Source organism: Paramisgurnus dabryanus, chromosome 18, assembly GCF_030506205.2.
Source record: "Paramisgurnus dabryanus chromosome 18, PD_genome_1.1, whole genome shotgun sequence".
In the NCBI taxonomy this organism is placed as follows: Eukaryota; Metazoa; Chordata; class Actinopteri; order Cypriniformes; family Cobitidae; genus Paramisgurnus; species Paramisgurnus dabryanus.
The window spans coordinates 24,830,500-25,041,069 of NC_133354.1; the positions used below are offsets into that span (position 1 = coordinate 24,830,500).

The 210,570-nt window shown below is 38.1% G+C and overlaps 9 protein-coding genes across 14 annotated transcripts; 2 read left to right on the top strand and 7 right to left on the bottom strand.

The window, feature by feature from the left end:
• Positions 1 to 1,271: 1,271 nt before the first annotated feature.
• dynll2b (dynein, light chain, LC8-type 2b) lies at positions 1,272 to 14,008 on the bottom strand. Of its 2 annotated transcripts, none has more exons than XM_065287452.1 (3): positions 13,868 to 14,008; positions 4,520 to 4,656; positions 1,272 to 1,810 (listed from the first exon to the last, which is right to left on the bottom strand). In XM_065287452.1, exons 2-3 carry the CDS (start codon positions 4,649 to 4,651, stop codon positions 1,673 to 1,675), a joined length of 270 nt encoding a protein of 89 aa, XP_065143524.1. In that variant the 5' UTR covers positions 4,652 to 4,656; positions 13,868 to 14,008; the 3' UTR covers positions 1,272 to 1,672. The 2 variants fall into 2 exon arrangements, with proteins under 2 accessions (XP_065143524.1, XP_065143523.1); XM_065287451.1 differs by lacking the exon at positions 13,868 to 14,008 and adding an exon at positions 10,959 to 11,115.
• A 101-nt stretch (positions 14,009 to 14,109) lies between these two features.
• Positions 14,110 to 18,867, bottom strand: srsf1b (serine and arginine rich splicing factor 1b). 2 transcript variants are annotated; one of them, XR_012335417.1, is made up of 5 exons: positions 18,479 to 18,867; positions 17,833 to 18,026; positions 17,118 to 17,290; positions 14,907 to 15,701; positions 14,110 to 14,271 (listed from the first exon to the last, which is right to left on the bottom strand). XR_012335417.1 is itself a non-coding variant. In XM_065287450.2 (4 exons), the coding sequence occupies exons 1-4, from the start codon at positions 18,670 to 18,672 to the stop codon at positions 15,519 to 15,521; spliced, it is 744 nt and encodes a 247-aa protein (XP_065143522.1). In that variant the 5' UTR covers positions 18,673 to 18,867; the 3' UTR covers positions 14,110 to 15,518. The 2 variants fall into 2 exon arrangements, 1 of the variants encoding a protein (XP_065143522.1); XM_065287450.2 differs by having other exon boundaries at positions 14,110 to 15,701.
• A 142-nt stretch (positions 18,868 to 19,009) lies between these two features.
• On the bottom strand, positions 19,010 to 23,968 carry pigs (phosphatidylinositol glycan anchor biosynthesis, class S). The gene is made up of 12 exons (XM_065287453.1): positions 23,911 to 23,968; positions 23,475 to 23,614; positions 23,285 to 23,396; positions 23,093 to 23,182; positions 22,863 to 22,954; positions 22,543 to 22,780; positions 22,044 to 22,186; positions 21,825 to 21,939; positions 21,547 to 21,692; positions 21,321 to 21,421; positions 20,103 to 20,313; positions 19,010 to 19,999 (listed from the first exon to the last, which is right to left on the bottom strand). The coding sequence occupies exons 1-12, from the start codon at positions 23,927 to 23,929 to the stop codon at positions 19,721 to 19,723; spliced, it is 1,686 nt and encodes a 561-aa protein (XP_065143525.1). The 5' UTR covers positions 23,930 to 23,968; the 3' UTR covers positions 19,010 to 19,720.
• Positions 23,969 to 24,920: 952 nt separating this feature from the next.
• Positions 24,921 to 38,245, bottom strand: aldocb (aldolase C, fructose-bisphosphate, b). Its single transcript, XM_065287454.1, has 9 exons — positions 38,089 to 38,245; positions 30,712 to 30,845; positions 30,412 to 30,623; positions 29,870 to 29,924; positions 29,617 to 29,777; positions 27,331 to 27,414; positions 27,054 to 27,228; positions 26,725 to 26,924; positions 24,921 to 25,959 (listed from the first exon to the last, which is right to left on the bottom strand). The coding sequence occupies exons 2-9, from the start codon at positions 30,821 to 30,823 to the stop codon at positions 25,867 to 25,869; spliced, it is 1,092 nt and encodes a 363-aa protein (XP_065143526.1). The 5' UTR covers positions 30,824 to 30,845; positions 38,089 to 38,245; the 3' UTR covers positions 24,921 to 25,866.
• Positions 38,246 to 39,247: 1,002 nt separating this feature from the next.
• On the bottom strand, positions 39,248 to 47,796 carry rskrb (ribosomal protein S6 kinase related b). The gene is made up of 12 exons (XM_065287455.2): positions 47,542 to 47,796; positions 46,771 to 47,049; positions 46,584 to 46,667; positions 46,304 to 46,372; positions 44,492 to 44,561; positions 43,547 to 43,654; positions 41,861 to 41,901; positions 41,726 to 41,753; positions 41,305 to 41,394; positions 41,083 to 41,171; positions 40,580 to 40,690; positions 39,248 to 40,413 (listed from the first exon to the last, which is right to left on the bottom strand). Exons 1-12 carry the CDS (start codon positions 47,569 to 47,571, stop codon positions 40,075 to 40,077), a joined length of 1,338 nt encoding a protein of 445 aa, XP_065143527.1. The 5' UTR covers positions 47,572 to 47,796; the 3' UTR covers positions 39,248 to 40,074.
• Positions 47,797 to 48,767: 971 nt separating this feature from the next.
• mrm3b (mitochondrial rRNA methyltransferase 3b) lies at positions 48,768 to 58,016 on the top strand. Its single transcript, XM_065287456.2, has 4 exons — positions 48,768 to 49,193; positions 54,915 to 55,159; positions 55,291 to 55,458; positions 55,640 to 58,016. Exons 1-4 carry the CDS (start codon positions 48,775 to 48,777, stop codon positions 56,197 to 56,199), a joined length of 1,392 nt encoding a protein of 463 aa, XP_065143528.1. The 5' UTR covers positions 48,768 to 48,774; the 3' UTR covers positions 56,200 to 58,016.
• Positions 58,017 to 72,045: 14,029 nt separating this feature from the next.
• plrdgb (PITP-less RdgB-like protein) lies at positions 72,046 to 175,056 on the top strand. Its single transcript, XM_065287457.2, has 20 exons — positions 72,046 to 72,214; positions 102,169 to 102,264; positions 113,678 to 113,782; positions 126,467 to 126,537; positions 126,628 to 126,848; positions 136,009 to 136,198; positions 136,976 to 137,098; positions 140,775 to 140,962; positions 142,971 to 143,113; positions 143,231 to 143,401; positions 148,634 to 148,807; positions 149,006 to 149,154; positions 153,765 to 153,881; positions 158,817 to 158,933; positions 159,127 to 159,275; positions 159,357 to 159,506; positions 164,830 to 165,013; positions 165,283 to 165,411; positions 165,586 to 165,993; positions 172,825 to 175,056. Exons 1-19 carry the CDS (start codon positions 72,196 to 72,198, stop codon positions 165,934 to 165,936), a joined length of 2,847 nt encoding a protein of 948 aa, XP_065143529.1. The 5' UTR covers positions 72,046 to 72,195; the 3' UTR covers positions 165,937 to 165,993; positions 172,825 to 175,056.
• Positions 175,041 to 183,073, bottom strand: LOC135776623 (protein PIMREG-like). 3 transcript variants are annotated; one of them, XM_065287460.2, is made up of 6 exons: positions 182,417 to 183,073; positions 181,225 to 181,524; positions 180,728 to 181,026; positions 178,934 to 179,029; positions 178,122 to 178,156; positions 176,394 to 176,527 (listed from the first exon to the last, which is right to left on the bottom strand). In XM_065287460.2, exons 2-5 carry the CDS (start codon positions 181,513 to 181,515, stop codon positions 178,129 to 178,131), a joined length of 714 nt encoding a protein of 237 aa, XP_065143532.1. In that variant the 5' UTR covers positions 181,516 to 181,524; positions 182,417 to 183,073; the 3' UTR covers positions 176,394 to 176,527; positions 178,122 to 178,128. The 3 variants fall into 3 exon arrangements, with proteins under 3 accessions (XP_065143530.1, XP_065143532.1, XP_065143531.1); XM_065287459.1 differs by having other exon boundaries at positions 178,122 to 178,162; positions 182,417 to 183,071; XM_065287458.2 differs by lacking the exon at positions 178,122 to 178,156 and having other exon boundaries at positions 175,041 to 176,527.
• A 730-nt stretch (positions 183,074 to 183,803) lies between these two features.
• Positions 183,804 to 191,020, bottom strand: tmigd1 (transmembrane and immunoglobulin domain containing 1). 2 transcript variants are annotated; one of them, XM_065287839.2, is made up of 7 exons: positions 190,865 to 191,020; positions 187,062 to 187,213; positions 186,724 to 186,803; positions 186,213 to 186,500; positions 184,630 to 184,914; positions 184,368 to 184,471; positions 183,804 to 184,130 (listed from the first exon to the last, which is right to left on the bottom strand). In XM_065287839.2, the coding sequence occupies exons 3-7, from the start codon at positions 186,779 to 186,781 to the stop codon at positions 184,113 to 184,115; spliced, it is 753 nt and encodes a 250-aa protein (XP_065143911.1). In that variant the 5' UTR covers positions 186,782 to 186,803; positions 187,062 to 187,213; positions 190,865 to 191,020; the 3' UTR covers positions 183,804 to 184,112. The 2 variants fall into 2 exon arrangements, with proteins under 2 accessions (XP_065143911.1, XP_065143912.1); XM_065287840.2 differs by lacking the exon at positions 190,865 to 191,020 and adding an exon at positions 187,706 to 187,825.
• Between the last annotated feature and the right edge of the window lie 19,550 nt (positions 191,021 to 210,570).

The following is a 210,570-nucleotide window of genomic DNA, read 5'->3' on the forward strand; positions in this document are numbered from 1 at the left end:
GGGTAAACTCCCCTTACACTTCAGCAATATCAGGAAACTGCAGGATCTCTTAAACTTTCTATTTCTTTTATTATCTCTTATTTTCTTTTTATTTCATGCTGCTCAAAAAGGCTCAAGATGTGTTTAGTGCCAAGAGAGGTCACACTTAACACCCATGATGCCTAAAGATGACATTTAGTCCTGAAAATTAAATATTTTTGTACATATTTCCTGTATTTTCTGTTTGTATCTTAATAAAATCGATTGAAAAATATATGGATCGACATTAAAACTTCTAAAACAACAAGTCTGGTGGTGTCCTAAGACTTTTGCACAGTACTGTTTTTTAAATATATGCTAAATACAAGTTAAGTTTAAAATGTATTTTTTTGAAATTGAAAACATATTCAATGTGAACCTTTTCAAAACGGTTATGTTTACAGGTTAAAAACATAAAGTTTTTCTTCCAGTGTGATGTGAATACATTTCCTTGGATTGAAATATATGGAGTGAACTGAAGAGGAGAGAGCATCAACATATGAAGGGTCTGGAATAATTCTGTATGGAGGAACAATCTAAGATCAACTGTCATAAATTATTCATCCTCATCAGACATTATAATACAAGACTCCAAGCTATTAGCCTTGGGAATGGAGAGATTGTAGATTTTTTCCACAGTTTTCTTTGCTCATATTTACCATAGTGCCAATATTTTTGTCCACAACTGTATTATATTACACAGCTGCTAGTCCATGAAGCTTTTGTTGTTTACTGTTTACAAAGGCTTGTTTGTTACGTTTCCTTTTCTTTCTTTCACTATTGCTCTTTTGGTTTATAAATATTACACAAACTCAATAAACGTGCTGCTGAAAAACTCAAACAAAAATTTTTTTTGATGTCTGACCACATCAGCACAACCTACAAGGTAACCTGGGTGTCATTGTGACAAAGGGTTTGCGAGTTGGAAAGCTGGTATGTACTTTCCTTAGAGGGGCAAAAAAAGGCATTAAAGCTTTTCGTAAATGCTGGTCCTTGGAATACAAGTAGTTTTGTATCCTTTAATGGCCTTGTTTCTCCAGACAGATCTGCTCATTAGTAATTGAACTTTTCCAGCATACTTTCTGCCTCAGCAAAAAGTGTCCTTGAGCTGCATGTCATAAAAATCTAATGAAGACAACTGACCATCTTACAGTACTGTCCAAACGTAAATTTAACTCACACAACTATAGTGTTTAGAAAAGCCACCAAGCAGTTCAACAGTTCAGGTAAAAAATAATTGCTGTACAAAAATCTGTATGACGTAATCTTTAATATCATTTAAAGGCAGCGGTTAAAGCATTTTGTACAACTTCAGTGCAAAAACAAATCTGGACTTGGAAAAATTAACAAAAAACATGTCTTGTTGCTTCAACTCGTGCAACTACAGAAAGCAAAAGTTACTGTATTGCAACATATACAAATTAAATATTACACATGGCCCATGCATTATGCACAGCCTCTATAGCTAAAGTCATGAATGTGTATGTGGGACAGAATGTTAGCGTTTGGTGTGTGTGTGTATGCATGTATGAAAGTGGTGTGTGTGTGTGTGTGTGTGTGTGTGTGTGTGTGTATGAATGTGGCTCAAGCCATCAGTGCATCACAGTCCAGGTTTGGAGCTGATGTCCAAGCTTTCATGAATGGCAGTTGTTCCTCAGCCAGACTTGAAGAGAAGAATAGCCACCTGACCCAAGTAAAAGTAGATGAAATGCTTTGTTTCGTGCGTCACATAACTGCCAAAGTTCCGTCCCACAATGCAGTGCCATGTTGGATTATACTTCTTATCAAATTCCTGTCGAAAGAGCAACAACTATCAGATATTTTACGATGACCAACAGTATTCTCTTACATTCATAATCTCTAGAAAGACTGTACACAAAAAAAAAGTATAAAAAGGGTCCCTAACTGTCACAGGTAGAGTACCCTTTCAAAAGATATACTTTTCCACCTAAATAATTCAAATTAGTACCTCAGGGATATATACTGAAACCAAAGAGTGCATGTTACAGTTGGGTTTAAAATAATCGCAGTCCAACATCCCTAATCAGAACAATTACTGTTTTTGGTAGAAATTATATTTCTACATGGCAACTTATTTACTAGTAGCTGTAGAAAAACCAAAAGATCCAACACTCATGACATGCACGCTGCTGATTCGTTGTAACTAAATCATTAATTGAAAGGGGCGTGTTCAAATAGCAGTGTGGAGTAGGTCTTCACGGGTCCACTTAGATGGGTGATTCCTGCGAAATTAGACTTATGAGGTGTCATGAAACATTTTGATAAATGTAAATGCATTCAAAATAAGAAGCATACGGTTAAAACATCTCTGTGTGTACTATTTTGCACATGATTTCAAAGACATCATACAAACCAATTTTGTTGTTTTTTCCACATTTAAGGGGAATTTTCCATTACCGCAACGTGTCCATGACTGGATTTGGGTTCTTTGACATGGAAATATTTATAAAAAAAAGTAAAAAATAAAAAGCTTCAGTGCATGTTATACTATAAACATTTACAGTAAAGAAACATGTGGTATTTGGTGATCATTGGTAAATGTAGAGACAATAATAAAGAATATAAATGTGTCCAAGAGCAATTTTCTCATCCTCCGCAACAATTTTCAATCATTGTTTAAGCCCTCAATGAACTAACATTTTCAAAAAAAAAAAAAAAAAAAAAAATATAGTTGGAAGGGACATAATTGACTGTGACACTCCAGATAAAAGTAGAATTATTTTTGTCATAGTACCTAGACAACTTTTTAGTTCTCATTACCAAAAAAACGAGTTTGTAAATGCAAATATTTAATGTAATATGTTGCGGTAATGATAATCTAAAACATTTGTAATAATTCTATAGGAAATATTTTTTAAATCCTTAAAAAATTATGGTTATAGTAAGTTCACACCTTAATCTTATATGTGCAAAAAAATGACTTAAAGGGCTTTTTAAAAAATCTGATGCTGGACACTTTCTAAATCTGGATTTCGTGAGAATCACCCACATCTGACCCATGCGTTCAGGGTCTAAAAGTTAAAGGTTAAACCTTAAAGGTGCTTGGACACGGGTCGTGGGTAATTTAAAATAAATGTGCTTTTGCCGAACGGACCAAAGGCGACTCGAACTCTCTTGCATGTGTGGGGAGTCCTTTTCCAACCCCTCCTCTGTTTGCCAAGAGCGCTTGCGACATCGTGTGGCTGGCGGTAGGTTAAATTTCACTGAGACAAAAATTTGCCACTGGGTTGGGTCAGACTCAGGTCAGGTCTTTTTTATTATTTATGCACCTCAGGTTCGGGTAAAAACTGATTCGGGTCAGGTACATGTCTCAGTTTGTGAGATTATTCATTCTGTGAAAAAACTGGTGTCAAACAAATGGCCCTTATTTAAGAGCCAATATAGCAAATGTTGTCGAATACACATGATGAAGTGCAGAAAATGATATGTTGCTTAGATAAAATTATAAACACTTTAAAATGTCTTTCTGATTTTGGTTGCCATGGAAGAAACTGGAAAGCTACCATTCAAATTGGTCGAAGAATAGCCGAAATGGCAAATAATTAGCCAATGATCAGCTCCAAGGTGATCAAAGAAAGCCATGATCAAAAACTTTACCTTGAGTACTGTCTGTAACAAATAGAAGACGCCTATGTGAAGCAAAGCTATCAGTGAGAAGCCCCCGCGCAAATAACCATTGTTAAAAAAAAAAGTTACAATTTGCCAAAGAACCCAGAAAGACTGAATTTAAGCCACAGTACACTGAAGACAGTGAAGCAAACATCATGATATGGGGATGTTTCTCATACTATGGTTTCGGCCCCATTTATCGCATACCAGGGATAATGGATCAGTCAAAATATTTAAAGCGGGCATGTTGCCTTATGCTGAAAAGGAAATGGTGTTTCAACAAGACAACAACCCGAAAGACACAAAGTAAGGAGCAGCATCTTGGTTCCAGATCAACAAGATTAATGTTACGGAGTGGCCAAACCAAATCCCCGGACCTTAATCCAATAGAAAACTGGTTCCTGAGGCAGAACCAAGAAATGAAGAGGAAATGTGACACGTAGTGCAATTAGCTTGGGCTGGAATACCCGTTCACGTGTACCAGATGTTGGTGAAGCAGTTCTCAGAAACCGTGGTTAAACTAACTAAATATCACTTCAGTGATTCACAAGAAAGCTAAATTGAAGCATTTTTCAGTTTATAGTCTGACTTTGTAAAGACAAATGCAGACACTGCTATAATATTGCTTTTTCTTCAATTTCTGTATAGTAGTAAAACACTTTTTTTATGTTTTCATTTAGAGCTTTACTCACTTTTTTTAAACGCACTGCTATTATTTTTGAACAACTGTATATCTGTCCCTAAATGGTACCATAAGGACCTTTTTAAAGGGTACTCCACCAGTGATAGCTAAGGACCATTTTTGACCGTGTAAGAACTAAAAGGCCTTTTTAAATTTGGTGTTGAAAATCAGAAATATTTTGTGGCTTACCTTCTTGATGTAAGCAGCAATGTCTTTCTCAATGTTGTACTTCTCCATAGCCTGTGTGGCACAATCCACTGCATCCTGCTGCATGTCTTCAGACATATCAGCATTCTTTATTACTGCCTTCCTGTCAGTCATGATAGCTGTGGATACAAGCAGAAAAACCTTTGAAACCTGACTGCTCACACATGGTCTGTAGGTGCCCTCCCATTTTGCTGTACCATTACAGTTATTTTCTAAATGTCGACAAAAGACTATTGCAAAATGACGGCGTTCAATTAACCGATGATATGCGACTGAAAGCTTTTTCCTTTTGTGCGATAAGTCATTCCAAACATCACGTCGACTGATGTTGGTCAGGGCTCCAGACTAACTTTTTTCACTAGGAGCGCAGTGGCCCCCAACTGAAAATTTTAGGGGCGCAACCAGAAAATTTAGGGGCACACACCGTAAATCAACATGCTAACCAAATATTCACATTTCTACTAATTTCCGCTGTATTACTAATAAATACTTTAAGGATAGATGCAGAAAGTACAATGTGCCGTTTCAAATTCAGTGTCACATTTTATTGTGCACTTTTGGAAAAAAGGTCACATTTACTGGTTGCACATGTGCGACTGGATGTAAAATTCAGTGGCACACTCTCAAATTTTAGGGGCAAAATGCCACCATTTGGGGGCAGTCTGGAGCCCTGTTGGTAAGTTTACGTAGATCACATCCATCGCACTACGCATTATTTTTAACCGAAGGAGACGTAAGCATATCATCCAAACATTAATGCCAAGGAAAGCCCCTTATACAGACACATATTGTGGTGTTTCTGGGAAGTTTTAGTACATATTGCATCATCTTCCAATAATAATTATGAAGTGACCCGAAAATGCAAATAAAGGGTTTCCATTGCAGTTTTGTGAAATACTTTTTCAAATGCATGTTATAAACGACTCAAACTAACAGATCGATAAGGACTTTCTGATCAAAAGCTGTAGTACATGAAATACCTGTGCATAATATCGGCTGTGCGTTTCAGCCACTGGGTTTAAAAAAAAAAAAAAAAGACTAGAGAGTTCTTTAAGCAAACACTGTTGTTAAGTCTGCTGTGTGGGACCTGTCTGAGTTTACACAGTCTTCTACCTTTCCAATTAGCTTATTAAGGAACTGGTGCATCTACGAAAAAGGAAACGTGCAGTCATGATTTGACAAAAAGGAGGCCACCTCAATCATCTCCATCTCGCTCTCTTTAAGACTCTGTGTTCAGCCCAGGAGAGGGAAAGGCTTGATAAAATTTAACCAGTAATAAGGATGTGACGACAAGGAGTACAAATCATATCCTTATGCAGTTTACATTATTACAGATATAAAACTAAGCAAAGGCCTATGGCGTTCAAGCTATGTGTGACCATGACTGAAAACCCTATCCACATAGAATCATCCAGTTCTGTGAAAAATATAACCTTGCTTTCTTGAATATTAACTCTTAAGACATAAGAGTATTATCCAAACATTAATGCCAATGAAAGACCCCATACAGTCACATATTGAGGTGTTTCTGGGAGGTTTTTAGTACATACCGTGTCATATTCAAATAATTATGAAGTGACCTGAAAATGCCAATAAACGATTTCTATTGCAGCTTTGTGAAATACACATTCCGAAATGCCTGAAAAAACACCTCATGTGAGCGCAAAACATTTTTGTGATATATGGCAGGGCTCAATGCAAAAAATATAACCTTGCTTTCTTGAATGTTAACCTAGTAAGGTCATGTCAAAGATTAAAAATTGATGAGAAATACATGATTAAAATCAAACTTGGATGCTCCTAAACGCATAATTAGATTATGAATACGTATAAAACAAGTGTATTCTTGACAATAACAAAATCATCACACAACAATGAAAACATACAAACAACTTATTGATGTTTAGAGATAGTTGTATTTTTGTTTTATAGCACTAATAACAGTTGTGTTGTATTGTTGTCAAACTAAAAACATAACGAAGTGATAAGAATTTATTTCAGTAGGTTTCCCTACTAAAAGAGTATCTAAAATCAGCATAAGGTTTTAGAGGTTTAAGCTGGTGTATCAGGCTGGTTTTGGACACTTTTTAGCTAGTCTTGGCTGGGAGATCAGTTGACCTACCAGTCTAAACCAGACTGACCAAGTTGATTGCCTGGTTTTAGTTGGTTTAAGATGATCCTCCCAGCCAGGGTACTAATTATGTCAAAGATTATGGGGGTCCCCTGGCTAATGAAATTACAGGGTTTCCACTAAGCGATGATATGCAATAAAAAAAAAGAATTATCTTTCGGGATAAGTCATTCCAAACATCACGTCGACAGAAGTTATTTTAAGACATTATTTTATTTGAAAGACACGTAGGAGTGTTTTCCAACATTAATGCAAAAAAACCTTATTCATGGGCACCAAAGACGGCAATTCCGCCATGCCCGCTGCCATATGTGTGTCCATGTTGGTAGCAAACACAGCATTAATTATGTGACCATTTTATGTAGTTTAATTGAGAGCTTACCAGAGAAAAAAAATACTGATTGGACAATCTGGAGTTAGATGTCGGCTGCCAGTAGGGATGTGCGATAATTCGCATGTGATTGTCATCTCGTCAGTGAAGCCGTTTCAGTGATTAGTAGTAAATTGTCGGCACCTGCTTTCAGATGGAGCCGCATTTACTATACAAAGCCATAGTTCACTAACAACTTAGCTTTATTTAATCGCAGACGTATCACCTAAGATATGTATGCGATATGGCCGAGCTTGTCAATGAACTACGGCTTTGTGTAGTAAATGCTGCTCCATCTGAATAGCAGGTGATGGCAATTTACTACTAATTAAGGAACCGGCTTCACTGACGAGATGCGCATGATATCGCATGCGAATTATCACGCATCCCTAGCTGCCAGCCAGTCCCTCCAGTTGTTTGCGATCGCAGAAGAGTGCAAAATCAACAAAATGATGAATTTTCATATTCTGTATTAAATACTTCCAGAAATTAAAAATGTCTCATACAAATAAATAAAGTATCCCTCATTATAAATGGAGTAGACTACTTGGTGAATATGTTTGGCTTAAATTTACTAACGCGAATGAACAATCCCTCTCTAACTTAAAATAATAAGTTGCTGGGACACAAGATAAAGTCTGCTGTCCATAACATCTCAGCGGGAACAAATGTGCAGAACTGTGATCTTTCAGGCTTTTATTGTCACATACGCTCATAATTTAGTCAAAATGTCCATTGGTGTATATAAAAAGGTTATGTGTAAAGTTAACAGTTTAGGGAAAAAGTGGTTTAGGACGTATTGTAGGCTTTTAAAGCGACAGCTGTATGTTAATCAAAAAACAATCTGCAACCTAATGTTATATTTATTTGTCAGTTTTTTCATTTGTTTCTCTGTTCTTATATTATCACTTACTGTTTATTTGATTATTGAATTACTTGAGAACTTTTTACTATTCATTTAATATTAGGCAAGCATTTATGTTAGTGGTCACTTCTGATTGAAGGCAATCCTTTATTCTGCCAATCTAACTCCTTTGAAATAGAAAAAAATTGTAGTTCAGGGTTCCTGTGACGACTGCTATTACATCCAGCAGCACAACATATCGCGAGCATATTTTAATCTTGTTGTGAACCTCCTGGGAGTGTCTTATTGATCTTCATCAGGTAGTTGTGCCTGCTGTGACCATAGAATAAAAAGGGTGCGCAGCTGTGACCGGACACAAAAATGGCGGCGACGAAACACAGTGACGTCACTTGGTCCAGATAAATACTTGGGAGCAACGTATGAGGTGTTTCTCGGAGCTAATAGTACGTTATTTTAAATCAAAGGAGATGTAGAAGTGTTATCCAAACATTATTGGGAAGGAAAGCGTCTTATATTTGGGAGCAAACACTTATGAGGTGTTTCTGAGAGGTGTATACCGCGTTATCTTCAAATAATCATTATGTGATTTACATAATTCAGTTGACCTGAAAATGCCATTGGAGTTTTGCTAAACACACCTTTTGATTGCCTGAAAAATCACCTCATGCGAGTGTAAAAAGTTTTTTTGCAATACATGGGCGTTTTTTGCTAAATTTACATGCTTCCATTTGTGGTTTAATTAATTCCCAATGTCAATTTGCACAATTTGAAGGGTCATAAAAACGAAGCTTTTGACTTATCTGTCAATTCCTCAAGAAAACAGCATGATTGTTTACATTTATTTCAGACAGAAATCTTTTGGATTAGTTTATTGCGAAATTGGTACAAATAATGGACAGTATCGATTTGTGGCAGCGATTCATGTAGTATTCTAATTAATACCCCCCAATTTATATTTTTGTGCTTTATAGGGGTCCCCCGATGCTTATAAGAGGTCTGGGACCACCCCAGCCCCCCCCCTCAATTTGATCTTTCAGGCTTTTATTGTCACATACGCTCATAATTTAGTCAAAATGTCCATTGGTGTATATAAAAAGGTTATGTGTAAAGTTAACAGTTTAGGGAAAAAGTGGTTTAGGACGTATTGTAGGCTTTTAAAGCGACAGCTGTATGTTAATCAAAAAACAATCTGCAACCTAATGTTATATTTATTTGTCAGTTTTTTCATTTGTTTCTCTGTTCTTATATTATCACTTACTGTTTATTTGATTATTGAATTACTTGAGAACTTTTTACTATTCATTTAATATTAGGCAAGCATTTATGTTAGTGGTCACTTCTGATTGAAGGCAATCCTTTATTCTGCCAATCTAACTCCTTTGAAATAGAAAAAAATTGTAGTTCAGGGTTCCTGTGACGACTGCTATTACATCCAGCAGCACAACATATCGCGAGCATATTTTAATCTTGTTGTGAACCTCCTGGGAGTGTCTTATTGATCTTCATCAGGTAGTTGTGCCTGCTGTGACCATAGAATAAAAAGGGTGCGCAGCTGTGACCGGACACAAAAATGGCGGCGACGAAACACAGTGACGTCACTTGGTCCAGATAAATACTTGGGAGCAACGTATGAGGTGTTTCTCGGAGCTAATAGTACGTTATTTTAAATCAAAGGAGATGTAGAAGTGTTATCCAAACATTATTGGGAAGGAAAGCGTCTTATATTTGGGAGCAAACACTTATGAGGTGTTTCTGAGAGGTGTATACCGCGTTATCTTCAAATAATCATTATGTGATTTACATAATTCAGTTGACCTGAAAATGCCATTGGAGTTTTGCTAAACACACCTTTTGATTGCCTGAAAAATCACCTCATGCGAGTGTAAAAAGTTTTTTTGCAATACATGGGCGTTTTTTGCTAAATTTACATGCTTCCATTTGTGGTTTAATTAATTCCCAATGTCAATTTGCACAATTTGAAGGGTCATAAAAACGAAGCTTTTGACTTATCTGTCAATTCCTCAAGAAAACAGCATGATTGTTTACATTTATTTCAGACAGAAATCTTTTGGATTAGTTTATTGCGAAATTGGTACAAATAATGGACAGTATCGATTTGTGGCAGCGATTCATGTAGTATTCTAATTAATACCCCCCAATTTATATTTTTGTGCTTTATAGGGGTCCCCCGATGCTTATAAGAGGTCTGGGACCACCCCAGCCCCCCCCCTCAATTTGAACACTGCTTCAACCTTGGCAAAGCTGTTCTTCCTGCCTGGTCAAGCAGGTGGGTTAGCTGGTCTCCCAGGATGACCAACTAAAAAAAGTGGCCAAACCCCACTAAAACCAGCCTGCTACACCAGTTTAACCAGGCAGGGAGAACAGTTATGATCTATTCACTAGGGCTGAAAAAAAATGTAGAAGTGTAGTTTAAAAAAAATGTAAACTTTGCAGCTGCGTGAGTAAAACGATTACATTTCAGTGGGAATGAGTGAGTGTAAATAATGCTGCAAAGGACAATTAATAATTTACCCATCACAGGTGTCTGTCTTTGATAAGGTCATTGAAAGGAAATCACAGAAGGGTGATATAACTTCACATCACATACGGAGTTTGTTGCAGACTGTGGCCATTTTACAAACTTTCACTCAAGACAGTGCTGCTCCCATGTCAACATAAAACAGCCTGTGTTGGTCTCGGTGATGAAGTCCTCAGCATCTGATCTCAATGCTCTCTCATCATTGGCACAATTACATAACAGCCCATCTCTCCAAACGGCGAGCACTTTTAACTTTAATGTCACGCCACCGCCCTAATTACTCCCCATTTAAAACAATTTAACGAAGCGTTTTCCGTTTGCAAACACGTGTTTTAACACCAATGGCGATATACGTACATAATGCGAATAAAAAAAAAACGAAAAAAGGTCGCGTGTCGATGATGCTTCATTTAAACACGGCACTCAATACTGAACTTACATTTTTCCATGCGTTATTTTTCCCATAAACTATATGGAGAACTCTTCGGATGCATGCATAGGAAATGAAATGCTCACCTCTCGTGGTGTTTTTACACCGGGTCACTGTTTGATTGAGGCTTTTCTTGAGCCGCTGTGCTTCACGCTTGACTTCTCTAACCACTATTTAAATCGTCTACCCATGCGGCTGCGCTCGTAACTCACATCCAACTGCGCGTCACGGAACCCGGCGTGCCCCGCCCACCGCACTGCACCGCCTCTCTGATTGGCTGCTTCAGAGCCTCACCCCGCATATGCCAGCGTTTTCCACTAGCTTCCCACTGCCCGCATTTTATTTCATCCCACAATGCACCGGGCCATTTGGGCCTGTGCTGGACTGTACTCTCAGGTCCAGAGACCAATGCTTTGGGTGATATATTATTTAATTAGTGTGGCACACACAATGAAAGATCTGACCTTTTATTATTTAGTGGATGCTTAAGTGTGCCTAAAATATTTATAAGACTGTCATGAACCAGATTAAACAAATATTCATACACTCTTGTAGGAGTTTATACGAGTGAACATTCACATGCTAGGCTGCAGCTACATTTGTAGTGTAGTTAGTGACCAATTCATCTGTCAGGTTTCAAGATTTACAACGGATTGCTTATTTAACTTTACGATGTGTCTATATTGGCATTACACAGCTAGGGTTGCAAATGGGGAGAAAGTTTCTGGTAAATTTCTGGAAACTTTCCATGGGAACTTAATATGGGGAATTTTGGAATTATTCCAAATTGGAAACTTAATGGAAATGTATGGGAATTTATATAAACTATATCATATACAAACATAAATAAACATTTTGTTTGGTCATAAGCAGACATGCATGCAGGGTAATACACATTTTGAAGATTCCTGATACTTACGCTCATCAAGCCTGGATTTATTTAATCAAAAACCCTTCAAAAATCATTCAAATATGAACACCCAGCACAAAGAAGTTTTTAAAAAATATATGTAATTTACATGAATACATGCAAAGATGGAGATTTTGACATTATTTTGTGTGCAGGATTCAAGAAATTATCTGTGCATGTTATGAAAGAATGCACATGAAGGGAGTGTGCCTGAGGAACGTGCAGGATAGAAATTCAACTAAAATTGAATAAATCTTGTTATTTTAAACAAAATTATACTGGAAGATTTTTTTTAAACTACATTTAAGTTCCCTGTTATAGGCAACTCTCAGTTTCTTTCTAATTCCCATAAATTCCTGTTAAATAAGTGAAAATTCCTGGAATTTTGCAACCAACCTTGCTCTCTAGAGAAAAGCAAACAATACATTTTATTTGATTCACATTACTTAAAAAACAACTAATCCATAGGATTACAAAATGTCTTCTGAAGCAAAGTATTTTTTATATTTCAACTCGACTCCTGAATGCAAGTATGGCTGTTGCCAGAAGCCCATGATCACAGTTTATAAAGTTTGAAATACGTTTTCCTAACAAAACACGTTGCTTCTCTTCAGATTTAAGAACTCTATGGGTTAGGTTTTGAGATGAACACACTTTTTGAAGAGTTTAATATGGGGCACTATCCAATGTCATTATAAAGCTGAAAAGAGCCAGGACATTATTTAATACAGGGTTCCCACACCTTAGTTAACTTCAAATTCAAGGACCTTTCAAGGACTTTCCAGGTAAAATACCCTCAAATTCAAGGACTAAATGTGAGGACACATTTCAAGTGAGAGCAAGGTTACATTGTTACTGTTCCCTTTCGAGGGAACTCACGCTGCGTCACTGCGGTGACATTTGGGGACGCCTCCAAGGGTAAGTGCATCTGAATGTGTTTATCAAATTCAACCAATGGTGAGGCTTAACAACAAAGACAAGGTGAAGGGGGAACCAGTAAGTATATCGCTATCTGAAATATTGCCAGGACAGCGTTACAGGGACGCAGGAAGTATGGCAAGGGAGATGTAGCGCCTCTTTCCCTTCTCATTTGTCAAACACAATTATGCAAAAAAGCATTTTGGTATAAATCAACATTTCCATACAAAATATATAAGCATTTAAAGTGAACGGTTTAGCACTGGGCTTAAAAAGTCTAGAATTTTATAATATTATCCTACACTACACAGGGAATAATATGGGTTTTTTTTCCAGAAAACTTCTTGCATAAAATAGATTCAAGCACTTTTAATGACCTGTATCTATCTATGTAGATTTTCAAAAACTTCCAAGGGCCTTGAATTATTTCCCCAGATTCACAAACTTTCAAGGATTTAAAAGACCTGTAGGAACCCTGAAATACAACTCCAACTGAGTTTGGCTGAAATAAGAAAGTCAAACAACCAGGATGACTTGAGGGAGAGTAAAACATGGGCTAATTTTCATTTTGGGATGAACTATTTCTTTGACATCTGTACAAATTTCAGTGCTAAGTGTTTGCTATACTGCTCTTATGTTTGTTGTTGGAGACTCTCTGGAAAGCGATGACTTACATACTCCATCTAACCTCGCCTCCAGAAACAAGGGGGTGTTGGAATGTTCGCAAACAGTATACTGTTGCTCACCCTTTTTGAAGTTCGTATAGCCTTCTAGCGAAGAACGAAACCGTAATTCGCTGGAAGAATATTGAGGGCTTAATTTGCATAATCAGACCACCGATTGATGTGTTTTTGAGCACTGTGGTCCACCATGTTTTATATTACTGTAAACCAAACAGCAAAGTGTCAACAGATTGCATCAATTTTATTTAATGAAAACAACACATATGTCAAATGGACATTTAATCTTTATTTAAAGAAGGGTGAAAGAGAAATAACGCTACAAACTAGAAATAGGATTTAGCCAATTGTAGGGGCAACACCACTGCCAACACAACAAATACCAACAAATGTTAAAGTAGTATTTTTTTGAAACCCTAAATAAACTACAATATCCCACTCAAAATGTGCCTATTACCCACCCACCCACTAATTACCCTCTATTTACCACGCTCCTCATGTGGATTCCATCCAAAGCAACTGATCCAGCCTTCTGGTTCCTTGCTCTGCTCCTTATTACACCAACAAAAAACAAAAAACTCATCTCACAAAACAAAAGTGCCTGGATCCTTTCTGCGCATCATTGGGTCTCCACGAAAAATTGAATTTGGTTTTGGAAAAGCCAATTAAAACATCAGGTATCCTTTTCTGTGTTTAACTCCTTTAATTGCGGTTTGGTGAGGGGATGCGGAGCTGGGGTTGGGATCCTCTCCTACGGTTCCCGCTCCCGGTAATTTGATCCCGCTCCATGTATGTATCCATCCTTATCCTAATCCTAATCCTGATCCTGAACTGATCCAATGATCCGGCTCCAAGGATCGGGACACAGTGAGCCCCTCCTCCAATCCAAACCTTTGAATACCAGCAAAATCAAAAAGAGGGAGGTAACAAGTTAGAATCACAGCTAAATGAAGAGCTTCTGTGTTTATCTATCATTGCTTCTATAAATTGGTCATTGGAGCGGTATTTGTTTTTTTCCGTATGTATATATATATGATAAAAAGGATACCAGACTGTATGATATGCTACGGAAATAATTTAAGAGCACCATTTTATTGTGCTTATTAAATTGAAAAAACAATCATAACTAATGTATAGCACAAAAAAGACCCTAAACAACTTACACGGCAAGCCTTTGTATTATCATTTTATAAATTTACATAGGGGTTCAACAGTGGTCAAATCCCAGCACATTTTGGACGACAGGCAAAAATGTTTTTGGATTTAATGACGAAATGTTAAAAAAGCCATCTTTAATGTATGCACAAGCTTTGCAACATCCAGACAGTCTGCATGCACGCTTAGAAGCAATGACTAGTGATACAAACTAAATAAAACAGGGAGGGGAGTGTTGTGAAGGGTGGGAAACGGCAAAGCAAATCGAACGTGGAACTGCACTAAGAAAATGCACTAAGAGTACTGGAGGTCTTTTTAGGAAAATAAAACTGCCTTTTTTTTAAGGTGACCAAGGCTGGTTGCTGTCATACCATTGCCTCAAATGAAATGCCTGCTCCTCCTCCTCCTCCAAAAACGCTTTATCCTAATATGAATGAACTGTGCTTCAAAATCCTTTATTCCAAAGCTTTCTTTTATCCTGCTCTTCTGTTGTCTATAGAAACACATGAAAAGGTAAAAATAGCAGTTTTCCAACTAAATAAAAAAATTCCACCCCAAATATGATTAACAAAATAACAGCAGCAGATTAATCCTTGAAGACAGAACTATTTAAAGCATTTCAACACATGCTCCTTGTTTTAAATATAGTACAAGGGATGATTATGAAGATCCAGTTTAAATGTGAATGCAACACAAAGACACAATGGGGTCATGGGATAGGAGACAACAAAAAAAGGATTGACAGGGAAAGAATAAAGAGAAAAAAACGCCCATTTAGCTACGCTTAGCTGTCTTTAGCAAAATGACAGTCAAATAAAAATCTAATCTTTGGATATTATGTGACAACCAAAGATGAGAAAGCAAACTGGGAAAATGAAGAGACAAAACAAGTCGAGAGAGCAATGAAGTACAACAGTCGGTCCAGTAAAAGGTGACAAAGGGTGTATGATTGTGGCCAGCCAAATTAGCTGTCAAGTGGATGTTTAGGTGCGGGAACGTGAGCGGCTGTGGCGGGGCGAGTAACGGGGTGATCCACGGTTCCGGCGTGGAGAGTAGCTGCGACTGCGGCTGTTGCTCCGGCTGCGACTTCTGCTGCGGCTGCGAGAGCGCCCGTAACTGGGGCTCCGCGGACCATCCACTTTAACACGGATGTAGGCAGTTTCCCCCTGAGAAACACACAATTTGAAAAATTTCTAATGCAGAACTTTAATTCATGGCTACCAATAAACAGTTTGTCTCTCATTTGAAACAGTTTTAGGGTGTTTTCAGACCTGAGCCTTTGTTTCGGAATCTGGTGCGTTTTCTCCAGTGGTTCGGTTAGTTTAGGCATATGTGAACACAGCAATCGCACTCGGATCCGTACCAAAATAACTGATCGAATACAAACAAACTCTGGAGCAGTTTGGTATAAGCCTGAAAGCAATCCGACCCAATGGATTAACGAAGAGACTCTTATTAAAGCAATAAGCCCCGCAAAGCAGTGGGTTACCAGTGCATTTTATAAAAGCTAAGGGGCGTTGTTAGGCATGACGTGAAGCAGAGTGCCTAAAACCCCCTTAGCTGTTATAAAATGCACTGTAACCCCACTGCTTTGCGGGGCTTATTTCTTTTATAAAATGGTTACTTCATATGCATAGCGGGATTTCATCAAATAAAACACAAATAAGTTGTAATTATATTAGTACAAATATTACTCTTCCGCCAAACAAAGTAGACCCTCAGAATCAAGTGTGGCTGATACGGAGCGTAGTTCCCAACCAACACAGATGCAGCAAAGACACAATGAAAATATTATTAAAGACTGTGGTGTTTATTTTTATAAATCAGTAAGCAGCAACAATGGCGCAGTGATACCTATGTGATGCGGTCTGAACCGTGGGGTTACCGGGGTATTTTATCACAGCCTAGAATGCATTTCAACCAATCAGAATGAAGAACCAGAACTGCCCGTTTTATAATGCTTTTTAACCATGAACATACCTGATAGCTCTTCAATGATGAGTTCTGGTGAGCATGTCTGCGCCATTCAAAACCAAAGCGCACCTGTTCCTTATAAAATGTTTTCTAATTGCTCTTCTCTGCAATAAATACATTGTAAGTAATATAACCAGTTACCAAAAAAGCCACAGAATAATCCCGCAAGGCTGCTGTCTGTCAATCATGACAGATAACTTTGGGCGGAATCATGGAAAATAAACAGATTATGCACCAATTAAAGGAGAGTTTACTCGCACGTGACTTGAAGGAACAAAGTCTTGTATGTTCGGAAATATTGCCTTTGTTAATGCGAACTGAACCAATATGAAATTGCAACATTGTAGACACCGGTTTCAGAACAAAGCAATTGATCTACAGGTCTGAAAGCACCCTAAGATTTATGTGCGCCATCCCAAATGGCAGCATAGCTGGCAGTTCTCTTTGTATACGGCCACTTACATTCAAAAGATCCATTCCATGGATCCTCCTAGTCCATGTGGCTCCATCATGTGTCTCTGACATCAATCTTACCTTGAAATTCCCAAATCCTTAAGCTATGCCCTGTCCTGTCCAATGGCGGTCTACATTTATAAACTCACACCTACCTCGTGTGACCGGAACTTAGTGTTATCCAGCTTTCGAACGGCGTAGGTCATGTCTTCTTTGCGCACAAACTCCACAACGCCGGTGCCATCCCGGAATACGTCAGCATAACATACATCACCTGCTTCACGCATGTGATCCTTAAGGTCCTGCCAGCTGCCACTAGGAGGAAGTCCTGAAATCATAAAACAAACAAAAAACAGTTAAGCAGAGATAGCGAGAGGTGGAGACTGCCCACTTGTAGAAAAATGGCACATGTATAAAAATTTTATATATTTCACAATTCAATCTGCAATCTGATTTGCATGCGCAAATGGCACCAACTCAAAATGTTCAAGCATCCAACTTTGTGCGAAAAACGCCATTCGCATTCACACCAACACCGTCAAGAGTGGCAAAGTGACCGGAATTCATTCATTTTAAATTAGAGCAGGCGGCAAGCTGTGGCGCGTCTTTGGCCGTGTGAGCGTCGAGGAGAGTTAAAATCAGCTCAACTTTATGGTAATGAGTTATGACGTGGTCCGGCGGCAACCAACTGGAAGTCGGAAACCAACCGAAGTGGCTTGCCATAAGAGAGGATTCCAGAGAATGCATTCAATCATCAGAGCGTCCACTAATCTTTTTCTACAGCCATGCCGGCTTGACAGAGCGTTTTTATGCTCTTGCCAGCGGCGTTGTTAACGCACAGTTATATAACTGATCTGTCGGCTCACTTACCTGACACAATGACCCTGTACTCAGAGCGTCTGGATGGAGGGCCATATCTGCCTCTTGGAGCTCCACCACCACCTCCTCCACCACCTCCACCTCCACCTCTTCCACCTCCCCTACCACTCCTTGGGAACTCCACTCGAAGACGATAGCCATCATAGTCATAGCCATCTCGTCCGTATACAGCATCCTCTGCATCCCTAAAGAGATGCAAAAAAAGTTCAGTGCCTTCCAGTGGTGCATCCTTATGGTTCACCAAAAACAAGAATGGACAACATGATAAATGCATGAAACTTAAACTTCCCTGCTGGAAAAAAACAAATAGTTGATGGTTTATAATGGTAATAATAAGAAAAACATTATTTATATTGTACTTGTTACACACAGGTCTCAATATTCTTATTTAATGGTCCAGCTGAAAGATACAAACTTCCTTGATGACGACACGTGACAACTATGGACTTTATACGAACGCATAATGTAATTTTGTCTACGCAATTCGTAATTGAATGATAAACTATGTTAAAATATGTATTAGTCGTTTTAGTTAACTTTTTTTTACATCAAAGAACAGCTCCGGAAATATTGTCTTCACATCGGTTCGGTCGCATAGATACGGGAGAGGCCGTGTTTGTTTAATTTGTGTATTTACCTTGGATCTTCAAACTCTACGAATGCAAACGGCGGACCGCCTCTTCTGTTTTTAAGATCGATATCCCGAATTGCTCCGTATTTATAAAACACATCCTCCACGTCCTTGGTGCGAATATCAGGTGGTAGATTACCCACGTAAATCCGACAGTCGTTGTTTCCAGCAGGGCCTCGAATTACGCTGCCGCCTGACATGACGGTACGCCAATAATACAAAGAACTAGCTATATCCTTCAGCCGGTATAAAACAAACAACTTAACACTACTGCGTATAGATACGTTCACAAAATAAAGTAAACGTTTACTTTTCGAAAACAGAAAACGGTAAAATCCCTCACAATATGGCGCCGAGGCCTTTCTCCCTCAACACACTCGCGCCTGCGCAGTGGAGCTACGCAGCGCGGAATAATACACGTGACATATTTTCCACGCGGAATAATACCAGTCTTTTAGACATTAAACAAATCATATTTGTTTTTAATTAGCATAAGAACATTTTGTCTGACATAACGCATTTTATTGCCAATGTTATGTTAGACCCATAATGAACGTAATTCGAGCAAATACATTTTTGGGGTTGATAAATTATTTATTGGATCTGTATTAGAGTTGTATCTGCGTCAATTGCCAAATCAAAACATAAAGTATTTTTTAAAGGTTTTGTATTTGTATAATAAAGCTTTCCTTTATTCTTCTAGCAAAAGAACAGAAACACATTATACATCTTCTCAATTGTATGTGAGCTGTGGGATTTGTAAACAAAAAGGCATGAAAGATGATTTCTCCTCATCCTACAAATTTATCATTACTTATCATACAACAAAGCATAAAGAAAAATATTAACAATTAGGAAAACTGTACATCAGCCAATTTTAAAGTTTTTAAGCACCCACAAATTCAAAGTTTCTGGTTATTGTAACGTGCATGTATGCATTTTGTGTTATGGCTCAAAATTGGCTATTTTAAAAATAAAAAACAAACATAAACAGTAATAAAACAGAGATGCATCCGGTATTACAGTGTCAAAACAAGACATGAAGTGCAAACACTTAAAAACCCTGAACAAACTGCACCCATACATAATCAATTTTCATTCATGAAATATTCAAGCATGGCTGCAGAAAACTGAAGCAGCAACATTTTCCCCAGAATTCACATACTGACATATGCTTTAATGTACCATGACTAGATTTTAATTTTATAAATATAAAATAAAAACACACGTGCTGCCTTTAATCATCTCTCAGTCGTTTTTGGCTTGCCTATCTGCACGTTTCCGCCTAACTTCACTCACAATTTTCAGCAGCGAGAGCACAATAGGTACACACATGGGTAAGAAAAGAGGAATGTAGATAGCAAACTTCTGGTCATCAGGAAAATAGAGAAGATGCAAAAGAGAGGGATCAAAAAATGCCCTCTCTGAAGCCAAAATAGCCTCCCTGCTGTACTGAAGTGCAAATGCCAAATTCCCAGCTTCCAACTCAGCAACAGCGGATTGGAGTGAAGTCACTGCACTGGAGACCTGGGAGAAAATAATAAAAGCAGATTATGAATTCATTTAATTCTGTTTTGTACATTGTTTATCATACATTTTATCAAGGTACACATCGGTGCGGATCTCCCACCTGCTGTGCGATATTGTCATTGATGACAATGTTTCCGATCTGGTCGAGCAGCTGAGCGAGCGACGTGATGGTGGTGCTGGCGGTGGCGATGTTCTCAACGCTTCGGCTCCACAGGAGTCGGTCCAGCTCCCAGTCGGTCAGTCCAGCATTGCCTGGACTTTGCAGCATGAAGCCTGGGGGAGGATGAGTGCGCTGGATACCCAGAAGAAGTCTGATAAAATGTTGAGGGACAACAATGAGGCAAAAAGCATGAAAAGAAATGGCAAACTGCATTTAAGCAAAACTGACAGATATTATTGAACATCAAAAACACCAGTATAGTGTATAAAGGTTTTACGATCTAAAGAGGTGGTTTTCACAGGAATATCTCATAAAACTGCAACGGAAACAGTTTTTCGCATTTACAGGTCACCTGACGTGCGTGATCAGTCACATGATCATTTTTTAAATATGCAAAACTGCATACTATAACCTCCTAGAAACACCTCATATGTGGCCCACCCAAGAATAAGGCCCTGTCCCAAACGGCACACTCTGTACTTGTGGACTTCCTTAGGGTCCACACTTTGATGACATCATGAAGTGCAGAGCTTAGAGGACCCTTGACACGAGGGCGCGCTGGGGTTATATTTTGGTACAGATTTGAGCATCACGCCCGAAATAGGAAGAAAAGTTGCCCATCAGCGTGAACTACTCCCATCCATCATCTGATTGCTCTTTCGAAAGGACTTCTGGGTAGGTAAAGTGCGTGAAGCCTGAGGCAGTGCGGGCTTCGCTGAAGACCGCTTTAAGGGTGCAAAGGGGGCGCTGATGAGCACACTTCAGCGCGTAAAAATGACAGATGGGACACCCTACGGACTCGTAGACTAAGCGAGCGCGCACAATTTAAGGCCACGTGACTGAAAGTCCACATGAAGTGCGCCATTTGGGGCAGGGCCTTTGATTATTGCCATTAATGCTTGGTTAACCCGCATGAATCTCCTTCATTGAAAAATAATGGCTAGTGGAATTGCTGCGATATACATAATTGTGATATACATAAATATGTCAATTTTTGGAACGAGCTATCGTGAGAAGAAAAATTAAGTTGCATAACACTGGAAACGCATCATTCTACAATAGTTTTAAATCAACATTTATTAAATACCGCAAACGTTTTTGTGCAAATCTGTAATGGAAACCAGATTATCGATACAAAAAGTAAACCGACAAACTAACCGTAACTGCGCCAAGAATACACCCATCACTTTAGCCATATCAATGTTTATGTCAACAGGAAGTTGAGCATTGGGTCCATACATGTCATTGACATTGTACACCTATGAATGTAGATGGAAAAACGATCAACCATGTAATACACACCCATTTATAACATGCATCAAGGCACATAAATAATATATCTAATGCATGCTATAATGTTTGCAATGATACATTCACACAATACCATGATCCCTCCCCAGCGGGGGCTGTGAAAGGCATTGGAAGGCACTTCCCGTTTACTGTGGTCTCTGATAAAGAGAGGAGAGTGGTTGGCATCTGGCACATACAGCAGGAAGTTTAACACAGGGTTAGAGGAAGCTGCATTGGACCCTGTGATTGAGAAAAGTGAATTGTAGAGTTCAAGAATTCAATGTTAACATTTCAACATGCATAACATCAGTCTAGCCTGATTAGACTTTTGGATCTCGTATATATAAGTCAAAGGCAAAATCTCTTACTCACCTAGTCTGGCCTCCACAGGGTTAATGACATGCGACAGACTGTCAGCACGGAGTGCATAGGCAGACATACTACTGTCAAATCGAGGGTTAACACCCAGAACAGCATAATACAGAATCTGAAAAGTACAGATATCTTGTTCAAATATCCTAGCATATTTGACAAACTACAGCCACAACTTTTAGGTTTCATATTCTTAAGAAATGATGTGTCTCTGGGTACCTGAGAATCAACAGAAAAGTTTGCTATGGGGGCAAGTTTATTCAGAAGTGGCTGAATGTAGCTATAAACGGCACCCTCGATATCCCAGTGAAGATTGTGTGATTTTGGGTCTGGGTTGAGCAGGCTGAATGTGATCTCATAGCCTATGAAACAAAAGAAAAAGCACTTAGACACAGATTTAAACCTTTGACACTCTTTTTCGATCACAAGAAAGGGCAATAGGGCATGCAAATATTGTAACCCTTTTTACACAGAGATTACAGAAAATAAAATACACAGAAAATGTGTCGGGGATTTGTCTTTGTTTTTTGGTTCATTCACACTCCCAATGACTTTCTGCGATCTGTGTGTGCATTCACACACATACCGTAAAGATCCCGTAAAGACATGTAACTTTTTTCCACAGCGTTTGCTAATTGTCTCTCGAGAAACTATTTGTGTACATTTTAGTTCATAAGGTGCAATACAAACAGGACAAAACCAGAGTAACGATACTCACCCGGACTGGATTTAATGGCCCTCATGCTATCTGCCATACTCTCCTTAGTCACTTTGGTTAAGCGGACACGGTCGCTCAGAGCAGCTATAATATCCCGGTGACTGAAGGACATGGTGTCCACTACCTGCTCCACTTGCGGATCCAGATTTGCCAGGACCTCCTTTAAACTCCAGGAGTCTCTAACAGGAGAAGAGCGTAGTAGCGCAGTGCGTCGTTGCCCCACATACACGTTCACATCCTGAGACCGAAAACATTTAGTTAGCATTAGGAGTGATTCTGTTTGTGACCTGAATGAATGACACATGTGCTTAAGATCTCACTTTTGGCAAAAGGCTGGAGGACTTCGGGATCACATACACAACCACAGACCCACAAGCACTCTCTGTGAGCATATGCAGGGACAGATCTGCCTCTGTGTACAGAGAAGGAAAAAGATCAAGAATCAAAATCTATTAAAATTATTAATGATACATATATCGGTACTTTAATAAATCGGTGTGTTATCAGTACACCCCTAACATTTACTTTAGATCTAATTGTTTCTTTCTACCTGCAGCAGTGGGCTGATTCAAAGCATCTTCCTCCATTATAGTGGCGGTGCGATATTTGGTTTCAAATCTGTACCGCAAACCTGTTTTAGCTGAAGAGACAAATATGTTTTATCAATCTCTTCATAGACAACAGCTGTTTTATGTCATACCATCTTTGTAGTTTCAAGGAAGGAACAAAATCCATCACTTACCATCCACTTCATGCTCTTTTTCACTAACATGGCTGAGTGGAACCTTTTTCTGCTGTTCTGGTGACAGTGTACCCCGTGAGAAGACCACCTCTATATCAACACTTAACTGGAGCTGTCAAACACAAACAGTTAGCTCATTCTAGTTAAAAAACATGACTCAAACTACACAAACGTTAAACTTCATGTGTACCCGTAACGTATCAAGCTCGCTGATTTCAGAGTACGGCAGCCAGGCGCGGTAAGTCTGGGTGGTCTTCCACCATAGAGGGATGCCCACCACAATCACCACTGCAGCGATGGCAAGGGCAGCAAGCCGCCCTCGTTGCTTTTCTGTCCCGTTTAAGGGGAAACATTAAAAACGTTAGCAAACAAGCGATTTAAACGGAACGAAAACATAATAAAATGTAACTTAAAACAGAGACTATGCACAAAATACACAGACTGACCCAACCCAGTCTTTTACTAAACCAGTATTTAACGTGAATAAGCTACCGGAACATTTATATTTTGCTTTATTATTCAGTGCTAATAAAACAAAAGATGTGTAGCAGTGATGAAGTATTCATAATTACTAAGAAGTTAAATAAAGCGAACTGAATCGTTATGAATAAATGTAAAGCACTTACCGAGCTGCAAGGGTGCCATTGCTGTGTGACGTTACTACCGCATAGACCGCTATTGGAGGACTCTATCCAATCAGAGGCTAGAAAGTCCAAGGACGTCCAATTACAGTTAAAGGGAAAGGTTTGGCTGCAGCCAATGAGTTTTCATATTATTTTTATTTACAAAATGAATAAAAGCTTATATGTTAAAATGACGAATAATAATAATAATAATAATAAATAAATAAAACACGATTAATGTGCCGCAGGGATGATGTATTTTTGTAAACCAACCCGGAAGTTAGCGTTCTCTCTCGAAAAAAAAAATCCCATCAATATTTCCCATAGACAAAATTTTACATTCATAAGTGTAAATTTTGTAAAACTCCCCCATGTTTTTTTGGTGTTTAAGGAGGAATTTGTTATATATTTGGAGACGTTAAAAGTGATGAAAAGTCCCAAACCAAGATATTTATATACTTTTTTACGATATTTATATATCTTAATCGAGGCTTGGTTTAAAAATGTGAAAACACCCTACTACACTGTCTGTATTTATTGTTTTTGTTCATTTATTTTACTTGATATGTACAGGGTGTGCACGAAAATTAAGTGTAATCTCAGTCTGTTGTAAATCTCCAAGTTATAATGCATTTTTTGTGTTTCTTGTTCAAAGCAATAAATATATATTTATTTATTCATCATATATATTCATAATTATTAGAATAATAATTAACTATAAAATATTGAGAAATATTATTAACAATAAAAATACTTCATTATGTAGATTTTCTCATAAAATGCATTTACTAATAAAATGTGGGAAGACAATTACATCCAACATTTTTTAAAGCTTAAACTTTTCAGTTTTAAATTAAATATAGTGTTTTGTATATAAAAAAGTTAAATGATTCCTTTGCCAAATAAATAAAGTGATCAAATATGTTTGCCTATCTGTTTAAAGTTGCAAGCCATGCCATATCACTCAAAATGAGTAACAAGAGATAAAGTTGTTTGCAAGATAATAAACCAGATGAGGTTTTAAAGTATTTTATTTTTTACTATCTGACAAGTGCTTAGAGAACAATATCACATCACAAGATCACATTTTTGTCAACAGAGCAGTGACCGCTCTCCTCCCCTGAAGCTCCACAGTTTGGTCCACTCCGCTCCGCCCATATTAAATTATATTATTCATGTAGCACTGTGACACAAACAAGGGGAAGAGAGGAAGAGCATGGTACACTCAAGCACACAATTACAACAGAGCACAATCTCAAAACAACTCCCATGTTTTCAAACTAATATTAGTAGTTTATATTAAATCTTTTGAACAGTATACACAGCCCAGACAAAGCATTGATATTAAACGTCAACACCACACAAAAGAATATTCCCGAATGTCTGGTGGAATTAATCACATGAACCTGTTTAGAGGCTGCCAGTGTTTAATACAAGTCTACTGAGCTATTATATAGATATATATATTACTCTGTTTCATTCCCTCCATAATAAACTGCCTCTGCTGGCATTCAATGAACTGCACTCCAGTAACTAATTCATCCACAAAAAGACTGGATTGATGAGGTCATACTTCACTGAAAAGGAATGTGATAAGTCAACTAGAATGTTTGGTGCCAAAAACGGAATGTAAATTGAAGAAAAGAATTGACGAACATTTACATACATTACTTAAAACTGTCTACAGGGCCACAAAAATACTGTTTTATTGATCGTACAGTAGCATGAAACCATGCCTAGAACCTTTAAAAATAATAATCATCTCAATCTCCTACGTAACTTTCTTTATATACCCTTTCTAAAGTTTATATTTTAAATAGATACATAATGAGACACTGCAATGACAACCCTAAAGTACAGAAGACAGCGCAGGCCTGTGATTGGTTGGTGACAGGAAGGGTAGCAGCTGTGCACTATACTATTGGCTGGCGGAAGCTGGAAGGTTGCGATGCAGGATGTTTAGTAGGCATGATTGGCTACGTAAAGGGACTGTCCTGCAGCTCCGCCGGTTCCACTTGAGACGTACTTGCCCTGAGCAGCCAAGCCATTAACCTGAAAAAAGTTAAGGAAGTCAGTTTAGGTTTAGTGACTCAAGAGTTTTATAACATTCACTAATAATTGCGTACTTTTTTTGTATTTATACGCACACTTGTATGTTTTTCCTACTATGGAAGTCAATGGTTACAATCAGCTGTGTGCTTAACATCATTTATTAAAATAGCTTCTTTTGTGTTCATCAGGAAAATAAATTCGAAAATGATGACAGAATTACAATTTTTGGGTGAACTAAAGACAACTAAAAACGCTGTATTATGTGTGCTAGGCCAGTAGATGGCGACGTTACTTCGTAAAGAAATACTGCAGAGCGATAAATAAAAACATTCAAGATGACGAAAGCATCCAACAGTTTTGTTTTTAGACGGACAATGAGGTAGGTTCAATATTAAAAGTAAAAGTTACTAAAACAGCAAAATGTTGCAAAAATGAGGCGTTAATAAACTCGGTATTGTATGCGGCACAAACACAGTCCTGTAGTCTGCCATGTTGTTTTGGTTATACTCGCATATACCTATAGACAGTTTTAGTGACCATCGATCACCGCTTTTTGAAGGTAGGTTTGGCAGCCGATCTGTATTAAAGATTGTATACATTATATAGTACACATTTTATACAGTAACGTTTGTTTGACGAAAGCTATTTGTTTATGTTATTACTGCTGAAACCGTCTATAGACTGAAGAGCCAAACCAGATAAAACAATACAGGCTAAAAAAAGCCTATGGATTTGCATTAGGAGGAAAATATTTAAAACACTGACCAAAGCACGTTTGATGAACTCCTCTGTGGCGGCCTTCTCATTTTCTTTGGCTCCACGCCAGGCATTTAGGGCAGAGGCCTGCAGGGCGCGTCCATAAGAGAAGGTAAGGGCCCAGGGTTTCTTTAGGGGGCAGGTGTTGATGGCATTCAGGTTAATGGAGGCTTCTTCCTCACTCTGGCCTCCAGAGAGGAACGTCACACCTGGCCGAAAAAAAGATTTTATAATTAGGAAAAACCTCCCTTAACGGATTAATCTTTTCATGTGAAAATCTCTAAATCCAGTTGTATGAACCAGTCAACGTTTCTGTTTATTTCCTCTGACTGACTCACCTGTAACTGCGGGGGGAACGGTGCGGCGCAGGGCTGTCACTGTTGCCATGGCGATCTCCTCATTGGTGTATTTGGTAGGGCAGGAGTGTCCAGCGGTCACCATGTTGGGTTTGAGAAGAGTACCCTCCAGATAAACGTGATGGTCGGACAGGGCTTTGTAACAGGCAGCAAGGACCTGGAGATACATGGGAAACAGTAGTTAGATACAGAGCTTAGCTACATCGCCATTATAATCAATCTATTAAAATTATATTTGCTCCCTCTGCTTTTAATGTACCTTCTCTGTAACATACTGGCAGCGCTTCAAGTCATGGTCACCGTCAGGCAAAATCTCAGGCTCCACGATGGGCACAATACCATTCTAAGAAGAAAAACATAAAAATTTCAAAAAGCTTTCAAAGACGTCACACTTCATTGGAAACAGTTTATTAATGTTTTGCATTTATTACATATACCTATGAATTCTGTCCCCTAACCATTCTACTCCTTTCTTTCACCACTTTAAAGGGGTCATATTATGAGATTTTTTTTAAAGATGTAAAAAAATCTTTGGTGTCCCCAAAGTGCGTATGTGAAGTTTTAACTAAAAATACCCCACAGATAATTTATTATAGCATGTTAAAATAGCCACTTTGCAGGTGCAAGCAAAGTGTGTCCTTTAACATGCAAATGAGCTGATGAAATGCAAACACTGATCGCCATAATGGTGGTTTGTTGAAATTGAAACTCAATTGTGCATTTAGTCACCCTCATGTTGTTACAAACATGTATACATTTTTTTGTTCTGATGAACACAAAAAAGAAATTTCAAGAAATGTTTGTAACCAAAGAATTTGTGGACCCCATTTACTTCCATAGTAGTCTTTTTTCCTACAATCTTCCTTCATGTTCATCAAAACAAAGAAATGTATGTGGGTTTGTAACAACATAACGGCGCATTAACACGGGGCGTCAGCGTTGACGCTTCCCATTCACTTTAAATGGGTGACGTCAAGCGTTGGCTAACTGAATTGTGGATCCGTCGGCGCCGCGTCAGTGCCGTTGCTCGCGGCAGAAGTTGAACATTTCTCAACTTTTCAAGCGGCAACGCGTGCGTCAGCCAATCATATCGCCTTATGCAAATAACCTAGGCAGAGCCAGCAAATTACGTTTATGGAAGACCGGAGCTTGTGTTGCGGCCACAGTGATTGGCTGTCGGCCATGCTTCAGACAAGCCTTCCGTTAAGCGTTAACGCTTACGCCCCGTGTGAATGTACCGTAAGAGTGACTAAATTATGAATTTTCATTTTTGGGTGAACTATCCCTTTAAGGGGCGGTATTATTGTAATTAGACTGCTACCTACATCACAAAACAGGCAAAATCTGAATGACCAAATTTTTCAAATGCTTGCAGAGAATGGTTAAATAAAACTAAGTTACTGGGTTGTTCTTTTTAAGGTTTTCTATGTTGATAGAAGCACTGGGGACCCAATTATAGCACTTAAAGGATAAGTCAATTTTCTTAAAAGAAAAATCCAGATAATTTACTCACCACCATGTCATTCAAAATGTTGATGTCTTTCTTTGTTCAGTCCAGAAGAAATTATGTTTTTTGAGGAAAACATTGCAGGATTTTTCTCATTTTAATGGACTTTAATAGAGCCCAACATTTAATACTTAACACTTAACGTTTTTTTTCAACGGAGTTTCAAAAGACTATAAACAATCCCAAACGAGGCATAAGGGTCTTATCTAGCAAAATGATTGTCATTTTTTACAATAAAAATAACAAATATACACTTTTAAACCACAACTTCTCGTCATGTAGATCCGGTCGTGATGCGCCAGCTGACCCCACGCAATACGTCATGACGTCAAGAGGTCACAGAGGACGAACGCGAAACTCCGCCCCAGTGTTTACAAGTGTGTTGAAAGAGGACCGTTCCTACGTTCCTGTATGTCAACTGATACTAATTAATGACTTTGTGGCAGTTTATTGTTTAAAATGCTCCGCAAATGTGCGTTTTATATATGTAACACGTGACCTCCCTACGTCACTACGCATTTACGTTAGGTCGCGCTGGACTTGACCTAGACGAAAAATTGTGGTTTAAAGGAGCATATTTTTTATTTTTCTTGTCAAAAATGACAATCGTTTCGCTAGATAAGACCCTTATGCCTCGTTTGGGCTTGTTTATAGACCTTTGAAACTCCGTTGAAAAAAACTGTTAAGTGTTGAGTTAAGTTTTAAATGTTGGGCTCTATTAAAGTCCATTAAAATGAGAAAAATCCTGCAATGTTTTCCTCAAAAAACATAATTTCTTCTGGACTGAACAAAGAAAGACATCAACATTTTGAATGAAATGGTGGTGAGTAAATTATCTGGATTTTTCTTTTAAGAAAATGGAATATTCCCTTAAACATGAAACTGTCACGCTATGACCCCTTTAACATCAATCAATTTATATACTGTATTCACTCTGATGTACATTATCATATTTAACATCAACAAAAAGATTTCCCCCCTTTTAAGATAAACACAAAGATGTGCCAGATTGCATTTGTGTCTTTTTTAGGAGCTCACCTGCTGGCAGATGCTGGCGTAACGAGCAAGGACATTGGCATTCTCCATGATGGCCAATTCTGAGGGCGTGGTCTCGCTGATCTTTAGCACAGAACGCCACTTTGCAAAGTCTGCGCCATCTTTCTTGTATTGAGCACAACGTTCTGACAGACCATCAAGCCCTTAAGAGAAACAGATATGGAGTTAACATAAACTGCCATTTTAATATTTTTTTTTATTTAAATATTTAGCAGTTGTTGTTCCTTCAGCATACCCTGTGTTGTGGTCTCGCCATTTGTTCCAGCCAGAGGGACGACACCTTTGTCAACCTGTGTTTATGAAGAGGATTGCTTTTATTAGAATCAAACTGCCAAAAAGAATCATACATTTATTTTTAAAGCTTTGTTTAAAACCTCACAACCTACCCCAGTTTGCAACAGTAACCTTATGATAATGATTTATAATTAGTCACAATACAAGCCTTGCACATATTGTAGTAGCCATTTACAGCAAACATAAACAACCTCTTATAACCTGAAAATCTCATTGTAATCCTCTACCTACTGCGTTATTTATAAACCCGGCTTTCCCCCCTTGAGCACTGATAAATAATAGAGCAACAGTTTATTCAGAGACTCTTCTTTTTACATGAAAACCACTTACGTAAAGGAATAAATTGTTTATATATATACATACAGTCACTATGTACTGAATCATTATTTGTAAATTAGATAAACAACAGATAGTTTGGCTATAATTTATTCAATATATAATAGTATGTATTAAAAAAATTTAACTAATAAACCAGCCTTGTACCTTGATGCCCACAACAATGCCCCTGTCTTTAATCAATTTGGCGAAGTTGGTGCCATCATCTGTGTTTTGATAGAGGGTCTCGTGGAAAAAGATGACACCACCGATGCACTGGTCAATGCGTTCGTCGGCCGTGAAAAGAAGCTGACGATACAGACGGCGGTTCTCCTCTGTGTTCTCAACACCGATGGGGTTCAGGCGCTTAGCCATGCTACCTGTAGAGATACACACTTGTGTTAGATGTATATAACAGTTGTGTTGGTCACTACAGATGACAGGTTGTTGATATTAAGTTTTTTTGACCTGTGGATTCATCTGCAGCCAGGATGCCCTTCCCTGGAGCTACGATGCGCTGAGCAATGTCCTGCAGCTCCTTCTTCTGCTCGGTCGTAAGAGCGGGGTACTGGTGCGTCATGATGTCTATAGCTCAAAGAGACCTGCAACAAAGAAACAACAGAGATGCTGTCATTTCATCCACCTCATAGCTAAATAGGCTTTATGACGAATGTCACATAAACAAACCGCATGAGCGATACCTGGACTTTTGAGGTAATCGGCTAACCTAGCAAGTTGTTGACATTTATTTTAGCCATTTATTTCTATTTTAATATCTGAATGTTAGCATGTTATGTTTATTTTTGGTAGCTCCTATATATGCATCTCAAGTCAAACAGCTCTTTATTGTAAAAAGAACATATAAAAGACTTGAACCAGAAGCATGCTTTACAAAATATAGAAATTTGTTGCGCATAACCACTATTATTTCAAGTCCCTATGAAATAAATATTGCAGTGTTCATTATAAACACTTTATCTGTGTTAGTCATATGTCTTTCTAGTTCTTGTGTCCTCATAAACTAATCAAAATCTGAAAATGTACCACCCATAGATTTGTATAAAGGCTAGACGTGTTACGGTGAAGTCTCTAACGTCGTCACCTGGCGGCCATCTTACCACAGGCAGCTCACTCACTCGTAGCATTGAGTTTTAATGGTGCAGGTACTTTTAAATGACCATAACTTGTTTAATTTTCTACCGATTTTCAAACGGTTTGGATTCTTGCAAACGTTATTAACCTGGCTATAATTCTGGATGCTTTAACATGTTTCATGAATTTTTTTTGTATAAGTATATAGTGTCATAGGTACATCTTTGACGTTTATAACAAACCAAACCGTTTGAAAATCGGTAGAAAATTAAGCAAGTTATGGTCATTTAAAAGTACATGCTCCATTAAAACTCAATGCTACGAGTGAGCGAGCCGCCTGTTGTAAGATGGACGCCAAATGCAGACTTTTCACTCAATTGGCCAGCAGCGCGGGCAAGACATCTAGCCTTTATACATATCTATGCTTCCACCCTCTTGTGGCGTTCCTTCTCTGATTACATCAGCTAGACAGCTTGGGCGGGAGCATCCATTAACCCCGCCCCCTCCAACTGTTCCAGTTCTATATGGAACGCTTACTTTTCTATATCCAATCAATTCAAAGTGGAAAACAAAAGCCACGCTTGCTATTGTGTTTGGGTGAAATATGTCAAATATGAAGGTAAAGTCGATCGACTTCCTGTTCACTGGGACTTTAAGAATTCCAGACCACTAGTCATTTAATTTCATATAATCGGGATTAAAGCGGGATTTGCTAAACGTTTGGCCATGAAAGATGGTTCTGTAGCCAGTTTATTTGGAGTATATTCAAGTTATTTGGCACTTTAACAGATATTCTGTATTATACATAGAAAGTTGTTGCAAAAACACAACGGTTCTTCTTTAGGAAACCAAATCATTGCTTGGGAAATTTGCAGTTCTCCACGCATCTTAGAAACATTGTTTTTATTCGAGGACTGAAACTAAATCACACCAGAAACAACAGCGGTCTCCAGGTAACACTTACTGCTGGCTACAGATCATCAAAAATGTGTCCTATTATTCAGGGCAACAAAAAAGGGCTTGCTTAAAATTCCAGTCTGGCTGGTTGCATAAGAACTGCTGACAAAGGCACACAGGGTTTTTTTCTACTGCTATCCCAGCACATCTCACTCAGATGGGGTTATGTAATAATACGCTTAATCCCTGCTGTCATTTCCTATTAAACACGCCCCAACTGATGCTACTGCTCCTTTAGTGATAAACAGACAATTCATCAGAGTTATCAATCTGATTCATCATATTTTGATCACAGTCACAATTATTGGTTCAGTGCATCCCCCCCATGTCTGTGTTGAATGGTTTGAGCTGAAACAAGCGCGGACTGGCTGTCCTATGTGGTTAAAAAGCACAGATCAATGCACTTTAATCTTAATACAGGCCTGTACATGCATTGCTTAAAATACCTTAAACACCTCTTGTCCCGATCTCTAAATGAGATAAAAAATGTAATTTAATCATGTATTGTTTAATCTATATTTATCTTGCTGAAATAAATTAAATAGGAAGTCTCTGTGGGTTTTAGAATGATAATTTTTTTTATCCGACAGTATGTTATTGTTCAGCCAGGTAAAAAGAATGCATTTATCCCCTCAGGCTTGACTTTGGTTTTGTGGAAACAACCGCCATGTAAATACGTCTAAGTAAAGTCCTTTAGGGAAGTCGTGCCAGTTGGCAGCAATGTTTGCAATGCCTCTGGGTACAATTAAACAACATATTTCCAACCAACAATTAAACCTGACAACAACTGTATCATATTTTTTAAAGTCACCATGAAATTGAATTACTCTTACACATAATTTTTTATAATTCATGTGCCCTCATAATCGTTAATCAAAAACGTTAACTTCCTCCCCTCCTCGAAAGACCTCTCTTCACTTCCTGTCTTGAGAAATGGTGAGAAGGGTGTGTATTGGCAAGAATCTCGTTGCGATGCCATACGTTGCGAAACATTGAAATACTGTAAAGCGAGGAGATATATTGGGATATTTCCTATTTTAGGAACCTAATAGGATAGAATTTTAAGAAAGCCGCCATTGAGAACACACCACCATATGCAAACCTTATCAAAAATTGTGCCACGCCCCATGCAAGTACTTCCTGTCACTGTTAAAGTTCAGAAATAAGAAGAATGCTAACTAGTGATCGGTATGTAAACTCCAAAACTAATCAACTACAATCTTGTATGATTTATATTGCATTTTTGAAAATCAAAACAGTATTGCTGAACAAAATATCATGGTACTCTCATGTATTGACATTTCCTTATACTCCTAATTAGCAATTAGCAACATAGCCCAACTTCCAACGATCCAATCAGATGGACGAAATAAAGTCCCGCCCTACATTTTTTCTCGTTTGACTCGGATATACTATATCACGATACAGAAAAGACGACAATCACTACCTCAACTTCATGGTGCCTTTAAGCTTAAATTGCACAAAAAACCCACCGTTTCCGATGTCGCAACTCACGCAACTCTGTACAGAGCCCCTCCCCCAGAGAATCATCAGTGTTTACTGATTGACGATTGGTTCTTTTTACTGTACGGCAGGACTTCCATCGCCAAAGCAGCCATAATGAGCTTTGCTTTTACTCCATTCATAGTAATAGCTTGTTGTTATATCTATTATCATTGGTCTGGTGCACTGGTTTAGCAAAACAAGCAAAGTCTCCGCTGACTAAACAGCTACCAATTGATTCAACTATCTGAAATTTCCTCTCATTGGGTTTGTGAGGGATGTGTTACTGCATGCTTATACCATTCCACATACAGTAATAAAGAATAACATCTCCATGTCCTATCAAAGTCTTCCCATTAATAGTGTTTATCTTGCTAAGCACCAGCAAGAAGGCTAGCCAAAACTCACATCTGCTTGACTGTGTAAAGTGTGTTTGGGCTTGAGTTTCAAACTTCGACACCCAACTCATCCTACACTGTTAGGGGTACAGGCATGAATATTTTATAACATGTGGCTTGTTGATGAAAAGTTTAAGGTGACTTTCGAAAATGAACCATGTTTTTATGGTAAAAGTGAAATAATCATGGTTTTTTGGTGTATTAGTAACTATTAGCATAACCATGTTTTTTTGGTTTTAACAGTAGTAAAACCATGGTTAATTTTCGTAAGGGTCTTAGCGGCCGCATAGCAACACCCTGGCGGCCGCATAGCAACACCCTGGCAACCACCCAAAACAGCACTGTAATGGGGAGTTTTGCCAAAGTCCCTTTAGGGAAGCTGCACCACTAGGCGGCCATGTTTACAGTTATTTGAATAAGGAAAGACAGATATCTCTGTGTTGAAATCACAATTAAACAACATATCTCTAACTACAATTAAACCTGACATCAACCATAACTTTTGTTTTTTAAGCTCAAATACGGCTGGACCTTTTTCGAGGGAGCTTCAGCTACTGTGCATGTGCCAAGGTTAGAGAGCCCCTCCATCAGGGAATCAATATTGGTTCTTTTTAAAGGAAGGCAACATTTCCCCCGTTCATATTAATAGCATTGCCCTATCTATTATTTTTGGCTTTGCACAGACAAGCACCACTAATGTTTGTCCTACTACAAGCAGCCAGAGAGCATTTATATTCATATATTTGGCACTGTTTAATTTCAATGATATTGTATTACAATAAAAAAAGGCCAATTGAAGGTTATTTTAAGTTATGACCATAGTCAGAGACCCACAATGACCAAGAGGTCCTAATTCAGCAACATCATTGACACTAAATGTATGGTAGGTAGGTAAGGTGGGTTAATCTCAGCAATGCATGTTAAATTGCTTGAGAAAAGATGAAATATTAAATTTAAAAAAATTGTTATAGCAGTTTGCATTAATTGTAATAAATACAAAATAATGCTCTAAAGTATATTTTTTATGCATAAAACTATATATATATATAAAAGAAATGTGTTTGTGCTACACTTTAAAGGGATAGTTTACTTTAAAATGAAAATTCTGTCATCATTTACTCGTCCTCATGTTGTTCTAAACCTGTATGAATTTCTTTTTTCTGATCAACACAAAAGAAGATATTTTGAGAAATGATGGGAAACACACAGTAGTAAGTGACCATAGAATTCCATAGTAGGAATAAAAAAATATGATGGAATTTAATGGGTACCGTCAACTGTGTGCTTACCATAATTTATCAAAACATTTCCTTAGTCATTTATCACAATGCTTCCAAAATATTTTTTTCCTACTATGGAAGTCTATGGTCACTTACTACTGTGTGTTTCCCATCATTTCTCAAAATATCTTCTTTTGTGTTCCACAGAAAAAAGAAATTCATACAGCTTTAGAACAACATGAGGATGAGTAAATGATGACAGAATTTTCATTTTAAAGTGAACTATGCCTTTAAGTGGTTTTACCAACGACGGCCACTAGATGTCAACGTTTGCTGCATACTCTTGTCACATATTAATAAATTACTGTCACTGCATTATTATTACTGCTAATATTTACATGCCAAATATTTATGTTATCTCAGGTGTCCCGCTCAAGGGACAGTGCCAGTTAAAGGGCATATTTAAATAAGTTTACATTTATTTGACAAACCTAAAGCATTATTGTATTTTTTTATATTGTTTATCGCATCATTTAGCAAGTTATTGAAAATGGTTTCCCATTCAATGCCATGCAGCCATTGTATGATATTTAGCAGTTGCATATCAATTTTGCATATAAAACTACTTCCAGGGTAAAAGACACCAGGTTGCCATTTATAACGCAACATTAGTGATTTATATGCAAGTGAATACATTTGGATGAGTTATGGTGACAATGTTTAGACACTGCACTTCTGTGTTATTTCGCTACAGTCTTATTTCTTAAAGTGATTCTTAAACAAATCACAAAGTGGATTAAATAAATGGTTACAAGGCATTAATCTTGTGTGATCCTTGGATGCCAAACCTAAAAATAGCTTGACAGAGCGGACCAGTGTATAATCAATTATGGACGTGAAGACCAACGACCCCTTCCGCTCGTGACAGCAGTGACATCACATAATGGACCTAAACTAAACAGCTGAGAGAAAATCAATCTCTCGTCCAAGCGCATAAACCAGACGGAATGTCAAACGCTCAACCTTGAGCTGATAATGCGGTCTTATTGTAAACATCATCATTTATTCATACATCTCTCTTTCAGGAAAATGCGTATGCATGGCCTTGTAAAAGATGCTGCTCATGGTGATCAGGTGACAGATAACTGATTTGCATCCCTTTGATAAGATCTGTTTCTCTGCACTGCATCACGCGGATGCAAAATCCTCCCCCACTACAGAGAGCGCAACCGTTAGTGACCGGTCGCTTTTTCTGCAGCCATTTAATCTTATTGCTATAAGGGATTTTTACTTCCAGAACCCTGCTGGGCTTCATCACACTGTCAACAGGCCTAGAAACAGATCACATGAATTATTAGGAATGTCTGATCTTGAAACAGATGTTCTCACGCCAAAAGAAACTGAAATGGTCATATAAAAGAATATAAAAGACATATAGTTAGAAATAAAGGGAAAAGCAAAAGCTTATATAGGTTAAAAGAATTAAACATCCTGATTTGCATCACCTAAGCTCGTTTAACCTTCAACGGCGCTGTACCTGTTACGCCCACAGAGAGGAGAGGGACATCACTTTCAGCACGTATACATCATGACACGCGAGAGGAAGAGACCGCGTGATTCATCATCGCACGCGAGTGACGCAACGCGACAAAACGCATCCGTTGAGTCAGGCGCGCTGTTGATTTTAATGGGAACGTGGTAGTTCTAGTCGCATCGCGTGAAAATAGGTTTGAGAACAGTGGAAATCTTTACGTGTTTTGGACTTAATGCGGCGCTGCGCAGACCGATTCGCATATGACATCAAAGTACCGCGAGAGCGATTTTTGAGGCGTACTTCTGAATCGCTCTCGCGGTACTTTATGTCATACCCCGATCCTTATGCGCATAGCTACATTACGCCGAAAACACATTTTGACAAGTCCTATATTTGATGTTCATTTTTTCAATTGCTGTCGAGATCATGTGATAAAATAATTGTTTGTATTAAACCATTATACGAATCGAGATAACACGTCCATCAATTTATCATTAGCATGGCTGTTTTAGCTAGGCTAAGCTACGGTGATGTAGGAAATGCGTACGTGCACATCCACCACACTCCGTTCCGCAGACATCAGTCGCATCCCTGATGCTTTACGGACTTATACACTCGTATTGTCCCCAAAATGAGGCTTTATTTGTTAATCATGCGAACTAAACATTGCTAAAACATGGCTCTACGCAAGGCAAATATATGCGGAAGAGAGATGATGCGGGTGATGATGGCTGCTAGGGGTGACATTGAATACAAGGAATGTCAAGTGGTCATGTTGGTCTCTTTACGGTTGACTCTCATAAGCCTTAAAAAATGAACATCTTTACACCGAGATAAGAAGACACTTCCTGTAACTTATATCAGTTGACAATGCTTTACATAATTACGGTACCATCGACGAGGCCTAACGTTAATCAATCTAACTTTGAAAACCACTTGTCGAATAACAAACATCTGATTAAAAACAAATGTTGCTTTTATCGTAAAATGTACTTTATAAATACGATTTTAGAAATATTTACCACATCTAATGAAGTTGCGTTTTTAAAATGTTGTTTATAAGATTTAATCACATTAAAGTGTTATACTTTTCATATATATACAATATTATTATTATTGTTAAATAATTTTAAAGTTTTACCTGCTTAAGAGATGAGGGATGCAAAGGATGCACTTCTGTCGACAGCTTCCCGTTTCAATGCCGCAACGCAACGTGACCGCTCAGAAAAATCATCCTACGTAAGGGGCGTGGCTTTGGTCACGACCTTATTGTAATACAGATAAATATTCATAAGGCTTTGAAATAAACCTCGCACGTCACTTTTCCCATGCTTGAGGTGCGTCGTCACAGCACGTAGGCCTTCGAGAAATTATCAAATTAAATGAAAATAAATAATCACTGTACTGATAGTAAAAAAAATAAATAAAAGAAGGCAAAGTGACATTTTGAAAAAAAATATTAATAATTATTAAGCAATTTTATGTTTATTTGAATTCATTTTGATTAGACAGAATTGCTTTTTTGACATGGTATCATGACAAAACACATTTGCTTTTTACAAAATATATATTATGGTATTTTGTAAATAATGCACAATTTAGCTTAAATGGATAGTTCATCCAAAAATGAACATTTTGTCATCATTTACTCATTCTCATGTTGTTACAAACCTGTATACATTTCTTTGTTCTGATAAACACGAAGGAAGATATTGTGAGAAATGTTTGTAACCAAACCGTTTGTGAGCCCCATTCACTTCCATTGTATTATTGTATCTTATTATGGAAGTGAAAGGGATCTCACGGTTGGTTTGGTTACAAAAATTCCTCAAAATATCAATCATTCGTTTTCATCATAACAAAGACATTTATACAGTTTTGTTACATGAATTTTTATTTTTGGGTGAACTATCCCTTTAATAAAGTCTGGAGCTGACACAGCAGTACTGTGAGCCCCATGCGGGTAGGGATTTTATTATGACCACATATCAATTACAACCTGACCCATCATCTACCGACTCATCCAGTTTATATCTGTACCCTAATATTGTGACATATTAATTTTATTAAGCAATGCACTTTATTTTTAAAGTTCATATATTGTTCAACATAAGCACTTTTTACACTTTTTTGGTGGGGTCAGTCCAATAAGATCATTTAAAGAATAATGAAATGGCAACTTCTGAAATCCAATAAATGCAATTTATTTTGTCAAACATATTTTATTTGTATTTTAAAGGCTGAATTTGTGCACAAAAATACTAAATACACAATCATTTTTCTAAGAATTTTAAAAAAGATCATAAAAGAAGGTTAATTATTTAGAGATGGGCATCAATCCAGCTGTGGCTAAAACAACATTAATTAGGAAAATTATAAAATATGCAGACTTCCTTTAATAAAAATAACAGATCAAGGTGCAAAACAAATATTTTTTAAGTGTCTCTCAGGACAAAACACTTCACATCTTTCCTACCTCTTATCTGTCATAACTCATTTAAATAAAGAGCATTATGCAAAATATCTGAAAGTGCACAGTACCATGCATATAATGATATATTAAACCTTAAGTATTCACTTTTGGATATTACTACTTTACTTATGACCACTAACCAGGCTTTTAAAAATGGTTTGAGGTTTGTAGTTTGGTAAAGATAAATGTAGCCTTGAAATATTTCCCTGAGGGTTTGTGTATCTTTAAAAACTTTACAACTGAGAGGAATGTTCATTTACGGTGCATTTGTTGAAAGAAAATGTAGTGCTGGCTTAATAACGATGACAAAATACTCAAATAACGTCAAAACACACGAGTCACATTTCATAAAAATGTCTCAACAAAATGTAAAGAAGTGTAATGCTACAGTGTCCCAATAAAAATAAAATACACAACCAGTACCCCTCTCATGGCAGAATAAACAATTCTTAACCTTCCCATCTTGCACCATGTGCTGACCCAGTTTAATGTAAGCTTTGATGCACTCGCATTAAAACTCCCAATGTAGCTCAACCAGTAAAGCGCTGTGTGTGCAATTCTAAAGCTGAGAGAGTTGCTAAGGAAAAAACATATACTAATAAAATGTCTGTAAGTCGCTTTGGATAAAAGCACACTGGCTTTTCTTAAACAAACTTAAACAAACACCTCTCTTTTAGAGTCATCGTCTTGGGGCACGTGGCTTTGCATAAGCGCTTCTACTCGCTCCACGTTGGCGAGCGTTGGGGACAGGTCCGAGGTCGTGGGTGTGCACGGTGGGTTTAAGAGGAAATCACAGTCAAAGTTGGGGAAGGGTTCCAGAGTCAGGCCTCGACGGGCTTTGGCAGTGCGGTCAGGCCGGTTCTTCAGCTCTAGGATCAATTCCATGGGGGACTTTTGGAGAAGATGGGAATCAAACGGTGTGCCGTGAAAAAAGGTTTGGCGTTTGAAGCGGTCCAGTGTCCGAAGGCGACGTGCTGGTGTCTTACAAAGAAGCTGAGATGAAGGAAGATGGGTTTTGAATTCTGATTATGTTGCAATACACCTTACATTTAAATGAAGTGCATACTGTATTTTAAACCCCTACAATAAAATATTCTCTGGGTCTTAAATATGAACATTTTAGGGATTAGACCACCAGCAACAGAAGTTTAGCTCTCACCTCTGTGAGTAGAAGAGCAAAAGGAGGAGAGAAGTGTTTCGGCATCTCATAAAGGAAGCTGCGGACCCTTCTCAGCATGCTGCAGTGGTCCGGCTCGGGAGACACTGGAAACTGAGACAGATTGGGAGGGGTTTGCTTTAGAATGACTTGGCAGAAAAGTAAACTTAATCCACATTCATTTTTACATATGAACACTTTAAAGTTGAATTAGTTATATTTTTTTATAATAAAACAATGATTTAATGATTGATTACTAAACCATCTGATACTACTAAACTAACTTAAACTGCAAGCAGAAAAGCCAAAAGCTCAAATATGTCAGATTTTACAGTATTAGTTATTCAGAGAAATATTATTTTATATCAACAGTAGTTACAAAAAATAAGAATATTATTAAGGGGGCAACAGCCATAAAATATTTCACTGCTGTGGCTGTGACATTGTTGTTGTCTAGACATTATAGCAGTGCCATCACGTGCCTCTGACACGCTTTGTGACCTCACCTTGCCAGTGGCCAATGCAAAGAGGAGGATGCCAAGAGACCACCAATCAGCAGCGTGGTTATAGGGACCACCGCTAAGAACCTCAGGAGCTGTACAGACACAGGGACATTCATTATCATTGTTTACAGTCAAGATGTGAATGGAGATATAAACATGATTTAATTATCTAAGGCATGCATATAATTTTTTATTCAAATATATATATTTTTTTTATAGATTTACCCATGTATTGGATTGTTCCACATATAGTGAATGCCCTTCCTCCACGCTCAAGACGACGGGATAAGCCAAAATCAGCCAGCCGTAGATGACCTGAATAAAGACCTTATAAGGCTTAATACATATATATTGCTTATGTCTAATGGTTACCCATCTATACGATCATAGGATTGTTTTCAAGCATTGTTTAAATGATATTAAAATTTGAACATTTGCTTTGGCACAATTTGTTACACTATTTGTTGTTTTAGTTTCTTTATTATTATTTTACTCATTCATAATAATGCATTTCAGCTTTATAATAATCTATTCTAGTCTATATGGTAATAACTGAATGTTCTGGAACATTCCATGTTTACATGAAACAAAATAAAGACACATACTGCCCTCAACTGGAGAGTCTGAAAAAGGCATACTGTCCTACCTCGATCTGTTAGGAGGACGTTCTCCATCTGGTAAAATGTAACAGTAAACACATTTGAGATGTGTTTCGGTTCAGAAATTAGTGCAACACTTGTTCATTCTTTAATATGACATCAAAACATCAATAAGTGGATACCTTCACATCACGGTGGATGATCGCACAGTCATGAAGGAAGCCTATAAAATATGTGTAATACATTACAATTATATAAAAACCATAATCCTATGTAACGTCTTTTACAGAGGATATATGACATTTTTTGTGTTTGTTTGTGCATCAAAATGAGGGTAAGACTTTGAATCTATAAGTCATTTGCCCCCCCAAACCAAAGCCATGGTTTTGCTTGAGTTATTAATGAAACAGAAATATGAGAATTCATGTTTTATTTGTTTAATCTTAATATTTTAATATACTGAATTACTTAAAGCTAAAAAAAGATTAAATTCATTTAAATCATATTTCAAAACAATGAAGCTGCACCCTCTCGCTAATCTTAAAGGGGACATTTAATGAGACTTTTTAGGATGTCAAATTTTATTTGAATTTATTACAGCATATTAAAATTGCCACTTTATAGGTGTGACTCAGGCCTGGCTCCAGATATTAGATGAAAGGTGGGCCAAGTGATATTCCAGGTGGGCCGGTCGGATGGGGGGGGGGGGTTCTTTAATCCTGTAATCTCACTTGTCAATAGTTTTAATATCATATATTGAAGACAATTATTAGGGTTGTTTGTTATTGTTGTGTTTTTTTTTTTTTTCATTTTTAATATATTTTTTACATATTTTGGAACTATTTAGTAACTTTAAATATATATAAATGGTTAACATGTTTATTTTTATATTTCCTCTTTTTGCATTTGTCATTTTTTGACCCCTTAACAGATCTTGTATCAATTCAGTAACTTTAGATTTTGATAAAAAGGGGCAGTTCTTTTAAAATAACTATTTACATCAACTAAAACAAACCTGATACTTGAGTGAATCATGAACTGTAAGAATTGGGTTTATTATTGTAATGTTTTGTTAAAAAGGGGCAGTTCTTTTTAAATACAAAATACATTAAATAAATAAATACATAAATAAACACATTAAATGCATTAATATAAAATACTTTTACATCAACTAAAACAAACTTGTTACAAACAAAAAATGTTAATTTGATCTGAAATGCTGTTTTTCTTAAGAATTATTCTCACGTCTGTTAAAATAGTATTAACATTGCAGATTTTTAGCCAAAAGATTGGCTGTCATGTGGTGTGGGGCAAGGGTGTGAGCAAAAATGTGCCGAATTGGGGTGTGTGTGTGTCCCTGTATATGCAAATGAGCTGTTGAAATGCAGACCCTGTAATGGTGTTTCTTTTTTGAAGCTCAATGGTGCTGTCATTTAAAGTTTTTCTCTCTCTCTCTCTCTGCACTAAATGTCAGTGCTGTGGTTGGATAGTGCAGAATAAGGGGCGGTATTATTATAATAAGATCCCCCTTCTACATAACTTCTGAATGACCTGTTTGTTTCACATGCTTGCAGAGAATGGTTTACCAAAACTAAGTTACCGGGTTGATCTTGTTCACATTTACTTTGTTGATAGAAGCACTGGGAACCCAATTAAAACACTTAAACATGGAAAAAGTTAGATTTTAAAGTATTGCAGTACACTTGGTTGCCAGAAGGTGCCCCCCAAGCACAAAAGCCTGTGCTGCAAGTAATGTTCTGACTAAACACAGAAATTTCCCAGTGCAGTTTTAAGGACCGCAGGTGTTCTTGTGTTGTTAATTTGACAGGAAACCCAAAAACTGTATTTTATGTAGATCCAATGCTTACCTACTGCAGAACCTAATTCAGCTGCAAAGACTTTCACCACATCCTCTCCAAACTGACCAATCATCACCCAATATGTGTACAAGTCTCCTGTGCTGCAGTATTCACACACTAGAAAGAGAATAAACAATGAAATAATGTCTGTACAGATCAAACATGCAAATAAACGCACAAAATCCAACAAATACACAGAAAAGGCATCTGCTTTAAACACTGCACTCAGTACAAACTAATGATTGGAAAAACATCATAGTCAAACTAAACACACAACATTCTGTGTAAGAAAAGAGAGACTTTGGTGATTACAACCGTGAACCATTTTTTTTTCACACAAGCAGAGCGAAAAAGGTAAACAACATGTGCAGGTCGACAATCACAGGAAGTGACACAATCATCACAGCTTCAGCTAGGAAAAGCATTTAAGGGGTGAACGTCAGGACATTCACGTGCACAAATGCAGTTCGAATCAGTGTGAAATCACATCAATTGGGATTGATCAGAATGTGTAACTGCATATATTCTGAAGTGTTAGGCAAATCACTTTAACATGCAATTTATCTCGCTTGAGCTCCGCCTTCTACATAGCAAGTGTACCTCATGTAGTGAAAGAACCATAAAATCAGCACCATGGAGAGCGACCACGTTTCATAAACTGCTAGAAATCTTATTTAATAGGAGTAACTTTCAAGCACCTCAACTCTACTACACGATGTCTGTTAACTCCTAAAGATGAATCATTTATAATTTTATACAATGTGATGCTGACAGAATGAAAAGAATCATCAGAATGAATCTGGAATTAAAGTCTGCAGGAGCACCAGGGAGAAGACGAGAAACACATCACAGACGTCTGTGTGGGTAAAGGGTCACACGTCACACCTGTTGTGACTTTCTGGTGAGGGAAGTGACAGGAGAACTGGGACAGGGGGCGTTTTCAGAATCACTCACTAATGTAGATGTGCCGCTGCGTCTGCCAGCAGTCCTGCAGGTCGTGTACGAAAGGGTGGCGGACCTGACGCTGAAGGTAACAGTTTGACAAGACAACAGTTTGACAACAAGGATGTTCCCATAGCTCAGCTTCATACAAATACCATAAGTAACACACTACTGATAAAACATATAGTTTAACCCCTTCAGACCCTGTGTCCAGTGAAATGGATGTCACATGTTTTTTTTACTTTTGTTTAAAGCTAATAAAAATGCATGCTTTTAGTATTTTAATAATGCTTGGTCACTGATTGGTCCCTGATCAAGCAATCAAAAAGGAAGCATGACCATCCTAACCTCATGATCTTGTCCCTGTTTTATTCTTAATAGTATTAAAGGGGACATTTCACAATACTTTTTTAAGATGTCAAATAAGTCTTTTGGGTTCTTTACATGTTAAAATTGCCACTTTGTAGGTGTGAGCAAAAATGTGCCATATTGGGTGTGTCCTTTAAAATGCAAATGAGTTGATCTCTGCACCAAATGGCAGTGCCGTGGTTGGATAGTGAAGATTAAGGGGCGGTATTATCCCCTTCTGACATCACAAGGGGAGCAAAATTTCAATTACCTATTTTTACACATGCTTGTAGAGAATGGTTTCCCAAAACAAGTTACTGGGTCGATCTTTTTTACATTTTGAAAAAAACTATTAAGTGTTGAGTTAAGTGTTAAGTGTTGGGCTCTATTAAAGTCCATTAAAATGAGAAAAATCCTGGAATGTTTTCCTCAAAAAACATAATTTCTTCTCGACTGAACAAAAAGACATCAACATTTTGGATGACATGGTGGTGAGTAAATTATCTGGATTTTTTTTAAGAAAATTGACTAATCCTTTAATAGAAGCATTGGGGACCCAATAATAGCACTTAAACATGGAAAAAGTCACATTTCATAATATGTCCCCTTTAAGGGTTATTATCCAGAGTTAATCTAAAGATATTTCACTGTATTAATTTGTTATATTTCACAATTAATGTCTATCCAGTCTTTATAAAATATAAAGTATGAATAGAGTATAAAATGGCAGGCTTTTTAAATCCAGCTCATTGAAATTCAGCAATTCACACACACACTGCCCTGATGCAACAATGCGTACTGTTGCATACTAAGCATAATATTGATCAAATCAGCTATCAACTATAAATAAAACACACATAAACGCATTGACAGACATAATCAGGCATATATACAAATACTGTCAATATACAGAATGACTGTAATAGGATAAGTGTGTCTACATATAATGTAAATGTAAAGCCGCATTCAGACAGCCAGCGATGTTATCCGCCCGTCTCTTTCAATGAGGCGTTTCTAAATCTGCTTGTCATAAACAAATGAGTACCATCCACGCCAGTTACTGACGAGAGAAGGATGACGTGAACTCCAGTGCTTCGTTCTCATTGGTAGTCGCTCCCGAAAATCGCTCGACATTTGCATAAAGTTAAACTTTTCTTAACCTTCTCGCGTCACTGGACACGCCCATACAGTCGCCAACGGTCACTTTGGCTCGTGCCGCCGGAAGTCGCCCGGTTTCCCATTGAAATAAATGAGATCCCGACGCTCTGCTACTGCTGGTCGCTGGCTGTCTGAATGGGGCGTAAGACACGCAGGGGCAGTGAGTGATACATTTTTGTCCCAGTGTGATAAAGACACCTGCTTATATACACCAGAGGAATCAAATGCAATGTTAGCATCCTCTCAGCAGCATTGTGTGTTTATTCCTTTGAATGTTATCACTGAAAACACACACACCATCGTGAGTTAGTGTCTCACCTGGACTATTACTTCTTCTTTTGACTGTTCCAACACACCCAAGCGCAAAATCTCAGATTTTGGAATAACCTGTATTAGATAAACATGTTTAGACAAACATCACTAATGGTTAATATGCACTACAAGGTTAAAAGTCTACCTACTGTACTTTAAATGTACACAATTAAATTAAATAAAAAATTAAGATAGTTTGATTTTTTTATTTAGTTTAAATTACTTAAGCATTATTCCAAATTAGCAATAAAAAAACATAAATAGGTGTGCCTAAACACTGTTTTACCTTGACTGCATACGTCTTTTGCTTTGATTTATCTTTAACCTTTAAAATGGGACCAAATGATCCTTTGGCTATGTAACCCAGGACCTAGGGGATTGAACACAATTTGGAAATACAACACAGTTATGACACATAATGGATGGTAAATAGAGACATTTTGGTAATGAACTTAATCTGACTTTTCTCTCACCTGGAAATGTTCATGTCCCGGGACATTGCGATGAGGGAACTCAGGCAGAAACATGTTGATAAATGTAGGCAGACTACATTGCATAAGTAGTTTCTCAGGGCCTGGCATTGAGGTGAGCAGGTGCTCCGGGATGGATGGTTCCTTGTCACAAATCCTTCGATGTGATTGGATTTGTAGAGGGCTGACCCGCCAGAGAGCGGCTGGCAGAGAAATGCCCACAGTGGAAAAAAATTTCCTCCATGCGGTTGTGTGTGACTGATCTTCTGGCCCTGTGTAATGCTGTAAATGTGATAAGAGAAACAGAAGGTCATTAAATAATCATTACACGCTTCTGTGTTACTCATATTTCAGCAACCACCTATTTTTCAACTTGCTTACAGATGATAAACTATGGCATAATGAAAACCAAGCACTTGATGGAAAACAAACAAAAAGATTGGGTAAAGTGAATGATTTCTTCTTCACTTTAGAAAGTATGTATTGTGTTTCAGCAATACCACAATAAAAAATTCAAACTTATGTTCATGAGATTTTGACAGCTCGATTGGGATGTTAGCATTCAAAATAGCAATAAAGATATGAGATACGTAACGTTAGGATTTACCCAGAGCAAAAACGACAAGGTCTCGAAATGGGCTAGCAAACATCAGTAAGCAGCTAATATAAAATTTTGCTTAATAAAAGTGAAAAAACCACATGGTGTCCGCTAAATAACATTGAAGTCTCAAACTTTTCATCACTCACATTATGAAACTAATGTAAACAACCAACCTTGCTATTTTTGCTACCATCGGCACCCATCACATCGCCTTGCGTGATATATCAGTTGTCTGTCCTGCTCGCCCGTTCATCCATGTCGCCTATAGTTGCTTTGTGTTTAATTTTATAATCGCTTTTACAATATATCTCACATTTAACTACTCAGCACAACTCTTTCTCCAATGAAGTGTTATCCAAGCGAAAGATATGGCGACAAAAACAAGATAATCTCCGATAACGTTGACGACCGCTCTGCATCCGCCTACGTTGTTGACATCCAATGGGATTTTCCGCTGTTGTTAGACCACGCCCACTCATGAAAGAGTAATCAGGAGCTGTTCGGTGCTGAATTATTGACATCTAAATACACTTACATGATAATTTAAACATTTACCACTGCAGTGTTAAATCTGTGTTTCATGCTTACTTTACACAGAATTACATGCATATATTGTTTTTTTGCAAAAACGGAAAGGCCATGTTAAAATATATTTTTCTTTGTGGTCCGGAGCTGTGCGTTATGATTAATGTGTTGTTATTGTGAAAGTTATCTGTGTGACTGTACACGTGCTATTGTAACGGCTGATCTGTTCAGCATCAAGGGATTGCATAATACATAACTATCGGATTATCTCATGAATGTCCTTGCAAAATTGGACAGATGATGTGACAGAGTATGTTCCCAATGTGCAAAACCAAAACAGTGTACACTGCAAAAAAATACTTTCTTACTTATTTTTTGTCTTGATTTCATTATAAATCGAAATTTTCCAAAATCAAGAAGTAGTTTTTGATTAGCAAAATGACCTAATAAGTCTAGTTTATAGACAAAACAAAATAATTAAATTAAGTGAATTTGTGGTTATAACAAGCAAAAAAAATCTGCTAATGGGGTAAGAAAAATGTTCTTGAATTTTTCTTGAATTAAGTGTTTTTTACAGCATTGTCAGATTTTTTTTTTTTTTGCTGATATGAATGAATATACGAATCATAAGGATATATAATCAATTATGGCTTCATTATTTTTAAATGTTCACTGTAAAAAGTTTACTATAAAACTCTGCAATTTCCCCTCTTAAAAAAAAATGTGTAGTAGCCTACAGTAAAAAAACGAATGAATATTAAGTCCTACTGACGTCGCTTGGTAATCCTCCAATTGCAAAGGTTCACTCTTGAATATTAATTAATAGGCGTTGACAGCTCGATCGCCGCAGCCGCACACCCGGAAGTTCAAATGATGTCAAGATGGCGACGCGCATAACAAGCATGAGACGTTTGTCCCCGATATTGCAATCAGCTTTAGCATTGCGATGTAATGTAATAACTATACAAAGATATGTGCGAAGACGCAGACAAGTGTCTGTTTTAACTTCAAACAATGAGTTCATAGAAGATCCAAAACAAGTCGTCACTAGTGAGCATTTATTAAATGAGAACATTCACAATAAAACGGAAAAAGCGAGCGTTCAACGACTTGACAGCGCTACAAGTGTCCGATGGAGACCAGACGATATTTCAGTCTCACTACAGTTTTCAAGACCAACACGAGAAAAGGTGATGAACACAAACCATCATGTCGCAACTCTTGCCACCACATTGCCCCGTTTTGGAGAAGTTGATGGTTTACTGTATGAGAAAGCACAACCTGGTGACAAGAGCGTGACGTAAGTTGATACAACTATTTTCTTTTTGATAGATAGATAGATAGATAGATAGATAGATAGATAGATAGATAGATAGATAGATAGATAGATCAATAAATAGACAGACAGAAAAATATAGAACCACATACAGATAGATATATCTATAGATAGATTGTTAGATAGATTGATAGGTATCTCTAGACAGACATATACACAGATAGATCCACAGACAGACAAACACAAAAAGATAGATCTACAGACAGGCAGATAGATCCACAGACAGACAGACACTAATACATAGATCCACAGACAGATATATAAGAAATATAATTAAACAATTTAAACTAAAGATAAGACTTTACAAAACTTTCTTTAAAATCTGTTTTAAAAAAACAACAATTTGTGGTGGGAAAAAATAGGTCATCCCAACAATTATTCCAACTTAAATTGGCTAAAATCACACACAGGTGTATCATATCAGGTACACATGATTAGAACATTAGCTGTGTCCCAATTCAAGGGCTGCAACCTTATAAGCATGAGACCTTAAAAGTTGAGCACTCGGTCTTTCAAGGTGGAAGCCTCAGAAGTTCGTGAAGAGAACTGAAATGAGACGGTCTAACCTTCGGAGGACTCATAATTGGAGTCACCTGCTGCATGCGCCCACCGCGCCTGTCAGCAGGACACAGCGGACGCTTCTGACTTATTAAAATAAATATGAAATCAGAAAAATATTAATTTATTTTAGAAAATATGACACGTTGATGTAGATTAAACTATTCAATAGTATATCAAATCAATCAACCTTAGAAATATACGCAACATAAAAGAATAATATTAACACAAAACATAACTTATAATACTAAAACAGTGACAAGAAAAAATGTTTTCTGATAAATACACTTTTATTTAATAAAGGTTAGAATTGTTTATTTTAGAATATCCAGCCATTTTATTCAGCCTTTGCAGACGCGCAATGACTCTTGGGATATCCTCGGCTGTTAAGGATCCATTCGTTCTATCCTTAAAAGCGCGAGAAATGAGGACGCCTCTACAATCAGAAAGAGACTACACAAGTTTAACTTTCATGGGAGGTGTGCAAGGAGGAAACCCCTGCTCTCTAAGAAAAACATAAAGGCCAGACTTAAGTTTGTCAGAGAGAATGTAGACAAAGAGCAGGACTTTTGGAATAATGTTCTTTGGACGGATGAGTCTAAAATTGAATTATTTGGACATTGCAAGAGAGGACATGTTTGGCGTAAACCAGGAGTGGGGAACCCTGGGTCCTGGAGGGCCACTGTCCAACAGAGTTTAGTTCCAACCCTAACCGAACACACCTGAATTTAATTTTCAAGTAATCCTGAAGACTTGAATTAGATTGTTCAGGTGTGTTTAATTAGGGTTGGATCTAAACTCTGCAGGACAGTGGCCCTCCAGGACCAGGGTTCCCCACCCCTGGCGTAAACCAAATACTGCATTCCAGGAAAGAAACCTCATACCAACTGTAAAACATGGAGGTGGAAGTGTCCTTGTTTGGGGGTATTTTGCTGCAGCAGGACCTGGCCAGCTCACCATCGTAGAATCCACCATGAATTTTACTGTGTATCAGGGGGTGCTTGAGGAACATGTGAGACCATCCATAAAAAAGTTAAAGCTAAAGCGGAACTGGATCTTGCAACAGGACAATGACCCAAAACATACCAGTAAATCCACCAAGAACTGTCTGAAAACGAAGAAATGGAGAGTACTGGAATGGCAGAGTCAAAGCCCAGATCTCAATCCCATTAAGATGCTGTGGGCTGACTTGAAACAGGCTGTACATGCAAGAAACTAAGGGTGTCACGATTTCGAAATCGATCGAAATTAAAGGGATAGTTCACACAAAAATGAAAATTCTGTCATCATTTACTCACACTCATGTTGTTACAAACTTTTATAAATTTCTTTGTTTCTGATGAACACAAAGGAAGATATTTTGAGAAGTATTTGTAACCAAACCATTCCTGGACCCCATTCACTTCCATAGTAGGAAAAAAGAATACTATGGAAGTAAATGGGGTCCACGAATGGTTTGGTTACAAACATTTCATAAAATATATTCCTTTGTGTTCATTAGAACAACGAAATTTATACAGGTTTGTAACAACATGAGAGCGAGTGAATGATGACAGAATTTTCATTTTTGGGTGAGCTATCTCTTTAAGTCACACCCTCGAACTTCGAATAAAAAAATGGGATCGTCGATGCTGCCACGCCCCCATGTCATGTCCGGTCGGCTTGCCAAGTGGGGAAAAACTCTCAAAGATTTATATTTTAAATACGAGGGATGTATTGCTACAACTCCTTGAAATGCATATCATAAACAGGATTACTACCTAGTTATCTGACTTCGGACAGAGGGCAGCTCTCTGCACGTGCACGAGAGTGAGAGAGGTGCCAAGATGCAGCGGCTTATATTTTAAACAAAAGGGATAGTTTGCCTCAGCTCGCATGAAACGCATAAAACTGAACAAATCCGTAAAGATTACTACTTTAGTTTATGTTTAGATTTCGAACAGATGCGAGAGCGCGTGCACGTGAGACAGAGAGAAGCGCAGCTGCTTATGACGTGTTGGATTTATTTCAGATGTTAGGAGTCCAAGACACGCGCATTAAGTCCATGTGCGTGCAAGAAGGAATCCTACAAGCTTTCTTGCATAAAGTGAAGTCCACAAACCCCCATGCGAGAAAAAGCACGCAATGTGCATGTTAGTGTGAAACTATAGTAATAATAAAAATAAATAATAAATAATAATTAGGGATGCACCGATACCACTTTTTTGGAATACGAGTACGAGTACTTGCATTTCAGTACTTGCCGTTACCGAGTACTTAATAAAAAAACATGATTTAAATTTACAGGTAACAGCTTTAGTCATATAATTTAACAAAAAAAACAAAGGACTAGTTTTCCAGTTTGTTGTAAACTCTGCTTCTTTGGACAACACAAGAGGCATTGTGTCTTTGTGAAGTGTATGTCATTGTTTAACGAATGTTAATTGTTGTAAACCTGGATACTGTGATGCAAGAAAAATTTCAGACTTTGTCTGACAATAAAGTACCATATCATATCATATCATATCATATCATATCATTTACCCCTTACACGCCGCTCAAACATAGAAATTTATCAGACCGTGGTATCGATTCCAGGTATCGGGGGACTTTTAATGAGTACGAGGACTTTAGAAAATGTGGTATCGAGGCCGATACCCGATACCAGTATTGGTGCATCCCTAATAATAATGACATAGCATTTAAAAAAAAAAAAAGAGAATCGATTTGTGACCTTAGAATCGAAAAAGTAATCAAATCGAGGATTTAGAGAATCGTGACACCCCTACAAGAAACCCATCAAATATCTCACAGCTAAAAGAATTTTGCATTGAGGAGTTGGGCAAACTTTCCTCGGATCGATGTCAGAGACTGGAAGATGGCTACAAGAAGCGTCTCACTGAAGTAATTTCAGCCAAAGGGGGTAACACTCACTATTAGTGGGCAGGGTGTCCTAACTTTTTCCTAAGTTATAATACACATTTTGGTTGAAATTTTTTTTTATGAGTAAAACTAGATCATTTTTTGTTGTTTACCTGCAATCAAGGCTTTGAAGCGGTTCACGGAACAAAAACGAAAACCAGAAACTTTTGATGTTTTGCATGGAACAAAAACGAAACCAGAAACTTAAAAAAAATATATGTTCCGGAACAGAAACGTTTATTTAAAATAATGGTAACTGGCAATGCCGTTTTTTTTTTTTTTTTCGTTTTTTTGACAAGATTTCTGTCTAATATGACTCGGTGAAGTTCACCTTCGGTTGTCGTTGACTCATCTATGAGAAGCGTGCCACTTTCAAGTAGCCTAACTTACTCAAGCCCAAGTCTCTAATGCTTAATAATAATAGGTAAATATTATAGGCTACCAAGTTTCTCATGACCCATAGTTCGGCTCGCATGCGATTTGCTGATTAATTTCCAAATTTAAATAGGGTGAAAGTTGATCATTTGCATGTGTTTCAAAGGCTTGCAAATGTTAACACTTAAGTGAGTTTAAACAATTTAACCGCAAAAAGACAATAAAGTGAGCAGTTTTCTTTACACACAAACGCACATGTTGTTGGTTGTGTCCGGTTCAACTCCAATCAAACGTGATTAACCCTATGCCCTTCAAAGATCAGAACTCTTGATGTATAAACTTGAGAGAGAGTTGCGCTGCTGTGTCTCATACTGTAGTCCATTAAAATACATTTGGTGAATAAAGCACTGAAAAACAACGTAATTTTCACTTTATGTGGAGCGACTTTTTATGCTGCATCTTCTTCCCAAAGCGCTGTTTGGAATTCGTCCTCCGTCTGTGTGTGTGCGCGTGTTTAAGTGTGCTCAACAAATGTAGGCATGTCAGAATTACAGTTATGCCGCTTACATAATGTAGCCTTTTTTAATGTTTGATGACAAGATATACTAATAATTGTAGGCTAATAATTTAAGTTTAATATCCTAAGGATCAGCCTACTTATTTGTATGCCCCACAACTGATATGGAACGTTATTAACTCTTTCCCCGCCATTGACGAGATATCTCGTCAATTAAGAGAAAACGCTTCCCCGCCAATGACGAGATTTTCCGTCTTTCCGCAATACCGCTATTATCCACCAGGTGGCGCCCTTCCGCAACTTTTTAAAACCGGAAGTATTGCCCTATGGCAAGCTGCTGCATGTCCGTGTCTGTTTTAAAGATCGCTCTGAATATGATCCCTATGAAAAATCCGTCATAAAAATGGAATTATTTATTATTAATGGAATTATTATGCTTTTTGCTCAAAATATGGTGTTTTTGCAAAAACCTACCCATATTCAAAAGCTGATTGCAAAAGAACCACTAAAGGTAGGATGAAACGGTTTTTTTGTTTGAAAGCAGAGGGTCTGTTCTTTCATTTGGTATATTGTATGTTTACATATTTAAAGAAGAACATTTTCTGGAAGGCATTAAACTTTTGTGAAAATCATGAAAAACGCTGGCGCTGGCTGGCAACTTTTTTTAAAAATGCTGGCGGTGAAAGAGTTAACCAGTTCAGTAATTTTAGGGTTGAAACGAAAACCGGAAAGGTTAAAATACTGTTTCTGTTCGGAACGAACCAATTGGGAAAAAATTCTGGTTCAAAGCCCTGCCTGCAATTAAATCACTTTCTTTTTCAGACAAAATTAAAAACAAGATTAGCCAGCGATATGTAAATATTTCTTAATAAAAAACAGAAAATGTAATGGGGTGTCCTATTTTTTTACATGATATATATCTATAGACAGACACAAAGATAGATAGATCCACAGACATACATACACGCATACATACATACAGATCAAAAGACAGACTGACACACAAAAAGATAGATCCATGCACGTATGCAGTAAATAGATAGATCTATAGTTTTACAGACAGACAGAAAGAATAACAGCCAGACGGATTATTAGATAGATTGATAGATATCTCTAGACAGACACACATATAGCTAGATCAACTGTCAGACAGATAGATAGATACAGACAAACAAACAAACAGACAGACACATTTATAGACAGATAGACCTGTATACAGTAGATAAATCCCAACTATATACTGTACATACTGAAAAATGTACAGCTTTAGTTCTGTTTTAAGGCTTTTGTTTTGGGGTAAATGGTTAAAATCAAAAGTTTGCTTTCATATATAGGAGGCTGCTCCACATAGCCCGATCTAAGAAGCTTCGTGAGCAGCAAGGTAAAGTTATTCTGGAGGGAAGACATCTCATACACTGTGCTCTGGATGCAGGGGCTGTGGTACAGACGCTTTTCTTCTGCTCTGTCAAGGCACTACAGGAGCTTCCCCTTGATAAACTGAGACAAGCCAGTCTTGTGAAAGTTAAGATGGATGACTCGAAACTCTGGTCTGATCTCGACACTTCACAAGATGTAATAGGTAAGAAACTTGTAACGCCATTGTCAGATGGATTCAAATCAAACGTTGTAGCTCATACAGCAGCACGTGTGATTTAAAAGACATAAAGAGCAACGCAGTTTAATCATGTGTGACATGGTCTTCAATTGCAGCCATATTCAAACGTCCTACGGCCTCCCTTTTAACCTATCCAGAGGAAAAATATGGCAAGCCCTGGCCCCTCACACTGATTTGTGACAACGTGAGGGATCCGGGAAACCTGGGAGCAGTGTTACGCTCCGCTGCGGCGGCTGGATGCCATAGTGTGCTGCTAACTAAAGGTACAAGTTTATTTCAAATTCACAAATTTGAACTCTTTTAATGAATAGTTCACCTTAAAATGTATGGAAAAGAAACATGCCAAATTATGGCAGAGTTTTAACAAATATATGTTACAAAAAAACATAACAATTATTATATTTATTGTACTTTAACAATAAATATTGTAACATCTCCTTTTAGGATGTGTGGATGTTTGGGATCCTAAGGTCCTTAGAGCAGCCATGGGGGCTCACTTCCGTCTTCCAATTATCCCAAGCCTAACTTGGAAGGACATCCCAAATCATCTTCCCAATACCGCGACAATTCATGTTGGAGACAACAGCAGAACCATCATGAATAAAGATGACCACACCATGACCCCTAAAAACCAAAAAAAGCCGTCAGATTATGGTTGGGTCAGAGGTCATCACTACCCAACGAAAGTACAGTGTGACGCCGATGATGAATTTGAGGATTATGAAGGTAGCAGATGTGCGCACACAAGTAAATCCCCTGAGACCCAAAATTACCACACCGACTGGGTTGCCAGGCACACAGGCATCGTGATTGGAGGAGAAACGCACGGCCTGAGCCAGGAAGCGTTGCGATTGGCTGAGAAGACCGGGGGCCGGAGGTTATTAATCCCCATGGTGTACGGTGTGGACAGCTTGAACTCTGCCATGGCTGCGAGTATTTTGCTTTTTGAAGGAAGGAGGCAGCTGCAGCTACAGATAAGAGGAAAGTTGACCACAGCTTCATGAAAACAGGATGTCACGTATTAAATTCGACATAATCCTTATAATCTTTATATACCGTATGTGCTATAAATAGATCCAGGATGTTTTTGTAATATAGAAATGTCAATGTATGTAAATAAACATTAAAAGATAAAATCACCATTTTAGGTTGCAATAATAATTTATCATAAATTATGGGTCAAAGCATGTTTAATATATTTTATTTTTAATCTACTAATGTGCAAGTTTGTATACGGTAGAGATTAAGATAGAGCTCTTCAACCTTTTTACAAGAAGAAATAGAGTTTATGTATCAAATTAAGACTGGATTTACATACTTAGTTATGATGGTTACATTACACGGATATACTTTTTGGTATACACAGTTGCATATTGTTAACATACTACATAACATTTTAAATTTGCTGAATAGATAACATTTTTTAATTGTCATATTGGTACAAATTCTTATTTTGTTTTTACCTCAACATGTGGTAAATGCCAACGAACATTAAATTAAAGATTAAATAAAAATAAGTTTTGAAATAAAAAGCACGAAGTAAAATAAAAAGTAGGACTACTTAATATTAACAATTTACAACATAAGAGAACTTGTATTCAATAACAACCTGTAATATAATAATAATGTGGGAACCTTCATTTTAATCAAGTTTTATTTTTATTATTAGCATATTAATGCATTTTTCCAAAAAATTAAATTCAAACAATATTTGGAGGACCACTTGTTATATCATTATGGACCCCCAAGGGGCCACGGACCCCCTGTTGGGTTTAGTCATAAAATTAGCCTGGTATGATTACAATAAAAGCCTGTGCGATGTGAAACAAACATCTTCAGGACATTCTTGGTGGTGGTTATAATATAAAAACAGATACAAATTGATGCCTATAATAAAATAATTGATCATTGCTTTGAGATTAAGGACAAATGTAATAATTATGTGGAGAACTGTATGACTTTTTAATATTTATATGTAATGAACATTATTGTCCTGACTGATAATAAGCTCTTTAATTTTAGTAAAAAAAATTGGGCCACTTTTTCTTTATTTTAAAGATAACCACAGACGTATCATAAATGTGTGATAGGGTCACAAGTTTCTTAAAAATTCCCTTTATTTTTGAGTGCATATTCTGCATATATCAATGGTAAATTAGACTAAACTGTGTGCCTTCATGTATTATTTATGCAGGCATGCTGAATTTCAATCAGATGAGTTTCTATCCCAGCACTTCTCCAAGCAGCAGATGCAAGAAGTCATTTAATCATTTAAGTGCCTGTTTATAAATGTGCCTTATAAAACTTATGTTTTAATGGTGAAAGCTTAAATAAAAACTGAAGTACATCTTTTCAAGCAGTTTCAATGTAACCCACAAACTAAGTTTCTTACATTATAATAACTGAAAAAATATCAACCTTAGTTGGGTTTTCTTCACATTTTGTACCATACACCTCATTTAATCTAACCCTACAAAGCATTAACCTGTTAATATGCCATTACTTTTATTTAGATTTCTGTTTTCACCTCTAGATGGTGCAAGTGTACAGTCTTTAGAATAAATGTAAGAGATGACCGTGTTGTTAGGGGTGTTTGCACTAAAAACTTTGATTTTGGTTTTATGATACTATCCATTGTTTTTTCCAAATAACTTGATGCTGTATTGAAACTATTTTAATATATGATGTGTGTATAACAAAGCTGACTGAGAGCGATGATTGAACTCATGATCAAGTGTCAGTGTGCATGTGAGAAGATGAGTAGCACTGGAGGCTGATGAAGTGCAATAAGGGGACCAGCTGTTGATTAGGAAGGAAAGAGGAGCTCATTACAGGCTAATTACATGTCATCTAAACTATCATTTTAGTTCATCCATCCAAATATTCATATACAATTTTCTTTTATCCATTAGACATCATGCTTTTACATAAATATTTTCAGGACAGTGACCATCAACAATCAAAACCAGACATAGTATAGATCGTTTCAGCAGTAACAACATTTTTTTTTTTTTTTTTTTCAGCAGTAACAACATAAACAAGCCGCTGTCGCGGTCCTCACCTAACTTCCGGTAAACTCCGCTAATAATAAATAACAGCAAAGTTCTTTAAACATAGTTTATTTATATAACAAGCAAACAAAACAACACATAAATTACCAAGGAAACCAAAACATTTGTTATTTTCAATGAGGCATTTTTTCAAGAGATCTGGGGCCCGTTTCAGAAAGGTGGTTAAGTGCAAACTCTGAGTTTGTTAACCCTGAAATAAGGGAAACTCTGAGTTTTCCGTTTCAAAAAGGGAGGTAGGTTAAACCTGAGATGGTGGGGTAAGTCAAGCCTGTTTCAGAAGGAGAGGTAACTTATACTCAGAGTCTGTTTCCGGAGTAACATACTCTCTGAACCTAACCTGGTCGGGAGCAGGTTTTATCCTGTAAACTCTGAGTTTCTTGTGGTCTCCTCCCCTTTTGAGTAGCGGTGTTTAATCTTGTTAGTTGCTTTAGTACATTCAATCATTGCGCACATTTTTATTATGTACACTGTAAAATATTTTTAGCTGTCTTTAAGTTATAATTAAATTGCCAGTGCAAACCATTTTAACTTACTACTTTATATATTTATATATTACACTAAACTTTCAACTAAAAAATTAAAACAGTAAATTGAAATGACTAAAGCTAATATGATATACTTAGGTTCATAGATCGTCTTAGTGACTAAAATGTCATGTACTTTTATAGAGAATCTTGTAGATGATGATGTTGCATTCATTTGTAGAAAGTTAAATTTATGTCCCGAGAGGATTTTGAGACCCCGAGTGTTTTTTGTCATATCCGCTTACATTTATGTGAGCGAAATTATTATTTTTTGCAGTCATTTTAGATATATAAATATCATTATATGACTAATATCAGTCTTTGTGGTGCTCTTACATTTATACAGTTGCCTTGACATTTCTTACGTATCTACTCGTCATTATCGCTGGTCTAGTGGGTAGTGCTGTGTGTAATATTTGAGCCAGACCTGCGATCGGAGATCGAATCCCGGCTGGGCGAATTTTTGTTTTATTCATGACAAACATTTGTAAAGTTCGTAGCCCTATAACAAAGTATTATGCTTAATTTTATTTTAGCTGCGCTGCTGTCATCTTTTTGTCCATGGGATTGCATGTGCATGTAAATGAATATAATAACGTAAAGTCCTCAGTTTATTTACTTCTGATATTTTAAGTTTGATGGAAAATGAAATGTACTCATTAACTAGAGTAGCAATTTACAAAAACAACTCTTTTCTTTAAAATATATGCTCGTAGTTCCCTGCTGAAAAAAACAGCATACCAGCAAGACCAGCATATGTTGTGTTTTGGTGCTGGTTTGCTAGTGAACACCAGCTAAACCAGCATCAAACCAGCATCAGCACCAGCATTAGCACCAGCTAAACCAGCAACAAACCAGCATTAGCACCAGCTAAACCAGCATTAGCACCAGCATCCCATGCTGGTCATTCCAGCATATGTTGTGTTTTGGTGCTGGTATGCTGTGTTCACCAGCTAAACCAGCATAGACCAGCATAATTCCCATGCTGGTCCATGCTGGTTTGATGCTGTTTTTTTCAGCAGGGTTGCTGTACACTTGCAGTAACACTTTCAGTTTTAGTAGTAAAAATGATTAAGACCTCTTTGTCACGTGCTGTTGCCACGGTAAATCGTAATATCTGAGCTCCATTGATGATGGCTTTTCATTGTGGCTGTGCACGCGCTTAACTACTCAGAGTCGATTGAACTAACTCAGATCAGCTTTTCTGTAACCGAAAACTCAGAGTTTACTATCTCAGAGTAAATCAACTCAAGAGTTCAAGTTTAAACTCAGAGTTGGTTGAACCTCCTTATTGAAACGGGCCCCTGTTTAGCAACTAGTCACCCTGCTGAAAAAAACAGCATCAAACCAGCATGGACCAGCATGGGAATTATGCTGGTCTATGCTGGTTTAGCTGGTGGTCACAGCATACCAGCACCAAAACACAACATATGCTGGTATGACCAGCATGGGATGCTGGTGCTAATGCTGGTTTAGCTGGTGCTAATGCTGGTTTGGTGCTGGTTTAGCTGGTGCTAATGCTGGTGCTGATGCTGGTTTAGCTGGTGTTCACTAGCAAACCAGCACCAAAACACAACATATGCTGGTCTTGCTGGTATGCTGTTTTTTTCAGCAGGACAGACCATTAAAAAAACGAAACCGGAAGTAAGGTTCGGATCCAGACGTGTATCACGTGCGTCCGATGAAACCGTCTATAAAGATCAATGCATTCAAAATAATGCTGGATTGAAAATAACACTCTAAAAATGGCTGGGTTATTTTTGACCTATAATGGGTAAATATTTGACAGAACATGTGCTGGGTTAAAAATTGACCCATTGCTGGGGTATTTTAACCCAACTGCTGGGTTATTCTACTCCATGGTTGCATAACGACAACCCAACATTGGGTCATTTTAACCCAGCACGGGGTCATTTTTAACCCAGCACGTGTTCTGTCCATTATTTACCCATTATGGGTAAAAAAACATTTTAGAAAAGGGACAACCCCAGCTGTTGGGTTAAATGTTGATATTTTGACACAACAATGGATTAAAACAAATAACCTAATGGGTTCGGTTCGTACCTTTTTGACCCAACGCTGTGTTGAAAATAACCCAGTGAACATCGATCTCATCTCACAAAGAACTGTTCTTTAGATGTTTAGAAGTTACAAAATAAAGTTAAACGGCTATTGTAAACACACGAGAAGTACACATGAATAGAAGTAAACAAGCTTGCTCTCCGTTGAATAATCATCCTAAATTTGAATGCGAAAACTAATTCAACACATGAATATTTATCAACACTTAAAATCAAACCAGAATTTGATTACGTTTATCATTTTCCAGCATTCAAAATGAAAGTCACACATCCGAGCCAGAGGTGCAATGCCGGTTCCTCACAGAAACGGATGTTTTTTGTCCAAAATTGAAATCTCGATCGGCTTGCCCTGAACGAACAATAATGTAATATTCTTCAGTAAAGAGAAGGTTTATTGCGTGTTATGATTGCATAAGATTATACTTTTAGCACCTCAGACTAACTAACACAACACATCAACCCACGCCATCTGACAGCCATTCAACCTCTGAAAAATTGAATTTCAAAGCAACAGAAGATGTGTAGAACAGAAATGGACATTGTGACAGACTATTCAGATGTGGCCGTGGAGAGAAAATACAAACGCGGTACCTTCCAACCAGTACTGATGAGAGTCTAAAAATAGCAACAGAGAGAAAGAGAGAGAGAGAGGTGAAGCTTTTGATGTCACTGCCATGCCAATTCTCGCGCGGTGGGGTGTGGATTAATTGTTAGCTGGATTTTGAACTGTATTCGTCTAACTGGCTCATCAGGGGTATTTTTTCTCGTCCCTCGGGGGCTGTTATTAAAATCAGTTTTATTTTTCTTTCTTCTTCACGCCATTCAAGCATCTGTGGCTATATTCCTAACTTGCATGTTTTTGGCATGTGGGAGGAGACCCGGGAAAGGACATGCAAACTCTACACAGAAAGGCCACCTGACTTAGCCGGGGCTATGGGGACCTTCTTGCTGTGAGGCAACTGTGCTACCCATTACGCGCCCCCGAAACAGTTTTATCTCTCACTTACTCTTCACCTAGTAACCAGTGTTTCAAAACACAACCTTTATCCTCTGTGCTTTATCCTAAAAGCCAAAAAGACTTGTTTTCCGTTTATAGTCCTTGCATCTATCCACAAACTCTTAATGAGTTCCTAAGGGACCAATTTAGGGTTTCTTAGGAAAACAAGTCTGTTAATCCATTCTTTCTCCTTTCTCTTCAGCAATGATTGCAGTAAACCACCAGCCCCTGACTTGCAGATGCTCAGCTCCTGTAGATGTATCATACTTATTTGAATTGGCATTGATGGGTGATATATGGAGCAATGAAGCGTGTGTGAAAACAATGAAGTGTGGAGGCCGCGGGCTGTTGCTTATCACAGATACTGATGTGTCTGAGGGGGCATAACAGCTCCAGAGACGATGAGATGAGGAACGTATGAATTGATCTTTTAATCAATGCTCACAATCTCCTAGTCAGTGCTGATTTATTATTAGTTATATTAAATTAGAAGGGAAATGTGAAATATTAGGATCGATATTAAAAGCCATTTATAAAACAGTTACAATACAATACTTTCATGAAGCAAAATCACTAAAAATCTTCCTTCCACTGGAAAAATAGTCCATGACCGACTGTGAGTAGCAACAATGTTTCACATATGTTTATTACGTTGCTAAACGTCCTATGCAGTGATACACAGAATCTTGGGTGCAGCGCTGTACTTTATCGTAAATAAAACACAGCTATTGACCAATCAGAAACAAGGACTGCAATTAAATGATTTATAAACTAAAATATGTGATCATCTTACATGCTTGTGTTGTGATTTTTTTGGGCAAGCAGTGCTATAGTGCAAACTAGCTTGTAGGAGACCGTATCCTGTTTTTACAAATGTGAGTGTGTAATGTAAAGAACAAATGCAAATGAATGGAAATTGCAATAATGTATTGATCATGCCGTTTATTTCTTTAAAACAGTGGGAAGTTTTGAAAGTTTCAAGTTTAATACAGTTTTTTGCCATTATTAATCATTTTATAACCATAACAAATTGATACATTGAAATATATTTGAATTTCAAGAATAAAATGTGTCACTAGTTTGCTTTAATCCCAGTATCACTTTACTGTATCTGGTATAAAAGTTACCAGCTGTCTGCTTTATGAGGTCTTGTCTTTTAAATAATCTTTTAAAGGTGGCAAATAATTCATTAAAATAAAATCTACATAAAAGGTTTGTGGCTTTATTAAGTGCAATAACTGGGGTACAAATTTTGGCCATTTATTCTGACAGTGTATGCATCTAACTATGGATACTGATTTGAGTTATAAACAACAGAAGCAAACATATTCCCAAACATAACGCTCAGAAGGAATGTAAAGTGAATGTGATAGATTTGGGCCAATATAAACAGTCGAGCTCAACTGCTATTCTGTACTTCCTTTAGAAATAATTCATGCCTCTGTGCATGTGTGTTCATGTGTGTCTTTAGGTATGAATAATTTAAAGTTCAGTGCTTCAGTAGATTATGCATATGCTTCCAGCCACTAAAAACTACTTTGTGTATGTTGACAAAAGAAAACAGCTCTACATCCGAAGGCTGCCCGAGGCTCACAACACAGCACCTGCTTTAAAAGAGAGCTTGCAATCAAGGATATTTCATTCCAAAGTGTCCACTCTATTGAGGGAAGTGAATCGCCTTTTTCAGATTCTTAATTTTCTTGCAGGGATATGTGGGAGGAAGAGAAGTAGGATTGGTTGAGGCAGACAGAAGTGGACACGTTGGACAAACAATCACAAAATCACACACTTCAACTGCAAAGACTGATATTAAATGTATTCTCAGTTTGTGAGACCAAAGACAAATGTGATATTAACCACCCAGCCAAATTTGAATGATTAAAAAAAGGTAATTTAAAATAAATAATATTCTCTGCTCTCAAACGCTGGGGGCGTGTTCGTTGGGGGCGCGGGAAACTACGGCCACTTACGGAAATCTGTTATCTTTCTCAACTTTCAAATACAGTTACAACCTAATGGATGCACGTGATATTTTAGGGGCGGGGCCATGCTGGTGGCTCCAGTGCATCATGGAGCCACCACTTTAGCCCCACCCCAAAAATGTCTTTGTAACAGATTTCAGCAATACATTTATAACATTTATAATGTGTTAAGAAACTATTTTCTAAAATTACTTTACACAGACTTTAAAGGCAGTCCTTCCAAAAAAACGTGGCGTTTTTTTGTGATTGTTGCGGGCAAAAATCCTTGATCTTGCAGCACGTTTTCTTAAAAAATGCAATGGAATATGCGGGATATTTATGCAACTTGCAATAACAGTTTGCAGCTTTTCAATGATGTTCATGTCACATAATCACGTCACTTCATAACGTTCCCATGGCAACAGGGGACATGGCTGCGCTTGTGTGAAGTAAATGCGACATTTTTCAACTTTCTGCTAAGAAATATGTGATTTTTGCTACGAAAATGCTGGGATTATGAAATCATGCAAGCCAGCATATTTTGCGCACGGAAATCTGCAATTTATGCTGTGAAAGTGCGGCGTATTTGAAAAAATGAGACCCCCGCATAAATATGCGGACTTTGGTTGATTATGCGTTGAATCATGGGATCGCATAATCGAGTTTTTCATTTCACAAGACTTTTTTAAGATATAAAATGAATCGTTGGTGTCCCCAGAGTACGTATGTGAAGTTCAAGCTCAAAATACCATAAAGATAATTTATTATAACATGTTAAAATTGCAACTTTGCAGGTGTGAGCAAAAATGTACCGTTTTGGGTGTGTCCTTTAAAATGCAAATGACCTCATGGCAGTGCAGTGGTTGCATAGTGCAGATTAAAGGGGGGTATCCCCTTCTGACATCATAAGGGGAGCCAAATTTTTTCACATGCTTGCAGAGAACGGTTTACCAAACTAAGTTACTGGGTTGATCTGTTTCACATTTTTAGGGTTGACACTGGGCACTTAACCATGGAAAAAGTCAGATTTTCATGATATGTCCCCTTTCAAAAACTTCATAATCAGTGAGTAAAGTACAAAATGGAAATGACACAGTAAGTGGAAAATCAGAAAAGCTGAAAAAAAATCAGCTGAAAAATAACATGAATAAATACTTGTGTTTGTGATGAACGTATAAGAGTAAAATTGAAGGTCGTTATTTCTGATATCAGCCATCATTTGAATCACCATAATCTGTCATCATTAATGATCTGTTATAACTGGGTTGGCTCTTTATGATGTGGGTACTATATATAAAGAACCAGACTGTATTCCTTTCACCTCTTTCAACCGAACCTTCTCATTGGCTGTTTCACAAGTGGAGAACTGGCCCAGATACTCACGTCTAACACTGGTATAGCATGTAAAAAATTACCCACTTGAAATAACCCTCACAGCAAAGCAAGAAGTATAAATCCATTCTGCTATCCAGATAGGCAAAGCATCCCCTTTGCAAGGTATCTAAATGTAACCCAGTCTGTAAAAACCGGAAACCTGTGAAGTCATTTGACAGTTTTCTACATAAAATAATTTTGCATAATGTAAAGATCATTCTGTGACAATAATATAACCTTGATATCTTTAATATTGACTGAGTAAGATCATGTCAAAGATGGAAATCAATGAGTAAAATCAAACTTTGATGCTCCTAATCTCATAATTACATCATGAGACTTTAGTCTGGATTTCACAGACAGGGTCACAAATATGTTACATAATAAACACAGCTGTAACTTTATTTCACTAAAATGTATTGCTTATCACCCACAATACAGACAGTCACTGTGGCATGCATATTGTTTAAAGCCATAACAGGTATACAGATGCCAAATTTGCAGTGTTTTATATGGGATAAAAGATTCATCTGCATTAACTTACTGTTAGAGACCATGAAGCTGTGAGGTCAGAACTAATACCCGGTTAGCACCCAAGCTTTAACCAAATCATTATTTACTGTAAATTCAAAGCAGGTTAAGTGAGATCACTGTCCATGGTGCTTAACTAAGTGACAGTTAATAGCTTTGGTTTCACTGACCTTTGTCAACTATATGATGGACATTAGAAGTTTAGCTATAGAGCTCAGTTAGCATTTGACCAAGTACAATATCTTAGGCTGCTGCACTTTTCCCCAAAGACAAATGATGTCAGCATTTCACACTTGTGAGGCAATTGGTGAATTACCGTTGCCATGGAGTTTTTCTTTTATTTTCTGTGTTGTTTTTCCATCTTTGTCCATCTAGGAGTTGGAAACAGCACTAAAAGCTTCACATAATCCATCAGTCCAAGAACATAGAAAAATAGTAAAACTATATTTAATACACTAGCAAAAAAAATACTCCCAAACTGTCACTGTGGCTGTGCCCTTTAAAATTTACAGATATGCTTGCATTTGGTACCAATATGTACCCTTGAGGTACTAAGCTATTCAGGTGCAAAAGTGCTTTTCCCACAGATGACCATTTTTAACTATTCTTTTCTGACAGTGAATTTTAGACTTCCAAAGCAAAAAGAGCATGATGTGTCATATTGTTTTAAACCCCGGAGGTTTCAACAAGCATCCCAGGTGGCCTTAAGATGACTTAAAAATACTCAAATAAGACAAGCATACAAATATGCAAAAGTAACTAAAAATAAAGATATATTTAAGTGTTTGTTTGTTTTTTTTCGTAGAAATTGTGAGTGGGGGGCTTCAAATATTGTTTTGGGCAATGGGGGGACTTTGAAGTAAAACATATGAGATCCACTCCCAACTGAAAAATCCAGCTTAGACCAGCATAAGCTGGTGAGCTGGTTTTAGCTGGTCTTCCAGCTTGGTTTTTGCTGGTGTAGCAAGCTGGTCTAGCTGTGTTTTGAGCACTCTATAAGCTGGTCTAGCTGTGTTTTGGTCATCTTTAAGCTGGTCTAGCTGTGTTTTGTGTACTCTTTAGGCTGGTCTAGCTGTGTTTTGGTCACTCTTTAAGCTGGTCTAGCTGTGTTTTAATCTCTCTTTAAGCTGGTCTAGCTGTGTTTTAATCACTCTTTAAGCTGGTCTAGCTGTGTTTTGGTCACTCTTTAAGCTGGTCTAGCTGTGTTTTAGTCACTCTTTAAGCTGGTCTAGCTGTGTTTTGGTATTTAAGCTGGTCTAGCTGTGTTTTAATCACTCTTTAAGCTGGTCTAGCTGTGTTTTAATCACTCTTTAAGCTGGTCTAGCTGTGTCTTTAAGCTGGTCTAGCTGTGTTTTGGTCACTCTTTAAGCTGGTCTAGCTGTGTTTTGGTCACTCTTTAAGCTGGTCTAGCTGTGTTTTAATCACTCTTTAAGCTGGTCTAGCTGTGTTTTGGTCACTCTTTAAGCTGGTCTAGCTGTGTTTTAGTCACTCTTTAAGCTGGTCTAGCTGTGTTTTAATCACTCTTTAAGCTGGTCTAGCTGTGTCTTTAAGCTGGTCTAGCTGTGTTTTGGTCACTCTTTAAGCTGGTCTAGCTGTGTTTTAATCACTCTTTAAGCTGGTCTAGCTGTGTCTTTAAGCTGGTCTAGCTGTGTTTTGGTCACTCTTTAAGCTGGTCTAGCTGTGTTTTGGTCACTCTTTAAGCTGGTCTAGCTGTGTTTTAATCACTCTTTAAGCTGGTCTAGCTGTGTTTTGGTCACTCTTTAAGCTGGTCTAGCTGTGTTTTAGTCACTCTTTAAGCTGGTCTAGCTGTGTTTTAATCACTCTTTAAGCTGGTCTAGCTGTGTCTTTAAGCTGGTCTAGCTGTGTTTTGGTCACTCTTTAAGCTGGTCTTGCTGTGTTTTAATCACTCTTTAAGCTGGTCTAGCTGTGTTTTGGTATTTAAGCTGGTCTAGCTGTGTTTTAATCACTCTTTAAGCTGGTCTAGCTGTGTTTTAATCACTCTTTAAGCTGGTCTAGCTGTGTCTTTAAGCTGGTCTAGCTGTGTTTTGGTCACTCTTTAAGCTGGTCTAGCTGTGTTTTGGTCACTCTTTAAGCTGGTCTAGCTGTGTTTTAATCACTCTCTAAGCTGGTCTAGCTGTGTTTTGGTCACTCTTTAAGCTGGTCTTGCTGTGTTTTAATCACTCTTTAAGCTGGTGTAGCTGTGTTTTGGTCACTTTTTAAGCTGGTCTAGCTGTGTTTTGGTCTTTAAGCTGGTCTAGCTGTGTTTTGGTCACTCTTTAAGCTGGTCTAGCTGTGTTTTAATCACTCTTTAAGCTGGTCTAGCTGTGTTTTAATCACTCTTTAAGCTGGTCTTGCTGTGTTTTAGTCACTCTTTAAGCTGGTGTAGCTGTGTTTTAATCACTCTTTAAGCTGGTCTAGCTGTGTTTTGGTCACTCTTTAAGCTGGTCTAGCTGTGTTTTAGTCACTCTTTAAGCTGGTCTAGCTGTGTTTTGGTCTTTAAGCTGGTCTAGCTGTGTTTTGGTCACTCTTTAAGCTGGTCTAGCTGTGTTTTGGTCACTCTTTAAGCTGGTCTAGCTGTGTTTTGGTCTTTAAGCTGGTCTAGCTGTGTTTTGGTCACTCTTTAAGCTGGTCTAGCTGTGTTTTGGTCACTCTTTAAGCTGATCTAGCTGTGTTTTGGTCACTCTTTAAGCTGGTCTAGCTGTGTTTTAATCACTCTTTAAGCTGGTCTATCTGTGTTTTGGTCACTCTTTAAGCTGGTCTAGCTGTGTTTTGGTCACTCTTTAAGCTGGTCTAGCGGTGTTTTGGTCACTCTTTAAGCTGGTCTAGCTGTGTTTTAATCACTCTTTAAACTGGTCTAGCTGTGTTTTGGTCACTCTTTAAGCTGGTCTAGCTGTGTTTTAATCACTCTTTAAGCTGGTCTAGCTGTGTTTTGAGCACTCTTTAAGCTGGTCTAGCGGTGTTTTAGTCACTCTTTAAGCTGGTCTAGCTGTGTTTTAATCTCTCTTTAAGCTGGTCTAGCTGTGTTTTAGTCACTCTTTAAGCTGGTCTAGCTGTGTTTTGGTCTTTAAGCTGGTCTAGCTGTGTTTTAGTCACTCTTTAAGCTGGTCTAGCTGTGTTTTGAGCACTCTTTAAGCTGGTCTAGCTGTGTTTTGGTCTTTAAGCTGGTCTAGCTGTGTTTTAATCACTCTCTAAGCTGGTCTAGCTGTGTTTTAATCTCTCTTTAAGCTGGTCTAGCTGTGTTTTGGTCACTCTTTAAGCTGGTCTAGCGGTGTCTTGGTCTTTAAGCTGGTCTAGCTGTGTTTTAGTCACTCTTTAAGCTGGTCTAGCTGTGTTTTGAGCACTCTTTAAGCTGGTCTAGCTGTGTTTTGGTCTTTAAGCTGGTCTAGCTGTGTTTTAGTCACACTTTAAGCTGGTTTAGCTGTGTTTTAGTCACTCTTTAAGCTGGTCTAGCTGTGTTTTGGTCTTTAAGATGGTCTAGCTGTGTTTTGGTCACTCTTTAAGCTGGTCTAGCTGTGTTTTAGTCACTCTTTAAGCTGGTCTAGCGGTGTTTTGGTCACTCTTTAAGATGGTCTAGCTGTGTTTTAATCACTCTTTAAGCTGGTCTTGCTGTGTTTTAGTCACTCTTTAAGCTGGTCTAGCGGTGTTTTGGTCACTCTTTAAGCTGGTCTAGCTGTGTTTTAATCACTCTTTAAGCTGGTCTTGCTGTGTTTTAATCACTCTTTAAGCTGGTCTAGCTGTGTTTTAATCACTCTTTAAGCTGGTCTAGCTGTGTTTTAATCACTCTTTAAGCTGGTCTAGCTGTGTTTTAATCACTCTTTAAGCTGGTCTAGCTGTGTTTTGATCACTCTTTAAGCTGGTCTAGCGGTGTTTTGGTCTTTAAGCTGGTCTAGCTGTGTTTTGGTCATCTTTAAGCTGGTCTAGCTGTGTTTTGGTCACTCTTTAAGCTGGTCTAGCTGTGTTTTGGTCAATTTTTAAGCTGGTCTAGCTGTGTTTTGGTCACTCTTTAAGCTGGTCTAGCTGGACTTAGCTGGTCAGGCTGGAAGACCAGCTGACCCACCAGCTTAATCAGCTTTGCCAGGCTGGGAGGACCAGCTTAAACCAGCTACTGCCACCTTAAACCAGCTAAAACCAGCTACCAGTTTTGATAGTGTACAATTTCTTCAGAAGAATCTGAAATCCTAATGTTGCCCTAAGATCTCTTTGATTTTACATAGCATATGCTTTATAAGAAAGTCATATGGGTGTTACATTTATGCATGGAGTACACACTTTTATCCAAAGTGGCTTGCAGAGGATTAAGGAATACATTTTTATCACTGTGTCCCCTGCGAATCAAACTCGCATTTTTTTGCGCTGAAACAGGAACACTGATGGTGAGTAGATGATTTCTCAATTACTCCTTTAAAACATAATTATACAATTTTAAAAATATATTCCCTAATAGTATAAATCCACTTAGTTTTTCATTCAAAGTCCCTCTATGTCTATTGTCTAAGTTAACGACCACCAGAAGCTGAGGAGGGTCCAGTGAGAACTTATGAAGCCTTAAACCGATTCATAATCAACTGTATGATTCATATGCACATTGAAGACGCACGCACATCGGCCACACACAGACCACAGTATTAACGATGCTCGTCAGTCTCGAGGCTCGTGCACATTCGTCACAGACGCGTTCGCGTGACGAGATAGGCTACTTTCCGAGTCATGCGTCATAGTGGCTCAGACGCATCACTTTTGGCGCGATTCGGATGCGCGCTGCACTTTAACGGCATTTCGTGGTCGCAGGTGCACGACAGGTAGTAAAATATGGGAAGCCGATCTCCTCAAAAGAAGGACGAAACTGCGCCACTCGATTGATCCGCGCTGCGCGGACCAATTATACGCGCAGCCCAATGGACAGAGCCGCGCGACTATCTGGATAGCGCAGAGATGAGTTGTTTACTTGCGCCACCCGATGGATAGCGCAGCGCTGACCAGTTTCATCAGAGCAGCGCGACCCACTGGGAAGCGCAGCGCGACTCTGATGGAATAGACTCGATTTACCCACAATTCTCTGCTAGTGGGACAAAACCGTGTTAGTGCTGTCAAAACATTATTACATTTTAAAGATAAAAAATAAAAGTATAATTATTCGACTGTTTATTTATTGGCAAGCAACTTGTGCGAATTCCACTCCCTCTCTCAAAGAAGCAACTTAAACCATTTTGCAAGATGTAAACAACGCTGGTCCAGAAACACTTCCTGTCTCAGTTTGTAACTGTTTTCTTTATTTCACATATATCTTAAAGATGTTAGTTTAACTTTTTGATTCAGTTATTTTGGTTGTTGTATTTTATCCCAACGTGTTAAAAAACTGAAACACGAAGAGCTTCGACCAATTGTTTACGACTTGCAAAATGGTCTATATAGCAGTGCTTGGTTATTGGGAACAGTTGAGATATTAACAAATATACAGCTTATGTCACTTTATCAGTGCGGGACTAACAAACCAAAGTAACTTGCAAACCCACATTTCCTGATATGTCAAGAAATGCAGCTGGCACTACCAGAAAAATATATGCAAAACAATTGCATAATGCTATAATGTCATTATTAAATCATTAAAAATTATTACAAAAATAAAATAATAAAATAAATGTAACTGCAATGCATAAAGTATACAAATGACGGCAGCATATAAGATGAGAACACCATATAAGATATTATAAATATAAAACGAGCACTCAAGGTAGATAAAAAAATCGTTGATCATTGCCATTCATATTGTAATCATTTTTATTAATGTCAAATAACAGAATAGTAGAATTCGTGCATATCTTTAACACAAAATAAAAAAATAATAATAAACAGAGATAATTTACGTCAGACGTGTGGTCACCTCTATTAAATTAACTACCAAGAGGAAGAAATTGTTATTTATGGTTACCCGATTATACCAATCAAGCTGATAAGTATTTAGATGCTGTTTTAACTTATGCATATTAGTAAATTAAGTTGTCTTGTGGCAAAATTAACAAAATGGTTATTTAAACTGGAAATAAATTGTATACTAACAGAGAATTGTGGGTAAATCGAGTCTATTTCATCAGAGTCGCGCTGCGCTTCCCAGTGGGTCGCGCTGCTCTGATGAAACTGGTCAGCGCTGCGCTATCCATCGGGTGGCGCAAGTAAACAACTAATCTCTGCGCTATCCAGATAGTCGCGCGGCTCTGTCCATTGGGCCGCGCATATAATTGGTCCGCGCAGCGCGGATCAATCGAGTGGCACAGTTTCGTCCTTCTTTTGAGGAGATCGGCTTCCCATAGTAAAAGATTAGACTGCAGTACTAACTAATGTGTGGTCACTTTTGCGAGGAAGCAGGTGGTTTTGGGGTATACGCGCGCGCACACTGTGATTCCGTTTGGTGATCAATTGATTTTAAACTAACTGTCGCGCGTATACCTGTGTAACGAGTCAGGATGGAAAAAGAGACGCGAGGTAAGACTTGTGTTTTATTGTCTGATGTGCATGCTTATAGTGATGCAACTAAAATGCATGTCTTGTCAGTCGATGCGATGATCACTGACACACAATGGCATTTTTATTGAGAAACTGTTTTAGTGATTGAGAGTGAATGAACTACTTTACTGTATGCTGTCCATGTTAAGTGCATGCTTACCGAATCTTGCATTCGTTTAGATCACTGTTTTAATAACATCACACTATTATCGTTGTGACACTTTTTAGTCAGAGTGGGTTTATGGTCCATTTCTGTATAGGCACTTACCTTAAGGTCTTGCCTCCCAAAGCCAGGCTCTTATCACAGATGTTGCCCAAAGATACAGTTCATTTAACACACATTGGCTTCTTGTTAAATTAACATTGGCTGTGCCATTAAATAGCTATACAGCAAAATTAAAAACTAAAATGAATAAAAAATTGGTCACAAAAATATTAGAAATTGAGAGAAATTGTAGTAGACAAAACCTGTATGTGATGGTTGGCCCCAGCTTGACAATTATGAATGCATTTATCCTAGAACATCAGTTTATAGAAAATTGGCAGCCGCCGGTTAGATTTTTTTTCAGTGTCTGCTTTCCAAATTTCCAAACTGCACCTGATGACTAAAGCAGGATCTACTGAAACACATGTAAACCATTGCGAAATGCACTGCGCAAGCTTAAGACACGAGCAAACATCAAATTAATACGAAATTTCAGTACTTGCATGAATTTTCTCCTAATCCCAACCCTGAATTTAACAATACTGTGAACAAAGGTGATTTCTTTAACCTACTGGTTTGCAAATGAAGAAGCTTGCTTGCTAGAAATCACAACCAATGTTATTTTTAGGATAGATGTAACTTCTTAAAAAATGACAAAGACTTTATATTGGGGATTTTTGCATATAGTATTCACAAAAACAAGTCTCAAGTCTCAAGACTATATTTATATAGCCCTTTCCACTACAACGTAGACCAAAGGACTGTACAACTAAAACCAAGAAAAAAGCATACAAAATACAATATACAATAGAGCATCAAGAATTAAAAAATACAGAATACAAATAAGTTTTCACACGAATTTTAAAAACATCAACTGACGGTGCAGATCTAATATCAGGAGGCAAAGCATTCCACAACCTAGGGCCAACGACTGAAAACGCTCGATCCCCTTTCGTCTTAAGACGAGTTCTTGGAACATATAGTAGTAAGCAGTTAAAAGACTTTTGGGATCTATCAGAGTTCTTAACCACCAGATCCTTGATATATTCTGGGGCCAACTCATGAACAGCTTTGTAAACATATAACAAAACCTTATACTGTATCCGATATTTCACAGGGAGCCAATGGAGCCTTTTCAGAACTGGTGTAATATGCTCCCTTTTCTTAGTACCAGTAAGAAGCCTCGCTGCAGCGTTTTGAACCAGCTGCAATTTTGAAATAAGAGATTGACTGGCGCCTGTATATAAAGCATTACAGTAATCCAAGCGTGAAGAAATGAATGCGTGAATCACTGTTTCCAGATCAGGAACAGACAAAAACGATTTTAAACTTACCCCATAGGTGGGGTTAATTGTAACAGGCAGGGGGTTAGTTGTAACACTTACTAAAAATAAAGTTTGCAGGCAAATATTTCAACACTATTTTGTCTATATACTTGAAGTGGATATTATTTATATATCTGTCTATAATAGACAGATATACACACTGTATTCATTCATTCAGCCCTTTTCTAACAATAGTTCAATTATAAATGGATACAAATGTGTAAATATGTGAGAAAAAGCAGCACAATTATGACAAAACTTTTTTTTTATATGTGATCCAGTCTGTGATAACCATACTACAGTTTCAAAATCAAATTCTGAGATAATGAGCATCAAAGTCTGATTTTAGCCATTCATTTCATTATGATTTCAATCTTTGACGTGATCTTATTCAATCAATATTAAAGATATGAAAAAAAAAATTGACACATGATTTTTGATAAGACAGGCACATTTATTTTGTTGGCAGCCAGCAATCATTCGTGTATAGCCTATTTAAAACAACGGCAGGAATTACGCTAACGTTAGCGGTTTTCATATCGTAAGTGATGAGGGGTTAGTTGTAACACAGCGTTACAGTTAACCCCGCTGGGTCAAAATATTATCAAGCCCTCCAAAAAAGTTCTTAATAGCTGCAGATATATTTCAAAACAATGCTATGTTTTAGTAAACAAGACACTGATTAATATGACATAGCATTGGATTTGGTATCTTACACACCCAACCGAAAAAAAGTATTTTAGTTACATTTTCCAAGCATGTGTGCTTCATCAGAGTGTTTGTCTTGGGAAAAAATTTACTTTTCTTTACTAAAAAATGTTCACTACATTCTTAAGCATAGAATCATACTGTGTATTCCTTTTATATTGCATATTAAAATTGATTTAATGCCTAATTACATAAAAATTGTGTACTTTTACTTTCTTGAGTAAAAGTACGAAAATAATTTTTACTTAAATAAAAGTACAAAAAATTACTAGCTGTTTAAATGTACTTAAATATTAAATATGAACCAAAAACTTGAAATGATGAAATGTAGTGGAGTAAAAATTATTATAATATGTTTTGGAATATATGTTTTCCAAAGAAAAACACTGATAAAATACGAATAATTGCAAATTTTCTTTTATGTAGAAAGTAAAAATACTTAAGTACTATACAACTCTGCCTCTGAGGTCCTAATATAAACTCTTTAGGTGCAAAGGTCAGTGTACGTTTTGCCCCATTGGGGTACATATTCTGACAGTGCATTTGTGTACACTAAAAGAAATTATGCTAGATTTACAAAAAATTAAAATACCACTATTGCTTAAAATTCCATGTAAAATTTACTTTAAAAAGTGGGTGCAAAATTAATGCACTGTATTTTTAAGTAAATACAGCCTTTTATTTTTAGTCCACGGCCTAGTTAGTTTTACTTACTAAAACAATTAAAGTAGTTTCAACCAAAAATTATTAATTTAATTTCTTCTTACAAATTTTACATAATAAAATTTTGTTGAATTTATTAAATAATGTGTTCATTTAAAATTACTCACCTTTTTACTAAAATTTGGTTAAAAAACAAGAATTATTTTTTAAAATAGAATTTACTTATTTTATTAAGTTACATTTACTAAGCCACAAAATGATTTTTTACAGTGTATTAGCAATTTTATTAGTAAAACAAGTGTTTTTGTTATTAAAATGGCATGGATGTGAATTTCAAGAAACTGACAGGCTGTCGGTGAGATGCTTGTTAGGTGAATAGCACAGGAGGGAAAGGTGTGGACATTTTCATACTACATTCACCCGCAAAAAACAAGTGAGCAAGCTGTCAATGCCTTGTCAGTTGCATAGCATGTTTTTTAAAAACTCGTGTCACGCCTCTGTTCCTTTTCATTGCATACATACCTGTATAACCATTTGCAGACATAAATAGTCAGCTGTTAACATGGTTACCAGGAATATGATTTCATTAAATTCTACCACAGCAGATGCCACTTAAATTTGTGTGAAGTAGAAATCGACGTTTGCCCCATTTACACTATATTTTCAAATACATCTAATTTGTGACCCATGAGCGCATCTAGGTACATCAAATCAATGGAAAAGCTCAGACTTTTAAGGACGGATATTGATTCAGACATTGTGAGGTCATATAATTTTCAGGATTTTATTGACAAGAGAATTCATTGGAAATTGATTGTGATTCAGATGTACAAGCCATAGATTAAAACACACAAGTTTCCATTTGCACTTTGTCTCAAGATCTGTGTGTTTCGGTACATCAAACAGCGTTTTTGTCTGATCTCATGTGTTTGAATAGCCTCAATTAACCTGTGTCTCTGTCTTATTCAGACTTCCTCCGTACATGTCTGATCAGACATAATTACAAATACAAAGGCACGGTTGTGCCCTGTGAGTGATGCTCTTGTTGCTCTGGATGAGGTGGGACTGACATTGGATGGGGCAGCTGTACGGGCTGGGCTTTTGTTCTGTTTTGTGGGAGAATCATTGAAAAATATTGTGATATTATGGCAAAACAAAAGCTAAAACAATTGATATCTGGATTGATTCAACATGTATTTGATCCAAAGTCATCCTTAAACTTTGCCAAGAAAGTGCATGTTGTAAAACATCAAATACACAAAATAGCCATTACTCATTATTAGTCATTATTATTTCAATGGGTGAATCTGAGTCGACGTAATATTAGGCAGTGGCGGCTCTTAACTGCTCATCCGAGGGGCGCAAATTCAAAATATGTGTTCAGAGTCTTAAAGGTGACATAGAATGATTGAACGGGGTATTTATCCTTGTTCTGTGATGTGACATGTAGACAAATTTTTTGGTTTGGGTCTGTAATGCCTTAGTAGCTTCCTAAAAACCTCTCTCAGATAGCTCTATTAGGGTGGGGGATTTTAAACAAGTGGTTTTGCACCTATTTGGCTCCCCCTACTGGCTTAACTTGCAATCTCATTACTGATTGGCTGACTTTGCTGCCACTCAAAAAATTTAGCCAATTATTTTAAAGTGGAGGGGCATTGAGATGCCTGTGATGTCATAAACATCAGTTTTTCAGATTGGGCTGACATTTCTAAAAGAGGAATTTCTATGAGACTGAGATGTTTAGCACTTTTTATATGTTTGTGAATGGGGGTAGACTACCATTATTCAACAAAGACAAGGTCAAAATGGTTTTTCATTCTCTGTCCCCTTTAACATTAAACTTTGATTACGAGATTGTGCGAGTATCTGGCAAACGCGAGCATCTCTTTTATCATATACCCTTTAAATGGTAAATCATACCCCGAACTTCGCATCGAGCGCCCTCGAAAAAAAAAGTCACCGGTCGCCACTTATATTAGGACAGCTATGTGCTGCTTCACTTTTGTTTAAAAACTGAGATGCATCGACGTATTACCAGTCAATTAGTCCCATCGTGATTTTTTGTATTTAAATCCAAAGTAAATGCCCAAACGGATGCCCAATTTTTTTTTACCAATAACTGCCTATCCATCCACACACATAGTGTATGCATATTAACAAGCCTGATCTCACGAGAGTTGGTATGTATTTTACAAACTGGCTAATTTGTAAAAATTTGTAAGAAGTGAATCGTACAAAAACATACTACTACTATCAGGGCTGTGTATCTTCAACAATTTCCTGATACGATATGTATTCCCGATAAAATGCACATCAATTTTCACCATTTTGAATTAAAATGTTGTTCAGAATTTAATTACATTATTATTATTATCTGTTTATTATACATTGAATAAGCAGTGTTGTAACAGTTGTGTTTTTGCCATTCATTCAGTAAAAAGACATAAAATGTCATGTTGTTTCAAAGCAGTTTTACAAAGATAGTGACTTATGTATAAACATGCACTCAGACTAAATACTGTTTCTCTATAGAAATCTTGCGACTCCTTCTTGCACATGAACTTGTAATGTGCATGTTTCTGACTTTTTCTTACACATGAGCTTGTAATATGCACAGCGAACAAATAAATAAATGAGAAAACGATTGCCCCCCCAATACTATTGTGTATCGGCGATCTCACGGGCTGGCGATAAGACGATCTCACAATGGGGCATATTGGCCAACGCTACCCTTAGCCATCCCAGATGTATCTAACTTACTTAAACAGAAAGATTTTTCATAAAGAAATTAGCGATATGCCCGATTTTGAGATCGTCCTATTGTCAGCCTGTGAGATTGCCGATACACGATAGTATCGGGGGCGGGGCAATAGTTTATTTATTTATTTATTTGTTCATTTTTTACTCATTTTTCACTCATTTATGACAAGCCACTTGATTGATGGAGAAAAAGAAGAAAGGGCAACATTGTCATGTCCGCAACTCTCTTAAAACTGATGCCATTAAATCGAGCACGGAAAAGCCCAGGGCCCGGTTGCATAAAGCACCTTAAGTTTTTCCCTTAAGTATGAAACGTAAGGGGTAAATTCCCCTTACCTACTGTAAGAGAATAATTTAAGGGTTTTGCATATAATCCCTTAAAGGGTTCTCTTAGGTTAGAGTAATCGTAAAAATGTTTCATGACAGCGACCCAGGTTTGTTGTTATAAAATACTATTGTTGCCATGGAGACGCAACAGAAAAACATTTTTCTGCAACACCCTTAAGTTTAAGGGAAACATAAGGGTGAACTTAAGGGAAAATTACACTAAGGTGCTTTATGCAACCGGGCCCAGGTGCTCTTAAATTTCTCACTGGTTTTAAACCCCTGCTCGCCTAACAACCTGTCTAGTGCAAGGAAATGTCAGAGCCACGCGTATTACAAGCTCATGTGCGAGGAAGAGTCCGAATCATGCGCATTACAAAAGGAGTCCATGCCGTGTGCATTCAGGTCTGAGCTAGAGTCCAAGATGCGCACATTAAGTCCAGGGGCCTCATTTATAAAGCGTGCGTACGCACAGATTTGATCGTAAAGTGTGCGTAGGCGAAAATCCACGGCAAAGTCCATATTTATAAAAACCGTCTTTGACGTGGAAAAGTGCTTAGCGCCACGTCAGGGTCTGAGCAGACGTACGCACTTTTGCTTGTCTGATTGCTGCAGGTTTTTGGAAATATAAGCCATTCTTGCTGTTTGAAATTTGGTTTAAACATTGACAAGCGCTTTTTATATGTCTGACATTAATTACGCATCGTTTAAAGGCGGAGTTCTGAAACTGCTCGGCTGCGCGCACAAGTTCAAGTTCATTTCTGATTTATAGATTTGAAAGGGGTACGCGCGTTTTCTGCGCGTACGTTCGGTTTATGAATCACACGTGCGCATTTTTGTTAAATGATCGTAAGATCAAATTTAGGATGGTTTTTACGCAGCATTTTATTAATGAGGCCCCAGGTTATTGCAAGAAGTGAAACCCACAAACCCTCTCATGTGAGGAAAAGCATGCAATGCGCATGCTAATGTGAAAATATTATGATAATAATGATATTACCCATCTCCAACTATTGTCATGAAAGCCTAATATTGGTTAATCTTGTTAATCTTGATGTGTTTTTTCTGCCTTTGCCCCTTTAACTCTTTCACCGCCAGCGTTTTTAAAAAAAGTTGCCAGCCAGCGCCAGCGTTTTTCATGATTTTCACCAAAGTTTAATGCCTTCCAGAAAATGTTCTTCTTTAAATATATAAACATACAATATACCAATTGAAAGAACAGACCCTCTGCTTTCAAAAAAAAAAAAAAAACGTTTCATCCTCCCTTCAGTGGTTCTTTTGCAATCAGCTTTTGAATATGGGTAGGTTTCTGCAAAAACACCACATTTTGAGCAAAAAGCAGAGATAATTCCATTTTTATGACGGACTTTTCATAGAGATCCCATTCAGAGCGATCTTTAAAACAGACACGGACATGCAGCCGCTTGCCATAGGGCAATACTTCCGGTTTTAAAAAGTTGCGGAAAAGTATTATCCACCTGGTGCACAATAGCGGTATTGCGGAAAGACGGAAAATCTCGTCATTGGCGGGGAAGCGTTTTCTCTTAATTGACGAGATATCTCATCAATGGCGGGGAAAGAGTTAAAAGGTGTAAATGTTGTAGTACAATGCTGACTGAGGCGGAAAATGTTAGCTATTTTTTGTGTTGTTTACATTACGTGCACAAATGCGCCGATTGCGAACAAAACACGTGAGATTTTTATTTACTTACGCCTGTTTTTGCGACTCCTAAACAGGGTCTTATAATCTTGGGACCGCTCCATCAGTTGTAAACAAGTGGCAAATCTGGCATCAAACTGAGCCTTGTTTGTAAAGCAATCCTCTCTGAAATGCAGCCAGGGAACAACATAAACCCATTCGCAAATATGTTAAAGGCCCATAAAAGAAATATGGGGTCAATCAGTCAGTCGAAAAAACTGTATGAAACTTGTAGGAAAAAGGAGGCGTGAGTTTGGCACAGAAATACTCTGTCACAAGCTTAACGTTTTTGACACTTTGCTTATGTTTAGCATGAAGATTACAACTCTTTAACTGTGTTAATAAGTCAGAATGCATGAAAAATCATTAACCCCCCCTTTAAATAAAAACATGTGTTCAACAAAAGAAAGTAAGTCATATATACATCTGGGATAACATTTGGCTTAGTAAATAGCATTAGGCTTAGTATAGTATTTTTGTTTGTAAAAGTATGAAGAATTTCTTTAAAGGTCCCTTTATATATATCTGTAGCAGCTGTTTCCTCCGAACACCAGCTGATCACCACAGTTGTAGATTGTGTTCACTGCAGGTTCAGGACAAGTAGGGCATTCAGACTTCTATGTGTCAAATCAAAGACTGATTCATTGTGTCAGGACTGAATGAAGGCAGACGACAGGTAGACGTAATAGCTGGGACACATCTGCCACATAAAGCAGCAACATGTGGATTAAATGAAAAAAGAGACAGATAGAGAAGGTAGGTGACAGACGGTTTAAGAAAGAGAGGTCAAGAAAAGAGGTTTACAGAGATTGTCAGCAGGAATTATTACTGTATATAGAGTTATTGTCTTCATAATATTGAATCAAAAAAATGTGCCTTTTTCTCTGAAATGTCTTTCTGCTGTTTTCATCTGTTATGTTAGCCAGACAGGTATTTTCAATTGTTTTAGTAAACAGTGGATTGGACTGCTTTCAATTTGTGATAGAGACAAAAAAATGTATCTTAATTTTCTCTGACATTCTCTAAATTTCCCTGACATTTCTTTTATTCAATTTCCTATTTCACTTGATGATACATTACATATTAAATTAGTTTAGTAAAGGAAATAATGTTGACTTTAGTCTCATCTGAACAACAGATTACTTTTTAATTGTATTAGGGTCAGGCTCTGCCCTTTGCCCCACTGTGTACTCCAGTCAAAATAATATGTGTTTTTACTGGGAGCTCAAGTAGTTTGTTTATAAATACACCTTTAGTTATACATTAACATAATATATGAGCATTTGCCAAATACTTTTATCCAAAGTGACTTAGCTTCATTTTATTGGGATCAAAACTTATGACCTTGCTGTCACAGCACCACCCACCAGCAGACCTTCATATGTGTACAAATAAAAAAATAATATAAGAAGCTATTTTGGGCATATGAAATACAAATTATGCCATTGTCTCTGCAGGGTACATTTTAATAAGGAACATGTGAAAGTCGATGGGACATTGTGTGTTACGACAACTATTGTTGGATGAATGATGACTGTTGAGGTTTCACAGCAGGCAGATTTTATGATGGATTAAACAAATTTTGTTAGAGACTATGAGAGACATAAACACATTGGACATCAAGGGTAAAAGGTATCCACACAAAAGGATGCTTTAAAGTCAAAATCAAAGCGTAAAACACAAAGGTATTGACAAAAAGCAAGCCGTGTTGTAAGAAGTGATCTTGGCAAACATCTTAAGTCGACATAGTATGAAGTTCCTGTTGTTTTTTATTTTTCAACAGGTGGTGTTGTAGCTTGAGCAGGTATTGTTGAAACACTTTCACAGCTTTTTTAAGTGATGGCTCACTTTGTGTCCTTGAGAGATAAGACAAAAGAAAAAACATGTTTATAAACAGTAGCTGTAACCAAACAAAAAGTGTAATAATGTGATTAGGATTTTAGGATTTTGGTTCGAATTCTTAACAAACTGACATTAAATTGACATTTCTGCTGTACTGTCGGCTCTTTTTTGATTTAATGTGTGAATGTTTTAAATTGGTTGGTGCCACATCATGTGCTAATGTGAAAAACCTTTATTATATCACTAAGGCAACCATCACTTGAACAGGATAAAGAAGGAACAGAAAACATTCAGTAATACTGTAGGTCTTATGAGCAACAGAGAAATTAAAATATTGTTTTATTTGCATTGTAACATCAACACAGACAGTAAACATGCACATTATTATCAAGATACAATCACTCTTCTTTACGTGTCTAGATAGTCTGTTTTGTTGTACTCTCAATATGTATTGAGATGGAGCAGAGAGATTTTCCCACATTTTCTCACACGGTGTATCTGATAATTTGTCTCTCAAATATATATATAACAAATTTAAGTGAGAAGGTTAATCAAAACTAAGGACTGAAGGAAAGTGAAACAAATCTACACCGTCAGAAAAATGGTACCTAGCTGTCACTGGAGTGGTAATCTTTAAAAAGTAAACCTTTAGCTTGGAAGTATTTGTTTGACAGATATAAGTTATAAATTGGACACAGATAATTCAGATACATGGACACATTGAATACACACTTTCAAAATATTTTATGAGGTCTTGCTTACTCATTACAAGCCTCATTAAAAAAAAAACCAGCAAGGTACCAGCACCATGTGTGGATCCATCTGCTTATCTTGACATCCAGTGAGTGGATCCATTAGTGAGATTAATAACACCCTATAAGAAACTGATAAGGCAACAGAGCTGTGACTTTCTATTAGATAAAAAATTAAGATTGTACCGTCTATTGAATTTTTTTCTATCTTAAATTATAGGCTTTTCAATCCAATTAATTTGATTGTTTTTTCCCCAAGGATTTTGCTCACATTATGTACTTTTTATGTACTGTCTGAAATAATCACCCAAAAACGTTTTGTATAAAAATGGTTAAAATATGTACCCCAGCTGTCATGGGGTGGTACCCTTTTAAAAGGTCCTAGTATACCATTAAGTACAGATATACATTTGGTAACAATATGTAGGTACTAATTAGGGCTGTTACAATGGTTAAATAATTGTCTCATTGCGATTGTTTGACCTCATCGCAATGATTTCAGATCACCGCAATGAATGCACATCTCTTTAAAAAACACAAGGGGGAGCTGCAGCGCCTGAATAATTGAAACTGTATCAGAGATGGCGCTCCTGAACTGACAGTGTAACGCTATACATTGCAAAGCAATTTAATACAATATCAAAAACAGCATTTAAGGAAATGCTGCAAAACTTTGATAATAGTATGAACTGCCAGGTAAAACATTTCTAAAACAGCAATTCCAAATTTAGGGAAGTGAAGGGTGCTATACTTAAGGATCTGAGGGATTTGTTTTTTTTTAGCAGCCACTACAGACACATTTTCAGTGTTTTCAGACACTTTATTGTGTTTATTTCTTATGAACATTTTTCAGTTTTTGAAAGATATATTCATTTAATTAATATTTACTGCCAGGTGAACCTTTCAAAATGTTTAAATAATCAAAACAATGTGTGAAAATTATTTCATGAACAAATAAACAAATTATGAAAATTAAATGTCAAAGCAATAAAACAGGCAATTAATCATCATAATCGTCACAACGTATTACACAATTACCCGTCAGCCAAATTTCATAATCATGACAGCCCTATTTCTAATATATTTTAGGAACGGATAAGCTCTCTTTGGTACCAATACATCTGAGGAACTAATATAAACTCTTAAGAAAATGCAAAGCCGTACTTTTTTGACAGGGTACAGCCCCAGAGATATAGCTGGGGTACACATCCACTTGTTAAGTCTGACGTCACACGGCACCGCTAGAGCTTTATCAGATGCTTAAGCAAACAACAACACATACTAATATTCACTCAGTGTGCTTTAAAACGTCAGACAAATCACTATATTACCTCCATCTCCATACTGAAACCAAAGATTATCTACATTTATCAGTGTGTGTGTCAAACCTATGACGTTTTACTTGTGCTGGTGCATTGCTCTACCAAATGACCAATAGGAACACTGTATTCAGGTTCATCAAAAATGACTTTTATCATCAATTTAATATCCATTTAACATGCAACATTAACATATTTTGCTTTATAAATAATACTTTCAGTATTTAATCAAACATTGAGTATTCCAACCATGTCATTTTGTAGAAAAATTTATTTTATGTATTTCCCCGTTTGTAGTAATCACATTTGAGGCAACGTGCTTTCTGGAGTCATTTAACGCAGCTGAATCCAAAACAGGGCATTTGGTGAAAAGACATGTCTTAGGGATGATTTGTGGTACATATAAACGTTCTCTCCCACAGATCTGCTTGCTTTGGGCAGAAGATCGAGACCTCTCATTTACACCTGTTGTGACCAATTGTCTGCCCATCTCACAAACAATATCAACTCCAATTCTGCTTGAGCTGCTTATCAACAAGCATACATTTACTTTCTTTCAGTTTCAAAGAAACTGTCAGATACATGCGGTAGCTGTTTTTTTGGAGGAATATCTGTACGAAATCTGTAAGAAAGAAATAAGAACCTTTGACTAGATGTGTTCTCTTTCAAACATTCGCTCGGTATCTCACTATAGGTGAAACGCCTCTGGCGTGACAGATCATGGAAGCACCAATCACACCACGTCTGTCGGTTGACAGACCAATCACGGCAGTGATGCTGGAGTCCCGCCTCCCCACCTTAAATATCACTGCCTTTGGTACCTTACTTCATTCTCAATCTCTTCCCCGTGAAGATCTTTTTGGGAGCTATCCGTCAGCAGGCACCGTAGGAAATTGCTGTTTAACGGTTCTAGGACGAGCTGTCAAGGTACGTCGTTGAGCGCAGCTGTTTTTCTTACGGGCGACTTTTCACTGTCACGGTGAATTCTTGCTGCGGTATTGGACATCGATTGTACTAAGTAACACGTTGTGGTGAACTTAGAATGGCTAGTACTTCAAAGGCTAGTTCTTCGGACGACGGAGGAAAAGCGGCGACCCCGCATCCATGCGCGTGTGGATTGATGATCTCGGCCAGGGATTCTCACCCCTTATGCATCGTCTGCTTGGGGGTGAAACACGCGCAAGCGGCCCACGCTAACCCGGAATGCTGCCTGCACTGCTCTCGCTTCCCGTCAAGGGTGCTAGAGAGAAGGGTGCGAGTAGCGGCTGCTAATAAAGGAGACCTGACCGGACAGCGCGTTAAGCGAAGGGTCCCCCCCAGCCCAAGCGGAGTTCGACCTGCTCGAAGTATGTCGAAGAGCGGCAGAGAAACTTAGCATTGACTGGCCGTCTCAACAGACAGAGCAGGGAGCAGAAAGGGACCTTTATGACGGAAAAAGGCTGCCGTCGCGAGCCCCGGCGGCGAAGCAACTTATTCCAGCGGTCCCGGCATGCATCTCGGAAATGAAACGATTCTGGGATAAACCATTCTCACACAGGGTCCCTGTTAAAGGGTTTTCGAGGTTGGATGTCGGGAATATGGAGGAGTTAGGATTATCAAACCCCCCTCCCGTGGAGCCGTCGGTGGCAAATCATTTGAATCCCAGCCGCAGAGCGGCTCTGTCCTCGGCTTCAACCTCTCTACCGGGTCGTACTGAGCGTCTAACAGCCTCAGTTTTTCAGAAGATCTACCGTTCCTCAGCCCTGGCGGTGCGGGCTCTTAATGCCACTTCTCTTATCACTGCTTATCAGGCAGAACTCATGGAGGAGTTAGGAAAGCAGATGGACGCCGGCGCTGTTAACCCGAGTCTCTGGGAGGAGGTGTGTGTTATTTCAGATCTTAATCTGAGAACGTCTCGGGGCGCAGTCCAGAGCTGTGGCCGTAGCATGGGCCTGACGGTGGCAGGGGAGCGAGCTCTTTGGCTGGGACTGTTGGGACTGTCAGATAGAGAAAAGCTGGACTTCCTGGACGCCCCGGTTGAGCACAAAGCCCTCTTCGGAGCTTCGGTCGCGGCTATGAGGCAGCGGTGTGACTTAAAGAAACAGGAGGGGGAAGCTTTTCAAGCATGCCTTCCCCGGAGGCATACCGCTAGGGCCCCTCCGCCTGCTGGAGGGGTTAATCCCTCTCCGCCCGAACCGTCCCGCCCACATGATTGGTACTACGGAGCTGCCCGGGCCTCTACGGTCCTCACCTCCTGTGCCTGCCTTTCCCGACGGCACGAAGAGCTGACGTGATTTGCGGCCGTCTCGGCCGTTCAGATTTCACCCCTCACCTCCCTCACCAACCGAGCCGCTATAAGGACGGGGATCCCTTCAGTAGAGCGGGGGGTTGCGTTGCAGCTGCGTTCCTGGAGGGACCACCCAACCCTTCCCTCTCGTGTTTGTATAGACAGTCGTCCGGTTACGGGCGCTGCCTATCAGGCATGCGGAGACGCGGCTTCAGCCCTGCACGCAATAACGTTGCTGCAGTGACTTTAGAGATTTACAAGGGAGGCCGCGACCTTCAGTCGTGCGATGTCCACCACAGTGGTCCAAGATCGCCACTTTTGGCTGTGTCTGGCTTACATGACGGACGCAGACGAGAACAACTTCCTGAATGCTCCTGTCTCACAGACTGGCCTCTTCGGCGAGCCCGGGGAGTCGTACAGCTCCGCTGCGCAGACTGAGGCGATCTCCTAGGTCGTGCCCCGGCGTAAGTGAGCTGCCCTGGTCCACCAACGCCGGCTCCTCAGTCTGCCTCTCGCCGTCGGCGTCCTGCGGCGGCCACCTCCGTTCCCCTCCTCGGACCCCATCTCGGCAGCGCAGGGGAACCGGTCGTCAGCAGCTCACCCCACCCGCTTAGCCGCTTCCCGTGAAAATCGGGAGTTTAAGTGGCCAGAGACGGGCGACCCGGAGTGGCAGAGGATCACTCTTCAGGAGACAGTGATTCGCTCCTTCCCCCGGTAGAGGGTCGGGTGGAAAATCCTTGGTTTGCATATGTTCCACCGGCTGTCTCCAGGTCTCCAGAGGATCGAGAGAGCCGTGAGCATACACCTGCTCACGCTACCTCTCCTCTATCGCCAGCGGGTGTCCTGAGGAGTCCGAGCTCTCCACTGAGGAGACCGGACCACCAGCACCCTCATCGGAGTCTGCGCTCTCCACAGAGGAGACCAGACGACCGTCACCCTCAGCGGGCTCAGGTCAGTGTCACACACACACACACACATACTGTAGATGTTTATGCTGTCACAGCAGACGCACCGGCAGTCCTACCTGTCTTGCTTCGCTGCCCCACCGCGGGTACTTCGGTAGTGTCGTTATTCTCCTCGTACGGTCCCTGGATGCTTCGCTTCAGTTCCCAGCCCGTCTCGTTGGGTTTTACGCACTATCCGCCTCGGTTACGAAAAACAATTACCGGCACTCCCCAAAATTCTCGGACATTAGTTTCACTATAGTGAAAGCGTCCGATGCACATGTACTGTGTGCAAAAGTCGATGTCCTGCTGGCGAAGGACGTTTCGAGCCGGTCCCTCTTACCGAGAATGATGATAGGGTTTTTCCAGCCTTTATCTCATAGTACCCTAAATACGCGGTGGGTTACGACCGATTTATTTACGCACCGGCTCTACAAATGTGATCCTTTAGGATGATACGCCGAGGCTCGTATTTCAATATTCAGATCGGTTTGCAGCATAGACCTGTAGACGTGTACTTCATGTGTCCCTCTCCCCTCGCCTTAGACCGTTTTTCGCTCTGCGTTCATGGAGTGGACATACTAATACTAAGTACACCATTCGAGCTGTCTCTCTCTCCCCGTGTCTCCATGAAAGTGCTAGTCACGGCATTAAAATCTCAGAGAGAGGGAGCGTTGTTCACATTCTGCTTATATTTACGTCAACTTATAATAGCACGTTCTTGCAGAGGATCCTTTTCTCACCTCCTGAGACCTGTCCATGGTGCTGAAGCCCTACAGGTCCCCCGTTCGATCCTTTGCAGTCTGCGAGTCTGAAGTTTTTATCAATGAAAACTCAGACCCTGCTAGCATTGGCCTCCGTGAGGCGAGTAAGGGATTTATATGCATTCTCTGTTGACGATTCGTGCCTTCAGTTTGGTCCTGCTGTCTCGCTGAGACCCAGACCAGGCTACGTGCCCAAAGTTCCCACCACTCCCTTCAGAGATCAGGTGGTGAGCTTGCAAGCGCTGCCCCCGGAGGAGGCAGACCCAACCGTGGCTTTATTATGTCCCGTACGAGCTTTACGCCTCTACGTGGATCGCACACAAAGCCTCAGGACCTCAGACCAGCTCTTTGTTTGTTACGGTGCTCAGCAGAGAGGGAAAGCTGTCACTAAGCAGAGGATGTCTCATTGGATAGTTGATACTATCGCCCTGGCTTATAATCTGCAGGGCATTCCTTGTCCATTTAAATTGAGCGCTCACTCTACTAGGAGTGTTGCCTCATTTTGGGCACTCGCTCGTGGTTCCTCGCTAACAGACATCTGCAGAGCTGCTGGTTGGGCGACACCTAATACGTTCATTAGATTTTAGTGTTCGTGTCGAGCCTGTCTCCTCTTGTGCCCTTTCCTCGTTAGGGGAAGCACAGAGAACAGGCTCGCAGGTCGGCTTGCAGCCTCCGACTGCTGCTCCAAACTGAGCTCAGTATGGAAGGCCATCAAGGCAAAAACGCGTAATAATTGTTTTGCCTTCCTCCGCTGCCTTGGCAGCCTGATGTTGCGGAGCATCCGCTGCCAGCTTCCCACTAGCTGCATCCTCGCGAACCTGTGTTTGGCTCGGGCATCCACATTGCGTCCCACCGGGTTCCTTTGTGAGTATTTTTCCGTGGGGTTAATCCTACTAGCCCACGTTTCCCTCAGCAGAGCACTGCTTTGCTTACACAGCCACGGCTGTCTTTTATACCTCAACTACGGTTGACTTTCGCCCACCAATAGCCCTTAACGGGGCGGTGGCTTCCGCAGCGTCCCTATACCGCTCAGATAGGGCGCTTCCCAGTCGCTGGCACTACTGTGGGGTTAAAGGAACATCTAGTGCCCGGCCTTCTGCCTTAAAACCTAATTCTCCTTATCCTTAAGTGGAACCGGAGGGCTTTACGCAGACACTGGAAGAGGTCAGCCCTCAGTGGCGTTTTGGTAGGGATTCCCAATTCGTCGGTCACGACGTGACGTCGTAGTGACCGACTGAAAGGGAACGTCTCGGTTACGTATGTAACCCTCGTTCCCTGAAGGAAGGGAACGGAGACGTCACGTCCCGTCGCCACAGGGCTGCTCCCTGCTGTTTATCGGCCGGTCACACTTTCCGGCTTTCTCAGCGAAATGAAGCTAATTTCCATATTTGCACCTGTGGCTTATATACGCACCTGGCGGGGCGGCGCCAGCATTATGCAAATATTTCAATGCCAAGTTCATTGGCGTTTTAGTAGAGTACGAAGCAGATTGGTCTCTCTAAGCGAGTTCCCAATTCGTCGGTCACGACGTGACGTCTCCGTTCCCTTCCTTCAGGGAACGAGGGTTACATACGTAACCGAGACGTTACCCAATTTAGGCTTGTAAAGCGACGAAGCAGTCGCATTGACGCGTGCACACATGTATCCATGGCCGCACGCGTTTGGGTTGATCGCGCACAACCGCATTCAAAAGGTGACGCCACGCGATTAAGTTAGCATAACGAAACTAAAGTAAGTTTCTAAATAATAATGCTAATCTTATTTTGACTCGATCATTATTGGCTTCTGTAGATGTACATCAGAAATGTTATGTGCAAAGCAGGGAAAGGGAAGCAGAAAGGAGAGATGATGAGTTTAAGGGAGGTAAGACAAACTACATCCTAACCCTGTCAGGTCTCAAACATTAGAGGAAAAATCTCAGGAAAACCTCTGTCAAGTCTATAGAATTGTATCGTTGCTGAGAAAATCAACAGATGTATGTGTTATACTGTTCTGTATTTTGAGATATGAAATTCATATTTAGTTTACTAATATTTAACTCTAGGACACTAAATTACATAACAGTTAGCAGTAACTATGACTGAGATTATTTAGTATAGCAGTCATAAAATGACTGGTTTCTTAAAATATTCTTGTAAAAATAAGTTAATAATCATTGCTATCATTGTATAATGTAGAAAATATTTCTCTGCTGTCATTATTACCAAACATTTTATGCCATTTATGCCTCCAAACATGTTAATAATAATGTTAGGTATGATGAAGATTATACTTGTATATATTTATCTTTCGCAGTAACTGTTGCACTAGAATAGTGGGATAAGCAAATGACATTGTATAGAAGTGTTGCACACTTCTCGCACACAGCAGGCTTTCAAAAAAAGTCAGCAAAAATTGGGGGGCTGTGCCCCAGTAGAGCTTAATGTCTAGCAACGCCCCTGACATAAACTCCCATATATTGCAAAAAGTTAATACCCTCAGGTGAGGTGGTTTATCTGGGCTGCGTTCAGCCCCGACAAAACGTTGCACAACGTTTATTAAACAGAAACGGTGATGCATTGAACACCCTGTTGTGATGACGCAAGAGTTGCAACTACGGTAGCTGAGAGGGCATTCTTTGTGTTCTTTTTTAAATGTTTCTAAAGCCTGATGAAATCGTTATAAATGTGTGTTTAATACTGTAAAATACCCTCGATGTTACAATCACTGACCTTGCTGTCCAAAATGAAAGACAACATTCCAACTTGAACCCATTGAGAGAGCTGTCTCTTTACTATCGCGTGGTTTTATACATCTTGCCGCTGATTGGGCTGACATTTCTGACACACCCACCAAACAAGAGAAAACGCTTCTAAAACCTGTTGCATTCCGTTGCACACCGTTTCCAGGAAACATGTCGTTCAACCCGGAAAGCGTAGCAAAACGTTGCACACCGGTGTGAGATTGAACATGCCCCAGGTAATTTGAGAAAGGAATATATTGCAAAAATGTTCTTTAAATATGGTTTGGTTGGAGGACAAGACAGAACTTTTGTGTGTTCGTCTTTATGTGGCGTCACAAGAACCGACAAGCGCATAGGCTTGGGTATCGAGTATCGATTGGAACCAGGACTAGCTTTGCGATTTTCCCGGAATCGTTCAAAAGTTTAAGTTTCGATTCACAGTCCACCGACCGGAAAAACAAACAGCTGATCACCAACGAAGAAGCGTCTACCAGAAGTGTTGGCATAACCTAGCGAGTCATGGACAGCGTGCGTCGGCGATCCAAAGTGTGACTTCACTTTTCTAAACAGACACGAAATCTCGGCAAAATGCAACATTTGCGTCAAGATTGTTTCGTGCATAGGAGGGTGCACATTGAACATGATGACGCGCTGCGCCGACCGTCCTCCGCTGCCTCTTCCTCTGCTCCAATCCCCAGCCTGGAGCTAGTGATCTCTAGGAACCGGAATCGAAATAAGGATTCGGAACCGGAATCGTTCAAATTCAAACGATACCCAACCCTACAAGCACATGACCTTAAAATACCACAAGAGCGATTCGGGGGTCGACTGCTCCACTCTAAAAAAATTTCTTGTTGCACTTCAATTTTTAAGTTTAATCAACATGAAGTTACAATTATTTGTAATTAACCACAACACCGTATGAAGTCGAACACACCCGTCGACTTATTGCTAGACAACTAAATTATGTTTTAGTCCCATGGCATCCGTTTATGAAAGGACTTATACTGTTTTGGCTTGCTTTTCTCAAGAAAATGAAACTGAAACTACGGGACGGTTGCTGTGTATATTATGGATTTGTGAATTTGTTATGGTGTTTAGTTTGCTTTAAAAAGTTACGTTTGATTGCCTCAATGGTACTTCTAATCAATTATTCAATTTCATTTGTTTTCGTTAAAAACTTAAAAAGCTAGTGAAATGACTTATTGATTCAAATGAACCATTCATTAAACACATGTTTATCCAGCCTTAGCATGTAATGCAATTTACTGCCTGGAATAACAATCAGTGCAGAAGCTTTTGGTCATCACATTCTCTCAGCTTTGTTCTTAAGAGGCAGGAGACAAGGTTCAGGTGTGGTCAGGTCTTTTTTTGGCTCTTATCTGTGCTGGAGAGGTTTTAACTACAATTATCCGAAGAGTCATTAAATGAACCACAGGCACATCAAGAGAAATACAAATGTACATAATTAGCAGTAAAAGATATTCACTAGAGCATTTTTTAAACCACCACTGAGCTTTGTGTAGCTTCATTGAGAGAGAAGTTATCTAAACCATGCACTTCTCTTAATGTTGTATTAATAATGTATTAAAATAGCTATTAAGAATGTATTTTGTAATTAAAATAAAGGTGTTAAATGGTGGAACATTTTTTTACCACCAGTAATGGTTCTTCTATGGTATTGCTGTCATTGGTAGCTCCTTTATTTAAAAAATTGTGGAATCTGCTAATGTTGCTCTATTCTGAATGATATGGCTATCGCAGGCAGTGAATGAAATACTTTATAACTATTAATGTTTATTAAAGTAAACCCTATTATCAAAACCCTGTCTGCTGTTTATACTCTGTGAAGTTTTAAAGGGATAGTTCGGCTAAAAATGATATTAAACCCACGATTTACTCACCCCCAAGCTGTCCGAGTTGCATATGTCCATCGTTTTTCAGACAAACACATTTTCGGATATTTTAGAAAATGTTTTAGATCTTTCAGTTGATTAAATGTAATGTTACAGGGTCCACCCATAGTCCACGACCTTCAAGTCCAAAAAAAGTGCGTCCATCCTTCACAAATTAAATCCAAACGGCTCCAGGATGATAAACAAAGGTCTTCTGAGGGTAATCCGTGCGGTGTTGTTGTAGAAATATCCATATTTAAAACTTTATTAACGTAAATAAATACCTTCCGGTAGCGCCGCCATCTTAGACTCCTCTGTATTCAGGAGAGGGTATTAGCGTAGTGTACGCACTTTTCTTAGTGACGTATGACAAATTCGGAGGGCGGGGGCACAGAGCAGCAGCAGAGTAGCCTCCGTAGGCTGCGTAAGCTCTCATCCTGAATGCGGACGTGACTAAGATGGCGGCGCTACCGGAAGGTAGTTATTTTCGTTAATAAAGTTTTAAATATGGATATTTCTACAACAACACCGCGCTGATTACCCTCAGAAGACCTTTATTTATCATCCTGGAGCCGTTTGTATTTAATTTGTGAAGGATGGACGCACTTTTTTTGGACTTGAAGGTCGTGGACTATGGGTGGACCCCGTAACATTTCATTTAATCAACTGAAAGATCTAAAACATTTTCTAAAATATCCGAAAATGTGTTTGTCTGAAAAACGATGGACATATGCAACTCGGACAGCTTGGGGGTGAGTAAATCATGGGTTTAATATCATTTTTGGCCGAACTATCCCTTTAAGTCGGCGCACAGCTTTGAAGATACGTGTTTTTAAACGCTGCCGAATGTCTTTGAGAAAGTTCAGTTCTTACTTCAGAAGTCGGTCTCTGTTGTACTTTTTGGCTTATTGCAAATACAATAAAGCTACAAGCATTGTAATTCCCAGTCTTATTAAGTCCAGGCTTTGTTTATGTTTGCATCTTATCCTGGGTATATTTCCAAACCACAACCAGAAGATGAATAGCTTCATTATAACCACAAAAGGAAAGGGAAATGAGCCGTTTGTGTGAATGCAAAGGGGTTAGGGACATGATATGAAACAGCGTAACACCTTTTTTAATAAGATGAGAGAGAGGGAATTGATACGAGCTGGAATGAGATGTTAGATCTTCAGCAATAACAGGTTTAATTTGAACTGAGCTGCTTAGATGACCACAATGTAAGTAAATTTAGAAAAATGTCTTTAACATTTGGGATCAGTTTTATCTGTTCTCTTTTGTGCTAATACTTTGTAGTCCTGTCTAGCTCAGTAGTATTTGCGTTAGCCGTGCAAAAGGTTTTGGGTTCAATCCCAGGCATCACACATGCTGATAAAATGTATATCATCATTGTAATGTTATGTATTTGCTTGAATAAATGCATCTGCCAAATGCAGAAAAGAAAAAAGCGGCATCTACCGGTGAGATTGTGAATTGCAACCAACAGCTCAGTCCACAGTTCACCCCTCCCTTTCGAAACGCATAGAGAAACTACAGTAGCCGCCACAGGACAAACATGTCGTCGTCTGAGGCAACATAGTGACAGAATGCGCTTTGTTCGTTTCAGGCTACTGTAGAAACATGTGGTGCGAAATGCAAACTTATTTGTTAGGAGACCCGCGGCGTATGTAGATAAAAAAGGCTCATTCTAAGGTAATAAAACGGTTAATTATGCAAGGTCTTTATACAAAACTGATAATATAGTTATGCATATTATAGAGCCTGACGGATATGCATTTTTTGGGCTGATGCCGATAATAGGGAGTAAAAAAGACAGATAACAATATATTGGTGATACTCGATATGTGGATATTATAGTACAGTATATTACAGTACTGTACATAAAATACACTATATACATTAACAGAATATACTATATATAAACAAACAAGTACTTCCATAATTTAAAAGCATTTGTTTGTTCTGTGAAAAACTTTCATATCGGCTGCATATCTGCAGCTTATATGCCGATACAGATATATCTGCGACATGCTCATATAGGCCTATAAATTCGGCATAAATCGGTCGTCTCTGGTATATTATATTGCATTTCTGTCAAGAGATTCTTTAAAAAGTCCCACATTTGCACCTTTAAATTCTTATCAAAGCTGAACTTCAGTTTATACTTCACAATATGCATCATTTTTTTTAAAAGCATCCTTTATATAATACTGGAACAAAGAGTGTAGATGTCAGTTGTTCAAAGATTAACATCGCTTTTGGCCACTACTGTAGATTGTGCAGCTCATATGTAATATTAAAGCCCCCCCCACGCAAAAAAAATGTAATACAAAAATATGAAATATTTGTTCTTTTCAACAACTAAAGGTCAGACGCTTCTTCAGTTACACAGAGACAAACTGCATAATAAAAGTGAGAGCAGTATTGATCGAGGTGAGAGTGCAGAAAATGACTTCTCATGGGATGAGATGGGAAACACCAGCACACTTTAATAAGCCTCTCATTAAGATCTCATTATCATCTTCTGGTGCAATAGACTGAAAAAGACCCAAATGATATTCTACACCTATTTAAGGGTTTAGTGTAGGTGGCAAAATGTACGATATTCTTCTAGTACCACAAATTACATGTTTTATGGCAGAAAATGTATGTTGTAAATTAGTTGATCTTAAAAAAATTCCTTTGGGAAGTCTTTGCACTCGATGACCATGCTTGGCTTTTATTCAGGCAGCTATTTCAGTCATCCAACTTGTTAAAGGATTTTCGAAAACAAGCTTAAGTTTGGCTGTAATCAGGTGCGTGGCCAGAATTTTTTTTTCAGGGGTTGCCAGGTAAGACCCAGTGATTTTATTGGGGTGGCAAAAAAAATCGACTTTGGTACTACCCACAATGTTAAACAGACCCGGAACCCAAAGTAATAGATTGGGCCCCAACACGTACCCGGCTGATCTGCACTAGGGTTGCCGCGGTGACAGAATTTTCCCACGGTTAATCGGCGTGTCACAAACCCGGTGAGGGCTTATAAATGCGCATGCAGATGTGCACATTTTACTTTCACTTTTGAATTACGCTACTGTTTAAATGCAGTGCTTGCGTACGCTGTGTTAAATCGCGTATGAATTTGCGTGCAATGCGAGTGCAACAGCTGGTTATTAAGTGCTTGAGTCAATGTGCGCAGGTAATTCTCACAGAACCCGCCAGTCCCAAGCAGAGCAACCGGCTACTTATCCATAAAGCGCTGCTTGAATGATGGGTTTAATATTTTTCTTGATGAAAAACACAAAAACAAAATGATCTTGCTTATATTAAACATCATATATGTATATTATAACAAAAACGAGTAAGCATGCGGCTTCTGCCATCGTCTGGTCGGTCAGCTCGCCTCGCACACTGACAGAAATAAATGAAACCTGATACCGGCTGCTCTGTGACGTGACGCACGTTCAGCTCCGCTGAATTCGTTAGTCTCTAACGAAACTAAATTATTTAATTACACAAAACTATCAAAACGACGGTGAAAGATGGTGGCGCGTTGGGCAAGTGATCTAACCGGTGGGAGGCTGAAGCACCGGTAATCACCGTTTCACCGACTATCGCGGCAAGCCTAATCAGCACTGTAACTATCAGTTACATGACAATCTTCAACGTGGTTATGAGAATGATCCAATTTCCTGAGGTCAACAACATAAAAAACAATATTGATTTGCTAACAATAAAACTGGGAGGGTTTGGGGCGCACAGTGCTGCGCCCCAAGGTGGATCTGAAACCAGCTAATTAGAGCTCAGCCTCAAGTCACATGTTTTAACAAGTTTACTGACCTACATACACACTCGCTTGGGTGGTGCTCCAGACACACACACATAACACACACAATAATCTCACTTTTGATTTTTTAAAATAAATGATAACATGACTAAAAGTGAATTAGTACAACTAAATGATTTTATTTTGTTTTAATTTACACTATATATTTAAATTTTTGGTAACATGTTAACGTAGCTTTCCTCTCTGGCCAACTTTTAGGGTGTGCCATTGGTTTTATTACCTTTAGTGTGGCTGACATATAATTTTCCATTGTAATGGTTTAACGCATCCACTCACAGTTTGCAGCTGTTCAGGCAGCAATACAGACTGCTTGCATCAAAGTGCGCCAAAAACTTAATTCGCCGCTGTGCAGACCAACTTGTGAATGACATCAAAATCACTCTAGGCCAGGGCTATTCAAATCTTACCCTGGAGGGCCGGAGCACTGCATAGTTTAGCTCCAACCCTGATCAAACACAGCTGAGCAAGCTAGGGTTGGAGCTAAACTATGCAGTGCTCCGGCCCTCCAGGGTAAGATTTGAATAGCCCCGCTCTAGGCAGTGTGGCGTCAAGTCAATCACATTATATTTCAAACTGCTTTGCCCACCCCAAAGGCCTCTGGCTGTAATATAAGACTAGGTGGGTTGAATAAGTTGCAGAGAGTTTTGTTTTCAGAGGGGGTCATGAAGCACTCAGTGGCCTCTGATGCTGTGAACGATCAGAGATGGAATGAGAAGGTGAAACTGTAATTCAAGCACAATGTATAAGTTGACCTGAGTTTAGAGAAAAATTCACAGCACTTCTCAAGGTCTTCAGGTGAATTGCTTTTCCTCTCATAGTTTTGTTCCATCACTTTAGAAGGTTTCGAAAGGCAAAGGTCTGTGGAATACTGACAGTATGACTGAGATAACATGGTGGTGGTTCAGAGCGGATGGGTCAGTAACTGCTGAGATACAGGAGAAGGACTAGCAGGAGAAACATGAAGTGAATACTGAAGAGCTGAGGAGTGGTTTAAAGATCTCACTGGAGATGGTTGCCAAAGCTTTTCCAGTAGTAGTAAATGAATAAACCATCCATGACACACAGCCTTTAGAAGTGAAGGTCCTGCTTTATAGATGTTTATACATTCACAGTTGGAAAGTAAGTAATAATTTATAAGTAGTATGAAATGTTCAGAGCAGAAGATAAAGAATAACCGGAGTGTCTGTAGTCTTTCTTGAGAGTAGTACAATGTGCATGTGTGGTGCATACCATATTAAAACTGCTTCACTTACACTAGGGGTGTAACGGTTCTTGGTAAAAAATCAAACATCTTGTTATCCTCCCATGGTTCGGCATGCACGTGCCCCGGGTGCACTGTGTTTGATTCGACCATGCATCTCTGATATGGTTTGGTGAATAAAACAACACATAAAACCGCTAAAGCATGGTTCTGAATACGCTCTGCTTTGTTTGCATGAGAGTATCTGTCCAATCAACTCATAGTATGCAAATCTGTTGCTAACCTCACAGTTCCTCCTCACGTGTTGGTATGTGTGTGTGTGTTTCTGGACCATTTAACATGGCAAGCGATGGAGAAAATCCGCTAATAGAGTCACCGCCAGCTTCATTTAAGTCTGCTGTCTGGGAACATTTTGGGTTTCCAATACGCCACAGCAGCAATTTTTTTTACAATTTGACAGTATAGCTTTTCTCCCGTTAATATACACATACCGAACTGCACCGAAACCGTGACCCACACCGATCCGTGAGTAATTCGAACCGTCGCACCCCTAACTTACACACCTAGGCCTACAAAAATCAACTAGTTCACTACTATTAGTTATTTATTAGTCATTGTAGATCGAGTTACTCTAGAACTGCAGGCCAAGCATTTCTGACACCTTACTATATTTACACGCACACACATAATGCGATTATAATGAGATTTTGGCAATATTGCGATTACACTTCGCCTCAGTAAACACAATACTTTGATCAAAACAAATGCGATTAAGCTCATAATCACAGCAAGCATAATCTTATTAAATCATGTGAAGTATGCAGATTAGAATAGCAACAAACACTAGTCAAATCTATTCCGCACTAACTGAAGTGTGCATGTGCTTTTTTATGCCTTAGGTGAAAAATTAGTACACTTCCATAATGCACTAATTTTGTACTTAATATACTAACAATTCTTTATACTTCTTAAGATAATCTTATGAACATCTAACTGTACTTATCTGTGCTATATTGAGGCACCATTAATGGGCTTTTAACATACTATCTCTGTATTAGAAAATGTATTTAGTTAACACTAAATTAGTTAGTATTAAACTTGAACTCATCTTATATTCAAATATAGGTTCAAGTTTTCTTCTCGACTAAACAAAGAAAGACATCAACATCTTGGATGAGATGGGGGTGAGATCAGAATTTTTTCTAGTATCCAAGAGTGGAATATTCCTTTATATTAAAGAACAATACAGTGACTGCCATATACAGACCTGCAAAAGCACATGGCCTCTGTTTACATCAATTAAATGATTTGTTAGTGCAAGACCAATTGTTCTCTCAGCTGAAAACAGCTGCTAATGTCTCAGCCAGAGTCAATCAAATTGACACTGTTGTCAGTTGGGTTATAAAGAGACACAATGTGACAAATCTCCACACCAGTCAGGAACAATGTAAGAAAGAACAGAAAGCTCTTTGCAGGCTTATCAGAGCTCAGCAAAATCCAGCACTGACTCTCCATTTGCTCATCTTGCAACGTAGGCACGCTTTTCGTTTAATTAACTACGTTCGGCTTCAAAGTAACTCTCTATGGGGAAGATGTTTTGTGCTGTATCTGCTAGAATAGGGAAGTTTTTGTCTTCTCTTTTATCAGAGGACACAAAATGAAGCAAAGCTGTTTTTTTTGCCAAAAGTAAAACAAAGTAAACAGTTTAAGCAGTCAAAGTGCACAAATTGTAAATAACAATACGTTGTTAGGCTCTTTTCCATTGCATAGTACGGCTCACTTTTGGAGGGTTTCCTACTGGGACAGTACCTAGTACTTAATACTTTTTAGTACCACCTCGGTTTAGGTTCCAAGGGAGATGTACTGATACTAAAATGTGACATGGTGTATCATGAAAGATCACTGATTCAGAGATAATCGTCACTTCCAGCATCATAGATAAATGGAAGATCAGTGGGCAGTCAGGGCAGATCAGGGCGGCAATAGTTGAGTGGTTCATGTAGGTTGTCTACAAATCGGAAGGTTGGTGGTTCAATCCCTGGCTCCACCTGACCAAGTGTCGAGGTGTCCTTGAGCAAGACACCTAACCCCAGCTGCTCCCGACGAGCTGGATGGCGCCTTGCATGGCTGACACGGCCATCGGTATATGAATGAGTGAGTGAATGGGTGAATGTGAGGCAATAAGTAAAGCACTTTGGATGGACTTTGGTCTATGAAAGCGCTATATAAATGTAGTCCATTTACCATAACCCTTGTTCACCATTGAGCAAACCAAGTGATGTCATCATCTGTGCTATGTTGTATAAGTTACCAAACTTAGCCTAGTGGTTAGAGAGTCGGGCTTGTAAACCGAGAGTTGCCGGTTTGAGCGGCTGGCAGGCTGCGACTGTGGCACCGTTGAGTAAGGGCCCGGGGGCTGGCCCACTGTGTTTATGACTTGCATTGTGTGTGTGTTCACTACTCATTGGGATGGGTTAAATGCTAATGTCACATTTTGAGTATGCGTTCTATATTTGGTTTTATTATCAAAGAATAAATACGAAATTCACTTGCATCTGTCTGCTGCAAAAGTACTTAAATTGTACAAAAGAAAGTTGGCTGTCTAACGATAATTGCGGAGGCAAGTAGAAAATAAAAAACTCTGTTTACAGTGCGTCACTCTCATGCTCAGATATCCCCAAGAGCTTTTCATCAATGTAAATGAGCACAAACACGCCCATCATTAATAGCGGTTCACTTTCTCAATTTAGTTTGATTGTTTTCATTTCAACAGCGTACTATATCACAGTCCACATGAATCGTACCCCAGACCACCCTTTTCAGTTGGACTCGGGTGCAGGTCGCGATTCGCAACATCCAAAACGAACCGAACTCTGGCGTGAAATGGACTCGGGTGCGCACAAAAAGTTTTGTCACGATTCTACAAATCCTCGATTTGATTACATTTTCGATTCTAAGGTCACGATTCGATTCAAATCTTGATTTTTACCATTTTTTTTGAAAGTTCAAAAAATGCTATGCCATATTTAGACTTTTATGAACAGGGGCGTTGCACAAGATCTTGGGTCCTATGCATAGGCAATCCTGATGAGCCCCCATGCCCCACTCTCATAATAGATTCCAGACTTTTTAAGGGCCCTCTCTTCCTTTGGGGCCATGGTAATCAGTACTGGTTTTACCCTCAGTCTGTCGCCCGTTTTATGAAATATAATATCTGACCTTGAACCCGGAGATGCCCTGCCATGTTAGTCGTGCTGCCAATGAAAAAAAAATGTTACACGCACATACCTGATAAAACGAAACTTCCTGTCAGATGAACATTCCTGTCAGTACTTTGCACCTTAAAAACGTGCTTTTATTACCTTCAGACGAGACTGTGAGACTATATCCAATAATTCATGTTTAAATGCTGTTTTCATAACTCTTACATGGCACAGACGTCGTTCTGCCGTGCACGCGTGCGTGTTCTGATTGAGTTTAGCTGAAGGCGCGTGCTGTTTCCCATGTAAAGGGTAAAGAGCAATTGCGTGGTGTCTCCTGCATCTGCCATGCTACTGTATCTTTTAACTGGCTATAGCTAGCTACGTTAGAGGAGGTTGACTCGCAGCACTCAACATGTGTTTTTTTCCTGCTTGGCAAGACGACCGTATGTGACATGGGGGCATGGTAGCATCGACAATTCCATTTTTAAAACCACAGTTCGAGGTTGCGCATTAATTTCGATTGCCCATTAATAGGTTGTGTCCATTACATTTAAATTTATCTGATGCTTTTAGACAAATGGACTTACAATTGCTAAATATATGTCAGAGGAAGCACGCCTTCGGAGCAACTAGGGGTCTTGCTCAGGGACACAATGGAGTGTCACAGTGGATTCGAACCTGGTTCTCTCACGCCAAAGGCGAGGGTCTTATCCACTGCGCTATCACCACCATTAGTGGTGAAATCGGAGAGTTCATTGCGATACGAAACAGTATCAATTATCTACACCAGTACCACCAATACATCAAAAATTTATTTGATGCAATTATTATTTGATTTGATTCAATTAATTTACTGATATTTTAATATTACGTGCCTAGATAAGCAGTTTCATTTTAATAACCCACAAATGCAACCAAAATTAAAACATGAACGTTTAAATAAACTCTTTTAAAAAGGCACAATCTCTGTCCCAATTGTAGCATTTACAACAACAAACTAAGACTTTTTTAAATAAGAAAAAAAAATAATGATGGAAAAAATGTCACATAAAATCAAGCTAATTAAAACAAGTCTTCAGCTGGTGCTGGCAAAGGTTTACTGCCAATCGGTTAGTCCAGACCATTTTCCAAATACAACATATTTCCAATCCCACGATTTGCCGATAACAGTCAGATCTTTTGCCTCTTTTGCTGTGTTTTCGCTACTGCTACAACCGTTTTGTTTCTGTTTTGCATTCACTTGCTGACATTAGCACACAAAATAAACAAAAATGTGGAAATGCCCAGATGAATAAAGGTACCTCGTATCGATATTTTATGTTTGGCATCGATTAAATTTCAAATTTTTATTGATCCATATCAATGTATTGTTACACCCCTAGTATCCAAATTCAAATTTGGCAGCACGTCATAGGATACACAAGAACGAATAAATTGTAACTATCGATGATTTCCTATATTGTCTGGCATTTTATTGCAAAGCTCTGTGGTAAAAATTACTCTCTTGTTTTCCAGTGCCCTCTCGAAAACACAGCGCGTCCCACTGGAGACTCCAAAACATCGCCCAGGAATCTGTTGAAAGCTCTGATGAGGAGTTTTTTGATGCCAGAGGTAGGAGATGAAGTTGTCCCTTAATATTATTTAATTGTGAATTTAATGGATATTCTTTAAACGAAACAAAAAACCTTCAGTTGCTGAAGAAACACATGGTTGCAAACCATCTGTCAGTCAACTGAATTACAGTAATTTTCTTTCAAATTGGAAGCAGTTTGGTGTATTTTAATGAAATATGCCCATACGAATCGCAAATCACGACTTCAGTGCAAAGTGCAAATATCATTTTGAGCATTAAGAAGCTGGGTTTTTCTCAAGTGTGCACTGTCTACAAAACTAAGCCTACCAATTGTTCCAAGCACAGCGGCAGCTGAAATCATTCTTGGAATTAGGACACGACACAGTTCAAACAGAACTACATTAAAAGACTGCGGGCTTTACAGACAATAAATGCATTAAGAAGAGAGATATTCTCGAGAAGCACTTATACAGAGACTTCAAAACAGAAATGTGGCAAAGTCATAAATCAAAGCTAAATGGAGAAGAAGGAACTTCTCCTATGTAATGGTCATAATTAAATCTCAAGACACTCAACCGGCATCTTTTTCATTGGACTTCAAATATATTTTCTTATACATTTATTATCTGTACAGGACATAGTGTTTAATGTGTGTGTATGTAGGTGCTGTATGTTCCAGACCTGTGGTTTGAGAAAAGGCATTTCAAGATATAACATCACAACAACAAAGTAAACACGCATATATTTACACATGCACACAAAGCCTGCCTGTTTGGCCCTCAAGGATAAATAAACCTGTACCCTCAATAAAAAGTTGTTTACATTCAGTAGTATCAAATATTATTGAAGTACAGCCTGTATCATCCAGTATATATGTCAGTTAAGTGAGATTTAAATCTGCCTGCCCTTGCTCTTCAGGCTTAAATCATTCCCCTGAGAAACATCGCCTTATGATTATGTTGGAGGCCCAGACCTGTTAAAACTGAATCGCCTCTGGTTTTACTTGTGCAGTGTGTGAGCATTTAATTCAGATCGTGCTGTGCTCAGATTTTAATTTGTAAAAATGTGATTTATTCTCTGGGGTCTCACACAGAGCTGAGTAAAATGATAAATAACTTAATGCCTCACGCACATATGCTGATGTCATTTGTTGTGTCTGTTGGTGGAGGCTGGCAGGTTTATATTGTAATTGGGTCCAACTCAGATATTCATGAGTTACAGATTGCCTAGTGGTTATTTTAAGGGCCAGCCGCTCTGGTGCGACTATCATTTGTCGGAATTTTTATGGACAAATTGTTCTGTAAGAAATTCTGAATTTGTTGAAGAGTTGCAATAAAGCCACTGTTATGGAATTTATTGACTGCAGTATTTTACGTTAACGTCACATGTTTGCATACGGAAGATGCTTTCATCCAAAACGACTTAAAGCAAAGAGTATAGAAGCCCAAGAGGCGAAACTCAATAGAACGCTCCATAGCAACAGTTGCCCCCATGACGTGACGGCGCGGCCGCCATTATGGCCTGAAAACTGAAGGAAAACGCCGAAAAATAATGAGAGTCAATGGCACTGAACCAACTTAATATAACAAAAACTTGGCATAACTTATTTTTTTTTCTGGTCGTCATATCTAAATACGACAACAACGTGGTTATGCATGGCCCAATTATCCTTAGGAAAATAGTATTTTGGGACAAAATATTACTTTAAAAGTACGATAAGACTACTATAGAAATACAGCGGCTCTGGATATTATAGAGGTATTACAGAACATTACATACTTCTGTGATGTTCGAATACCTCTATAATATTTTAAAGCTGCTATAGTATTTCTATAGTAGTCTTATCATACTTCTATAGTATGTCCCAAATTACTATAGTATTCCTATAAGATTACTATACTATTTTGTCCCAAAATACTATAAGATTCCTATAATACTTTTTCGTAAGGGTATGTCCCCCACCGAATCGGCTTCATTAGCCTACCACTTACGGTTTGCATAGATACAATTATAAAATTACTGCAAACCTTTAATCTATCAATATTTATGTTCTATTATGCATTTTCCTTGTTATATAACAGAAATTCATGAAATAATATAGGCAGACACACAGTAATAAGATATTTATTCAAATGTTGATTTTGAAATGAGTGAACATCACCATATATATGATTTGGAAAAATAAATAAATAAATAAAATTATAAATGAACATTTCTTAAGAGTTAATCTTTTACATAGAATATCACAAAAATATTAACAAGTTTTTTCAACATATTCAGTGAAAGTGCACACAGTGAACGTTTCAATGGCAAGAACAAAAACAATCTGTGAATGTCCTATTACAGGCGGAAAGCTACAAAAAAGATGTGCAATCTAGCAAGTGCACACATGAACTATAAACAGTACTAAAATGGAGCCATAAGAACTCAGTAATTAATCAGACACCGCCATCTATTGTGTGAGCATTTGTGTATGAGAAGTTTTGTTGTATTTTTTTCTTTTTGTGAGAGAAGAGGCACTGACATAGAATGGAAGAGTGTGGAACAGTTGTGAGGCGCGCTAACGATTTCAGCAGCTTTCAGTCCATAATGGTGGCCGTGGCTCCGCAGCGCCATCTACAGACTGTTACCCATAACATAACAGAGCTTCGCCTCTTGGGCTTCTATACTCTTTGCTTAAAGTGCATTCAAGCTATACTGTACAGTTAACCATATGTGTATATATCCGTATGTGTGTTTCCTGGGATTCGAACCCATGACCTTTGCAATTAAACAACAATTAAAGGTCACGTTCTTCCTGATCCTATTTTTCAAAATTTAGTTGATGTGTAATGTTGCTGTTAGAGCATAAATAATACCTGCAAAATAATAAAGCTCAAAGTTCACTGCCAGGCGATATATTTTCTTTAACAGAATTCGTATTTCAAAGCCTACAGCGAACGGCCAGTTTAGACTACAGCCTTCTATTTCCTGCTTTATTGACGTCTCAAACGGCTCTGCTAAGCTAAGCTGCTGTCGAATCACAACATACTAAACAAACTACACAATCAGAACTCGATACGTTTTCTAAAGGAGGTACTTCACAGAACAAGGAAGACATCAGCCCGGACAGTCCGCTGAGGACAGTGTAAACAGCGGTATACAGATAAGTAAACTGTGAAAAATACCGCGTTTTTGTACACGGGAAACATGAACACATGGTAAATTGCGCACTGTAAACACAATCGAAGCTTTAAAAACACATGAAGAACGGGACCTCTAATACTGCGTTTACACCAGCAGCGGTAGAGGCGGCAAAAACTCGCTATTTGCGCGTAGTTGGACGCTTGAACATTTGAGTTCACTCGCTTCATTTGCGCATGAAATTCTAGTCATTCGAGACATTCATGCGGAAATTTGCGTCATGGGAGGGGCTTCTGCGACTTTGCTGAGACTCCGCCACTCTGCTCGCTTTCTTTTTCATCACATCACTACTTCAGCAAGGTCCTGATTGGTTCACGCGGCTCGGAAATCCGTCGAAGTTTCCTGCCGCAACGCTCAATTCGCTTGGAGTGCGCTGTGCCTTCCGCGCGTTCCACGCCATTCGCGACGCGCTTACCGTGTAAAACGCTCCGCAGGATGCCTAATCGTGTCTTTGCATTGACTTAACATGTAAATCACCCGCGCTTGCCGCCTTTACCATGGCTGGTGTAAACGCAGCATAAGACACAGGAGCAGTTTATTCACCAGCGTCTTATTTCTTATTAACTCTTTCCCCGCCATTGACGAGATATCTCGTCAATTAAGAGAAAACGCTTCCCCGCCAATGACGAGATTTTCCGTCTTTCCGCAATACCGCTATTATCCACCAGGTGGCGCACTTCCGAACTTTTTAAAACCGGAAGTATTGCCCTATGGCAAGCTGCTGCATGTCCGTGTCTGTTTTAAAGATCGCTCTGAATGGGATCTCTATGAAAAGTCCGTCATAAAAATGGAATTATCTCTGCTTTTTGCTCAAAATATGGTATTTTTGCAAAAACCTACCCATATTCAAAAGCTGATTGCAAAAGAACCACTAAAGGTAGGATGAAACGGTTTTTTTTGTTTGAAAGCAGAGGGTCTGTTCTTTCATTTGGTATATTGTATGTTTATATATTTAAAGAAGAACATTTTCTGGAAGGCATTAAACTTTGGTGAAAATCATGAAAAACGCTGGCGCTGGCTGGCAACTTTTTTTAAAAACGCTGGCGGTGAAAGAGTTAAACTAGATTGCTGTGGATGGATTGGTATAGTACCTTCAAACGAGTTAACTCGTCAATTAAGAAAAAACTCTTTCCTGCTAATGACAAGTTTTTCCGGCAATCCGTATTTCCACTATAATCTGCCAGATGGCACTCTTACCCAACTTGAACCCTGAAGCATCCCCTTAGGGCAAACAGTAAAAACTCTATGTGTGTTTTGATAATCGTTCTGAATCTGATTTCTATAAAAAGTCCTTCACAAAAATGCTAGTATTTTTTAAGAAACCTGCCTATATTTGAGAGGTGATTAAAAGAGAACAAATGAAGATAGGATAAAAAAATGTGTGTTTGAAAGCAGAGGGTCCGTTATTTTTTAAACGTTGGAGGGGAAATAGTTAATATCATTAACTAATTTTTGAAGGATGTGGCGTTTAGCAGCTTTTGCATTTAATACAACCTTACTGTAAAGTGTTGCTATTAAAAATGTATTTACATGTGAAAAACATATACACAACAAAATCTGTACACACATACATGTGCTGAAGCAACTATCATTGTACTCATGTTTTAGCAAACTGGAGAGGGTGAATAAAAAAACATGACATGATCACGTACAGCGTAGTATAGCTTTAATAATGTATATACATGGTTTTATCAAGAGAACAACCAAAGATAATACATCACATGCAATGTTCCTGTATTTTTCTGCTTTTAAATTCACAGTCGACAGAACTCCTGTGGTTATCCAGACGTTAGCCCAAATATTTAATGAGCTCATCAGTGGAGGCCTACAATCAGGGCCAGCCATTTGTCTGCATCATACTGTTATCTAGATAAGTTCCCACAGGCACACAGCCCTTGAAGCTCAGCCCATTTATTACAGCAACACCTGTCAGCCTGTGCCAGCAGGTGTTAAGTTAAATGTGGACTGCTATCTGGACCTTCATTCCCTGGTCAATAATCAGTTTGCATTGTAATTTGGATCCAGTTACCACCATGAAAAGTAACATTATTGTTTAATGGCAATCATTATACAGTATCCCATTCTAAAGTATATTAACTCTTTCTCTGTGTTTTTGAAATTTTCTTCTATAAATATATAAACATACAATATAACAAATGAAAAAACAGACCCTCTGCTTTCAAAGAAAGAAAGAAAGAAAGAAAGAAAGAAAAAGAAAGACGGAAAAAACTTTTCATCCTATTTTTTTGCTCTCATTTCATCACCTCTCAAATATAAAATACCAAATTTTAAACATAAATTAAATAATTGCATTCTTGTATAGATGTTAACAATCAGATTGAGATAACTCGTCAATGGCGGGGAAAGAGTTAAAGTGGCCATGAATTTAAAATAAAATAAAAAACTGTCATTTGCTTTGCAATATTGTGTTTTTATTTATTTATAAATGATTACTTAAAATTACTTTTTAAAATTTATGTGCCCTCAAATCTTAAATCAAAAACACAAATCTCCCTTCCTCAAAATGATGTCATATGGTATTGCAGGTGGACGGGGTCCAGGAGAAGATCGCTCCGATTAGGAATTAGCAACACAACCCAACTTCAAACGATCCAATCAGATCTCGATGGACAAATTCAAATCTAGCCCTCACCACGGGAAAACTTCCATTTCATGGCGACTTTAATTATGTCTTTATGTTATTTTAACTAAAAAAATTAAGTAAAACAGGTTTATCTTGTTTTTTAAAGCAACACTATGTAGTTTCCATGTAAAAATGACTTACAGCTCCCCCATATGGTTGAAAAGCGCAACAGTGCCTGGTATCAGACACTCTTCTGCAGGCAGGATGAGGGGCGGGGCTGTGTGCTCTACCCTCCACCGCCACTTTCAGAGTGTGCTTGTAGCAGCTAGGAGGCTGCTCAGGTTGCAGCAACAGTACAATTTGTCTAGTTAAAAGTTGTTCTATCACTGAAATTATTTTAGAGACATTATTTAAAGGTAAAAAAACTACATATTGTTGCTTTAAATGTCAACAAGTCAAAACTTTAAATGGTAGGTGGAATTTACTTGCAAAACCAAATTTTTTCCATTGTGGGTTGACTATATAATTGCAGGTACCTTCAGCTTTTTTGAGTCATATTTTATATTTTATAATTATTTAAATAATGCCGTATTCATTGTCATGGATCACAAGATGTACCAGGCAATAACATTTTAACATTTTCTGTAGAAAGGATCTTATATAGCTGGAAATCATAATTTCATGTTTTCTGAATAAGAGACGATCTCAGAGACATTTCGTTCCATTAGCTTCCATTCATATGCACAGTGGTGCACATAACTTTTTGTGTCCTGGTTCTCAAAGGAGCACCTGCAGATGTTGCCTGGTACTCACACTATTCATGTCACGGACATTCTACATGCTGTCATCAGCACTAATCTCCTGATTACTCTCTTCGCCATATCTCTTTGGTTTAAACATGGTAGACAATAATGTATATAAAATATGCCTGGTTATAGCCTAACTCATATACATTTCAAATTGTTATTAAAGACAAGGAAATTGTTCACAAATAAATACACTAGAGCAAACATACAAATGAAATAAACAGTGCTGTTCATATTTTCAGGTTGGTCTATAGTTTTCAGGTACAGAAACTGAATAAAGTAATCAGATGTTACTGGACAGTCTTTACTTTGTAAATTGGTTTAATTCTTATTAAAGTTAAAAAGTTATTCAGTCAAGACAAGGAAATTATGATTTTATTTGTCTGTTGTTTGATTGACATTAAAAACAGCATCAGGTTTATAATCAAAAAATGCTGGATATACTGTCACTTTTAATGCACAGATCCAATATTACGCGTGCATTTTATTTCTCAACTGCTTATATTTATTTAATGTTTAAACGACTTTTACTACTATAATTAGGGCATTTAGAGATAATTTTTTTTAAATGTCCGCTCAAGTTCAAGAAAAGAAACTCATTTGCATTTGCTTGTACTAGCAAGCTGTCTGAAGCCTTGAGATGCAAATCGCGCTGGCACTTTAGAGGTGCGCGCAAACAAAACTTAAAGGATAATTCCGGTATTTAACACTTTGAGTCTCATTTCTGGTTTGTTTTGGGTGCACTACAGTGATGGACACAGAAATTTTGACAATGGGTCGTGTCTTGAGTTTTTGACTCGTTTAGAAGCGTCTCTTGACTGCTTCAGAATGGAAGTCAATGACCATGCACAAACATGTCATTAAAACAACACTTAACGTTCATTTTCAAAACTGTACTACTCACCGAGTGGTTCGTGGTGTTCGTTGATGATTAAAAACAAATATATTGGCGCAATGTATGATTTCAATCCGTGTTATTTGCTATAGTGGAACTATTTTTTCAGATACCTCACAACCGCGTATATACTTCCGCTCTATATTTGAGTCTGAAGCGTTAGCACAATCCCAACCACTTGATGGCGACAACCACTTTGCCATTTATTCTGAGAAAAACCGAGCGAAAAAACTACAACCACATGTAAACAGACCCTTTTCTGTTTCCCGGCGGCGGAGTGATATATCAGCGAGCAATGAGTCTTCCAAGAGAAGTCAATGGAATTTTACAAAATGCCAAATAAAACACGACAGAAACTGTATTTCGCTACACAACTTGTTTTTAATCATCAACGAACACCACAAACCACTCGGTGAGTAGCACAGTTTTGAAAATGAACGTTAAGTGTTGTTTTAATGACATGTTTGTGCATGGCCATTGACTTCCATTCTGAAGCAGTCAAGAGACGCTTCTAAACGAGTCAAAAAGTCAAGACACGACCCATTGTCAAAATTTCTGTGTCCATCACTGTAGTTCATCCAAAACAAACCAGAAATGAGACTCAAAGTGTTAAATACGGGAATTATCCTTTAACAAACAACTCGTGAGTAAAGTATTGAAATCTTAAATATTTAAATTGGCCAATCGGGGCAGCATCTGTTGCATTACTAAAAAGACATCAATTATCTTACCAATGATGCATGGAGAAATCCCTTATGTTGCAGTAAATAAGGTAACTATGTAACGAATTTTCAGCAATGTTGGTACGCAAAAGCGCCTTTTGGAGCAGTGTCTGGTGCGCATTTTTTGTTTTAATCTCGCAAGCGCACCAGTTATGCGAATGCATTTCATTGCGTACCAAAGTTCACATTTATGTGATAATCATAAAGTTATTTATGTAATACATCTATATGATACTATATACATGCTATTATAGGTCAGGTGTAAAATTTTACACTTTTTACAATATGCAACTCTCTCCCGTTTTTTAACAAAGGGTCAATAACCAGATATTGACCAATTGAAAACACCTTTTTCACTTATACAGTATACTAGGGGTGGGAATCGCTTGGACCCTCATGAATCGATTCAGAATCGATTCTTAGGGTCCCGATTCGATTCAGAATCGATTCTTGACGTACTAATTTGCATATCTGTGACGTCATTACGTCGCATTTGCTTTCAAAGCCAGGTTAATGTTTGCGCTTTTGCTAGTCTCTGAACTGTCATATACTGTACTTTAATGCAACTAGGGATAAATAATGTCATTCTTATATACATACATGTGTTGTTTCTGTTGTAAGACATTAAAACCAGTAAAAATATTAATTTAACGTGACATATTAATTCTATATGTTAACCGGCATTAACTTCCACGAACGTTAAGCGTCTAATCATCATCATTATACACAGTGATTGGCAGTATTACTGTATTTATATAATGCAGCGCACCCAGCGACTGAATAACAAACTATGTGCATATTTTTACAGAAGTATATTCATGTTATATCTAAACAGTCTGCGGATGGTTTAGGGCAGGCCGTGTACAATACGTCGATCGCAAAGGCAATGCCGGTAGATCGCACAACTGCTGCTCCACGCGCAAAATTGTCATTATGGTCTTTTGGAGTAATTGTGAAACATGCAGGTCTTTTTGAGTTGCTGCGCCTTTCTTCTCAAATGTGTTTTGCCATGCCACTGCAGCTCAGTCGTCTTTAACTTCCAAAATTCACATGGATGCGCATTCTTGCCTCACGCAGTTCCTGATTCACACGCACGGTGTGTGTGAGCGAGCAAACGAGAGGGAAAGAGAGGCAGCGTAGCGCTGATTTGTATGCTTCTAATACTGTTAGTTTCACTAAACCGCATCTCCGCTATTTTAAGGAGTACTCGACATGTACTCAAGGATTTTTTTAAAACTCCTCAAAAAGAATAGAGTAATGGTGACAGCCCTAAATTCAATGTAGAGATATATGCAGTATAGTCCTACAAGCATTTAAAGTGTTCTTTCTCTTCTGCTCTTGTAAGCTCCGCTATGCGCTCTTGCAGGGCGCGCTCTCTTAAGTTGTCCGTGTGCATCACCGCTCCCCCAGTTGAGTTCCGCCTTTTGGTTCTGATAACGTGACGTTATTTTGTAAACTAACATTTAAGAATCGATTCTTGACATTTGTGAATCGATTCAGAATCGGCCCACGTCCGAATCGCGATTCATCTAAGAATCGATTTTTTTGCCCACCCCTACAGTATACTCCAGCCAGATAACTTTATACCTTTAAGAAACCATCCACAAAACAGCAAAAGATATCAGTGTTTATCAGGTTATACTTGTCCAATACATCATTTATGGTTTAGTGCTGGCATATGCATTAACATGCTTCTTCAGTTCTGCTATGTCTCCGTCTCTCCCTGTTCCTTGCCATTGTTGTCTATCTAATGGTTTCTTCTCTCAGATATTGATTCTCCACACAAGATTCTCCACGGCAAAATGCTCTCATCCCATCCATCAATTTCCATTTTGTGTGAGAGCCTTTACATGATAACATGGTTTTAGAGTTTGTAATGGTTGTTGTTGGTTTGTGTTTCTGTGTTGCAGATTGACTTGTCTTTGTCCTTGTACCTGCCAGCACATCATTCACTTCTCTTTGCATCACTTTGTCATTTTTATTGTTTTGTTCCTGTGAACGTATTTAGTTGTTTTGATGGCTGTATTATTAGGTTGTATAAAAGTGATGGGCACTTTGTTGTTCTGGTACTGGCTTTACAGTCTGCTATCCTGAATCTTGCCTCTTTTTAACCCAGCGTTGGGTCAAATAGGGACAAACACAGCCATTGGGTTGTAATTTAACCGGTGCTGGGTTGGTTCAACCCAAAACGCTGGGCTGTTTTAACCCATTGTTGGGTTAAATATAAACATTTTCTGGGTTAATGTCGTGATGACGTCACCCATATGTTTGTGGAGATCTTTTTTGAAGCAAATAGTTGGCGGAGTCTCCCATCACCATATTGGCCTTGCGTCACTGCTTATCACTCGTGGATAACCGAAAATTGGTAAAGATGCGGGATGTTGATGAAACTGACGTGGCTGGTTGCTGATACCACACCCACCTAGCTCAACGGTAGTGACAACAGTGGCAGCTCACCTGTCACTCAAGTGGCCACACCCTTAATTATTCAGAACTTTAAGGCTTAATATAATTTAAACGGATAGTTATAAAAAAATTCACTCCCTCACAGTTGTCTTGAAGGGCAAAATTAGCTATACAGACCAAAGTTTGAAGACTTCTTTTTTTTTAAATTGTTGGAGAAGACGGAGTTCATCCTCTGAACCTGGCTAATCTACAAGCTGAGGAAAACACTGAGAGAGTGATCCATCTTCATTAGTTTCTTATCATCCTGTTCCCCACTCTCTTTCTTTTTCTTCTCTCTCCACTATCGCACAGGTTTATTTTTGGATCAGTTAGAGGATTTTTTGCCCTTTTGTCTCTGTGTGTTGTATTGTAGCTTTTTAAATGATTCCCTCAGAGCATTTTTATCTTGCTTCAGTCGTAAGGGCACTTATGATGAGAGGTCCTCTCATCATAAAGTAAAAAAATATATAATATCATATATGTATCCCAAATTTAAACTTATTTAACCAATTTATTGCTTGGTAAGGACATCACTGACAAGAGTAAAGATAAATGTATATTTGTAAACAGTCATGTTAAATGTGTTAATAATTGAATTTCAAGTTAATGGTGGGAAAATGTATTTTAGGGAGGGGAGAGATGTCATTATTCATTGTTTGAAACTAGTTCCTGTACATGCTAGGTTCTCATTAGAAATTTGGTTCATGAGAATTTGCAGCTATCGAGTTGCCAAAATCCATTTGAGTCTTTATAGATCCTCAAGTCTCATGTCTGTATTGACCATTGTTTTATTATGTCCTGTCTCTGTGTTTCTAGATGTCATGGAGGGAAAGGCAGCCATACTCCTGGGAATGAGCCAGTGGAACTCCAATGATCTGGTGGAGCAGATTGAGACACTGGGACACATGGAGAACTCAAGAGGTACTGTATGTATATGCACATATCTCACACACTTATAATGCTTTCAAAATAATAAGGCGATAATATATACAGTCTTCAAGTCATTATCACAAAAACCTTGATGTGGTGAGCAGAAGATGACAGAAAGGTCTTCTTGAAGGAGTTTATGTGATAATTTTATTTACTGTATTACACAGTACACTGTCTAAAAATGACCAGAAAATGTTTTCAGGCTGTCACAGGGACACTGTGTACCATAAAATGTACCATAATGGTCCTGAAGGTCCTAATATGTTCCATTTAGGTACAGATATGTATTTGATACCAATAAGAGGTACTAATAGGAAATTTCTGGTGCCAAGGTGTACTTTCTAAAAGGGTGCCACTACAGTGACAGCTTGGAACAGACTAATCTTACAGGAATTTAGATGTATTTTACGAGTTGGCTAATTTGGAAGAAAGACGTACAAAAATGTTTGATTAATAACAAAAAACAATAAACTCCATAGTCAGCCCCAAGTAAAAAACAAAATGCCACAACCAAAAAAAGACAGAACCAGGTATTTTATAATGATACATCTTTATATCAAATAATATTGTGACATTTGTCCATAATACGGTATTTTAATTATATTTGTATTTTTTACAGTATAACTTAAATAGGTAAGTCTTAATGTGGTTACAATGATTCAAGGAAACAAAAATAACTACAGTTTTTTACACACTGTAAAAAAACTTTGCTGCCTAAATTTTTTGTTGAATCAACTCTGTCAGGGTCCTTGTCTGTGATCTTGTATTATGTTATGCTTTGTGATGTTTATTATTATCCGTTTTATGCATTGTCTTACCCTGTTGTGCTGTAGTATTTTGAGTTGTTTGATTTTAGTCTTGCCTGTGTTTCCCCTGTTTGATTTGGTCTCCACCCAGTGATTAGTTACTATGGTTTTTCATTGTCTATATGTTCCTCCCCCTTGTTAGAGTCATTGTTTTGTGTTTTGATTGGTTATTGGTTTGTATTTAGTTACTTCCTGTTCACCCCTTGTTTGCGTTCCATTGTGTGTTGTTATGGCGTTGTTGCCCTGCGTGTGTTTGTTTTGTGTATCTTGTTACCTTTAATAAAATCTCTCAGCTGCATTTGGATCCGCTCTTGTGTCGTCTGTGAGCACCGTCGTGACAAACTCGGATTTACAAGTCATTTCAACTTACTATTATTTATCTTGACTAGAGATGAGTTGTTATAACTACAGTTGAGTTGTTATAACTTATAAAATTAAGTTGACTTTTCTCAACTATATTTTATAAGTTGTGACAACTCATCTCTGTTGACATGACTTGTAAATCTAAGTTGATTTTACAAACAATTTTAAGGCAGTGCAGTATTTACAGTATTTACAGTAAAGACCATTATAATATATTTTTGTATAATATATTTTATTCTTTTTTTCTGTTTAATAAATTTCCTATTATCAAAACTGTCCATCTTAGAAAAGCAACATTAGTTCAACCAATGGCATGGGGCAGGATTATCTATTTGACTGACATATTAGGTTGGTTCCTTGTAACTCTTTCCCCACCAGCCAGTGGCAACATTTTTTATGATTTTCACAAAACTTTATTATTTTGTATCCTATTTTCTTTTGTTCTCTTTTTATCATCTCTTAAATATAGGTAGGTTTCCTCAAAAATAAAAAATGTTTTGTAAAAAGCTGAGATAATTGTGTTTTTTGTAAAGGACTTTTGTTATAGATCAGATTCAGAGCAATTCTCAAAGCTTCAGTTCAAGTTTACACATCAAGAGTTCTGATCTTTGAAGGGCATAGGGATAATCACGTTTGATTGGAGTTGGACCGGACACATTTAAACCTCATGTGCGTAAAGAAAACTCACTTTAGGGCCTTTTTGCAGTTAAATTGTTTAAAATCACTTAAGTGTTAACATTTGCAAGCCTTTGAAACACGTGCAAATGATCAACTTTCACCCTATTTTAATGTGAGTATTAATCCACAAATCGCATGCGAGCCGAACCGTGGGTCGCGATCTGTACGGATCACGGATCAACTGCAATCCGTTACACCACTAATAATTAGTATTACATTTTCTTTTTGAGAAACTTGGTAGCCTACAATATTTACCTCTTATGATTGAGCATTAGAGACTTGGGCTTGAGTAAGTTAGGCTACTTGCTGGTGGCAAACTTCTCTTTTCTCCAATGAGTCAACGACGACTGGAAGTGAACTTCCCTGAGTCGTATTAGACAGAAATGTTGTCAAAGAACGAAAAAAAATATATAACGGTATTAACCAGTTACCATTATTTTAAATAAACGTTTCTGTTCCGGAACTTATATTTTCTGAAAGTTTCTGGTTTCGTTTCTGTTCCTTGCAAAACATCAAAAGTTTCTGGTTTTCATTTTCGTTCCATGGACCGGTTCAAAGCCTCAAAACTCAAGGCAGGGAAGCGTTTTCTCTTAATTGACGAGTTAACTCCTCAATGGCAGGGAAAGAGTTAAGGAAGTCACGTCACTCTGCTGACATATTTGCAACACCTGTGTCTGAAGTTTTGGCAGCTGACTTGCTGTCTCGCTGCCTCATGAGGCAATGACTTCGGAGGCATGAAGGCAGCTCCGAGAAATGCATTCGGACAGCCTTCATAGGCAACGTAATGGAATTTTGTTTGAAATATAAACAGGGAGCGCCTTTGTGATAACTAATTCCATATTTGAAAACTACAATACTAATTTCCAGGGGCGGATCTACCGGGGTGGCACGGGGTGGCAGTTGCCACCCTAAATAAAAGCATTGCCACCCCATGTGCCACCCCAGCGCGGGTATCCTAATATATATAATTTATACCCGAGTAGGCTCTTTTAACCAGAAAGGCAATGTAGTTTTTCTCTGCGTGTGTTTGGGGGTGGGAGACACATATCTGATGATGATTGGTGTGTGTGTCTTAGACGGGGTGGGACAACCACATAGCTGATGGTGATTGGCTTAATTTCCATCGTTAGCCAACCAGAGGCAGCAGAGTTCATACACAAGCATGCAGTCAGTCCGAGCAGAAAGTCTTTTACAGTGTAAAAAAAAGTCCGTGCAGATTTGCCAACTTGGTGACTTTGTCGCTAGATTAAGAAACTTTTTAGACCCCTTTAGCAACTTTATTAAAAAAGCGACTAGGACAAATCTAGCGATCTTTTCTGGCGTGGTTGGAGACGTTTGGAAACTGCGGTGAAAGGATGCATCGCCCCATCCAAGGCACTCACATGCAGCCCGGTTCTCGCGCTGCAGTCCATCCCTTTCGAGTCGCACAAACCCGCAACAACAGAGCGATGACAAGTTCAACGATCTCAAAACAAAGGTAGCGGACGCAAGCACAAAGTATAAAAAGCACAAACGTTACTTTTCCATCGTTAAAGGCAAGAATGTTTATGAACGTGCAACTTATGCCCATGAAGAAAGAGTCTCTTCACGTCTGTAGCAAGTAATTCTGATCTAATAAAGTACCTCACATCATCACATGCTGCCAAAACAAATTCTCTTTAGTGTCTTAAAGTGATTAAGTTGAGCATCACATCAGCAAATCAGAGTACTGAATACGGTCATATTTATAGATAAATGTTGCATCAGGATAAAAATACAAAACTTAAACTGATGTTAAATATTGCACGAGGTAGTTGCTTGGTAGTTAAAACAACTGAACTGCAGGTTTGTGTAAGCAGTAAATATATTTAAAGCAGTTCTTTCTAGAGTTAGCCCGTCATGTCTTAGCTACTGCAGCAATCAAAATATTCCATACGTGCATATGAAATCGCTCGTTATGATATAGTCTAATGTTTTTATTTGTCTTCGTTAAGGAGACAAAACTGTTCAGTGTTGTGTATGTTTAGAAAGCTTGAAAGACAACTTAATGCGGCACTTTTCAGGATATTATGAAAAGAAAGGCTGATATCCATTCTTTTTACCAAAAATAATAGAAAAATCAAATACTATGGGAGTGGAAGGTACAAATAAAACAGAAAAATATGTTGTGGAAGGGAGAGGAGTAGATGAAGTCATGAAGGAAAGAAACATATGGATGGCAAAGAGCTAAAAAGAAGTAAAAAGACAGAAATCCATCATGAAGTGAGTGAAAGGATTAAAGAAGAGGGTTATGAGAGAAAGAGATGTTTGCCTTTCAAATATGTTTTACATGAATATAAACTAGGCAATCCTATTTTATTTATATAACTGTCTTTATACCATTATGTTCAACCAGTCAGTGTTTTTAGATATTGATAAGCTGTATGTATTAACTTAGTATTAAGACAAAGGGTGCTACAGAGATGCTAAAGGTAGCTGCTTGGGTACTTACTTATAGGAACATTTGTTGTTGCGTTTATTAATGTTATAAAAATTTGAGGTCCAGTGTTCACCGAAAATAGTATATACAGTATATAATTTCTTGAATCCACGACAACCATGCAAGGACGCTTACTTCATTGCCACCACTTGTAGTTCTCATGCCACCCCCTTGCCACCCCATAAATAATTTTCTAGATCCGCCCCTGCTTATTTCTCACTAGAAATGCAATTAAAATTGATTTACATTATTATTTATTTTTATTTTTTCGATCTCGACCAGGATTGACCTCCTAAGGCGGCATTTTAGAGCTTTTGCACACAGCCCAGGTCTTGTTAAGAACAAGACAAACAAGATCTGTCCATTCTGCACATGCGTCAGAGAGGATTACGTTTGACGATTGGCCATCTCCCCCATTCATATCAACATCAGTAAAGCATCTTGTTCATTCTTAAATGTCTTTAGTATTGTTTAAGAAATGTTTGAAACTAAAAAAATAATATTTTAAATACTTTAATGAACAAATAACAGCTGAATTTGCATTCCACAGTGTGTGCATTTATAAGTGTTTGTTGACAAGTCAAATTGCTGTGAAGCCAAGCTGAATCTCCTCCTCCTCCTCCTCCCTACTGTAATTAGTGTAGTGTACTCCAAACAGCAATTTCTATGACACACAGAATTGTGTTTGCTGTGGTATTAAAGGTAGAGAAGTTCAGCTGAGAGAAAATAAACAGTAACTAATGCAGCTTGATATGCAGTTTAATCACCGTTTTGCTCCTCATGTCCTCTAAGCCGTTTAATACCACAGGATACACATGGCTGGATGGGAAACCACAGATGGAAGTCAAATTAAACAGACTCTGATTTAGAGTTTCTGTAACACTGCGTGACAGCTACTGTATATTTTTAAATGAGGTGAAATAGCCGACTCACTTTTTGACACTTTTTCAAGAAAAATGTATTTCATCAGACTGTGAAACAGTTGTGCTGAAGTAGCAATGGGACTCATAGATGTGTCAGTATGATAAAATGACCTATCAAAGGTTTCTTGAACACAAAAGGATGAGTCTATCAAGAATATTTGCTCTCAACTGCTTGAGCTGTATAATATTATCTGTATTTTGTGAGAGATTCATCTCACCTTGATACAGAAAGGTTTTTCACATGTGTGCTGAGATTTTTGGCTTATACAATTTCATGTGGGTTGTAATTTTGGATTTCATGATGGTAAGGTCACAGCTTATACAGAGAAGATGAGAGAGAAAGAGAGAGAGAGAGGATTATCTCAAACAATTATCTGTTTTCATTTCACAGTTATTTCACATCTGGAACATATTTGAGGTTTAGTAGAGCAGGGATGAGTCCGTCTAAATTTATTTATTACCAGTGAGGATTTGATTCATGCTGAGGATTTTGTTTATGAATTCTTACTGTATTTAGAGTAAAAACAACCACATTTTTGTGACGGCTCTAAACGTATCGTCAAATAGATGGATGAATGCCGCTAAGTGACCTTGTTTGAAACCCTTCTGGTTTAATAGTTTTCTATTTAATTAAACTGTAAATTGTAACGCACCTGAGCACAGTGAGCTATGAAAACACATGTGACCTCTTAGAAATAATTGAGGCATGGAGTGAACCTAAAACTGGGAGCAAGGGAGCAAAAAAAGAGAGAAAAGATGAGAAAATATGGATTGTACAGTATGTCAACACAGTGAAGTTGACAAACACAGTCATGTCAGACCTGAATGTTTCAATAGTCCCACTATAAATACACCAAATATTATTCAATATTTTCAGTTTTTTTTCACAGAATTTTTTGTTCGTTCAGCCTCATCATTTCATTGGAAAATATCTAGAGACACTTTTGTCTAATTTTGTCCGTGTGTGTGTTTGTGTGTGACTTTAAAACATAAAAAATGTGGCCTTACCAATCAATATATTTTAATAAACACTGGCAGTGGCTGCCATCACTATTGTCAAATACTTGTCTAATTGTCTTTACCACAATTAAATGAATGATGTGTTCATTTGCATCACAAGATGATGTATGTCGTGTAATGAATAACTGGCGTAAGTTCATTAATTCAAAAATAATTGACATTTGGTTATTTATATTTACCTTAAATTTAAAGGTGCTGGAGAATGTAAAACTGTATTTACGTAGGCATAGATGAATAACAAGAGTTCTGTAGATAGTAATGACATATCTTCATCTGATCAGTGTTGGGTAAGTTACTTAAAAAAGTAATCCATTACAAATTACAAATTACTACTTTAAAATTGCAATTTGATTACAGTACTGATTACTACATGCAAAAAGTTATCTAATTACTAATTACTTTACTTTTAAGTTACTTTGACAACATCAAATGTAAAAAAAAAACTGCAGTTCTTTCAGTAATAATTTTGACTGACAAATGTTACAAGAAGTATGAAAAAATGCAACTTGACTTAAAGGATAATTCCGGTATTTAACACTTTGAGTCTCATTTCAGAATGGAAGTCAATGACCATGCACAAACATGTCATTAAAACAACACTAAAGGGCTCGTTATTGTCGTGCGGAGGTCCTACGGTGTAGCCGCGACGGTGTAGGTTCCACGTCGGTTTTCATTTATATTTTTGCGTCATCGTCTGCGTCGACGTGCAAACACACCCGCAGACCGCTGGTAGGCAGTAACCACGCGTGTAACCACAGTAGCAGCAAAAGAAGTCACAGAAGAAGAAGCTAAGCAAGTTAACCCACAAACGAAGAAGAAATAGCAACTTCTTGTGTATAATTTGAGAAGACCAGCAATGATGGAAGTAAATAAACAGCGACTTTTGATGCAGTTTGAGTTAAATCACTCCTAAAATTGGCTCATCTTTGTTTTCACCGTCACAAACGGAAATACCTATGGCGCAGTTTTTTTTACCTGACGGGAGGGGTTCTGGTGGACCAGCGCTTGCGGTCCGCGTAGATCTGACGCGCTGTTAAAAATTTTGTGAGGTGCGCGTCAGGCTACGCAGTAGCTACGGCGTAGGACCTACGCACGACTATAAATCGCCCTTTTACGTTCACTTTCAAAAGTGTGCTACTCACCGAGTGGTTTGTGGTGTTCGTTGATGATTAAAAACAAGTTGTGTAGCAAAATACAGTTTCTGTCGTGTTTTATTTGGCATTTTGTAAAATTCCATTGACTTCTCTTGGAAGACTCATTGCTCGCTGACATATCACTCCGCCGCCGGGAAACAGAAAAGGGTCTGTTTACATGTGGTTGTAGTTTTTTCGATCGGTTTCTCCCATATTTGATGGCTCAGTGACCAGCTTTAGGTTTGAAGTTGAGCTCGATTGTGACTGTCTATACGCTAGACACCGAGCGTACTTGTATGGCAAAGTGGTTGTCGCCATCAAGTGGTCGGGAGTGTGCTAACGCTTCAGACTCAAATATAGAGCGGAAGTATATACGCGGTTGTGAGGTATCTGAAAAAATAGTTCCACTATAGCAAATAACACGGATTGAAATCATACATTGCGTCAATATATTTGTTTTTAATCATCAACGAACACCACAAACCACTCGGTGAGTAGTACGGTTTTGAAAATGAACGTTAAGTGTTGTTTTAATGACATGTTTGTGCATGGTCATTGACTTCCATTCTGAAGCAGTCAAGAGACGCTTCTAAACGAGTCAAAAACTCAAGACACGACCCATTGTCAAAATTTCTGTGTGTGTATCATTTTAAAATACATTTTAATTAAAATTCCAACACTTCATTTGTAACGCTAGTAACGTAATTTTATTGTCATTGGTAACTGTAATCAAATTACATAAATTTAAAATGTAAAGCATTACATTTCTGCTTTATCAGGAAAAGTAATTAGAATACAGTAATGCGTTACACAGTAACGCATTATACCCAACTCTGCATCTGATACAGGTTCAAACATAAGGTCTGTACACACACAAGCTTCTCTGACAAACAGCCAATCAGAGCAGAGCTCAACATTATTATTCATGACTCTTTCAAATAAGGTTATAATAGACCATTCATTTTAAAGACAAATCCTAGGGTTGTAAATGTACATGTAAAAATGTTTCTGGATTACAATTTAACAGATTATTACAATGCATTCTTTGGCACCTTTAATATATACTGTTATCATGTGATTGGACAAGCAGCATGCTGATTTTTCTTATTCATGAATATAGCATGTCCGCTGCTATTGAACTACCACTATTTTTACACCACTAAGAAGAAGACACAACATGAAACTTTGCTCAAAGTATAAACTGGATCACTACACATGAAAGCGAGCATTGAGTCCATTGTTTGTGTACTCAGAGTTTACTAAAAAGAAAGGTTTTGAACAACCGACTTTGGCTGTTATGGTGTCCGCTGTCCTCTTCGCCAGATGTAAATAATCGATTTCTGAATGCGAATGAATGAATCTCATATGAGGCTCCTTTTTCAACTAGAAGGTCAATATTGTTTATCACTTGAGACAAAACAACGAATTATCTGTGCATTTATATGGAACTATGCTTTAGAAGCTATCCATCTTTACTCTCCTCCCTCCTGACATCGCATTCGGAGATCGATACATCTTGACTGGGAAGATGGCGGCGAGCAGAAGCCAAATCAACCAAAGTCAGTTGTTCAAAACCTTCTTTTTAGTTAACTCTGTGTTCACAAACAATGTTATCAATGCTCGAGTTCACATGTAGAAACACAGGTGATACTTAGAGCAAAATATCATGTTGTGTTGAGCCTTCTTAGTGTTGTAAAAATAGCGATTTTGATGCTCACAACATATTAAAGGGATAGACTCTAGTTTTTTTGCGACCACTTCAGGTACTCAAAATGGCGGAAGACAAGTTTGAGATGTGATTGACGTCAGCTGATATTCATGAATAACAGCACTAAAGTTTTAAAGGGGCCATATCATGAAAATTTGACTTTTTTCATGTTTAAGTGCTATAATTGGGTCTCCAGTGATTCTATCAACCTAGAAAATGTGAAAAAGATCAATCCAGTAACTTTTATGTTTGGGTAAATCATTCTCTGCAAGCGTGTTAAAAATAGGTTATTGAAATCTGGCTCCCCCTGTGATCTCAGAAGTGGATAATACCACCCCTTAATCTGCGCTATCCAATCACAACACTGCCTTTTAGTGCAATTTTAACATGTTATAATAAATTATCTATATGTTATTCTGAGCTAAAACTTCACATATGTACTCTGGGGACACCAAAGTTTTATTTGACATCTTAAAAATGTCTTGTGAAATTTCCCCTTTAACTGTATTCCAAAAACAAAAATAGCTGGCCATATTGTGTCAAAAACATGATGAGTTGTTTGCAAAATTGTTGCATACAAGAAATGTCACAGTCATAAGTCATGCTGTCGTACTGTGATAACGACCCTCGGTTGAATCACAACCATGCATCAAAGATGATAATGATTATACATTTATTACTGTTATTTATTGCATTGTATACCACACTGTCTCCACATGGTGAATCTATTTTAAGATTTGATAATGTTAATTGTTGAATTGGGTTAAGAACAATTGATTTAGGTTTTTGAGTATCAAAGCCCTCCTGTACCTCTCTCTGCCCCTCTCTCATTCTTTCTACTGTTTATCTCTTGTCTGTCTTGAGGTTTGCTTTTATTATTCATTCATTCCTCACACATGAAGCCAGAAACAAATGCTGTGCGCTATTGAAATTCAGTTGTGGTAAGGGCACAGCCTCTAGCCATGTGATCTGTGATTCTTTGTCAGGTTGACTGGCAAAGAGCATTCAGGTTCTGATACAAATCCTCTGGTGCTCTTTTAAAAGGCTAAATAATGAGCTAATGGCAATATTACTAAGTTTAAAGGTTACTTTACCTGCATTGATACAAATTAAATAATGTTCACAAAAGTGCCTGTTTTCTGGTTAATACTTAAAAATACAAATTTAAACAGGTAAAATCTTGTTGTCCATCGTGCCACATTCATTAAATTTTCAGAGAAAAATTGAAAGTTAGTTTAACTTGGGTTTTTGTGTTGTTTTCCAGTATAAATGTAAACCTGCCTGTGTAAACCCAGCTAATGTCATATTTTTGTGTTTTACTGCATTCTACATGTACATAAAATCATATTACATAATGTAAAGAACATCCTGTAAAAATAAAACCTTGATATATGTAATATTGAAATCGAAATCTATGAATGAAATCAAACTTATGACTTTAGCCTGGTTTCTATAGGTAGTGTAACAAATATCGAAAATAAATTTTACTTTAGAAATGACTTAAGAGATGCGTAAACATCAAATATCTATAAAAGTATATGGCAGGTAAACATATCTACCAGTAGGCTAAAAAAGTAAACTTAAATCAAGTTTCAATTTAATTCTGTACATTTAACTGAACTTAATTCAAGTAAATCATAAAGTTTTATTTTTTCTAGAAAACTATTTTACAGAAAATATCTTGGGTCATTTTGCTAATCTCAATTTAAGAATTGTTATGTATGCTGGAAATCAAGACAAAAAGTAGATTTTTTACAATGCTGTTTATATGCGATACTCCAGCCAAATTTCAAAATTCCCCTGATTTACTCAAGCAATCTGAGATACATCTGTCCATCATCTTTCAGACAAGCACATTCGGAGATATTTTAGTAAATGTCCTTGCTCTTCCTAGCTTTATAATGGTAGAAAACAGGGATCAGGGAACAACGTCTGAATTTTAAACCTCAAAAAAGTTTATTCATCCTTTACAAAGGTAATCCACACGGCTCCAATGTGTCAATAAAGGTCTTCTGCGTGTAATCGAAAAGATTTTATAAGAAAAATATCCATATTTCAAACTTTATAAACTATAATAACTAGCTTTCGGTAACTACGCCATCTTTGACTCATGCAAGAGTTGGATTTAGCATTTATTGCTGTGGGAATATGGTGCGCAGTGACTCTCATGAACCACATGAGTCCAAGATGGCGTTGCTACCGGAAGCTAGTTATTATAGTTTATTACCATATTTTCCATACTATAAGTCACAATTTTTTCATAGTTTGGTCGGTCCTGGAACTTATAGTCAGGTGCGACTTAGACGTCATAATTATTTCATATGAACCAACAGAAACCATTAGCGTCTACAGCCGCGAGATTCCCCTCTATGCTGCTCCTGTATTTATGCAATTCAATGGATTCAGTGATGTGGAATAACTTTGGGACCTTTTTGAACTTGATTTGGCTTGTGGTGTTAATTTAGCCTATTCAGCCTCCCAGGTATGTTCAGTATGCTATTGTGTATCGTGTAAATAACTGTTTATGTAACGTTAACATGTACGGACACCTATTCAGTCTGCTGTTCTGTGTGCTATTGTTTAGTTGAATAACTTGCCTTTCCAGATTAAAAGTCTGTTCTTCAGGCTTGGATTTTGTGAAATCATTTTCTAAATAAACACGACGTATAGTCCAGTGCAACTTATATATGTTTTTTCCTCTTCAAAACACATTTTTGATTGATGCAACATACTCCGGAGCGACTTATAGTCCAGAAAATACGGTAAGGTTAAAATATGGTAATTTTTTATTACCAGCAAAAGACCTTTATTAACCTATTGGAGCCGTGTGGATTACCTCCGTAAAGAATGAATGCACTTTTTGGGGGTTTAAAGTCAGAAGTTGTTCCCTGATCCTTGTTTTTTTCCCATTATAAGCTTGGAAAAGGCTTGGAAAAGCAAGGAAATTTACTAAAATAACTCCAAATCCTACATCTCGGATTGCTTGAGTAAATCATTGGGAAATTTTGATTGGCTGGAATATTGCTTTAATCTTTGCACTGCAATGCTATATCAATTGAGCTACGTTAATGCAAGATTTCTTACATCATTTTAAGTAATCCAACACAGCAAGCAATAACCATAATTTCACAGTCTAAGTTTATTGTAGACCTAATATGTTCCAGCTATGAGTAACACACTTCTACCAAACTAAACCTGAATGTCATGTTTGCCAATATAACTTGTGAGATGTATGATATTCCATCTTGTACAGTGATTACAAGGTGTTTGGTTTCATTTTTTTTTTTTATTTATTTTGGGGATATGGTAAGATGTTGGTGTAATGTATGATTTTAGCCTTGATGTCTGTGTTTGGACAGCCATTAGAAATCTTTAAAAAAATGTCATGCTGGAAAATAACTAAACTACACATACACCTCTACACAGTCCCACTTCTAACACTGTATTGGCCTTGGGTTAAATGCAGAGGTCACTCCAAGTATGGGTTACCAAACATTGGTCATTACTTCACTTTCACTTTCATAATGGTTTCCTCCAGATCCAGTATCTCACGCTGTCTTTCTCTCCATCTCTCATTCATAACTAGAGAGTCTATATAGACTATGTCACCCACGCTGTGCTCCGCAGAGCAGTGTTGATGGACTGGAAGACATAGAGGTTAGTGTCTGTGAACCTGCTTCTTTCATCCACAAAATTATTCTCCCACTATCTTCTAACGTCTCCTCCCTTTGTCTCGCTGCTCTGCAGAGGAAGTGCAGAACACAGCTGCTCATCCTGGTGATTCATGGAGGTCACATCTTGGATTCTGGAGGTGGTGACCCTGGCGGGAAGGCGGGTGATGCTGCCACCCTGGCATCCGTGTTGGAGCGTGTGGCGCGGGCTCACTTCCAGGCGGCCGCAGACAGAATGCTGGTCAGATTGGTGCCCTGCCCACCAGTGTGCGCTGATGCTTTCTCGCTAGTTTCTAAGTAAGGATGAAAAACAACTGTAAGGGCGAGATATGCTAATTCATGGTCATAATTATGGTAATGCAGAATTAGTCATGCTTGCAAATTCATTTATCATTTGAAGGAATAGCTCATCCAAATAGAAAAATTCTCTTATAATTTACACACATGTACAAAAAATTATCCCCAGTTGTCACCAGTGCACTAATCATTTCAAAAAGTACACCTTTCCACCTAAAGAATTCATTTACAAGTACTGTAAAGATACATATTGGTACCAAATGTATACATACCTAAAAAAAAATCTGGCAGTGTAAAGGTTTACTTATTATTTATATTATAAGTACTTTTCAATAATGTTTCAAATCATGTACAATCACTTTAGTCATTTCAAGACTTCAGGCAAAATAATAGCAGAATAAAAGTATTTAACATAAAGGTGGGCTGCATTTATACATTGGCATAAAATTGAATCGAAAGCTATTGTTTTTGAATGATGCTGCCTCCATGCCACAAGGTATAAATATAAGCCCAAGATGACTACCAACACAACATAAACAAATTACAGAGTGCACATTTAAATTTTGCAATTAAAATGACAATAAAGCCTTTAATATGAAACATTTGTTCACTGTCAGTATGAACATTTTTAAAAAAAACATTTTTTGCTAAGAATTAACCTAGTAACACGCAATCAAATTAACATTTGAAAGACAAGACCGTTTCTAGGCATAGGCAAACCAGGCAGTTGCCTATTGCGCCACCAGCTGCAGGGGTTGCCAATGAGCACATACCCTGTAGACTTTTGCTTGAATGAGTAAAAAATGAGCACTGCAACAAATAAAAGATAAACTCTGGATGTTTTTTGTTTAACACAGAATGGACAGCAAAATATTTCACCGGCATCAGACAGAATGTGGTATGTGCGATTTGCCCAAAAGAATTGCAGTTTTCGAGACCACAATCTGCTTTCCTTTGTTTTTAACACATATTTTTCATGATAGTTGTTATGTAATAATTATCAAGCGTTGCACTTGTAATAATTTCCCCTTAAGATAAAGAAACTATAAACTATAGTAAACAGTTTTATTTGTAGTAAGTAACCACAAATTTACTATGTTCTAACCATAATAACAATTGTATTATATTTGTAGTAAAACTATGGTAATAAATCTGCTAAAATCATGGTTACTACAAAAATAAAGCCATGAGTAATTTTCCTCATGATATGTAATAGTCATAGTCATAACTGTGACTATGGGCTCAGTGTTGCCAACTATTTTCAATGGAAAGTAGCTAAAGCTTGCTTGGAAAGTCGTTAAATGTCGTTAAATTACGTCATTAGCATAACAATGACGTCATCACTTCATATTTGCATTCTTACTACATTGGCTCTTTCACGTTTCTCTTTCTCTATTAACGATCACAAATTTTATTTTTATACACATGAATGCGTAAAAATGTTTTCCCGTTCGTTTATCTGCTTCTGTTCTCATAAAACGAAATATGTTTAGTCCAGTTTTAAAACATGATGATATGCTGAGAAATGATGGAAAATATTGTTTTTTTCGGTACATAGCTCATTAACGCGTCGGCTCCGTACACTTGTCTGTTCTGAATGTGCTGCTGCTTAGCTCACTCAAATACATTTATTTTTGAACAGTGATTTTATTGAAAGACCATTTATTTACATCCCGCTGTATCAGGCAGCTCCGGCTTCCTGCTTGCACGATTATGCCGTCTGGACGCGGAGAGATGAACATCTCCTGTCCTGACTGCAGGTAGGAGAGACTCTGCTGTGCGAGGACTAGGCCACCTATGAGTGCTTTTGGATGGGGGTGGAGCCCACGGAAGCAGCGGTAGCCGCTTGTTGAGAAGAGTGAATGATACGCGCTTTCAAGTCAAAGTCTCCAAAAGTCTCCAACAACGCCAGAAAAAGTCGCTAGATTTGTCGCTAGTCGGTTTTTTGAAAATAAGTTGCTAAAGGGGTCTGAAAACTCGCTTAATCTAGCGACAAAGTCGGCATGTTGGCAACACTGTATTGGCTATCCAACGGCAAGTCGTGTTATAGTAACGAAAATTGTAATACATTTATTTGTGTTTGATGACACGAATTTCTGCTGTTTTTCGTGTCTCTGGAGACTAATGTCTTTTTCGTCCTTTCCATCCCAAATTTCTATCAATGGCTGCTCGTGTCTGTGGCACGACTTTCTTTATCGTGTCATTTTATATTTTGTTGTATCATCGTTCTTTTCTATTTTTAAAGGTGACATAGAATGATTGAACGGGGTATTGATCCTTGTTCTGTGATGTGACATGTAGACAAAATGTTTGGGTCTGTAATGCCTTAGAAGCTTCCTTACTCTTTCCCCGCCATTGACGAGATATCTCGGCAATCTGCAATACCGTTATTATCCACCAGGTGGGGCTCTTCCGCAACTTATAAAAACCGGAAGTATTGCCCTAGGGCAAACAGCTGTATGTCCGTATATGTTTTAAAGATCGCTCTGCATCTGATCTCTATCAAAAATGGAATTATCTCAGGTTTTTGCTCAAAATTTGGTGTTTTTGATGAAACCTACACATATTTGAGAGGTGATAAAAACAGAACACATGAAGGTAGGATGAAACTGATTTTTTGGTTTGAAAGCACAGGGTCTGTTCTTTTATTTCATATATTGTATGTTTATATATTTGAAAAGGAGCATTTTCTGGAAGGCATTAAACTTTTGTAAAAATTATGAAAAATGCTGGCGGTGAAAGAGCTAAAATCCTCTCTCAGATAGCTCTATTAGGGTGGGGGATTTTAAACAAGTGGTTTTGCCCCTATTTGGCTCCCCCTACTGGCTTAACTTGCAATCTCATTACTGATTGGTTGACTTTGCTGCCACTCAAAAAATGTAGCCAATTATTTTAAAGTGGAGGGGCAGTGAGATGCCTGTGATGTCATAAGCATCAGTTTTTCAGATTGGGCCGTTATGGCTGACATTTCTAAAAGAGGAATTTCTATGAGACTGAGATGTTTAGCATGTTTAGCACTTTTTGTATGTTCGTGAATGCGGGTAGACTACCATTATTCAACAAAGACAAGGCAAAAATGTTTTTTCATTCTCTTTCCCCTTTAAATCATTGTCACTTGGGGTAAGGGTTAGATTCAGGGTTTGTGTTATGATGTAATTTTATGCATTGGTTTCAACATGTTTTTCGTCCGCTTTTAAAACTATTCTCGCCTATAGTTGGGTCACAGAAAGTGATTCTAACCCAAACCCCAACGACAATGGTCAAAAAATTGAAAACAACGATGAGACAACAAAATATAAAATGACTCAATAAAGAAAGTCGTGCCACAGACACAAACAGCCATTGATAGAAATTCGTGCTGGGAAGGACAAAAAAGACATTAGTCTCCAGAGACACAGAAAACAGTGGAAATTCCTGTCATCAAACATGAATAAATTAATAAAAATTTTCGTTACTATAACACAACATACCGTGAGACTGGGTCGGGCTACCCTCATAAAACATCATTGGGAGATGCTAATGTCTCTTATTTTGAACAGTGATTTATTTTATACAATGTCACACAATCAGTCAAAGCACGTTGAATTGTACATGATGATAAATGGACGCTTACTCCCTACTTCTGAGCTCAAGGGAACACCCAAACAAGAGTTACAATGCTTTTAGTCATCAGATATGTACCGGCTCATTGCTTTGTTTAAATAGCTTGATTAGTATGCTCAAGACATTCAAGTTTCCATCTAAACTTTTTTTTTTATTGTTTATCTCTTCCCTTAATTCAATTAGTGTATTTGTTTACGTCTTGATGTGTCTAATCGAGACTTTCATTATTGTGTCATTGTTTGAATCACGGTGGCAAAATACAAACATGAAAGCATTTGAACAGCTCTATGGAAGTGTCAACAAACAGCCGCAGTCTGTAACAGAGGAGCTTTAGTGTACTCAAATTCTTATCGTTCCCTAAGGGATGTCTTGATATCCACCTCTGAGCTCTTTATTTACAAAACATTTAGCCAGTACATGCACTGAATACGAGCACTGAATACATCTTTCAATGCTAGGCAACATCTGGGGCTGGTTGCACCAGCTGGGAGGACACTTTACTGACTAGTCTGGAAATAAATGCACTTTATGTCCTACATAGATTTTATAGCTGTTGCACCATCTAGGCGTAACGCATGTCTGAGATTAAATCTAACATCTAGTTAAAGGTAGGCGTAAAGTATAAAGCACATTTTACTGTTTTAACATGTGTCCACATTAAGTACAAACATGGTTTTGTAAGATATTTTTGCGTAAATCCCAAATAAATCTCCATGTAAAAACCAATGGAATCACATGCTGACAACCACCTTTCAGATTTGACTTACATTACATTTACATTTATTCATTTAGCTGACGCTTTTATCCAAAGCGCCTTACAATTGCTATTTGTGTCAGAGGTCGCAAACCTCTGGAGCAACTAGGGGTTAAGTGTCCTGCTCAGGGACACAATAGTGTGTCACAGTGGATTCAAACCCGGGTCTCTCACACCAAAGGTGAGTGTCTTATCCACTGCGCCATCACCACCCCATCACCCTTTGATCCCATTAGTTTTACATAGAAATTTACTTAAGGATGCTTACGGATTCACATAAATGTTCCAAAACCACACATTTCAAAAGTTTTTTGCACATGTGAAATTTATTAGTTATACCACAACTGATTTTTGTTTACTATTAACCAAAATGTTACTGATTGCAGCTTAAAGGTGCTTTAAAGGCACACCGCAGAACTTTTGGCCACTAGGGGGCGCTAGACATGTATTTTTCACGCCTAGCGCCCCTAGAGGCCACAAGCGCCGCAGCACTGTCGCAAAGGAAAAGAACTGGCCAACCTTAAAACTTAAAACTAAACTAAAAACTAAACCCTTTAAAACTAAACGCTAAACGATCAACATTTTGAGGCATCAGGGAGAAACGCAGTCATTTACAACTTTCTGATGAGGAACTCGATGCAGGAGCCATTTTTCAATCTGAAGGTTGCAGCCTCCGGATTTCGTATTTCTACGCTGCAAACGTCAACAAGATTGTCTTACAACCCCAAAACAGAAAAAGTTGGGACACTGTGGAAATTGTGAATAAAAAAGTAATGGAATAATTTACAAATCTCATAAACTTATATTTTATTCACAGTAGAATATAGATAACATATCAAATGTTGAAAGTAAGATATTTTGAAATGTCATGCCAAATATTGGCTCATTTTGGATTTCATGAGAGCTACACATTCCAAAAAAAGTTGGGACAGGTAGCAATAAGAGGCCAGAAAATTAAATGTACATATAAGGAACAGTTGAAAGACCAACTTGCAACTTATTAGGTCAATTGGCAACATGATTGGGTATAAAAAGAGCCTCTCAGAGTGGCAGTGTCTCTCAGTGGTCAAGATGGGCAAAGAATCACCAATTCTCCCAATGCTGCGGTGAAAAATAGTTTTCTGAGCTTCTCAGAGAAAAATTGCAATGAGATTGAAGTTATCATCATCTACAGTGCATAATATCATCCAAAGATTCAGAGAATCTGGAACAGTCTCTGTGCGTAAGGGTCAAGACCGGAAAACCATACCGGATGCCCGTGATCTTCGGGCCCTAAGACAGCACTGCATCACATACAGGAATGCTACTGTAATGGAAATCATAACATGGGCTCAGGAATACTTCCAGAAAACATTGTCAGTAAACACAATCCACCGTGTCATTCGCTGTTGCGAGCTAAAACTCTGTAGGTCAAAAAAGACGCCATATCTAAACATGATCCAGAAGCGCAGGCGTTTTCCTTGGGCATGGCTCATTTAAAATGGACTTTGGCAAAGTGGAAAACTGTTCTGTGGTCCAACGAATCAAAATTTGAAGTTCGTTTTGAAAAACTGGGATGCCATTTCATCCGGACTAAAGAGGACAATGACAACCCAAGTTGTTATTAGCGCTAAGTTCAGAAGCCTGCATCTCTGATGGTTTGGGGTTGCATGACTGCGTGTGGCATGGGCAGCTTACACATCTGGAAAGGCACCATCAATGCCGAAAGGTTTATCCAAGTTCTAGATACATATGATCCCATTCAGACGTCGTCTCTTTCAGGGAAGACCTTGCATTTTCCAACATGACAATGCCAGACCACATACTGCATCAATTACAACATCAAGACTGCGTAGAAGAAGGATCTGAGTACTGAAATGGCCAGCCTGCAGTCCAGATCTTTCACCCAAAGAAAAGATTTGGTGCATCATAAAGAGGAAGATGCGACAAAGAAGACCTAAGACAGTTGAGCAACTAGAAGTCTGTATTAGACAAGAATAGGACAACATTCCTATTCCTAAACATTGGTCCTCCTCCAGCTGTTCCTTATATGTACATATGTACATGTCCGTAACATTAACACAGTGCCACAGAGTCACACAATAGAAATTGCTCTCTACACTCCTGAAGTAGCCTCCAGCAAAATTCACGTTAAAAAAAATAGTGTGGAGGAAGTGACGTATGCCGTAAAACAGTTGAATTTTTGTAGGGTTTTTTGTGCTCTGGTTACTACCCGAAACCCTAAGTTTTAAAGTACAAGTAAAGGTGATACAGACCCCGTCAGGCTATGGTAGACATGTCATTCAACCTATTTAAAGTCGATGTACTATCACAAGGGTCTTGAAAATTTATTATGAAGGTTGAAAAATTACATGGTGTCACTTTAAGTGAATTCACGCGTTTAGGCCATAAAACATTTCTTGTTTCATACACGAAACATCTCCTCACAGTCTGCTAGCTGCCTGTCCCCTGAACACACTGTAAATAAATGCGGTCTCTATAGACAGCCCAGGCTCCACAAACTGCAACAAAAAGTGGTCACACCTACCACCATGAAACATAACAAACGTTTTCAGCTAATAAACGACAAGAAGGATTTGTGACTGGGGGTTGAGCGCGTTCATTAGGCTGTTTACACTTGGCATTAACATGCGTTTTCATCGATAAAATCACAAGTGGACGAGTTAATGCCAGGTGTAAACGGTGTTTTGAGCTCGTCCACTTTCGACCACTTTCAACCACATTCATTCAGAGGTAGTCGGAAACCCTTTCGATCGGATTGCTTTTGTAGTGTAAACGCACATGTGGTTGAATGTGTTCGAACAGCCACATGCGACTGCCTTCTTTCCGCCCATTTATCTAATCTGAGGTACTTAACACAAGTTTTACGTCTTTTCTGAATTCTGGCGCGAAAACACGATGAACAGTGCTATTTTTAGCCTTTCATTGATAAATCAAAAGCGGCTGATCTCCGTAGTTTCATTTTGAAAGCGTGTGAAAGTTGCGCGATCTTATTTCATAAATTGCGCTGAAAATTCAGAGAAATCTCTTACATACATACGTACAAAACACTGTGCAGCATGTTTACTTGCTAAACAAGCAGCGGACTCCGACATAATATTAGTCCATATAAACTCATAATTACTCCCGCTCGCGTTTGAATGACAGCAGAGAGACTCGCCCACCGTCTCACAGACCACCCCCTCACAGTATTCAGGACAGAAGCAGTCGAAAGTGGACAAAAGAGACGGATTTAAATACCAGGTGTAAACGTAATGTGTCTCTCTCGTCCACTTGTGATCCAATCGATGAAAACACATCTTAATACCAAGTGTTAAACAGCCCCCATGAATCTTTCAGAAAGCACTGAAGGAAGAGGGAGGGGAGGAGTTAGTTACGTGGGTGTAACGTGAAGTAAACCAATGAGAGTGTCTTCTTCCATCCCCTTTAGAAGTTGCACTCATGCCATGGCAAAATAATACCCAATTTAAACACATTTCAATATATGTATTACATTTACATTAAGTCATTTAGCAGACGCTTTTGTCCAAAGCTACTTACAATTGAGGTAAACAATAGAAGCAGTTATAGCAACACAAGAACAGCAATACATACGTGCACTGGAAATAGTCTCATCAAGTCCAACACAGTATACATTTGTAGAATGTATAGATAGAGATCAAGAAAAAAGGAAAAGAGAAAGATAGTAAGTCTTATTTTAGAAAGTGAGGTAATGGTGGAAGAGATGGGTTTTTAGACGATTCTTAAAGACAGCTACAGATTCAGGAGTTCGTATAGCAACTGGCAGATCATTCAACAGTTGTGGAACAGCTCCTGAGAAGGTACGCGCTAGTGTTTTTTTCCCTTTTTGAGATGGCACCACAAGCCTTCACTCGGTGACAGAGCGCAGAGATCAAGAGGGTACGTAAGGTGTGTAAGTAAGTGAAGGTAAGGGGGTGCTGCCCCAGTGGTGGTTTTAAAGGCCAGGAGCAGAGCTTTAAATTTGATGCGAGCTGCTATGAGCCAGTGTAACTTGACAAAGAGAGGAGTGACGTGCGTACTCTTTGGCTCATTGAAGACCACTTTTTGCCGCTGCATTCTTAATCATGTGTAGGGGTTTGGTCGTGCAGGCTGGAAGCCCGGCCAGTAGCCCATTGCAGTAGTCCAGCCTGGACAGGACAAGAGCTTGGAGTAGGATCTGCGTGGTGTGCTCATTTAGGAAAGGTCTAATTTTCCTAATATTGTAGAGAATGAATCTACAAGAGCGGGCGGTGCTGGCAACATGGGCCGTAAAGCTAAGCTGAACAGTATTATGTGACACTTTCATTAGTCATTTTTTTTTAAATGCATTTCAAATGAAATTGAAATTAAAACGTAAATTTTGGGGGGAATATTGTGGTATTTTTTTTACAAATGACTTATATGTGTGCTTCATTATTTTATTGTCATGTGCTCTCATAATCTTTAATCAAAAACGCCAATCTCCTCCCCTCCTCGTAACGATCTGAGGAATGACGCAGGGGTGAGATCTGGGAAAGATTGCAGCGATTAGCAACATGTCTCGACTTTCAACGATCCAATCAGTACTCTATGGACAAATTCAAGAGTTTTTCTCATTTCAGAAGCCATTTCACTCGGATATACGTCACAACGGGGAAAATAAGACAATCGCTACTTCTGTTTCATTAAGACTTTAACTGCAATTTTAAACAATAAAGTTACATTCACTACACCAAAAGGGTCAAATGCAAGCATCAGTATGAAAGCCATTCACTGTTCAAAATCATTTAAAACTTATAACACTGTATTTTTGTCTTTTTATAGTTTGAATCCATACAGTTATGATGAGACGTGTGTATCCAGCAGTGTGGATCACTTGCCGCTGGCCGCTCTGCCCATCCTTGCCATAGCTGCTCCCCATTACCAAAACGCAGTGGCAACAGTCATTGCTCAGGCCAATCAGGTTTACCGAAATTTCCTTCAGTCCCCAGAGGGCGTGGGCTTCACCGGACAGGTATGACACAGACTTAAATCAGAAAATACTGCAAAATGGTTTTAGTTATGAAATGAAGATGCAAAATAATTGAAAAAGAAGTAAATGTTAGTCAGATAACAAACATAACTCAGTGTTAACAGTGTGATAGTGATATAACTAAATATACACTGAACAAAATTATAAACGCAACACTTTTGGTTTTGCCTCCATTTTTCATGAGCTGAACTCAAAGATTCAAGACTTTTCTATGTACACAAAAGCCTATTTCTCTCAAATATTGTTCAAAAATCTGTCTAAATCTGTGTTACCGTGGGTTAACCAGCTGCGTTTGAGGCGTCAAATTTGCGTCTACTGCGTGTAGTTTGCCGCTTGAACACTTTAAGTTTACTCCCTTCATTCACGTGCATCTTTAACTTCTAGTTATCGAGACATTCACGCGGAAATTTGCGTCATGGGAGGGGCTTCTGCGACTCCGCTGGCGTGTTTTTCTGCCAAAGTTCACATTTTTTCAACTCACGGCAATACTGAAGTCGCCTAACACTTGACGCGTCTACCGCGGCTGGTCTGAACGCACCATTAGTTAGCGCTTCTCATTTCAGAGATAATCCATCCACCTGATGGTGTGCCATATCAAGATGCTTATTAGACAGCATGATTATTGCACAGGTGTGCCTTAGGCTGGCCACAATAAAAGGCCACTTTAAAATGTTAAAATGAATTATGAGCTTTGTATGTATAAGCAATAATGTTAATGTGTGACTGTAAGACACATACTGTACTACATGTTTCTTGCAGGTGTGTCTGGTAGCAGACTGTGTTGGCGGTGTCCTTTGTTTTGACGCCTTGTGTTTTAGTGGCGACAAGCAGCACAAAAGCCCTGTGGACAGCAGCACGAACAACAGCACAGAGAGTCTGAAGGTGCACACGCACACACAAACACAATATAATAACCCTGAACCCATGCCCTTCAATGTGTGACGGAAACTGACTGCCATTTTATCAGTATCACACCTAAATCCATGTCTGCTGAAGTCAACCATCACATCTGCCATCTGTGTCTGACCTTCAAAGTCTTTCCCCTCCTTTCCTATTTATAAAATGTCATAGGACTTTTCTTGTTTTTCTCATTCTCAGCTCTCCTTTTTAAAAAAATAGGTTTTAAGATTTTTTTTTCTTAGGTCTAAGTGTTTGTTTTCAAACTAAAGGAAATGGAGATTTGTACAGCAAAGCACCAAAACGTACCAAGGTACTCATCCTTTGAACGCAAAAGAAGATATTTTGATAAACAATGGTAACCAGACAGTTGACAGTACTATAGTAGAAAAAAACAAATATTATGGAAGTCAATGGTAACTGTTAACTGTGTGCTTCCCATCAAAACAGGAAAAAAACTAAATAAAAGAAAACATACAGGTTTAGAAGAACATAAGGGTGAATTTTCATTTTTGGGTGAACTATCACTTTACGGATTTCTACCTATGAGATGCAACAAAATCAGTCAGTCTCAGTCAATGCCTCCATTAAACATTCAGGTCAGTTTAAAATTGATAAATCTGAAACCCTTCGTTCACATGCGTGTGTTCCTTTTTTAAGAACATGACCCCTCTTTGCAACAATGATTTTCTGTAGCCCTGTCATTCTGAGGTCTTGATGCTTATAGTTTAATAAACGCTCAGTCACCTGTGATGTGGCAGGGATTGATAAAAGGACACCACATGTAACATCAGCTGCTGAGCAGATGCTTCAGTATCAGAGGAACTGAAGCATCTGCTCAGGGCTCGATGCATGGCTGAGTCAATCTGATATAAATGTAAATTATGAGTGCAGGATTGAAAACATAATGGCAATGTTTTTTTTTTCAGGTCACAGGTTCATGGCCGCTTTTACCGTGCTTTCATTATTTTTTTTCAGTACTTTGTCAAATATGTTTTTGTAGAATGTGGATTTTATAAAACTGTTTATACTACGGGTTCATTGAATGCTTGAATCTGATTGGCTGATGCAATTATTTTCTAGGACACGCACAGCGAACATAGTTCCAGGCAGCTCTCTTGACTGCATTATAGTTCCATATCATTTTTACATAGTTAACTGTAATAACGGACTAACAAAAACAACATGACAGACTATTTTCAGAGGCAATAACAGAACCTTCAAGTTCAAGGCAGCAGTCCATTCCAACACAGTAAATCTATTTATTATACAGTAAAAAACACTTTTTAATTTAAATTTTGTTTTAAATGTAAAACAGTGCAAACATTAAAAGAAAGGCCAATCTATATTAAATAAGCATTTACTTTATTCAGTCCACAGCAAGACAAATAATATGCACACTTTTCCATATGATGAAATCATTATGTAAAATTTGAAATGTATGTTAATATTCTCTTAATATTTGTTTTTAACAATGTGCTGCGCTGCCTCAGGTCAAAATAAACAAACAGGAAATAAATTACTGGAGGGAGGGAAAGTAGAGCATTCAATTTGGGTCATTGGATATCAGTATGGTCAAATGCCACCCTGGACACCCATCTGGCACAGGCACTGCAGTAATGTTTCTTGTCTTGTCTTGTCTATAATAGTCAGTGTTTTATTACTTACATCTTTGTTTCACTTCCTTAGAGTTGCACCTCTGCCTGCCTGGTTTAATTTGATTGGTCATCTCATCGGTCAAATCATTATCATATTTTTACAATATTTTTACAACCCTGAAATATTTTACAATATTTTAAGAAACCAGTCATTTTATGACTGCTATACTAAAATAATCTCAGTCATAGTTACTGCTAACTGTTTATGTAGTGTCCTAGAGTTAAATATTAGTAAACTAAATAATAATTTCATATTTGAAAATACAGAACAATATAACACAGACATCTGTTGATTGATTTTCTCAGCAACAATGCAATCCTATAGACTTAACGAGAGGTTTTCCTGAAATGTTTTCTCTAATGTTTGAGACCTGACAGGGTGAGGATGTAGTTTCTCTTGCCTCCCTTAAACTCATCATGCTTCCCTTTCCCTGCTTTGCACAAAATATTTCTGATGTCCACAGAAGCCAATAGTGATCGAGTCAAAATAAGATTGACATTATAATAACTTACTTTAGTGTCGTCATGTTTTCATAAGCTAACTCAATCGCGTGGCGTCACCTGGACTTTTGAAAGCGGTTGTGCGTGGATGAACGCAAAGACGTGCGGACATGGATTTGTTCGTGTATGCATCAGTGCCCCAGCGACATTGCATATCGATCCGTTTTTGTCGCTATTATCTTTGTAAAGGAATACACTAGCTAACTGCATAAAGTTTAACTTGAGATTAACACCCGGACACAAAAGATTTAGACTAGGGCCCGTGCCGGCTTCCTTGTGTTTTCTGGTGGAGGCGCTCCGTTCGTTTCCACGGTTTCTCGCACTGCAAACTATGCGCAGCCAATGGATGTATGAAACATCATCACGTAGCATTACGGTACAGTGTTCATGGGATATGTAGGAAGTACTGCCATAGGGATAAATGTCAGAAAACAAAGCATTATGTATCATGCATGCAATGCCTCATGCATCACCGGCCAACCTGTCTAGTGAGTTTTTGTTAACACCCGCCAAAATGAATTTTAATCCACCAAATGCGGGTTAATTTAGAATCATGGTTATAAAAATGTATAAACAAATTGGCCCCACTTGTGGGCTCTCACAACATCATTTTATTCCCAAAATGGTGATGATATATGAAAGCTACACTCTTAGGGCTTTCCAGTGATATATAGTTTGTCAAGGTTTTTTAGGTTTACAACAGGGTATTAATGTTACAAATATGTAATAAGAAATTGGGCCCCACTGTATTCTATGACATTTTAGAAAGTGACTCTCAATACATCATAATTTTCCAAAAATTTGATAAAATATAAAAAGTACACTCTTAGAGCTTTCCAAAGATATATAATTTGTCAAGATTTTTAGGTTTAGGATAGGGTATTAGTGTTATAAATATGACAAGTGAGTCCACTTGGGGGCCCGTGACCTTTTCCCAAAATGATGTTGACAAATGAAAACTACACTATTAGAGCTTTCTACCAATATATAATTTGTCATGATTAGATAAGAAATTATATGCAAAAGACTAAAGTAATTGTAGGCTTCCCACTGGTGGGACAGTGACATTTAAAAAGAACAGAAAGAATGGCCTTTTCAGCTACCGTAGTTGCAACTCTTGTGTCATCACAACAGGGTGTTCAATGCATCACTGTTTCTGTTTAATAAACATTTTGCAACGTTGGGGCTGAATGCAGCCATCATTCAATCATTTTTTTATCATCTTCACCTATTCCCCATTTGTTTAGTTATTCCATCAAAACCAACAATTTTGCCCTTATCGAAACAAGCAAATATTCAGTGGGAAAAATATCATCCAAGAAAATGCACTTTCATCAGCATGAACATCTGTGAACAAATACATTATCATCTATTATCTGCCTTTAATTAAAAGTACATTCAAATTGAGGAACTGCAGTTTACACAAGCTGCACCAAAACAGCAAAAAATGAATAGTAAAGTCCACGTTATGCCACTCAATATAGTCAATTGTTTTTTTTCAGGAGAAGCCAGGTGTTGTGAACTCTCTGAGTCCGACTTTGAGAGGCAGCAAGCGGCTGAGTAAGAGTAACATTGATGTGTCGACTCCGTCTGACGTGCTGTCTGGAATTCGTCATCCTCTCATCCGCAAACAGAGCGACTCGTGTGACGCAGATGTAGCCAGCGGTCAACGTGAGGTCTTTATCAGCAGGTGAGATGTGCGGGATTGACGATCATGGTTTCATGTTGTTTGACAGCAGTGAATTCATTTACCTATTTTTAAGCCCAACGTCTGGTGAGTCAGAATTTGGCATATTTTATATTATGAACTAAAAGGTACTTCAAGAAAAAAGTCATTGAGATGATCAAGGCAGAGAACGAATACAAGGTCAAGTCATTAAAATATGCCTTAGAGTACAGTTACTGTTAATCAAAAATGAAGAAATTGAGACATAGCTGTAAATCTACCTATAGAGCAGCTGCTCTGCGATTGATCATGCATGAAGGAGATTGGCGACAACTCTGATAAAGTTATAAATCTCGGTAGCTCACCCAAAAAAGACAACATGAGCTTTACTTGTCACAGTTTAACAAGCGACTGGCAAAAAGAAGGCACTGTTATAAAATGTCACTTGACATCTCAGCTTACCAGAAAACATTTTGGAGACTCTGAAGCCAGCTGTAAGAAAGAGTCCAAAATGAGCACTTTGGCCATCAGATCACCAAGTACTGCACATTTGGATCCACACACTATAAAGCTTGTTCGGTGTCAGCTTGTCTGCTAAATGTTGTCAAGGGCTTTAGAGGCTAAATCGATAGACTACAATACAAGAGAATTCTGTAGAGAGGCCTGTTGGAGTTGGCAAGACAAGTTGAACATGAAAGAAATGTAGAGGACTCATAAAACAGACAGCTGATAAAGACAGAGACTCCTTCTGGAGAAGGTAATGTTATTTTGGTTTTGGCTCAATCATTCAAAAAATATCTGAGTTTGATTAATTATATTTTTACACAAGCAACACATCTCTGCTACAAATGAACATTTGAAGTTTGTTTCTAGTACTTACCATTCTTGGACAATTACACCAAACGTGACAGAAGTGCAAGCGTTACAACTTACCCCATAGGTGGGGTTAATTGTAACAGACAGGGGTATAGTTGTAACACTTGCTAAAAATTAAGTTTGCAGGCAAATATTTCAGTACTATTTTGTCTATATACTTGAAGTGGATATTGTTTATATATCTGTCTATAATAGATCGGTATCCATACTGTATTCATTCATCCAGCCCTTTTCTAACAATAGTTCAATTATAAATGGATACAAATGTGTAAATATGTGAGAAAAAGCAGCAGAATTATGAAAAATATTTTTTTATACATGACCCAGTCTGTGATAACCATACTACAGTTTCAAAAATCAAATTCTGAGATAATGAGCATCGAGGTCTGATTTTAGCCATTCATTTCATTATGATTTCAATCTTTGACGTGACCTTATTCAATCAATATTAAAGATATGAACAAAAATAAATTTGACACATGATTTTTGATAAGACAGACACATTTATTTTGTTTGCAGACAGCAATCATTCGTGTGTAGCCTATTTAAAACAACGGCAAGAATTACGCTAAAGTTAGCGGTTTTCATACCGTAAGTGCTGAGGGGTTAGTTATAACACAGCGTTACAATTAACCCCGCTGGGTCAAAATATGTTCAAGCCCACCAAAAAAGTTGCTAAGAGCTGCAGACATATTTCAAAACGATGTTTTAGTCAACAAGACACTGATTAATATGACATAGCATTGAATTTGGTATTTACACACCCAACCTAGAAACCGAAAAAATTTACTTACATGCCACCAAAACCCTCGTTCTTCAATAACTCTTTGGAAAAACATTATACATTTCCAATAATTTGCAGGAGATCGTCTTTTGGCAGCGTGGAAAAATACCGGAAAAACAAAACGCTCAACATTGTGCAACAATGTAAACAGTCCGTGTTATACCTAACCCCGCCCACCCCTATACCAGGATAAATACTATAGTTTTTTAGGATCTTGCTTGGTTATAAATCCTTTAATCATGTCATAGGCAATGAGGGCTCCTTTGAAGACTTCAGCATAGGCGAAGCATTAATTGTGGATTGTGATGCATCATTAATATTGTAAATAATAAATGCAGATCACTCACTTTGCTTTCCCCTGTTGTCTCACAGTTTGTCTCAGGACGATCAGTGCGGCTCCAGACTGCTTCTCAATCCGGGTTGTTTTGAGTTTGAAGTGTCCGACTGCTTTATGTTGGGCTGCCCGCTGGGATTGGTGCTCGCTATGAGGAGAACAGTGTTGCCTTCTGTTGAGGGTACAGATCTCCCCATTCCTCTCACACAGAGATTCAATTTACGAAAAATAAAGAGTTTTGAAGAAATAAAACTTATAAGTTTAATGTATTTATTTCACTTTCTTTCAATTCTGTTAGTGGCTCAGCTCCGTCCGGCTTGTTCTCAGATTTTTAATCTGTTCTACCCGTCTGATCCTTCTGCCTCACGTCTGGAACCCCTGCTGCTTCCGGCTCTTACCCAGCTGCCCCCGTTTCCTGTTTCCAGATACCAGCGTTACCCCCTGGGTGATGGGCGCTCTACTCTCATTGGTAAGATCATTGAGATTCAGTAGCTACCATGCAAGAGCTCATGGAGCTCAAATGGTAGAGCATAATAATATTGTAGTGTAACAACAGCAAGGTTATGGGTTCAAATTTTTAGGGAATGCCTGATAAAAAGCTTGAATTCACTGCAAGAATTTACTTTGTTACTTTGATTAGTCACTTTATTTTCAAAATGCTAAATGTTTAAATTCGCTAATAAAGTGGACACAGCAACTTTAGATCTCTTGTTCAATAAATTTTTATTAGTCAACAAGTTTAACTATTATTTAATCCTAATTATGCACCATTTAAAATGACTGCTTGCCTTTAAAATTAAGACATCTTGCAAGGCTTTTCTTTTATTGAAAAGCCCTCACAGAATCTAAACATACAGTACCAGGGTTTGGTTCATGTCAATGTTTGTTTGTGTAAATAGATTGATAAATCTACTGAATAAGTCAGTTGTAATTCATTCATGCCTAACTCAAATTCGAAGTATTCTGTATTGTGAATCTAAATGTCTGTTATGTGAAATAGCCAACCTGAGCTCACAGGAGGTTTTCAGTTGGCAAATTTGTCCTGGGAAAATTTACTTTACTTTACCAAAGAATGTTCACTACATTCTAACGCATAGAGTCATACTGTGTATTCCTTTTATATTGCATATTAAAATTGATTAAATACCTAATTACAATGTAAGTTAAAATCTTTAGTTAATTCAAATTAAAAATATTAGTTAAAGGCACCCCTTTCTATGTCCCAACTGGCTTGGCGCACCCCCAATCCCCACTTAAAAAAAAAAAACGCAACAAAGCTTTTGTTTTCTCGCTATAAAGACTCATGTTTAATAATGTGTAAATAACCAGGCACCGGTTGCACCAGCCGGACGTAAAGAGGTTGGGTGTAAGTCCTACGTCGAGCTTAGCTACGTTCGACATTGTGAAAAATATTTACGCTTGTTGGACCATCTGAAACTACGACCAGACGCAGCTACACTCAGCGTATATGATGCGCACCCCCGTGTATGCGTTTAACCGCTGTGATATTTAGACGCCATTCGAGTTTACTATGATAAAAAACGTACACTTACTGCCGTCAGCTAATAGATGATATATGAGAGCTTTCCTCATGTTTACCAGTGCGCTCTCCCTCAAGATGCGTGTGTCACGTGCAGACCCATCAAACACATTCACGAAAGCATTTACTGTTCGCACATAAGGTATAATAGTTTGCTGATTCATAATAACAGCTCAAGTTTCAAACTAAATTAAATGAAAGCTTTTAATAAGCTCTCTACAGTGTCTTTGTAGGTTTTTATGTATTTTATTATAAAATTAATTGGCGGTCTCTCTACCATGCATAAAAACATGCGCGACACTCTACCTGCTCCAGAACGGGAACGCCTATTAAACGCGTGCACAAGAGAGAGAGAGAGAGCATCCAGGAGCCTAGTTCTTCTTTTCGCTCTGTTTACAAGTTGCTGTCAGCATTTTTACCGTGTCTGCGCGGTGTGACTTGTGCCAGGGCTAGCATCGCTAATCATAGCTTACATCAACTTTTACTAGCAGTGATTTTAACTCTTTCACCGCCAGCGTTTTTAAAAAAAGTTGCCAGCCAGCGCCAGCGTTTTTCATGATTTTCACCAAAGTTTAATGTCTTCCAGAAAATGTTCTTCTTCAAATATATAAACATACAATATACCAAATGACAGAACAGACCCTCTGCTTTCAAACAAAAAAAAAACGTTTCATCCTACCTTCAGTGGTTCTTTTGTAATCAGCTTTTGAATATGGGTAGGTTTCTGCAAAAACACCACATTTTGAGCAAAAAGCAGAGATAATTCAATTTCTGTGAGGGACTTTTCATAGAGATCCCATTCAGAGCGATCTTTAAAACAGACACGGACATGCAGCCGCTTGCCATAGGGCAATACTTCCGGGTTTAAAAAGTTGCGAAGGGTAGATAATAGCGGTATTGCGGAAAGACGGAAAATCTCGTCATTGGCGGGGAAGCGTTTTCTCTTAACTCTTTCCCCACCATTGACGAGATATCTCGTCAATTAAGAGAAAACGCTTCCCCGCCAATGACGAGATTTTCCGTCTTTCCGCAATACCGCTATTATCCACCAGGTGGCGCCCTTCCGCAACTTTTTAAAACCGGAAGTATTGCCCTATGGCAAGCGGCTGCATGTCCGTGTCTGTTTTAAAGATCGCTCTGAATGGGATCTCTATGAAAAGTCCGTCACAAATATGGAATTATTTTTGCTTTTTGCTCAAAATATGGTGTTTTTGCAAAAACCTACCCATATTCAAAAGCTGATTGCAAAAGAACCACTAAAGGTAGGATGAAACGTTTTTTTTTTTGTTTGAAAGCAGAGGGTCTGTTCTTTCATTTGGTATATTGTATGTTTATTTATTTAAAGAAGAACATTTTCTGGAAGGCATTAAACTTTGGTGAAAATCATGAAAAACGCTGGCGCTGGCTGGCAACTTTTTTTAAAAACGCTGGCGGTGAAAGAGTTAATTGACGAGATATCTCGTCAATGGCGGTGAAAGAGTTAAATGGATTTCTCCAAATAGCATGTCAAACTTTACCTGTCGAACTTTACCTTCACGTGGGAAGCTCAACCTGTGCTTTTAGCGTAAGCCAGCGTGTGAAATAGACTCCCAAAAACACTGGTCTTGTTTCTTTCTTCAGAGGCTTTTCTCTTCTTGTCATACAATTCGTAGACACTTTTTCTCTTGCGACCGTCAGACATTTTGAAAAAACACGGTGAGAACGCGAGCTGAAACCTTAGACCACCACATATACTGTATACACCTGAAAGTGTGCATGTGCAGAAAGCGAACCTAGGGACGAGCACGTACGAACGGCTTTACGTCAACATATCACCGGAAGATTGACAACTGGGATGACCAATAGTCTTGATGATCCACCCGGAAAAATAAAATCTTCTGCTATACCTTTAACTAAAAAAAAAAAATGGTGTAAATATGTTATCAACTGTCGGAGCCAATCATGTAGAGGGCAGCCCTCCAACATGTGGTGCTTTCGCGCTTTTGGATTCTCGGCTCATGGTCATTCCATACCCCTCTCTCCTCCCTGTACTTTCCTGTCCTCTCCTCACTCACTGTTAAATAAAGGCAAAAAGGCAACCAGGTAACTTTCTTTTTTAAGTTGAACCAACTTTTTATTACTTACAGTGATATGAATTTTGTGAATCGTACAAAAATGTATGATTATTACAAAAAACAATGACACCCCATCCCAACTCTATAACCCCAGCCTTAAACCCAGCATCACAGGGGGAAAGTATATCAAACAAAATGTACAAATTTGGGTTTATGAATTTAAATGAGTTAGCCACAATATAAAATATGAATGAATTGCACTGAGATAATGTTAAAATAGCTTGTTCAGAGAGGTAATAAATTAGTGCGTTGCCCGGAATTGACAAATTATGTTGTCAATTAGGAGAAAACGCTTCCCTGCCAATGCCGCTTTCTTGAAGAGTTTTTAACACCAATCTATATTTCTGCTGTTATCCACTAGGTGTCACTCTTACCCAACTTATAAAACACTTAAGCATCCACTGATTCAGAAACAGTAGAAACTCTGTGAATGTTTTGATCATTGTTCTGAATCTAATTGCTAATAAAACTCCTTTACAAAAATGCAATTATCTTAAGTTTTTGCTCAAACTTTGGTGTTTTTGAAGAAACCTACCCATAATTAAAAAGTGATGAAAAGAGAACTGAAGTTGAACTGAAGAAATGAAGATAGGATTACATTTTTTTTCTCTTTTTGTTTGTTTGTTTGTTTGAAAGCAGATGGTCTGTTCTTTCATTTGATATATTGTATCTTTATATATTTATAGAAAAAAACTCAAGTTAAGTTGGCAACTTAAAAAAAAATGCTGACTGGAAAAGAGTTAAAAACATACTGCAATTTATATGATCCCTTATTTTTTTTGTACTAACATTTAGAAAATTCTGCAAGGGCTGTGTAAAATAATGAGCTCAACTGTACTTAATAATTGATATATCTTTCCTATCTCCATCAAAACCATGTGCAGTTTTTTTAAATTATGCATGCATTTTCTAATGGATAGGATATCTTGAAATATGTGCTTATGCAGATAACATATAAATATATATTACACATTAAAGGAGTTATTCACTGAGGGATTCCTTCCATCTCAGACACATTCTGGCATACCTGGATGACATAACTGTAAACTATGATCCCATTTAATCCTAAATCCTTATTTAAAGACTTTTAGGGCCGGTTTACAAAATACGGATTATCTTAAGACAATACTAGACCTTAGTTTAATTAGGAACTAGTTTTCACAAACATGCCTTACTTAAAACATTACTTGTGTGCATTTTGAGGCAAAGTAAAGGGCACTGATGTATTTTAAGATATGTCAGTGCAAGTTGTTTTCAGTTTGGGCAGCTCTTACATTTATTTTCGTCTAGGCCTAATCTAATCCCTGTCCAGGAAACCGCCCCTTACAGTATTTATATAATGTGTATCATTTATTTATACTCTTTAGTTAAATCCGGTGTCTTCTCTGGATTGGGTGAGAGTTATAAATAGCTCTATTTATACAGCACTGAACTTTCTCTGGTCTATGCTCTGTTTGGAGAAAACTACTGAGGTATTTATCGGATGCAATTAAAGCTATTTTAATCCGCTAGCCATTTACCCTGTCTTGGACAGGCATGCAAAATCTTTATTTGAAGAGTAGACATAAGCAGTCTGCAAACATCAGACCTTTCAGAAATGTGTGTTCTTGCCCACCAACTTTACAAATTGACCTTTCATGTAAATCTCTTTACAGCCTTTCCTCATGTCAAACAGGGTCACGTCGAACATTTAAATCTAAAGCGTTTCCAAGTGATATTTCCCCTTTAATCTCTCCAGGATCATCAGTATTCTGTGGTGTTAGTCTGCATAACTCAAAGTCAGAAAGTCTTCTTAAATGAGTCCCATTATGCAGCCAAGCAGAGGTCACAGTCAGCTAAACAGAAAGCATAGCAGCCTTTGTATGCTAGGAGAGAGAAAACACATTCACACACTCACAAATCAGCTTGGATTTGGGAGGAACCAAATGTAACATATTTCACATCATTCATTTATATTAAAGTCACTTTAGCATCTTGCCTCACCAAGACCCAGTTACATTCTGTTTGGTTCTTTTTTCTATGTTAATATATTCATGTCTCATCAAAGCTGACCTGGTGCTGAGACGCATGTCAGACGGCAGTGTTTCTGTAGATGGGACCCCAGTGCATTCTTGTTCAGGAAGCGGATCCCGCAGGGGCAGCAGTCGAGCTTTGCCGCACGGCCCTGCTCACCTTGAGTCGACTGAACCTGCCACAAGCGAGCCTGTTAGCATTTCACAATGTGAGTCTAATAAAAAGGCGTGTCCTTGAATGTTTGTCCTTGGATCTGAGTGATTTTAGTCTGTTTAAATCTTTTATTTATTTCTGTATGGAGGTCACAGGCTTTGATAGATATAAAGATATACAGGCCACCTATACATGATTCTGACAATGAAACATACATAAATCATGCCATGTCGGTCTTTTTTGTTTCTTTCAGTATGCAATAGGTGGTGGGGCACAAAGCGATTGGATTACGTGCTATACTGTCCAGATGTGCTCACCACATTCCCTACTATTGCACTGCCTCATTTGTTTCATGCCTCATACTGGGAGTCCACAGATGCTGTGGCCTTTATTCTCAGACAGGTGAGCGCACACTACATAGCAAGCTTTAACTCTGATGGAAACAAACAAATCTGTTATAAAATAAATTACATTTAGTGTTCCCACGGGTCTTTGAAATCCTTGAAAGTTTGTGAATCTGGGGGGAAAAATTCAAGGCCCTGGGAAGTTTTTGAAAATATACATACATAGATACAGGTCATTGAACGTGCTTGAATCAATTTTATGCAAGAAGTTTTCTGGAAAAAAATCCATATTATTCCCTGGGTAGTGTAGGATAATATCATAAAATGTCTAGACTTTTTAAGCACATGTGCCAAACTGTTCGCTTTAAATGCTCTTATATCTTCTGTATGTGAATGTTGATTTATACCAAAATGTTTCTTTGCATAGTTGTGTTTGACACATGAAAACGTCTCTGGTTACGTATGTAACTGTTGTTCCCTGAGAAGGGAACGAGACGCTGCGTCTCCCTTGTCATACTTCCTGCATCCCTGTAACGCCATCTTTGGCAATATTTCAGATAGCGATATACTTCCTGGCTCCCGCATCACCCTGTTTTTGTCGTTATACCTCACCATTGGTTGAATTTGATATACACATTCAGACACACTTACCCCTGGAGGCGTCCCTAAAGTGTCACCGCAGTGACGCAGCGCGAGTTCCCTCGAAGGGAACTGTAACAATGTATCTTTACAGGTAACACAATGTAATCTTGCTCTCACTTGAAATGTGTCCCCACATTTATTCCTTAATTTTGAGGGTATTGGACCTGGAAAGTCCTTGAAAGATCCTTAAATTTTAAGTTAACTAAGGTGTGGGAACCCTGTACTAGGTTTGCATGCCTGTTTCTATGTCTGCGGTCTCCAACGGATCGTTTAAGTCTTCGTGGGTCCATTTAGATCTGAAAACTCGAGATCTGACCCGAGACCTGAGCGGGTTCATGTCTAAAAGCTTTATATGTGCTCCGGAAGTGCGTCGGGTATAATATTAGCGGCCTGACCCGAGAAGACCCGAACTAAATTGTGTGTGCCAACACCTCATCGGTTTGCCAAGACCGCTTGCGACATCGTGTGGCTTGCGGTAGTTCAATTTTCGTTAAAGCAGACCTTTCAATCAATTTTAAATGCACTTTTTAGCGTTTACCTTGGTGTCGTCGTCAGATAACAAAATAAGCAGCGGACCAAATTGGATACGAGGCCAACAGTGTTTCTTTCTCTCTTACTGGTGCATGCAGGGCTGCAGACAGCACACACCTCAGTGCCGTTTACATTTCCGATCCAGTCGGGTTATAAAAATTGCCACTGAGTCGGACTCATGCCTCATTTTCTCTGGTTTGTCTCGGGTCGGGTATATTCGTGTAAAAAGTGATTTGGGTAATTTCGGGTCGGGTACAGTACATTTCTTTGGACCAGAGAAGACCTCTAGTCTCAGGGCTTACTCTGATAAGCAAACAGGGCAAAGTTCAGATGTAACTTTTTGTGATCCACTCACTCAAATCATACTTTGAAGTACTCGAAAAGTATTTGACCACATTGCATTTATTGTAGTAAAGCATTTATGATGCGTAATGCAGCGAAAGACTGTCTAGTTGGGCTGCTTGATTATGGGCAAAATCATAATCATGATTATTTTGGGGAAAATCATAATCTGATTATTTAACACGATTAGTCGGTGACTTTGAAAACTTGCATTTATTTAACCTTTTTATTAAGTAAGTGTTGCAATAGGCTACACGTGTCAAAGCAGGGTTCCCTTCGAAGTGCCTTACAAACACATTTATATTTTAATTGCACAATAATTGTTTTACCTATAATATTGTTTTTGTAATTGTTTGAATTAAAATTGAAAATCAAAACCGGCTAATTTGCTTAGCCCTACTGTCTAGTTGTTAGGAACGACAAACACAAGGATCCCAGCGCAGAGGTGTTTATTCAGATGTATAGGAGATGACACTCAGTGAAAATGTATAAAAGATGACACAAATGTGAAAGTCAATATGTATAATAGAAGACACTCTGTGAAAGTCAATATGTATATATAAGAAGACACTCTGTGTTCGTGGTGATGTATGCGAGGAGGAGACAACACAGGCGAGACAGGCTCAACGGAATCCTTTTCGGGAAAGGCTCAGAGTGGGAAACACAGCACAGCCGTAGAACGTCCACTCGCACATCCGAAATCCTCTAAGATGAAATCCTGGCGGGGCACAGAGAGAGAGAGAGAGGCGGTCAGAGTCTTCAGCAGAGTCTGTGCTGGACAGCGCACAGCAGCAGTCCGAGGCTTACGCAGAATTACGTGCCCGAGAGCGCACTGCGGCTGGACAGCGCAAGATGTAGACTGGCGCTCGGAGAATCCACAGACAGAGTGTACAAAGAGGCTGACGGTAGACACACCACTCGGGAGAGACTGACAGCGGGGCGGGGAATCTAAAGGGGTAAAGGCAGCAGAGAGCACGGTGAGTAATCCAAAATCGATAACTAGAGACAGATACTAAGACACGACAGGACTGGAACTAGACAAGCTAGCGGGCAGGAACATACAAAGACGAACTTGCAAAGAACAAAGGAAACGAGGGGAATTTAAATCAAACCGGATTGGGCAATAACAAGGATCATGTGTGGGACGCCAGTGCGAAGAGTCAGAGACAATGAGATCACCAGGTGGAAGGCGCGCACGTGTGGAGCTGTCAAAACAAAAACACAACACAAGTGAAACAAAGACAAAGCAGCCAATAAAACCGAAATCATGACACTATCAATCTACAAATGCATTAAAACAAGGGCTTTAAACTTTGCTTGGATTTGTGTAGCTTTAAAATAAAAACTAAAAGTGGAAAAGCACATTAACATACACTTGATTTCATTGAACTTTGGCTGACATCAACATATAACACAGATCACAGAGTTTATACCAGGTGTAAATAGTGTAAAAATTTATTATCAATCTCACAGCGTCAAGCTAGAGTTTAAAAGGATGGCAAGATAAATGTACAGCTTGATGTACAGTATGATTTTTAAACATTTTTCATCATCAGAAAGGTTTACCTCCATTCTTAAATTTCCCTTATTTCGAACACAAATGAGAAACAGGATCGTCCTTCAGGGTCAACTATTGTCAGCTTGTCCAAAACATCTATTGTTAGAAGCATCCTTGCAAACAAATCAATATACCTTTCTTGAATTGGAAAGCAATGGCATTGAAATCTCTTCCTTTCTCTTTATGTTGGTTGTATGAAGATGTTGAATGAGAGAACATTTACTCTGACGTTTTAACCAATGCTTCTTACATTACATAAACATTAAATAAACATTCAATTAAAAACATATTTAAATCTGAATTATTTACTTTTTGGTATTATCATTCTAGTAAAGTAATGGGTTTCCAACTCAATTGGATAATTTAAATAGTATATACAGTATGCCAGCCAAGAAGAAACATTATGACATGAATGGGAATGTTAAGAGTCAGCCGTCTTAAGGTATTACATACGTCCCTAAATGAGACTCATGTGCCTAATGACTTACACCTCCATCTGTATGAAAGCTCTACAGGGACGCTTTGTCAAACAATGGTTTCTCCTTTGTGCGGCTTCCTGAACAAACAGTGAAATAAAGAGAAGGCCAGAGAGCACAGACTACATAATGATGCTGAAATGCGTCATCCAGTTACTATATTTGGATGCATGTATAATCCAGCCAAAAGATATGAAGAATCACTGCTCTTCATGTCAAATATGTTGTGCAAATTTTGCATGATATCATAGGAAGGAATTGGGAAGGATCTTTTAAAAACCCAAGAGAATCAAATATGGTAACGCTTTACAATAATGTTTGATTCATTAAGGCCAACATTAAGGCCGAATTTAAATTTCATGCTTGACTTAATTCCAATTTCTGAATTCACATTTTTTTTTACAGTTTATGCAGTATTTTTCCATTTGTTTACTTCATAAAATTTAAAGTAAAAACATAAAAATCATGGTTTATTTTATTCAATTTAAGAGTAATTTCTCAATTTCATGCCAACATAAATAGATTAATTAATTGCCACATCATGTAATTAGTTAGATTAAAAAATGTAATCGCTTGACAGCCCTAAAAATATGTTCCCATTAATATATTAAATTAAGTTTAATTTATAAAACAAATAATAATAAGGTCCATAAATCTGAGATTACATTAAAGATCTGGTATTTTTATTTGAACAAAAATAAATTAACAAATCATTTTGGTAGATTAAGAAATTTAAAAGAATAAGTAGTTGTGATGTAAAATGAAGAAGAAATAAATGTTTAATTGTGGACTTTTTTGTGTGAAAATGTCTGTGTCACTTTTCGGATTGCAAGCAAATGTGGCACTGGCAAGCCTATAAAACACATTTAAATAAAAGACTAAGCATTCAGTAACATCACAAGTCTATGTCAGCTCAAGTGCATAGTACCATTTAAACAACACAGGATGTACCAAATGCTTCAATTCATGTAAATTTTTCAATTAAGCCTTTTTGAAATGAAATATTATGCATAAATTTAAAATGACACTTTAATGCATTCAAGCTTAGGCTTCATTCATAAACCCTGTATATAGGATTAGAAACGTACAACATCTTAATTCTGTCCTGTTTCTTCTCAGGTGATGCGATGTGATTGCCTGAAGGCTGGAGAGGCAGATTGTTCAGACGCGATGCCCATCTCTCCATCCAGCCCACGTGAGAAGTGGCTTCGGAGACGGACACATGTCAAACTACGGGTAAATGTCACAAGAAATGATCTTTGATCCCCCGGCAAAGTTGATTTGGACGAAAGAATGCCAGGCAGTCAGGAAATGTCGTATTATGGTGAAAAAATTGAATTGACATTATTGTACAAACCATTTAATGTAAATCATTTAGAATCATTTAATGTATGTCAGCATGTAAAATTGAATAGGGGCTCCTGCAGAACGGTAAGGGATTCATAATTGAGTTGTGTTAAATATTCTCGCAGCAGGGGTGACACAAGACTACAGTTTTGGTTGTGTCAGTCAAGCTGTTGACTTAAAAAAAAATAATATATTATCTGATCCGTAGCTACTGCAATATTTCACCTGTCAGTGTTGCTTGTGGTTTTGTTTTGACCTCTGTATCTTTGGACATTTTTTAATATTTTATACAGTCAGCATGCATTCCTTTAAGAGCACTTGTTTCAGTTGTTTCTAATGGTAGCGCTGCACTTTTCTAAAACGCCAGCAGCTGGCGTTTGTTTCCACATTTTGCACCAGCGTTCAGCTTTTTGTCAGTGTGCCGAGAGTTGAAAAACTTGGAACGCTCAGCTCGTCAATGTCACTTTTTACTCAGACGTCCAATCACAGTGCTGAAGGGGCGGGACAAATACCGCAACAACCAACTGGCAGATCGCTGGCAAGTGCCCACAGTTGGCATCGACCTGCCGTTTTTAGCAGTTAAATATACACGCCCCTAAGTGTCTAGATTGCAGTGGCAAAGGTTGTCTCAAAAGCATATGCTGATCATTATACTGCAGTTTTTATATGCTTTGATGTCAAATCTAGATTTCTCTAATAATTTTATAGAAATATATTTTACTTGCATTGTGATTAAAATGTAATTGAAAAAATCAATGATTAAAGGGAAACTTTACATGTTGGAACATTAAACTTTATTGAAAGTGGGTCATATTTGTAGTCGAAATGTAACATAAATTTAGAATTTGGTGCCTATTTGAGAGAGAAAAGACAGAACGTGACTACAACTCCCACAATGCACAGCTCTGCAAGCCACTCCCACTAATCCAGCACACCGCTCGCTTAGCTGTATGCTATTGTGTACATACATGCCACGTAGTATAAGATAATAGAAACATTCACTTTATAGTCAGATGTCCGGTTATCCCTGCAGGCTTTGTCTGTCACTTCCAGTTTAAAAATGTAAAATATGTATCCTGTCCATATACGGTACCAAAGCTTGGGTTGTTGGTTCTCCACACAAACAAATTGTGTCTTAGGAGCAGGCTTCACTCACTTTCCTATTTATTTTTGAGAGTGCTTGGCAAAATGTGTAAATAATCCCAAATAAGAAAATGCTGCACCCTGCACACAAATGCATCTACCGCACAATATGTTTACTCCGCCTATGCTCGTGAGCCGAAACGCAAAGTACCTCTCTTCCCGGGGACCATTCACCACACAAACGTCCATATCCTGATCTGATGCAGAAATTTCGTACAGAAGGCACACAGTGAGAGTACAGGCACTACTAATCCGTCCAAGCTCCAGCCAGTCCAGGCTCCTCTACGCAGCAGAGGCCGAGGCAGCGTCCTCCTCCCCGGGCTTCTCGCCGCAGCTCTTGGCTGTGTTGTGGCTCATAAAGGTAGCCACAAACAGCGGATTAGAGCATCACGTTTGTAGTCTTACATGCTCAACAAAGATATAGCACTTTCTTCTTTCAATGACTCAAAATGACGATTTTTACATCATTGAAAGAATGAAGTGCAACACTGAAATCTGTTTTTCTCCTGTCTCATGGGAAACTGAGGGAATGATGCACGACCATTTAAAAACAAATGGTTGAAGTGTCCCTTTAAAGCAATACATTTAGATCTGCTTATGTTGCATTAAAGATTTGTTTTCACATACTGTTCTTGCAGCGCTGATTTTTGATTAAGCATTCTTTACAACCAATCACGTGTCTGTTGAAGCGCATTAATGAAATCGGAACGATTTTTTGTGTTTCCTGATTTGCACAATTAGTTTAGCTGCTAAAATGTCACAAACATCAAAAAATGACTGCAGGTGCAGTTTATTTTTAGTGAATTTCCCAGATAATGTTTCTTAAGTATCACAATAGGTACGTTTACATGCAACAATCGGATGAAAATTTTTATCGTATTAAAAGGGGTAGTGTAGTTCCATCTGTGATCCAATCATTATGCAGCTTTCACATAGGCTGCGGTGTGCGCTGCGCTCGCCGCTGGGTTCCGCGAAGCCAAGCGATTTGTGCTCTGATGGCCAAACCAATGTAGGCGGGGTTTTCAATAAATTACTACAGTGTTTATATTTGCGTTAAATAGTCGATGAGGAATACAGAGACTAATGTTGTCCGTCTTCATTTCACGTAACTTTAAGCTGCCTACCTACAACAAGCTACTTAAAAACACACCTTAAAACACACCTGACATGTCAACTTGAATTGCTACGTGTTTCCATGACACAACTTTCTCTGTAGGACCATAAACTTGTATTATAAAGCTCCGGGAATTCAGAGTATAAGCTTTTCATCCATTTTGCTTGTTTGGATGCCCCGTTTCTATTGGCCGCGCGGGTAATCGTCACAGAGCGCAGCGCAAAAGTTTAACTATCTTGAACTTTGACCGCGGCGTGAGCGCAAGCTGCGCTCTGCTCGACGCAACAAAAATCCACCCTTGCACGGCGCAAGCCATTGAAATGAATGGGTTTCATAGCACAGTTCACACCACATCCTATGTGAAAGCCGCATTAGGAGAAAAGTATGCATGTAAGCATGAATCGTAGTATTTTCTCAATCGGATGCAAAAATACCTTGTGCAGAAGAATTTTGCTTAAAGGACAAGTTCGGTATTTTAGACTTAAAGCCCTGTTTTCAGATTGTTTATGATGAAATAGAACGGTTTTGACTGAAATTTCGACATAGGCGGCTGCCCCGAGAATTTTGGGGGGTTTGTGTTTCACCTCCCACCTTTACAATGGGTTTAATGGTGCACTGGAACAATCCTTCCTAAAATGCATTAAACTTTCGTTTACAAGATGTGAAACTCACCGAGTGGTCAGGGGTGTTCACTGGTATGCTCACACAAAAATCGCTGCAAAATACGCATTCCAACAGGTTTTATCGTAGTTTTTGCCAACTCCATTGACTTGTATTAGTTGTGCTGTGAGGTACGGTATTACTCCGCGCCGGGAACTTTGTTTCTATTCTTGCAATTGGCAATGGCGGATTAGCGCCACCACCTGGGCTGGAGTGTCTATTATTCAAGCTCTAAGCGGAAGAATGTACGGGTGTGAGGCGTTTGGAAAAATAGGTCCACAAGTTAACAACGAATGGAAAAACACCTGTTGGAAAGCATCTTTTGCAGTGATTTTTGTGTGAGCATATCAGTGAACACCCCTGACCACTCGGTGAGTTTCACGTCTTTTTAAACGAAAGTTTAATGCATTTTAGAAAGGTTTGTTCCAGTGCACCATTAAACCCATTGTAGAGGTGTGAGGTGAAACACAAACATACCAAAATTCTCAGGGCAGCCGCGTATGTCGAAATTTCAGTCAAAACCGTTCTATTTCACCATAAACAATCTGAAAACAGTGCTTTAAGTGTAAAATACCGAACTTGTCCTTTAAGTTCACATCTTATATTTACCTCATATGACACGATTTTTGTCACTGAATTATGCAATAGCAAGGCAATGGCAACACGCATTATTTAGGTAATTATTAAAGAGTAACTAAACCCTAAACCAACTTTTTTTTAGAAAAGAATGATGCTTTATTAGTGCTGTTCATTGATTTTAGTAAGTTTTTTGACATTTGGGTATAAAGTGTTTCAATACTACAATATATGATGTAAAAAACGTTTGAGTGCTGCCCTCTTCAGGTTGAACGGTGGCTACTGCAGTTGAATTTTCCTATTGGATGTTGGGTCCAAAAAATAACTCATGACGTAAGCAGATTCAAGCTCACCACGCCCTTGTTACGATCTCACCACACACTAGTTCGTCCCCTCTATCTTGGTTGGGGTCCGTTGGGAGTCACGCTCTGACCAGGGGTTTAGTTAAGCTTTAAAAAATGGGAAATGGTTGCTGTACATTTTGCAGGTTTCATGTGTACTTTAATAACATCATGTGAAGCAATAAAATAGCGCAGTGCATTTTGTTTTCATTGCCTATATTTGAAAACTTCTGAAGAACTTTCTCCAACCCAACTTTGTACGTTTATCCAGAGATAAAGCGTGAACTCGACGAGAGATGCTGTGTGTTGCAACATCCTCTGCTTTTTGGCAGGTTCAGAATTGGGCTACTTTAAACTGTTTCTGCGAGTCGATTTTTTCTCTGTGGGTTAAAGATGAATGGATTTCGTTCAGTTGTTATTGGCACCTGGGCTATGAATAGTAGCTTCCATTGGGATGGCTTTGATAAGCGAATCTGACAACCTTGGCTGTGTGCTTGTGCAGTTGTTTGGTTCTGATTATATAGCATGTACATGTAAACCAACATTTTAATCAGATTGCATTGTTTAGGGTACTGTACTGTCATAATTTGCAATCAAATTAAATTCAGTCGAATTGACTCAATTTTGTGCATATAAACATAGCTAATGTACACTCTAAAATGCTTGGTTATTTTCAAACAAGCTTTGTGTCAAAAAGGATGAGCCCAGCAGCTGGGTTGAAATGAACCCAGAAAATGTTTACATTTGACCCAACAATGGGTTAAAACATCCTAGCATTTTGAGTTGAAACAACCACACTATGGGTTAAATTACAAACCAGCGAGCTGGGCTCGTCCCTTTTTGACCCAACACTGGGTTGAAAATAACTGTTAATGATTTATGAAGTGTTTATAATGCAGTGCATGTTGTTGATTATACACCAAGACAAAACTTGTTAATAGAACAAAAAGTTCCAGTACAAACTCTTTAAACGTTATTATTTATTAACAGAATGTAACAGCGAATCACAGAGTCCATGATGTCATTGGGACAGAGGATGGTCCTCAGACACTGGTGGGACGGTTCATGTACGGGCCTCTTGACATGGTGACCCTGACTGGAGAGAAGGTGACTGAGGATTATTTCTGTTAGTTTTAGCACAAGTTTCAAATGTGAATTCTGAGCTGTTTGTAATAAATAATCATAATTGCTTTGTTGTTGCCGTAAAAACAAGCCTTGTTAGTTGTTGCAATAAAATCAAATTAGGGTCTTATATGCATTTGAAAATGAGTTTAAGATTAACATCCCTTCTGTCTCTCAGGTGGATGTGTTTTTAATGACTCAGTCTGGCTCTGGCCGTTGGGTGCTGTTTGACACTGTGGTGACCAGCAACAGTGGACGGGTCTCCTACACCATCCCTGAAAATAAAAAACTTGGGTTGGGTGTCTACCCCATCAAAATGGTGGTCAAGTGAGTATAAATATGCTTAATATACTATATAAGTATTTCTAAAAGTATTTGAATAATTTAATTCTTTTAATTCCTTGCCAGAGGTGACCAGACAAGCGCAGAGGCATTTCTCACAGTGTTACCCCGGGGAATGGACTGTGTGGTGTTTAGCATTGATGGATCCTTCGCTGCCAGTGTCTCGCTAATGGGCAGCGATCCTAAAGTCCGTCCAGGTGCTGTTGACGTGGTCAGGTAAGTCTTATACTGCCGGCACTGGCACTTTTCATAAATGTTGGAGAATTACAGGTGTTAATTAAAATGCTTTTTTATCAGATATACTCTCAATATTGAAAAAAATCCAATGGCATGAAAGGTAGCTAATTTCACAACAAGATTTTGAAAAGTAAACAAAACAGCTTAAGGTAACACTTTATTTCGATAGTCCACTTTAGACATTTTACTAACTATAAGTATCTTTGCAACTACTTATCAACTACCAATCTTTAGAGAATTAGTAAACTGTCTGCTTAATATCTACTAACAGTTTATTGAGATGATTTCTCAACAGATATTCAACTGACTATAAGTATCTTTGCAGGTGCATGTCAACTTATTCCACTAACCCAAACCTCTTCCCTAACCCCAACCCTTACAGTCTACTAATACTCTAATGTCAGTTAGTTGACGTATAGTTGCATATTATTGAAAGTTAGTTGACATGTAGTTGCAAAGTTATTTATAGTTAGTAGAATGTCTAAAGTGGACTATCAAAATAAAGTGTAACCCAGCTTAAATTATAGAGTATGTAATAGTATGTAAATGTAAAATTGAATAGTTTGTCTTTAGATGTGATTAATACTGCATATATATTCATCTCACAAAGCGTATTTGAAAAAATCTGAAGGTACATAAAGCCTACAGTAAATTTTGCCTCAACAGAAATTTCTGTTGTGTGGCTGCTGCTGGCATGCGCAAAAGCTTTTGCTAAAAGGCGGGGTGCACGATCCCTGAAAGCCAATTTTGACATTTGAAATCATCTAAACAATCACGCCCCTACCCCAATAGAATCTGGACCTTCTTTTGATAGACCTGCCCCACACATACGTAACCCAGGCATAGTATCACAATCGGCTAGTAGACATGCCCCTTACTGCTCATTGGCTATAAGTGTGTTTTGGTACTCGACTCCCTTTTCCAAAGCATTTCTCAAAAATCCTGCCCCCCGCCTTTAAACATGCACATAACACAGTGAACGGGATATATGCTGCTGCAAGAAAATTATTGAGAACCCCCCTAGCAAATTAAGGCAGGTGGTGCTTGGGAAGGAGGAGGGTTAATGCCCTATTCACATAACAAGTGACACGATTCCATTCATTTTGATGGAGAGCTGGCGATTTCCGGTGACAGTGACTGTTGGCAACTTGATTGGAAGGTGTGTCTAGCATTGCGACAAAGTTTTAAACCTTAAACTGTTTGCAAATGATGAGCGACTTTTGGAAGCAAATACCAAGCATGGAGTTCACGCCATCCTTAGTATGTGTTATTAGGACAAAAAGAATTAGGAACGCCTCCTACTGACCTCTTTGAAAGAGATGGGTGATTAGGGCTGTCACTTTTTATTCGATTTTCGAATATGCATTCGAACATGACGTGAAATATCCGTATTCGAACTATAAATAAACCATCCGGTTTTTAAAATGCCATGTGTAGAGCATTTTTTACAGTAACACCTCGTAATAGGAAGGAGGCTGAGAGTGAGACCGACGACGACGACGGCAACTGTGCGCAAGAGAGGGAATCAAATTGGACCAACATGAACTTCGCATGTCAAGATAGAATTATAGTTTGTCTGTAAAATGACATATTGTTTATAGTGTTAAATATTATAGCAGAATAAAAAGCTTGTGTTAATACGTTCGCATTATGAAATTAGCATGTATGAAGATAATTTCATAATTTTTACAACGCAATGTAAAACAACAACAGCATTTGTCTTGTAAACGGATTTTAAATGATCATGTGCTGACTGTCGCGTCAAGTGAGATCTGCCTAACTCATCTGTAAATTTAATTTCATCTCAAGTATCAAATGGTTTGTGCTCTCCATCTTTAAAAACGGTCAAGCAAACAGCACGCGCAGGGTTAATGTACTTGTCAATGACGGCTCACAAACGCACGGCGCGGGATAGGCTATGTATGTGTGCTTGTTGTCAATGAGATTACTTTTCACAAACACGCTCAAGCGTGGGATATGTGTACTTGTCAATGACGGGCGTTAAATCCGCGGAATTCCGCTGAGTTTTCCGCCAAAAAAACTCTGTTTGGGTCTGGCTATATGCTTACTCCTGCTGCTGTTTAAGTTGTCACGTTATTGTTTGGACCTGGTCTGAATCGTTTTTTTTTCATATAAGTTTGTTATTCATAAGTTGATAACCTGCTGTTTCAAACATTAAGTAAAAAAAGTAATCCAGACAGTGCTGTTCATGGCTGTCACTGTTAATACATTTGTGATTGAATCTGCATTACTTTTTGTTTTATTTTTTGATGCGGGTGGGGGGCACCTAGATATTCGAATATATTTGGATAAATTGCATGATATTCGATATCCGTTCGAATTTGATTTTTCTCAAAAGTGACAGCCCTATGGGTGATACACCGTGAGAAAAGCCCTTTATGCACAGAGATTACGGAAAATACAAGTAAAATGCATCCGGAATTTTGTCAGGAATCGTTTGATATTTGGTTCAATCACAGTGCCAATGATTTTCCGGAATCTGTGTGTGTGTAAAGATCCCGTAAAGACGTGGAATATGTTTTACACACGTCTGAAATTTGCTAATTATTTCTCGAGCGCTGTTCTGTCATGCTAGTAAATAATCTCAGCTTCAGGGCAGTTTGCCGACATATCTCTACGTGAATGTTGATCTATGTTTAAATCCCTGTGTCACAGAGCTGAACCATACCTTCTTGTTGCGATGACACATGCATCCTCACTACGTTACGCCCCTTACTGCATTGTTTATGCCTCTTGTTCACACAGAATGTTTCCTGTGAATGTTACGGCAATGTTACTAGGTCCTCTTTATGGGAGAGATCACCTGCATGAAAAGGTTTCATGTGTGAACTTGGCATTTTTAAAAGTTTAGGGGAACTCTATTACCCAAAACCTCCAAGTAAAGTTTCTCCACATTACAGCCATGTTTGCAAGTCTTCTGGGCAACCAGATCAAGTCTTATCCTTAGATGCCTTCGTTTAAGTAGATATGTATGTTAGGGTACCACTGTCTTAAAAATGTTTCTCTTATGCCTGGCTCACACTACAGGATTTTTAAAATCCTGGCAGATTTTGAAATCTGGTTGCAGCACACACATAAAGAGAATCTTGTCAGATATTCTTCTCTAAAATCTTAAACATGCTCACACTACAGGAATTTAAAATCCTAGTGCATCACACACTACAGGATATTATTAGGATTATCTTGCCAGAGCAAGCACTTCACTTCACCTCAGGAGAAGAGTATATAAAGTGAAGATTATGACACATTTATTATGATTTCTTTTTAAATATTTACAAAGTAGCAGCTTTCTTTTTGAAACCTAGGCGATTTCTCCTCCTCAGCTCTTGTTTATGAGGCAACAATCATGATATGTTTTAAGGATGTGTTATGCAGGCAGTGTTTGAATGCATACTGTATAGCACCAACTCAAGTCTAATCCTTATGCAAGATTTATTTACATTTAAATACATCTATTTAAAAACATATTTTTAATATAATTGGCTAGCCTATATATCATTATTTTTTGCACATTTAAGAGTTATTATAAGTGATCTAGGCTATTTCTATTAATGCTCTGTTTTCCTGTTCCTTCCTAACAAGAATATTATTGTAGGCTAAGCGTTAAATGACTGATGCTTGGTTAAACTTGTTTTGCACTGTTGTTTGCATTATTTAATTCCACTGTATATATACTACTCTGCGGTGATATTGTTTTGTAGCTATATACTATGTGGATTCTATTTTTGTTGTTTATTCTTCTGAGGCTGCTGGTCTTTGAGAGCTTATAAACAAATTTTATTATAGTTTTATAATGACAGTAAAGTTTCTATTCTATTCTATTTTATCTTGCAGTGTAGGGTCTAGTGTTTAATTCGGTATTTACATTACCAATGGTTTTGGACAAATATGTCATTTAATGTGAAACGTTGTAAGTGTCGATATGAGGCGCATTAGATTCTCAAGTGTGCGGTATTTCAGCAATCAGTGCTGCACTTGGGTGAGGCTCAAGCGGATCATTTATATTTCGAACAACTAATGGCGTGATAATGTTTGTTAGTACATATCCTACATGCCGGTGAACACTGAACAGCAATGCATGCATGATGACCTTAAATTACTTTTATGGTTACATGGTCATACAGATAAAAACTTTGTGCGTCTGTAAAGTAATATTTAAAACATGATGCGCTTTCTGCCGGCTGCCCCATCGGGTTCTGTGCGTTTGTGGAGCGCGTCACAAAAAAAGAACTGAAAATCGTCATATCATTTTAAATTCATTTTGTTAATAAGCTAATTATTTAAGTGCAACTTATTTCGTGTATGCCTATTTATTTTATTAAATTTCCTCTATACACATAATAGCTGCAGGTGCGTGATGTGACTGACCATCATCATGTTCTGTTGTTTTTAGGATATTTTAGATAGCCTAATGTTTACCCTTACGAAAATTAACCATGGTTTTATTGTGGTAAAAGTGTAGTAACCATGGTTTTTTGGTGTATTGATTACTATCAGCAAAACCATGGTTTTACTACACTAACTATGGTTTAACTATGGTTTTTGAAAACCATGATTGTCAAAACCATGGTTATTTTGTAGTTACTATGGTTTTACTACAGTAACCATGGTTTTTTGGTTTTAACTGTAGTAAAACCATGGTTAATTTTCGTAAGGGTATGACAACGTGAATCAAGCAAGGAATTAATTTCTATATTTTAAATAGTCTGTCTGCCCCAACGAGCTGCAGTTGTGGCGGAATGAGTCCAGCTGCGCTGTCTACCCGTACAGCAGCTTGATTCGCGGTCCCGAAAGCTGTCAATCATCTCCGTCTCTCAATGATTATTGTGAAAGTATGACGTAATTATGCGGATTTAAAATCATAAATATCAAACATGTTTGATAAGATCGGGGCGGCCCCGATTTGCTTGAGAGCATATCGGAAGGTGTAAGTTTAGATTTTTAAACGTCTCACATTACAGGATAATCTGGGCCGAACTTCGGAGCCGATCAAGGTCCGTTGCCCGATTTTCTTTCGGATTCTCGGGAGGGGAAAATCGGGGTAAATTCGGCCCGATTATCCTGTGGTGTGAGCCAGGCATTAGGTCACAATTAAAACAGTGTATTTCCTACTTTGCATGCACAAAATGTTGGCAACACTTTGTATAGTGCCTCTCCCCTTAGAGAATCGTCAGTCTTTAACAGTTGATGATTGGTTCTGTTTGCTTGAAGCAGGACTTTACACTCTTCAAGCAAGGTGCTAACTGCTTTCCCTGCTATGAATGTTGTGATTCTTCTCTAGACACTGGCAGGATCTTGGATATCTGATCATCTACATTACTGGTCGTCCTGACATGCAGAAGCAGAGGGTCGTGTCCTGGCTCTCTCAACACAACTTCCCACAGGGGATGGTCTTCTTTTCTGAAGGTCTTGTTCACGACCCCTTGCGTCAGAAAACTATTTTTCTCAAGAGTCTGGTGAACGAGGTGTGTCCATGTACATAGTGCACCAAAACATTCACATGTAAAGAAAGTCTTGGTGGATTTTTGTTGTTTTACGTTTCAGGTCTCACTGTAATAAACTGGGGATTATGACAAGCCTCATAATGTTTTATAACACTTTTGTTATTTCTGTAGCGTCACTGAAAGTTATTTTGGGTACTCTCTGATAACATGGCAATTAAAATACACATAACTGACATTTGCTTTTCATGTGATAAACCCAATAGCATGTCTGTTTGCTTTTTCCCACACAGTGTCACATTAAGATCAGTGCGGCATATGGTTCAATGAAGGACATGTCAGTGTACAGTACTTTGGGACTCGCACCTAATCAGATATACATTGTTGGCAGACCATCGAAGAAGCATCAACAGCTGTGCCAGGTGTGATGAATTACACTTAATGCTAGTCCTGTGTGAACTTAATGGGGATTGACTTGATACTGTCAATAACTGTGGATCCTTGATGTTTATTTGATATGATGATACACATATGATATACTCTAAATGTGATTAAGGTGTCCTTTTCATTCCTTTTCTTTTGTTTTATCGTCTTAGTTTATAAGTGAAGGCTACGCAGCTCATCTGTCTGCTCTGGAGTTCGAGCACGGCTCGCGCTCCAAAAAGAACCGCATGGTACTGCGTCAGGGATCGTTTGGCCTGTCCCCCAAGACGGACTTCCTGTCACCGTCCCCGGACTTCCTGTCCTGCAAGCGCACCCCGCTGTTGCGTCGAGCCATGTCTGTTCAGCAGCCGTCTCCGCCCTCCTCATCTGTGTCCACCCCCAAACCAGAGCGTGCTCAGAGTCAGCCCGAATCTCACAAAGATGGCCCAGAGATTCGCATCCAGACCGAAGAGGATGAGGAAGAGGAGGAGGAGGGTGACAAAATACAGGATGTTGTACTGTAGCAGCATTAGTTTCAGAAAAGTGTTGTTTGTTGAGGGATTGCATCGTCATTTATTATGGTAAGTGTTCGCCTTTCAGTTTTCTGAATTTGAAAAGTATGAGCATGTACAGCACTCAATGCTTAGTTGGGACTTCTTTTGCCTGAGTTACTGCAGCAATGCCACATGGTGATTTTTACCTCTTAGCAAAAGAAAAAAACAACCAACAATAAAGAATGCATGATAATAAGGTGTCATGGCTTTGCAATCAAAACATGTCGTTATAATGGAAGTCAATGGGGCAAAAAAGCCACTAACCACTAATTAGGGAGAAAAAAATTAAAACAGATGCTGCACAAAAACTAAAAATGCATCAAAGCCAATGTTTTTACTCATATTTGCGTCGAGTCACTTCTAGGACAACTCGGAGGTTTCGTACACCGGAAGTGCAAATTAAATAGCGCGAGCTTAGTCAGATAGCATCTACTTCAAAATGCAAAATATACTTTAGCCGCCAATGTTAATGGCTAACGATTTGGGACAAATATGATGTTATTTAATGTTAAACAATGTGAGTGGCACTCTGTGGCGCGACAGGTGACCAGGCGTTGCCTGTGTGCGTACACTCATAGAAAACAATGTGTTCTGTTTTTTTAGAAAAGCCCCGCGCTGCGCATCCGGTTTGTGACCCCCTTGAGACCAAGGGTTTTTTGAGGCCGCTCTAAACAGGTGGTCTCGGAGCGGCTGTTGCCGAACTGTGGTGCGGTCCATTTGTGGTCTGAAGGCTGGTCGACCTCGGGCCAGATCAATTACAGGAAGTTCTCCACATGTTTGAGCAACTGGGCTTCCGTTGTGATGTGAGCGGGGTGTTATATTGTGGGTCAACAAAAAAAACAGAACAATCTTGGTCCGTTGCAGAGATTCGCTGTCGTTTGGAGGTTTGGGCTGATGATTTCATAAAGGCACAGCTGTCCTCCCCACACAAAAATAGTGACATTTACGGTATTCTTAGCAAACAAAAAGTGAAGAAACTTCACAAAGACCTGCATCGTTTATCTTCATATCTTGCTAGCTTCGCTCTTCATGTCAGGCTGGTTGTCATGGAAACATGAGGGCTGGTCATGGGGGTCAGAGCTGTCAGAGACCAATGAGAGTGCTGACAGTAACATGGTGTACGGTGCAGCGTTTCGGGTATGGTAAAACAACATATTTCACATAAACCACACCAACTGAAAAATGATACAGTGTAATTTGGTGCCCCCTGACTACGGTGCGCACCAACATGTGTGAAAACACCCTAAAAGTTACATTTTAGATTTAGAAAACAATAAAGACAGAGTGGCGATAACATGCAATGCATGGACATCAATTACAAGAGAATCGTATATAACGGCACACTACATTAAGGGGCGGGACACACCAAAGCTTTTTTTTGAAAAACGCAAAGCCTCCATTGGAAACAACTAAAAACATGCGCCGGCCACGGGCGTAAAAGCTTTGGTGTGCACACCCCCTAAGGGTGAAAGGAAGCTTGCAGCTTGTGTTCTGCAAAAGCGTACTTTACAGCACGTCCAAAACAACTAGTGATGGGTCGTTTGCGAACGCCGGCTCTAAGAGCTGATTCTTTGTAGCGAACGAGCAGAGCCGAATCTTCAGACGCATGCAGGGGAGCCGGCTCTTCTAAGGGAGCTGAGCCAGAAGAGCCGAATCTATGAAAAGAGCCGGACTGCCATCACTAAAATGTAGAGCCGGAGCTTGAGCCGAAAGAGCCGAATCAATGGAAAGAGCCGGACTGCCCATCACTAAAAACAACCAGCAAATACACTGAAAAAGCCCCATCAACATGTAGCGTTTGTAGTACCAGACCGAAGCAATCATGTAATGATTATTTTCACCAGCAGAGGGGGCCGCGAGATACTGATTACTTGGTTGCGCCTGCGCGTCACTGCTTTAGCGAAGAAGAATTTATTACGAGACACATGAGAAAGCGACAAGCGTCATCATCATCAATCAAGTAAATCATAAGATATGAAAACAGTTTAAGTTATCGGGGGTTAAGGTACTAACTACTCATGTTAAATTAAAGTAATAAACCAATGAAGTGAACTGATCACAGCATGGTACTGAGCATTTGTTTTGTGTAGGCTAAATCCGTTTACATTTTGCATTATTCCTTTTGTTCTTCACATTTACAATGCTATGAAATCAGCTGAAATAGTACCTTAAAAGTCATTTTTGATGAGGTTTGTCTCTTGGATAAAAAAGGAAAAAAATAGGATCAAAATAGGATTAGGCTACAGAAATTGTTGAATTAATTGAATTAGAAACACTGCAGAAATTACTCTTATTTAGTATTTTTGTCTTGTTTTCAGTACAAATATCAAAAAATTCTTAAGTCAAAAGATGCATTTTTGTTTATGGGGAAAATGACCTAAGAAAATAAGTTACATTTTTAGACCAAAATATCAATTTTGTGCTTAAAACAAGAAAAAACTGCCACTACTTTATTATAGAAAAAAATTCAAGAAAAATATTTTTTGCATATTTTAAGCACAAATTCACTTCAATTAAGTTTTTTGTCTTAAAGCTAGATTTTTCTTAGGGGATTTTTCTTATCAAGAAAATGCATCTTGATTTAAGAGTTTTTAGATATTTCTACTGAAAACAAGACAAAAATACTATTAAGTAAGAAATGAGTCATTTTTTGCAGTGAATCCACAACAATAAAAAGAAGAAAACTTTCAAAAAATGTTTTGTCCCCATTTTTTTTTTTACAACAAATGAGATTTTAATGATATTTTAACCATTTAAAGGGATAGTTCGGCCAAAAATGATATTAAACCCATGATTTACTCACCCCCAAGCTGTCCAAGTTGCATATGTCCATCGTTTTTCAGACAAACACATTTTCGGATATTTTAGAAAATGTTTTTCAGTTGATTAAATGTAATGTTACGGGGTCCACAACCTTCAAGTCCAAAAAAAGTGCGTCCATCCTTCAAAAAATAAATCCAAACGGCTCCAGGATGATAAACAAAGATCTTCTGAGGGTAATCCGTGCGGTGTTGTTGTAGAAATATCCATATTTAAAACTTTATTAACGTAAATAAATATCTTCCGGTAGCGCCGCCATCTTAGACTCCTCAGTATTCAGGAGAGAGTATTCGCGTAGTATACGCACTTTTCTTAGTGACGCGTATGACAAATTCGGAGGGCGGGGGGACAGAGCAGCAGCAGAGTAGCCTCCGTAGGCTGCGTAAGCTCTCATCCTGAATGCGGACGCGACTAAGATGGCGGCGCTACCGGAAGGTATTTATTTACGTTAATAAAGTTTAAATATGGATATTTCTACAACAACACCGCACGGATTACCCTCAGAAGACCTTTGTTTATCATCCTGGAGCCGTTTGGATTTAATTTGTGAAGGATGGACGCACTTTTTTGGACCCTAACATTACATTTAATCAACTGAAAGATCTAAAACATTTTCTAAAATATCCGAAAATGTGTTTGTCTGAAAAACGATGGACATATGCAACTCGGACAGCTTGGGGGTGAGTAAATCATGGGTTTAATATCATTTTTGGCCGAACTATCCCTTTAACTAGGAAAGGTTTTAATTTAAAAAATTTGGTCACCTTATTAATGTAAAGAATCGCTTTGGAATCAAATCGTTACTCCCAGAATCGGAATGTAAAGTGTCCAAAGATTCCCACCCCTGATATACAAACAAACAGATATTTCAGAATTCTCATTTTTGGTTTAACGATTTCTATAATCACTAATACTTTTGTAAAGCAAAACTATATTTATCGTATGCACTTAATTGAGAATGAAATTGGCCACATATTTCAAATAACTCTGCTATTCATACCTCATCTCTATGCCCTGCATGCAGTGATAGCATACTGACGTGTTTATTGAAGATGCTCCTCTGCAGTTGTCATGGAGACACTTGTTTGGTGATTGATTTGAAAAAACCTCAATACTGAGCTCCATTCATTCAACAAATCTGTGGAGACACGCCGATTTAATGCACTGACAAACACTCCTGTGCTGCAGTTAAGGGAGCAGATTCTCATTTGGACACAGGCCCTCATTTGTATTGAATCGCTTAAACTCGGCACAGCTCACCGGCTCACAGATGCCATTGTCTATCTTCTGAGTAGCTGTGACGCACTTGAGTTGCTCTGGATCGCCCGGTTCCCCACTCAGTGCCACGGGCTCATTGACTTTATGTGTGTGTAGGATATCAGGGGAATGGCTTTTATATGGGCAGCCCTGTTTTGTTGAAGGGGCGGGTACAAATGTCAGCTTTGTTATGAACTTTCGGAGGGATGTAATTGGCTTCAAGAAATACAGATGGCTTCAGATGACGATGTTCCTGTTGGCTTGTGTCTTGTTTCCCTTTCACAGTCTAACAGAGCACAGTATTAAACACAGAAATGGATGACTTGGACCAAATCATGAAGATAGAGCAGGCAATTAAAGCCCAGAATAGATGGAAACTACTCCTTGGTTGACAAAAAGCAATACGTAACGTATATTTTTGCAAAGTCTATAGGGAAAAAGTGACTACTTTGAAGATAATACTCTTCCCAAATCCCGTTGACAAACAGGTCAAAATATCTCTTTTTGACTCCACTAACTGCCTCAAGCAAAACTCCTGGACGTCTTTTAGAGACTCTATGCCGTGAACTTCGCATATTTTGCTCATTATTACCAAGGTAAACTCGACTGCTTCTCTTTCTTGATCGAACGTCAGAGCTTTGTTTTTCAGCAACAGTCCAGTTCTTCTTCTCCTTGGCCAGGTAAAACGCCTTTTGACATTTTCTGTGGTTCAGGAGTGGCTTAACAAGAGGAAAACGACAATTGTACTGTAGCCAAATTCCTTGACACGTCTCTGTGTGGTGGCTATTCCTTGTGAAGTTTCCCCAAAACCTTGAATCAATTTTGCTTGACAAGCCTCTCAAGGCTGCGTTTCTCTCAGTTGGCTGTGCATCTTTTTCCTTCCACTCAACTTTCCTTTACATGCTTGGATACAGCACTCTGTGAACAGCCAGCGTCTTTGGAAATGAATGTTTGTGGCTTACCCTCCTTGTGAAGGGTGTAAATGATTGTCTTCTGGACAACTGTCAGATCAGCAGTCTTCCCCATGATTGTGTAGTGAAACAAACTGAGGGACCATTTTGAAGTCTCAGGAAACCTTTTAAGGTCTGTTGAGTTGATTAGCTGATTGACATATTCACAAGTTTGCACTAACATGTTCAGTAATCAATAGGGAATGAGATGAAGCATTTTTGGTTTGCTGTCTGAGGGGAGGGGTCTGAGCTTGGAATTTAGCCAGAACCCAGACTAGGGGTGCGCGGGGCAAAAACTAATGCGGGGTTAGTTGTAACACGGACTGTTCACATTAGTGCACTAGGTTGAGCGTTTTGATTTTCTGTTTTTTTTTCACAATGCCAAAAGATGATCTCCTGCAAATTATTTGAAATGTATAATGTTATTCCAGAGAGTTATTGATGTATGAGTGTTTTGGTGGCATGCAAGTACATTTTTTCATTATGTTTTTTCGGTTTCTAAGTTGGGTGTGTAAGATACCAAATCCAATGCTATGTCATATTAATCAGTGTCTTGTTGACTAAAACATAGCATCATTTTGAAATATGTCTGCAGCTCTTAGCAACTTTTTTGGTGGGCTTGAAAATATTTTGACCCAGTGGGGGTTAATTGTAACGCTGTGTTACAACTAACCCCTCAGCACTTATGATATGAAAACAGCTAACATTAGTGTAATTCTTGCCGTTGTTTTAAATAGGCTACACACGAATGATTGCTGGCTGCAAACAAAATAAATGTGCCTGTCTTATCAAAGATCAGGTGTCAAATTTATTTTTGTTCATATCTTTAATATTGATTGAATAAGGTCACTTCAAAGATTGAAATCATAATGAAATGAATGGCTAAAATCAGACTTTGATGCTCATTATCTCAGAATTTGATTTTGAAACTGTAGTATGGTTATTACAGACTGGGTCACATATAAAAAAATTGTCATAATTGTGCTGCTTTTTCTCACATATTTAGACATTTGTATCCATTTATAATTGAACTATTGTTAGAAAAGGGCTGGATGAATGAATACAGTGTGGATACCTATTATAGACAGATATATAAACAATATCCACTTCAAGTATACAGACAAAATAGTATTGAAATATTTGCATGCAAACTTCATTTTTAGCAAGTGTTACAACTAACCCCCTGCATGTTACAATAAACTCCACCTATGGGGTAAGTTGTAAAGTTTGCACTTCTGTCACGTTTGGTGTAATTGTCCATGAATGTTAATTACTAGAAACAAACTTCAAATGGTCATTTGTAGGAGAAATGTGTGTGTTGCTTGTGTAAAAATATAATTAATCAAACTTAAATATATTTTGAATGATTGAGCCAAAACCAAAAAGCGTTAGGTTGTGCCCCCTCTCCCCTACTCCCCCCTCATAAACTGGGATGGATGAACTAGCTGAAACTGTAGCGCTGGGGTGGAGGAGGGATGGTGCATAGACACCTCTTTACGCTGATTGGTTGGATTACATGACCATGCTCCTCCTGAACAAAGTTAAATAAACTTAATTTCTAATTTGTTGAGAGTGATTTTTTTGTTAAATGTGAGCCAAAATCATCACAATAAAAAGAACAAAGTTTATGAATATATGAAGACAAAAGCAGCTAAACGCCACCTCTGTCAAAAATAAGAGATAATAATGATACCGATCAATCAAATACTTCAAATCCGCTTAATCCCGACCTCAGGCCATTCAGAATAATCTCCAATACTTATGTCTATGGAGTTATAGTAAACCCTTTATATTCCAAACTCATTATTAATCTCTTTATCTCCATTCACAGATCACACATCAAGATCCCAAGAACTTTTCATCTGCTGAAATGCTTCATCATGTCATATGTGACCACCAGCTTGTCATTGACTAAAGGATGAAGGAATGTGGGGGTAATTGAATTGAATTGTAATTGAAAAACAGAACTAGATGGCACAGAACAGCGATTATACAGGAATATAAATGTGCTATAGTGTGGCGATGTTTTTTTTATGGTAGTTTTATACCTGGAAACTTATTTATTGTGTGTTGTGAGAGCTCTTCACAGATTCCTGTAATGATCTTTGCGAAGGTAACCATGGACATGAGCACCAGAACTTTATCTATTTATAGCAGAGCTACAAGACTCATCTCCAGATGCTGTGACGTGTCTGTTTCTTAAAAGCCTGTTTTCTTGTTGGTTAAAATTAGGTGTAGGTAAAATGAGCTTTACATAAACAGACCCTACAGGGATCCTTCACATTTATAGAATATACACAAAAGGCATTTCATAATAGTTTATTGAAGCATTGCTTGATTTTTGAGACATTTCGCTCATACTGATTCTTTTTCATACAATGCAGACTATCAGCTGTTCTGTATGTACTAGTAGATACAGTATGTCTTGACATTAACTTTTAAACACGCTCTGATCTTAAAGGGATTGGTACATATTTTACGAGTTGGCTTAATCGTATTGAATCATACAAAAAGCTATAAAATAACAATAATGGTACTTCTTACCCCGCCTCTAAAGCCAACTTCACAGGGACGAAAAGAAAATTGCACAAAACACAACGTTGGTTGAATGAATTTGCCATCTCATAAAATACGTATGAAATCCCCTGAGATTGTGCTAAACGTGCCATGCTGTAATTTGATGTTTATAACATTGCACAATGAGAGAATTGCACAAAACTGTATATAATTGTATAAATGTATTTCATAGACTGTGTTATTGGATGTTCTAAAATTATCTGTTGAAATGTATTTGTCAAGTTATTTTAAGGTGGTGTGTGTAATTTTTAGTGGCATCTAGTGGTAAGATTGGGAATTGCAACCAACAGCTCACCCCTGAATTTCAAAATGCATATGGTAGCCGCCACAGGACAAACATGTCGTCTGAGACAACGTAGGGACGAAACGCGCTCTTCGTCCGTTTAGGCCTACTGTAGAAACATGACAGCGACTTTCATGTAAGGAGACCCACAGTTAAAAAAATACATTCTAAAGTAATAAAAACAATAGAGTTCATTATTTAAGGTATTTATACATCACTGATAATATAGTTATTATATTGCATTTCTGTCAAGAGATCTTTCTAAAAGTTACACAATAAATCTTTAAAGGTACACTGTGTATATTTTTAGCGGCATCCAGTGGTGAGACACGGCAACGGCTCAGTCGCCTCCCTTTCGAAATGCATAGAGAATGCAATGATATTACGCAGTACACACAAATAGTCCCCAGCTATTGAAAGTTACCAAGGGGACTATTTTTGGCTGCTGCATAAAATCATTGCGCCTGCTGCATCCGTTACAGCAGCAAAGTCCTTGATTATTACGCCAGAATGAGAGTATAGTTCCTAGCCATATCTGCCTAGAAAATCACAACTTTTCATTTTCCGTCGGTCTTAGTACACGATGTAACTACAGAAGAGTCATGTTTTAAATAAGAAAAATATTGAAACTCTTTGTTTATTGTTGAGCGCAATGCTAATGGTCTAATCCGATTGAATAGATTGTGCTAAGCTATGCTAGACCAGGAGATCGGCTGAATGGATTCCAAAACAGTAAAACTTAATTGTTTAAAGGCGGGGTACGTGATTTTTGAAAAACACTTTGGAAAAGGGAGTCGGGCCGATTACCAAAACACACTTGTAGCCAATCAGCAGTAAGGTGCGTCTCTACTAACTGACATCATTGCCTGGGTTGCGTATGTTTGGGGCAGGTCTATCAAAAGAAGGTCCAGATTCTATCGGGTAGTGGCATGTTTGTTTAGGTGATTTCAAATGTCAACATTGGCTTTCAGAGATCATGCACCCCACTTTTAACTCTAGGGGAGCTGTAAAATAAGCCTATTTTCAAAAAAAGTGGACACTTTAAGTTACAAAAGGTATCGGTCTAAACTGCTCTAAATCATGACACCCAGTGTTTAGCTCAACTTATGAAACAAATATTATATTTTAAGATTTAAAGTATAATAATGAAAAACTACAGGAATAAACTTTATTATTGAAGTTTTTATTAAGTATAAAAAACTATTATGCTGTTCTTGTCACTTTTTTTAAACAAAAATCACTTTTGCATTTCAACTTTGACAAACGTGTGTGTTAGCACACTAAATTCTTGTGTTCTCCTTTCGGCAATGTTTTACCACACTTTCAGAAGCAAAGATACATAAAGGTACAAAAGTTGTCACTGGGGCAGTACCTTTTCAAAATGCACACTTGTACCTAAAAGGTACATATCTGTACCAAAATAGTACATATTAGGACCTTTTTAAAGGGATAGTTCAACCCAAAATGAAAATTCTGTTATCATTTACTCAATAAATGTCTTTGTTCTGATGAACACAAAGGAAGATATTTGGAGGAATGTTTGTAACCAAACTGTACGTGGACCCATTCCCTTTCATGGTAGGAAAAAAGAATACTATGGAAGTAAATGGGGTTCACAAATGGTTTGGTTACAAACATTCCTCCAAAATATCTTAATTTGTGTTCATTAGAACAAAGAAATTTATACAGGTTGTAACAACATGAGAGTGAATAAATGAAGACAGAATTTTTATTTTTAGGTGAACTGTCCCTTTAAAAGGTACCATCCCAGTGACAAAAAGGTACAACTTTTGTGTATACAATATTAACCACTGTATTATGATTATAACCTTTGTGATTATAGTGCATATTGCAGTATATTTTCTTAGTAAGTTAGTGACATTACATACTTGTTATTTTACATTTTATCTTGAATACTAATGACCTATCGTACACTCAGTAAAGCACTAAAATACAGTTAATACAATTCAACTAAATAGGTTTAGAGTTAGTAAACATAGTAACATTAGTAATATCTCCCACAGAGATATAAAGACCATGTCAGTTCAGTGTTAGGTAGCGATATTTTCACAAAAATAAAAAAGATTATCCCTGTTATCTTTTAAAATACACAAGCCAAACAAAACCCTGAACACTCGTCTTGACAGAATAACATTCACTTGTAATCCCACCCATATATTGACCTCAACATTTTTTTTCCAAGCCTATATTTGGTATTCACATTGTTTTAAAGTACATTTTTCATGGCTTTTCACAGCAGAAATAATTTTGAAATGAAATTCAATATCCCATGAATATGCATAAACTTGCAAATCACTTTTTTAAATAAGCAGCTCTAAATATATGGATGCAGTATCTCTACAAGATACAAAAGTTGTCCATTACATTAAACACTTAAAAGATACAGACAGACAGACAGACAGGAATAAGAAATGTGTCTCTTCAAAATACTACATAAGGCCCCTTCACATATAAAAAAGCATGCTACTGTGTTCGTTTTCACGAAGTCTTGCGGGTGTTTGACAGAGCCGCATCAGTCCAGCTGCTCACTGCCTGCTGTATGCGCTGTGTCTGCTTGCGAATGGATGCCCGGGTCAGTCCTCTGGAAACATTGTGATTGGTTGAGCTGTAGCCCGTGGTCATAACTGTTTTGTAGTGCTCAATGGCCTCAATCCTGTAATCACAATCAAATGTTACAATGTTGCAGACAATAAAGTATGGTACAAAGGGGTGTTTGAGGATAAAGGATTAGATTTAGAGGTTCAATTCTGCTATTATGTAGCAGCTTATTACAAAGTTAAAGGGATACTCCAGCCAAATATCAAAATTACCCCATGATTTACTCACCCTCAAGCAATCTGAAATACACATGTCCATCATCTTTCAGGTGAACACATTTGGAGTTATCTTAGTAAATTTCCTTGCTTACAATGTGAGATAACGGGGATCAACTTATGACTTTGAAGCCAAAATAGTGCATTCATCCTTCACAGAAGTAATCTACACGGCTCCATGTGTTAATAAAGGTCTTTTTGTAAGAAAAATATCCATATTTCAAACTTTATAAAATGTAAAAATTTGCTTCCGGTAACAACGCCATCTTGGACTCACACGTTTAACGCAAGAGTTTTAGCATAGTGAGCGTTGGTTGCCATAGGTACACTGGCACAGTGACCCTCGTGAAACACGTGAGTATAAGATGGCGTTGTAACCGGAAGCTAGTTATTATATAGGGCTGGGTATCGATTCAGATGTTCCAGATTGATTCAATTTCGATTCACAAGCTCTCAAATCGATTCGATTTCGATTCAATTTTCGATTCAAGTGGGTAATTAATAAAAAAGAAATTTAAAGCCACAACACTGTCGTTGTTGTCTTGCTTGCGAAATCTAAAATGCTTCCGTACCTCTTACTTTTTATGTGAAGGTGGCATCAACGTCAATGAAGCACCTAAAACCACCATTTTAAGCACTGAATGAAAGAATGACAGGCTCCTTGGTAACATCGCGCAAGGCAAAAAAGAGGGTGACATCTAGTGAAGAATACTAGTAATTTGATCAATGTTAATCTTTAGTTTAATGTTTGCAGGAAAAAATATGAAAAAAAAATCGATTCTGCTCTTTGAGAATCGATCATGTAAAAAAAAAACGATTAATCGAAAAATCAATTTTTTTGTCCAGCCCTATTATTAAAGTTTCTAAAGTTTTAAACATAGATATTTTTCTTAAAATATTGCACCGATTACCCGCAGAAGACCTCTATTAAGGAGCCGTGTGGATTACTTCTGTGAAGGATGGACGCACTTTTTGGGATTTAAAGTCAGAAGTTCCCTGATCCCTGTTTTCTCTCACTATAAGCTTGGAAAAGCAAGGACATTTACTAAATTAACTCTAAATGTGTTCGTCTGAAAGATGATGGACATATGTACATAATAATATATGTATTGAGGGTGAGTACATCATGGGGTAATTTTGATATTTGGCTGGAGCATCGCTTTAAACTGCATTCATTTGCACCAAACAGTTGAAACAATAATAAGAGATAGGGGTTTCATGCATGTTTAGGGGGGATTCCTGTCAAGAATCATCTCATATTTCCTTCTGTCCAGTCGACTAACTAAAACATGCAATACAAATAAGCTTTTTGTGTGGTGATGACACATCAGACCGACGTGTGACGTCAAGCTTTCATGCGCGCACAAACAAACAGCCACATAAAAGACAAAACTGCTTTGGTAATAACCTTGCAAAAAGACAGCGGGACTTTACCTCAGTTTTAATCCATGAGAAGTGAGTCCCTGAATCTGTCGCTTGCAGAATAAGAGAGAAATAATAATTGGACTTCATTCAAAAAGACATTGCATGTTAATATACCCGAAAGCCCTTTTATGGATTCGTTCGCTCCAGTAAAGGGGAATTTATTCTGCTCTTAAAATTCCCCGGTTCCCCTTCAGTATGATTTATTCATGTGACTTCCCTGCATGAGACTTTACAGCCATTTGAAAATCTTGGCGGGAGGAAAAGTTATGTGTGGAATTCAAAAGGGGAGGGAGAGGGGTCCTTTAGATAAAGACAGAAAGCTGGGAAATATTAACAGTAACATGGCACAATGCAAAACTGATGTCTGTTTCACAACCCAGTCAACTAAAACTCAATTTTAACAACCATTCTGTAGTAAGAATTCTGGGAACAACAAACAAATCACATTGCTGCATATAAAAACTACACAGTATTAAATTGCTCCGGTTTCTCAACCAGTCGTGGTCTTAATCAGTTCCACCATGTGCTTCCTATTAGACAACAATTCCCATGAGCAGAACTTTTGAACTGCTAAAAGTGTCTCAAGGATTTATTTCTTAGCTTTTATCAGACTGTTATATAAAGGCATTTTTAAACTAGGGTTGGGTCTAGTCAGCCGTTGAGAGGGACACCCACCTTCCCAAACAAACAGGAAACAGGCAGATGTCATGAGAGGGAACCGAAAAGATATCATGCCAGAAAGACAAGACATAAGAAAAGTGAAAAGAAAACCAAAGAAGAGAATTAGAATTTCCTTTCAATTTGCAATGTGTTAAACTAACCTCTCATCTCTTCCAATAGCATCATTAAAAGCATGTGAGAGACGCTTCAGTCTCTGAAGACCATTAGACACAGAATCCAGATCATCGTCAAACTGTCTGTAACAGGATAGAAAGAGTTGTTATGTGTGATGTGTCACATACATTACAGTCAGGACCACTTGCAACTTATAATATATAGATATTATTAAACACATAAGCATTATGTTGGTGTTGGTTGTGTGATTCTGTTCAGAGATACTCCCAAATCATCAAGGGGCGATTTCTTGAACTGGGCTTATTCTAGTCCCAGACTAAAATGCATGTTTGAGCTTCCTTAATTTTAAAACACCTTGCACTAACATATCTTATATATCAGTGGCATTGTTTTATCTCAAAATGCACCCCAGTATTGTTTTTGTAAGAATTGTGTGTAAAAACTACTTAAATGTCCTAATATAACTAAAGCCTAGGCTGGATTAATCTAAACCCTGTCTGGGTAACCCCAAGTTCAAAAAGTAAGAAAAATTGAAAAGATAAGCCAAAGCGAAAATTTAATAAATGATAACTTGTTCCTGAACTATTTCTAATTCGCTTGATAAGTCTGACGTCACCCAGCGATTCCAGGTCCAAACGATCTCAAAGGCCATTGGGTGAAAAAAACGAACCCAGTCTAACAGAGTTGCGTATAAATAGCACGAAGTGTGAAAATTGTGCAATACATACGCCAAATTCCAATTTGACTTGGATAGGATATGCCAGTCTTTCCCATTCACTTAAATGGCACATCTTTTTTTGTCGTTTTATTTAATGGTTTCTCAATGTTTTTGCTATTTTTTTTACAATTTTCGCTTGGGTTTAGGGTTAGAACACAACGTTTTGTTATATAAAAATGACATTGTTGTTCTAGCCCTAAACTCAAGCGAATATGGTTTAAAAAACTGAAAAAATTTGAGAAACCAATAAATAAAACGACTAAAAAAGATGCGCCGTTTAAGTGAATGGGAAGGACGGGCGTATCATATGCACGCCAAATTGTAATTTGGCATAGGCTATGTATTGCACGATTTACACACTTCGTGCTATTTATACACATCTGGGTAGAAAAAAACACGCTAATTTTCCTTTTAACATAATGCAAAACTACCAAAACCACCCGATCCTAATTTTTATCTCCATAACAAAATCAGAGATGACCAGACATGGACTGGTGGGTTTTTAATGAACTATTAATATAATAGTTTCTGTGAGCCTGGAGTCTGCAGTGTGTACACAATGAGTTTAAAAAATGTTTGCGTAAATGTGTAATACGAATAAATAGTGCACATAAACAGCTGTTCATATAATATCCTCTTTTGAAATGATTGTAGTCTTAGACCCGGAAACAGTATTCCTTACAAGATGACTTAACAAGCGGATAGTCTATACCAGGGGTCTCCAACCTTTTTGTGACGAAGAGCTATGGATAAAACATTCTGGAGGGCTACTTTTCTGATATTGTCTGCTCAAAACTTTTTTGTTTTACTTGTTAATTTTATTTTATTTTAATTTAATTGTTGATATGTTTTATCATTGTTTCAAATGTTAACATACATAAAAGAAGCCAAGCTAATCTAAAATATGTAATAAATAAATATTAAAATTGAGGCTATTAATAAAATGTGCTTTGGCGGGCAACTGACAGACTTTGTGCAGGACCACTGGTCTATACAAATAGAATTTTGACATATCATTATAAAATAACAATCCATTCAAATCAACGTTATTAACCGAACAGCAAAAAATTCTCTAATCCAATAACCATTTTTAGTGTCTCACCTCCTGCGGTTCATTGTGTTGGGTGATGCGAATGGGCTTCTCAGTGCAGCCATGCGCACCAGCTGTCTTCTGGTGCCCCTGGACTTCAATGTCCTAACTGCAGACTCACTGTCCTTCGGGGTACGCGCCCCTCGCTTGCTGGTTGAGCGTGGAGTTCGCCCGGGGGTGATGGTACTTCGGGCAGCAGACCGTTTCGGGGTTTGTGATGTCCCGACAAAATCATATTCCTCCCCGTCAGACATTCTGCCAGGTGTCATCACCAGACACTCCTGACGTGACTGTCTGCTCTTCTGAAACCTCTGAATAGAGTCGAAATAAGAAGTTAGAGGGAAGAAAGTGGTTTTATTTCTGTGAGTACCCATTGGTCATATAACTGTGTTACTGCAGTAATAAACCAATTATACCACTATAACCATTAAATCCATTAGAATTTCTGTGATGGTATTTTTTGTTTTAGCAATAGTGAGGGGGTACACTACAGAAGACCTCATACACACCTGACAGATGTCTCCAATAGAGCTTTTAGCTCTGCGGGTCATGTTGCGGACAACATTAGGCTTTTGGTTGATCTGAAGCGATTCCCAGGTGGGATTGTCTTCAGAGATGTTGCCGGTGGTCTGCAGAGGTTTTAAGGGCAGACGTTTACGAAGACTCATCCTGAGCGAGTTCAGTGAGCTGGATGAGCGCATCTTTTTAAACTGCTGTGGGGCCTCGGGTGAGCAGTCAGGGTCCGACTCATCGAGGACCGTATGTGACCTCCAAACTCCATTCACCACAGTAGATGTCATAGTGTTATCCTACAAGAAAAAATATATTTAGAGAAACAATAAACATAAATGAAGTGCACAGAATTCATTTTAGGTCTATGCCTTTATCACTTGCCTTAGGGTAGCTGTACTATAACACAATATAAGGGATCCCAAACCTTTTACCTACAGCCACTTCTTCAGGTATTCATCATTATATATATATATATATATATATATATATATATATATATATATATATTTAAAGAAATTACTTCGTCTTACTTCCACCATTAACCCACATGCACAAACACGGTGTATACTTTAGTTTACCATGGTAAATAATAAAGTAAAATTCGTAAACACTATCATGTTTTGAATATTGTGAACCTAGTTTATAAGTTATACATAACAGATATACGACAGAATACGGCACGAAGTGTAGTAAATACTGGAACTTACTACAGTATATTAAATTTACTATAGTAATACAGTATTTTTTCATGTGGAGAGCAGCAGTTTCGTGCTAAGTAATTTGGAGCAGAGCTGGAAAATATATAACTTATTTTTTGTCATTTCTCATGGATTTCACATAACAATTTTAAAACTATGATATTTTAAGATTTGTCATCACTATAGAAACACCGTGTGTATTGTGCGATAATTCCGCGCGGTGTAAAAGTAGTCAATAACATTAATAAAGTTTGATAAACTCGAATAATATGTATATGAAAAGTAAATTAAGTAAAATAGCAAACCTATGTAAGTTACTGAACATGCGCATTAGCTTTTAAACGATTAGTAATGCAGCGCAGAGATTTACAGCCAAACATTAACGCCGTTTATTACAGCCGTACCCTAAATATCACAACACAATCGCAAAACCATTAAGTGTTTGAATGTATAATAAAAACAATGAATCGATGTAAAAGTTCAAACCTACCGTTGCTTTGTTCTATATCGCAGTGTTGTGTCCTCTTACTTTGTTCAGTCTGTTTGAATTTGGCGGACCGCTCCCTTTGGAAGACAAACTCCGCCCACCAGTACTTTCGCCACCCCAACATGGCGTTGCATCGCGCTTGAAATGTGACGTAACGACTCTTTGTTTTGGAAGAATGGCATTGTTATCATCACTTCAAAATTTTAAATGAGATTTATCCTTCTAACAAATTCCTTAATAAAAAATATAATGTAGAAATTGCCCCCTGTTCTTTCTGCAAAAGCCGTTCTGAAGACACTGTTCATATCTCTTTACTTCATGCAATTTTTCCTAAATCTTTTGGATATCAGTTCAGGACTGGCTGATAAAAAAGGGGTCGTTTTTGATAGTTTGCTTTATCTGTATCTAAAACCTTTTATTTGGAATACCCAAAGACTGCGGTGCTCATTTTGATTTATTTGCTTAATAACATTGTAATATTGGCAAACTATTTCATTCATAAATGTAGATTCTTTAAATCCCTTTCACTACTTATTACATTAAAAATGACTTAAAGTGTTTATCCAAAGCCCTTGATAAAATGAGAGGTCAGAGTGCAGTGAAGCTGCTTTATCTTTTGATATGATATGATTTATTGTGATGCTGCCATTAATCTTTTAATTTACTGTCTATTTAAGTTCATATAAGTCATGATTTCAAATAATTTTACTTTAATAATTTTAATTATAGTAATTATTAATATAAGTAATTATTTATTTTCTTAGTCTACTGTGTTGAGCCTTTCATTTCTATGTACTCATGTAGAATGATTACATTAGCCTTTGTTTATCTATATTTTTGTATTAAATAAAAAAAGAATGACATTGTTATGATAAACACACTCGATTGATAAAGCCCATTTTAAACTGGTTAGTTCACAGATGAATAAACCATTAATGGTAACTAGTAATGTTGTAAGTATAGGAAAATGTATGAAGAAATTGTATAAATGTCACCAACATATAAATCATTACACTGCATTAATTTCTTAACATACCCTAGTATTTACTACATTAAACTAATGAATCTTACCATAGCACCGCATGTACAGTAGGCTATATTACTTTTCAAATGGGTTTTTCCACAGATTGTGCTATGTAGTCTACTTAAAAATAAAGAAGGTATATTAAATCAATCAAAAATCTAAAAAATAATACATTTTTATTTGTCTAGTAGCCCTACATTAGTAGCCCTACATTGAAAATCAATGAAAAGACACAAGCCTGAGGACAAACAAGGAACTTTACTTTATGATTATAATAACCATATATTACAAGGGTTAATGACTTCTAGTTACGTCTATTTATATAAAGCGAAATCTTTGAACTTAAGAATTGACAGTAGATTGTAATACATGATAATAAGTTCATTTTATTGTGTCTCTATAAAGATGGCCATCAATGTTGTCTATGCTGGCTCAGAGACAAAACACAATGGCATTTTAAGTGCACTTGCTAATGTCAAAATTAGGGACAAATGCAGTCAAGTACAGGAACTTTTTATACAAACTTGTCATCTCATAATAGATTAATAATTAAACAAAAATGGTTTTATTTAGGTATAACACAGATTTGAGAGGAATTGCATTATGGTCTTCTATTTGCCAACAGTAGCTGTATGATGGTGATGATGTCCTTAAACTTTTAAATTCCTCAATTGGTCAGTTTCTTTTGCACCACTAGAAAACAAAAATGCAAAAATTCTGACATTTACTTTCAGAAAAAGATTTTTGTTATCTTTTAATAGTGACAAGAATTTTGTCTTGAGTTGTCTGAAAGTTGCCATCACTAAAAATCATAGAAAAAATGCGTGTATGGAGCCAAAAAGCTATAGCAATGAGGACCCACCCTTGATCAAAAGACCTTGGATAACATGACGGCAACTTTGCTGAAACCAAGAATTAAAGCAAACATACCTTTAGAATTTTGTCAAATCTGGAAATGATTGCTAATATAATTGTGCTAGCAACCACCACCACTCCAGCAATAATGGGTCCTTGAGGAAACTGTAATGTTTTATCTAAGAAGGAATGTTAACATGAATATAAGACATAAAACATGCTAGAATATAACAAATACAATGAGCATTAAAAGTAAAACAGCAAAACAACTTAACCCAAAAATACTAAAACAAAGACTCAGTAAAACCTTAAAAGTGAATAAAAAAGGAACACAAACCTTCAACAGTAATTTTAAATGTATTGCTTCTTATTCCAAAGACAGATGAGGTGATCTCACACATGTATGTTCCTTGATGTACTTCACGTTTAACATTTCGCATTGATAACTTAGAGGTTATGCCATCGCTGGTGGTTGTGTAACCACCGGTGGTCAGATCGAGAACCTCGCCATCTTTTCTCCAGACCATAGTAACTGCTGGATTAGCACGTGTTTCACAGGACAAAACCACATCGCTTTGTTTCTCAACAATTAGCTCTTCAGTATCATTAAGGTCTGGGGCAACTGTAACACAACAGCAATTCAGTAATGTATTTATATATTGTCTTTTCAGTTTTAAGGCAACAAAAAGTATTATTTTAAACAAAATAGTTTAAAATGAAAGTGGCTATAACATTAGAGATTAGAATGCAACTAACCTACTGTAACTAACTTTTAACTTTTTGGTATTACAGATACACATAAAAACAAAAGTTTAGTTTTTCATCCACACTGTAAAAATATTTTGTTGATGTAACTTAAACTAATTACATTGAATTAATACTAAATATAAAGTGTAGCTGACAAATTATTAAGTATTATGAACAAATTTAACTCAGTTAAGTAAACTTTTGATTTAAGTTCAACAAACTAAAATATTTTTTCTAATGTAGTTCAGTTTATTTGATTCAGTTAAAGTGCAACAAACAATTTAAAGGGCCTATTTCTGTAGTAGCCCAAGATATTTTGGGCGATCAAGAAACCCTAGAAGTGAAATAAACTTACGTGACGAAAGTAATTTCATCGTCACCCAAAATGCATCATTCTGTTATTATTTACTCACTCGCATGCAGTGTTGGGAATAATGCGTTACAAGTAACGTGCATTACGTAATAATATTACTTTTCTGAAGTAACGAGTAAAGTAACGCATTACTTTTTAAATGTACACATTAATATTTGAGTTACTTTTTCAAAAAAGTAATGCAAGTTACTTTTTTAGTTTAATTTATTTATTTGAAAAAAATATGTACTGAATTAAATGTAGTCACATTATGCACTCTATGCATAAACGACTGTGTGGGAACAGTTTGAGTAAGAAACTGAGATGCCAGGCCAGAGATTGAGAATGACATTTTTGTGATGAAATATGCAATTTCTGAATGCAGAACTTTTCATTCATAAAAAACACCTGCAAGGCCTGAAAGAAATCAAGCCTCAGCCAAGAAAAAGTAAACGCAAAAGTAACTAAAAAGTAAGGTGAGCATTACTATCCATGAAAAGTAACTAAGTAACGCAATTAGTAACTTTTTTTTGGGAGTAACTTAATATTGTAATGCATTACTTTTAAAAGTAACTTTCCCCAACACTGCTCGCATGTAAATCCAAAACAGTTTGACTTTCTTTCTTTCATATAATATAATATAAAATATATTTTCTTTGTTTCCTTAAAATGAACTATGGCTATGTGAAAGATCCACAAAAGAGAAAAAAAAAGTTTTTATAAAAAACACAAAGTTTAATAAATATGACATTATTTCCATTTCTGGAGAAACTATTTAAAACAAGCCTTTAAAATGTTACTAGACAAATATCTTAACTTACATTGGACATCAAGCTCAACTGAGCTGTTCACACTTGCGTCTCCCTTTAACTGACAGGTGAAGATGACTCCATTGTCCTCTTTGGTAATAGGCTGTACACACAAACTGCTTTGGTACAAGCGATTGCTTTCATTCAGATCCACCTGGGCACTGTTTCGGTACCACTGCAGTTCATTCTGGTCTGATGGGTCAATACCATGATCAGTCACACAGGTCAGTGTAATGGTTTCTTCAGCCTTTGTCAGAATGATGTTTCCATTTGCCAGCGGACAGGACTCGATGGTGACGGCTGATCAGAATTTGTTTATTGACAATGTATATATTAAGATAATATATTGAACATTCCATTGTTATTTCCAGTGTAGACATATGTGTAAAGATATTACTAACAGAATAAAACACTTTTTAAACTGAAAAACATTGGATAAAAATATCCAAAATGTCATTTAACAGACAGCCATTAGAGTGTATGTCATGTGTTTAGACTGTATAAACATAACGTGGCAATTTACCTCTTACAAGGCTGACAAAACACAGCAGGAGCACAGACACATCAACTAATAACCTCATATTTGTACACCTGCAGGTTTCCCTATGAAAGAACAGCAGATATGAAAATCTTCAGTTTTGTGAAAATGTGTTTTCATACCTTGATGTCTTTTAAACAGGTTGATATCTTTGAAAAATGCCTTTAGTTTAATTTATAAGCATTTACCATTTTTGACACAGTGTGATGTTTGATTTAAAAGTTGAATAATAAATAAAATGTTTCACATGACAAATCTTAAAGTAAGATTAAATAAATCTCGACTGTGTTCTCAGAAACCCAGAAATAACTTACTGTACTTACCAAAGCTTTGTGTGATGAGTCTCTAATGCATGACTAAATCCAAAGGTTGAAAGAGAGGTCTGTGTCTTGACAGCAGTGGTTTATATTCCACAAGAAAGAGGCTTTACAGCGTTTTACAGGACCTGAAATCACCTCCCCTCACGGTCACGGACCTTTTATAATAAAGTGTACAAAAACAAGAAGGGTTTGGCTTTTTTTACTGTCATCTTAAACTCTGCAGGTGGAATGAAATGGATGAAGACGAACATAAATCTCATAAAGATATAAAGTCTCATAAAAACAATTGCGTCAATCAAACATTACATGTTAAAATGCATTTCACAATCAAATATGATTCATGCATTCATTTTATGTTTATACAATGTGATATCTGTACTTTGTATGCAATGACTTTGACATACAGTAGAACAGAGTAATGGTATAATAGACATACCAAAAAATACCATAATTTTGTGGATTACATGTAGGAAAGTTATATGCATCTATAAAAATATGTTAAACACAGTGGGGCAGTTTCCCAGGCAGGGTTTAGGTTAATCCAGGGCTAGGCCTTACTGTAGTTCTATTAGGAAATTTAAAGGAAAACACCTTTTTTTTTTATATATTTTACTATGCTACCTCAACTTAGATGAATTAATACATACCTATCTTTTTCCAATGCGTGCACTTTTAATCTTTATACAGTGTCTCGTGAATGTGTTAGCATTTAGCCTAGTCCCATTCAATCCTATGGTTTCAAACAGGGATGAATTTAGAAGCCACCAAACACTTCCATGTTTTCTCTATTTAAAGACTGTTACATGAGTAGTTACACGAGTAAGTATGGTGGCACAAAATAAAACTTTGGTTGGAGCCATAGGAATGAATGGGGCTAGGTTAGATGCTAACACATTCAAGAAGCGCTGTACAAAGATTAAGAGCATGCATTGAAAAAAGATAGGTATGTATTAATTCATCTAAGTTGAGGTAAGAAAGTTTGTAAAGAAAGTATTTTTTAAAAACATTCTTTACAAACGTTTTAGGATTTTGAAGAAGTTATAATAATAATAATAATTATATAATAGATTTATATAGTGCTTTCTGCAGCACTCAAAGTGCTTTACATATAAAAGGGGATTCTTCTCAACCACCACCAATGTGCAGCATCCATCTGGATGATGCAACTGCAGCCATATTGCGCCAGAACACCCACCACACACCAGCTTATTAGTGGAGAGGAGACCGAGTGATATAGCCAATAGGCATGTTTGGCCAGGATACAGAGGAGCACCCCTACTCATCCTGGGATTTTTAATGACCACAGAGAGTCAGGACCTCAGTAACATCTCATCTGAAGGATTATGCTTTTAGAGAGTATAGTGCCCCCGTCACTATACTGGAGTGTTAGGACCCACACAGGGTGAGCACCACTGCTGGTCCCACTAACACCGCTACCAGCAGAAACCTAGTTTTCTTAGGAGGTCTCCCAACCAAGTACTGACCAGAGTACAGCCAGTCATGGGCTACAAAAAAATTTAAAATATTTTTTTTCTATTGTATGTTGACAAACAAGCACACTTAATAATTTATTAACTGCTTGTTTGTTAAAAAATGTGCCCATTAAAGCACACAAGATGCTCTTTAAAACCTCATCAAAGATGTTGGGATAACATGGATCTTCAGATTAAACCCACAGAGTCCATGACAAAAGTCATTAAAGCAAAAGGGAACATACTAAATACTAAAGTAATCAATCATAAGATTGATTTTGTCACTCAAATGTCATGCTGATAATAAAATATGTAATAGAATTTAATGAATGTATACAATCTTTCACTAGAGGTCACTAGAGGTCTCAGACTTTTAAAACTTAGCTTATAACATAAAAAAATCTGCAAAATGACTTAAATGAAACCAAATTAATAAAATTAATTATATAGATATTTCTGATCGTTTTATGCATTAGTTCAAAACAATACCAACGTTTTAGGTTTATTATTCATCTTTAGATTATATAATGATGAAGTAACCTCAATTATTTTCCACTAGGGGCCCAGTTCAGACTGTACCAACCAATAAGCATAGGTTGTAAATGTCAAATTTGTAATAAATATTACAGATATTGTGAAATATATTTAAAATCATGTAACCATGATCATTACTGTTTTCAGCGAATTAAAATGGTTTTATTCCTAACATTTCCTTAAGTTTTTTTTTTTTAATTCCCGCCAGCTGTACAGTGAGTGCACCAATATTCAAGGTTCTATTTGTTAACATTAGTAAATGCATTCGCTAACACAAACTAGCAAGAAAACTAGTTTTTACAGCTTTTATTATTCTTTGTAAGTGAATACACATGTTTTTTTTTATTGTGCATTATCTAATGTTATGATACTTTAACTTTTACTTTATTAAATGTATTAAAATGTATTAGTACGTTTATGTTAATTTTAACACTACTAAGATAAACAAATGCTGCTTAATGTATTAACAAATGCAAACGTATTGTAAAGTGCTACCACATAGGGCCCTATTTTAATGATTTAAGTGGATTGTCTGAAGCACACAGTCTAAACGGGCGTGTCCGAATCCAGTTTTGCTAATGCAATCACGAAAGAAATGGTTTTTGCACCAAGCCCACAGTCTAAAAGGGTTGTTACAATTCTCACAATGAGAAATGGGTGTGTTTTGGGTATAACGTCGAATAAACCAATGAGGGTCTCAGCTCTCATCCCCTTTAAAATCCAGTTGCGCTAGAATGCCGATTCCTTATTTAGATGTCGGAATTTGTAAACTGAAAAACTAAAGACCACTAGTTTAAGATTGATGTTAAAAATTGTAGTTTTTATTTGAATTAAATTGTTCATTTTGTAAAAATATTGCGATGTTTTCATTTTTTATTGAAATTGTTATTTTTGTATTAAAACCTTTAAAAGTCGTTTTCTTCCAGTCATGGAAGTAAAAATAGCATGGCTTTAATTGCTGTGATTAAATGATCAGTTTAATTTCATAAAATAATTTACAATTATGCAAGAAAATGTGTGTACTCTAAAAATACTTTATTTGTAACAAACAAGAGAAAAATAATTTACAAACGTGCGGAGAGCCGAAACTTTTCAGCACTGGGACAGAGCCATGAGTATTTTTTTAAAAAGCGTTACTTAAAAAAGGTTCTCATCTCTTCATATCCACAGGTACAGAGTGATCATTTACAATACATCCGTGGGGTAGCATTTAAAAAAATAGATGCAATATTTGAATTTGTTTAAAGCAAAACATTTAATTACTTACCAGGCTGTAAGTGAAGCAGCTCTTTATCTCATAATCAGTCCTCATTTATGTCCAAGAGAAAAATAAACTTTTCCAAATTTTAATCCTTTTATTTTTTTTATATTATAAAATGGATTGTGTGCTACTGCGCATTCATGTGTGTGATAAGCAAACGCGCATTGTCGTGCTGTTTAAAGGCGAATATTACTAACGCGCTCATTAAATAAAAAAAATAACATGGCGCCATTGACTTTAGACTTTAGATCAGGTTTTAGTTTTAGCTGGCGTAGTCTATTTTATTTGCCTCAAAATATCAACACACTATTAATGCTTCAAAACTCGTTTTCAGACCAGAAAGCCCATGGCAGACGCGTATCTACAGGTGGCCCCACTTTGATTTGTGGCCCAATCAACCAGAATTAAGTAATTAAACAACAATAAACAATAACACTACGAATAAACGTCATAAGACATTACTTCTATATATTCATAATTCTGTTAAATATATAAAGTTTCCACTCTAAATTGTATGCAGTTTAGTAGTTTAGACTTACCCTGCTTGTCAAAATGAAACGTTAAATATGATTCTTCAGAGTTTGTTCCGCATTGATTAAAACATTTTTTCACACGTTAAAAATGTGTGTTGAAAAAACTGTTCTCCACAATATATAAATCGCCAATAAAAAATGTATTCGCTCCTGATTACAGAGCGTTTGAGCGTTTTATCCCTGCACTCGAAGTTGTGTGAAATGACAGATTGTCACGAATGAGGCTCCTATTCACTCCCTGATCGCCACCAGGGGGAGCCATATCCTGAAAATTGACTATTTTCGGACTTCATTTCCCATGAGCCCACATACCTGGACTGATTCCACTGCCACCTGATGCTCATTTAAACTTCCTATTTATACCTCTCTGTCAGTACGATTGCAGTTGTAAGAATTTCCAACTTCGCTGTTGAAACGAGCTCATCCACATAAAAGGCTTGATCAGATCAAGCAATACATTTGCAGTTGACAGGGCAGCCTACTGGAGATAGACAATAATGGTTACATTCTGTGAGGCAGACATAGCTGAAGGTTCACCCCAAGTAAATTGTGGATTTGTGATTTCTTGCATTTTAGTGGATTTTTGGGTGGTCCGCTAAAGATACCTGAACTTATTCTGATTCATGTTTGGCATCGTTGGGCCTTCTAGACTTAAGCTGAACAGAAAACTATTGTAGTGCCTAAATGACTGCCTATGTACCACATTAAAGCATTATTTATAGTGTTTTAGATTTTACCTAGGTAGGTTAATTGATATATTTTTGGAGGCTGGAGTATCCTTACAGAGGTCACAAATAGGGTCTGTATGTTGAAAATGTCTAGATAATTTAAACTTTGTCCAATACACACAATGAACAATTTTACTTCCATGTCCCGCACAAATAGAGGACTTATGTATTTTACTTCACATTAAATCCCATTCCTCATCTGATATAGCCCTATTTAAGTCTTCCTCCCACAAGGCCTTTATTTTTGAAAGAGATGCATAGGTTGGAGTCAAAATTTTACTGTAAAGTGTTGATATAATGCCTTTCCAGTCTAAAGGGTTCTCTAGTAAGTGGTCATATGGGGAGCAAGGAGGTGAGGCAGGGAACTGGTAAAACATTTTACGTCCAAAATCCCTTATATGAAGATAGCAAAAAAAGTTATTGCCAGGAATATAGTGCCAACATGTTAATGATGGGTCAATTATTGAGGGACTAAAAACATGATTGTTATATGGGATATTTGGAAGACATAGATTGCCAGCCAAAATAATTTCTCATCTGCTTCCATATTCTTAATGTAGATTTGACCAACAGGTTTCCTGTAAATTTAGTACAGGGAATAGAAAGAGAGACATAGACCAGGGCAGCCAGGTAAGAAGGTAGACATGAGGAAGATTCAATCGTTATCCAAGATAAAGCATCAGCACCAGGATCTTCATACAACCAATGTAAAATAGGACGGATTTTTGAAGCCCAATAGTAGCACTGGAAATTTGGCAGGGACATTCCTCCAAACTGCTTGGGGCATTCTAAAAGAACGCTCTTACTCATTCTAGAAGGTTTACCATGCCATATAAATAAGATGAGATCGACTGTTAAAAAATACACTGAATACACTGAAAAAGATAAGTAAACTTTGGAAGTACATTCATTTTGATAGAATTTATGCGACCTACTGTTGATAGTGGTAAAAGAGCCAAGCATTTTAAATCCACTTTTTCCAGTAAATAAATAAAAATTACTGTGAAAAGTTTAGGGAAAGTGTTGGTCACACATACACCAAGATATGTAATTGATTGCAAGACTTTAAATTGGAAGGATGAAAAACATCTCGGGCTGCCTTATTAATAGGAAAAATTTCACTTTTCTCTAAGTTCAATTTATAACCAGAAAGCTTCCCAAACATGTCAAAGGGTATTCAAGACATGGGGTAGAGATTTTAATGTATCAGAATAAAAGCAGATCATCTGCATATAAAGAGACTTCATGTTCTCGGCCTTCTCTCATTATGCCAGCTATTTTTACATTTTGATGCAGGGCAATGGCCAAGGGCTCTATTGCAATTGCAAATAAAAGAGGTGAGAGGGGGCACCCTTGCCTTGTACCTCTATTAATTTTAAAATATGCTGAAGAAGTATTATTGGTATGCACAGAAGCCAATAGAAACTTGTATAATAATTTGATCCAAGAAATAAAACTTGTTCCAAAACCAAATTTATGAAGGGTATGAAATAAATAATTCCACTGCACCCTGTCAAATGCTTTTTCAGCATCAAGAAGGATCAGAGCTTCAGGTGTTAAAGGCGCTGTATGTAATTTACAGCGGCCTCTAGCGGCGATGTTTCAGATTGCAACCAATAAGTTTACAAGCGCGTGCTCGAACTCATGAGCGACGGCCAGACTGAGATGTAACACACCGGAGAAAGCATCACACAACATGCTGGAAACTCAGGTAAACTCCCACTGCAACGTTTAATTGACTGCATTTAGCCTGTAATGTGGTATTACGTAGGTAAATTTACGGTAAGATAACAAAAACGATTAGTGAACTACACTGAACAATTAACAGTAAAGCCCATACTGTGCTATTTTTAATAGTCCTTTAGGGTTGTTGCTTGCCACACTGTGTGATCAATATCGGAGTTAAGTCCATGTCACACTGTATAATCTCAGTTTCCATCAATGTCAGACTGTACGAGTTTAAAGACTTTTAAAAAGCGGACGCACGCAAACAAACGCGTCAGCAGTTTTACGTACAGTGATGGGAATAACGGCGTTATAAGTAATTGGCGTTAGTAACTGCTTTATTTTTTTCAGTAACGAGTAATCAAATAAATTACTGTTTCCCCCGTTATAACGCCGTTATCGTTACTGACATTAAAATGCTGCGCGTTACTAAAATTGATCTTACTGTAGTGATTTTCAGCCCCGTATGCTCACTCTCTCAGCCAAACACCGTTTTTCTCTTGTGTGTGTTGTGAGAAACATAACGAATGATGATTGGCTTAATTTCCATCGGTAGCCAACCAGAGGCAGAGTTCACAAAAAGGCCCGCCCACACGCGCAGTCCAAGTCCGAGGAGTGAGCAGCAGTGTTAAAAAGTCTGAGCAACTTGGTCACTTTGTCGCTAGATTTAGCAACTTTCTATCACTTTAGCGACTTTATAGGACAAATCTAGCTATCTTTTCTGGCGTGGTTGGAGACTTTTGTAGACTGACATGAAAATACGCGTCGTTTTCTCTTCTCAACGAGCAGCGGTGTTGCTGATGACTGTGCCCCATCTCAAAGCACTGACATGCAGCCCGGTCATCGCGCATCAATCACTCCGAAAACACCGGCGACAGGGTGATGGCAAGTACAACAAGCTCAAAGGTAGTGGTCGCAAACACGAAGTATAAAGCACTACTTTTCCATTGTTGAGGTGAAAGGCAATAATGTTTGTGTAATGTGCAACTTATGCCCATGAAGAAAAAGTCTCTCCACGTCTGTGGCAAGTAATTCTGATCTAATAAAGCACCTCACATCGTCACATGCTGCCACAAAATTAGTGATTTCTCTTAAGTATCCATTTTAGTCATTTAACTTCTTACACCCTGAAGCTATTTTGGGGATTTTCGCCTGGATTTGGCCTACCCAATTTCAAAAGCATCCCATACCCACATGCAGAGGTTTACATACAAAAGTTTGGTATCATTTTACAGGTAACCCTTTGAAATTCCATAAAACACTGTTAAAAGTGCTCAACATGGTTGTATGTGATATCAGTCCTCTAATAAACACAAAAATAAATAGGCGCTTTTTGATGTTTTTTTCTACAGTTTTTATTTGAAAGTATATAACTCTGGCTCTGGGTATCTCAGGTCCCTGCAGACAGTTTTGTTTGATTCCAGCAATTGTCAGCTTACAGAGGAAAAAGGAATTTTTTCTCTATCATAATCTATGCAAAAGTTATTTTACTCCAACTGATGGGAGGAATAATACGCTTATGGTGTACAATTTCTGCCAAATAACATTTGAAGTGCTCCCATAACCACATACAGTGGAATAAATGCAATTTCTTTATATCATTTTAAAGAAAACCCTTTGAAGTTACATAAAAAGCTGCTGTTTGTGACAAATATTGTTATTTATGTTGTTTTTCATATGATGAAACACCAAATTTTATTTTTTATGTTGTAAACACTGTCTTTGATAGTGTATAACTCTGGTTCTGGATGCTCTAGCAGACTGCAGACAGTTCTGGTTGTTAGCAGCAGCAGACAGTAAACACCCCAAAAAAGAAAGAACTCTTTAGCATGTCGCATTCAAAAGATATTCTTATTTTACTGAATGGTGCGGAAATACATTTTTCATAAAAATATTAATTTTTTGTTTTGCACATATAATAAAAAGCTAGGGATTAATTATGCAAACAACCAAAGAAAATGCTGTGAATGGACTCATTGTTTAGAGTAGGACCTAAAATAAAAGATGGTGTATCATTTGTGGCTATATGTGTTATCTGAGGCAGTCCACACTCAAGTTTCCCATATGTTTACAAAAGACCATTTTTTACCTTATTATTCATTCAGCGATTGTTGGATATGTGTTGATATTAGAACAAAAATAACGCTGTAGCCTTATTCCTGAGAGTGAGAGCTTTCATTTGATATAAGACTTGCCCATGTTTGTCATTTTTGAAAAATATGAAATATGTAAATATTAAATGATATAATAAAATATTGGGGGGGTGATAGTGTAAATTAAGTGTAAATAACTTTCTTACAGTAAAAGATATGTCAAAGTGATGCATATCTTCAGAAAGTAGAGACTCTAAGCTTTCAAACAGTATCTCATATGTGTTACTGGGGTCCATGACGGAGAATCAAAGATTAAAAGAATATTTTATATTAAGTCAAAATACGAAATTCTGGACCCGGGACAGGGTCCTCAGGGTTGAAGAGGTTAACATATTTAATTTTGTAAGGGGCATTCAAGTTATTTGAAATATAAATTTTTTTTAAAGTAACGCAGTAATTACTTTTCCTGGTAATTAATTACTTTTATAATAATGTAACGCAGTTACTAACTCAGTTACTATTTGTGAGAAGTAATTAGTAACTATAACTAATTACTTTTTTAAAGTAACGTTCCCAACACTGTTTACGTCATCGATCGACCACGGCTGGGCAAACACGCTAAAGCGAATGCTAGCAAACCGAAACAACATCTAAAAAACTATAGCACATAATCGAAATATATTTGACATGCTTTGTAGTAATGGAGAAAAAAGAAAAAGGAATGCTTCTCTGGGTCAAAAAAATAATGTATAAACAATCCAGGGTGCTCTTCAAAAATGGGCCTATAATATAATAGCATTAAGAAAAGAGAAAAATGAGGCACTCCTGATAAATGTATAAAAAGCCTTTAATGAAACAATGGCTACATGCCTACGCGTTTTTAACTACTGGTAACTTATGCCCATTTGAGTCTGTTATCAGACAGTGTCATCACTGTTGAGTAGACGAGGCGAGAGGCTCGGGAGCGCGCATGCAGGTGACATCACTGGATTTCGCGCCAAATCCGGCCCGGTACTTTCACATAAAAATTATAATATTTTTTTTCAGAGGTAATAGCAAAACCCGCAAAGTGGATCATTTTAATGTGAGATTACAACCCCTTCACACAAAGGCAATTAAAAAGGGATTAGTTTAAGTAGAAACACTGCGGACAGCTCCTTTAATGAAGACGCCTGACGTTAAAAAATGAGAATCTGTTTTTAAAGCAACACCATGTAAGTCTAGCTCGCGGGGTCCCCCTGCAGTTGGGAAACAGTATTGTCTTCTACTACTGTCGTAAAATCGGTCATGGTTACTCCAGGGGATATACGTGCGAAACCCACGAACTCTGCATATATTTCAGCACATTATATATTAAATAATATGACATCATCATTATACAATATATACACACTATATACAATATAATTTCCATGTTTTTTTTTCAAGCGTTAAGTGTCAAGCCAGCGTTATTATAGTAGCCTTTTGTCTACTATTTTACAGAATGGATATGCCAATTCAATTTTTGTGTTGTAAATCAATGTTTGTGTGGTAGGTAATAGCCATATATTGTCAATATTATAATAACATGCTACCATAGATGCATCTGCAAAGTTGAAAAATCGATTTGCATTATAGCCTGAGGCAAGACACTTTCAACAAAAAAATAAATAAACAAACATGATTATCAGCCTGCAGTCATCAGGCTAGTTAGCCTAAAAGATTAATTTGTCCGTCTAATAATGTATTATTTACTTGCAAGAATGTAGCCCCTACCAAACTTGTACACGCGATTTAGACATAAGCTAATAATAATAAAAATTTGCTCCAGTACTAGCATTACTTGATTCATGAAGAGAAATGGAGGACCAGATAGCTTCCGTAACATAGTCAGGCAGACAACAAATTACTTCAATACTTACTAGTCTAACATAGGGTGGCCTTTCGGGCCAGTTCCGCCGGACATGTCCTGAACATGTTTTTGGGTTCGTTCTCCGGAAGTCGCGTTGCTCGACCCCATACGTCATCGAGGTTCTCACTTTTCAGTTAAAATACATTAGAAAATTAAGATTTATTTCTTTTAAGACATTCAATCATTGTAGTTTCATTCTTACCTTGAAATGTAACGGTTGCTTTTCTGAAATTTAACCCAAAGTATTAAACCTTGATGACGTATGCGGGCGACCAACGTGACTTCCGGAGAACGAACCCGAAAACTTGTTTGGTACGTGTCTGGCGGAACTGGCACAAACGGCCACCCTAGTCTTACAGCATGACGGCATAAGTTAGCATGGGTCAGGCAGCCCTCCGCCTCCTTTAGCTCACGTCAGCGAGTTTTCCAACAAAGAAGAAGAGGTGTCATCATATTAGGAAATGGCGGAAAGCCGCAATGCGGCTGTATTTGTGCTGGTATGACATTACATGATGATGACATATGTCATGTATCAACATGGTGGATGTAGTATGTCTGAATCTCATTCATACTAACAGGATTCATACTATACAGTGCCTACTGTTTTAACGGTCAGTAAGTAGGTACTTCACATCATTCAGTACGTACTACAGTATGCGTTTTCGGACGAAGCCGTTGTCTTTTGCAGGGAATCTCTTCTTCTGTCCCTAACCTCGGGGTGCACCCAGCTTCAGACGCCAGAGGCACCATATACAGTTGGGAAGTTTGAAAAGGAACGAACACGTTTTGGCCCAAGATCAGATTTTTTTGTGTGAGTAATTGGATGTATGGCGTGAGTGCGTGGCAAGGCAAAACCATGTGTCACTAGGTGAAGGTGTAAGAGTTGGCAGCTCTGATACAACCTGAATACTTTCAGGTTACTTTCTTAATAGTAGTATGGGAGTAAAAGTGAGAACCAACACAGGTCAAAAAGGGTTTAGAATAATAAAAGAAATCTGTCTAAACATCATCCGATCACTTGATTGAGCACACAGTTGGGTACCAAGATAGTCATATAAATCTGATGACCCATTTGGATAGTAGGGGACAGGGGTCATTTCTATTAAGGGTTGCCAACTGTCCCGCATTAGCCGGGACTTCCCGTATTTTGAGCCTAATTTTTTGTCCCGTATTTTTTTGACTGCTACGCTGATCTAACCAGTGACTGATACAACAGGCTTGTTCGCCTCAATCTGAAATACCCCAAGGCATTTCCAACTTTGCTAGGAAATTCTCTCGCCTGTGATTTACTGACTGTAAGTGCGCTTCAATTAAAGTAAATTAATTTAGATTGAAAAAAAAAGTATAGCTCACAGAATCTATGTTAGTTTTAGTTTGTCAGACGTAAGATCAACATGAACAGGTTAATGTTTTTACCCTTAGTGCAGGAGTTACAAATGTTTTGTTTTAAACAGATATTAAAAGTAATGGTTCAATGAAAGCACTGTGTTAAAAGGTACCTGCTGTAAATTAACAAACTATTAATAAACCTGTTGCCAAGACATAAGAGTTATAAATTAATATTTAATTAGGAGATAAGCTATCATTTTGACAAATGGCTTAAATACACTGTATACACAAAACCATATCCTCACTGCTGCGGCAGGCCATATTTTGTCCCGTACTTCAGAGTGAGAAAGTTGGCAACCGTAATTCTAGTATTAGTCTTAATTATACTTAATTAGCATTACGGGTGGAAAAACAGGTTTAAAACTGTATAAAGTGCTCAGGGTTCAATCTTACGCTGCTGGACCCAGAGTATGACGTGCTTTGTCACTGCTACCACAATAAACTTATTCATCAAGATTTTCTATGTCTTCATCCTTTTTTCTAATACAGTCTACTTGTGTTTTTTATTTTGAACTGTTTAACCCGTTTAATGAGTTTGTTTGCTGCCTGACCTGATCTCTTTGCCTGTTCTATGACTACGAGCAAGGCCCCCTTAATGCACGGGCTTACCTGGGCTGAAGCCCAGGGGCCTCCCAAGTTCAGGGGCCTCCCAAGTTCATGTTCATATTGTTTTGTAATCTGTCAATCACTCTAACTGCACGTTACATGGCTGCTGATTGGTCCGTGGTAACTTACCGTGAAATAAAATATTAGACGTAACAGATTTTTCTATTCTGCGTAATGTAATTAAGTGCGCGTTGTCAACTTGGCATTCCTGCATGTTAGACTGAGTGTGACAGAAAAACGGGAAATAATCCACCAACAAATGAAAGAGTAATTTCTGAAATTTCATAATAAGCACTGAGGTGCAGGTCTCTCTCTTTCTTTCGCGCGTGTGCTCGCTCTCTCTGTGCTCGTGCAGCTGAGTCTCTGGCATGCAGAAGTCTCTCCAACTGTGCTCAAGATACTGTGCCGCCAAATAAAGAAAGGAGTTCCCGAACATATTAATGCTGTTCGTTGTTATAGGGGCGGTTTCCCGGACCAGGATAAGCTTAATCCAGGACTAGGCCTTAGTTTAATTAGGAAATATAACTAGTTTTAACAAACATGACTTACTAAAAACATTACCTGTGTGCATTTTGAGGTAAAACAAAGGGCACTGATGTATTTTAAGATATGTAAGTGCAAGTTGTTTTCAGTTTGGAGAGCTCTTAAAAGTGTTTAAGTCTAGGACTAGTCTAATCCCTGTCCGGGAAACCGCCCCATAAAGTTTAAGTTTACTCGCGTTTATATCAGTGACGCATGCGCAGCTGGAGCGATGTAGTTTGACGCGATGTAAGCTCACAGTACACACATCTGTTGGTTTAGATAGACGACGCAACGGTAAATGTGCAAGTCAAAGCGCGACAAAACCATCTCAAATGATCATCCCCTGATCGCACCATTCATATTTATAATGTCCTTATCTAAAGATCTTATATACAGGTATGTTCCCTGTCTGTTTTGTGCATATTCATACGTGTTCATTTTACATGCGTAGTATGCATAAATACTAAATACAATGCATACTATATCTTCAATAGCCTACAAAATAAAGAACTGATTAAAAAACAAGATTCTGTCTATAAAGACTTATTTTTGGTTAACATTTATGCATTTTCACTTTAAAACTAACTTTAACTTCTTATATTTTTAAATCTGTGGTGAGCACTTAGTTAGTGAGTGGCAATTTTCTGCAAATTTGTATATTCCAAAAACTATATAAACATAAAGCTTATAAACATATATACTCTCATACATTTTGGTTTTATTTTCACCACAAGTTGCTGTGTGTGGTTGTTAAATAAAGTGTCTTGTGTTTATGCTCAAGTGGGCTCAGTGATATGTTAATAATGATATTGTTTTATGGGTCAAAGAGGGAAAACTCACTGTTGTATGTATTGAAAGAAACTAATGCATTTTGTGATGTAGATTACCTAGATATTACACTTTTTTTTAAATGAGACTATTGAGGGGATGGGGGGCCTCCAAAACCTCTCAGCCCCAGGGCCTCACATTAGGGGGCTGTTTACACTTGGTTTTAAGATGTGTTTTCATCGATCGGATCACAAGTGGACGAGAGAGACACATTACGTTTACACCTGGTATTTAAATCCGTCTCTTTTGTCCACTTTCGACCGCATCTGTCCTGAATACTGTGAGGGGGTGGTCTGTGAGACGGTGGGCGAGTCTCTCCGCTGTCATTCAAACGCGAGCGGGAGTAATTATGAGTTTATATGGACGCAAACTTATATTATGTCGGAGCCCGCTGCTTGTTTAGCAAGTATAAATGCTGCACAGTGTTTTGTACGTTTATTTGTTGGAGCTTTCTCTGAATTTTCAGCGCAATTGATGAAATAGGATCGCGCAACTTTGACGCTTTCAAAACGAAACTACGGAGAACACCCGCAGTAGTTTTATCAATGAAAGGCTAAAAATAGCGCTGTTCACCGTATGTTCACGGCAGAAGTCAAAAAAAGACGTAAAATTAGTGTTTAATACCTCAGATTAGATAAATGGGCGGAGAGAAGGCGGTCGCATGTGGCTGTTCAAACACATTCAACTTTGACTACCTCTGAATGTGGTTGAAAGTGGTCGAAAGTGGACGCGTTCAAAACGTTTTGAACACCGTTTACACCTGGCATTAACGTCGTCCACTTGTGATCCGATCGACGAAAACGCATGTTAATGCCAAGTGTAAACAGCCTCTAGGTTAAGGCGGCCCTGACTATGAGATTTGCCTTATCTATATTGCTGTGTTTGTTGTAGTGATGGGAGAAATGAAGCTTTTCGAAGCTTCGAATGAGTTAAACCAATTGCTTCGAAAATGTATTCAGTTTTTCGAAGTGTTCGAAACCCCACACAATCTGGTGACACCTGCTGGTCAAAATAGTGTTAAAGCAACAAGATCTGTCCACACATTTGACACTCTTTTACAAAATAATAGCAAGATTTTCCTAAAAAATCTTAATTAAGGCATAATTAAAAGTGTTTTCTGTGATTTTTGTTTTATTTAGACAAATCAAATCATTCAGTTCAGTTCAAATCATTAAAACTAACTCCCATTTTAATTATGCACATTTTTGTCATTAAATCTATCTAAAACTTTTATGAACTTAAAAACTTATAGCACTTTTCCATTGCATAGTACCCCACGGTTAAGTTTAGTTTGGGTCGGGTCAGCTCACCTCACTTTGGCGTGGTTAGCTTTTCCATCAAGTTTAGTATCACTTCGGAGTGGGAGGGATTATAGGCGTGTCGTTATATTTACGCTGCCTACTGCTGTGACATCATACACTTGAGAGCGTTATTGTACACTCCCATACATTCCTTTATTTCTCAGTCTGCCATAAAATTAAAATTGGCCACCACAAATAGATGTTCGCACATCGCGTTTATAACTACCTCTGTCTCACATGACAGTTTCTGTTCAAACACCCGACCCGTGGCGTCAGTCGACGGCGCTCCGCTGAGCCTCATTCAAATTGCATTTAAGCATATATAATGCAGAACTGCACGTCGCGAATGTGCCGCCACAAACTGCAAGTCTGGAAAAAACTGTTATGGTGTCCCGGATTCTCAACCTGTGGATCTTTTTCATTGCTTAAAGGGTGTTTGGAAACTTATAGCAGAACACAGATAACAACATGTTAGCTTGAGACAGAAGCTAGCAGTAAGCTAAAGCTAATATTTACATTAAAGCGATGACGCTTCTCTCAGTCCAATCAGTGACCTACAGTGTTTTCGAAAAAAAAGTATTGGGTACTATGTACTGCACCCAATGGAAAAGCTCCCAAAAGTAAGCTGACCCAACCCAAACTAAACTAAACCATGGGGTACTATGCAATGGAAAAGCGCCATTAGTTCACTTAACCATATTAGACATTGGTCATTTATTATCAACTCCCCCTAGTGGTGAATCATTAGATTTTTTAAATGTTTCAAAACAGTTATGACATAATGAAGCATGGTTTACTATAATCACATGACTTGGCCAGTTTGAAACACACTCCGAACCAATGTTTCAAAACAAAAGATTTGTAAAGATTTCAAAGCCTCATGAAATAGTGCTTTGAAAGTGACCATTACTAGTTTGCTGGTATTTTACCCTGCCTGTCTGACTACGATTGTGTTTAATAAAAGCCTGCAAATGCATCCTCACGTCTCTTACAGAAGAACTACTATAATATCAACCCTACAAAGTTTGCGGATCACTCAACACGTTGCAACTGTGGCTCCATTTGCTCATTCTAACCCGGATATACTAGCACATGCTCTTACTTTGAATCTAGACTCGCATTCCCAGACAAATTCAACGGAAATCCCGAGAAATGTAAGGGTTTCTAACTACAATGTTATCTGTTTGTCACACAACAGTCCACTTTATATCCCATTGATGCCAGCCGCATTGCGTTTGTCTGTACACTAATCACCGGCAAAGCCTTGGAATGGGCTACAGCGGTTTGAAGAGAAGATGAAACTGCTTTTCCCTCTCAACCGGGATTTGCAAACAGAACTAGTCTTTCAGGATGAGGGCAGAAATTGGAATTCATTGAACCAGACATCCAGATCAACTACCTTATTTGGTCCCAACAAGTCACTTTGCATACTCAATAAATCCTGTTTTGCACAATCTATTGTTAACCCTGTTTCAGATTAACACTACCATGATCTTTCAGCAACATCCTGTCATCCCAGGACTTCCTCAGGAATATACTGACCTATTGGATGCTTTCAGTAAGGAAAACGTTATTGCAGCATTGAATTATTACCAGGCACCACAATACCCAAAACTGTATAATTCCTTTATCAGAACCTGAATCTGAAGCTATAAAGAAATACATTCAAGAAGAACTAGGAAAGGGTTTCATTCTTCACTTTGTTTCCCCGCATCATCTGGATTTGTCTTTGTCAAAAAGAAGGATGGAGGGCTCCGTCTGTGCATCGAGTATTGAGCACTCAATGAGAAAACAGTAAAATTCAGGTCTCCTTTACCACTTGTGCCATCGCCACAAGAACAGTTTAGAAAGGTTTTTCACTAAATTGGACCCCCGCAATGCTTATAATATCATTTGCATTAAGGAGGGAGACGAATGGAAGACAGTATGGGTACTATGAATACGTGGTTATGCCCTTTGGTCTTTCTAACAGCCCGTCAGTCTTTCAGTCTTTTATTAAATATGTTTTCCGGGATATGCTGGACCAATGGGTTATCGTTTACATCGATGACATATTAATTCCCTCTGAAACCCTTGACGAGCACATCCAGCATGTGAGAGCTGTACTAAAACATCTCAACCAGTTTGAACTATATGCCAAAATTGAGAAATTGTCATGATTTCGGTTTTATTGGCTGCTTTGTCTTTGTTTCACTTGTGTTTGGTTTTTGTTTTGACAGCTCCACACGTGCGCGCCTTCCACCTGGTGATCTCATTGTCTCTGACTCTTCGCACCGGCGTCCCACACCTGATCCTTGTTATTGCCCAATCCGGTTTGATTTAAATTCCCCTCGTTTCCTTTGTTCTTTGCAAGTTCGTCTTTGTATGTACCTGCCCGCTAGCTTGTCTAGTTCTAGTCCGGTCGTGTCTTAGTATCTGTCTCCAGTTATCGATTTTGGATTACTCACCGTGCTCTCTGCTGCCTTTACCCCTTTAGATTCCCCGCCCTGCTGTCAGTCTCTCCCGAGTGGTGTGTCTACCGTCAAGCCTCTGTGTACACTCTGTCTGTGGATTCTCCGAGCGCCAGTCTACTTCTTGCGCTGTCCAGCCGCAGTGCACTCTCGGGCGCGTAATTCTGCATAAGACTCGGACTGCCGCTGTGCGCTGTCCAGCACAGACTCTGCTGAAGACTCTGACCGCCTCTCTCTCTCTCTGTGCCCCGCCAGGATTTCATCTTAGAGGATTTCGGATGTGCGAGTGGACGTTCTACGGCTGTGCTGTGTTTCCCACTCTGAGCCTTTCCCGAAAAGGATTCCGTTGAGCCTGTCTCTCCTGTGTTGTCTCCTCCTCGCATACATCACCACGAACACAGAGTGTCTTCTTATATACATATTGACTTTCACAGAGTGTCTTCTATTATACATATTGACTTTCACATTTGTGTCATCTTTTATACATATTCACTGAGTGTCATCTCCCACACATTTGAATAAACACCTCTGCGCTGGGATCCTTGTGTTTGTCATTCCTTACAGAAATGTGAGTTTCATCAAACGTCAACCTCTTTCATAGGATATGTCATATCCCCTGACGAAGTGGCTATGAATGATTCTAAGGTCAAGGCTGTTCTGGAATGGCCACAACCCAACACTGTGAATGAACTTCAACACTTTCTGGGATTTACCAATTTCTACGGCCGATTTATCTGTAACTTCAACATCATCGCAGCTCCTCTAACCACCATGACCAAACATACCTCATCCCGTCTTACTTGGTCCACCCCCGCACTTAATGCCTTCCAACAGCTTAAGGAAAAATTCACCTCAGCACTCATTCTTCATCACCTCGCTCTTACGTTACCATTCATCATGGAGGTGAATGCTTCAAACACGGGAATAGGAGCCTTTCTCTCTCAATGCCATGGTCCTTCTGCTAAAATGTTTCCTTGTGCCTACTACTCTCGTAATGTTATCTGCATTCAAACCCAACTATGATGTGGGCGACTCGGAATTACTAGCATTCGAAAAATTGTGGCACTGGCTGGAGGGGGCTCATCATCTATTTAAGGTAATCACTAATCACAAAAATCTGGAATATCTTCACTCAACCAAGAGAATGAACCCCAGACAGGCTCGATGGGCTATTTTTTTTAATTGTTTCAACTTCAAAGTAACTTACCTGGATCTAAGTAACCGAAAGCTGACGCACTTTCCCATCTCCATAATGATACCAGTCTTCCTAAATCCACTGAGAGCATCATCCCCAAAACACTCATCCTCACCCCGTCCAATGGGACATCATGACAGAGATTGAACAGACCAATGCTCTTTCTCTCCCTCAAAATGCATTCCCACAGAACTTTACTGCCCCAACCCTTCCAAAAATTTCTCGAGCAGATCCACACATCTCCCAACTCACGTCATCCCAGTATCACAGGTACCCTAAATTTATTACAAAACAAAATTTGGTGGTCCACTATGTCATCTGACGCAACCAACTTTGTAAAAGTCTGTACGATATGCAACATTATCAAATCATCTCACCAATGACCAGCCAGTCTACTGCAACCAGTCCTCATTCCCCAATGGCCCAGTCTTACATTGCCATAGATTTCTTAACGGATCTTCCCAAATCCAACATTAACATTGTAATTCTTACTGTAGTTGATCAATTCTATAAGGTCTGACGTCTTATCCCTATGCCCAAGCTCCCCACAGCTTTTGAAACAGCAGATGCATTATGTAATTATGTATTCAGGTTTTACAGTCTTCCAGAGGATATTGTATCTGACCATGGTTCACAGTTTACCTCCAGAGTTTGGTCCGCCTTCTTCAAACAACTCAATATCAATATCAGTCTAACTTCAGAATATCACCCACAGTCCAATGGGCAAATTGAAAGACTCAATCAAGAACTAATATTTTACGCTTCTACTGCTCCTACTGTCATCAAAACCAAGCCGTCTGGAGCAGATACCTCATGTGGGCTGAATATGCTAAAAACTCCCTAAACAAGCCCTCCACTGGTCTCATCTCATTCAAATGCATACTACAACTCTTCCCCTGGTCAGGTAAACCCTCTGTTCTACCTGTTATTAATGATTGGCTGCAAAGAAGCAAGGAAACTTGGAACTTAGCTCACCATCACCTTCAGAGGACCATCAGAAAACAGAAGGAACAGGCCGATCGGCATTGCAGAGCTCAATCAAAATATAACCCCGGACAATGGGTCTGGCTCTCCACCCGAGATATTCATTTAGACTGCCATGCAAGAAACTTAGTCACAGGTATGTGGGTCCATTCAAAATTTCTAGACAAATTACTCCTGTATCTTATCAATTTGTTTTACCTCCCACTTACTGCATTTCTCCTACTTTTCATGTTTCTGCTGGTGGTCCAAGAGGGAAGTAAGAGGAGGCAGCTAGAATACCAGGTCCGCTACCCCTGTTGATTGGAGGTGAGGAAGCATACCAGGTTGGCCATCTCCTTGACTCCAGATGCCAGGGAGGGAACCTCCATATTTGGTCGATTTGGAGGGGTAAGGTCCAGAGGAACATCATTGACCCTTCACTCATCACAGGGTTCCACAGAAATCATCCATATAAGCTGGCCCCTTGACCTTGTGGAAGACCCCGGCATCACACACTTCCTCACATCGGGAGCCACTCGCGTGGGGGGGGCCTGGGGTGCGCGCTTTGTCATAAATGAGGCTCCTTCTCTGCTCCCTGATTGTCACCCATTGACTATCCCCTGATTATTGACTATTGTTTCAGACTTCATTTTCCATGAGCCCACATACCTGTACTGATTACACTGCCAGCTGATGTTCATTTGAACTTTCTATTTAAGCCTTTCAATCACAAACAGTATTTGCGAAGTCTGTATTTGCCCCGGCTATCATTTCTGAGCATTGTTACTATTCCAGTATACCTGTGTTTTTGATCTTGATCTGTTTAACCTGTTTAATGAGTTTGTTTGCTGCTTGCCCTGACCTCTTTGCCTGTTCTACGACTACGAGATTTAACTATATTGCTGTGTTTGCTGGTGTTTGACCCTGCCTGTCTGACTACAATTGTGTTAAATAAAAGCCTGCAAATGAATCCTCAGCCTGAAGGAGCCTCATTACACAGATAAGCTTGATTATGATCAAAGATAAAAGACTTTTATTATGATCCCAGATGCCCCAGGGTGAGTTCAAACATGTTGTATTATGTTGCATTCTAAGTTATTTTATCAGTTACCATTTGAAGCATAATTTAGGACACAGTTTATATATGTGACCCTTGCTCACAAATTATCAAAAATTAGTTTGTGTTATTTTGACATTCTCTATTTTTTTTAAACCTTCAAAACGAAGTATGATTTAATCTGCAAAAAAATGACAGGGCATGCTTGAAGTTGATAGAATCAACAAAGTCAATTTTTAGGACGTATTAGAAGTTTCCAAAATAAAATCACTGCATCCATACCTTAAAATCACCGGCAAAACTAATAGATTTGCTACACACACAGTCTAAAACAATATCTACAGGAAAAATGTCAATTTTTTTATTTCTTATATTGTTTTATTGACATTGAGACAGACAACTTTTACTGTAATGCAAGGATCTATGTTACACATCAGATATTTTACCCCAACAGCAGAGGTGTAAAGTACTTGAGTAATTTTACTTGATTACTGTACTTAAGTATTATTTTTGGGGATTTTTACTTTACTTGAGTACAATTTAAAATCAGTACTTTTACTTTTACTTCATTAAATTTTTTAAGAAAAAAAAGTACTTTTTACTCCTTACAATTTTATTTACAGTCAAAAAGTACTTATTTTTTAGAGATCACTTTATTCTATTTTCCCTTATTCTTACCAAACCAATTGAATTGTGCTGACGGCCAGTTATTTATTTTCCTTGGCCGGGAAACAGCGTGCCACTCCCTGAAATTCATAGGGTCGTAGCTCAGGCACCTTCAGTCCGGGGTGTTCGCCCTTCGGGTCCCTTATCCTACCTGAGAGGGCCTTTTCAACGAGCCAACCCCCGACTCTCTAACCCTTTCTGTAGCCGACGGTCTCCTGAATTTCAAACGTCCGTGGCTCGGTCGCTTTAAGTCCTAGGCATTCACCCTTGGCGTCCCTTATCCTACCTGAGAGGGCCTTTCAAATGAGCCAACCCTGACGCTCTAACCCTTTCCCCGGCTGAGATACAGCGGTCATTCCCCTGATTTTCCCACAACTGTAGCTTGGATGCCTTTGGGTCGCTTATACCCGAGGGGACTTAAGGTGCCCGAGCTACAGACGTGGAAAAAATCTGGGAAAGGACCACCGTATCTCGGCCGGGGAAAGGGCTAGAGACTCGTGGGTGGCTTGTTGTAAAGGCCCTCTTGGGTAGGATAAGGGACCTGAAGGGCGAACGCCCTGGACTTAAGGTACCTGAGCTAAGGCCAAGGAAAAATCCGGGAAGGGTTGACCATATCTCGGCCCGAGAAAGGGCTAGAGACTCGTGAGTGGGCTCGTCGGATAAAGATTTTTTTGCTTCTTTGAAACCGACAACACATTAAGCCAGCAAAGAGTTGGATGGATATCTGGCCTGAGTTTCAGACACCAGGAAGTCTCTGCTCACATTCCCTGCTATTTGCAGCCTCTCTATCAAGACTAAGACCTTGTTCACGCTGTCAGTCCAAATCTGATTTTGTTGCATGTCTGACTGGACAGACTCACTGTCCACATTGTGTATCACAACTGTTAAGATCCGATCTGTGCGTCCTGTAGGGTTTTGCCATTTTCTGGATTATCTGCACTGTTTCTATGGCAATGACGTCACACTGGCACAACAATCGTGTTTACATTTTACGTGACGCAACAGCATGACGTAACCGAAAAGCTACAAAAATACGATCAGAGCGGTCAGACTTAAATGTATTTCTGGAAATGTGATTTGAAAAGTATTTCAAACCACCTCTGGATATAGCTTGAAACAGAAAAGAAAAAAAACAGATTTCATGTGGTTTTTAGCCGTTCACACGTTCTAAATGTGATTGGGTTCCAATCGAATATGCACCAAAATCAGATTTGGACTGACAGTGTGAACAAGAACTAATACAACTCTTTCTGCACTGGCTGTCTGTGAGATGCTTGATTCTCAATTTTGAAAATCAGCTTCTGCTTTAGTTAAATTCGAGTAGCATGTTGCATACTGAAATTAGGTCGTTTTATATTTTGATAATGAAATACAATTAAATACAAACAGTTGTAAAGCAGGATAAAAACCTGTATGTGGTGCATTCACTTCATGTTTTTAGAGATTAAAAGGTTAAACAAGAATCTCTAGTTTAAATTTTTCCTGTTACTTTTACTTTTTTAATACTCAAGTACAATTTTAATGTGGTACTTTTTACTTTTACTCAAGTATAATTCTGGCCAGATACTTTTACTTTTAATTGAGTAAAATTTACACTCAGTACTTGTACTTTCACTTGAGTAACATTTTTGAGTACTTTTTACACCTCTGCCCAACAGTATACTAAACATTTACTTAAGACATAACAGATTATATCTGTGTGAAATCTTGTAAAAAAACTGTAATTCTCTGTATGTATATATCGGGGTCGCACACTCGCGCCTCTGTGTGTGCCCAAACTTTGGATCTGTCAGTGAGCGCGAGGAAGATCGTTTTCAAGTCTTGTAACTCTTTAAACATTAAATCAGGTCATGAACTTTATCTCTCTTTATTACTATTTTAACATCTTAACATTTTCTAACATGTTATAAAATCCAAAATGCAGATGTGCTAGTGCACAACTTTGCCTATTAGGGTAAGCATTTACCTACTGTATCAGAAAATGTAAAAACAAAAATTATTTTAGATGTTAAATGGCCATTTAGAGTGTAGGGAAAAGATTCAAAAATTTGTGTGCAAAGACATTTTCACATATCCACGATGAATAATAAGGATTCACGTCATCTGAATAATTTATACACCATGTACAGTGAGACAGATTGCAGAAAGACGGTGCTTACATGCACTAGCTCTATAAGTGTCATTTTTACTATTCCCTCCCATTTACTCCTCAGCGTTTCTTATTGCATGTCTGATAAGACCTGCAAGTCTTGTGCTTGAAGACTAAAGGTTACTCCTGTTTGGTGCAATTCAGCATGT

Excerpts from the sequence above, each read along its gene's own strand:
- dynll2b (XM_065287452.1), bottom strand. The coding sequence starts at position 4,651 with ATGACTGACAGGAAGGCAGTAATAAAGAATGCTGATATGTCTGAAGAC. Across the intron at positions 1,811-4,519 it reads TTGCTGCTTACATCAAGAAG|GAATTTGATAAGAAGTATAA; the intron begins GTAAGCCACAAA and ends CTCTTTCGACAG.
- srsf1b (XM_065287450.2), bottom strand. The coding sequence starts at position 18,672 with ATGTCAGGCGGCAGCGTAATTCGAGGCCCTGCTGGAAACAACGACTGT. Across the intron at positions 17,291-17,832 it reads GTACAGGGTCATTGTGTCAG|GACTTCCTCCTAGTGGCAGC; the intron begins GTAAGTGAGCCG and ends TTATGATTTCAG. Across the intron at positions 15,702-17,117 it reads CTAAGTTCCGGTCACACGAG|GGGGAAACTGCCTACATCCG; the intron begins GTAGGTGTGAGT and ends TGTGTTTCTCAG.
- pigs (XM_065287453.1), bottom strand. Across the intron at positions 21,422-21,546 it reads CCCGCTGGGGAGGGATCATG|GTGTACAATGTCAATGACAT; the intron begins GTATTGTGTGAA and ends CTACATTCATAG. Across the intron at positions 20,000-20,102 it reads ATGACAATATCGCACAGCAG|GTCTCCAGTGCAGTGACTTC; the intron begins GTGGGAGATCCG and ends ATTTTCTCCCAG.
- aldocb (XM_065287454.1), bottom strand. The coding sequence starts at position 30,823 with ATGACGCACCAGTACCCCGCTCTTACGACCGAGCAGAAGAAGGAGCTG. Across the intron at positions 29,925-30,411 it reads GCATTGTTGTGGGCATCAAG|GTTGACAAAGGTGTCGTCCC; the intron begins GTACAAGGCTGG and ends TCATAAACACAG. Across the intron at positions 29,778-29,869 it reads TGGCGAGACCACAACACAGG|GGCTTGATGGTCTGTCAGAA; the intron begins GTATGCTGAAGG and ends GTTTCTCTTAAG.
- rskrb (XM_065287455.2), bottom strand. The coding sequence starts at position 47,571 with ATGGGTGCCGATGGTAGCAAAAATAGCAAG. Across the intron at positions 44,562-46,303 it reads AAGAAGAAGTAATAGTCCAG|CGTCAGGTCCGCCACCCTTT; the intron begins GTGAGACACTAA and ends TGTTACCTTCAG. Across the intron at positions 41,172-41,304 it reads TGGAACAATCCAATACATGG|CTCCTGAGGTTCTTAGCGGT; the intron begins GTAAATCTATAA and ends GTGTCTGTACAG.
- mrm3b (XM_065287456.2), top strand. The coding sequence starts at position 48,775 with ATGGCGACGCGCATAACAAGCATGAGACGTTTGTCCCCGATATTGCAA. Across the intron at positions 55,160-55,290 it reads CACTTCACAAGATGTAATAG|CCATATTCAAACGTCCTACG; the intron begins GTAAGAAACTTG and ends CTTCAATTGCAG. Across the intron at positions 55,459-55,639 it reads TAGTGTGCTGCTAACTAAAG|GATGTGTGGATGTTTGGGAT; the intron begins GTACAAGTTTAT and ends ATCTCCTTTTAG.
- plrdgb (XM_065287457.2), top strand. Across the intron at positions 136,199-136,975 it reads GCGTGGGCTTCACCGGACAG|GTGTGTCTGGTAGCAGACTG; the intron begins GTATGACACAGA and ends TGTTTCTTGCAG. Across the intron at positions 158,934-159,126 it reads TGACCCTGACTGGAGAGAAG|GTGGATGTGTTTTTAATGAC; the intron begins GTGACTGAGGAT and ends TCTGTCTCTCAG.
- LOC135776623 (XM_065287458.2), bottom strand. The coding sequence starts at position 181,515 with ATGACATCTACTGTGGTGAATGGAGTTTGGAGGTCACATACGGTCCTC. Across the intron at positions 179,030-180,727 it reads AACACAATGAACCGCAGGAG|ACAGTTTGACGATGATCTGG; the intron begins GTGAGACACTAA and ends ATCCTGTTACAG. Across the intron at positions 176,528-178,933 it reads GCTATTGGAAGAGATGAGAG|GATTGAGGCCATTGAGCACT; the intron begins GTTAGTTTAACA and ends TTGTGATTACAG.
- tmigd1 (XM_065287839.2), bottom strand. The coding sequence starts at position 186,781 with ATGAGGTTATTAGTTGATGTGTCTGTGCTCCTGCTGTGTTTTGTCAGC. Across the intron at positions 184,915-186,212 it reads AGTTGAGCTTGATGTCCAAT|TTGCCCCAGACCTTAATGAT; the intron begins GTAAGTTAAGAT and ends GTTGTGTTACAG. Across the intron at positions 184,472-184,629 it reads ATTTAAAATTACTGTTGAAG|ATAAAACATTACAGTTTCCT; the intron begins GTTTGTGTTCCT and ends ATTCCTTCTTAG.